Source organism: Bubalus bubalis, chromosome 19 (genome assembly GCF_019923935.1).
Source record: "Bubalus bubalis isolate 160015118507 breed Murrah chromosome 19, NDDB_SH_1, whole genome shotgun sequence".
Classification (NCBI taxonomy): Eukaryota; Metazoa; Chordata; class Mammalia; order Artiodactyla; family Bovidae; genus Bubalus; species Bubalus bubalis.
In genome coordinates, this window is record NC_059175.1 from 62,626,956 (window position 1) to 62,839,145 (window position 212,190).

General features: G+C 45.1%; 3 protein-coding genes and 1 long non-coding RNA gene across 7 annotated transcripts; 1 reads left to right on the plus strand and 3 right to left on the minus strand.

Moving 5' to 3' along the window:
- Positions 1-11,069: 11,069 nt before the first annotated feature.
- On the minus strand, positions 11,070-43,375 carry ROPN1L (rhophilin associated tail protein 1 like). Of its 2 annotated transcripts, XR_006546635.2 has the most exons (8): positions 43,256-43,375; positions 42,766-42,939; positions 36,151-36,274; positions 34,816-34,977; positions 26,739-26,914; positions 19,720-19,927; positions 12,252-12,394; positions 11,070-11,322 (listed from the first exon to the last, which is right to left on the minus strand). XR_006546635.2 is itself a non-coding variant. In XM_006061947.3 (6 exons), exons 2-6 carry the CDS (start codon positions 42,894-42,896, stop codon positions 24,316-24,318), a joined length of 657 nt encoding a protein of 218 aa, XP_006062009.2. In that variant the 5' UTR covers positions 42,897-42,939; positions 43,256-43,375; the 3' UTR covers positions 24,201-24,315. The 2 variants fall into 2 exon arrangements, 1 of the variants encoding a protein (XP_006062009.2); XM_006061947.3 differs by lacking the exons at positions 11,070-11,322; positions 12,252-12,394; positions 19,720-19,927 and adding an exon at positions 24,201-24,379.
- A 5,181-nt stretch (positions 43,376-48,556) lies between these two features.
- On the minus strand, positions 48,557-130,212 carry MARCHF6 (membrane associated ring-CH-type finger 6). Its single transcript, XM_025270709.2, has 26 exons — positions 129,738-130,212; positions 102,525-102,621; positions 101,661-101,734; positions 99,735-99,878; positions 95,101-95,173; positions 91,030-91,198; positions 89,368-89,557; positions 87,844-87,905; positions 87,191-87,223; positions 83,335-83,386; positions 81,548-81,606; positions 80,231-80,311; positions 79,713-79,781; positions 79,554-79,628; positions 78,462-78,596; positions 76,537-76,656; positions 75,488-75,588; positions 72,794-72,931; positions 71,674-71,878; positions 69,732-69,801; positions 66,415-66,596; positions 63,146-63,280; positions 57,926-58,015; positions 55,951-56,083; positions 54,884-55,019; positions 48,557-52,225 (listed from the first exon to the last, which is right to left on the minus strand). The coding sequence occupies exons 1-26, from the start codon at positions 129,754-129,756 to the stop codon at positions 52,135-52,137; spliced, it is 2,733 nt and encodes a 910-aa protein (XP_025126494.1). The 5' UTR covers positions 129,757-130,212; the 3' UTR covers positions 48,557-52,134.
- Positions 130,213-169,785: 39,573 nt separating this feature from the next.
- Positions 169,786-175,029, minus strand: LOC123330629. Of its 2 annotated transcripts, none has more exons than XR_006546657.2 (2): positions 174,840-175,029; positions 169,786-170,115 (listed from the first exon to the last, which is right to left on the minus strand). It is a non-coding gene; the product is annotated as an uncharacterized LOC123330629 (long non-coding RNA). The 2 variants fall into 2 exon arrangements; XR_006546658.2 differs by lacking the exon at positions 174,840-175,029 and adding an exon at positions 170,350-170,650.
- A 7,149-nt stretch (positions 175,030-182,178) lies between these two features.
- Positions 182,179-206,073, plus strand: CMBL (carboxymethylenebutenolidase homolog). 2 transcript variants are annotated; one of them, XM_006061944.4, is made up of 6 exons: positions 182,179-182,321; positions 194,007-194,240; positions 197,549-197,656; positions 201,250-201,392; positions 204,400-204,491; positions 205,324-206,073. In XM_006061944.4, the coding sequence occupies exons 2-6, from the start codon at positions 194,026-194,028 to the stop codon at positions 205,501-205,503; spliced, it is 738 nt and encodes a 245-aa protein (XP_006062006.1). In that variant the 5' UTR covers positions 182,179-182,321; positions 194,007-194,025; the 3' UTR covers positions 205,504-206,073. The 2 variants fall into 2 exon arrangements, with proteins under 2 accessions (XP_006062006.1, XP_006062007.1); XM_006061945.4 differs by lacking the exon at positions 182,179-182,321 and adding an exon at positions 185,914-186,181.
- Positions 206,074-212,190: the final 6,117 nt, after the last annotated feature.

Consider the following 212,190-nt stretch of genomic DNA (forward strand, 5'->3'; position numbering starts at 1 on the left):
GCCTCCAGAACGCTGAGGGAGGGTATGTCTGTTGTTGTAAGCCACCCCGTTTGCAATACTTGTTGCAGCTGCTGCAGGAAATGAATGCACCTTGTCTGGGCTAGTAAAGCCCTCCTCTCCTCTCCACTGCCATCTCTTCTGAGCCCCAGCTCACCTTCATGCTGTGGGGACGGGGCTTTGGTGTGTCCTGACCTGTGGCTGGCCTGGGGTCCCCCCTGAGGCTCTAATCCTCCTTCCCCACTAGCTCTCCCAAGTTCTCCATCAGTCCAGGAGGGAGTTTGAGTGACCCGGGAAGCTCACACTGGTGTAGACAGAGGTCTGTCCACCTGTCTGCTCCAGCACCACAGCTCTGCCTGTCTGAGATGAACCACGAGCTGGCCATCCTGGTGGTTTGCACGACAGCCAGCTGGCTTCATCCAACTCTCACTCTGTCCCAAAGATCCTACACTGTAAGTCCTCAGGGCTCAAAGCTGGGGGGTGTGGACCAGAACATCACCATCACCTGGGACCTCACTGGAGAAGCAGGGTTCGGGGCTGGCCTAGACCTACCGGATAGGAATCTGCATAATGTGACCAGAAAGGGGCCACTGGGCCTGTTACCATGAGAGACACGTGGGTCTAAACCCCTCTGGGATGATCCCTTCTCACCAACACACAAGCTCTCTCCATTCAACTTCCTGTCTTTTCTCTCCTAGGTGGAGACTGCTGCTGCCTGGCCCCCTAGGGAAGGGGCGTGGTTTAGAAGCAAAAGCTTTTGTGTGCTTGGTTTAACTTCCTGAGACTTAATGTATTTTGAATTTCAAACAACAATTCTCAAGCCTGGCTTGCATTGTTATTCAGTGGGGCAGGTGCCCGATGTTTAACTCAGTTAAAAGACATTTCTCCTGACCACGTCCAGGCTATCAGGGCAGCAGGCCCCCACCTCCCCGTGGCTGCCTGCCCTGCAATCTCTAAAACCAATCCGATTCAGGCCCTCCCTGCCAAGAATATCTGTTGTTTGTCCACCAGCATCTCCTCCCTTTTCTTCAGCAAAATCTTCTCTGGGATCAGCAGCCAATCACAGCAGAGTCACCTCCCTCTCATCACCTGTCACGTGACAATCACATGACTCATATTTGCCTCTGTAGCCTACTCTGTGCCCCTGGCTACAGTGATTGGTCCAACATTGGTCATGTGACTTAAACTAGACCAGTCAGAGTTGTCTACAGGGGCTTTTTTGTACCGAAACTGGGAAACAGTGTCTCTGTCCTTTAGGAATCTCTAAACTGTAATGGTGTCAGTGGGTCCGACCACACTAAGGTACTCCCCTCACAGCTGCCCGCCACACGGAGGTACACTCATGCCTCAGTGTCCACAGGGGATTGGTTCCAGGGCCCACTGCAGATACCAATATTGTTGCAGCAAAAATAGAAATGAGCGAATGGACTTTTGGCACCTACCAGCCAAGCAGGCCTGCCAGAGTTAAGCAATCTTGGTTACTCTTGAGCTGTGACTGCTAACAAACACTTGTGGCTGGACTTGCCCTTCACAAAGCTGATTACTCTCTGACTTCATATGAGTTGTACTCTGCACCTGGCGTTCTTCTCGCCCTACACTGTCTTGCAGCATTCAGAAAGAAGGTCACGGGCCAATAACTTCAGGGTCACCAGACCCGGTTGCTGAGTTGCCTGATGCCAGCTATGGCCATTTCAAAACTTTGCATAAGGAGAAAAAAAAAAAAGCAAAACCTCCATAAGGATATAAACACCTCTCCCTGTTCCTGAAAAGGGGCACACAGTTCTTGAGGGGCTAGCCTGCGGTGTCTCCCCTTTGCCTGGCAAAAATAATAAAGCCACTCTTTTCTGTTCCTCCAAACTCTGTCTCTCTATTTGGCATTGATGGACAGGGAGCCAAGATTTCTGGCAACAAAATCAGGGGATGATCAAGTCCCTCATATAAGATGATGCAGTGCTTGCCTATAACCTACACACATCCTCCTTTATATTTTAAATCACCTCTAGGCTACTTAGAATACTCAATTCAATGTAAATGCTATGTAAATAGCTGCCAGTACACAGCAAATTCGGAGCAGGCAATGGCAACCCACTCCAGTACTCTTGCCTGGAAAATCCCATGGACGGAGGAGCCTGGTAGGCTTCAGTCCATGGGGTCGCGAAGAAAGAGTCAGACACGACTAAGCGACTTCCCTTTCACTTTTCACTTTCATGTATTGGAGAAGGAAATGGCAACCCACTCCAGTGTTCTTGCCTGGAGAATCCCAGGGATGGCAGAGCCTGGTGGGCTGCCGTCTATGGGGTCGCACAGAGTCAGACACGACTGAAGTGACTTAGCAGCAGCACACAGCAAATTCAAGTTTTGGTTATGGAACTTTCTGGAATTTTTTTTTTAATATTTTTAAAAAATGTATCTTTTGGGAATTCTCTAGTGGTCCAATAGTCAGGATTCCATGCTTTTACTGCTTGGGGCCTGAGTTCAATCCCTGGTTTGGGATCTATTATAACATCCCACAAGCCACATGGTATGACCCCCAAATTTTTTTAATTAAAAAAATAAATAAATAATCAGGGCTTCCCTGGTGGCTCAGTGGTAAAAATCCACCCGCCAATGCAGGAGACAGGTTCAATCCCTGGTCTGGAAATATCCCATATGTGTTGGAGCAACTAAACCCGAGCACCACAACTATTGAGCTGGTGCTCTAGAGCCCGGGAACCGCAACTACTGAGTCCACACACCACAGCTACTGAAGCCCATGCACCCTAGAACTGTGCTCCACAACAAGAAAAGCCATTGCTCCTGCAGCTAGAGAGAAGCCCCAGATCATCACAACTAGAGAAAAGCCCCGAGCAGTAATGAAGACCCAGCAGAGCTGCAAATAAATACGTAACCCCTGTGGCTCAGCTGGTAAAGAATCAGCCAGCAATGCAGGAGACCTGGATTCGATCCCTGGGTTGGGAAGAACCCTGGAGAAGGGAAAGGCTACCCACTCCAGTATTCTGGCCTGGAGAATCCCATGGACTGTATAGACCATGGGGTCACAAAGAGTCAGACACGACTGAGTGACTTTAAGTAATAATAATAAGCAAATAAAAAATAAAAATAGTTTTGCTCCAAGGTTGGTTGAATCCATGGATGCAGAAGCCACAAGTCCAGAAGGCTGACTAGCTGTCACGTGGCACCCAGGCACATTGATACACTTGCCTGGGTGCCCTGCCTCCCAGAGTTTCCCTGCCACATGGAGATGGCCAGTGTGCAGTGGGACTGTGCCAGGCAGAAGCCTGGATCAGAGTTAGAACAGAAGAGGGATTCCTGGCTCCACTCCAAAGCCCTCATCTATTCCTGAGGTCATTAGGACCACTTCCCCAAGCCCTTTTACCATTTTCCTTTTTCTGCCTGAACTTATTTGAATTCGGTTTCTGTCCTTTGCAACTGAGAAGTTCTAAGGAGCGCAATCCCATCTTGAAAGCTTCCTGTGGCTGCCTTGCAGGGGGTGGGGGTGGGGGACAGGTGTCTTGTGTTGGCATTGAGAGACCCCCACCCCCAACACCTAACTCCAAGTCACTTCCTCCCACAGAAATTCAGGCCCTGCACTTGGAACTCCTCCCAGGTGCGGGCACCTGCAGGGAAATTCCAGGCCCCACGTTTCCCCCCAGTGTCTTTCTGTCTGCACCCGGACAACAGCAGCATCCACTGCCTTGCAATAATTTGCATCTGTGTTTCCCCTACCAGGCTGTGAGCATCCCAGAGGGACACTAGGCCTTGCAGCCCCAGGCCCCCAGGGGCTCCAGACTCATAGAACACGCTTAACAAACACTGTGGACAGACCCCCGTTCCCCGTCTCTCAGCAGAGGGGTTAGAGGGTACCACGGACACCTGCCTCTGACACAGGAAATGCTTTGGCTGTCCGGTAGCTAAGATCTGCTGAGATGCCTCCTAAATAGAAAAAAGTACCCCTGCTACTCCATTCACTTGCTCCATTCCATCCCCACTCATTGCCCGCAATTTAGAGCCTATTTCCATCCAGGTGACCCAGGGCTCCACATCCTCATCCTCCAGACAGAGTCCTCAGTTTACCTCCTGGGCTTGGCACACCTAGACCTGCAGCAGCCTCAATGTCTGAGGTCATCAGCACAAGCTCCAGGATGCTCTCCTGGTCCCAGAGGAAAACTCCTTGAAAGGCAAGAAGATGCATGTTCTCCTGCACAATGACTTATCCCTCCAATGACTGTACCTTTCCAGCCAGATCCAAATGGTAAATTACACATTTGAGTAGGGAGTGTTCACCATCTGGATTTACTCTCCAAGAGGCCAGGCAGGTCATTACATGATCATCTGAGTGGACAGCCCTGGACCCCCCAGAGTCAGGGCATCAGGCCGGGAGGAGCTCTCCTGGTGGACCCCCGAGGTCAGCAACAGACAGCACATCTGGAACCTTGCTTCTTCCCCTCTGGATCATTCTCCAGAATCCCGCCATGCTGGGCACTCAAAACCCACGCTCCGTGTCGTCACACAAGGGAGAAGAGCTGCCATCAGAAGGAACACAGGAACAGAAGTGCAGAGGCGCTCCAGGGCACATGCTTCTGCTCTTTTTGCCTGTCTGGATGCCTGTCTGCCCTGGACGAGGGCATAGCAACCCACTCCCTTATTCTTGCCCGGAGAATCCCATAGACAGAGCAGGCTACAGTCCACTGGGTCACAGAGAGTCAGACACAACTGAAGCAACTTAGCATGTATGCATGCATCCCCTGTCTGCACCCTGATTTTCTTGGGGAGGCCCCCCTGTCCCTGTGTGGGTCCAGGGGCAGCAAAATTTTCCTGTAAAGATAGCAAATATTTTTGGCTGCCAGTTCAGTTCAGTTCAGTTGCTCAGTCGTGTCCGACTCTTTGCGACTCCATGAATCGAAGCACGCCAGGCCTCCCTGTCCATTACCAACTCCCAGAGTTCACCCAGACTCACGTCCATCGAGTCAGTGATGCCATCCAGCCATCTCATCCTCTGTCATCCCCTTCTCCTCCTGCCCCCAATCCATCCCAGCATCAGAGTCTTTTCCAAGGAGTCAACTCTTCACATGAGGTGGCCAAAGTACTGGAGTTTCAGCTTCAGCATCATTCCTTCCAAAGAAATCCCAGGGCTGATCTCCTTCAGAATGGACTGGTTGGATCTCCTTGCAGTCCAAGGGACTCTCAAGAGTCTTCTCCAACACCACAGTTCAAAAGCATCAATTCTTTGGCACTCAGCCTTCTTCACAGTCCAACTCTCACATCCATACATGACCACTGGAAAAACCACAGCCTTGACTAGATGAACCTTTGTTGGCAAAGTAATGTCTCTGCTTTTGAATATGCTATCTAGGTTGGTCATAACTTTCCTTCCAAGGAGTAAGCGTCTTTTTAATTTCATGGCTGCAGTCACCATCTGCAGTGATTTTGGAGCCCCAAAAAATAAAGTCTGACACTGTTTCCAATGTTTCTCCATCTATTTCCCATGAAGTGATGGGACCGGATGCCATGATCGTCATTTTCTGAATGTTGAGCTTTAAGCCAAATTTTTCACTCTCCACTTACACTTTCATCAAGAGGCTTTTGAGTTCCTCTTCACTTTCTGCCATAAGGGTGGTGTCATCTGCATATGTGAGGTTACTGATATTTCTCCCAGCAATCTTGATTCCAGCTTGTGCTTCTTCCAGTCCAGCATTTCTCATGATGTACTCTACATATAAGTTAAATAAGCAGGGTGACAATATACAGCCTTGACGTACTCCTTTTCCTATTTGGAACCAGTCTGTTGTTCCATGTCCAGTTCTAACTGTCCTAACAGTTCGGCTGTCAGAGCCATACTATTCAGGAAAGTCACCATAGATGATGTGAATGAGTGGCTGCGACTGTGTGTCAACAAAACTTTATTCATAACAGCAAATGGTGGGCCTGATTCTCCCATCACAGAGAGCAGGAGTTGGCACTCGGCCCTCATCTCATCCATGTGTTGTTCACGTGGAAATCTAGAGCATCTAAGCTGGTCATGGTAGAGGATGCAGTCTTCAGGAGGAGGACGAAACCATTCATTTGTTCTTTTTATCAAATCTTAGGAGTCAGCTTCCACATGGAGGTATCTGGCTCACCTTGTGGGAGATGGCCTATAAGACAGTACTTGGGAAGTAAACCAAGAAGGTGTGAAGTCTGGCATGAAGTGGGAACCAGAAACAGGTAAGATGATGATCCAGACAGTGCCTGGGAGGGTCCTTAGGAGCCACAGGATTGGGGTGGGCCTCTCAGGGAGAGACATCTGAGCTGAGGCTCAAAGGGTCGGAAAGGCCTGGCTGCAGAGAGCATCCCTGGGAGGGGAGTGAAGCAGGAGGGTGAGGCACAGGAAGGGCCAGCCCAACAGGAAAGAGGCCTGAACGGTGGGCAGGAGCCAGAAGGGGTCAGGCCTGGCTGCAGGATTAATGGCACCTGGAAACATCATGAGGCCACTGCATGGAGAAAGCTTGCACCAGTGGTGTTCAACCTGAGTGAGCGTCAGACCCCTAGAGGGCACGTAAGGAGAAGGCTGGCCCCGCCCCCGGACGCTCTCATTCAGTGGGTCTGGGGCAGCCGAGGAATTTACATCTTGAGAGTATTTCCAAGAGATGCTGATGCTGCTGGTCCAAGGACCACACCCTAAGAATCACTGGATTTCAGGAAAGCTCACAGTCCCCAGCAAGGCCTTCCCCATCACCCAATCCAGACTGCGCCCCCACCCTGTCGAATCACCCGTCGCATTTCCTTCACCACACACACCACTCTCTGAATGCTGTGTCTCCCGTCCACTGGTCTCCCTCCTCGCCTTCCTTCACTTCCTTCACGTAAACCCCCGAGGGCAGAGACCTCATTTGTCTTGTTGACAGCAGTGTTTTCAACAGTGAGAGTGCACCGCACACAGGAGGTGCTCAGTAGGTATTTCTTGACAAGAAATGAATGGCCTGAGGGTGAGAACACGAGCTGATAGAGGATGTTTCTCACCACATCTGCATCTTGTGAGCAGAGGTACGAACTGTCCTTTTCTTGCAGACTATCTCTCGAGGATGGTTGTTCAGTGAACGGCCTCAGAGGAAGTGGAGGTGTGTCCCTGAAGAGGAGAGGGTGGTTTGGCGATTGTCCAGTAAGATCAACATAATGCTAGCCCTGGGGCACAGACTGGGCGTGTTTCTTTACTGCCGATTATACAACACGCATGTTCCCTGAGCGCAGGGCCCCCAGCTGTGGAGGAGACCCACCATAAGGCACCACCTCCAGATTGCTCCTGTGGAAGCTGGGGACAAGAAGAAGCAGGGCGAACACTAAGCTTGTACTTGTATTTTCGGGATTCTGATGTTTTTGACCTTTGGGGGCCCTGCTGATCCTGGAAGGGCTGTCCCCTGCCAGGCAGAGCCAATTGCTAGATGTGGTAAATGACTCTCTTGGCAAATACAAACCAACCAATCCAAAGCTCACACTCCAACCACTTCTTTATTGGGGTCCTCACACAACAGGTCTGGATTTCCCTGGTGGCTCAGTGGTAATGAATCCACCTGCCAATGCAGGAGAGGCATGTGCCATCATCCCTGGGTCAGGAAGATCCAATGGAGGAGGAAATGGCAACCCATTCTAGCCTGGACAATCCCGTGGACACAAGAGTCTGGTGGGCTCCAGTCCGAAAAGAGTTGGACATGGCTGAGCAACTAAACAGCAACAACATACCAGGCCACTGTCCCCCTGCCCGAATTGCCCCCAGGGCCAGGTACCACACAGCTAGGGTCACCCCTACACCCAGAGCCCATGGAAGTTATTCAAGCCAGCCAATCCGAAGCCTGCTACTCTGCCTCACTTGTTCCTTCCTGTGGATCAAAGGCTCCTCCCATGTTCCCCTCTCTCCCTCTGCCCCAACCACCCCTGGTGCTTCCCTGTGTGGCCCCCTCCTCCTGGAAACTGTGAGCAACAAGTTGTCTCTTGAATGACCTGGTTTCCCAATGTGCGGGCCTTCGGTTCACTGCAGTTTCGTCGCTCAGTCACGTCTGACTCTTTGCGACCCCATGGACTGCAGCACACCAGGCTTCCCTGTCCATCACCAGCTCCCGGAGCCTACTCAAACTCATGTCTATCCTTACTCTGTCTCAAATGTTCTATGAAAAAGCGAAAGCGTTAGGTGCTCAGTCCTGTCCAACTCATTGCAATCTCCTGGACTGTAGTCCCCCAGGCTCCTCTGTCCATGGAATTCTCCAGGCAAGAATACTGGAGCGGGTAGCCATTCCCTTCTCCAAGGGATCTTCCCAACCCAGGGATTGAACCCAAGTGTCCTGCATTGCAGGCAGATTCTTTACCATCTGAGCTACCAGGGAAGCCCTAGTCTTCTATGAATACACTCTATTTTAAAATCTCATGCTGCTTGCAATGCTATGAGTAATAAACGCTCCTGTTCCTGACCCAGAAGTCTTGTGTCATCTGGCATCTGGCAGCCTGCATGAAACTGACAGGATATCTTGTGAGCCTGAACGTAGGCAGATTCTCAGACTCTTACAGTTCCGACAAGACCCAGGCCTGTACTGCAGTAGGTTTTGCAAGAGCTGTGGTGTTGGAAGGAAGAAATAGAAGATCTAGTGGCAAAAAAGGACAGCTTCTCCAAAAGGTACAGGAGGTTTGAGGCCAGAGGAGGTTCGCCAGGTCCAGCTGTGGAAATCTAGAACAACTGGGACTGTTGCTCAGATTTTAATTCCCCTGAGGGCTTGTGTAAAGGCAGATCTGGTCCCAAAGGTCTGGATGGGGGCACGAGAATCTGCGAGCTCCTGGGGAAGCCCATGCTGGGACCACACTTGGAGCAGGTGTCTAGAGACACACGTGACACAAGGCCCACGTTTATAGGTACACCTGGAGGACGGGGCCCGGAGGACTTCCTCTGACCAGCCACCAGCACCATCCTGTCCCATGTTGAATCCCGTGTCCCCCAGCCCACCCCAGCACACACAGCCTCAATTCCACAGTGTGGATTAACTCAGCAACAAACATAGGGGCCCTGGAGGCTGTGATTCCCAAGGGAATCTGAGGAATTTTCTGGAACAGAAGATGGGGTTCTCAGAACGGCCCTGACTTCCATCCTTCTCCTAACATCCCCAGGAAGATTTGCCTCAGGCAGGCAACCTCCAAACTCTCAGAAGTCTGCTGCCGCATCCAGCGCCCTACACAGAGATGGGGCCCAAGAAACATGCTTTGAATTAATGAAAAAATCCTATCAATTTGTGAGTGTGTGTGTTGCAGCTCCAGGGGAAAACGGAAAGAAAAGAAAACTTCCGGCAGAAATAACCACATTTGTTTATGGCCTATTTATTCATTGATCTGCTCTTCAGGAAGCTAAGTTCCTATTTTTAGCACCTCCCAAGTGCAAAAGTGCATTTTTCTTTTTCCCTTGAGCGTTCTTAAAAAGTTGACAGTTCTCAGCCTATGAACTGCAGAGTCATGTCCTGCATCCAACGGGGTTGACAGTTGGGGCCCCCAGGCCCCGGGAATATTTACAAGGCCTTTGAAAACTGCCCTTGGACTGCAAGGAGATCCAACCAGTCAATCCTAAAGGAAATCAACCCTGAATGTTCATTGGAAGGACTGATGCTGAAGCTGAAACTCCAATACTTTGGCGACTTGATGAGAAGAACTGACTCATTGGAAAAGACCCTGATGCTCAGAAAGATTGAGGGCAGGAGGAGAGGGGGGCAACAGATGATAGGATAGTAGGAGGGCATCACCAGCTCAATGGACATGAATTTGAACAAACTCCAGGAGATAGTGAAGGATAGGGAGGCCTGGCGTGCTGCAGACCATGGGGTCACAAAGAGCTGCGACCTAGTGAGTGAACAAAAACATAGAATTTAAAGAGTCTTTCACTCAATAAGAACATTTTTTAAAATAGTCACAAGGCAAGAAAGGTGGACAAGAGTGGCCAGGAAGTGTCACAAGGCTGTCCCCGCAGAAGCCTTCCAGTGCAAATGCCAGCTCCTCCTGTCTTCGTGGACTCCGCTCTCCACAGCTTCCAGGAAGCCAGGTAGGAAGGGTCCTCCTCCATCCACCTGTTCTCTTCTCACTTCCAGAGAGAAGGTATTAACGCTGGAGCCTCGTCCCTGTATTTGCATCTCCACCAAGCACCAAGCGCACTGGACCAAATGGTCGTTTATAAGCCACTCAATGAAAAAATGTGGGACGTGTGAGCTGCACCTGAACCCACGTTCTAAGCCTAAGTAAAAATATGTGAAAGAGGGTAGTCATTGCAACAGGGGTGCTGAGCTCCAGAACTGACACTGACCATGCCAAGGACTTGAGCAAGTCTTCGAATTCACTGGGTCTCAGTTTCTCCATGAATGATGTGTGAATCATAAATATATCAAGGAGATCCAACCAATCCATCCTAAGAGGAAATCAGTCCTGAATATTCATTGGAAAGTCTGATGCTGAAGCTGAAACTCCAATACTTTGGCCACCTGATGCGAAGAACTGACTCATTTGGAAAAGACCCTGATGCTGGGAAAGATTGAAGACAGGACAAGAAAGGGACAACAGAGGATGAGATGGTTGGATGGCATCACCGACTCAATGGGCGTGAGTTTGAGTAAACTCCGGGAGTTGGTGATGGATAGGGAGGCCTGGTGTGCTGCAGTCCATGGGGCCGCAAAGAGTCAGATGTGACTGAGTGACTGAATTGATCATCAGCACCCAGTTATACTCCTGGAACTTGGAGGAGCTACTGCTCAGCCCCAGGGATTAATGTGCAGCTTAATCACTCGTGAAATCTTTCTAAAATATCCATACTGGTTACCCTAATTCCATCAGCCACATCAAAAATGGAAACACTGGGATAATCATCAGTGTAACAAAAGTAGCACAGCACTAGAACACAGAAGATTTCCAAGGCGTTAATCTTCTCGATGCCTCTGTGAGGACAGGAGGTGGCTAATACAAGAAAACATGATCCCTGTCATCACCAGGCATGCTTCCAGGGCACTGCAGACTCTTTCCAAAATTGACACTCGTTTTACCATCTGTCCTCATTCCTGACAGAAGGATTGAAACTATTATTATTTTCTCCAATTAATAAATTTTTTTCAGACATGAGAATCCAACAATATATGGGTAAGGAAAGGTAGTGGATTGAATAATGTCCCCTCCCAAAACGCAGGTCCCACCAGAACCTCTGAACGTGACCTTATCTGGAAAAACAGAGTCTCTGCAGAGATGATTAGTTATGATGAAGTCATCCTCGAGCAGAGTCATCACTGACTGCTGTCCTTACGGGAAGAGAAGACGCACTGATACACGCAGAGGACGGCCCTGTGCAGAGGAAAGCAGAGGCTGGAGTGATGCCGACACAAGTCAGGGAACCCGAAGAATCGCTGCAGCCACCAGACCCTGGAAAAATCAAAGTGAAGTCGCTCAGCCAAGTCCAACTCTTCACGACCCCATGGACTGCAGCCCACCAGGCTCCTCCATCCATGGAATTTTCTAGGCAAGGGTACTGGAGTGGGTTGCCATTTCCTTCTCCAGGGGAATCTTCCTGACCCAGGGATCGAACCCAGGTCTCCCGCATTGCAGGTAGACACTTTACCGTCTGAGCTACCAGGAAATCCTACCAGACCCTGGAAGGGACCAAGAAAAGATTCTTCCCTCGAGTCCTGGGAGCACGACCCTGCAGGTACCTTGATTAGGACTACCTGCTTCCAGACCCATGAGAGGACACGTCTCTACTGTTTTAAGCCCTCCAGACTATATGGTACAGCGTTATGTCAGCCCGAGGAAACAAATAAGGAAGGACAACCAGGACCTAGGAGCCAGGAGACCCAGAAGGGAAACTTGCAGAGGCTTCGAGAACGCTTCAGGGCTGCCACTCAGGAATTCAGAGAGGGCTTAGGATCCCTTCTGATCCATCCCAGGGAGCAAACGCTCTGGGGAACCAAGAACAGGGTCAGGAAGGAGCCAGCGTGATGTCTGTCCTCCCTGTCCCCACCATGCCCCATCCACCCATCCCTCATCGCCCCCTTCCCCCATCTCTGCTTGTACTTGTGGGAGGAGGAGCTTCATCTGACCAATCAGTGAAAGGCCCGTGGGTTCTCCCGCGCTCACTTGGACCAGCGACCCCTTCAACAGCGCCTTCTTCCCCCAGGAAGTGGTCAGACAAGGAGGCGCTGGGTCCTATATCCTCTCATTCTTCCGCACCTACTTCCTTCCCTCTCATTCCGACAAGACTGATCAGGAGATCTCACCGTTTTTTCCCCCCGATTCTGCAGGAGTGCCCTGGTGCCAGTCCAGGTCCTTCCTGCCGCTGCATCGTCAGGTCTCCACACCGGTCCTCAGTGGCTGTCCATGCTCCTCCGCCTTCTCCAGGGGACTCTCCCACTCTTTTCGTCTGCAGAATGTGAATGACGGTAATGGGTCCTTTCTCCCAGATGAAGGCAGCAAGTCCGTAAGTGGGGAACGGGGCCCAGAAAGGCCTTCACAGGGTGCCTGGTGCTGCCAGTGTGCGGGAACACTTGGCATCTTCAAGAGTTTGACCTTGACAGTCAAGGTCAATTGCAAGACCAGGGGAGGGCGAAAGAGCCCTTGACCTCAGAATCCTTGTTGGGGCTTCCCCAGTGGCTCGAGTGGCATCAAGCATCTGCCTGCCAGTGCAGGAGGCACAAGACAGATGGGTTTGATCCCTGGGTTGGGAACATTCCCTGGAGGAGGAAATGGCAACCCATTCCAGTATTCTTGCCTGGACAGAGAAGCTTGGCAGGCTACAGTCTATAGGGTCACAAAGAGTTGGACACGACTGTGCATGCAAGCACAAGGAATGCAAATTGAAGAAGAATATTTTGTGACTTGTCCAAATTCCATGAAATACAGTATTATCCATAGGTAAAGTCTTACTGGAACACAACTGGAACACAACAACACAACACTTCTCAGTCTCCGTGAGACCGTGGCTGTCTTCACTGGTCAGCAGTAGACTTGAGTAGCTGTGACGGAGACCGCGTGACCTGCAAGGCTTAAAATATTTACTAGCTGATGCTTTACAGAAGTTTGCTGGCCCCTGGCATAGACTCTGGAGTCTGATGACCTAACTTTAAATCCTAGCTCCACCACTTACTAGCTCTGTGATTTGGGACAAGTTATTTTCCTCTCTCTTCTCTTGTTTCCACATCTCTAAAATGGACACACAAGTTCTTATTTCTAACTATTGTGACAATTAGACGACTTATCATTCTAAGGTCTCAAAACAGTGCCTGGCACAGAACAATACTATAGATGGGTTAAGTTATCTTCAGGTCTTCATGTTAATCCTGTCTCCCTAAATCCTACATCGTTCTACACCAGAGTAAGATGAGTGAAAACTTCCAAGTCTTCATTTTACTTAACACAAGCTTATCATTTTCTCCTTTTTTTCTGAATTTCCTTCATTTTTCATTATTGGTCCAGATCCAGGAGACCTTAACTCAGATTCTCAAATCCCAGCTGGGTTCTAATTTGTTACATGGAGGAGAAAAAAAATCGGTATTCCTCAGCAGATGCACAGGAGTGCTTTGTTAAGCACACCTGCCACCTCCTTAGTCTTCGGCATTAAAGGACATTCTTGCAAACTCTACAAATCCTGACGTCAAAAGCAACATAGAGGGGGCATTTCACTGGTGGCCCAGCGGTTGGGTATCTGTGTTGCGATGCAGGGTACACTTTGTCACAGCGGCTTAGCTTTCATCCTAACTAACCCACAGCCGTGCAGCCCACTACTCTCGGCCCGCAGAAGCGGAGGTGGAAACTGAGTGATTGGCTGATCTGCCAACCACCCCTTGATGCCAACCCCACACTTAACTGCAGAACCCAGTCTGAACTAACCTCTGAACTCGGAGCCCTGTGCTCTGTCCACTTAACACGGGCATTATATTTGCTCTTGGAGACAAGCCCGTGTCCCCTCAGCCTTTGAATTAATCTACCCAGTGCTTAGCACATGGTGCCCATGGGCTTCCCAGATGGCACTAGCGGTAAAGAACCCACCTGCCAATGTAGGAGACGTAGGTTGGATCCCTGGGTCAGGAAGATCCCCTGGAGGAGAGCCTGGCAACCCACTCCAGTATTCTTGCCTTGGAGAATCCCATGGACAGAGGAGCCTGGTGGGCTACAGTCCATGGGGTCGCAGAGTTGGACACGACGGAAGTGACTTTGCACGCACGCATGCCAATATGCCGCTGGGGACAGTGTGTCAGCCTGGTCCAATCAGGAGAGAGAAACCACAGACTAAGACAAACAGGTAACGTACAATAGAAGAATCAGTCGCTGTAACAGGAGTGGGGTACGAGGAACAGGATGGAAAGAAGTAAAGAGAACTCTAAAGGCTATCTGACTAGTAGCTGTAGGGAGCAGCCGTGAGCCCCAGGTGTGGGACCAGGGCACTCGGAAGCGTCCCCATCCCCCACCCCCGCCCTGGGGCTGAACTCCAGATCTGTGGTTCTGTGCTGGAGAACTTGCCAGAAACTAGCCCTCTGGGGACTCAGGGAAAGAGTCACAGGAGACACCTCACTGCTCTGAAACCATGTGGGGCTCTAGGGAAGCTGCTGGCCACAAAGGATAATGAGCAGACAACTACGGGTTGTTTAGAGTACATTTGTGAACCAGCAACAATCATCTTTTGCTCATCTTTTTCTCTTACCTTTGCAAGTGTGAGTGTGAATGTTAAGTCGCTTCAGTCGTGTCCAACTCTTTGCAACCCCATGAACTGTAGCCCACCAGGCTCCTCTGTCTGTAGGATTCTCCAGGCAAGAATACTGGAGAGGGTTGCCATGCCCTCCTTCAGGGGATCTTCCCAACTCAGGGTTCAAATCCACATCTCTTAGGGCCCCTGCCTTGGCAGGTCAGTTCTTTAACACTAGCGCTACCCAGAAAGGTCTCTATTATCCTTAGAAACTTCCAATTTTTTTTAAACTAATGTGTGATTCATCTTAAAACACAACTTAAAAATATACAACCACGTTTAATATGGGATCACTTTTAAAACCCACAACATCAAGGCTCAGCAGTGTTCCTTCTTTACCATTTGGGAGGGACTTTGGTCAGAAACTGTGTTCGTTTTCTATCGTGCATCACCTGTGGTCACAAAGATAGCGGCTTCAAACAGTCCACATTCATTAATTTGTTGTTTCTGTGGATCAGGAGGCGACGCATGGGCTGGCCGAGTCTCTTCTCACTTGGCAGACACCTCATCAAGGTGCAGGCTGAGGCTGCTCTCTCACCTGACAGGCAGGACTCACATACAAGCCATCAGAACTGTTGACAGAATTCAGTTCCTTGTGGTCCTAGGGCCACATGCATGCAGGCTCAGTCACTTAGGGTCAGGCTCAGTGTCCGACTCTGTATGACCCCATGGACTGTGGCCCACCAGGCTCCTCTGTCCATGGGATTCTCCAGGCAAAAATACTGGAGTGGGTTGCCATGCCCTCCTGCAGGGGATCTTCCCGACTCAGGGATCGAACCCCTGCCTCTTAGGTCTCCTGCATCGGCAGGCAGAGTCTCTACCACTAGCACCAGCTGGGAAGCCCCTCATCAGGCTGAGCTCCACAGCTCTTTGGCCGCTGTCAGCTGGAAGTTGCTCTCAACTCCCAGAGACCACCCTCAGGTCCTCAACACCTAGACCTCCCATAATGACAGCTAAGATCTCAAAGCCAGCGGGAGCATCTCTCTAGTCAGACACCTCTGAGTCTTACATAATGTAACACAACCAAGGGAATACCTATCCCACTGTAATCATGGGTCTACCCACACTGAAGGACGTGAGATCACAGAGCGAGTGCACACCAGGGCCGGAATCTTGGAGGCCATCTCAGAATTCTGCCTGCCGCGGAGACTCATAGAAAGTCTGGGACAATTTGAAAATTATCAAGAGCAAGTCTAGCTTCTCCCCATTCTAGAAATGTCTCTGATCTTCTAAATGAGCCAGGATTCCCTCATTACACTTTGACTTCCTCTATCCTCAAACCAACCCCCATTCCCCAAATCTGGAATTTAAAGGGCTTTCTTCTTAGGGATCAATAGAAAAACATCCAGATCTGGCCATGCCAGAGGTTAGTCTATATCTTTTTTTGGTTTGTTTTTTAGCAGCTTTTCTTTTTTTTGTTGTTTTTTTGTTTGTTTCTGTTTTTTAATTTATTTATTTTCTAGATAACCATCAGCAGATGAATGGATAAGGAAGCTGTGGTACATATACACAATGAAATATTGCTCAGCTATAAAAAGGAATACATTTGAGTCCATTCTAATGAGGTGGATGAAGCTAGAGCCTATCTGTAGACTGAAGTGAGTCAGAAAGAGAAAAACAAACAACGTATATTAACGCATATATGTGGAATCTAGAAAGATGGTACTGATGAACCTATTTGCAGAGCAAATATGGAGATGCAAATATAAAGAGCAGAGTTCTATTCTATTTCTGATGCCCCCTCTGGACAGTTGGCAAGAAAAGAGGTCGGCAGGTATACTAGCCTCCCAAGGCTGCTGTATCAGATAACCACAACCTGCAGGGCATAAAACAACAATCTATTCTCTCACAGTTCTGGAGGCTGGAGGTCCAAAATCAAGGTGTGGGTGGGACTGTGCTCCCTCCAGAGGCTTAGGGGAGGGTCCTTCCTCGCCTCTCCCAGGCCCTTGGTGGCCTCAGGTGCGCCTGGCTTTTGGCTGCATCACTCCAGTCCCTGTCCATCTTCACGTGGCCTTATTGCAGTGTCTCAAGTCTCTCTCTGTCTTTCTCTTATAAAAACCCCAGTCACTGGAGGCCCACCCTAAAGCAGGGATGATCTCATCTCAAGATTCTTAATTACATGTGCAAAGGCCTTTTCCAAACATGGCCACATTCACAGCTTCCAGGGTTAAAACATGGTCTAAGGACTTCCTTGGTGGTCCAGTGGTTAAGAATTCACCTTTCAGTGAAAAGATGCAGGTTCCATCCCTGGTCAGGGAACTAAGATCCCGCGTGCCATTGGGCAACTAAGCCCACACCCTCTAGAGCCTGTGCTTCCCAACAAGAAAAACTCACGTGCTACAACGAAGAGCCCACATACCACAACAGTCCAGGTTTTGTTTTTTACTTTGCATAGCCAAAATAAAATAAAGATAAGTAAAACATGGACTGTCTTTTCAGAGGGTTATTATTCAACCAATTGCTTTGGGAGACTATTTATTTAGAAGACCACTTATATCAGTTGCAAAGACCAGTGATCTGCCTCAATCTTGCAGGAGCACAGTGGGGAGGCCTTGGTTGGTGAGCCTGGCCAAGGTGCCCCTAGAGAGGCACAGGGCCAGGATCCTAACCCCTAGGACACTGCTGATCTGCCCTGGAGAGAGACTCCTCCACACCAGGGCCCCGGGGGACCCCACAGATGGGGAGGTAGGGGAGCACAGAGACCTCTGCAACCCCACACAAGACGCTCAACCTCTCTTCCTCAGTTGTCACACCTATAGTATGAAGTTAGTCACAGTGACACTGTCTTTATGGGGTGTCGTTATGAAGGTTAAATAAGTCCATGTATGTAAAGTAGGTAGAATTCTAATTGGCTCTGAAATTCCCACCACGCTGGTGAACCTGCCCTTCACAATCCCCTCTCCCTGATGGCCTGGCATGTATTTGATTAAATGAGATGAAATTGATGTTTAGGCATGAGAAATGGAGTCGATCTGTAACTTACATGTTTCAGCAGAACACAGTCAAAGTCTTAGTCTTGCAGGTATATCTGACTCTTTGTGACCCTATGAACTCTAGCCCACGGGGCTCTCTTGTCTGTGGGATTCTCCAGGTAAGAATACTGAAGTGGAATTGCCATTCCCTTCTCCAGGGGATCTGCCAAACCCTAGGGATCAAGCCCACATCTCCCCCGTGGCAGGCAGATTCTTACCTGTCTGAGCCACCAGGGAAGCCCCCGTATCAGGTAATTGTTAGCTAAGGTTACTACCTACAGCTCTAGGCCCACCTCCTGATGATGCCTCAACCACAGGAAAGCAAAAGGACTTCTCCCTCCCAGCTCCAGGATGAAAAGCTCAAGGGAGGCTCTGATTGGCTGAGTGTGGGTCATGTGCCAGTCTGCTGACAAATCACTGTGGCCAGGAGGGGAGGGGAGTTTTGTGATTGGTCTAGCATAGATCGCAGGCATGCCCCTATTGGCTGCATCCCAAGCCCAAAGAGCACCCAGAACATCAATTCTTGTTAATGATTGGTGGATGGATGGATTGAATGTATAATACACGCACATGATAAAAATCAAACAGTAGGTAAAGTTGCACCGTGGCAAGTAGGCCACTGCTTCTCAGAAGTTTCTAGCAGTGCCTTTTGTGTGTGTTAGCATTCCAGAAATAATTTGTGCATCTGTAAGCATGCACATCAGTGCATAGAAATGTAGATACAAATCTCCTGCACCTTTTTTTCATACGGATGATTGTGTGCTGGATATTTCCCACTTCTTTGAGTGTTCCTCTCCTTGCTCTGCCCTTTCCCAAGGCCAGATGCACTGATCTCTGTGGCCTGGGACTTCCTTGCCCCTGCTTCTAGTTGTGATTGACCAACTTAAGGCCCTGGCGGAAGATTAGAAGCCCGGAGGCAAGTGGGAGGGGAGTATTTATTCCCCCAGCTGCCACCTTGTGGGTCCCAAGGCATAGCTTGCATGCTAAGTCACTTCAGTCATGTCCCACTCTTTTCGACCCCATGAACTATAACCCACCAGGCTCCTCTGTCCATGGGATTCTCCAGGCAAGAATACTGGAGTGGGTTGCCATTTCCTCCTTCAGGGGATCTTCCCAACCCAGGGATCAAACTCGAGTTTCTTACATCTCCTGCATTGACGGAGATGGGTTCTTTACCACCTGGGAAGACCCAAGGCATGGCTACCCCTCTACTAAATCCATAGCTCCTGCCGTCTCTCCAAACCCCAGAGGCAGCCACCCCTCTACTACATAAAGCCCCCACACTGGCTGGCCCAGGGCCCTGCACCCTCCCCCGTGGGTTCCCCTTAACCCTCCCCGCACTCTGATAAAGTCTTCTGGGGCACCTCCTCTCCAACAAGGTGAGCCTATCCCTATTAGAGGGCCCACTGTACACACTTATTCAATAGAAAATCAAGAAATGAATTCTGCCCCAATTACTGTCCCCTCCCCATTTCCCTTCACATCTTCTTTAGAGTCGGGGCTCCCCAGACTCTGAAGTCAGACTGCTAGGGTTTAGTCACAGCCCTGCCACTTTTGACCTGAGTCACCTGGGCAAAGACACTGTTCTGACCTGTGAAGGCAGTGGTAGTAACCACCCCCTGCAGCTGGTGTGAAAACTCACTGTGCTGTGAAGTCCCCTTAGTAGAGGGCCCAGGCCTTAGTGGGTGCTGGTTAAATGCTTTCTCATCTAAGCCAGATGTTATCCCAACCCCAGTGTCCCTGAGGCCCCACTGGGCAGCCTCTGCCAGGGATCTTCACGTCCTGTTTGGCCATCCTGATCAAGGCAGATTTGAACACGGGTTGGGTTTGGGGTGGTGACTGATGGAACGTGTGTCCAAAAGGGAGCCATTCTCCATCCCACGTCAGTGGCTCCATCTCAGCACTGAAAAGTACGGGACTCCTGCCTCACCTTAGTGGATCAGGTACCAGCTGTCCATGAGACGTCTGGAAGGATGCAGCCATCCTGGGGAAAGCTGCAGGTGAACATGTCAACACCCTTTCAGTTTACTTTACTTTTGGGTCTTCCAACCTCATGGAAAGCCGGCACCAAGGAAATGGAGGGGTGGATGTTAGAAACGCCGGTTGAAGGACTTCCCCCGTGGTCCAGTGGCTAAGACTCCGCACTCCCAGTGCAGGGGCATGGGGTTCCATCCTGGTCAGGGTGTTAGATCCTACATGCTGCAACTAAGACCCAGGGCAGCCAAATATGTAGATAAATACTCTAAGAAAGAAAAGAAATGCTGGTTGATGTGGGAGAAGTCGAGAGGGACAGAAGTGGGAGGCCAGGAGGGTGGGCCTGAGCCCGGGGCAGGAAGACCAGCTGAGATGCCCCTGCCCTCTTAGTTCTAGGGCTCAGGCCCCAGAAAGGGGGTTAATTATATTTTTGCAGCCCACCTCTTGGGCTTCCAGAGAGAATCCACGTTAATAACCAAGGAGGACAAACTCCACAGAGGGACGTAATGGAGCTGGGGTTTTCCTTAGGGAGCAACTGCACCGCTTTCATTTCAGACGCTAAGGCACAGAGCCTCGGGCCTAACGAGAGCTTCAAGGATCTTTGAAAATGTTTAAGTCTTGAAAAAAAAAAAATGATAGTCTGCAGATTATGGAAATAGCAATAGCAAAATCAAATTCCACAAATGATTAATTTATATATTCACTCTTCATTAATTGTTAAATTGAGTAGACATCAAAATCTCACTGCATTTGAAAACTGTTTGTAAAGATAGATTTTTCTCATGTCACAAGAATTCACAAGTGTGCCAGTGCCTGCCAAGAAATAACGGCAAATCGCCAAATTAAATGAGTGACTTACAGCAAAATCTTTTGTGTGTGTGGCCACATGGCTTGTAGAATCTCAGTTCTGAGACCAGGGATTGGACTGGAACTGGGCCACAGCAGTGAAACCCCAGAATCCCAACCACTAGGCTACCAGGGAACTCCTGAAACCCAATCATTTTAAGAACAAAATCACTGGTCTTCCCCAGTGAACTCCATCCTGCCAGGGGATTGTCTATTTCCAGAATCATTGCTACTTTTGCCTTTTTCTCTTTCTTATACATCATGAATACCAACCAAAAAAAAACAAACCTCGGTTTCTTTAAAGCGGAAAAAAACAGAAGCTGACAATAGATTGAAAATCCTTTCATCTGCCGGTTGCATTGCAGGGACGTGTGCTTTCAATGGGACAGCCAGTTCCTAAGACCAAAGTCACCTTTGGCTAATTTGCGTTTGTGGCTTTTCCAGTCCTGTTTTCCCCCAACCCACCCCTGTGCCATCAAGGGAGAGCAGGTACTTTCCAAACCCACAGCTCACAAATGCCAGGGATTGTTGTTTTTAATGCTGTGCGTGTGTGCTCAGTCGTGTCTGACTCTCTGTGACCTCATGGACTGTAGCCCGACAGGCTCCTCTGTCCAGGGACTCTCCAGGCAAGAACACTGGAGTGGGTTGCCATGCCCTCCTCCAGGAGATCTTCCCCACCCAGGGATCGAACCCGGGTCTCCTATGCCTCATGCATTGGCAGACGGATTCTTTACCTCTTGACCTACCTGGGAAGCCCTTTGAATGCTGAGTCTCCATCATCGTCAAAGTCTCTTCTCTAAGTGACTTTACTCAGAAATGTCTCTCTCTCTCGAGGCGGTAAACCCAGATGGGGTCACCTGTGCCCTCACCCTCAGCCCCTCACAGTCCAGGCTCTACTGGACCCACCCCAGGCTCCCACAGAAAAGAGGAACTGGTCTCTGTCTAGAGCTCCTCTGTTCAAAAATTTCAGTTGCTTGAACAGTTTATTTTATCCAGCACGTTGATTAGTTAATGGTACTTGCAACAAAGCTTGTAGTTATTAATTAAACCATCTGAGTGAGCCCTCCGAAGACCGTGAACAATCTGACTGGAAGCCAAGCTTCCTACAATGTTTTAAAACAGAAAAAAAAAAAAAAAAAAAATGCAGGGCATGCAGGAGAACAAGGGTGACTCAGCTGTGTCATAGGAAGGGCCCATGTCCCCACGAGGACAGAGGTGAGCTAAGGGCACTGTCTGGAGGCTTGGGAGCTGGCCGCTGAGGAGCGGACGATCCACAGGGGACACACAGCGGCACGACACTGAGGTGCTCTGGCAGAAGTGGGACAGAAAAGCGCCCTCCCTTTGTGCGTGCAAAGTCACTCAGTTGTATCTGACTCTTTGCAACAATACGGACTATAACCCACCAGGCTCCTCTGTCCAAGGGATTCTCCAGGCGAGAATACTGGAGTGGGTTGCCGTTTCACTTAGACAAAGGCAAGTTAATGTTTCTGGGTCAAGTTCTTTCTGTTTGAATTTTAGGGCCCTGACAGAGCCCTAAATCAGACCAAAACAATTTTGAGGACTGAATGTGTTTGAAGGAATGCCATTTCCAATTCCATGACAAAGTTATTCTTAAGGAATAGCTGCTCTTTAAGACCAGGGACAAACCCCAGCGCCCGTTCGCCAGCGGGATGATCTATTGGAACCCAGATTATCACAGGAATTAACACTTCGTTCCATGTCCCCCCTCCCCGCACACATGTACGGACAGCCTCCCCCACCGTCAACATTTCCAGCAGAAGGTTCATTTCTTACAGCCCAGCCACCTACACTGACACATCATTGTCACCCAGGGGACAGAGCGTACCTTAGATCCCCTGGAGGAGGAAATGGCAACCCACTCCAGTACTCATTCTTGCCTGGAAAAGTCCACGGGCAGAGGAGCCCGGCGGGCTACAGCCCATGGGGCCACATGTCCCTTCCCACTGCAGCGTGTCCCCTGCACACGTTTGATCGCTCCGTGTGATTTGCCACTGCACTGAGCGGCAGCCTCAGGCATCTTTCTGCTTATCTCCATGCATGGAGGGTTTACAATTAGAAGGGAAAAAATATTTGAATTCTTTGGAGCAAACTTTAAGATGTAAAGCAGCTCCAAAAATTGTGAAACCTTTTAAAACTCCAACTTTGGTAAGTTTCTTGTAATTTTATGAACAAACTCTTGTTCACTGGGAGGGTGACTGGAAGTCCAGGCAAAAGATCATCTCAAATACAGTAGTTTTGTGTCCAGATGAAAAACATACTTTACCCCTTTGCAAAAAATGACACACTTTTTGACCTAACAAATGGGTCTCCCTAAAACTTGGGGTTTTCACGAATCTTTGAATACTGGTAAAACTGACTACTAACATGGTAACATTTTCAGAGAACCAACAAGCCAAACCATTCCCCAGTTCTCAGAAGAATAATGAGACGTATTCGTTGGTTCTGTCATTTTGAAGATTTTATATGAAGAAAGCAAAGAGACACTCTCTCAGCTGCTTGTCTCTGTGCAGTGGACCAAGTGCTGGTCCAAGCTGATGGCCCCATTTGCCTCCCATCCGTGGATGCTCTCCCAGCCAGCGAGTCCCCTGGGGCCTCCTGTCACAGAGAAGATCCAGCTTCAGCACGAGATGCTCCTCCCAGGGAGCCTAGGTGATGGCCAGCGAGCAGAGGGCCTCTGCCTTCCTGTGCTCAGGAGTTTTGAAAGAAGAGGTACAGCTGATCTTACCCTGCCCCTCCCCCTGCCTACTCTGCAGCCTCCAAACAGATTGCTTTCCTCGGGTCATTTCTCTGCTATGAATGAGTTGCAGTTGAGGTTCTTAGGAGAACGCGGAGCAGAACGATCACTAAATGTTGTTGTTGTTCAGCCGCTAAGTCGTGTCTGACTCTTTGCCACCCCATGGACTGCAGCACTCCAGGCTTCCCTGTCCTTCACTATCTCCTGGAGCTTGCTCAAACACATGTCCATTGAGTCAGTGATGCCATCTCATCCTCTCACCCTCTGTCACCCCCTTCTTCCCCTGCCATCAATCTTTCCCAGCATCAGTGAAGTGAAAGTTGCTCAGTCCTGTCTGACTCTTTGCGACCCCATGGACTTTACAGTCCATGGAATTCTCCAGGCCAGAATACTGGAGTGGGTAGCCTTTCCCTTTTCCAGGGGATCTTCCCAATCCAGGGATTGAGCCAGGGGTCTCTCACATTGCAGGCAGATTCTTTACCAACTGAGCTATTAGGGAAGCCCTTCCCAGCATCAGGGTCTTCTCCAGTGAGTTGGCTCTTCATATCAGGTGGCCAAAGTATTGGAGCTTCAGCGTCAGCATCAGTCCTTCCAGTGACTATTCAGAGTCAATTTCCTTTAGGATTGACCAGTTGGGTCTCCATGCAATCCAAGGGACTCTGAAGAGTCTTCTCCAACACCACAGTTCAAAAGCATCAATTCTTTGGCGTTCAGTCTTCTTTGTGGTCCGACTCTCACATCTGTACATGACTACTAGAAAAACCATAGCTTTGACTATATGGATCTTTGTCAGCAAAGTGATGTCTCTACTTTTGAATATGCTGTATAGGTCAGTCATAGCTTTCCTTCTAAGGAGGAAACATCTTTTAATCACTAAATAGGGCCCCATGATGCATTGGTCACATTCCATTACAAGAAAAATTCACACTACATACGTATGTGGTTAATGACATGTTGTATTTTGTGTCAAGGTTTTGAAAGGCACTATTTTGACATTAAAATGTGTTCTTCTCTGTATTAATGGCCTGTCTTCTGAGTTTTCTCTTCAAGGTTTTCTAAATTTTCCTCTTTAGAACGAAGAAATCTGAAAGACCTATCATACCATTCTTTCTAGCAGCTCTAAATGGGAAACAGACAAAGACACCCATTAGTAATCTCTTACTGTTTCTATGCAATATAGCATAATTTAGCTTTACCTTAAAAATTGACTGTGGTCTCAAATCAGTAATTATTACCTCTAAAAATAAAGGAGTCTGTCTTCTTACATTGAAAAAATGCATATATATTTCTAGGTGAAAAAAATTAGTACTAGGTTTAAAATTTTTCCTTTATTGACAACTCAAATTTAGTCACTAGTATAATAAGAGGATCTTTCTAGTATTTTAAAAGTTGATCCAGTAGAGCTCAAAGGTGTGTCTTAAGTCTATGAAACTTTGGCACTGACAACATCTTTTGACTTTTCTCCTTATCTACAGATAGTTTTATTTCTTAAAAGATGTGAACGTTAGTAAATTTCTACAAGCATCTTAGATGTAAAAATACTGAACTGGAACAATGTTCATTTCCATGTCAGCGGGAACATAAGAACTGCCTTGAGGGCTCATATTTAAAAGTAATAGGAACACAAGTTAGTGGTTCCGAAATATACTTTTCCATAAAAAGGGACCACTTCTTATGGGCCCAGGGGAATGACACCTTAGGAAGAGCCTCCCATTTGGAGCCACCTGGCAATAGAGAGTGGACGTCTCCCTGAACACCTGCCCTCCTGGGTGCAGGGACCTCCCACCTCAGGAGCCCAAACTCTGCTTAGGCAGAATTCGGTTACTGTCTTTGTAATTGTAAACACCGGGTTATAAACTCCCACCTTGCAGCCTGCAGTTTAATGCCCTTTACCTATACTTTCAGGCTGGGCAAACATGCATTTCTGGTGGGACCATTTTAAGCCTGACGGGTGCACCATACATCCCCGAGGGGAGGTCCAGTAGGCACTTGACATTGGAGTTGGGAGCTGGGGGCCAACGCCAGATAGAACCCACGGGCAACTTGAGCCTGGAGGAGCCCAGACACCCGGGATGGAGGGCCCGTCCCAGGGAGGGAGGCACAGGAGGAGTCCAGTCAGTATGGGAGCGGGCAAGGGGAAGCCCCCCGGGGCCTGGTTGGAAGGGAAATCCCCAATGGGAGTGGACTGGAAAATGAAAATGGGTGAGGTGACAGGAACAGTGTCCCCGGAGGAGAGAGGGACGGAGGGCTGGCAGCTTCCAGGAGGAGGGAGAGGTTTTCAAGTTGGTGGATAAAGCGGGAAGAAAACGGGGACCACAAGGGTCTGGGGCTCAGCTGGTGGCTGGCGCGTGGAGGGGGACTTCAGAGGGAGGCGAGCTATCCCGCCACCGGCCTTCTTAAGCACAGGGTGTCAAATGGTTTAAAAACCAGGGTGCGTTCAAAAGGAAGAGTTCGTTTCTCAACAATGAAACACAGAAATGGGTCCCTGCAGGTGGGGGGAGTCCTGACTCCCTGCGTGAGTGAGGAGCGACCCCGTTCGCCCCTTCCCGTGGACAGAGAGGCGGGGGAACGGGGTGGTGGGGGGTAGGGAATGCGATTCTGAAGGACGGAGGACCAGGAAGGGGTTTCAAGAGCTCCAGGTGAGGGCTGCGGCGGGGCCAGGGTCCCCTTAGGGGCCGAGGGGAGGGGCCAGCTCCGGAGCACCCCAGGGGGGTTGGGGGGGCAGGGGGAGGGGACGAGAGCCTGGGAGGTGGGGACGGGCCTGCCGGGTGCGGGATCCCGGGGGCCGGGCAGCGCGACTGACACGGTCAGTGTCACCATCAGCGGCTCCGTCGCCCTGCCGTCTTGTGATCTATCACCACCACACACGCGCGCGCGCACCGCCACTACGTCCCGGCACGGCACGCGTGGCTCTCCGCAAACCTCTCCTGTGGCTCCAGGTGGCGGGTGTGGGGGCTCGGGGGGCTGTGGGCAGCGGCGCCTGGGGGCCTGGGGAGCGGCCCCGCTGTCCGAAGGCCCGCGAGCACCACCTTTCCGACCCGCAGAGGGGCGGAGCCGACACCCGGGTGCGGAGCCGACACCTGGGTGGGGCTCCTCCCTCGCGGGGCAGAAGCCCCTGCAGGCAGCACTGGGGGAAGGTGGGGGGCGGGGTGCACGGGGTCGCTCCCCACTGCTCCTCACCCACGCGGGGAGTCTGGACTCCCTCCACTTACGGGGACCCATTTCCGTGTTGCATTGTCGAGAAACAAACTCTCCCTTTTGAACGCGCCCTGGTGTTAAACCATCAGACATCCCGTGCTTAAGAAGGCCCCGGCGGGATGTGAAGTCTGCGCGCTGAGCGGTGCCCCCGCCCGGCCTCCTCACACCACCAAGCCACACCTGACACCTCGGGGCTGGGGGGCTCGGCGTGTGCTCCTTCCCTTCCGTCAAAGGCCCGATCGGTGGTCTGAGAGCCGAGAACCCCGGCGCGCGCACTTACGCGTTCTCCTTCAGCGAGGAGAGGTAGGCCTCGGTGTCCGACTCAGGGATGTCCGAGTCGAGCCCCGACAGGTAGCGGTAGACGTAGGAGAAGGTCCCGAAAGGGATGCGCGCGGGCCCGCCCTCGGGATCCGTGGTCAGGATCTCGCAGAGGTGCTTCATCGCAGTGTTCAGTGACTGGAGACGGCAGAGAGCAGGCGGGGAAACGGTTACCGCTGCGATGCGCTAAGACGGACAGCAAAGACAGCCGCCCACAGACACCTGGGTACAGCTACAGAAGTTCTCCCCCAAGTATGTTCTCGGCGGTCTAAATTAAGAACTACCGGGAATTTACAATCGCCACAAGAAAGAAAAAGAAAAGGGTTGATCAGGATGTAATTGGCCTGAAAAAGAGTTTGATTTCCATATTCTCTCTCATGTTAAACGGGAATGACTCTTAGACAAGAGGAAGCCTCGATCTTATTGACGAGGGACAAGGCAACTTGCACACCAGTCCCTCTGGCCCCACAACATACCTCGAGACAGAGCAAACTCTCCCCAACTGGGCCACCCGTGGTGAGGGGGTGGGACTGGCAGGGCCCTGAGCAGGTTGGGGGCAGTGTCGAACCTGGGTCGGTTAACCCCCTCAACACCACCATCCACCGGCATCCTTGACTTTCAGCCAGAACTCCTCCCTGCAAAACGTGGCACGAGCTTCCAGAACATTCCAGAGCATGCTGACCCTCCCCCATTCGACCCCTTCTAGTCACCAGGGCATGAGGGTGAGGGTCAGGGGAGCCCTGGCCCATGTCAAACACGCCCACATCAAACACGTCTGTCTAGTCATGGCTATGGTTTTTCCAGTAGTCATGTATGAATGTGAGAGTTGGACTATAAACAAAGCTGAATGCCGAAGAATTGATGCTTTTGAACTGTGGTGCTGGAAGAAGACTCTTGAGAGTCCCCTGGACTGCCAGGAAATCCAACCGGTCCATCCTAAAGGAGATCAGTCCTGAATATTCATTGGAAGGACTGATGCTGAAGCTGAAACTCCAATACTTTGGCCACCTGATGTGAAGAACTGACTCATTTGGAAAAGACCCTGATGCTGGGAAAGACTGAAGGTGGGAGGAGCAGGGGATGACAGAGTATGAGATGGTTAGATGGCATCACTGACTTGATGGATATTAGTTTGAGCAAGCTCCAGGAGTTGATGATGGACAGGGAGGCCTGGCGTGCTGCAGTCCATGGGGTCGCAAAGAGTCAGACACGACTGAGCAACTGAACTGAAGGCTTAAATCCCCAGCAGTTTTGCAAGATGGTAGGAAATCAGCCTCTGTGGGCATGTCTTTGCTGTGTTCGAGGCCCTTGTCCTGCCCTCAGGGAGCTGACACGGAGGGCTGCCACAGCGATGGTGGGGCCTACAGAGCGCAGACTCGAGCCTCTGGGACAGACCAGAGCCCTCCAGGGCAGCTCCTGAGGGAATGAAACGTGGGCTATGCTCACGAGGAAGAGAGAGCCAGGAAAACCCGGGTGGCCAGCTGCTGAGGACAGTCCCCCAAGGTGGGGGCAAGGCAGCAGGTGGAAGGGAGGTTACAGGTAGACCGAATGGATCAGAGCAGCAGCCATGTGGAAGCGAGTCCTGCGGCTCAGGGACACGAAGAGGGCAGGGGCCAGGCCTTAAACACAGTCATTATCCGGCCACACCCAGCCACCTGGCTCCTCTGAGGCGCCAGTCGGGTGGCAGCAGAGGTCTGGTTCTCACCCAGAGGCTCGACTATTGGGAGACCCACTGCCAGCCTCCCAAGGGGGTGGGCAGAATTCACTTCCTGAGGCTGTAAGACTGCGAGGTGGACCGGCCTCTGGCCAGCTGCTGGCCGGAGCCCCCCTGAGCTCTGACGGGCTGCTGAAACAGGCCCTGATACAGGGCCTCCCTGAGGTCCTCTCACTACACACCAGCTTCGTCAACCGCCAGGGGCTGGACCAGGGTCTCACAGTGAGCATCAGAGAGAAACCAGCGGTGCTTTCCACAGCGGGAGGAGCAAGGCAGGGGCACCGAAATGTGCCCAGAAAGTGCTAACGGCCTGGCATCGTCACACAGCAGGAACCCCGAGAGATGGACCTGTCATCTCACTCACTCCTCATGGTGACCGTGCAAGATGGGGTCAAGGAGGCCGAGAGGCCGGGTCACTCGCCCAGGTGAGCCAGCTGGGACGGGAATCCAGCAGTCGGCATCCTGAGCCCAGCCCTGACCAGCACATCCCACCTCTGGGCTGGCTCGGGGAGCAAGTGGCAGGGGGTGACACACACCGGCCAGGGGTGAGCCTGGACCACGGGCGCACACTGCCCCCCGCCCCCGCCAGCTGCTGGGACTCGGGGTGTCTGCAAACCACCACCGTCCACCCCCACCCCGACCGACGGCCCCCACTGAGACGGGATGCTGGGGCTGAGCGGACAACCCCACAGTCCTGATGTTCGCCCAGCTCTGGGGGCGAGGGGATGCTCTAGTTAGAAACAATGGTGGCGTTCATTTATTCATTTCTGCAGGGATCACCGCACGCACCATCTCCCTGAAAGACCATCCCCAGAGAGGACTGGGTGAACAGAGAGTTGTGTATTTTACAGGTTCCCTGCTTGAAATGTCTCAGAGACTAGTCGCTCTGTTAGATCCTGCTGTTTGAGCCCACACACCGGATGACAGTCATCGAGGCGGGGCTGGGGGCCTACAGCAGAGCTGAGGGGTGGAGGAAGCTGGCAAGGAGCCAGAGCAGACGCTCTTCTTCATGACTGCTGCTCCAGCGCTTCCGAGGAAGAGGTATTTTAGGGGGAAAAGAAAAATGCATCCAAACACGCTGGCCTCACTTCCCCCGCAAAGATGCGATGACATTACCAGTGCTAACATTTCCGACGCAAAGACTCACAGCAGTTTTTATGTCCACAAGGACTCATTAGGCAACGTGCTTGGCTTGGGAACTCTGTTCCCTACAATAGCTCTCTCACCCTAAGGGTCGTGGGTCCTAAGGCTACTTGCTTGCCAGCTACAAGGACCCATCTCCTGGGCAGCGGCCCCACTAACCCGCTGCTCGTTATTCTCTGGCTGGTGGTTGGTCCAGGAGGTGGCGGCTGCAGTGTTGCCAGCCCAGCGTGCACGCCTGAAAGTGTCAGTTGCTCAGTCGTGTCCGACTCTTTGTGACCCCGGGGACCATAGCCCTCCAGGCTTCTCTGTCCATGAGATTCTCCAGGCAAGGATATTGGAGTGAGCTGCCAGTTCCCTCCTCCAGAGGATCTTCCCGACCCAGGGATCAAACCTGCGTCTCTAACATCTTCTGCGTTGGCAGGTGGATTCTTTACCCTCTGAGCCACCAGGGAAGCCCATGCATGCCGAAGCCTCATCTCAGATGCAAGTGGAGACACAGAAGAGACCTGGCCTCCCAAGCACATGCAGCGCTGGTCCTGTGGGTCCCTCCAGTCTCTGCGTTGCAGCTGCTCTCCTGACGACACCTCGATCCACCTCATCGCCCCCACTGGGTCCCTTTTAGCTGCAGGGAATGAACAGTATGGACCACACTCTGCCTGACCTTTTGAACAGTCAGGACACGGTGGGGGGCACTCGCTCCCGCCCTGCGGCCAGAGCTCCGGGGGGACACCCGACTCAATGTCGGGCAGCGGCACTGACCCCCAAGTCTCATTTTTAAAGAAGCGCCCCCCACCCCGTTTCACTTCCTTTCCTCACAAGCTTCCTCATTTACAGCGTGGGCCTGGGGCTCGTGGCTGGTGCCACGTTCTCGGATGTGAGTGAAGCCAGTGCCTCGGGCTGGAGGGACAGAGGGGCCAGCACGCCCAGCAACTGCTGACCCCACCACCCCCGGCCCCACAGAGCGGACGCTCAACCGGGGTGCAGTGGGCAGGGGCAGCTGTCTCCTAGCTGGGAGGCAGTTGGTACCTGAGCCTGCGGCCTGAGGCTCACAGGTGAGCATCTCCGGATGGGCTCCGGAGGCCCTGCTGGGAACCTGAACCAGGGGAGAGCACAGCCTGGAGGGGACCAGATGGGTGCTCAGAGACACCAGAGCCCACGGGCGGCCCGCAGCTGGGCGGGACGGGGGTCTGAGGCCTCCAGGGTGAATGCTGTTGGCAGGCTGGCACACAGTGTTTTAGGGAGTGGATCACCTTAGGACAGGGCTTTCCTGGGGGCTCAGACAGTAAAGCATCTGCCTGCAACATGGGAGACCCGGGTTCAATCCCTGGGTTGGAAAGATCCCCTGGAGAAGCACTCCAGAAGTCTCACCAGGAGAATTCCATGGATGGAGGAGCCTGGTGGGCTACAGTCCATGGGGTCGCAAAGAGTCAGACATGACTGAGCAACTTCACTTTCTTTCTTCTTTTCACTTTAAGGGTATAAAATGGTACCGAAGGGAAGGCCGAGGAATTGTCACTCTCGGGGGCGTGTCCCAACTGATGGGCAGCACACTGCCTGGGCTACAGAGTCATCACAGGGGTCCCTCCACCCACCGTGTTCACCAGGAGCGGCGGCTCCGGAGCCTGTGGTCTGAGTTCAAATCCCACCCAGCCGCCTCCCCCTGCCCTCCGCTCCACTCAGCCCTCCAGCCCACGGGTTCCGATATCAGGGTTTTCCTCAGAGGGCTGCTTGGAGGATTAAAGAGAAAACAGACAAGGGCTCCAAACATTCCCACACCTGGTGAGAACACTGGAGACGATGGCCATCCATAAGCAGTACGTCCAGATGACACACGTATATTTTCAGCTGTACACACGGAGGGACACTCCCATGAATGAGGAAGTTCAAAAGCTTTTCAAAGATGAACCAGAGATGGGGGAGTAGTTTGCCATTGCACTTTTCTCAGTCCTATGTGGGGCAGCTGGGAAGGTGGATTTGGTCCACAACTGTTTTGCTATTGTTGTTCAGTCTCTCAGTTGTGTCTGACTCTTTGTGACCCCATGGACTGCAGGACGCTAGGCCTCCCTGTCCATCATCTCCCAGAGCCTACTCAAACTCATGTCTATCAGATCGGTGATGCCATCCAACCATCTCATTCTCTGTTGCCCCCATCTCCTGTCTTCAATCCTTCCCAGCATCAGAGTCTTTTCCAGTGAGTCAGTTCTTTACATCAGATGGCCAAGTATTGGAGTTTCAGCTTCAGCATCAGTCCTTCCAACGAATATTCAGGACTGATTTCCTTTAGGATGGACTTCTTTGGTCTCCTTGCTGTCCAAGGGACTCTTAAGAGTCTTTTCCAACACCGCAAGTTTGAAAGTTTGAAAGTTTGAAAGCATCAATTCTCAGTCTTCCTTATGGTCCACTTTCAACTTTTTCATATTATAAAAAAGATCTCCATACTTAAAAAAAACAGATGAAAAATGTTCATCCACCTCTTAGGACATTGATGGGACAGCAGACACGTAAGCTGAAGGTCACAACGCAGACTTGTTGTCATCTCACCCAGCGATCATGCACCTTGGGAGACAGGCCCTCTGCCCACGGCCGAGGTTCCTGGGGCAGAGCCCCCTGATGCTCTTGCTCCCATGCCCTGCCCCCAGTTGCATCTGAAGCTTGCACTCGAGAACCAGAGCAGCACTTGGGCCTCAGAGGATATACCAGATGTCTCCCATGGGGTGTTGAGATCCCCGGCACTCAGCAAAGCCCACACCAAGCTGCAATCGACAGACATCCATGGAAGGAATGAGACATATGGCTTGGAAATCTCAGAGAAGGTTCCAGTCTTTGCAGAGGACTCAACCCACCCAACTAGGGAGACTCCAAAGAGATCCTGAAAAGCCACAAGCCAAGAGACACCGCAGGTGGAGCAGCCGGAGTTGCTGCGTCACAGCGAGGCAGAGTGACCAGATTCCAGCTTCATGGCAGTCCTGCATGCGCAGAAGTGGACCGCAGTGATCCACGAGGAATTCCTCCTTCTCATCCCGCTTCAGTTCTTCACTGGCTCCTTTCTGAACGTTTCCTTCTTCTAAGCATAAAGACAAGGGCTAAGGTGCCAATCTGCCTGAAGAGCCATCTCCCGGAAATCACAGCGCCAGGCTTTTGGGACGTCTCCAAGCTGTCCCACCAACACAGGCATCGGTGGGTCAACAGAGCACATGTCCCCTTGGGGCTGGCCCATCACGGCCCCCGTGGAACCACAGCTAGCCCTGCCCTGGGTTTTTTTTGGGGGGGAAGGCCAGGACGGAGAGGGCACCCCAGGCTCTGAACTCTGCCTGGCAGAGGAGCAGGGGACTTTTGCACCTGAACCCCCTCCCCAGGGTCGGCTTCCCGCAGAGAAATAGGAGAGAGTCAACGGCCCACAGCAAAGACTCAGGGCCCAGGCGGCTTAGTCAGGGGCCAGTGCCGGACCCCCACGGGCTGACGGGCTGAGCGACACGTTAAGGGAAGAAGAGAGAAGCGAGTGTGCTCTTTCCCTGTCACTTGCCCAGACTTCAGTCCGGAAGGGAAGCTCCATCCTTAACAAATGTCTCCATCTAGCGTCACGCCTCACACACGGCTAAGAGGCCTCCTCTTGCAAAACATGAGCTGGTCTGGTTTGAAATCTACCGCCCGATTCTCCTGATTTGGGAGAGAACACTTACAAAGATGGATTCCCCCAAAGATGAAATATTCTGATTTCCCATCTTTATAAAAATCTAAGCCTCATAAACCAAGTTTAGAGGAATAAACCATCAAATCAAATATTAGGTATTCATTTTGTGTTATTAAAATCTCCCTTTCCCGGAGCTCCGGATGAACAAAGCCACATAAAAGTCCCTCCAGTAACTAAATGCATCTTTGTCCTTCTCAGTGACACCCTGCTGTGATTCTCCTCAGTGGCCTCAGAGCCCAGAGACAGGTGGCAACTGGGTCTGGGTTGTCCAGCCCAGGGCTGGCGGGAAACACCACCTGTGGGCATGGACACCACAAAAGGGAGCAGCCAGCCTGACTCCTGACTTTTCTGGGGTTTCCAAGTTTCTCACTGGGGCCATGAACAGAGTGGTAAAGTGCACAATATTCGCAGAGCAGGCACTACACAGCAGAGGGGGGTGAATGAACCACAGTGTCTATAGCCAGGCAGATGAAAAAAGAGAAATCGAATTTGGAATCAAAGAAAAGTTCCAGAAGATGAGTGACAACATAAAGCTAAAACCAGCTAAAATTAAATCGAGAATCTCTTGGGGGTCCATATGCGCTCAACGGGAAGCAGGAGCTCAGGGCAGCCAAGACTTGACAAGGAGGGCAGTGCAGGGATAGGATGGAAGATTAGCTGCAGGCACTTAGCTGTCAGTGGTCCTGTGAGGTAGTGTCAGACGAAGTACTTCTAAAGAGTTAAAATGGAATCAAGGAGGCTTGTGCGGGGACCCAAGATGAGGGTGCCCCGTGAAGCAAGGACTAAGGAGTAGCCAGGTATGTGCTCTGGGGTCCAAAGACTGAAGGGACGGGGTTGCATGCCTGGTCTCGGCGGTAAAGGGAGCTGGCTCTCTTCTCAGTGCTTTTCTTCACACACTGAAAGTGGACTTGACCCCTGTGTCTCACATGGCGACTCAAATTCTAGAGCTGAAGACAGGCTCTAGATTTCCAGCCCTTCCCCACCAAACCCACTGCCCTTCTCAGTTCACAGACTGGAGGCATGTCTGTGTCTTCGGTCCTAAACCCATATGGGTTATACTTCTTAACATCAGCAAGATATCTGCTTTAAGTAACTAATAATAGATTTTAACTAAAATAGAAGATAATTTTATTACTTTTTGCACAGGAGGGAAACCTATCAATTTGTCAAATGATGTATAGTTTAATAAAAGTCATTGATGCATTCTCTTCTAAACACTAAACACATTTTCACAGTATCTACATGTTTTATCTACTGTTAACATCTTTTACGTTGAGGCACTCATAAGTATTTAACTTCTGTAAGTTAAATAACTACAAGCCTAAAATATAATAAGCATCTGAAAAAAATTGCCTAAGACAAAATGACTAAAGTCATGAGAGTTACTAATGTGATTGAGAGTGTTCTTACAGTTACTGAAACACCTAAATTATTTGGATGGCAGGCCCATGATCACTCAGAATTATTAATAGGCTATTTGTAGGTACGTACCCCACCAAGCATGCTGCATCCAAGTGCTAAAAATTTTATCCACTCGATTTTGTCTTCGCAAGGATCCAGCTGCAGGAGAGCTCTGAATTTTTCTACAGGCAGGCACAAATTTTTCCATTTCTGCTCAAGATCTGCTAAGTCCACATATTCCTTGTGGCTACACTATTTGGAAAACACAGCATGACATAACCGATGTTGAGTTGAGGACCCAAGAAATCACATAATGCTTGCGAAGACTTAGAGTACCTATCCCCGTTCAAAGATGAACTCTGAATTCACTACACCGTTAGCCCACCGCTAGGGGAGGGGAGGGGGGTTGGGTTGTGTGTGTGCCGTGGGAGCTGGGGTACATGAGCAGGGAAGCGGAGGGCGGGGTGGTACTGGGAACTAGAGACTGGCAACAAGTTACCTCTTGAGAGAAAAAAGGACTGTGAAGCGAACATGGCATAATGTTACGACTTAATGAAATGAGCACACGGACGTGAGGAGACTGATTGTCTACTGTCTGTCTGCAACACTTCACAACACAAATAAACTTCAACAGACCAAATGAAATCCAACTCTGCATCATGCTGACAGTTAAACGGGAGAAATTTTAACCCAGAAAATAAATGTATTCCTTCTACTATTTTAAGACAACTTGATGAAAAATAGGTGACTTCTGTGATCTGCTAGCAGTATTCTGCGTGGAAGAGCTTTGAGCAATTTTCTCGTGTCTTTCCCCAGACTACCTCTCCCTTTCTGTGGTTATTCGCTTTCCCTTAAGCGAGAAAGCCATGGGAGAATCCCATGTGTAGACGTCAGCACCCTGGTCAGGAACACATAATGGGGACAAGCCACTTTAAAACTCAGGGCTCTACCACTGATCTCAGTTTTGGCAATACGGCCGGATCATTCAGATAAAACACACTTTCTATGAACTCTGCAAGTGAGCTGGTGGGTCTCGAGGGCTTTCAGGAGGGCTGGAAACCAGATACCCCTTCAGATGAAGAAGGTGGCAGCTTATCATGTTTAGCATAGTTTTTATAAACTCATATTTCAAAAAGGATCTTGCAAGCCCCATGTCTGAAATTCCATATTTTCAAACCTTTCTTTTTGGTCCAACAGGCTCTTGCATCTTAATGCAAGTACTTAAAAAAAAGAAAGTGTATGTCTATATAATTGTGAACAGTGATCTTGGGTTCTTTAAACCAGAGGAAGGTCACTGAATTCAAGATTCCCTCCTTGAGTAAACTTCAAAGGTTCCCTGCAGGGGACACAGGGCTGTGGATAGATGACCATGGAGGTCTTGCAGCTTTATCTCAAGCTCAGCTGACTGATCAGAGACTCTGATACCTGCTTATGCAAAACTTTAAGGAGTCCTTGAGTCAGGCCTGTGTCTGTTTTCTGAGTGGCCATGGGCATTTCGATTCTGTCCTTCACAGGCAGTGGATCTCCTCTTGACAAAGCTGAAAAATACCTGAAACAACAACAGACATCTCTGAAGCTTCATCGACACATGCTGTTGTTGTTCAATCGCTCAGTCGTGTCCGACTCTTTGCAACCACATGAACTGTAGCCCTCCAGGCTCCTCTGTCCGTGGGATTCTCCAGGCAAGAATACTGGGGTGGATTGCCACTTCCTTCTCCAGCGGATCTTCCCAACCCAGGGATTGAACCCACATCTCCTGCACTGACAGGCGGATTCATCGACACACAAGCAGCCCTCAAATTCAGGCACTTTCATCACCGACCCCAGAGGGAGGCCGTGACGAGGGAGGACCGGGCGGGGACCCCTGGCCTGGGCTCCCCTCTTGGCTTCTCCACTCAGCTCTTGGACTTCACCTTCTCCTGTGCCTCAGTTTCCCTGTCTGCACAATAGGGACAATGGCAGCTCCAGACTCAGGGACCCCCCGGCTGGCACGCCTGGGGGTCTCCAATAACATGCGCTACTTTTATCAACCAAACACCCATCCAGCGCCAGAGACGCTGCCAGAGGAGGTGGAGGTCAGGGCCCCATATGAACTCAAGTGCAAGGTTGCGTGCAAGGTCATGCCACTTGGACAGTTGCAGACTTGACCCTGCCGCTTTTTGAGGGGCAGGATTTCAAGCATCTCTGCCTATTCAGGTCTGAGAAACCCCCTGGAGCAGGGAAGTCACCTGATTGGCTTAGTCAGGTGCCGACATTCCCTACCCTTCACTTTTCCTGCTTGGTACTTTTTTTTCCCCTTAATTGTTCCTTTCTGGGACGTGGATATGGCTGCTAATCCTGGGAACAAGCAGGGCACGGAGAGAGTTTGGGGCAACAACTCAGGAAGGGGTGCACATCGAGTTTCTTGCGGGAGGGGGAGGGGTGCCACGTGGGGTCTCTGCAAAACTCTCCCCCTGGGGCACGTGTCAGTGGGGACCGGCTCCTGAAACAATGCCACTTGCTGCCCACATCACTCTCCCATCATCAAAGAAATGATATGCCCAGGAAAATAAAACACCAAACCATCCAGGGTCACAGGAATAATATAAAAGATACGAAAAACTGTGGTTACCCAAGGGGAAATGTGGAGAGAAGGGATAAACTGGGAGACTGACATACACCCACTACTACATAAAAATATACATAACAAGGACCTACTGTATAGCACAGGGACTCTACTCAGTATTCTCTAAGAACCTATAGGGGTAAAGGGTGCTTCCCAGGTAGCTCAGATGATAAAGAATCTGCCTGCAATGCAGAAGACCTGGATTCGATCCCTGGGTTGGGAAGATCCTCTGGAGAAGGGAATGGCTACCCACAACAGCATTCTTGCCTGGAAAATTCCATGGACAGAGAAACCTAGCAGGCTATATAGTCCATGGGTCACAAAGAATTGGACACAATTAAGTGACTAATCAGAGAAGGCAATGGCACCCCACTCCAGTACTCCTGCCTGGAAAATCCCATGGATGGAGGAGCCTGGTGGGCTGCAGTCCATGGGGTCGCGACTGAGCGACTTCACTTTCACTTTTCACTTTTCACTTTCATGCATTGGAGAAGGAAATGGCAACCCACTCCAGTGTTCTTGCCTGGAGAATCCCAGGGACAGCGGAGCCTGGTGGGCTGCCGTCTATGGGATTGCACAGAGTCAGACACAACCGAAGCAACTTAGCAGCAGCAGCAGAGCGACTAATACAAACACATACCTACATATGGGTAAAGAATCTTAAAAAAAATGGATATATATAACTGAATCACTTTTCTATACACTCAAAACTAAAAAAGCACTGTAAATAAACTCTACTCCAATAAAAATTTTTAGATATGTGAATAATTAGAAACATCTCAGAACATGTAACAAAGTGTAGGTAAATAGACATTCAACAGACTGAAAGGAATTTTATATCTCACACCCTTTTCTCTCTCCACCCCTCAAATTCAATTTTGTTTTCATGCTTTTAGGACAAATACAGTCATATTTTGTTAACTTGATAGTTTGAGGGAAAGTTAAGAGGCAGGCAGCTGCGAGTTAGACAAATGTAGATCCGAAAACCTAAAGGGCCAGGCTGGGGGAAGGGTGCTTCATGTGACCATGTTAATCCTAATTGGGGTTTTCATCTATTGTCACCCTGCTTATTTAACTTATATGCAGAGTACATCATGAAAAATGCTGGGCTGGATGAAGCACAAGCTGGAATCAAGACTGTAGCGAGAAATATCAATAGCCTCAGATATACAAATGACACCACCCTTATGGCAGAAGACGAAGAAGAACTAAAGAGCCTCTTGATGAAAGCGAAAAAAGAGTGAAAAAGTTGGCTTAAAACTCAACATTCAAAAAACTAAGATCATGGCATCTGGTCCTGTTACTTCATGACAAATAGATGGGGAAACAATGGAAACAGTGACAGACTCCATTTTGGGGGGCTCCAAAATCACTGTGGATGGTGACTGCAGCCAAGAAATTAAAAGACACTTGCTCCTTGGAAGAAAAGCTATGACCAACCTAGACAGCATATTAAAAATCATCAGTTTGCTGACAAAGGTCTGTATAGTCAAAGCTACGGGTTTTCCAATGGTCATGTACGGATGAGAGAGTTGGACCATAAAGAAGGCTGAGTGCCAAAGAATTGATGCTTTTGAATTGTGGTTCTGGAGAAGACTCTTGAGAGTCCTTGGACTGTAAGGAGATCCAACAAGTCCATCCTAAAGGAGATCAGTCCTGGGTATTCATTGGAAGGACTGATGCTGAAGCGGAAACACCAATACTTTGGCCACCTGATGCAAAGAGCTGACTCATTGGAAAATACCCTGATGCTGGGAAAGATTGAAGGTAGGAGGAGAAGCGGGCGACAGAGCATGAGATGGTTGGATGGCATCACTGACTTGATAGACATGAGTTTGAGCAAGCTCTGGGAATTGGTGATGGATACGGAGGCCTAGCGTGCTGCAGTCCATGGGGTCGCAAAGATTCAGGCACGACTGAGTGACTGAACAACAACAACCCGGACTATTCCTCATCAGCCATCAGAGCAGGCCCCAGGCTCGGGGCAGCCTCTAGAGCAGTGCCCCCTCCCCAAGAAGGCACGGGCAGTGCCTGGAGGCCCCGTTGGTTTTCACAGCCGGGGCTGACTGGTATTACTGGCACCTGGTGGGTGCAGGCAAACAGGCTGCTAAGGACGTACAGTGCACAGGACAGCCTCACACTCCCCCAGGGAGCTTTTGGTGACGGCAGCGAAGAAATTAAAAGATGCTTGCTCCTTGGAAGAAAAGCTATGACCAACCTAGACAGTGTATTAAAAAGCATCATTTTGCTGACAAAGGTTTGTATAGTCAAAGCGTCATCAGAGCCAGGGTGGTGGAGGCCTGCTTGAGTGGCCAGGCCAATTTATGTCACATGCACAGAAGGCGCACGTGAGCAAAAGCCTTTAGGGCTCAATGACATAATAAGGTGCAGCCAATGGGCTGCGGAGTCACAGCAGAGGCTGGGAGCCAGGCTGGCCCACCTTTGCCTCCTGACAACCTCGTCTGACAAGAACCGTCCCATGAGTGCTTGCTAGAGCCTTCCGCAGCAGTCACTTCCACGCGCATCCTGGCTCCCTGCTTGGTTTCTCGTCGTCTTTCCTTCCTATCGTGGTCCTTGTGTCATAGGCTATTTCCTCTCCTGCCTTGTCTTAACCCCAATTGCTACAAAATCCTTCAAAGACCACTGTACGTTCTCCTGAACAATATCTCTGCCTAACACATTCTGTTCTGAGTGAGCAGAGACACGTGAACAATGCCTGCTTTTTCTCCTCAACTCCAAAATTGTTCTTAAAAACGAAATTAGTGGCATGGAACATTCAGAAGGTTCTTGATTAAGCCTTTTCAATTAAAGTGAAGCTTAAAAGCGCTGCCTCTAAAGTGTTACCAAATATAACATTCCAAGAAGAAAAAAAAAAGATTAAATCTTGGAAGGTTTGGTAAAGTATGAATAAACTCTTTTGAAACAGCTATATCTTTTATTTAGGCTTGAATAATGGTTAAAACCGGAGAAGGCAATGGCACCTCACTCCAGTACTTTTGCCTGGAAAATCCCATGGACGGAGGAGCCTGGTAGGCTGCAGTCCATGCGGTCGCTAGATTCGGACACGACTGAGCAACTTCACTTTTACTTTTCACTTTCATGTATTAGAGAAGGAAATGGCAACCCACTCCAGTGTTCTTGCCATGAGAATCCCAGGGACGGGGGAGCCTGGTGGGCTGCCATCTATGGGGTCACACAGAGTCGGACACGACTGAAGCGACTTAGCACCAGCAGTAGCAGTAATAGTTAAAACCAGAGTCCACAGACTTCCCTGGTGGCCCAAGGGATGGGAATCTGCCTGCCGATGCAGGAGACACGGGTTCAGTTCTGGGTCCGGGAAGATCCCACATGCCACAGAGCAACTAAGCCCATGCACCACAACTACTGAGCCCATACTCTACAGCCCAAGAGCCGCAACTACTGAGCCCAAATGCTGCAGCTACTGAAGCCTGTGAGCCCTAGCGTCTGTGCTCTGCAATGAGAGGCCACCACAGTGAGAAGCCTGAGCACAGCAACTAGAGAGTAACCTCAGCTCTCCACAACCAGGGAAAGCCAGTGTACAGCAACAAAGACTCAGCATAACTAAAAAGAAAAAAACAGATAAAATGAATTATTAAAAAACAACCCAAGAGACCATGATTTTGGGCAAGAACCTTGAGAGAGTCTTTCAGAAGCATTTGTCAGAGGTAAAGTACTGGTTAACCAGCAGCCTCGTCTGGTAGGTGCAGTGAGGCTAAAAAGATACCCTGGCCCTGATCCCGGAAGCTGCAGATCTTATTTTACATGGCAACAGGGAGTTTGCAAATACATGCTCAAGGTTTCTCATGTATTTGAGAGAGGATTTTGAGCTGGGAACACCATCCAGGACTATCTGGATGGTTCCTAAATGCAATCACACGTGTTCCTAGAGGAGGGAGGCAGAGGTACATGTGAGAACGCCACAGTGCTGGCGATGGAGGAAGGACCCAGGAGCCCAACAACACAAGGAATGCAGCTCCAGAAGCTGGAAAAGGCAAGGGGAGGGGTCGGATTCTCCCTAGAGTCTCCAGAGAGAGCAAGTGAAGGTGAAAGGTGCTCAGTCGTGTCCGACTCTGTGACCCCATGGACTATACAGTCCATGGAATTCTCCAGGACAGAATACTGGAGTGGGTAACTCTTCCCTTCTCCAGGAGATCTTTCCGACAACCCAGGGATCGAACCCAGGTCTCCCACAGTGCAGGCGGATTCTTTAACAGCTGAGAGCAAAGCCCCGGCAATATCCTGAGTGAAGCCTGGTGAAACTGATTTTGGACTTTTGGCTTCCAGAACTGTGAGAACAGAGATGTTTGTTGTTTTAAGCCATCACATTTGGTGGTTATCTGTTACAGCCGTCCTAGTAATAATTCACTTTGGTCATACAATTTATAGAGAAATTCAGCAAAATTTGACACTCTCATTACTAAAAAAAAAAAAAATTAAGTTAAATTTCTACTGATTCTTGTGACCACAGATTTGAGTTTCTGAGTCTGAGTCTGTTTACTGCAAAAGGACAAAGAGCTTTCCTGTAAAAGCATCAGGATTTATTTTAATGATTCTAAAGTCTGCTGGGGCAAAGAATCCTCCTACCAATGTAGGGGACGCAAGAGACTTGGGTTTGCTCTCTGGGTAGAGATCTCTGCCTGGAGAAGAAACGGCAACCCACCCCAGTATTCTTCCTGGAAAATTCCACGGACAGAGGACCCTGGTGGGCTACAGTCCAGAGAGTCACAAAGAGTCGGACACAACTGAGCAGGGCTGAGTGCGTGCACACACACACACACACACACACACACACACACACACACACAAAAGGTCTGTTGACTTGTGACTTTAAAAGTATTGATAATCTGTTCCTGGAAATGGTTAGAATGTTTGCTGCAATAAACTGTCAAGTCTCTTGTGCTGTGAACTACTACGGACAGTTTAACCTTACTGAATTCTTGGGATGTTTACTCTAACTGGAGCCAGTCCCTCTGGTTCCAACAAACTCAACAAGTACCTAATCCTGGAGGATTCTCTGATGACAAGAAACATAAGCGTAAGATTTCTGTTTGTAAAATCATTTCACAAGTAAAATAAAGGGACTGTGACAGTTTGACATTTATAACACAATGCAAAAACTTTTTACCCCGTGTTATTCAGTCTACCTGCATAAACACCACTCTCTAAGAATGCAGGTGTCACTACTTCCTAGATAAATGGGCATTGTGCAGTAATTTCTGGTCTCATGGTCAATAATGCATGATGTTTCCTAGACAGATTCCTGGCAGGTGTAGATGCCACCGATGCTAAGTTCTATCGGTACTCAGTCTGTGTCCTGAGGGTTGGACCACTGGTCCAGGTATGAGGGTTCACTAGGCACGATTGGACATGCCGACAAGCCGGCTTTTGCAGGTGCTGTCCCAAGGACGGCTTACCCCGCGGACCACTGGAGCACGTCGGCGGGCTGGGTGCGGATCGCAGCCTTGGTGAACTGCTTCAGGATGTCCGGCAGTTCAGGGGGGATGTGGATCTGCTGCGCGCAGAACATCGTGTCGGGAAGCGGCATCGCTCTCCGCAGACCAGAACCAAGCTGGAAGAACCAAGGTGTGCTGCCGGGGGAAAGGGGGAGAGGAAGGGCGAATCGGTCAGCCTGGGGCGCGCGGGAGACGCGCCTGCCAAGGGGCTCCGGGGCCGGGGTCCCAGGTCCCGAGTTTAGAGCCTGGCCGGGGCCGGTGGTCTGGGGGTGTGGGCGTGGTCCTGGATTCGGAATCAGGTCGGGGTCCCGGATTTAAATTGGGCCAGGCCAGGCCGTCCGTGTCTCCCTGGGTTTGGAGTGGGGCGAGGACGGGGGCGGGGGGTCTCGGGTTTGGAGGCGGGCCAAGGGTCCGGATTCCCGAGGCGCGGGCGGCGGAGAAGGGATCTTACCGCTTCTCCGCAGGCTCCTCTGAAAATGAGGGCCAACCGCCCTTCCTAATTGTCTCGCAGCGGTAACCAGGCAACCGAGACGCGCGCGTGGGCTCCGCCCCTCTGGCATCGCGCAGGCGCATACGCCTCGAGCCAAGATTGGCCGCGTGTGCTGGGCTGGCCTTGGGTGTCGGCGCAGCGATGTGCTTGCGCAGTCTGGCTTCGGCGCCCGGTTTGCATAAACGGGTAGTTTACAGATGCACGAGCGGAACATTTCAATTAAAATAAGAAGACGTTTGGATCGATTTCCCACTACCAACTGTGAGCGGCGAAATCGAAAAAGGCCCTCCTTTCCTTTGCACTGGCTCGGTGAAGCTTTGGAACGAGATGCCTCTTGGCCTCCGTGGAAGGAAGCCGTTGAGGTCCTGGGAGCTGACATGTTCCCGCGGCCCGAGCGGGAACCTGGCCCCTGCGCCCCGGGACACGCGTCCCTGGCCGTTTGTCCAGCACGTGTCTGACCTCCACGCCTTCGCACGCGCTGTTCCCGGTGGCCCGGACCCAGTCGGCACCCTCGGTAAACTCATTCTACAGATAACGGTTTAAAAGTCACTTTAGAGAGTGGCAGTTTCCAGCCGAAAGATTTTAACTTGTTTTCCTAAGTAAGATGGTGGGGTTGAGCCGATCGAATTGGGTCTGGGCGAAAATAAGTTACTTTTTTTTTTTCCCGATACGATAGCTTTGGGGTCCCAGGGTAGGAGAAACTGTTCCATTCTGGTGGATGCTGACTAGGGTGGCATACAAGGTGTGAAGCCTAGTTTCCGGGTCTCCTGGCTGGCTGCTGCAAGGTGCCCTTAACACCCACACTAGAAAAAACAGGCCTGAGACCGACCTCTCCTTTCCCGCCTCCAGGCACGAAGCTGCTGGTGCTGCTGCTGCTAAGTCGCTTCAGTCGTGTCCGACTCTGTGTGACCCCATAGACGGAAGCCTACCAGGCTCCTCCGTCCATGGGATTTTCCAGGCAAGAGTACTGGAGTGGGGTGCCATTGCCTTCTCCGGGCACGAAGATGAAGAACTGCTAAATCAATAGACTGAACTATATCCAGGAGGGGCCACCGACAAGCCCTCCTTCCTTCCCTAGAGGCATCAGGCCCCAAACACAACTCCTCGACTGGGCAACTTAAAATGAAGCCTATCTGACAAGTGAAGACACACGATTCGAAATTCAGAGCACTTGCAAAACTGAAAATAGGCACTATTTAAGGTTATGGGAAAACAAGGAATTTCATACACTGAGAGAGCGAAGTGTTAATGGGGCAATGTGGCACTTTAAATATGTTTGATGATTAGCAGTCTTCTAGGAATTTATCCTACAGAAATACTAATAAAGTAATATGGACAAAAATGTTTACTGTAGCATGTAATAAAATGAGTTAACTCAGAAAACTTAAATCATAATCTTATTCACACAATGGAATACAATACAGCTATAAATTTTTCAATGGGACAGCTACTAATGTACTGAGATAAAAAGATGTTCAGTAATATGAAGTGAAAGAAGCACGCCACAGAGCTGCCCAGGGCTCATGCCACCTGACACAGGTGTTGATAAAAGTACCTATGGACACATGCTTACACAGAGTCTGGAACAAACACCAAACTACCGACAAGTGCTTGCCTCTGGAGGATGGTTTTCAGGTTTTATTTTAACCATATATACATTATTTTGATTCTGATCCATTCATTTACTTAACAATATTCACTAGATGCCCAATATGGCCCAGTCCTGAAATACAGTAAAAAAAAAAAAAAGTAAAATGAAAGTCGCTCAGTTGTGTCCCCATGGACTGTACCCCACCAGGCTCCTCTGTCCACGGGATTCTTCAGGCAAGAATACTGGAGTGGGTAGCCATTCCCTTCTCCAGGGGATCTTCCCAACCCAGGGATTGATTAATCTGGGACTAATCTACTGCATTATAGGCAGATTCTCTACCATCTGAGCCACCAGGGAAGCTGTGTAGTAATCCCCAAATAGTTTTGGGTTTTTTTTTTAATCTCTGGAGCTTATATTCAAGTGAGGAAAAACATGGCAAGTACAAATGAGATAAGTAACCTGTACAATATTACTAAAGATGAAAGAGAAAAAAACTGGAGACAGGAGTGCTCCAGTAGCTACAATTTTAGATGCGACTCCCTAAAACAGACATTTTAGTGTAGAAATGAGGTTGGGGAAAGCTTGGATATTAATGTATGGCCAACAGCAAGTGCAAAGGTCCTGTGGTCTGACCTGGAGAAGGGGAGGCTGCCTGGGGCTCGGTAAACACAACGGGTGGGGGTGAGGGTGTGAGCCTGTGAGAAGTTCTCTTCTGATTGCGTCTGTCTTCTAGCTGAAAGAGGAAAAAACATCAGCCAAAAGTCTGGAAGGAGGAGGAGGTGCTTTAAAGAAAGAGAATGTATGAAATGGTCCACTGGCGAGCATGTATGAACATACTAATCTTTAAAGCAGAACTGTAACTAACATGCAGCAAACTGCACTTGTTAAATCCTGACATGCCAAACCAGAACTCCTTCAAGACAGCAAACATCCACCACACACTCGCTTCCTCCCTGCCCCATTTTTCATGCACCTTTGAAACCCCTCAAATCCTTCCTTGCCAAACCCCACTCCCACTGATCTACTTACAGATTTCTGTAGGCTACATTTTCTAGAATTCTATATAAATGAAAGCATACATTTTTTGTCTTTCACTCAACATAAGCATTTTGAGGTGTATCAGTGTTGTATACACCGATAGTGAATTGCTTTTTGTTGCTGAGCAATATTCATTATATGAATAATCATTTATCCACTTACCTATTGATGGGCATGTGGGTTGTTGCCAGCTTTGGGTTATTACAAATAAAGCTACTATGAACATTCATGTAGAACTCTTCATACGGACTTTATCTTTTGGCAAATAACTAGGAGGGTTAAGTATATGTTTTAAGAACTGCGCAGCTATTTTCCAACGTGGTTGTACCATTTTACATTCCCTCCAGCAGAGTATGAGTTCCAGTTCCTCCACCTCATCAGGATGTGGGATGGTGTTTTTTAGTAATAGGTTAGGTATGTAGTGGTGTCTCACTGTGGCTTTAATTTGCACTGTTGTTGTTGAGTAGCTCAGTTATGTCTGACTTTTTGCAGACCCCACGGATTGCAGCATGCCAGGCTTCCCTGTCCTCCACTATCTCCCAGGGTTTGCTCATGTCCATTGAGTCCGTGATACTATCTAATCATACACTTTACTTATGGCTAATTCTGTTGAACATCTTCTCATGTGCTGACTTGTCATCTATGTAGCCTCTCTGCTGCTGCCAAGTCGCTTCAGTCGTGTCTGACTGTGTGTGACCCCACAGGCAGAAGCCTACCAGGCTCCCCCGTCCCTGGGATTCTTCAGGCAAGAACACTGGAGTGAGTTGCCATTTCCTTCTCCAATGCATGAAAGTGAAAAGTGAAAGTGAAGTTGCTCAGTCGTGTCTGACTCTTAGCGACCCCATGGACTGCAACCTACCAGGCTCCTCCATCCATGGGATTTTCCAGGCAAGAGTACTGATATAGACTCTCTAGTTAAGTATTAATTTTGCCCATTTTTAAAATACACAAATAGATTTTACTGCTGAGTTGAGAGACTTTACTCCAAATGCACTTCATCAGAAATGTTTTGCAAATATTTTCTGCCACTCCATGACTTGTCTTCTTGTCCTCTAAACAGTGTATTTCAAAGAGCGGATAAAGCCCAATTCATCAAATTTTTCTTCCAGGGATTGTGCTTTTGGGGTTGTAACCAAAGGCTGAAGTTTCCCCTTTGTCTTCTAAAAGTTACAGTTTAGGGTTTTACATTTAGGACTGTAATCACTGAAAGTTACTTTTTGCAAATGTTGAGACATGGATCAATTTTTAATCTTGTATCTGGATGTCCAATTACTCTAGCACCATCTGTTCACTGTTGCACCTTCGTCAAAAACCAGACCACGTGTGTAGGTCTGTTTCTGGACTCATGTTCCATCACACATTGGATTTGTGCAGCTAGAAGAAGGGACTGATCATTTTAAGCAAAGAACCAATGAGTGAATGAATGGGGCTCCCAGGTATGAAGCATCTTGTCCTAAAGTTACAGAACAAACATGGAGGAGCAGAAAGGCTGGGGCCCTGTTACATATATATGTAAAGGAAGAAATTTCAAAAAGATGCTGCTTAAACAACGCACAATGGGTTACTAGGTGCTGACATACGGACAGTTGTGGTGCCGCGTGGGTCTGCGCAGAAGCCGACCGCACGAGGCTGTAGAGGAGTTGTGGGTGTGTGGGAGCAGGGGTGCTATGTTCACGCGACAGTAATGATGTAGTCAACTCGTCACAGACTTCCCCAGGTGCGTCCTTGCTCTGTGTTCCTCCTGGCGTTTTACTCATACCTGTAATAGAACCTTTTGCTCATTTTTTCCTGTTCTTTTCCATTCTAACTGGGCTCCTTGAAGGTAGATCCCATACTTCATTCTGCTATGGTACTAAGGACAGTGCTGGAAACAAGACAGACACCACAGTAAATGAGGGTGGCGGTGGGGTGAGTGTTACCTCCGCAGACCCTTATGGCACTTGTGATGTGGGTTCCGTTTCAACAAGAGTGGCTGCAAGTCGCACAGTGGAGGGGAGGGAACTGATGACCACTTACTGAGATTCAGCGCACAACATCCTCTGCTGTGAAATTTCAACTTCACAGCTTATACATACCCTGTGGGTCAAACAGCATTTCACCTACCACTACTGCATATAAAATAGATACACTTGATTTTTTTTAAAAAAAATCATAGAAAAAAATAAAACAAAACTGAACCTAGGAAAAAAGGAATTTTGTCACAAAGGGCACTTTAGTAACCCTCACTGCGGTCCTTTCCTTTTTCTCCAATACACATGATCAGTATGTGGGGTGGACTTGACTGGCTTCATTCCATCCAGATCTCCACTAAGAGCCCACCTGGGGAAGCTTCATGCTGGGACCTTGCAATGAAGGCTCGGAGCTGGGCTTCACTATTCCTGGTGAGGATGGTCTGTAATCACAGTGGAGGGAGAGGCAAGGAGGGAGGGAGGGTGTACCTTCTGCAACTGTACTTTTAAACTCACCCTTAAAACAGAATGGAGGGGCTATAATCATATGTAATTTGAGTTTTCTCTTCCATAATTATTATATTTTTAACGGTCTGGATTATCTGCCTCTGCCAAATAATAATGCACATTTCTGTAATTCTGAAGCAACCATGCCACAAAGCAAAAATAAACGAACCAAAAAGCTAGACTACAACTAACATTTTTATTCAATTTTGTTCTCTCAACTCAGAAGGCAACAAAGGACCACATTAAAAAAGGGAGCACTTTATGTACACATAAAGTTGGTCTGTGTATCTGTGTTTAGTAGAAAACTGACATCCCAACTACATAAATGTTCTATTTATTGAGCTTCTACAACAGTCATTTCTAGGCCCTATGGTCATTACATTTCATTTAAGGTACTAATTTCATGACTACAAAATGAAGCACTCATACAAAACAGATGGGAATGAAAACAGATGTATCCTATCTTCATGTTGCATTAAATGCCCAAGATATTGTTGGGGATCATCTGAAAGAAGCCCTTATTTACTCATGATGGCTATTTTTAAAAAAATGACAGAGGGCAGTAATGGACTGAAAGGAAAAATATCTGACTGCAGGGCACGTTCATGAAGACGACACAACGAAGTTCGAGAATCTTCACAAGTCAGGCTTCTCCTAGTACTTCTGTGCTAAGACATTTGTTTTCTTCTTGAAGGCGACTGAACAGGTAACATTCTTAAGGAGTACTTTAAACATAATCATTTAATTTTACAATATAAAAAATTTATCACAGTAAGAGAGCTTAAAATATTCAGTCCTGAAAATGAGAATAAGTAGCTCACTTGAACATTTTAAAAATGCCAATGTTCTTACACTGGTGCAACATTCTTCAGAGTAAGTAAATGAGTGAGCAAGGGTGTGTGTGTTTTAAAAAGTCATTAATTCATCCTAAATTCAAGAATTACAGTTTAATAGCATTTTGCCAATACAGAAAGGACATACCATCTAGGAGCAAATCATCTGAGAAAAAGTTATTCTCTAGTACTTGAATAAGGGAAAGAAAAAACACAAGACAAGAATCCACAGTAATAACAGTTATATTAAATGTTGAAATAAAAATTACTTTTCATTTACATCTGGAATTGAGATGTCCAATCTCCACTGTTTTTCCAGAGAACTAACAGGAAAAAAAAATCACCTAAAAACATGGAGCTTTTTTAAGGCTAGCTATACACAAACTTCACATTGGCATTTTTTTCTTCAGCTTTCATCTCAACTATTAGTACTTAATAGTAGTTTAAAAATCAAACATCATTTGCTAATAATGAACAACTGAACACTTCCTACTGTGACCATTTGATAACTGGTCATGTAAAACTAACCCCAAATGTTGATTTGTCTTCAATTTATAAACAGGAAAAGTAAAGCAAAAAGGTCTTTCCTAATGAACTTCCTTGAAGACAGTTTTAGCCCAATGTAAAATGATGCAGAACTAGACTATTTTTTAAAAAAAAATTCTACATGAAGAAGGGTAGCAATACTAGCACTTTCTGAACTAGAAGTTTAAACATTTATAATACTATTAGTTAATAATAAAATCTTGATGCTACCCAAGTAAATAGTATGCCAGCAAATGCTTTCTTCATGAAAGTATTCACCTCACTGAAAACAACAGGACCAAGCACAAATGAAACCCAGGGGAGACCTTAAATAAGAGAAGACAAAGGGATCTGCCAGTGAGATGAAGGGTAACTTTTTGGCCATTCTTTTTTTCCTTTTTTTTTTTTTTTTTGTACAAAATATCTGATAAGATTCATTTAAAATTTTGTAGAGTAACAATTTTTATCTATTGTGGTATCTGTCTAGAGTTCTTTCTGGCAAAACAGATAAGTGTGTTCCAATAACTTTGTATCAAGATCTACAAATTCTCTGAAAAATTTAAAAAGAAACAAAATTAACATAATCAAAGTTATATGCCCAATTTGATCATATTTTTTCCCCAAAGAGAACAATTTATATAGACATATACCATAACAAGTGGCATTATGTTTAAAAAAATGCTCCTCATTTTTACAGTAGGACTAAATTTCTAAGTGAAGGTAGGGCTAGCAAAGACCTTATTTCAAACATGAGAAAGGGCCACTACAAAGTGTGGAAACTGTAACACTGAGTCCTATGTCAAGCTTTTTCTTTTTTTGATACTGATGTTTTAAAGTTTTCACTTACAACTTCAGGAAAAATGGCTGAAATATGAAACAATCAGAACCTGGTGCTTTTGATTTTGGTAGCTTATGTTTGGCTGACTCTCATACTTTAAAAATCCTTGGATTTAAGCCTATAGGTTTTAATACTATATGGGAACTCTTTTATGGTTTCTTAAGACCTTTGCTGATCATTTTCTCTGAGAACCTAAGTTATCATTCATAAAACAAACACTCCCCTTACAATATACCATCACCATCAAACACTGGGATCACGGGCCCGACCATTCTCTCTCTCCACCTCTCACTTGAAGCTTTGGTTATACGGGAAAACCAAGTCTCTAAGTGCTCTGCCTTCTGAGATTTTACAGCACGCTTCCAATAAAATACACTCTGCACTCCTATGTTAAAAGGCCAGCATGGCCAGCTTCCTCCTGGTCAAATAAAATCAAGCTGGTTTTACTGACAGTTTTATTCTGTAAACAAAAAGCTTCAGAAACTTTGGAGAAAAGCACTGGCCCTAATCCTCACCCAGGGACGTGCTCGCCAGTGGGACCTGGGGCTCCAGCCAGTCTCCTCTAATCTAAGCCCACAATCTAATGCTGTCAACCTAAGACCACAAACCCTGGCTACACTGGACAGACATTCAGTATGTCCTTATTCCAGGAAGATGTAGGATCACTGGTGATGTTATTTTCTTAAGATTTATGATCTTTACTGACTCCTGGCCACTGCTGCCAAAAGGACAGCTGTGTGTGGGAAAGCAGAATTGGGGGACCTGAGGAAAAACTTTTGGACTTTTGTTTTTCCTCTTAAGTGTAGACATGCCCCTAACAAGCACAAAACCCCAACTCCCGATGCTGATCACTAGGAATATTAAATTATCAAAATTAAAAATAATTTCCTCACCTAGCACAAGATACTATACAATATTACAAACACAGACATATGAAAAAAAATCAGGCAGTAGAAAATGTACAACAGCTTTGGTGTTATACAAAATAACTTCCAAAAACGACTGACAGTGAAGCACAAGTTCATGTTTTCTTACCACAGACACTCCACTGTTGATTTCTACTTGTTTCCTTTTACGTTCTTGGTAAGGTCTGAACAGCCAAGACACACAGAACGCACAGTTCACTTAAAAAGAACTGCCAGGAACACCAGGACATTGTGCTCCAAAAGACGTCATTAAAAAGTCTGCCTCTGCACTACAGCTCTGTGGCACATTTCCTGTCAAGATCACAGCAGGTCCAAAATAAAGTGACAACTAGATTTAATAAATTAATATACATTTTGTTTAAAGATGTACAATGCACATTCTGTTTAATCCAGGGCTCTAGGGTATCCAGGAACTTCTATTTACACATGTACAGACCTCGGACAGCAGTGATGTCAGAAGATGCAAGGGCAGCAGGGTCTCGCTGCTGCTCGCTGAGTGCTGAGCACACAAGTCAAAGACACCTAACTTAAAAACAACGCTGAGAGATCACTGGGGAAATCTCCAGAGAGAGAAGTCCACAAAAAAGGACACGTGAAGGCAAGGGGAAGGCCAAGGTAGTGGAGACAACCACTTTATTCTTGGGACGACTGTGGAGGTGGTGGTGATGTGCCTTGTTTGCCGGATTTCCGTTCATAGTTCACGAGGCGCTGGCCCACAAGGTACCTGGGTTGTAAAAACAGGTTGGTTACTCTCTTCTGTCATCTTCCTTACTAAACATCCTTCCTCGGGGTAGCCAGTGATACATTTTTTAAAATGTAAATCAGATCACTTCACTCCCTATTAGAACCCTTCAATACTTAGGGAGGTAGAATGGGGGGTCTAGAATGACCATGAGCACAAAAGCAGGCATTTCATAGCAAGCCATGTGGCTTATGGGAGACAGAGACTCACAGGTCAGTGGCCTCAGATGCTGTGCGCGATGGAGAATACGCTCTGGTCCACAGGCCAGGGGCCCTCAGAAACTGAGCCCTGGAGGCCAGAGGTAGGTAAGGTCAAGTAAACTTACTCAGGGGATTTATGTCTTACAGAGCATACAGATCATATTTTACAAAACAGGTAAGTGGACAGATCTGAAGAAATGGACTGGAAATACCACCGGGAAGCTGGGTAGGGAGGAGAGTCAAACTCTGAAGAGCTCTAGCTCTGAAGAAAAGGAGAAATCAAAAGGCAAAGTTTTCAAGGAGGTCCAACGGAGAAGTGTGTGTGCAAGGGACTTGACAGAAGGTAGGAGTTTATGGTCCAAGAAAGAAGACTAACTGTCCGTAACCTGTGCGATGTGGTGTAAGGGAGGTGACGCCAGATGGAGCAGGGCTGCAGAGATGGAAATGGAAGTTCCTGCGGTTGGAGTGACGAGGCTGGAGTCCTGTACCAGGGACGGCGTCCCCGTAAAAACTGCAGGAGCTGGGGAGGAGGAGCAGGAACGCGCCTCTCCTGGAGGCTGACCCCATGAGAAGAATGGGTGCAAAGCTGATGGCAACAAGCTGGGCCAGGGGTCGGGAACAAGTGCACCCACTTGGAGTCAGCAACAGAGATCCAGAAGTGTCCAGCAGGATTTGACATGATGGTGTGAGCATGGGAGAGGGGAGCCAGCTGGTGACAGGGTGCTGGGCACTGCTGCAGCCAACAGCAAGCACACAAAAGCCCGAGGAACGGAGGCCTGGCATGTGCTGAGGACTCAGCACTCAGCAGCTTTTCTTTTTCACCATGATTTTCTCCACCCTGACCTTCATCTATCACTCTTCTGCCAACACATATGCCGCACAAGGTGCTCTGGCAGTTTATGCCAAGGAGCTTATTAAAAACATTCCACTAATCCTACAGCTTCTTTGTCATGAGCTCACTGTTTAAGCCCTTTCTTTTTGTCGTCCTGATCTTCTTTCTGAAGGTAACCATTCTTTATCCCACTGTTCCCCAACCAAACAGTGTTTTTTCAAACTGTGAGGATTTTGTAAATGTTTTAGACAGTGCCAACCTAGTAATACCTGACATAATCCATAGGGCACTACCTGACACACACCTGAAGTTCAAACCATATCAAGATACCAAGCACAGAGAGAAAAGCAAAGTAAACATGCCCAGGACCCAAAAAGTAGGGGCAGAAAAAGAAGCCTCTGAGCCCACAGGCAGTCCTGGTACCCTCGCCCCCCCCCACACAGAGGCACGCTCGGCGCTTCCCAGGGATCAAGCCCTGAGAGATATACACTGTGAACAGGATGTGGCCTCCGTGGTGCCTGCACAGAGAGATGGAGGGGAAAGAAAACAGAGTGCGCTGGGCTGCGGGCAGCTCCCGAGGGCGTGTCTCCCGTGTGTTACTGCAGTATTACTGCACTGCCGACAGGGGAGGTGAGACAACCTGACTTTCAGCACTGAATCATGCTGAAATCGTGACAAGCCCCTCCCCATTCTTTCATGGTTGACAGAACTTACACTCTGACTCCCTAAGAGGTCTAGTGTTTACATCATCAGTAAGTGATTTGGAGAAGCCCTGAACACTCTAGATTTCACTCTTTAAAAAGTTACTCTTAAGTAAGAGTCCTCAGAGTAACAAGGTAACCAAATAATCTGTTGTCCAAAGCTGGCTCTCATGACTAAATAGGAGTTGGTTGTGGGGGGGGCCCGGCGGCTGCTAACAAAGACATGAAGGCGGCACGTGTAAACTGGGACTCTCCTGGGCAGATGAGGACGGAGAATGATAGACGCACTTCCTCTGTGAGACACCGTTAAAGCAGAAGAGGATTCCGCCTTCCAGTAGGAGACGGAGGGTCAAAGGGCTGTTACCCCAGAAGGGGTTTTCGTCAAGGGCAGGTAGCAGTGTTTCCTCAAAAGAGAGTGCGGCACAACACTTGAACGTAACCTCAACCTCTTCTCTCAGCCACAGGCAGAGTAACCCACTGGCCTGTGGCTACAGGAAGGGCTTAGGCACAACTGCTAGCTCCTAGTGTAGGTTTCTTTTTTTTTCTCTTTAGGTTTCTTATTTTTTATCTAAAACTACTTAATATACTGCCAGACCAAGACATCTGAAAACAGACTGAAAAGTACTTCAAATGGACATTAAAAAAATCTACCCCCCCAAACGAGTTTCAGTCTTTTTCATCTCTGTCAATAATTCTGTATTTTTGGTTGCTTGATCCAAGCCAAGTACTTAATAACTCTCTTTTTTACTTTCTACACCCAACCTGTTAGCAAATCCTGTTCATTCTACCTCAAAATACATCCAGAATCTGAGCACTTTTCCCTCCTGTGATTTATCACATCAGACACAATAGTTAAGATACACAACATTTTAACAAGGGCAGATAAACCAATAAAGTCTGGACTTACTTGTCATTTTTAATATGTTCATAAAGGCGCTTAAACTGGCGGACCTGGAAGGACAAGATTCCCATCAACACCACAACCATCAGCAAAAATGGATAAATCCGCCGATGGACCAAATTTTGCATTTCCGCAGTAACACCTGTAAAACAAAAAAAAAAAAAGGAGAATTCTTAAGTATATATACAGTGTATATAGAAAGACAGTGAAATGAAAATACATCCCTTGCCTAAGAAGAGGGAAGGGGAGCTTAACTGAAACTCATCCTGTATGACCCAGAGTGAGGCCAAGAGTGCCTGGGGCCAGCCCTAGCCAGAGAAGGAGCCCCGTGAACTGCCCCAGGAGCTAGACTGTGCTCTGAAGGCCACAGAGCAACCAAAGAAAGCATGTTCACCAGGAAGTCTTGAACAGTTAAGACTTGTTCTTCTGAAAGGTCATAGTGGCTGCAGTGTGGAGAATGAGTTAGTGGTAGCGGGTTCTGAGCAGGGAAACCCAGAGACAAGACAGCTGAGGTTGCGGTGAGATCCGATCTCTGTCTCAAGGAGGCAGGCAAGGGCTCACAGATGAGAGAACAGGTTCCTGGGGTCAGATCAGCAGCACTCAGAAGCCAGCTGAGTCAGAAGAGCAGAGCCTCAGGTGACATGTAAGACCTTCAAGATCTCTGATTCATGCTATTTGTTGGATGATCATGGAGGTAACTGAGAGAGGGAACTCAGTAGAAGAAAAATATCTGGAGGGGAAAACTGTCTATATTATTGAACATGTGCTTTAAGGTCATGTGAGGCTTGTTCAGCTGTCTACATGTTAAAGTGTCACAAACGAGCATCTCCTCTTTGGTTTTTCTTTTATGCTAAAGAAGATTTTTTTACATGTCAACACTTTCTTACCTGCCTAGAGAAAAAAACTGTGACAGAGAGTTTTATTATCCTTATCTTGCCCTGACTAGTGAAATCTAAAAAAAATAGTCTTTGGAAATCATTGTTTTAGCTGGATTTATATTTACAATAAAGCGTTTGGAGCCAGGTAACCTCATATTGGAAGGGACAAGAATGTACTGATGTGGATAAACCCACCGAGTAAAGGAACGATGCCGGACGCGATGACGTAAGGTACACACAGGGAAAGCAAGAGCACAGAGATCACTGGCGCTGCCAGTTTCCGAACGATGTACTGAAGGTCAATGTTCCGGATGCCATTTGCGTAAACCTGAAACACAGGGGGAGGGTGAGAGCCAATATTCAAGACAAATTCCTCCAGGCTAAAGGGCGATCTCTACTGCTGTCAAGCCATGGGGCGGGATCTACCAGCCCAAACGGATTCAAGGTGGCTCTTTTTTTTTTCAGAAGTCAAGGCAAATTCTGGAACACAACATAGGTGTGGTGTCCACAAATTTTTAAAAGACATGCATTTACTTCCTAAAACTTTGCAGTTAACTCTGCTAAGAGATGAAGTAGTAAGATCTAATCGAGAATAATAGCTATACTAGCTTTGTGCTATACACCACCAGGTGGCATCCGTAACATTAGTTGAGGACCACATAACTTGAATTAACTTTATGTATAAATTGTGTGAGAGTAAGCTGTGTAACTACTCAAGATTACATTCATTTTATCTGAATATAAGAAAACATTACAAATAGGAAGCATGTTTCTAAAAATCTAGTTATAAATCAAATTTGAACAAATCAAAAGGTATTTTATATAACAATTCAGTATGAAAGAATGCTACAGTGAAATTTTTTTTTAATTCAAGAATTTCTAAACTATTTCCATCATTTTATCCAGAAAGTTCTACTGAGTAGTACTGCAGAGGGAAGAATGGATGGCAGTGGGGAGATCCTGGGAATAATGGAAAACAAACACGGTGTGCAGAAGGGAACCAAACTGAAGAGCACTGTGTTCCCCAATGCTTCAGCCTCTCCTGGCGCTCAATCACACAGTGAGGTGAGCTCACTCCAGGCCCTGGATCCCTCGGACACGCGCCAGAGCATCAGAGTGTGAATGACACACAAGCTCCTCTGACCCCCTCAAAGTCCTTTTAACCCAAATGCATTTAAATTAATGCAGCAAAGCAGCTCCTTGTTTCTCAATCATTTAAAAGACTTAGACACATGTATGAGAAAGAATGCATCAGAGAGAAAAATGTCATAAAGATCAACAATGTTTATTCTCCAAGAGGGTCAGGGTCTCACCTAGAACCTCTGAAGTGAACTGGTCTGTACCCCTACAGTGAATGGATATGCTGCCACGTACCCCACAATCCATTTCACTTCAGAATCAGCCCTCTCTTGAGAGACACATGCAAACACATACAATATCTCTTCCCGGTCCCACAAATCTCCAGGTACAGGAATTCTTGGACTAGTTTTTTGTGCTTACTGGACTGAGAACTATTTCCTATACATCAAAAGGAGGTGTACCTTTAGTGCTATGAAACTGTAACACCTTATTAAGTGCTGCCCTAAAGACAAGTAGGTTGTTTCTAAGTCCATCCTCTAGGAAACCAAACTTAAAAGAAGTACCAAAATTTACTACATTGGTTATTTTGGAAGAAATCTCCCTAAAATGAATTATCCTACTTCCTAGCCTTATTCTCAAAGTACAGAAGCACAACCTATCTCTTTCAAGGTTATCACCACAATGACCAAATTATCTGACAGTTCCATAATATAAAACTATCTTAGGTGCTACATAGAGCTAGAATAGCTCTATTTTAAAAATCTATTCTTTTCCTGCCTTTTTCTTTATTGCCTTACACAATGACCTCTTTTCTCTACTACAGATTTACAAACCTGAATCCCTGCTCTAAAAAACAAAGAAAAGCACACGTGCTAAATTCTGCCTTTACTTTTGCTCAGGCTTCTAGGTACTTTAAGCTACCAGTTAACTTCAGGTAAGGGAAGTTTTAAGAATAGTTGATGGTAAGAGTAAAAAATGCCTTTCTCCTAAAAAAAAAAAAAAATTTATATCCTCATTAAGGAAAATGTAGAAAACTTTAAGAGTTGTGGGAACATGGAAAATAAAGGTCCCATGAGTCAAACTTGCTTACCTGCTCAATTACAGTTTTCAGCCACCACTGAGGACCCATCAATGTTATAGCTGCAATGATTTTGGCATGCAGCACTCCAAGTGCCCAGTCCTGGGAATAAAAATCATTTAACAGGTTTTGTTTTTAGCAATAAACCTAACACAGAGGCTATACAATTTTCTTACATTATTTACTTTAAAACACAAGTTCTGTTGGATCAGTAACAATTTTATATAAGAGTAATAAATACACTGGAAGAAAATTCAGGAAAGTTCAACGCTTCTACCAAAACTCATTCTTATTATCTACGCCCCTCCCCCCAAAAAATCTGCATTATTTTCCCAAGAGAACTAAGAAACGTATTTACTTTAGTGGAGATCTCAACAAGCAAATAAATAAACCAGTGCCCTGCTTTTATTTCATCACACCATTCTTAGGCTGTTCTATTGGTTTGGACAGGGAAGCCCTGTCTGACCTAAAGAAGCCATCCCGAGGGCTCAAAGCATTTTGAGCTGGTGCACTGGCACTTCTGCTGAACTGTTACTAGGACCCCCACTGTCACACGGGGTTCCTCACGGGGGCCTCCTGCCCACCCCCACTCTCCACCAGGCAGCCAAAGTGACTGCCACTCCCACCACCCAAGGGATCTCTTAAAAGTGCAAATCAGATCATCTGAAGAGCCTTCCCTGCTTACAGCCCTAAACATGGCACACAAAGTCCTTCATAATCTGTTCTCTGTTTATCTTAAAATATCTGTGTATTTTTTTAAAGTATCACATAATATTTAAATCTATTCTTACATAAAACTGAAACCTTTCCAGGGACGGCTGGAGTCCTCTGTGACCACCCTGCAGCAGTAACCACAGCTAACATCTGCTAAGTATCATCTACACTGGTTTCCCTAGGCACCAACCAATTTCTATACATGTTATGTCCCACAGGAAATACGTAGTACCTGTTTTACATGGATTTTGCTCATACTGTTCTGTTCTGATTTTCCAGTTTGGTTGGCTGGTTTTCCAAAACATCTTCAAAATGGGGTGGGAGGCTGAGGCATGCACTGAATTCTTAGCATAACCTCAAACACCACTCTATCCTGACAGATGAATGACTGAATGACATTTTGTCTGGGTACAGGAAGCATAGTTTTTGTCCCTTTTATCTTAGTGGTCTCTAAATACCTTTCTACCTTCTACGGTTTCAGTGGTACAAAGTCCATTGCCAGTATGGTTCTTTTTGGAGCTTGTGATTTAATTCAGAAATTTTACCAAGATGTACCCAAATATGTGTTTTCCTCATCAATTTCCATTTCACCAAACCTGATAAGCTCCTTCAACCTACAGATTAGTTCTTTTCTTCCATTCATTTAAGAACGTCTATTTCTGTTTCAATGTGGCCTTTCGCACTGTAGAACCCTTTTTATGAGTGTCATTAAGTCTCCTGGCTGTATCCTCCACCTCTTCTCCCCTCAATCACCTGCTCTTCAGTTGTGCACTGGGCATTGGTCTTCCAGATCTCCAGTCTGAGCCTTAATGGTGACTGGTCACATTTTAAATTCATTTACTGAATTTGTTTCAAATCCATGCTATAAAACACCACGACAATTTCACTGTGTTTTATGGGTGCTGCTGTGTGTTGCATTCATACATATCCTAACCGCCTGTGTTTTTATCTTCTATTTGGATGCTCACAGCTCTGCAAGCAGTTCCCTGTCACTGGGCCTTTTCTTTCTATGGCTGCTGGGCCCCTCCTTACATACAACAGTTGTTACTTTTCTCTGCAGGCTCAATGTGGCTCAGAGGCTCAGACTGAGAATAGCCTACGGGGCTGCAAAAGGATCTTTTAGCTCATTAGACCTCTACGGTAGCAAGCCAACAGCCTGCCAATGAGAACATGGAGAAAGCCTCTCTGCTTTTTCTCTATCCTTCCAGGCTCCAGGCAGAGAAGCTTCAACCCATCAGCTCAGCTCTCTCGTGGCCTTTGGGAGTCTAGAAGGCACCCAAGTGAAGTTAATGTTCACCTGGGGAGGAACACAGAACACTGAGGTTCCAGCTCTTTCAAATCCTCTGCTTTGCAGTTCTTTCCCACAAAACAAAACACACCACACTACCTACTGTGCTAGAATTCCAGAAGAGCCCAAACTCCCACAGAACAGCTTAGAGTCAGGGATGAACAAAACACAGGTTGTTCCTTCAAACCTGGGATTTTATCCAGAATAGTAAGGATATCATGCTGTTGGCAACTTGTATCTATCCTATACTCGAAAATGTATCTGAGAGCAAGCTGTATTAAAACACACAGCAAAACAAAAGCAAAAAATCAAACACACAGCGTGATTTCTTTTTAACTGCTGCGCTGAACTCAAAAGCAAAGATATATCGGATTTTATTTAGTCATTTTCTACTGATGGACATCTGGCTTGCTTCTAAGTTTTCTGACATCATAAAAACCACATGCTAGCAGGGCAACCCTGTTCACGTCTCCTGCACACATGGAAATATTTCTTTGCAGGGTTTCTGAAAAGTGAAACTGATGGGTCACAACATACAAGCATTCTTGAAACAGTAATTTCAACTACTCCGCCAAGGTCAGGATGTTGGACACCGTCAAGACCACCAAGAACACATGTACAGACGAACAAGCTGCATCACTACTCAACGCGGTGAGGCAGAACAGACAGTGGGGAGGACTCAGAGCCCTGAGTACGAGTGTTAGCAAAGGCTTATTATAGTTCTCTGGCCTGTGTGAAGTGATCTGAGGAGAATTTAAGGAAGCAGGGCTTTGCTCTATTCCAGATGCTATTTAGAAAAGTAGCCCACCACGCTCCTCTGTCCATGGGGTTCTACAAGCAAGAATACTGGAGTGGGTTGCTGTGCCCTCCTCCAGGGGATCTTCCCAACCCAGGGATCAAACCCAGATCTCCTGCATTGCAGACAGATGATTTACTGTCTGAGCCACCAGGGAAGCCCATTAGAAAAGTCCTGGTAATCTATAATTTGATATTTTAGTAAATCTTATCCAGAAGACGGGACAGACTGAGGCTAATAAAACTGCAGCTGGAAACAAAGGAGCAGCCAGGCATTGGCATGTTTGGTCATTTGTGTGGTCTGGACAATGCTCATGCTTTGCCTGCATTCAGACGTGATTATTTTGTTTTACGGCCTTAATTACGGCCTTAATTTTGTTGTGATCCATCACGGTCACAGAGTGGCAGTATAATGCTGATGTTTCGTCAACTGTTCATATCCAACAGGAGGCACAGCTCCTGGACTCGGGCTGTTCTGATGTTTTTAGTGCAGCATACCACACAACCTCAGGAGGCACAGAGCATCTGTTGGCCACATCTGCAATGATCACGTGGGTCAAGGTAGTGTCTGCTGACCCCTCCTCTATGAAGCTGTTTCCCTTTCGGGTATCAAGTAATCTGAAAGGTGACACTTTGTCACCATGCAAACAACCACTTCTGCATTGTAGTGGCCTTAAAACATGACTGCAAATTCTTCTCCCATGGAGTGGTAGGGGGTCTATGCCCACTTCCCATAGATCTGAGCCAACCTGTGACTTGCTCGTACCCAGTAGGAGGCAGTGAAAAGCGATGTGCAGGACTTGCGAGAGGAGGCATGAAAGCTGATGTAGCCTCTGCCTTGTTGGCTGGGACACTCATTTCCCTGAAGTGCAATGGAATAAGTCCCAGTACCTTGAGCCACCAAGCTATAAAAAAGCTCAAATACGTCTAGCAGCTCCAGCCAAGAGCCCAAATGAGGGGCAACAACCAGCGCCAGCCTGCACATGAGTGATGACATCTCCAAATGATGTCAGCTAAAGCTGTCAAATCACACTCAGCCCTGAGTCTCCTACATGAGACCCCAGAGAACGTGAATCAGATATGAGCAGATTACGCCCTGGCGTAACTTCTGACCCACAGACTCTGTGGACAAAGTAAATGATTGTTTTAAGCCAGTAAGCCGGGGCTGTCAGGTAACTTGTTACTGCACCACAGTAACCAAAGACCGACCCATCAACTTTCACTTGATGGGTTCAGTATCCACTGACAATCCGAGGAATCAATTATTTTAATTATTGCAAAATAATGATTTTCCTAATTCCCTTAATTCCTCTATTTTTCATAGCTGCTATTATTCTGTGAAAAACAGCTTTCCTTCAATCCCTGATGCTATTACACTACACTGCAATTCAGCTCCTACAGGAAGGCATCACATACACATAACAATTTCCCTTTTTTGCTCACTTTCACTCAGGTTGTCACCTACGAGCACACCAGATGAGAGTGTCCCCTATGTGTGCAGTCTCACTTCAAGGCCTGCCCACTCATTCCTTCCTGGAATACACTTCTTTTCTCACCCACTCCTCTGCACTCTACTGTGTTGTCCTGGACGTCGTCTCTACAGAAAACCGTACGTGAAACCCCCCCAGCTGGGTGAGGACCTCGCCCCCTAATGCTGTGCTCCTCACGCGTGCCCCACCACAGCACTGTCTACCTGTCTTTCCCACCAGCCTGCAAGGTCCCGGGAGTCCTCGTGTTAGCCTCACTCCCGTCTGAGGTATGCTGCACAGGGTCTGGGCACACATTAAAGCACTCGAGTAAGTATCTGCTGTTAAATGAAGTTTACGGAGGTTCTTCATCAGGAAAGTAGACAAAATTTTCATCTCTGGAAAGTTTATTTTTAAAACAAAGCTGAAAAGGCTTTGAATGACTGAAGTCAAGATCTACTCTTTCCCTAATCTCTCTTAAAAATTTGAGGTCTATGATGTTAACTTCAGGCTCTAAGTATGACAGAAAAGTTAAATCTCTTTTTCCAAGTGTATTTTGAGGCCTTTGCTATGACCTGCACAGTTACCCTCAGAATGTTCTTTTTAATAAGCCTGTGACTCTTGTGGGGGAAAATGTGTAATTATTCAAAAATGTAGGTTATCGCTTCAAGGCTCAAAACTAAAAGGAGCAAGTCATCAACCTAACTAAAACTGAAAAGACCAACACATTAGCCTGCATTTTTAGTGAAGCCTATAGTGACATTTTAACCAATAAAGTAAGGTATTTACTTTACATGACCTGCGTATTTCAAAAGGTACAATGCATCATCTGATCAATTTTAAAGAGCTCCTACAACAGAAGAAATTAAGGAGTCTTTCTAAACAAGCTGCTTAAAATCACTTTAAACAACTGAGAATTTTTCTGATTCCAAATACAAAAGGAAATATGAGCAAAAGACATGCACTTACCTGCCATGGATAAAAAAGAGGAGTCTGATCCAAAGGCACCCTCAGGGGAGCAACAATAACCAGCTCAAACAGAAGCCCCAGAAGAAGGGGGACCACCCCAGCCAGCAGCACTGCCACGATCACAGTCTTCATTATCTAGTGGGAGATCAAAGGCCACTGAGTTAGAGAGTCTCCCTAACTTCTAGCCAAACAAATCATATGAAGTTTGTTTTTCTTTGACCTGACGCCTAACAGAACAAATACATACCTTAAACAATTCACCTTTTGTTACATGTTTAAATGAAATTTGAATGTATAACTACAAAAACTCAAGCTACTTAACAAAAGCATGAAATTACTACTGAACATATTACTATGTTGCTACAAAATTCAGTTCAGTTTAGTCGCTCAGTCGTGTCCTACTCTTTGCGACCCCATGAATCGCAGCACGCCAGGCTTCCCTGTCCATCACCAACTCCGGGAGCTCACTGAGACTCAAGTCCATCGAGTCAGTGATGCCATCCAGCCATCTCATCCTCTGTTGTCCCCTTCTCCTCCTGCCCCCAATTCCTCCCAGCATCAGTCTTTTCGAATGAGTCAACTCTTCGTATGAGGTGGCCAAAGTACTGGAGTTTCAGCTTTAGCATCATTCCTTCCAAAGAAATCCCAGGGCTGATCTCCTTCAGAATGGACTGGTTGGACCTCCTTGCAGTCCAAGGGACTCTCAAGAGTCTTCTCCAACTCCACAGTTTAAAAGCATCAATTCTTCGGCGCTCAACTTTCTTCACAATCCAACTCTGACATCCATATGTGACCACTGGAAAAACCATAGCCTTGACTAGACGGACCTTTGTTGGCAAAGTAATGTCTCTGCTTTTCAATATGCTATCTAGGTTGGTCATAACTTACCTTCCAAGGAGTTAGCGTCTTTTAATTTCATGGCTGCAGTCACCATCTGCAGTGACTTTGGAGCCCCCCAAAATAAAGTCTGACACTGTTTCCAATGTTTCCCCATCTATTTCCCATGAAGTGATGGGACCAGATGCCATGATCTTCGTTTTCTGAATGTTGAGCTTTAAGCCAACTTTTTCACTCTCCACTTTCACTTTCATCAAGAGGCTTTTGAGTTCCTTTTCACTTTCTGCCATAAGGGTGGTGTCATCTGCATATGTGAGGTTACTGATATTTCTCCCGGCAATCTTGATTCCAGCTTGTGCTTCTTCCAGCCCAGCGTTTCTCATGACATACTCTGCATAGAAGTTAAATAAGCAGGGTGACAATATACAGCCTTGACAAACTCCTTTTCCTATTTGGAACCAGTCTCTTGTTCCATGTCCAGTTCTAACTGTTGCTTCCTGACCTGCATACCGATTTCTCAAGAGGCAGATCAGGTGGTCTGGTATTCCCATCTCTTTCAGAATTTTCTACAGTTTATTGTGACCCACACAGTCAAAAGCTTTGGCATAGTCAATAAAGGAGAAATAGATATTTTTCTGGAACTCTCTTGCTTTTTCCATGATCCAGCGGATGTTGGCAATTTGATCTCTGGTTCCTCTGCCTTTTCTAAAACCAGCTTGAACATCTGGAAGTTCACGGTTCACGTATTGCTGAAGCCTGGCTTGGAGAATTTTGAGCATTACTTTACTAGCGTGTGAGATGAGTGCAATTGTGCGGTAGTTTGAGCATTCTTTGGCATTGCCTTTCTTTGGGATTGGAATGAAAACTGACCTTTTCCAGTCCTGTGGCCACTGCTGAGTTTTCCAAATTTGCTGGCATATTGAGTGCAGCACTTTCACAGCATCATCTTTCAGGATTTGAAATAGCTCAACTGGAATTCCATCACCTCCACTAGCTTTATCTTATTACATATATTAACCAAGTGGCTGTGCTACTTTTCTCAATCTAAGCCTCAGGAATAGGCTTCTGTTTGTCCAAGAAACTGACCAAGTCTCCACACCCCGTCTAGGAGTGTTACTGCCAGTGTTTGTCATCTCCCTGGTTGTCCCACCCTCCTGAGCCAATGGTGGCCCACCCATAGGCTGACCTGTGACCTCTGAGATGGACTGATATAGCTGAAGCATTCTGCATAAACCCAGTTAAGGTAATTAACCAAGCTGACCAAATTAGCTCCCCTGAGAACAGTACGGTCCCACAGAACTTACTGAGATGACAGAAATGACCTCTATCTGTGTTGTGCAAGATGGCAGTCGTTAGTCACATGGCTACTCTATTAGCACAGCTATAGAATTTGGACAAAGTGGCAAAATATAAATAGGCACAAAAAGAAGGAAGAGATAACACGTAAGAGCCACTATGAAATCCTGACAAAGAAATCAGTTTTAAAGTGGCCTTGATGTCCCTTTTTCTTAAGGGAGCGTCAGTGAGGACAGTTGTTTCAACAGCGAGATACTAAAACGGTGTGCATTAAGACACAGTAATTATTTCTTTACATAGCAATATGATGTGGAAGAGTATCAAATGGAAACTGGAACTGGCTAGTTTCTCTATTTAAATACAGTTAAGTGTCTCATTATCTACAGATGACATAGCAATCAAATCCCTCCATTCTTAATATACAATTAATCTCTTGTGGTTTTCTTTAAACATGATCATTAAATAGCCATTAAACTTCTAGTAAAATCAAAATAAAAATTCAGATACAAGACTAGCGCTAATTATACAAATGAAAAAGCATAAAGCAGTGACCTAAACATATTTATCAGTCATAATCAACATTATGATCAATCAATAAGTTGCCACCCTTAGACAATAATCTTACAGTGACATTTTCCCCCACTCCTGTGACAACTAAGTTCTTTTCTGAGAGTAATACTTCCCACTACCTACTATACTTTCACACTAGCCAGGACATTCTTGAATAACAACAGACTATAATTAAAAGAATCTTATTTATATAGAAAACACTGACTGAAACCTGAAGTCACATTTAAAATAATTTAATCAAATTTTAGAAAAAAATAACTTTCAAGGAAATTTCTACTTAAAACAAATTGATTTTAAATTCTACAGACTATCTTATGTATCAAGGGCATTACTGGATCATTTAATAGCATGACTTTCTTCTAACCCTCAGATATATCTGGACTGTATTTTTCAGAGTAAAACCAGAAAACTACTGCCTTAAAGGAATACTCCTTTTAATTCAGAAAATCAACTCTCTTGACACAATCAACACAGTGAAGAAACAAAGTGAAAAGATTTAAAGAAACCACTGGAAAAACATTCACCACTGCTGTCAGACAGGACTAGTTTTGACTAGAAAGGCCTACCATGAGGGACCACTCCTTAACCTTCTGGAAGATCACTCTGCGTCCCTGTGGCATCCACGCCACTAGTACCGTCACCGCCCGGATGGTGAGCCAGCAAACATAGAGACCACAGGCAGCTGTGTAGAGCTCATGGATTTTGGCAGTCCCGGTCCAAAATGACATTAACCAACGGCCAGCAAATACTGAAAATACAAAGGCTGATAAATGAGACATACGATCATGCAAAAACAACTCTAATCTTGAGGTCAATGTTGTACTACTAGTATCTTCAATCATTTTAAGTGATTTATTAAAAAGACAACACGTTTTGATGTATCAGTGTCTTCATTAAAAGCAAACAAAATAAAAACAAAATCCCCCAAACTCTAAAGAATGTCATAACTTAAGATACAACCAAACCACAGCAAGTCACTGGGTACAAGCTCGCCTGTGACCTGCATGGTGACCTGCGAGGCCAACTGCTTATTCTATGGGGACCGAAAGGACTTGAGGAGCGGGGTGTTCTTGCTGTCTGGATCATCAAATGAAATGATTGTGCATGTAACAGGACACAAATGGAGAATATACTTTCTATTATTTGTGTTGTCAATATTTTTAATATTTAGTAACATTACAAAGGAGAAGGCAATGGCACCCCACTCCAGTACTCTTGCCTGGAAAATCCCATGGACGGAGGAGCCTAGTAGGCTGCAGTCCATGGGGTCGCTAAGAGTCGGACACAACTGAGCAACTTCACTTTCAAGTTTCACTTTCATGCATTGGAGAAGGAAATGGCAACCCACTCCAGTGTTCTTGCCTGGAGAATCCCACGGACAGGGGAGCCTGGTGGGCTGCCGTCTATGGGGTCGCACAGAGTCGGACACAACTGAAGCAACTTAGCAGCAACTTGGCAGCAACATTACAAAGAATTTAGAGTAACTTACTTTCATTTAGCTCATTCATTAAGATAGAAAACTAAGCTTATTTTAATAAGTGGGCACAATAAAAAAAGAATCTCACACTAATTTTCTCAGGAAAAAAATAAAATGAAACTTAGGAAATATGTGAAAGTTGTCTAAGGGATGGCCTCAAAGAGCTATTACAAATAAATTCCACAATGTACCCACAAAAATCTATCAGGCAAGATTTCTTCACATGGTTACTCCTTAATAAGGCTGGAAAGAAGACCAAGACCCCATTTCCAGTGTCTCTTTCTCCTTGACACAGCAGTTATCTGTTTTGTTTAAACTTATCTGTTATTTTTGAATGTCTAAAAGGAGCAAGTGGCTGGGTTGAACTTTTCCATACATTTTCTCATTAATCTAGCCAATAACCCTGCAAGTAGTAACGACCCTCCATTCTGAAGACTGAGAAACGAGGCCCCGACCAAGGGCACACAAGGGTGGTGGCTGAAGGTGAACTCACGTTTACATGACCAAGATCATGCTCTTGATCACTGACCCACATTGTCTCCAATCCCAACCAAACCACCTCAACAGTCAAGTTTATAGGCCATAATGCTAATAATATTAGACTTCTTTGCAATATCACAAAACAGCTTGGGTATGAAGATAAGTAATTTTTAAAGACAAACACATGCAAATGTCACATGAAATAAACACATATGCTTGTTAAAGATTTAAAAGTATCACTGATAATTCTGTAAAAATGTCAAGCATTCTACATGTATATGTATTTCTACTCCAGCAAGGAGATTAAACCAGTCAATCCTAGAGGAAATCAGTCCTGAATATTCACTGGAAGGACTGATGCCGAAGGTCCAAAACTTTGGCTACCTGATGTGAAAAACTGACTCACTGGAAAAGACCCTGATGCTGGGAAAGATTGAAGGCAGGAGCAGGGAAAGACAGAGGATGAGATGGTTGGATGGCATCACCAACTTGGTGGACATGAGTTTGAGCAAGTTCTGGGAGTTGGTGATGGACAGAGAAGCCTGGCATGCTGCAGTGGATGGGGACACAAAGAGTTGGACATGACAGATTGACTGAACTGAACTGATTTTTACTCCAAAGTTTTAGTTCTGTTTTGGTTGGCTGGTTTTAAAAAATTTAAAGCCCTCTTTTAATTCTGTACTTCACATACTTCTAAAGTGTTTTTGAGAGGTCAGATTAGTTTCTAGTTTGTAGTAACTTAACGTTAGTTAAAATGTAGCTATAGGAAAGTAACCTATGGGAAAACAGCATCCTTACCACCTTAAATGTGTACTATGACAAGTATTTCTATAATTAAACACAGCTGCATTCCTTCCCCCGGATGCTGGGACTGGATTAACAGGGAAGTATTTATTTAACAATCTTTAACAAGATTAAAGTACTTGTATTGCCAAATTCAAGTAATAAAACTGGATTTCTTTCCTTTGTTAACTTTTTAATATTTCTGATAAAAACGAAAATGGAACATAAAACCCACAAAGCTGTCCAAAGTTCAAAAACTTAAGTTTTCTCAAAAATATGTTTATTTCACTGCACCTTCCCAGGTGGCACTAGTGGTAAAGAACCCACCTGCCAACACAGAAGACATAAGAGACGTGGGTTTGATCCCTGGGTCAGGAAGATCCCCTGGAGGAGGGCATGGCAACCCACTCCAGTATTCTTGCCTGGAAAAATCCCTTGGATAGAGGAGCCTGGCAGGCTACAGTTCATAGGGTTGCAAAGAGTTAGACACACTCAAGTGACTTAGCAATGGTTAACTAGGCTTTTTCATTTTAACAGCTGAGATCTGAGTAGTGAACTCAGGAGCAAAGTTTTAACAGTCAAAAATCAGTGAAGAAACAGTTAAAAATAAAACAAAATTTTAAACGACTTTAATTTTTACCAGGTTAAGGTAAATCACAACTCTTACACAAATCAGAAAATAATTTTTTTAAGAAACCTCACTTGAAATTAACTAGTTGCTCCTCCTCAGCCTTAGCCCACATGGGAAAAAAATCAAGTATTTAAGGTAAATACTTGATTTATAAAGTTATATTGAGTGCTATAATCAAGACACTAGCTCACTATACATTTGCATACTTGATTAAGACCTGAAAAGTATCTTCCACTTAGTGATGATTTAAGTGACTAACACATCAGTATGATTTAGGATTTTCTTGCTGCTATGAAGCACTAACAAGGAGGCTGGGGGGCAATGAGCTGCTTCTGATACCTTGTGACTGACTTTCAACTCTGTCCCCATGTACCCCACATTCAATAAAAATGAAGGGAAACCTGCTTCAAGTTTATATTTGATGAAAAGATCATATCTCAGCAAAATATACCCTGTTAAAACGTAACATCTTTTCATGATGTCATTAGCAGAGAGCTAGGATAAGCTCATACCTGGTAGAGTAAGGCAGATGAGGCTGGCAATCAGTAAGGTTATACACATGAAGACAATCAACAAAAATATCTGCAAGGCAAAACACAGCAGTGCATAAACAGTAGTCACATGTGCTCAATGTATTTTAGGACACCATTCAAAGAATCAACACAATTCTCTCAGTAAAAACAAACTGTCTATACTGGTATTTCCAGGACTCCTTCCATTTTACATAAAAAGGAAATTTTCATTTTAGATAATATTAACTATAACTCTGACTAAAAGGAAATTGCTTCCACTTTCATATAATCAGATGCATCAGCAAATAACAAGCAAATATATTTTAAATCAGAGAGCACAAAGATAAAACACAATCAACTTACATTTTCCCTCACTATTAATTAAAACTAAAAATAGTCACTTATTTTTATCAAATTCTCAAAAACAACTTTTCATGAAAAGAAAGCTTACTGTCTAACAGTGCCATCCAATCAGAACATTCTGATGATGGAGATGTCTACACCTGCACTGCTGGACACAGGAGCTACGGGTACATGAGGCCACCAAGCACTTCACAGGGGGTCAGTGTGAACAAATGCCGGAATTTAAAATTCTAGGTACTTAGAGTATGTCTACAAGAATTGTATTTTTTACTTTTTCAGCTTGATATAAATGACAAATTAAACTATATTAATAATATATTTAAAGTGTTCAATGTGATCTGATATACATATATGCTGTGAAGGAATATCCACCATTCAAGATAATTTACCACATGTCTACAAGTGGTATTTATTTTTAATTAAGTTTAAAAGTAAACAATCATCGTAGCTATAGCTGGTGGCTCCTATATGGAAAAGTGTAGATAGAAAGGAAACACGCTGAGACAAGAAGGAAGTGGCCATCCTGGACAGAAAGATAAACAGTGCTTCCTGCCTGGACCCAACCAGGTTCTGAGGGCAAGACTCCGGCAGGGAGTCGGCAAGCACCGGCAATAACACTGCACAACCAGGCATGGAGACTTGGTCAGCTTCCACTGCCTGCCTGACAGACCCCGTGGTGGTCCTCTCTCTAATCTGGACCACAAAGTACCTTCTGGTTAGGAAAGGATCTTTTGTCAACTGAAGAGCCTTGTTTCTCACAGCTCCTCCATCTCTGGCAGTTCGCCTATACCTCCTGCCTCAACTCCATCCGTTCACTTCCCTGCAAGTCCATACATCTTAACATGCCTCCTGTCCTGACAACAGGCCTGGAATGCCTTTTCCCACCTGCTTTTTTAAATCTGCTTGATCTCCTAACTTTAAAGATTTAAAAGTATCGACTCCTCCATGAAGCTTCTTGAACAACTTCCAAAAAAGTGTGTTGTGGAACAAGAAGTGGGCAATCATGTAACATGCTACTAACATAGCAAGTGAGGTGAGGACTAAGACCTGACCATTGAATTTAACACCCTGAAGGTCCCTGGAGACCCCTGAAGGATTAGTTTTGGTAGCATCTGGAGGAAGGTCTCGGTGACCTTGGCAGGCACTTCCTTAACCAATCTGGTCTTCAGTTTTATCAGATATAAACAAAAGATTACTACTCATTCCTTGGAGCACTGGGATTAATACTGCAAGGATTAGAGAGAGAAAAACTCTAAAAAGCAGATTCCAGTTCCTGATGGATATGAATCAAGAATGTTAATTTCTTATTTGATCTAGGGTCTTCTTGTTCCTTACAAATGGCAGGGGCCAATGGCACATGGAAGCCCAACTCCATGGCCCACGTCTAAAATTTGATAAACTTACCTGACATTTACATACATAACGTGTTGTAGAATGAGAGGAGTGAAAAGTAGGTTCTCCTCAGAAGACTGTGAGATGTGTTTATACCGAGGACTCTATACTAACAGCACCAATAACAGCAGCAAAAGCTCTCAACAGAAATCTGAAAGATCTTCTGTTAAGTCTGTACAGTACCTACCCTGAGTGGAAAATTTAAAGGCCGGCGGTAAGGCTGAAAGCCAACAGGCCCGCCCTGCTGGAGTATGGCTTGGTGGGCTGCGTGCAGGCCTTCCCCTACCACGGGAATAGCGTTGTTATTTCGAGCATGCTGGTTATTGTTAACCTGTTGGTTTGCACTGTTCTCATTTTCTTCCTGGTCTCCCAACAAGTAGGAATGAAGATCCCTGTGTAAAAATTGCATCAGTGAAAATTCTCACTCAGAATAAAACAGCAGACATGACACTGTCTTTAATAACAATTATTATTATAATTATTGGTGATCCTTAATAATTATTACTTAGGGAAGAAAAGGTATAAGTAGAATCTATGCAGAACACTACCATTACCTTAATCTGCTCTAAATGTTGCTGCCTGCTTTAAATGAAACTCTTCCAAATGTAAAGTTAATTAACATACAGAATACCCCATAAATTCGATCTATTTTATGTTTTCTTCAGCTAACATCTGAGAAAAATCAGTAACTGGAAAAAAAAAAGTGTACAATATACAAGATACTCAAAGTGTACAATATAGAAGATACTCTATGTGAAGAATTTTAGGGAAAAAAGTATCAATTTCGCTTTTCACTATAGATGACTACCGTGTCTGCTATGACATGCAGCTCAACTAAAACCTCCAAGCCACAAATGAGATGGGGAGGGAGGAGGCATGGCAGGGCACTGAGCCGTTAGAGGAGGATACATGTTCAAGCGGAACCCAATGCACACGGGCATCCCCTGGAGGTACTGTGGGTCTAGCTAGGGACACCACAACAAAGCCAACATTGCAGTAAAGGGGTCAAGACTTGAGGTTTCTGAGTGTATATAAAACTTATGTTTACACTTGACTATAATCCAGTAAGTGTGCATGGCAGGTGATTTTTAACACTGACCCACCTTGGAAGCCTCCCAAAACATGTATACATTCTTCATAAAAGGATAGCCATGATTAGAAAAGCTTTAATAAGTACTATATACACTTGCGGATATCATCAAAATGTCTCTTATTAAAACTAACTCTTCCTGAGTAGGGCATGCTTTATCAGAACGGTTATTAAACGATAACAAATGATATGCCCAAGAGGCACCTGCCGTACTTACAGCAAGTATCCAGCAGTGACAGTCCAGGCTCGCACCAGTCCCTTCAGCCACTGCCGCGTGTGTCCCTGTTCGAGTAACGCTGGTAAGACAACCTGAAGCAGAAGCAGCTCAAGGGACAGTTCACTCACTGGAGCATCACTAAGACAATTACAAAAAGCCATAATTCACAATGTGGATTCAATTTTCCATTGTCACCCCCACCCTGTACCATATTAAACATTTAATGGAATGATTGTAATACTCCTTGAAGAGTCACATGACCTTACTGCCTTTATCACCTCACATCCACTCTCAGTTGAAGACAACAAGGCATCTCCCTCAAACATCACCAAAACTGTTCCTGATAAGGACTGCCATGACCGTCATGTTGTTAGAATGACGAGCGGGTCCTGGTCCTCAACTCATGTGCAATATTAGTAGTGTATTTCACCACTGGCCACTCTGTGCTCCTCAGAACATTTTCTCCATGGACACCTCGCCAAGGCGTGTTGGTTCCTCCTCATTTCCCTGACTTGGACACAATGAAAGGCCCCCCGATCTCTCTATTCTCATCTGCATGTGCTCTTTGGATGCACACAACCTCCTGTGGCTTAAGACAGCAAGTTTCTGTAAACTTCTATGTACTATCAGACATCTGCCCTAATCCTTAACTTACATACCCAAAGAGCCAACCCAATGTTTCACAGAACACCCAAGACATCTTAAATTGATCGTGTTCAGTACCAAATTCCCACTCCTCCTCCACAATCTCCCTCTTCTTAGTAAATAGCAACTCCATCCTTCAGGTGCTCAGGACAGAAACTTAGATCCTTCGCTGCCTAAGTTCTTCACCCTTCATTCAAACACCCAGAGAATTCTACAGACTGTACCCTAATCATACCCTAAATCAAACCACCTCTCCTGACTCCACAGCCACTTCCTCCATCTCAGCTACCCTCACCTCTCACCAGGATGTGCCACTACCCTCCTGGCTGGCTTCCTGCTTCTGCCCTGGCCATCCCAACCCTGGCTCTTCTCATCACAGTACCCAGACTGATCCCTGGGAAACCTATGTCAGATCACTCCTCTCTCTGCTCAACCTCCCCAAAACCCCCGCCCCTCAAATCACTCGAAGCCGAAGTGCTTACCGTGGCTTACAGGGCTCTGTAGGACCCAGCTTCCCACGACCTCTCTGACTCACAGCCAACTACTTTTCTCCTTCTTTCACTGCAGCCAAACTGGCCTCCGGCTGCTCCTCAACCCAAATTCAATGACGCAGCACATGCCTGCCCGGCTGCAAAGGGCCCTTTGCCTTCAGAGATTCATGTGGCTCACTCCCTCGTCACCTCCTCAGGGCCTCCTCAACTGTCACCTCAGGGCCTCACTAGTCATTTCTTTGTTCATTTTTTCCCACAGCACTTATGACTCTCTGACATATCATATATTTTACCTATTTTATTGGCTGTCTCCCCCACTGAAAAATAAGTCCAGAAGGACACAAATTTTTCTTGATTCTGACTTGTTCACTGTTACATCCCTTGTACACAGAGAAGCACCTAGTATATGATGGGCCTTCAATCTTGCTGAATGTAAGAATGCACTAAACACTGCTACAAAAGCTCCATTAAATTTCTAGGTATAATCGACTACCAAAATGGGACTATTTCAACAATATATAAAACCAACTGTGCTTCCTGGTTCTCCCTACAACCGTTGAAACATACAAGGACAGGGAGGTAACTTACTCTAGATAGCAAAAAAACTCAAGAGAATAAAACCTCAATTTGGATTCTGAGGAGAAACAGCAAAAGCTTGCAGAAGGTCACTACAAACAGAGAGGGAAAGACCAGGAACAGCTAGGCCTTTCTGGGCAGACTCAATGGAGGCTGCGTGGGGCTGTGGAGTAGAATTCCAGTCAGACGATACTGGACAAGATGCTCAAAAGGCAGTGTGAGATTATGCCAAGCCTTGTATGTCATTCTAAACTACCCAGATATTACTATGCATATTATGGAGGAAGAGGCAGATTTGTTACAGATGGATTATAAATGGAGAAAAAGAAAAAGGCCTAAAATACTAAGTGGTATATCATATTGATTTATATAAGAGATCATAAAGAATTAGAACAGACAAGATTTAAAGACAATTACAAGTAAATCTGAGGAAGAAATTCAATTTGCCTGGCATATTTATGTGATTGAAGAGAAGATACAAATCATTGAAGAAGGGAATGTAGGCGACTAGGTTTCCAGGTTACTTTAGTCTTTAAATCAAAATAATATTTTTCCATTTATAAGCCCTAGATCCTATCTTCATCTGTAATTACTCTAGGTGAACTCCAGGAGTTGGTGATGGACAGGGAGGCCTGGCGTGCTGCGATTCATGGGATCGCAAAGAGTCGGACACGACTGAGCGACTGATCTGATCTGATCTGACCTTACCTATGATGTAATGCTTTTCATATAAAGATGACACTACTAGGTGTCGCTCATTAGGAATGTTAACATTTCGATGCTAAACAAAGGCACACTGTATTTGCAGAAAAAAGTCTTTCTTTGGAAAATATAACTGCTAATGTTCATATGGAAAAATTTAGTTATCAGATGACTGTTAACACCTGTGAGAAATGAAATGTTTTATTAAATGTATGTACTCTGAGTATCAAATCCCTAACAGACTTTTAATTAGTAAAGCTTCCAAATGTCAAAAACTTACCTATAGAGCATGACGTTGTATGGAAGAAAATGAGGCAGCAGACTCTTGATTATCCGTATAGGCAGCCACAGCATCAGGAGTACGATGGAGCCGAAGACAATCTGCAACAAGAGAAAGGGCAGGCCGGGCACCACTGTCACCATCCGTGAGGGATGGCAGACTCCATTTAGGTCGACGTATGCCCAGGGCACTGAGTGTTCTCACTCAACACACTACACCTGGGTCACTCTGCGTGAAGATGCGTTCCTAGGACAGCTGCTCCTCTCTCTCTAGGACACAAGGGCTCAGACAGGAGCCACAAAGGATAACCACGGCACGGTATATGAAAAGAGAGCTAGAAATTCACAATGAAGGATCAGAACTGTCTGTCTCATAATAAACCACCAGTGACAGTAAGAGAGAACCTATACTAATGGCACAAAAGTTTCCAAAGGGCACACAATATTGCTTTTAGAATTTTATCTTGGAAAAACTTAAGATTTAACTAGGCAATTTCTTTTTCCACTCAGGGAAGAAATTTTGAGATGGTTCTATTAAGAGTTTAATGTGCTGTGCTCAGTCACTTAGCTGTGTCCGACTCTCTGCAACCCATGGACTACACAGCCAGCCAGGCTCCTCTGTCTATGGAATTTTCCAGTCAAGAATACTGGAGTGAATTGTCATGCCCTCCTCCAGGGGATCTTCCTGACCCAGGGATTGAACCCACATCTCTGGCATCTCCTGCATCGGCAGGTGGATACCTTACCACCCAAGAGTTTAATTTAGAAGCTATTAACAAGTCTCTATTGCTTAAATGCAAATTAAATATAATTCTGAAACCCATAATTTGGCAATTAATTATACTTCTAAAGAACTAAAAGGCATTTTTGTTTACTAATATTTTATCAACGTAACCAACAAAATAAATATTTGATAACCAACTTCCACAGGCGTGGATAAACCTAAATTACTCAATCCACTCTACCAGACCTTCTGACCAAAAAACAAAAAAACTCAAGAGTAGCCCATTTTACTTCAAAACCAAACAAACAAACAAAAAATACACTTACCACTGACAAAATAAATCTTCGAAGATGCCTATAAATAGGCAAGTGAATCATTTCTTGTACTGGATTAAAATCTGGATCATTCAAATTCCTTAGAAACCATAAAACACCAGGTCGAAGTACCTGAAAATTTAGTTCAAATGCTATAAATATCCATCAATGTCTTCTGCTTCTGCATATGAGCTAAAACATTAACAGAGAAGCTTTTAAAATTATTTTAGCATCTTAAAAAATTGGCCCTAGAAAATTCATGTAACTCTACTTGGAAAAGAAGTTCCTATATCAGAATTAAAACTATCCTGTGCCTGATGTTCTCTGATGCTTTTAATCATTCAATGGAAAAAATTTACTAAGTATAATTTGTCAAGAAATCTAGACCTCCAAGATGAACAATAAGTATTTTTATAAAAATTAGTATTTTTAGAAAAATTATAACTATATTGTATAATCTGGGAAGAATTTGGTTATAATTTATAATTATCCTAAACAAAAGATGTGATTTCAGTCTTACACTTTCCAAGAAGACTTACCTTAATTAAGAAACCCCTTCGCTTCCCAGTATCTTCAAATGACCACCTATTACATCTTTTTCCCTGGCTCAGGAGAAAGCATCAACTCTAGAGGTTGTAGGTGATGGGGCAATGGATGAGCCTGAGGGTAAGTTCTGGGTGGCCCAAACTCACTGAGCTACCCTGTGTAAAGTCTCTCATCTGCCCAAATTCTATTTTTCCATCTTCCAAAAAAGCAGTTATTACACATGACCTTTAAGTTTCCATCTAACTCCAAAATACTAGGATTCTGTATCAACAAAAAACTACCACATTGATAAAATGAAAAAATTCAGTATAAAATATTTTATCAATGAACAATGTAGTTTAGAGGTCACATAAAATTACAATTTGAAAAATACACTTAGTTTTAATCACTAGTTGCAAAACAAGAATACAGGCTTTATTTGCAAACAGAATTTACTGAACTTATACTCTTATGTTTCAGGAAAATATTTTGGACCCCACCTCATCCCTAGCTCCTCAAATCTCTCAAAAGAGCAGAGTAATCATGAACAGCTTTAAACCTTTGTGTGTTAGTATTCCATTCACATTGGACTAGTCGCCAGCCTGCTCCTTCAGCCCTGCTTCTCCACACTGCTCTCATGGAGTAAGCGGACTTGCTCCATGGCTGTATTCCTTCCCAGAATGTAACACTGAGTAGACACTGCCCTTGTTTCTCACGATTACCCCCAGCATACAGCACAGAGGCTGGCACAGAGTAAGTGTACAGTACTATTTGGGGAAAGAATTCAGAGCAGAAAGTACATTTATTACAATTACTCAAGTCTCACACTTTCTTTTGCACCAGATGACTAAGCATGAGATGCATCCTAGTCAAATACTCACACTGTTTTACTGTCTTCATATCAGTAAGGACCGTATTCTGAAAACAGGATTAGTAAAAGTTCCCATCTGGCGACTGAACCAGAATCATAAAGGAGGCCCTTTATAACACTATACTTAAGGAGTTTTGTACATATCTGATCCTGTGAAACCATACCCTTTGGGAATTTCTAGCATGTCCTTGAATGAAGTCCAAAACAGGCTCATATCACATAAAAAGTCCAAGAACACATATTTGAGGACGGTTAAAATACATACCAAGTAAAACATGTGCTTTTATTTAACTTTTCCCCTCACTCTACTCATATTTCAAACTGATCGAAATAATAAAACTTGCCAGTTTTTGAGACCAATTACTAAAAAACGGTTTAAAGCAATTGAGCCAAACTAGTCTATAGCTATTCCCTCTCAGAATAAAGAAAAAGAGAAAAAGACTTAGCTAGGAAATCATCATAGCCTTTAAGGCATGCCATGTGGTTAAAGCAGAAGTCCTTTCCATGAATGTACAATGTTGGCACTTCCCGTGGAGCTTACCTCTCTCAGTAACAGAATGAAGGAGGCAAAGTAGAACACATACACCATTCCCACCAGCCAGTGCAGGAACATGGTAGTGCCTGGGGCCGACTGAAAGCTCAGCTCCCGATCTTTCAGAGTAGCGTCAAACATTTCCTAAATCAAGACAGAACAGGTGAGAGAGATCTGTACCACTTACCTCTGTTGAATTAACATCTTCACATTCTAGGAAGTGAATGAATCACCATACATGTAAGTTCTGATGTTTCTAGGATTACTGTTCCCTTAAAGGCATTTCATAGTATCACAGAAATACAAACAATATTAAGGTTGGATGCTATTTCAAAGACATGCATGACATTTTGAAAATTTTAAAAGAGGCAATATTGATAGACCAATTTGTGAATAAGAACTTTACCAATACTGCCATTGTGAAAGAAACATTTATGTTACCATAATACCTTCTTTTCTTGGTTACAGATCTAAATTAATGGTGGGTTTTAATACTATGGTATGAGAGAAAATGTTACCTCAGAAAAGGCAGCTTTTCTATATTTAATCATTTTTTGAGAAGAAACTGATTATCACTGACAGCCATTAAAGATTTTAATCAAAACTGAGCATCTTAGTTAAAACAAATGGTTAGGGTTGAATTTACTACTATAAAGGTAGTCTTCTTATAAGACTGCTTTTTTTTTTTTTCCTTTTTTCTTTCTCTGAGGAGTTTCCCAACCAGGGGCTGAACCTGGACCACAAGCAATAAAAGAGCTGAGTCCTAACCAGCAGACCACCAGGGAACTCCTTTGATTTACTCTTTTTACGTTTATAACATCTTGGCATCTTTATAAAAGTGAGAAGAGTTAAGAAAGTTCTTCACTAATTATTAGAAAGGTTCCAGTCAAAACACTCTAACATCAAAAATGTGTACAAAACCTCACAAAAATCAGGTACTCAGGAAAAATTAGCAACATTGAGAATCTACAATGATACATTCTCAAAAAAAAATAAATTATCATCGAATATTGGCTTTCCAGTAAAAGAAATCCATTCTAAAGACTTTTTAAAATGCTTTTAAATTATTAGATTGTATTAGATAATGAAAAATAAACTCACCAAGGAACAGATATCCAGCCACCAGCCACAAATGAGAGGGAAAACTCCAATTTCTACCACCACTAACAAAGAGACCTTAAGTAAAAATAAAGGTCATCAATATCACCTAAATGGGGAGAAAGCATTTCCAGTCTTAATTTATAAAAAGGAATTAATTACCTTCACAACAATATAGCAGACTCCCAGCAAGCGACGAGACCTATGAAATTTAACAAGAGTTGCCAACCCCTACAGCATGTCGTCAAGGAAGAACTGAACATTTAAGAAAAGACGCAGATAAACAGCAAGGTCCTACTGTATAGCACAGAGAAACATTTAATATCCTATGACAAATCATAATGGAAAAGAATTATTTTCAAAAATAATGCATATATATGTATAACTGAATCACTTTGCTGTACAACACATGTAAATCAACTATACTCCAACCAAAAAAAAAACTTTTTAATTTAAAAATGATAAAGATACAATGAAACAGGTAACTAGGCAACACTCAGTACTGTCTGACAGACAGAATTAATTTATCTCATATTTTTTCTGCTCTCATCCTCACTACAAATACCCATAGCTTCTACTAAAAAGGACTAGTGGAGAAAAATAGTTTTCATTAATAAGAACAACTCTTGGGTTAATAATAATAACATTACTGAACACCAACCTGGTTCATTAAAGGATACATGACAAATTATCAATGTTATTGCTAAAAGTATATACCCAACTATGGTTGTGATTAGGCCTTCAAAATGAGATGCTTGGACCTAGACAAAAGAAAAGAAATTAAATATTAATTTTACTACATGGCCTATACCCGTTAAAAAATGTTTATTAAACAATCCAAGTTGACTATATAATTCCCTATAACTAGCAAACGTCCATAAAATCCCCTCTGGATGACAACTCAGCAAACTGGATTCCTCCACTGACTGAGATTTACTACAAAAAGATGAGGAGAAATTAAAGAGTAACACTTTGCTCAAGCAGACAAAATCAGAGTACAGTGAATTAAATTTTACAAAAATAAGAAAGAAGCTGTAACAGTCTGCACTCTAGTCCACGCTGAAGTGGACCCGCTACAGGCTGAGTGCTGAGGGCAGCAGCACACGGCCTGGGCTATCACCGGCCACGTGCAGCCAAGCCACGTTCTCTCCTACCGCCACGGTTCCAGTCTTCTTCGCTCTCTAAATCTGTTTCATTCTCAGCTTACAAAGAGCAAGAGCCTGGATCCTGACAAACACTGCTCACCTTTTGGTTCCTGAGTTTCACACAGCAAGTGCTATTAAAACGTATCAAAGTATTTACCTGACTTTTCAAGTTCTCACATTCATCTAGTGAGAATCTGGAGAGGTGTATTTAAATACCAGAACATGTCTCTTTGCCATTTCGGAAACTTCAGAATGTGATCTCTCAGGATTCACACACACAAATGGACCAGAATGTTCCAACTATGCTAGCTGTCCTTAAAGAACTAACTCTTTCTGGGGACCCCCCTGCCGAAAATAGTAGTTGTGCATCCCAATATTTATCTACCTCTGAAAAATAACCATAAATGTCAAAATTAGAGCAAACTATTTAGAAGATAACACAGCTTGTCATTCTGACACATATCAACATTTTTAAAAACTGATTAATATCCCGTTACCTTTCTAAATTCACTATGGGGCAACTCAGGAAAACGGTGAGAACAGAGCTCACAAGCCAGTGGTCAGGTGAAAGGTCAGTCTGTAAGAAAGCTTCCCCACGGCGTGTCTCCCGCCTGCCCCACCGGGAGGAAAACTGTGCCTCATGAGGTTCAGAGAACACCTTCCATACCTCCCAGCATTTCTATGTCATGAGCCGCTTTTGGCTCAAGACGTGAACAAGGTGGTGCTGGATAACTACTCCTTCATGTAAGACAGAGGAATGAAGTAACTCTTTACAATATTATTACTTACTCAACAGACATCAAATTTGGGGTTTAATTACTGAAATTAAGTTTGTAAAAGTATCATACTCACGTGTTCTTCAAATCCCAAACCAACAAGGGAAAAGTGACCGATGTGGTAAGGGCAAAATGCTAAAAGGGGGGGAAAACTCAATGAAAACTTCAAAATCAAAACAATGAACACTCCTAGTACCAACCCCACTAAAAGGAACAAAGGCTTCTTAGAGAAATGAAAGATCCCAGAACCAAAAATGTACTGCCTGTGGTATTCTCTAGAACCAGAGAACAAAAAGTTATCAAGCTCTAATAAGCTCATGGTGAAAGGACACAAGAACCATTGTGAAAAGGGTCTCACAGGCCAAAGATAAGAAGCTATGAGCGTCAAAAAGAACCCCAAAACTAAAGAAAACACAGAATATATACAAACGCGTGAGTTCATAATATTCAAAGAAGGGAATGCCAAAAACCACAAGAGGAAAAAAAGCAACATAACACAAAACTTTTTTATCAGCAAGGAAAGCAGTTTGTGCTAATAATTAAAGGAAAAGAACTGCACATCTGACCTGCTGCTTCAGATTAACTAAATGGTTCCAACTGGTAAGAACAAGCTTTTCTTTATAGAAAAACCAGCCAATGAATGTTTTAAAATTTGAAAATTACCATTTTGCAATGCCTAATAAAAATAAATTAATCCAGGCAAATATCAATGGCTAATAAAATTATTAGGTAAAAAGTTGATGGAACGCTAGATATTTTGCATGATACTAAAATACCACCTACCACAGATTACTCTCTGGTGGTTAAAGGGAAACATGAAACCTAACAATAATGCCTTCAAGATACCACGACCTGAACCAAAGACAAAGGTGGAGAACCGAACATCAGGTACCTCCTGACATGTTGTATTAACAGGCAACGCATGACTAGTGAAGGTTTTGTCCTACAAGTATTGACCCTGAATCAAATCGGGTCTTAGATCTAACTTCCAGTTTAGAGGAAATACAGAGACAAAGGAGCAAGGTAGCAGACGTCATCAATAAGTAATCAGAAAGGGGCAGATGGTGAGGCACTAAGAGGATTCTAAAGTCAGTCTGCAGCCTGCAGTCTCTCTCTGGGAGACCCGAAACACGGTCTAACCAATGACCCAAGTCTTTCAGACTCCACCTTGAAGAACTGCTGGAGGAACCTTGGTTACTTGACTCAGTTTCACTATCTTCCCCCAAAGCAGAAAAACCTGTGAGCTACATCTGAATTCTGCCTTCCTTTCTCTCATGACTCCCAACTGGAGGAACTCTCAGTGCCGTCACACAAACCTCACAGGCACAGCTGTGAAGTGTCTGGAAGTCATGGCATTACTGGAATCTGGTTCTGAGGGGAGTGACACCAGGGCTAAGTTCACTGTCTTTCCTCAAACCCATATCTCTCTCTGCGACAGCTCCCAAGCCAAGGTCTCTGGTAAGGTCTTGGTCAGGACTTTTTAATAGATTAAAAACAAGACCTTCTGCCACAGGAAAGAACACAGAGATAATCAGCACAAAATTAATTTCAAAAGTGGGACACTGTGTATTCTCAAGTCAGTCTAAAACCAGCTGCTACAAAAAGAGACAGAAATGCCCAACAGAAGTAGAGCTGGCAGTAACAGCAGTCAGTGCTGCTTAGGAAAGAAAATATCTGTATACCTAGGGCCTTCCTATGCCAGATGACTATCTAAAACTCCTTTCATACATTCCATATAAATTCCATTCAAATATTCCATTCTTATATTTCATATAAGGTTAAAACAAAACAAAACCTATAACAAGGTCCGAGAAAACTAAACTCCTATCATAAAATCATAAATAAAAGCAAAACACCACTTACCAAAAACGAGAATGAACAGTGTGTTTAAAGACACCACCCAAAAGACATGTTCCTAAAGAAAAAAAAGATTAATAAAACATATTCATCTCCTATTGGATTTACATTTAATTCACTTACTTAGTTAAGAAGATTGAAATTTTTACTATAAACTTGAGATTTCGTTCAGAAATTATATGTAACTTTTCATTTTTCATTAGATAGCTCATGTGTGTGTGCTAAGTTGCCCAGTTCTGCCCAACTCTTTGCGACCCTATGAACTGTAGCCCGCCAGGCTCCTCTGTCCATGGATTTTCCAGGCAAGAAAACTGGAGTGGCTTGCCATGCACTCCTCCAGGGGATCTTCCCGACATGGGGCTCGAACATGCAACTCTTACATATCATGCATTATCAGGTGGGTTCTTTACCCCTAGCACCACCTGGAAATCCCCAGATAGCTCCTCAAACTAAACCTAAAGAACTCGAAGTTCTTAATGTCACATATTAAAAAAATCAAATTAATCCATAAACACTTCCTCTTCAGAAATTAATAATATACCATGAACTGTATAGATTCTCATAAACACCAGATTTCACTTGTATCACAACACTAAAATATCCAAATAAAGAAAAATTTGAAAACCACGTTATTTCTGAACATATTAATGTTAACTGCACAGCACTTCTTTCAGTGTCCAGTGTGTTTTCATGCCTTCTTTAAGGTCTCTCATCTATGAGAAACTGAACGCAATAAAGGACAAAAGGTGGCTCAGTGAAAAAGACTCCACCTGCCAATGCAGGAGACACGGGTTCGATTTGTGAGTCAGAAAGATTTCCTGGAAAAGGAAATGGCAACCCACTATAGCATTCTTGCCTGGAAAATCCCATGGACAGAGGAGCCTTGCGGGCTACAGCACATTGGGTCACAAAAGAGTCAAACACGACTGAGCAACTAAACAATAGCAAGCTTCTATACTGACTGTATAGAATCATAATCCCTTATGATTATACAGTGGAAGTAAAAAATAGATTTAAGGGACTAGATCTGATAGATAGAGTGCCTGGTGAACTATGGAGAGATGTTCATGACACTGTACAGGAGACAGGGATCAAGACCATCCCCATGGAAAAGAAATGCAAAAAAGCAAAATGGCTGTCTGGGGAGGCCTTACAAATAGCTGTGAAAAGAAGAGAAGCAAAAAGCAAAGGAGAAAAGGAAAGATATAAGCATCTGAATGCAGAGTTCCAAAGAAACAGCAAGGAGAGACAAGAAAGCCTTCCTCAGTGATCAGTGCAAAGAAATAGAGGAAAACAATATAATGGGAAAGACTAGAGATCTCTTCAAGAAAATCAGAGATACCAAGGGAATATTTCATGCAAAGATGGGCTCAATAAAGGACAGAAGTGGTATAGCTCTGACAGAAGCAGAAGATACTAAGAAGAGGTAGCAAGAACACATAGAAGAACTGTACAAAAGAGACCTTCACGACCCAGTTAATCATGATGGTATGATCACTCACCTAGAGCCAGACATCCTGGAATGTGAAGTCAAGTGGGCTTTAGGAAGCATCACTACGAACAAAGCTAGCAGAGGTAATGGAATCACAGTTGAGCTATTTCAAATCCTAAAAGATGATGCTGTGAAAGTGCTGCACTCAACGTGTCAGGAAATTTGGACAACTCAGCAGTGGCCACAGGACTGGAAAAGGTCAGTTTTCATTCCAATCCCAAAGAAAGGCAATGCCAAAGAATGCTCAAACTACCGCACAATTGCACTCATCTCACATGCTAGTAAAGTAATGCTGAAAATTCTCCAAGCCAGGCTTCAGCAATATGTGAACCGTGAACTTCCGGATGTTCAAGCTGGTTTTAGAAAAGGCAGAGGAACCAGAGATCAAATTGCCAACATCCGCTGGATTATGGAAAAAGCAAGAGAGGTCCAGAAAAACATCTATTTCTGCTTTATTGACTATGCCAAAGCCTTTGACTGTGTGGATCACAATAAACTGTGGAAAATTCTGAAAGAGATGGGAATACCAGACCACCTGACCTGCCTCTTGAGAAACCTGTATACAGGTCAGGAAGCAACAGTTAGAACTGGACATGGAACAAGAGACTGGTTCCAAATAGGAAAAGGAGTACGTCAAGGCTGTATATTGTCACCCTACTTATTTAACTTATATGCAGAGTATGTCATGAGAAACACTGGGCTGGATGAAGAGCAAGCTGGAATCAAGACTGCCGTGACAAATATCAATAACCTCAGATATGCAGATGACACCACCCTTATGGCAGAAAGCAAAGAAGAACTAAAAGAGCCTCTTGATGAAAGTGAAAGTGGAGAGTGAAAAAGTTGGCTTAAAGCTCAACATTCAAAAAACTAAGATCATGGCATCTGGTCCCATCACTTCATGGCAAACAGATGGGGAAATAATGGAAACAGTGGCTGACTTTATTTTGGGGGGCTCCAAAATCACTGCAGATGGTGACTGCAGCCATGAAATTAAAAGATGCTTACTCCTTGGAAGGAAAGTTATGATCAACCTAGACAGCATATTAAAAAGCAGAGACATTACTTTGCCAACAAAGGTCCATCTAGTCAAGGCTATGGTTTTTACAGTAGTCATGCATGGATGTGAGAGTTGGACTGTGAAGAAAGCTGAGCGCCTAAGAATTGATGCTTTTGAACTGTGGTGTTGGAGAAGACTCTTGAGAGTCCCTTGGACTGCAAGGCGATCCAACCAGTCCATCCTAAAGGAGATCGGTCCTAGGTGTTCATTGGAAGGACTGATGTTGAAGCTGAAATTCCAATACTTTGGCCACCTGATGCAAAGAGCTGACTCATTTGAAAAGACCCTGATGCTGGGAAAGATTGAGGGCAGGAGGAGAACGGGACAACAGAGGATGAGATGGTTGGATGGCATCACCGACTCAATGGACATTAGTTTGAGTAGGCTCCTGGAGTTGGTGATGGACAGGGAGTCCTGGTGTGCTGCAGTTCATGGGGTCGCAAAGAGACTGACACGACTGAGCGACTGAACCGATACTGACTGTGATCTAACCTTGAATAGGAGCTCACTAATATAACCTTCTTACTAATCTGAGAATTATCATCAGATAGAGTTCCTCAAATCCTCAAGCTATGAGCCTCAATTCCTATTCTGGCTCCATCCAAAGGCAGTTTGAGGAGGGCCAATACTGTGAACGGCAGAGGGAAATTATTTGGGTCCATGACATTGCTGGGCCCCTGGATCAAGCACACCTGAAGTCCATCCTTCCTCTGGACTTCCTCTCATGTTAACAGTTTTAGTCAGTTGGAGTTTGGCTACCTACAGCCAAAATCATCTTGATAACCAAAGCTATTTAAAAATCCCAAAGGGCAAGTTGTGTGACTTTATATCACAGAACCTGGAAAAAACATCATTTCACCTTAAAGAACAAGTTCTTTGAAGAACTGCTCTTTACCTTAGACTGGTACTCTTTATCGTTAAGGTAAACACATGTGAGGCTCAGCAAACAGGGCTCTCTCTGTGAACATCTCAAAGCTGCTGTTTTTACCAGTTCAGGCATTAAAACACAGCAAGCTGGGACTTTAAAAGAAGGCCAAGTTTTCTGAATTACCATCAACTTTGTATTTCATTTTCTTTTCTAAAATTCAAATATTTTTAATAATTTCCTTTTTAAATAGCATTATGTTTATGCTTTGCCAATATTTTCAATACACAAAAAAGACTTTCTTCAATATACCAAGTAATCAAAAATCAAATGGCATTTTGACCTTAGTATAAAAAGCAACCATATACTGTAAATTTGAGATCACTGAATCACTAAGACAAATAAAGTTACAATTCTATTATTAAAAAAGATTAGCTTTACTTACTAGAAAAACTAGTGATCCATCAAGTCCTAGCATCTAAAATAAATAATAAGCATTATATCAAGATTCAACAGGATTTTTATCTATTTATGAAAATAAATTTTATTTATGAAAAAAGCTCATTTTCCTTTTAATATCTTTAAACATAATATTTACCCACTACTTTCCAAAAGAGCCTATCATTTTCAGAGACTGAAAAACTTATCGTAGGAGTTTTATATTTTGTATATCCTTTTAATCCAAATTATATAAAGTTAAAAAAAATTCCATCTTGGATTTTTATTCTTACATTAGATATGGAGCCAGTCAAGATTTCATGATACACTATACTGTTTTGTTAACTGAAATATCAAAATAATACTTATATTTAAATTGTTACTTCATTTTCAAAAGTGCACAATTTCAAGTTATAAATTTCATAAGTGAAACAAGGTTTGTACCAAAAGATAGAAAAGGCATTAACAGATCTTTACCATAGTATTTGTAATATTTTCATCACAAACAATGTATCACTTAATTTCCTCTAGAAACTGAAGTTCTGGTAATTATTTTCATCTAATATAAGTGCAAAATCAGTGTATCCATCTAAATACGGCCAACTTTAAGACATACATTAGAATTAAAACACTAGGACACTTAATAGATAGAAGTCTTACTCGTTCCCACGTAAGCTCTTCTGCAGCTCGGTCCCATTCTAATGCATTCCAGTTCATGTCATCTGGAAATATAATTTAAATATTACTTCTGGAATGTGAGTTTAATAAATAATAAGACATTTTAAGTTGTGTTTAACAGTTTTATAACTGTTGTTAAACACAACAGTTCAAATAGGCTAAACCAAAATTAAAATTTTTCCATACTGAGTATTTGCTAGTTAGGCAATTTTTTAAAAACATAAACAAACACAATGTACAAAATAAATTAGATGATTCCAGACTGTGACATAAGTGCTAAAAAGGACATAAATAGGATTATGTGAAATAAGAGGAATTCAGCAGCTCTGCATCAAGAATGAACCTGATGGATTTGAGAAAAGTGAAGAACCCAGGCGACTAGAACTCTCTGGGTGAGGAAGAGGGTGGTAGAGGATGTTTACGAAAGACAGACAGGGATCGGATCATACTGATACAACAGGAAAGTGAAGCCTGGATTTTATTTTGTTCTTTAGTGTAATGGGGAAATCACTGACAGATTTTAAGGGCAAGAGATCAGTATAAACACTGTGTGGAACAGGAAGGGAAGAAGGTCCAGGCAGGACCCACTGCATGAAACAGAGGGAAACCAGGGCTGTCACTGGGGCACTGCAGCTGTACTCTCAGAGCCTCTGAACATACACCCACCTCTCCCTTCAAAGGCCCCTTGCTCCCACCATACACCTGGCTTCCTCTCATCCTTCAAGCCACGGCTCAGGTTATCACTTACTCTGAGCTACCCAGGGAATTATTTCAAACAGGTGTCTCCTCAGGAGCACCCCCAGAGCAAGCTGCACACTTATCACACTGTGTAATAACAGACTCGCTCACTTGGATATTTCTACTTCCTAACTAGACCAGAAATTCCAGGAAGGCAAGGACCTAGTGTCTGCATGCCTGTGCAGAGGAAACACTCAGCAATGGTAAGTGGACCCAGAGACAGTGCAGCACTTGACAGGATACCTCTGGGGCCAGAGAGAGAAAAGAACATGGTGACCTACTGGCAGCTGACTGGTGGGCTGGTCTCAGACATTCTTTTACATTCTAGAGTTTTTACATACTGCCAGAAAATAAGAAATGAGTGTCTCTGGGTGATGTCTGGCCTGCAGAATACACTTCAAGAATTCTTCTTTAATAAGAGAAGTTGCACTGACTCAATAAAGATGGCAAAGGAATAAAATAAAATGGTAGTAAATTCCTTTTTAAAAAATATAGTATCTACTCCAACTTACAAATAACTTCTTCCTATCCATCCTATAAAAAGTCCTGTGTGAGGAATTTTAAAACACAAAACATGCCCTGCTTCATAGCTAACACGAATGTCATGCTTATGAATGCCCATAAATACAAGTCTGCTAAAATAAAGTAAAATCAGGTTACAAACAGAACTTCAAACCCATGAAGTTTTGAAGACTGCAGCCCTCCCCGGGGAGCTGGGAATGGACTCATGATCGTGGAGGAAGGGTGGGGACAAGCCGCAGCCATTACCCTGAGCCCCGTTGTTGGCATCAGCGGCATCCTCCCCGCCCGCGTCGTCTTCCTCCTCGTTCTCCTCCTCCTCCTCCTCCGCTTGCTCATCCTGGGCATCAGGGTTTTCCCCCACCACCGCGTTCTCCGCTGGGGGGTTAGCAGGCTGCTCGGGGGCAACATTTTCAGCACCATTTCCTCCAGCTGGAGCCTAAAATGACAGAACAGACTAGAAATTTGGCTAACTTGTCTCAGTTTTGCTGTATTTCCAAATTGTATTCTCCTTTCTAAAAAAACAAAACTAGCAAACAGACAAAAACTCTACCAAAATTCCAAAAAATCAGCTCTCAAGGGCATCTCTCCTAAATGTATCTGAATTTGTACCAACTTGGTAATATTAGAACACAACTCACTTAACAGTATACACGTTCATTCAGTATAATTTAGAGATTAACATTTCACAAAGCATTACAGAAAATACATGAACAAATCTGGCTATTTTGAATACATCATTTCATAATACTTCTTTATAAGGCAATCTCTTGTTTTTACTGATCACTTTAGGGATGAAAATGTATTTATGCACTCTACTTGTTTACACACATACTGATATATAACTTAATTCTCAGTCATCAGTTAACACCTGAGGAAAGATTTCTCATGTCTGCACTGCAGGTTAAGTCTGTCCACAGGAACGTCATCAGTTCCCACACACTCATTTCTCTGCCTCTTCCTGAATTCTGCAACCCACCAAGTGCAAAGACCCAGTTGCAGTTAATTAATAAAACACTGAACTCCTATAAAGGTAACAAAGACTCTAAGAGAATATGAGATACAATGATGAAGTACTAACACTAGATTAAGAAAAGCATGTTTGCTTTATAGTCCCATTTTTTCATATGTGTAGTTTTCAAAGAAGCTGTACCCTTAAATCCGTAGAGAAAAGGGTATGGCGGAATTTGATGAAATCAATCCTAACACTAGAAAAAGCGAAGGTACTTAAATGAAAAACTGTCGTTTATTATTTATAGTTAATTTTATAGTCAATTTTTTCATAATAAAAATTTTACAAGGTGCAAATTGTTTTTGTATGTGTCAGTTCTTTTTTTCTTCTACATCTTTAGCCCTGTAGTTTCTCAGTAAACAAGATACTAAAAATCATTTATCATACCATTCTCTTCGTAATGCCTCAAGCAAACGCTCTTCATCTTGCATGCCATCTCTCATTAAGAAAAAGTAAAACTGTACAAGACTGTTATCAACAGTATTCCTTTTTTTCTACTTTTGGTAATGTTTCTACCAAGACAAAGGTTGAGTTGTTTTACACATGAAGACACTAATGAACAAAGAGGGCAAGGGGCCTCCTTAATGTTAAGGAGCACGTCAAAAGGACATGAAGGAGATTTGGATATTAAGTTCCAGGCAGCTGTTAGCCCAGGCGAAGGGAATGAAGGCACACTCGGTACACAACCTAATACTGCCCCCGTCTCACCAGGAAACTAACAGGCAAAGTCACAGCCACGTGCTTCTGATTTTTCACTTCTCCCTTAAACTTCTCCCAAACCTTGTCATTGTCCTGCTTCGCAATGAGGGACACGGGAGTCAAGGGTTTGGATCCTGGAGGGGGACAATAATTCGTAGTCCCACCCAGATCAAAGGAATTCGGGGACGGAGGGGGTTTACCTCATTTTGGTGATGCCCAGCAGCATTGAAGGGCGGAGCGGCGTGCTCCAGCCAGATCGGGGCTCCCCCATGGACGATCTGCTCTCGCAGCCACACCAGGCTGATGAACGCGCACAGTGTGCACGTCACCACAAAACAACCCTGCAAACAATCTGCCAACAAGTTGTCCCTGTTTAAAAAAAAAGAGGTATATAGAATTACTCCAAAGAACACTTCAAGTTAAGAAACCAAGGTAACATTCACTTTATACAAAAATCTAGAAAGAACAGCCAGAAAAGTGGTAACTTTTTGGTGAAAATCAATCTCTCAAAAAGAGTTATTTCTGAGGATGGTGGCACTTTATCTATAAGAGGGTCAAATATATGTATTTATGTATTTGTATTGTATGTGTTTATATTATAGAAGGCAAAGAATAACATCAGAACTACATAAACCAGCTATCCAAGCCTCTTTGAGGATGACTGAGAAAAAGGAAGGCAGCAAGCAAAAAATAAGAGTAGCCAAATACTTGACAAAGGTCAAGTATTAAATGCATGAATTTACTAAAGATAAATGACTCTGCCCAACACTTACTAAGAATTTTCTTATCCTTATTTTACACACAAGTTTAACCAACTTGGTTGGCTCATACTTAAACCCATGAGAATGAACAGAATCAGCAAATCAAAAAGAAGAGCCTCTAGTAAAGTCCAAAGACACTACAGGAAGGTTGAGAGACGCACAGGTCACAACACATGAAGCAAGAAGCCTGTGGGAAGCTTTACGAACGCCTCATTCAGAAGGCAGACTGAATTTTGATGCTAACTGCAAATACACTAAAAGTATGTTAGCTCCTCAACAAATTCTGACAGATCATGCACAATCCACAGGACAATACACAGAGTATTACACTGCTGAACACTTCTTTGTTCTTTTCCTCTCTGAAGGAGCAGATCCTTCCCTGGTCTATGTCTGATTTTAAAATAATTCAAAGGTAACTCAAGAATTTTGGGAGCCTTTGGAAAATTCACTACCATAATAAAATGACATTTTTCCCTTCATGGAGACTTAAGGAAGGGTCAATTTGGGAGACCTCAGCCTTTAAGCTCCAAACTGAAATAATGTGGTCCTCAGATACTATCTGGAATATATCTTAATAGAAAGAGGAATGATAATCACCCCTCTGATAAGGAACCCTCCAGACCATTAAAATTTTGATAGGTGGGGACCCCTCTTGACTCCTGCCTTGTCACCAGTAGTAAGAACAGCAACCGGTCACCACAGACTTTAAACAATGACAGACTCCTGGTAGAATCCTCTGCTTTTCCCTCACACCTTAACTCTGGGCTGGTTTGGGAACCATCTGGACCATAAATGAGAATTCCTGAGTTCCAAAGCCTAGAAGAGAGCTTTCAAGATCCCATCTTCACCCTTTTAGAAGGCTGCCCTGAGATCACCATGTAAAGAAGCCCCACTAGCCTTCTGGAAGAGAGGTCATATGGAAGAACCAAAGTACCTCATCTTAGACCATCCCACCTCAATGACACACAGGCATAACTGAGGCAAGTCCAACAGGTAAACTGATCAGCTGAGCCCAATCCAAACTGTTAACCCCTGGAATTACGAGTGAATTAAAACGCTTGTTGTTTTAAGGCACCAAGTTTTGGAGACAGCATGTTTTGTAGTAATAGTTAACTGACAGACTGTGCCTTGAGATGTTGAAGACCTGGGCTATGGAATACGTAGCGCCTGCTAAGGTACTAAGAAATTTTAAGTAAACTTTCAGAAAATATAGAGAAAATGAAACATTACTCAGAAAAAATAAGTGATTTAACTATAAGTGCTTTCAGAAAAACTGGTTCAATTCTTCACATTCTAAAAGGCAGCATGAGATTATAAAATCTACCCATGCTTACAATTTCTTTCAACAATCCCCACCAAGACTCCAGTATTCTTCCGGTGGCAGTGAGGAAGCCCATGAAGGCCATTCAGGCGTGGCCCTAACCCACCAGGCTGGGGTGAAAAGGGAAGCCTGCTAACGTAAAGCAAGCAGCAGCTCTGCGTTTTGGTGGTAACTGTGCTACTGAGTAACACAGTGCTCAAAATTCACACATGGTTTTCACATATATTTGTGAATTTAATCTCTGAACGTGCCTCAGGGAGTGGGGTTCAGTTCACTTTGAAGAGTGGGCTGTTCAAAGATTAAATTCACAAATACACGTAAAAACTTAATATGAATTTTGTCTGATGAAAAAACAAGGGTTCAGACTGTCCAATGATTTGCCCAAGGTCACCAAAAAGTTGCAACTTTATTCTGGTGCCAGGGTTCCTTCTGTTACAACCTCAGTGCACTACCTAAATGATCACACCAGCCAAACAATCAGATGTTTAAGGGTCCCACCAACAAATAGTAAAGGCGGTAGGCAAGTAGAATACTGCCCTGAGACCAAAACACTAAAACTTCTCTGACATGGTGGTTTCCATAGGCACCTGGTTTTTCACAAAGCCAAAGCCTCCCAATTTAAGCTTTGGCAAATATTAACATATTTTGCCACTCAAAACAGAAACCATAAAAGAAGGAATATACCCCACTTTACTGAACAGCACACAAGGGACCTCAAGTCATCTTTTCTAAACAATCAGGATACTGACTGGCTGCTACACTGTTCTCTCAAAAGATACAATGATAAATACAACTCAGCCTCAAAATAAATGGAACAAGACCACCCTGTTTGAAACAGTTATTTTATTATTTCATAGATGTTAAAATGTAACTTCCATCACTTGTAACTTTTTTCTGACCTCCCTTGATATTTCTAACATGAGCTTTTTTTTAGTATACAATTTCTAAAGGAAAGCCAGAGGTGAGTTATGTCATAAACACAGAGACATAATGAATGACACTTCAGCCATTTAAGATTGATTTTCCTTGCCTCCATACTAAAATTGTGTTCTGGATGGCTGAAATAAAAATCTGATGTCCAGATATAAGAATGCTGTCGTATTTATTTCCACTGAATCACTTCACAGGTTAGTATTTTCATACAAAGGGTAATATTATTACACTATTTCTAAATTCTCAAGTGTGTCAAATCACTGCTTCTCCTTTTTATCATGGCCACAGCCATTAGTGCCCTATTTCCAAGATTCCTATCTACTTATGAACATTACTTCAGAAGCTGTTCTAATGTGAATAAAATTCAAAACCTTTTTTCTGTTTCCTATACTGTCAAAGACACAGAAGTAAATAACTTGCCTGTTTTATCCAAAAAGGTAAAACCAGCAGCTAAAACCACCAGTAGGAAAACCAAGTTGCTGACACATCTAATGTTTCTACGTATTTTCAACCATAATTCAAAATAATGATGCAGAGACATGATTTCTTGTTTATCAGAAATGAAACATGCTCTCCTGCACTCTTCTATTGTCATTTGGCTTGTTTTCATAATATAATCTGAATGCCTCTATTCTAAAAAACAGTCTTGTATTGTTCTTTGCCTTTATTTAGGGATCAGAAACCTAAGGTCAGTTGGGTACAAAAGAAGATTTAGCAAACAGAGGTCCAATCTTTTGCAAGCTTAATATTCTAATGATCTTGATACAGTTAATCATTCACAGCATTTCTGATTCTAACATCAATAATAAAAATATAAGTCACATGTCTTTCCCAAGAAACTGCAATTATAATGCTTCATGCCAAATTAAAATACAATAAAGCTACAGTCAACAAGTTTTTAGAGTCCATAACCTAACAATCAAAAAAACATTTTAAAAAGATATCTGGCTTCAAACATCTGTGTTGTTAAAAACACGTTTAAAGGGGAACTTTCAGCATCTACGTGGAACAACACATTTTCTAGCACTATGTGACAGCTTACTTAACTAGCTTTCCCACTATTACCAAATACTCCTTTAAGATGGTACGTTTTAAAACATCATTCACATATATCAATTGCTTCCCCTGTAGTTGTTAGAATAGGTAAGAGGAATAGAAGGACTTTTCAAATCACAACAAATCCAAGCATGTGGAAGAAAAGATGAGCACCGTTCCCACTGCGCCGGCCTTCCACCGCCATGAGGTTCAATACTCACGTGGACAGCATGTCCAGCGGCAGTGTCAGGAGGGAGCTCACAGAGCCAGTAAACAAGCACTTGTAGATGCGGCCTGCCAAGAAAGGGCACGACAGCACACAGTCACAGCTCTCATCATAACTCAAACAGTCATTCAGTTAAACAGATGTAAAGTGTGAATGCCACTGAAATAAACAGTCTTTGCAAGTTTGAATCTCAAAATACTAAACTAAAAAAAAAAAAAGATCAAGCATTAAAAATAGTGATAGTAAAGAGTAAGTATTACACAATAATGTTTAAAGTTTAGATTCTCTCTAGATTTACTTACTTGTATTTACTGAATGAGCTTAGATGTTTGGAAAAAAGAGGGGGAGGAATCCAGAAAAGATCTCCAAAATTATAATACAGAGAATTTTTTTTAACCTAGAATTTCAAAATTCATTGAATCTGCTCATGAAAATGAAGTTTTGGGGGTACACGCTTTTTGAAATTAAGAGGACTTTTCAGTAGAGTACATGCTTCAATGCTATGAATAGCAAACTAACAACCAATTTTTTAAAAACACAAATTCAAGGGTCTTCTAAAGGACAAAATCTTCAATCTGGCCATGAAGGGAAAATATGAAGTAAGGGTCAATATACAGCCATTCCCTATCCTCTTATCAGAACAGGCAGGAATAGATTTGGAAATGGGGCCCAAAAGTTGAGGTTTTCTTTCAAACCAGTACTTGTGTGTTAGTTTAAGCATCCTCTATAGCCTTGTACCAAAAATTTATAGTAACTTCAACGGCTGTTTTCAAATGTCAAGTCAAAATAGAAAGATAGGAACAGATTTTCTGTAATACAAATTGCTTATATCTGTGTATAAAATATTCAAAGCAAGTATGTTTATAGCAAAATAAAACTGACAGAAGGCCAATTATCTGTAGATAAAATAGATTCATAAATTAAAGGCCTCCTTATTAGTGTGCTTAAAAACAGGGCAGTTCAACACCTTCCTACATGAAGACAGTCGTGGGCACATTGCTAACTTAAAGCTGCTGCTGCTGCTAAGTCGTTTCAGTCCTGTCCAACTCTGTGCGACCCCATAGATGGCAGCCCACCAGGCTCCCCCGTCCCTGGGATTCTCCAGGCAAGAACACTGGAGTGGGCTGCCATTTCCTTCTCCAATGCATGAAAGTGAAAAGTGAAAATGAAGTTGCTCAGTCATGTCCGACTCTTATCAACCCCATGAACTGCAGCCTACCAGGCTCCTCCGTCCATGGGATTTTCCAGGCAAGAGTACTGGAGTGGGGTGCCATTGCCTTCTCTGGCTAACGTATGACATAGATTTTAATTGTGTGTGAGTGTATGTATAAACAAGTCAGAACAGAAATCAAGCTTGTTACCTGTTACTTAAATCCTCAAAGTCCTTACTTAATTTTTGATTATTTGATCTACTGATTTCAGAGAAGTGTGTTAGTTTTCCACTATGACTGTGAATGGTTTACATTCTAAGTCCTGTTTGCTGATGCATAAAAATTCTTAAGTTTTCTTTTATTAATATGAAATAAAATGCTTTTCCTCATTTAAAGTGTTTCATCTTGAAGAGTATCTGGCTGGTGAATACTGTTCCTGTCTTTTGTTAGCTAACAAATCTCTCCAACGTCAGCCCCGGCTGTTTTGTACTTCTTTCTCGTAATGGAACAATTTCATATGTACACAGTGATCACAGCTACTGTGATCACTTTTACTCCCCTTTCTCTTCTTGTCTTTCCTGTCCTTTGTTGGACTTCAAATTTTATTCACTGTCTCCTATTCCTACTCCCTAGGATAAAAACGCACCATCTTATTTCTATTCTCCAAGTGATTACCTCTAAGTTTTGTTACTTTTTTATTAAGGTAAAATTCACATAAATCTTAAGTGTATCTGCGTGAATTTTTACATCACTGTATATCCAAGTAACTGCCACCCAGATAAGATTCTCCACATTTCTAGCTCTCCAGAAGGCTCCTTCAAGCCACTTCCCAGTCAATATCTCCAGCACAAGGTGACCATTATTCTGATCCCTATCACTGCAGATCAGTTTGGCCTATTTTAAAAAGGCCACATAAATGCAATCATACAGTTCATACTCTTTGTGCCTGGCTTCTTTTTCTCAAAGAAGTGAAGTTCATCCATGTTATCCTATGTCACGACAGCCAGCCCTTTTGTCATCACTATGTAGAATTCCATTATAGGGATAAGTGCACAGAATCCATTCTACTGTTACTTGGTTGGTTCCAGTTTTAAACTACTATCTGCAGAGCTGCAGTGCTCACACTATTATATACAAGTCTTTCAGTGGACACAAGGCTGTGTCCTGTGACTATTTCTGTAATCAATATTCCCAGAAATAGAACTGCTGGGTCATAATGTATTGAAAATATTAACCACCGACAGATAATGCCAAACAGCTTTCCAAGATGGTTATACCATATTTATATTCATTACTACTGATGAATACATGTTTCAGATGATCCACATCCTAATAAAAAGTATTTGGCACTGTTTTTTTCCCTTAACTTCAGCCATTCTGCCGATTCTGTAGAGTAACTTTCTTGTACCTTCGCCTGATGACTAATGATACTAAGCATCTTGTCACGTGTTTACCGGCTATTTAATCTTCTTTCCAGAAACACCTGTTCACATCTGCTGTCCACATTTTAATTGGCTTGTCTGTCTTTCTCTTAGATTTAATAGTTCTTTTATTATATACTCCTTGCATATATCCTGGATATATAAGGATCTATCCTTATATATATATCCTATATATGTAAGTCCTTTGTTAGACATGTGAACTGCAGATACCTTCTCTCACTCTGTAGCTTGCCTTTCTCTCTTAAGGGTATCTAAGCACGAATTAAAAACCTTAACTTTAATTAAGTCAAATTTCTCAATGTTTTCTTCTACAGTTATTCTAATATATTATCTTTTAGAAATTTTTAAAATTTTAATGTTCACAATCAGACTTATGATCTATCTAAAATTAACTTGGGTCAGGTGGGAGATGATAGTATGGTTCGTTTTTCTCCATATGCCCAACCAGTTGATGCTATACATTTATTGAAATGACCATCTTTCCTCCCCTGAACAGTGGTGGCACCTCTGCTCTTAATTACCTTTGCTAGTTCAGGACTCTTACTTGGCTAGGCCTGTATTTTCTTGTTTTGTCTAAAGCATCTATAATTTCCCCACAAGACAAACAATCTAAAACGCTCTCATTTCTATCCTCCCCTCACAAGATTCTTTCATGTGAAGATCACCTAGAATTTTAGTTTCAGACTGACACCTAAAAAACTGTAGTGCATGCATACTCAGTCGTGTCCAACTCTTTGCAACCCTACGGACTGTAGCCACCAGGCTCCTCTATCCATGGAATTTTCTAGGCAGGAATACTGGAATGGGCAGCCATTTCCTACTCCAATTATTGTAGATTAACAATAATTATAATTTAGCTGTAAGAAGTACTTGTTTTTCTTTGTAAATTACACCTTTCTCTTTGATTCCTTGCTCTCCTTAGTAAAATATGTCTTCAAACACTATTTCATAAATAATTTGAAGTAGTAAACTTTCCAACTCCTTGCCTCTATTGAAATGTCTGTATTTGTCCTTCTATCTGAATAATTTTAGAAGATTTTAGGTTCAAAAATTTTGTCCAATTTTGAAGCTTCAGCTGTCTTCTAACATTCAGCCAACCTGACTTTCATTACTTTGTAGGATAATCTGAAAGCATAATATCTATACACTACCCTATTCAGCACTGGAAAACTTTAGAATGGGCCTAGCTTTGCCTCTTTCCTTTATCAGACTCAGCTTTCTCTTTTACCTTCTGGAACTAGTTACTAGTCAGATACTGAAACAACAGGATGTGGCCTCCATCTCTCAATTTTTTCCCTCATACTTACAACTTCTTGTCTGAGTCATATCCTAGAGAACTCCTTGCTCAATCTTCTAGCTCACTAATTCATTCTTCAAGTGAATAGTACCTATTCTGCTATTCTCATAAGATTTTCATAATTCATCAAGCTTATTTATTTTAAGAAGATATGAGGATATTAATCACACTTATGTAAAAATCTTGTTTGCATTTAACTCTAAAGAATCCTATCTACATACTCTGGCACATATACTACTGACTCCTCTCCATGTCTTTAAGAACACAAAGAACCTAGAGAGAATCAACTAAAAGTTAGTATACCAATTTCCCAGAAGTACTCCTATATTTGAAAAATACACTTCCCAATTCTTCAGGACCATTGGGGATGTGTTTTTTAAAGGGGGATTACAAAAAAAAAAAATCTTAAAAAAACATATCTTTTGCCATTTTTGAAAGCTCTGATAAACTTCAAAGAGTAAAAGTCAATTTTCTTTCAATTATGCTTTGATTTTGGTTTTTCAATTCTCTCATGAACTTTCATTATTAGCCTCTGTATGCTGTGTTTCCCACATTCATTTAAGAAGCTCACTTGTTAAAAAATGGTTTTTCATTCAGATAAATAACATGTTCTAAATGAGGCTTTCCTAATACACAACATTATAATATCTAATAAACATCACTGAATAAAAATACTTTATAATATTAAACAGTTGTGTAATATTTAAACAACTCCAGCAACAGGGAAATGAATACTCACATGCTGTAAGAGGAACAACTCCCAACCATGCAAAGGCCACAAGTGTATAATGAAACCAATATCGTATTGCAGTGCCAATACTTGTAACCAGTCCAGCAAATATGTCCTGGATTGGAAGCCGTGAAGGCATATCTGGGGAATAAACTGTAAGGGGGGAAAAGGAAAAAGTTCAAATTCATGAAGATTCAAAAACAGGTTACTTTGTAGGCATATAGAACTATCTAACTTTTGACCTTTGCATTGCACCTAAGTATTTTGTCCCATATGAAAAATAATTCAAATAGTTACAACATAATACTACATTTACCCAGAAGTCATTTATGAGAGCAAATCACATAAATATAAAAGCCAACAAAATAGGCCTCTGAGCAGGAAAAAAGATTCAAGAGATGTATACATCCCCTCACTCAAGAGCCAGGAACTTTATGCAAGGCTAACTCACACACATTTCAGCATTCAAACAATATAACCAGCTGGTTTCCAGAGTTATCAAAGATCACCTAAAGCGGTAGGAGCAAAAGATGAAGCTGACAGAGGTCCTCAAAAAAGAACCCTCCCCCAATACTAGCCTCAGCAGCAGCTCTCACAGTGCACAAGAATCTGCAGCAGAGCTACTTCCTACAGGAGCAAACAGCCCACTGGGGTCCATTAGCCACTCCCCGCTTCCATTTTAGCACAATCAACATTCAAATGGTAAACTGTTATGATTTTAATCATATATACTCTTTACATAAAAACAAAGTAACATTAACACTAGTTTACAGAATTTACACCCAGCAGTTTAAGATGCTTAAAACAAACACTAAAGCATAAAAAGCTTTGGGGGAGGGGGCAGAAGAGGAAGAAGAGCAATGTACTAGGATCCCAGAGTGAAAATATGCGTCAAATTCTTGATACCTTGCCAGTATGAACATCTACTTATTTATAAAGTACATAATATTAAGTATAAATCAACAGGCAAAAGACTTATAAATTATAATTGGAATTCTAAAGATCTGCAAAATATTTACCATAGGCTTACAAAACATTGAGCTTAAAAAGTCTTGTTTTTAAAAAGTGAATTAAATATTTGTCATTATTATTGTTATTATTACAACCAACACAATTTTAACTCAAAAGATATCCCAAATTTTAACAGGGATGGGACATTTGACAAATTTAAGGCATCATTAATTACTCACTTTTCTGGGTAAATAATGGTATTATAGCTGTTTTGTTTCTTTTTTTTTAAACGAACCCTTGTCTTGGAGGTACATGCTAAAATACGTACAGATGAAATCATAAATAGGATTTTCTGTAATAAGAATGGAGATGTGGGAACAAGAGCATAGGGAACCACCAGAGAAGCCCACATGCAATTGAGAGAGGCCCCCAGTAAACGGCCTGGAAGGGACTGAATCCTAACAAACACCTGAGTGTGATCAGAACAATACCTCACCCCACAGCTCCCAAGCCAAGCCTTCAAATGACACCGGGGCTCTAGCTGACAAGACTGACTACAAGCATATAAGAGATGCTGAGCCAGAGACATCCAACAAAGGTGGTCCAGATTCTGGATCCACAGCATCTATGAGATAATAAATGCTTGCTGTTAAAGAGCACAGGGGACTACACGTAAGGGCTATGGGTTGAAAATGGATGCAACTGAGTGATGGATACACTTGGGTTCATTATACCTTCATATATATTTGAACTCATCTAAAATATAAAAAAGAAAGAAAAAAATATCTCGCAAATTAAATCACACATGCGTGTGTTAAAAGCTAACATGTAGTTTTAAACAATGCTTTCCAAAATGCTATAGCAATACTTTCTACTACTATCAAAAACAAATTAAATCAAACATAGTTGCTTTAAAACTGTTTAAACATCTTTAGGTAGCCAGTTATAATCTAGAAGTGCAGTGAAAACTTCTGAAGAACTTACTTGGTGTGAAAGCAAATCTGTGCTTGCATAATTCACAGTATTCTTTTCGACTGTGTTTCAGCCACTGAACTAAGCTGCAATTACAAACATATTCATAAGTATAGTATTTATGACAAGGAAACTTTGAGGTTTCACTGAAAACTAATATTGCTTTACTAAAGTTTAACATATCACAGAGCTTTTACGATTTTAAATTCAGAGTATCTTTAATTTTTTTTTTTATCACTGATGCCCTCAAAGAGTACAGAATTGTAAGAAATAAAGATAAAAAAACACGTGTTTCTACTACTAAAAAGCAACTGAGGTTAAACTGAACAATTAATTACTGTAAACTGTAATCTCCTCAAAGATAACTGAATATAAAAAGAATCTTCAAGCATCAACATCAGTTCTAACACTAATTTAATAACACTGCTGCCTGGTGGCCAGGCCTATCACTAATTGGCTGGCTGTGCCACCGAGAAGTTAATTTTTCTGTGCTTCAGTTTCCTCACGTGAATGACAGTAATACTCCACCTCGCAGTTCTGTTGTAAGGATTAAATGAGCTAAAATGTACAGAAGCACTGTATTCCCTGACACAAAGCATTTCCTCAATGTAAGCTATAACCATCCTAAGCAAAACCAGAAAACCGTAATACTCCCCATGAACATATAAGCTCCCCACAGTAGAAACAAACAAATGGGCAAAAGACAATATACCAAAATGACATGGCTTGGTAATAAGCAATAGGGATAATCTCCAAACATAGTAAAAAATTTTTTTTAAATATCTAGTTACAGAAAAAGTCACTGAAACAGTTCCCTTTATCATACAGATGACAAAAGTGAAGCTCAGGCAAAAATTTTCCAAAAGGATGACTCACCATTCTTGATGGATAAACTTAATACTGCCAGTACACACACAAGGATGATAAAGAGGTTTCTCAGGTGTTCCTTCTGACCGACACACTCTACATATGTCTATTAATGAAAAAAGAAAAACTGAATTATTTTGGTTGTAATTTATGAAAAATAGACCACCAAAGACTAAAATATTGCTTGTCAAAGTAAGACTCTGTCACTACATAAAACATCATTAACATCATGGAGAACTGAAAAGGGTGATCAAGATGATAATCAAATATATCTGAAACTTAAAATCACTATTATATAAAAAGGTCAACTGCTTCTTTGTATGAGAGTTCTGTAAATAAATAAAAATTGAAAATGACAGAAACAGTGGTTTTCCTTAAAACTGCATGGTGCTTAGTCAGTCAGTCATGACACCTCTTTGCGACCCAACAGACTATAACTATCCAGGCTCCTCTGTCCATGGAATTCTCCAGGCAAGAAGACTGGAGTGTGTTGCCACGCCCTTCTCCAGGGGATCTTACTGACTCCAGGATCGAACCCAGGTTTCCTGGCATTGCAGGCAGATTCTTTACCGTCTGAGCCACCAGGGAAGCTCTAAAACTGCACACTCTCATAACTAACAGACTATAGATAGAAATAAGCAAAAATCAATCACCATTCTTCTCCTAATATTTTAAAGTCCTAAGTCCAGTCCTAAGTTTAAACTTCACAAAAACGTTATCTCAGGACTTATAGAAACAGCAGTGAGTGGCCCTGGGGACAACCCTCCACTAGAGGGAGACACTGTAACAGACACACACACAATCAGGGTGTGGAGGGGGCACCCCAAGACCACGAAGGCCAGAGAGAAACAGCCAGAGGCCGCCTTAAGCAGAAACTATTGTGGCTCAGCTGGTAAAGAATCCGCCTGCAATGTGGCAGACATGGGTTCGATCCCTGGGTTGGGAAGATCCCCTGGAGAAGGGAAAGGCTTCCCACTCCAGTATTCTGGCCTGGAGAATTCCATGGACTGTACTGCTAAGTCACTTCAGTCGTGTCCGACTCTGTGCAACCCCATAGACGGCAGCCCACCAGGCTCCCCCGTCCCTGGGATTCTCCAGGCAAGAACACTGGAGTTGGCTGCCATTTCCTTCCCCAATGCATGAAAGTGAAAAGTGAAAGTGAAGTCGCTCTGTCGTGTCCGACCCTCAGCGACCCCATGGACTGCAGCCCACCAGGCTCCTCCGTCCATAGGATTTTCCAGGCAAGAGTACTGGAGTGGGGTGCCATTACCTTCTCCTACTGTACAGTCCAAGGGATCGCAAAGAGTCAGACACAACTGAGTGACTTTCATCTTCATCATGGGAGCGCAGGGATATGGGTCTGCCGCCAGAGGGCAGCAGCTCCTCCTCACACTCCTGCCCCAAGTGGTTCTAACTGCACCACCGTCAGTCTGCCTGGGGTGGTGGGTGACATGCAGAGGACTGAAAGCGTGCCATCAAGCTCTCTCGTTCATTAATGTGGTCCTTCCGCAGGACCACCTACCAAAACCTGGTAGTGACTTTCATTTAGAACGGCTTCTCAGCGAACCACCAAGGCCAAATACCAACCCCAAGGTGGGAATGTGAGGGATAACGGGCAATGTGAACAAGGGGCAAGGACTTGATGTAAACTTCTGATCTACTGTCTTACAGGGAATTCCTCATTAATGAGTAACAACTGCAACCCAGAGCCTATCTCTAACGGATTTAATAATGAAATCTCCAGCACCCGTCCGACTGGAAGCACACATGCTGAGCAGTGTGGTGTGGTTCTGGCCACTTAAGAGCATCACAGACTTGTGACTGCTCAATGTTGGGCGACTAAACAATATTTGTTGAAGTTAAGGCTATCAAGCGCTCGGGGTAACCTATGGTTAGCACAACTAGTCTCCCTGTTATCTATAAACCAGATAAATTGCTCCAGCAAGACAGAAAAGCCACTCATCACCACCCAGGAAAAAGCTATCAAAAGTGTCAATCCTGGTTCCCATGGAGTCTAGAGTTATCTGAATTGTATCAAATTAAGCACAGATTGCACCACTGTGCCTTTAAATTTCAGTTCTAGAACCAGACACTGCAGCTACCATCATGGGAAGGACTTTGCTTTCCGGTAAGCTACCCGCACATTACCGGAAATAACGCTGGCAGTCGGCATCGTTTATGGAGAGACAATATGGGATCAGAATCTCTTTGAACCTCCTTTTTACACCTTCATCCTTAATTAATAAAAACATCCATGGCAACAGCTTTTACTCTGGTCCATTTTGCATCAATCTAAGACTTTGAGCTCTAGCCGTGCAGTAGGAACGTCCCAGCCATCGCGTCTAATCGGCCTCCACAAAGTTCCAACACGAAACAGAACCATGGTCCCATGCCATGATTTCCAGCGGCAGTGTGCAGGCAGCTCCCGCACTTCAGCCCAGGGAAACCAGGCTAGGAGCCAGGAGGTCGAGGAGAAGCAGGGCATGGGGATAGGGGCGGAGGCTCCCCATCCGTAAACCCTGGCAGCAGATCACATGGTATTTTAACTGCACTGAACTCAACACCCTACCATTGAAGCTGGAGATTACCTTGGCTGCTTCCCTTATAGCTCAGTTGGTAAACAATCTGCCTGCAATGCAAAAGACCCAGGGTCAGTTCCTGGGTCAGGAAGATCCCCTAGAGAAGGAAATGGCAATCCACTCCAGTATTCTTGCCTGGAGAATTCCAGGGACAGAGGAGCCTGATACAGTCCACGGGGTCACAAGAGTTGGATACGACTTAGCAACTAAACCACCACCACCTCGGCTGCAGGTACTAGACTTGCCATGCAATGGATCCGCCTTAAAGAATTTTAAGTGGACTCATTCCAATTACCAGACCTCCAGAGACCAGTTCTGTTTTTCATCACTGCCTCCCCACCCTTGGGTCGTGAGTAACAAGTCTGCTACCCCTTGGTTGGGGTAGTCCATTACCAGGCTTCCTCTATGGAACCAAATCTGGGTTCCCCATCACCCAATTCCCAGTTGCCCTGGTCAGCACAACAACTTAACAGGGCCACAGAGCATGCACTCCTGGTGACCTAGAATCATCAGAGCAGAGCTGCAGATACCCATGGGCGTGGGTGAGTTCTAGAATGGCCACAATTCTGCAGGTAGAAGCCAAACCTGCACTCAAAGTCATTTGCTATGTCAGGGTTGGTACCAACAGAAATGCTTAGACCTCTGTGGATTAACTTTAGAGACAGGCATATGCCACCGCAAGATCCCCCACTTACGGGGAGTTTGAGTGCAAGTGTGGGCAGGCAGGTGCAGTCACAGGGCAAGTGGTTCCACCTCTTCCTGTCTCCCCCACCGGCTCTTAAGCAGCCCCGGGGGGCAGGAAGTAGGGTGCAGCAGAGACAGCGTGGCAGGCAGGACACAGGGCAGAGGGAAGCGGTGGCAACACTGCTGGCCTCCCGTCGCCCTGCAGAAACATGGTGACTGGCAGCCAGCAGTTATGCGGCGAAGGACTGGGGTTGGGCCAGGGAGAGCCTCTGTTGGCACACTTGGCAAGCGGAACGCAGGGAGATAACGCGCGGACCACCACCAAGGAGCGGGCAAACGTCTGACGGTCAGCCTGACTCCTCCTACATACGCACGTGGAGGCCCCTATGGCTCGTGGGCGCTGCGGGAGGGAATACCACGGAGACTGCAGGGTGCGCCCATCCACCGGAGCACCACAGTTCCCCACACCCCACAGGACGGCCGCAAGAGACAGGTGGGGCTGGAGTTGAGCGCGATTGGGAAGACTGGATCTCCATTAGATCCAGACACTGATTTTCAGAAGATTCCATCCTTCTAAAGGACAAACCAAGGAACACAAAACTAAGCAAACATAACAAATCTAAATCAAGCCCCAGAGCTCTGCTCAACAGAGTCTACAGTACAGAAATGGGACTCACCGGGGCCCTGCAAGGTCAAAACTATCTCCGCTCTAACACTGAGAGTCTTCTCTCACTGTCTTGCCGGTGTACAGTGGCAGGTTTCCAAAGACTACAGAACACAACTGTTTGAACGTAGCTGCTTCCCACTAAACCAAACATTTTAAAGATATGCAAATATAAAACAAACCCACTCTTCTCACCAATATTCTGGCTTTAGAATATATGGTTATTTTCATGAAGAAAAATGTATATTAACACATAATGAGTGTGTTAAGTGAATAAAAATTTCTAAATGTTTTTATTCTCTTATATGGCGAGTCTTTCAGAAGAGTTTACAGGGATCCTGAGACCAAAAAAGTTTGATCTGCCCTATATAATTTTTTTCCCCACAGTACAATTGACAGTAACCATGACTCTCTCAAAATACAAACGTACACAATATTATTATTTTATCAGGGACTTCACAAGCTTCACTGATTATATAAAAGGAAAGAGAAGGGAACATTTAGGCTTCTAAATCATCTTGTTTCAGAATCATGGAACTCTTTTACATAATAATAAAAGTGGGAATCAAACAAAGTAGAAAAGAAGCCAAAAACAAATGAACCTATGTATATCAAGCTTAATCACAGATAATTATTTTAGAGACTTGATAACATGATCATACATCCCTAGTAGGCTATATCCAAAGACAAAAGGGACTATCAGATCAATCAGATCAGATCAGTCGCTCAGTCCTGTCCGACTCTTTGCGACCCCATGAATTGCAGCACGCCAGGCCTCCCTGTCCATCACCAACTCCCAGAGTTCACTGAGACTCACGTCCATCGAGTCAGTGATGCCATCCAGCCATCTCATCCTCTGTCGTCCCCTTCTCCTCCTGCCCCCAATCCCTCCCAGCATCAGAGTCTTTTCCAATGAGTCAACTCTTCGCATGAGGTGGCCAAAGTACTGGAGTTTCAGCTTTAGCATCATTCCTTCCAAAGAAATCCCAGGGCTGATCTCCTTCAGAATGGACTGGTTGGATCTCCTTGCAGTCCAAGGGACTCTCAAGAGTCTTCTCCAACACCACAGTTCAAAAGCATCAATTCTTCGGTGCTCAGCCTTCTTCAGAGTCCAACTCTCACATCCATACATGACCACAGGAAAAACCATAGCCTTGACTAGACGGACCTTTGTTGGCAAAGTAATGTCTCTGCTTTTGAATATGCTATCTAGGTTGGTCATACCTTTCCTTCCAAGGAGTAAGCATCTTTTAATTTCATGGCTGCAGTCACCATCTTCAGTGATTTTGGAGCCCAGAAAAATAAAGTCTGACACTGTTTCCACTGTTTCCCCATCTATTTCCCAGGAAGTGGTGGGACCGGATGCCATGATCTTCGTTTTCTGAATGTTTTAAGCCAACTTTTTCACTCTCCACTTTCACTTTCATCAAGAGGCTTTTGAGTTCCTCTTCACTTTCTGCCATAAGGGTGGTGTCATCTGCATATCTGAGGTTATTGATATTTCTCCCGGCAATCTTGATTCCAGTTTGTGCAGAATTCAGTAATCATCATGTTAATAGCAATAATACTGACAGGCATTTTTATTTTTTTATTTATTTTTTTGGCTGCACCAAACAGCATGTGGGGTCTTAGTTCCCCAACCAGGGATAGAACCTGTGCCCCATGCAGAGGAAGTGTGGAGTCTTAACCACTGGGCTGCCAGGGAAGCCCCTTGACAGGCCTTTTAAAACTTGGGAGGATAAAGACAGTAAGCAGTATGATAGTGGTATTATGGTTAGTTTTTTTAATAAGTTATTATCTCTTAGAATACATAAGCATTTACTGATGAAAAGATATCATATTTGAGACTTCCTTTAAAACAATCCAAAAGAAGTGTGGGGAAGCAAGAGGGAAAGAGTTGAGATAAAAGAACTGTCAGCCGTGCTTGTATCTGTTGAATCTACATGCTGGCAATATGATGGCTTACTACATTGATCTATTTGTGAGAGTTTTAAATTTATGTAATTAAAATTTTAAACTATATAAATCAAAGGCTAAACATGCAATTTGGAAATAGCATGCTGCTGCTAAGTCGCATCAGCCGTGTCCGACTCTGTGCAACCCCATAGACAGCAGCCCAACAGGCTCCTCTGTCCCTGGGAGTCTCCAGGCAAGAATACTGGAGTGGCTTGCCATTTCCTTCTCCAATGCATGAAAGTGAAGTCGCTCAGTCGTGTCCGACTCTTTGAGACCCCATGGACTGCAGCCTACCAGGCTCCTCCATCCATGGGATTTTCCAGGCAAGAGTACTAGAGTGGGTTGCCATTGCCTTCTCCGTGGAAATATCATAGCTCAACTTTTATTTTATTAAACACTACCAAGTCCAATTTTACCACGAAGTTCTTTAGTAGGGGGACTTACCATGTGGTTTATTTAATATACACACACAAATGTAAAAACTTTTGTTAGCAATTTTCCTATTTTAGTGATCATGTTTTTAAAAACGTGTTAGGGGATTTCCCTGGTAGTTCAGTGGTTATGATTTGGAGCTCCTAATGCAGGGGACATGGATTCAATCCCTGGTCAGGAAACTAGAATTTCACATGCCACACAGCAAGGCCAAAAACAAATGTGTTCAAACTTCACTTTCTATATCCTCATCAGGGAAAGAAAGCAGAATAAGATCTAAATAATCTGTCTCAATATTCCTAAAGGTCTATTTCTATGAAACCAACAATCCAATTCTAATTTAAAACCATGTAATCTAAATGACTCTAAAAAGAATTTGATCCAAGAAATAATATCACAAATCTCTTCTGTAGTACTGACGCTTTGTCTTTTCCCACATGATAAAGTTGACTACGTGAGTTTTGTTCAAGCGTACTTTCTGTATGAATATTTCCCTAAATGGAAAAGCAAAGATTGTTCCTCTAAATCAACCAGAATGGTGATAAGCCTCAGCTATACAACACTTTAAGGCAAACACTGACTGTTTAGTAGGCCCTGAGCCACACACCTGATTAGGTGTGGCTTATCCCCTTTATCAGACAGAATGTGGCCCACTGGAGAAGGGAATGGCAAACCACTTCAGTATTCCTGCCTTGAGAACCCCATGAACAGTATGGAAAGGCAAAATGATAGGATACTGAAAGAGAAACTCCCCAGGTCAGTAGGTGCCCAATATGCTACTGGAGATCAGTGGAGAAATAACTCCAGAAAGAATGAAGGGATGGAGCCAAAGCAAAAAGAATACCTAGCTGTGGATGTGACTGGTGATAGAAGCAAGGTCCGATGCTGTAAAGAGCAATATTGCATAGGAACCTGGAATGTCAGGTCCATGAATCAAGGCAAATTGGAAGTGGTCAAACAAGAGATGGCAAGAGTGAATGTCAATATTCTAGGAATCAGCGAACTAAAATGGACTGGAATGGGTGAATTTAACTCAGATGACCATTATATCTACTACTGTGGGCAGGAATCCCTCAGAAGAAATGGAGTAGCTATCATGATCAACAAGAGTCCGAAATGCAGTACTTGGATGCAATCTCAAGAATGACAGAATGATCTCTGTTCGTTTCCAAGGCAAACCATTCAATATCACAGTAATCCAAGTCTATGCCCCAACCAGTAACGCTGAAGAAGCTGAAGTTGAACGGTTCCATGAAGACCTACAAGACCTTTTAGAACTAACACCCAAAAAAGATGTCCTTTTCATCATAGGGGACTGGAATGCAAAAGTAGGAAGTCAAGAAACACCTGAAGTAACAGGCAAATTTGGCCTTGGAATACGGAATGAAGCAGGGCAAAGACTAATAGAGTTCTGCCAAGAAAATGCAGTGGTCATAACACCCTCTTCCAACAACACAAGAGACGACTCTATACATGGACATCACCAGGTGGTCAACATCGAAATCAAATTGATTATATTCTTTGCAGCCAAAGATGGAGAAGCTCTATACAGTCAGCAAAAACAAGACCAGGAGCTGACTGTGGCTCAGACCATGAACTCCTTATTGCCAAATTCAGACTGAAATTGAAAAAAGTAGGGAAAATCACTAGACCATTCAGGTATGACCTAAATCAAATCCCTTATGATTATACAGTGGAAGTGAGAAATAGATTTAAGGGCCTAGATCTGATACATAAGAGTGCCTGATGAGCTATGGAATGAGGTTCGTGACATTGTACAAGAGACAGGGATCAAGACCATCGCTATGGAAAAGAAATGCAAAAAAGCAAAATGGCTGTCTGGGGAGGCCTTACAAATAGCTGTGAAAAGAAGAGAAGTGAAAAGCAAAAGAGAAAAGGAAAGATATAAACATCTGAATGCAGAGTTCCAAAGAATAGCAAGAAGAGATAAGAAAGCCTTCTTCAGCGATCAATGCAAAGAAATAGAGGAAAACAACAGAATGGGAAAGACTAGAGATCTCTTCAAGAAAATTAGAGATACCAAGGGAACATTTCATGCAAAGATGGGCTCAATAAAGGACAGAAATGGTATGGACCTAACAGAAGCAGAAGATATTAAGAAGAGAAGGCAAGAATACACAGAAGAACTGTATAAAAAAGAGCTTCATGACCCAGATAATCACGATGGTGTGATCACTGACCTAGAGCCAGACATCCTGGAATGTGAAATCAAGTGGGCCTTAGAAAGCATCACGACGAACAAAGCTAGTGGAGGTGACAGAATTCCAGTTGAGCTGTTCCAAATCCTGCTGATGCTGTGAAAGTGCTGCACTCAATATGCCAGCAAATTTGGAAAACTCAGCAGTGGCCACAGGACTGGAAAAGGTCAGTTTTCATTCCAATCCCAAAGAAAGACAATGCCAAAGAACGCTCAAACTACCGCACAATTGCACTCATCTCACACACTAGTAAAGTAATGCTGAAAATTCTCCAAGCCAGGCTTCAGCAATATGTGAACCGTGAACTTCCTGATGTTCAGGCTGGTTTTAGAAAAGGCAGAGGAACCAGAGATCAAATTGCCAACATCCGCTGGATTATGGAAAAAGCAAGAGAGGTCCAGAAAAACATCTATTTCTGCTTTATTGACTATGCCAAAGCCTTTGACTGTGTGGATCACAATAAACTGTGGAAAATTCTGAAAGAGATGGGAATACCAGACCACCTGACCTGCCTCTTGAGAAATTTGTATGCAGGTCAGGAAGCAACAGTTAGAACTGGACATGGAACAAGAGACTGGTTCCAAATAGGAAAAGGAGTTCGTCAAGGCTGTATATTGTCACCCTGTTTATTTAACTTCTATGCAGAGTACATCATGAGAAACGCTGGACTGGAAGAAACACAAGCTGGGATCAAGATTGCCGGGAGAAATATCAATAACCTCAGATATGCAGATGACACCACCCTTATGGCAGAAAAGTGAAGAGGAAGTAAAAAGCCTCTTGATGAAGGTGAAAGTGGAGAGTGAAGAAGTTGGCTTAAAGTTCAACGTTCAGAAAACGAAGATCATGGCATCCGGTCCCATCACTTCATGGGGAATAGATGGGGAAACAGTGGAAACAGTGTCAGACTTTATTTTGGGGGCTCCAAAGTCACTGCAGATGGTGACTGCAGCCATGAAATTAAAAGACGCTTGCTCCTGGGAAGGAAAGTTATGACCAACCTAGATAGCATATTCAAAAGCAGGGACATTACTTTGCCTACAAAGGTTCGTCTAGTCCAGGCTATGGTTTTTCCTGTGGTCATGTATGGATGTGAGAGTTGGACTGTGAAGAAGGCTGAGCGCCAAAGAATTGATGCTTTTGAACTGTGGTGTTGGAGAAGACTCTTGAGAGTCCCTTGGACTGCAAGGAGATCCAACCAGTCCATTCTGAAGGAGATCAGCCCTGGGATTTCTTTGGAAGGAATGATGCTAAGGCTGAAACTCCAGTACTTTGGCCACCTCATGCGAAGAGCTGACTCACTGGAAAAGACTCTGATGCTGGGAGGGATTGGGGGCAAGAGGAGAAGGGAATAACAGAGGATGAGACGGCTGGATGGCATCACTGACTCGAAGGATGTTGAGTCTGAGTGACCTCCGGGAGTTGGTGATGGACAGGGAGGCCTGGCGTGCTGCAATTCATGGGGTCGCAAAGAGTCGGACAGGACTGAGCGACTGATCTGATCTGATCTGATCTGATCTCCTTTATCAGTACTCCCCTGGTGGCTCAGACGGTAAAGTGTCTGTCTACAATGCGGGAGACCCATGTTCAATCCCTGGTTTGGGAAGATCCCTGGAGAAGGAAATGGCAATCCACTCCGGTACTACTGCCTAGAAAATCCCATGGACAGAGCAGCCTTGTAGGCTACAGTCCACGGGGTCACAAAGAGTCAGATTCGACTGAGCGAACTGGAGGCCAAGAGAAGCCGCCTAAGAGCTAGGCTGTGCCTGGTCTATATCCTCAAGTAAGTTTCCTTCACTAGTCTGTGCGCATGGAGTAGAAGGCATGGAAGCTTCTTCCCTGCGAATCCATATTTCAGCAGAAAAACCTGAAACAAAGCATAGGCCATGGCTGAACATTTATTCTGGAAAAATAGATAAGAGCTATTAACAGTTGCTACTTTGCAGGGATCACAGTTGGGGAAAGAAGTTCTTTCCTTAATTTACATGGGTATGCTGCCTATAGTACACCTGTACCTCAGTATCTGTGGATGGATTGCTTCCAGGAGCCGCCACGTGCAGCAAAACTCCAGGGCACTCAAGTCCCAAAGTCGGTCCTCCACATCTGCAAGTTCTGTCTGCATCCATGGATTCAAGCAAAGGCGCGTGAAATTTTTGATCTGCAGTTGGTTGAATTTACAGACATGAAACCCACGAATAGGGATGAGGGGCAACACCATATAATTACTGGAAGAAATCTACATAAAAGTGGACCCAAGTAGTTCAAACCACTGTTGTTCCAGGATCAACTGCATATATTTGTGTATGTGTCCATATATAATGGACATGAATTCAAGCAAACTCCAGAAGACAGGGAAAGACAGGGAAGCCTGGCGTGCTGGAGTCCATGGGGTCGCAAAGAGCTGGACACAACTTAGCAACTGAACAGTAACAACACAAAATGATGTTGAGTGATAAAGAACCCCAGACACAAAAAGTTACTTACTCTTTGTAATTCCAAATGTAAAAAAAACATAAAAATGTGAAAAACACGTATCACTAGAAAATCAGGATAAAGTTTCCTCCTAGAGAAAGACAGCAGTAAAGACTAGAAAAAAATGGAAAGTTCTAGATCAAGATAAAATAGTCTTCTCCCTATTCCTCCTGCCAAGGACAGCTAAAAACACAGGATATTATATACGAAACACACATAAGAAGACTAAAAAGTGAAGCAAAGGCAGACCAGCAAAAGGAGCTGGGGCCCCAAGGAACTATACACACAGCAGTGAGTAATGAGTTCTCTGGGTTTGTGCTTTGCCTTAAGTAGCCTGGAGTAGTCAGTTCTTCGCATCAGGTAGCCAAAGTATTAGAGTTTCAGCTTCAGCATCAGTCCTTCCAATGAATATTCAGGACTGATTCCTTTAGGATGAACTGGTTGGATCTCATTAGAAAAGACCCTAATGCTGAGAAAGACTGAGGGTGGGAAAAGAAGGGGACGACAGAGGATGAGATGGTTGAATGGCATCACTGACTTGATGGACATGAGCTTGAATAAGTTCTGGGAGTTGGTGATGGACAGGGAGACCAGACCTGGCGTCCTGCAGTTCATGGGTCGCAAAGAGTCAGACACAACTGAGTGATTGAAATGAACTGAGCCTGAACTACAGACTAAGGTGGAGAAGCTGGCAACCTAGAAACAATAACGAGAGCAGACCAAAAAAAGTCCCCACGAAAACCTGCTCCCTCTAGCCAAAGTACCAGAAAAGGGGCAACTCAGTAAGCTAGAAAACTTTATAGACAATAACTGCTGCTGTAATCCAGCCAAACAGTACAAGAAAAACTTCAACCCTACCACTGTCTCTGACACCAAGGACAAGTGGGGAGCAGACGGAGATCAGCTAACTTCAGTTCTAAACTAACCCAACGATATTATCAAGCAAGTTTATGAAGAAATGAGGATCAAAACAGAGCCCCAAATTCCAAAAGAGAACTTTTCAACTTTATCTTGCATACCTCAGTTATATGATCAAGTTTCCTAGAATGTTTTATTTTTTCATCAAATCGGAGCAGTCACTCAGACGTGTCCGACTCTTTGCGACCCCATGAATTGCAGCACGCCAGGCCTCCCTGTCCATCACCAACTCCCGGAGGTCACTCAGACTCAACATCCTTCGAGTCAGTGATGCCATCCAGCCGTCTCATCCTCTGTTATTCCCTTCTCCTCTTGCCCCCAATCCCTCCCAGCATCAGAGTCTTTTCCAGTGAGTCAGCTCTTCGCATGAGGTGGCCAAAGTACTGGAGTTTCAGCCTTAGCATCATTCCTTCCAAAGAAATCCCAGGGCTGATCTCCTTCAGAATGGACTGGTTGGATCTCCTTGCAGTCCAAGGGACTCTCAAGAGTCTTCTCCAACACCACAGTTCAAAAGCATCAATTCTTTGGCGCTCAGCCTTCTTCACAGTCCAACTCTCACATCCATACATGACCACAGGAAAAACCATAGCCTGGACTAGACGAACCTTTGTAGGCAAAGTAATGTCCCTGCTTTTGAATATGCTATCTAGGTTGGTCATAACTTTCCTTCCCAGGAGCAAGCATCTTTTAATTTCATGGCTGCAGTCACCATCTGCAGTGACTTTGGAGCCCCCAAAATAAAGTCTGACACTGTTTCCACTGTTTCCCCATCTATTCCCCATGAAGTGATGGGACCGGATGCCATGATCTTCGTTTTCTGAACGTTGAACTTTAAGCCAACTTCTTCACTCTCCACTTTCACCTTCATCAAGAGGCTTTTTACTTCCTCTTCACTTTCTGCCATAAGGGTGGTGTCATCTGCATATCTGAGGTTATTGATATTTCTCCCGGCAATCTTGATGCCAGCTTGTGTTTCTTCCAGTCCAGCATTTCTCATGATGTACTCTGCATAGAAGTTAAATAAACAGGGTGACAATATACAGCCTTGACGAACTCCTTTTCCTATTTGGAACCAGTTTCTTGTTCCATGTCCAGTTCTAACTATTGCTTCCTGACCTGCATACAAATTTCTCAAGAGGCAGGTCAGGTGGTCTGGTATTCCCATCTCTTTCAGAATTTTCCACAGTTTATTGTGATCCACACAGTCAAAGGCTTTGGCATAGTCAATAAAGCAGAAATAGATGTTTTTCTGGACCTCTCTTGCTTTTTCCATAATCCAGCGGATGTTGGCAATTTGATCTCTGGTTCCTCTGCCTTTTCTAAAACCAGCCTGAACATCAGGAAGTTCACGGTTCACATATTGCTGAAGCCTGGCTTGGAGAATTTTCAGCATTACTTTACTAGTGTGTGAGATGAGTGCAATTGTGCGGTAGTTTGAGCGTTCTTTGGCATTGTCTTTCTTTGGGATTGGAATGAAAACTGACCTTTTCCAGTCCTGTGGCCAAATTTTATTAACATTAAATTTTTCATAATTTAATGTTAATATCCTATATATCTCTACTATCTCCCCTCCAACTTTATTTTCTTGCATTTGAATGGTAGATTGCTCCGTCTAATAAAAACACACTGCATTACTAAACATAAGGAGAAAAATAACTTGTATAATAGCTAATTAAGTAGTTTTATTACTAGTGAAGCTAGATTATTTCCACATTCTGCCATGTTCTTTTCCTCTGTGAACTATTCAAGTCCTTCGTCCAGCTTACTAATTTGTGTCTTAATAATAGAAAATAATCCAAAAAGTTTCAGCAAAAGATTTGAACAGATACTTCACTAAAGAAGCTTTCTGATGCTAACCTAGAGAAGTTAGCATCATGAAAGCAATGCAAACATCATTAAGGAAATTCAAATTAAAATCACAGTAAGTTGTTGGTAACTGCACAACAATGTGCCTATATTTAATGTCACTGAATTACACACTTAAAAATGGTTAGGATGGTAACTCTTGTTACGTATGTTTTTCCACATTTAAAAAATGTTTAAACCACAGTAAAGTACCACGGACTTCCCTGGTGGTTCAGCAGTAAAGAACCAGTCTGCCAATGCAGGACACACAGGTTTGATCCCCTGGAGAAGGAAATGGCAACCGACTTCAGTATTCTTGCTTAGGAAATCCCATGGACAGAGGAGCCTGGCGGGGGCTATAGTCCATGGGGTTGCAAAAGAGTCAGACATGACTAAGTGACTAAACAACAAGATACCACTATATACCTGTTAAAATGACAAAAACAAAAACATATATACTCTTATCATACACTCAGGAATCCTATTCCTAGGTATTTGACCTAGTAAAGTGAGAACTTATGTTCACACAGAAATCTATGTAAATTTCATGTGTAATTCTGCCAAATTTGAAACAAGCAACCCCAAAATTCCACAACTGGGGGATGGATAAACTGTGGCACATTCCTACAAGAGAATACCACTCAGCAATTAAAAAAAAAGATAAGACTACTGATACATGCAACAATGTGAATAAATCTCAAATGCATTAAGTAGAAAGAAATCAGACTCAAACAGCTACATACTGTTTAATTCCATTTATAACATTCTGGAAAAGGCAAAACTATTGGGGTGGTGCACAAGTAATTGCGGTTTTTGCATTGTTGAAATTTGCTGTTTGATGCTGGAATACATTCTTAAATGTGGTTACATTATACATCATTCTAATGCACATTTCTTGGTTTTTGTTTTTGTTTTTTTTTGCTAATGACATTACTTGCTGTTTATTTTATATTTATTTTAGACTACGGAGATGATGTTAGACAAAAAGCAAATTCGAGCTATCTTCTTATTTGAGTACAAAATGGGTCATAAGGCAGAGGAGAGAACTCACAACATCAACAACGCATTTGGCTTAGGAACTGTTAACGAATGTACCGTGCAGTGGTGGTTCAAGAAGTTTCGTGAAAGGGATGACAGCCTTAAAGATGAGGAGTGTAGCAGCCAGCCACTGGAGGGTGACAACAACCGAGAGTCGTCATTGAAAATGATCCTCTTACAACTACACAAGAAGTTGCCCAAGAACTCAACGTCAACATTCTACATTCGTTTGGCATTTGAAGCAAACTGGAAAGGTGAAAAACGTTGCTGCCTCATAAGCTGACCGAAAATCAAAAAATAATTATCATTTTGAAGAATCATCTTCTCTTATCCTACACAACAACAAGGAATCATTCCTTGATCAGATTGTGATATGTGACGAAAGGTGGATTTTATATGACAATTGACGATGACCAGCTCAGCGGCTGGTCCAAGAAGCTTCAAAGCACTTCCCAAAGCCAAACTTGCACCAAAAAAGAGTCATAGTCGCTGTTTGGTGGTCTGCTGCCCATTTGATACCCTACAGCTTTCTGAATCTCGGCATAACCCTTACATCTAAGACATATGCTCAGCAAAGCAATGAGAAGCACCAAAAACTGCAGGGCCTGAAACCAATATTAGTCAACAGAAAGGGCCCAATTCTTTTCCATGACAATGCCCAACCACATGTTGCACAACCAACACTTCAAAAGTTGAAGGAATTGAGCCATAAAATTTTGCCTCATCTACCATGTTTACCTGACCTCTGGCCAACCGACTACCACTTCTTCAAGCACCTCAACAACTTTTTGTAGGAAAAATGCTTCCACAATCAGCAGGAGAAAGAAAATGCTTTTCAAGAGTTTGTTGAATCACGAAGCATGGACTTTTATGCTACAAGAATAAACAAGCACCTCCCACGGGCAAAAAACATGTTGATTATAATGGTTCCTATTTTGATTAATAAAGATATGTTTGAGCCTAATTATAATTATTTGAAATTCAAGGTCTGAAACCACAATTACATTTGCACCAACCTAATATATAGACAGAAACAGATGAGTGGTTCCAGGGTCTGGAGGTAGAGTTGACCATAAAAAGGCATGGAGATATTTTGAGTAGTGAAAGAAGTATTCTATATCTTCTTGATTGTGGTGGCTACATGACTGCGTGCATTTGTCAAAAACTCACAGACATTAAATAAGGTAAATTTTACTTTAATTATACTTGGGGGGGGGGGAGATCAAAAGATTTTCTACAGTAGTGACTAAACAGATGTAGGAGTCAAGAACAGGTAATGAGAGATGAGAAACAGGAAATTAGAAAAGGCAATGACATGGGAAAAAAATGGTTCTCTCTCTAAAATGTGGTCTAATGAAGTTGTAGAGTGAAACGTATGGCAGTGAGCACATTTATTGCATCCAACCATGTTGCAAGGGACTGTGGGAATCATCAGTGCTGGTCATCAAATGTTTCCGGCATTCTACTTACTGGGTCTGTGGTGGGACTGCACTTCCCTGTCACCTCTGAAATCCTACATGGACATGTGACCTGCTATGGGCAATGCAATATGAGGTCTAGTGACGGGCATCACTTCTAGACAGAAGGCTTTGGGCACCGATGAAGACACTCCATCACACTCCATGCTCCTGCCTCACGGTCTCCCATCTAGATCTCCAGGTGATCCAACTTAGGACCATTTCGAGATGTGATGTCAGTGAGAAACGTCAACCTTTTGTTGGTTTAAGCTGCTCAGGTTTGGGGGTAGTTTGTGACTAAGACATAAATTAACCTTTCCTGTTTTATAAAGGATCTTAGCAGATTCACAAAACTAAAGCATAACTACCACCAACAGAGAAATTCAAAGAAAACTCTTTCCACCATCCTTTCATGCTCTCAAGAGCATTAACAATGCTGAAAAGAAAGACCAAAACTAGGTCCTTATCAGGCCAAGCTCCCAAGTCATCATCTGGTTTCTGACTGTGATGATGAAGCATGCTTACACTGGTGAATTTCCAATCACTGATGATCACAGGGCTGGGAAAATTACAGTGAATCTCACAGGCAAGTTAACAAGTGTGGAGTGACCAGCCCTAGATTTGGAAGTGCAACTTGAAACCTAGAAAATGGAAAAATAACCTACTTCCATTCTGTTAGCTTGGTTTCATTGTCCTGACCACCTCAGGTGGCATGAGGACCATGAAGAAACAAGACAAAAACACACAGGAGAGAAATCCTGGAATTTCTTTCCTAAAGGAGTTTAACACGTGCAAATAAAATGCCTCAAAGGGGAAAGGGGGGGCGGGGAGGGAGTCAAAGAATAATCTATTTTGTTTAGTAGGATCAATTCCACCACCTGAAACTTCAACAGAATAACAAGGCCAACGGTACAAAAGGAGAGCTAAGTGTACAAAAGATGCAGCCTGAGGCCCTTCACTAAAAATGAAATGTGGTGGAGTAAGGCTCCATCAAATTTACATGCAGTAAAATTACAAATCTTGTTCAGGCCAAAGTAAAATCAGTGCACTTTGCTGGTTATGACCACAAACCTACCTAGAAATCAAAGCTCTGCAAACCTACCTAGGAAAAAAAAAGCTCTTAGTGGTTCTCAAGGGCAAACTTCTGTTAAATCCTGTAGCAACTTTTGTTGCTTAGTTTGTTTGCTTATTTGAATATTTAGTATCTTCACAGAAGGAAATCAACCCTGAATATTCATTGGGACGACTGATGCTGAAGCTCCAATACTTTGTCCACCTGATGCGAAGAGTCGACTCATTGGAAAAGATCCTGATGCTAGGAAAGATTTATGGCAGGAGGAGAAGGAGACAATAGAGGACAATATGGTTGGATGGCATCATCAACTCAATGGACATGAGTTTGAGCGAACTCTGGGAGACGGTGAAGGACAGGGAAGACTGGTGTGCTGCAGTACATGAGGTCGCAAAGAGTCAGACACAACTGAGCGACTGAACAAGTATCTTCACAAAGCATACCTTCTGAAAGTTTCTAGCCCAGTACCTAGCTCAATTAAGGTACTTTGAATGAAACCTTCAAATCCTGAGTGACTGAGCAAGGAGACAGCCTAGGAGATGAAAGGGAGAGGGAAAGCCCAATAGTGTGAGGTTACCGAGTCAGCACCCATTTAGGGCTAGCCCATCCCTTTAGTTTTTTTAGCCAACAATCCAGTTCACCACATACATTCTAAGCATCTACTCTAAGGAAAAATACAGACCAACTTATAGCTTTGGGTACATCCTAACTCTTAAACCACTGTACCCTGAAAGCTCTTTAAGACTTCAAAAAGTTTCCACTTTCCTTCTGGTGATAAATGAGTAATAATTTTAATAAGCAATGGTTTAATATACTTTATTTTTTCGAACAGATTACATTTACAGAAAATGTGGGAAGACAGTACAATGTTTTCACATACCCAGTACCCCTATTACTAACATCCTCAGTACCCCTATTACTAACATCCTCAGTACCCCTATTACTAACATCCTACATTAGGATGTTACACTTCTATTACATTAGGGTGTTACTTTTATGACACTTAGTGAACCCATACTGACACACTATCATCAACTAAAGTCAACGGTCTATTCAGATTTCCTTGATCTTTACCTAAAGTGATTTTTCTGTTCCAGAATCCACATTACATTTAGTCGTCATGTCTCCTTAGGCTCCTCTTAGCTCTGGCAGTTTCTCAGACTTTGCTCATCTTTGACAACTTTTATCATTTCAAGGAGTATTACAAGATGCCCTTCTATCAGAATTTGTTTACAGTTTTTGCTCATGATTAGAGTGGAGCTATATTTTGGGAAGGAAAATCTCACAGGCAGAGTGCCATTTCATCACATAATATAGAGGATACATATTAACAACATGATTTGTATGACTGCTAAAGTTGACGCTGATTCACTTGGTTGTAGTAACAAAGGATTTTCAATATCTGATTATCGACAAAAATCTTATAATTAGCAGCTATGATTACAGTAAACAATTATTTAAAAGTATTACTCAGGACTTCCCTGGCAGTCAAGTGATTAAGATTCCACGCTTCCAATGCAGGGGGTGTGGGTTCGATCCCTGGTTGGGGAAATCCCACATGTCTCTTGGCAGGGCCACAATACTCAAAATATTACAGCCAAGATCAGGAGTGTGGCTACATAAACTGTGGTACATTCAGTACTTGGAATGTCTGTAGTCCCTTAAAAACAGCAAATTTAACAACTATTTGACAATATAGAAAAAATGAATATTAAATAAGCAAAGCACAAATTTTAAAAATGAATATACACTGTTCTTCCAACTAAGTAAGAAACCTAAAACAGCCTAAAAGAGAAAACATACACACAAAAAAATGACAGCCACTATAATGGATTAGATAAGAATATGGGTGATTTTCTTCTCCTCTTTCCCCAGTTTCTACTGTTTCATTGCTACTTTTACAACTATAAGAAAAAAACTGAACTAAAATTTTGTGGAAAACACTTCCTTTTTGACTGTGGAAGTATATATACATATACATACTTTTTAAATGTGGATTTGGTAATTAGGCCTTGAAAATTTTAAATTCCAATTTAAATTGGATTTAAAATTCCAATCCATATATCCCAAAGCTTAGTTATTTCTTGTCCCTTCAGATTACAGGTCATTACAAAACTAACATTCACCTGCACTACTGCTCCTGGAAGCCCAAAAACTAGTTTCCAGCCTGAAAACTACTACTAGACTTGAGTTACATTCTGTCAGTGAGACGCTCTTCTGTGAGATCAGAGATGGAGGGAAGGGGCACCGCCGTTTTCTACTTCTGGCTTTGCCCAGCAGTGGGCAAATGCAAGTTCAGCAGTAGAGGCAGTAACTCCCAAGTGTCAGCAGGAGTGTGCCGAGTATCAGTCGGATTCCTCTCAGCTCCAAACGTACCCTTCAGTACTACTTGTTCAGTAATAAGAGATGGGCTCTTTTAAACAGTTCTCAGAAAAGGATCTGTCAGTAGAGGGTGCTGGAGGGACAACACAGGAGGCCTGGAGCATGCCTGCTCCTGCTGTACTCTCAGTGGGTTTGCCAGCTTCTCACAGCCCCACTGATAAGACCTCAACACACTCCAGGCCTTGCACCCACAGCGGTACCCTAACTCTTTGTGCATGTCTAGCCACCCACCAACCTTGGGTTTCCTGCATGCGCCCTGGGGTGGGGGGAGGGGGAGGGGGGGTGTTTCCTGCTCACCCAGAAACTGTGGTCTAGCTCTGGCTTGGACAACTCCGTACTTCTCCAACGCAGTCTGAACCACAGCTGTGAGGAAGAGTCCCACCCCTCCAAAGTCTTCCTACCTGTACTTTGCCTCAGGCCCAGCCGTACCCTTTACAGTAGTCCTGGCATCTTTATAATTATTCTCTTACCACAGCTTAATAATTCTTTCAACTTCCTCTAATTAAGTTACTGTATTTTCAGTCTCCTCACTGAATACAAAGTACAAAGAAAAAAGAAGATTTAAAGAACCAAGTGAAAAGTTTAAGAACTGAAAAATACAGGGAGTCTAGGCTCATTCTTGGGCTCAGGCTCAACAGCAATGATTGTCTCAAGAAAAAGCACTTGGATTATTCTTTAGTATGACCAGTTGGAACTGCTTTTACGCCACTGAAACACCATTTTTACTATGGAAGAAAAAAAAAGCCTGACAGACAACAGTTACTCAGGCAGGTATGTGGCAGGCACTGTCACAAAAGAATGAAGTGAGTCTAAGAATCAAAGAAACCAACTGACAATATTTACTGCCAATGACAAAACTTTCAAGCAAAAATTAGGATTTTAGAAAACCTGTTTCCACCATAATAAGCATGATAGTTTCCCAAATATCTAAAGCCCTTCTAAGATAAGTGGTGTCCTTAATCAATGTGACTTTTATATTATACAGGAAAACATGTCAACATTTGGAAGATTTGCATAACTTGATCCAATAGCTACCAAATGATCAATACATGATACAAAGCCATGCTTAAGTAAGACATTGGATTTTTTAAAACAGCTTTACTGAGGGATAACTGACATACAATCAGATGCACTTAGAGGATACCACTTGATATGCTTGACACTGGTAAAACTGTCACCACATCCGAGATAATGACAGATCCATCACCACCAGAATTCTCAGGCCCCTTTGTAATCCTCCTTCATCTCTCATCCTTCTCTCACCCATCTCATTCCCTCTGAACTGACTGTTCTCCACAGCACATATAACCATCTTGTTTTGTCGTATAATTTATTACATGTTTATTTTCTGTTCTCCCTTCCTCCTTTACCAAGCCGAAGACAAGATCGCAGGCTCCATAAAAAAGGGATTTTGTCTATTTTGCTACCCACCTACCCCAGGTGCATAAAATAGTGCCTTGCTCGTAACAGCTGCTCAGTAAGCACTTGTCAAATAACTGCATGTATGCCTGGCCATGGGCATGCCAAAGCAGTGACAGCTGATTTGTGGCAAAAACAATGAAGCAGACATTACTGGAAGCAGATAAAAGACCATGTGGTTCCAGAAAGACAGTAACTAGCTGTCTGCTTCTGACAACTTACTATCCTTTGAACTCATTGCTTCCAAATCTAAGTCATCTCAAGGTTTTGCCATACTACAGGACATGATCAATATGATACACTTGAGCTTCATCCCTTCCGAATGAATACAATTCACAAAGCATTAAGAATAATTGCTTTGGCAGTCCATAAAAAACTGATGATCAGATTTTATATTATGTTTTGCTAGTTTGAGCAGTAATTTAGAAAAATGAAAAAGAAAAACATCAGCTCTATGTATCACTGGGCTGAAATAAGAGCACTCTACTATGGCAAAATGTTTAATATCTTAATGAGAGTTTCATACATCAATACTTGCTTGCAACATCAATTCCAATATTGCAGTGCTTTTACTTTTTAAAAGTGCATACCCTTTGGCAAAGGACAGCATTTTTCCTTTGAAACTGAAAACCTCAGTGCGTTGCAGAATCAGACTCCTGACAAAATGAGAAAGATATAAGATCTTCTCAAGCTCTGACATTTACAGATTTAATGAGAGCAGTTTATCTACCTAACAGAATGTCTTTCAAAAGTGGAATCAATTCTCTTAAACCCTGCCCCTGCTTTACCAACTAGGTTTACAAAATATTCTAAATGCTATGTTGTCATTTCAACAACTTTTATAACATCTTCACTAGAAGTATATTTTGTCTCAAGAAATTACTTTCTTTGCTCACCCCTTTGCAACTCATTTGTTAATATTTTACCATGAAATTACAAAATTCAGTCTCATCTTCAGGCTCCACTTCTAAATCTAGGCTTTTTGCTATTTACACCACATCTGCAATTACTTTCTCCACTGAAGTCTCGAACCCCTCAAAATCAGCAAGGGTTGGAACCAAACTCTTCTAAATTCCTGTTGACATTGATGTTTTTACCTCTTCCTGTGAATCATAAATGCTCTCTTTTAAATTTTTTTATTTATTCTTTTAATTGAATGATGGTTGATTTACAATGTTGTTCTAGTATCACAAATGTTCTTAATGGCATCTACAATGGTGAACCCTTTCCATAATGTCTTCAATTTACTTTGTCCAGATCCATCAAAGGAATCATTATCTTCATGTCAGCTTGCTGAAGCGACAGAGGATGAGATGATTAGATAACATCACCAGCCCAATGGACATGAATGAGGGCAAACTCCAGGAGACAGTGAAGGACAGGGGAGTCTGGCATGCTGCAGTCCATGGAGTTGCAAAGAGTAAGACATGCCTTTACGACTGAACAACAACAAATGGCAGCTATAAGCTTAAGAAATCTCTTCTTAAATAATAAGACTTTGATTTTCGAGGTCAAAATTATTAGTACTTTTTGATCCACTGGCTACAGAATGGATTCTGTTTGTCAGCAGGTATGAAAACAACATTCATCTCACTGCACATCTCCATCAGAACTCTTTGGTGATCAGGTACACTGTCAATGAGCAGTAACATTTTGAAAGGAATCTTTTTTTTTTCTGAGCAGTAGGTCTCAGCAGTGGGTTTAAAATATTCAGTAAACCATGTTGTAAACAGATGTGCTGTCATCTAGGCCTCGTTGTTCCATTTACAGAGCACAGGCAGAGTAGAATTAGCATAATAAGAATTATTAGGATTTTCAGAATAGTACATGAGCAACAGCTTCAACTTAAAATGACATTAGCCCCTAACACAAGTCAGCCTGTCCTCTGAAGCTTTTAAGTCAAGCACTGACTTCTCCTCTCCAGCTATTAAAATCCTAGTTGGCATTTTCTGCCAATATAAGGCTGTTTCGTGGATACTGAAAATCTGCTCTTCAGTGTGACCCACCTTCAAGAATTACCTCAGCTAGATCTTCTAGACATCTGGCTATTTCACTTTGCACTTCACCGTTAAAGAGACAACTTCTTTCCTTAAAACTCATGAACCAAGCTCTGCTAGCTTTAAACGTTTCCTCTGCAGCTTCCTCCATTCTCTCAGCCTTTACAGAACTGAAAAGAGTGAGAGCCTTGCTCTGGGTAGGCTTTGGCTTCAAGGAGTGTGGGCCTGGCCTGATCTCTCCAAACCACGAAGACTCTATTAGCAATACAGCTGCTTCTCTTTCTTATCATCTGTATGTTCACTGCAGCAGCACTTTTTTCTTCAACAACTTTATCTTTGCATTCACACCTTGGCTAGCTGGAGCAAGAGGCCTAGTTTTCAGCCTATCTTGGATTTCAATATACTTTCCTCACTAAGCTTAATCATTTCTAACTTGTGATTTAAAGTGAGAGACAGGCAACTATTCTTTCACTTTAACACTTAAAAGAGATCATTACGGGGTTATTAAATGGCCTAATTTCAATATTATAGTGTCTTAGGGAATAGTGAGGCCCTGAGGAGAAAAAAAAGAAATGGCAACAGCAGTGAGTGGGGCAGTCAGAAAACACACATTGATCAGTTAAGTTTGTTCTCTCTGTGGACACAGTTCATGGTGCCCCAAAACAACTGTAATAGTAGTAAATCACAGATCACTATAACAAATACAGTAATAATGAGAAAGTTTGAAATACGGAAAGAATTACTAAGATGTGACACAGAGACATGCAAGTGAGCAAATGTTTTTAGAAAAACAGCACCTACAGACTTGGTGCAGGGTTGCCACAAACCCTCAATTTGTTTAAAAAAAAAAAACAAAACATTATCTACAGAGCTCAATAAAGGGAAACAATAAAATCAAGGCATGCCTGTATTATGAGAATGATGATAAACCTGCTGGTTTTGCAAAAATAAGATTGAATATACTGAACACTTTAATACAGAACAAACAATTAATAAGAAGGGTCAAAATCTGGCAAATAATCACTTCTCTAACAATTCAGGGTTTTTACTACAAATATGAAACATTCTGGGCATATAACATCATATATGGTACCATTAAGGGAAAGCAACAAGCATTTTTAAAGGAGATGGAAGAGTTAACACTATTTGCTGATTGGTATTTCAGTAACAATCTATTCATATTAACATAATAAAAAAACAGGTAAGTAAACAATGTCTTCGGTGTTATTAACAATGCGTGGTAAAATTTAAAGATTTTTAAAATTTTTATGTTCTTTATGTTTAGCCAAATTTTCCAAGTCTCCTACAAAAAGACAGTTTCTTTTATAATCACATAAAAATCCAACTGCATTTTTTTAAGAAATAACCTGTAGTAACTCAATTAGCAAACAGAAGTTGCTTCCAAGCTTTTTGGTATTGTCACTATATCATTTTATCATGAAATCTTCTGTAATCCTCCCGCTCTTTCCAGCCTTTTTTCAAGTTAAGTTTACATTAATTTGAAAATTTCAGAAGACTTCTAATTTGGAGTTTTGCAAAATTAGGCATGAGAAGTATCAAAAGTCACTTTCATTTCATAGCTAACAGTGTCATAAAACAAATTCAAAGTGACACTGCCAATCATGTAAATGATTCATCTTATAAACAGAGTAACAAAAATTCAGTTATCTCAACACTGGATACAAGGTGAAAGTGAAAGTTGCTCAGTTGTGTCCAACTCTTTGTGACTCCATGGACTATAGTCCACCAGGTTCCTGTGTCCATGGAATTCTCCAGGTAAGAACACTGCAGTGGTTAGCAATTTCCTTCTCCAAGGGATCTTGCCCACCCAGGGATCAAACCCAGGTGTCCTGCACTGCAGGCAGATTTTTTACCATCTGAGCCACCAAGAAGACACAGTGTATCCACTTATAAATAGCTAATTTAAACATGAAGTCTGAAATATCTAACATAATCACAAAGTCCGACAGGACTGAGTTTGAATCTTGCCTCTGACTTCGGTCACCTGTTATGACCCTGGCAAAGTTACTTAATCACACTAACCCTCAGTCTCCTCATCTGTGAAAAGAGAATGCTACCTACCAATAAGTGTTTGTATGTAAAATATGAGTTGTGTGTAAAATGTTTAGTGAAGGACATGCCATACATCAAGCCCTCAGTAAATGTTAGTTATTTCAATACAGAACAGTATTCGAGTTAGTACATAAACATCATTTATACCTCATCCTGATTATAATTTTACACAGAAAAGAAAAAAAAAAAAAAACAAAACAAAACAGTGCACTAAGAAGCACACTGAAAATATGTCTTCCACGATTCCACACAGACTGAGATTCTGCAATTCCTGAATCACCACTATTGTACGGTAAGTGTATGCAGGTACTAAATGCATAAGCCCAAAGAATGAGAACTTAATAAAACATGCCGGTATATATCAAGTGATAAATCAATAAACACATGTATTACTAGGTTAAGTCATTAAAATTTGAACCCAAAAGGATGTATGGATGTAGACAGAAATTTACACACTAGGACCACCTGTCCAAAAAAAGTCATTCTTAATCTCAGCAGTTTCACTTGACTGTTTCCAAAGGAGTCTCCTGTGGCAATGATCTTTCTTTCACTCACAGTACATAATAGAAACAGCCGAAAGACAATGAAAGGAAAATTATTTGTAATTAGGATACCTAGGTTTAAATCTTTCTTATTCGGGTGTGAAACCTGGAAAAACTTTAACTAAAATAACTACCAATAACCTCCACATCTATAAAAGATAATACCTACCTACTCCACAGGGCTCTTAGTAAGATCAAATGTGAAGGCATGTAACTATGGTTTGTAAACTGTCAAGTATAACATGAAAATATCATTACAGCTGAGGTTCTTTTATTATCCAAGGAAACACTTCTTTAAAAAATGATCCCCTCCACTCATTACATATATGGACAACATATTTTCTACCACTAATTATTGCATACCACGACAGTCCTCAACGATCTTCATCTAAAATCACCAAGAGTCACAATCTGAAAGGCTCAAAGACGCTTATCACATCCCCACATAAGATACCTCAAGCATAAATGTATCTTCACTCAAAACAAGAAACAAATTAGTAAGTTCATCTATACACTCACTCAATATTCGATAGACTCTAGGAAGACAAAATTGCTTAAAAACAACCTAACTACCTTCACTGAATAAAGCAAATGCATGTCAATAGCCACAGATGTTTAGTTGTGTCTTCACTTCTGTATTCTGCTTACGAGTCAGCTGGTGTCAAAGCACACGCACCCACCAGGCAAACACACACACACACACACACACACACACGAACTCTGCTTATCGGTGTCAGGGGCTGAGCACAAAATAAACTGCACCCAAACAAAAGGAGTCTCTTCAGAGCCTTCCTGCTTCGAATAACCTCGCTGGGCCTGCTCCTTCCTCGTCTGTAAACAAATTACCGGTGGGGGGCACGCAAGCAAGAGGGCGAGGGCTTCAGATAGGGGTCACTCGGCCGTCACCTGGCGAGGTGTTTTTCGCGAAGTTTCAGAGTCAACAAAGAAGTTTCGTCGCGAAGGGGTAGGGCCGCTGGAACGGCCGGGCGAAGCAACGTTAAAAGACGGACAAAACCGAGTATGGCGGGGTCGGGGGGAGAAGGACGTAGAAAACACCCCCTCAGACTTCGAGCCGCGACGACGGCGCCGTCGCCCCCCGGGGCCGACGGGACGGAGTCGGGGGGTCGGGGAGCCACGCCGGCCACCGCAGCCCGACGCCCCCGGCCCACGACCCGCGCGGGCGCGCGGGGAACGGCTGGAGGCGCCGACGGGTCCCCCTCAGGCTCCCCGCCGCCCCACGCGCCCCGCTCCTCCGCGGGGCAAACGGCCCGGGTGCCGGCCCCGCCACGGTCCCGCCCGCTCGCGACGCTGTCATCGCAAGCCCCTGACCCGAGCGGAGGCGCCCCCCGCCCACACCGCCACCTCACCCGCCGCCCGGGCCCCGCCGCCCTCCTCGAGCGCCGCACGGAACCGGCACGGGCCCGACCCGACCGCGGGAGCCGCAAGCACAGGGCGCGGGCGCCGCCGACTTACCTTCCTCCGCGGTGTCCATCTTGTCTGGGGGGGCGGCGGTGACGCAGCCGCGAGGCTCCAGCGGCCGCGGCCGGAGCCTTCCGGCCGGGGCGGGAAAGGGGGAGGGAAGGGGAGGAAGGAGGGAGCGGAGCCGGCCCGGGCAGGTGCGTGTGCTCAGGTGCGAGAGAGGAAGAGAGAGGGGGGAGAGGGAGAGGGAGAGAGGCTGACAGAAAGCGGGCGAGAGAGGGGAGGGGGAGGGGCGGGGAGAGCGGAGGGGCGAGGCCTGGGCGGGGCGTGCAGGCGGAAGGGGCGGGGCGCCTCCACGACGTGTGTTGTCACTTCCGGCAGCGCCGTTGTGCGCATGCTCAGTGGGCGGTGGCCGCGGGGGCGTTGCGGGACATTCCCTCCCCACCCCCCGACTCCCTCCACAGGCCGCGGGGTGGCCACTGTAGTGGGCCGCGGGCCACTTGGGCTTTGTCCAGAGGGCTGCGCGGCCGGAGAGGCTGAAACCTTAGAAGGAGCTGAACTCTAATGACACCGAGGTGGGGGCGGGGGGGCGGCGACAGAGAAGGCACGGAGCCAAGGGAGGAGGGCAGCGGGAATGAGCCCTGCACCCGCCTCCGTACCGCGGTGCACCACACAGGCGGGCCTCGGGGCTAAAGAGCTACCTGGGCGCCTGTGAAAAGACGAGTTCTGCGCCCGGCTCCACTCCCCTCTTCCTGCCCGATACTCCGTCGGTCCAGGAATAGGCACTTTTGTTCCGCACCTGTGGGCAGTTCTGATGCACGTTTTGAGGAAGTGCTAAAATGTCATTAGTATGAGAAAGGCAAGTCCTAACTTTACCGACATCCCTCCCCCAGGAGACTTCTTCATTTGACTGGAAGGACCGCTTCAATAAACTGCTTAGGCTGGAGGCTGTAACATCCGCCTCTAAGGAAATTGGTTCAAACTGTGAAGTGAAAATTTGTTATTAAGGGGGCTTCCATGGTGGCTCAGATGGTATAGCGTCTGCCTGCAATGCAGGAGACATGGGTTTGATCCCTGGGTCGGGAATATACCCTGCAGAAGGAAATGGCAACCCACTCCAATACTCTTGCCTGGAAAATTCCATGGACAGAGGAGCCTGGTGGGCTACAGTCTATGGGGTCGCAAAGAGTCGGACACGACTGAGCGACTTCACTCACTTTGTTATTAAGTGTCAAAGCCAGCAGCAATTTCTGACCTCCAAATACGAATCCCAAACTGCAATCCACTGGATGTTGCTACCCCAACCCCGCCTTTGATTGCTCAGGAGCTGGGGGAAATGCAAGGTGAATAAGGAAACGGAGTTGAACCCCCCGCCCCCCATAGCTGAGGTGCATGTGAAAGGAATGAATTCAGTGAGCCCAGAGGGTTGCATCTTCCCATACCTGGAATGCTGAATTCCTTAACTTGATAACCTGATCTTTGATGTTCAGACCGCGTGATCCCTTGGTTGTAAACTTGTATATAGCCTGACTACCCCACCTGCCTCCTTGGAGCAGTTTTGTCGAGTTCTAAACATTTCCACCAAGTAACTATTTTCAGGTTGTGATTACATCCTTTTAGTTGACACGTTGTACACAGGGCTTGATACATTGAGCTGTGGATGGATGTTTACCTGGCCAGAGGTGAATTGCTTCTGCCTGATGAAAGACAGCCCTGCCTGGATCAGCACACACCTTTCCTCACTGTAATTCTTGCTTTTTACTCTAAAGGAAGAACTGTCACACAACATTGTAAATCAACCATATTCCAATTTAAAAGAAAAAAAAAACCTATTTAGAAAATACAAGTTATGTCACCATCTTTGAATTGCCTGAGTAGAACTAGAGATATCGGTAATCCTAAGAAAATATATTTTAAAGACTATGTAAATGAATTGCAAAAATAAGAATGCTAGCAATACTTTTTCTATCTGTGAGAGTGAAGGAGTTGGGAAGATTCCCGCTTCCTGTAAGCCTCATCAATCAGAATGAGACTTAGATTAAAGATAATGGAGGACTTCCAGAAAAACAGAAGCCTTTGAAGACTAATGCCATTGATTTTTCCAGTCACTCATGTTGCCCACGGTGGGAAAGAATTGAAATTCTTGACGCAATAATGGAGGCCCACTAATTTCAAGGGCTGACCTTGAGACTTGAACATATTTAAACTTTTCCTTAAATATGTTTGGACTATATTGTCTCCCAAGAAATTGTATCTGAAGGAGGCTCATACCTCAGTCCCCACCCTCCCACCCAACGTGTGGAGCAGGCACGTCTGCTCTAAGGCCTGTGGCAGGGCGCATCTCACTCAGCTCAGACCAGGGGCACGGTTCCCCACCACCAGTTCAGACCCAGTCTCAGGTGTCATAAAGCAAAAGGGGGGAGGATTCTGAGAGGTAGACTTTGAGATTTACTGAGGGACGTGCTAGCGGTCTGTCAGAGCAGGTATGTGAACCTCCGGGCAGTAGAACAGGGTTAGAATTGGAGGAATGTATGTGGTGTGGGTGGAGGGCTCCCTGCCTTTGTCTTTACGTCTTTCTGTGGTGCTCTAAGGAAAGTTACTTCAAGAATTAAGCACTGCCCCAATGTTTTTTCATTCAGCCCTTGGAGTTTAAAGATAAGAGTAATCAACCAACATCTGCTGAGTCCTTACTATGTGTCAGGCAGTGGTCCTTACAACAGGGCCTTGGAAATAAAGTCACTCAGACATCGGATGCAGTTAACCGTTGACAGGAACCCAACTAAGCCCGTAGACAAAAGGGAGGAGTGTACTGTTGAGGTGAACAAACTGTGACTAGTGTAGTGGTCCAGTGGGCCTCCGGAACTGCTGGAACTAGAGTCTTCTCTCTGCCCACACCCCTCAGCTCTGCTTCGTTCTGTACATCAGCTTCTTGCGGTCAGACCAGCTTCCTCCACGTGGCTGGGGACTGATAGCTCTCAAGGCCATATCTTCAGCTTCTCCATCAGACAGGCTGAGGGTGACGCTCTCCAGCCCCAAGTAATTCTCAGGGAAGGACAGTTAATCGGTCCAGCGAGGTGCACATCCCTAAACCCAATGATGAGGGTCTGTAAGAATATGTACGCTGCCATTGAACTCGGTTGCTGAAGCGCAGAAAAAGCATTTCCCAGGAGAAAAGGGAGCCCAAAACTATAGAGAGGCGTTATAGTTAGAATTCTCATTGTTTTCAAACAAGTACACCAAGATTGTAAAGAAATATTTTAATTTGCCACACTTTTATCCAAGGAAACCAATTAGAATTCATACAGAATTTTACCCTGGGAAAAGTTATTTTAGTCAAAAGAGACACTTAAAGGTATAGCATATATGTGGTTGTAGCCTGAGTGTGTGTGTGTGTGTGCGTGTGTATGTGTGTGTCTGTGTTACTCTGCCATGAGAATACTATAGTAATTCTGGGTTTCCATGTAGCAATAAAATGAGCAACAGAGCTTGTGTGGGAAGACAACAGTACAAATTTTTGAGCACTAACTCTAACACACTAACAATAACAATAATTAACCCTAATCCCTATTATGAATGAACATTAGTAGCAATTTGTGAAGAAAATATTATACCCATTTTATAGATGAGGAAACTGAGACTCACAATTGGTAAGTAACTTGCTTTTGGCCATATGTAGAAGAGGAACCCAGAGAAGGCGATGGCACCCCACTCCAGTACTCTTGCCTGGAAAGTCCCATGGATGGAGGAGCCTGGTAGGCTGCAGTCCATGGGATCACTAACAGTCGGACACAACTGAGCAACCTCACTTTCACTTTTCACTTTCATGCATTGGAGAAGGAAATGGCAACCCACTCCAGTGTTCTTGCCTGGAGAATCCCAGAGACGGGGGAGCCTGGTGGGCTGCCGTCCATGGGGTCGCACAGAGTTGGACACAACTGAAGTGACTTAGCAGTTAGCAGTTTCCCATTAACAGCCATACTCTTAACACTACCATTACACTCTCAACTTTTTACTGTTAGCCCATGTTTATAGAGAACCCAAGACTTTGCAACAGTTGCACAGAATTGCTGCTGATACAGCAATTAAGCAAAATGCCTTGCTATAAGCTTAACATTATTAACATCTACAAATTATTGAAGACATTATCTTAACATTAAACTCTCCTTCCTTCCTGTTCTCTTTTTCCTCTTATTTCATCTTGCCTTCCATTTTTCTATCCCATTTCTCTTCCTTTCCTGTGATGAGACACAACAGTAATGTGGGCAAGAACATGGGTGCTGAAAGGAGAGGCATGCAGGTGGCAGAAAGAGGGGAAGACTGGTTGGGTTGGACAATTTTTTACATTGAATAATGACGATCAGATTTTCCATTGCTGGAGAAAATACTAACGTGGAAAAGGAGAAGGCTAGGAAGAACCCTGAGTCTTGGACTGGAACTATAGGTATCATTAGGAACTCATTTTTAAACACATAAACAGATATAAAAATATATACAGTTGACCTCTGAACAATGTAGGGGGTTAGAAGCACGGACACACCCGCTCCACGCAGTCCAAAAGCTGACTATAACTTTAGAGTGAGCCTTCATATCTGTGGTCCCACATCCTTGGAGTCAACCAACCTCGGATCGTATAATACTATAGTATATATTTATTGAAAAAGTCCAAGTGAACCCATGCAGTTCAAAGCCATGTTGTTCAAAGCTCAACTGCATATATGTCTACAAATATAACGTGTAATACATATCAGACATTAAGTACATATACTGGTAAATATATATTATATAATGTTATATATATGTTATATGTATTTCTTAGGTCTGTCCCCTGAGAGGATTTCCATGCAATGATGTCCCCAGTAGCTATGAGCACACTGAAAATACAGACTTTGGTCTCTAATACCATGCTCCACCAAAAGGAACCAAGACTGTATAATACCATAATGATAGACATATGTCATTATACATTTGCTCAAACCCATAGAGTGAAGTGTGATGCAAGTCATGGACTTGAGGTGATTATGATGTGTCAATTCTAGCAAATGTAGCAAATATATCATGGGAGAATGTTGATAGTGGGGGTGGGGGGCAGCAACTCTACAGGGAAGCCTGGTGTGCTAAAGTTCATGGGGTCACAAAGAGTTGAACATAACTTAGTGACAGAAGGACAACAACAAGCATGGGCACGTGGAAATCTGTGTACCTTCCTCTCCCTTTCTCTGTGAACCTTGCTGCTGCTTCAGTCGTGTCCAGCTCTGTGAGACCGCATGGACAGCAGCCCCCCAGGCTCCTCTGTCCACAGGATTCTCCAGGCAAGAATACTGGAGTGGGTTGCCATTTCTTGGAAACCCACTCTGGAAATGCTCTACTCAGAAAATAAATTACTGTAAACAAAGTCAGCCACACAACAAGCCACTCTTAGATGCTGCGCGCTTTCCAAAAGGAGACAAAGAGGCAGGTTTCAGCCGTCGGTACCATCGTGAGCACCCTGGGACCTTAAACTGCTCTAAAAAAAAATAAAGTTCAAAATTTTCCAAAAAAAGATTTATATGGGGAAAAAATAGGAACCAAGACTCTGCGGAAATGTCAAATTTTAGGGCTAGACCAAGAAAACCAAAGATGAGCCTAGAACATTGTGAAAAAGCTAAGGAAATGCTCAAAAATTGACAGGGTTATGCTAAAAGGATATAGAAACTGGCCCAAAGAGGCTCCCACTTGCCATGCTGGGAACAATTTGAACATGAAAATACGCACTACAGTAACAGATTATAGCCTATTGAATAAAACAAGAATCCATGAGCTCATTGTGATATAAACCAGTAGGGAGAGAAAAAACTTCTTCCTCTGCAGTATAACGCCACCCAGTAAGTGTAAAAAGGAATGATACAAACAGAAAAACCAGTTGTTAATAAAGGTTAAGAGTTGTTAATAAAGGTTAAGAATGGGTAAAGTTTCAATGAGAAAGAGCATTTTAGCATATTACTGCAACATTTCCCAATCATTAAAAAGAAAAATAGCTTTACAGTGACTATACCAACATAACTAGATGATCAAGGTTACAGTCATCAGCTATGGGAAAGACTGACATAATGAGAAAATCAAAGTTTATCAGGAATGCATGCCTAAGTCTAAGAATAGGGACACATCCAATGGAATCGGGTTGAGTGCCAGTCTACAGGCCTGTATTCCCTTAAACTCTCAAGGACATGATAGACAGAATGACTGAGGAGCAGTTCCAGATTGGAGGAGGCAGAAGAAACATGACAACTAATCACACAATGTATGAAAATCCTGGACCTGAAGACCAGAAAAGACATTTTCAAGACAAGTAGCAAAACTGAAATTTGAATGGGTTCTTTGAATGATAGCGTTGTATCAGTGTTGATTTCTCGACCTCTTGAGGGGTCCTTGCTTAGAGAAATGCACATGAGGATATTTAGGGGTGATGTAGAATCAGGTCTTAAGCTTGTAGTCAAATGGTTCAGAAAAAGACTAAATGTGTGTTTGTGTTTGCAAGTGTGAGAAAGAGAGAGAAATGTTAAAAGCTGGTGAATCTGGGTGAAGGAATATGGGAGCTTTTTTGGACTGTACTTGCAACTCTTCTGTGAGTCTGAAATTATTCTGACATCATTTTTTAAATGAAAGTTGCTAAGTTCTGATAGAACTGTAAAGTAGTGATTCTCAAATTTGGGGAATCCCAGTCATAAGCATCTCTGACAATCTGACAAAATCTGTGGGCTTTTTTCCCAGAAAAATTGCATAAACTCAAAATGTTGCATACAGTTTTCTGAGAGTTCATGGATGCCTTCAAGTCTATGCGGAAACCTCAGGTTAAAAGAGTTTCTTATAAATCCACACATCTATGGGCACCTTATCTTTGACAAAGGAGGCAAGAATATACAGTGGGGCAAAGATAGTTTGTTCAATAAATGGTGCTGGGAAAACTGGACAGTTACGTGCAAAAGAATGAAATTAAAACACTTCCTAATGCCAAACACAAAGATAAACTCAAAATGAATTAAAGACCTAAATGTAAGACCAGAAATTATAAAACTCTTAGAGGAAAACATAGACAGAAAATGATGACATAAATCACAGAAAGATCTTCTATGACCCAGCAGTCAGAGTAATGGAAATAAAAACAAAAATAAATAAGGGAGGCCTAATTAAACTTACAAACTTCTGCACAGCAAAGGAAACTATAAACAAGGTGAAAAGACAGTCCTCAGAATGGAAGAAAATAATAGCAAATGAAGCAACTAACAAAGGAATTAATTTCTGAACTATGCAAGCAGCTCATAAAACTGATACCACAAAAGCAAACAACCCAATCAAAAAGTGGGCAAAAGACCTAAAGAGACAATTCTCCAAAGAAGACATACAAATGGCTAATAGACACATGAAACGACGCTCAGCATCGCTCATTATGAGAGAAATGCAAATCAAAACTACAGAGAGATACCACCTCACACCAGTCAGAATGGCCTTAATCAAAAAATCCATAGACAATAAATGCTGGACAGGCTGTGGAGAAAAGGGAACACTTTTGCACTATTGGTGGGAATGTAATTGGATACAGCCACTCTGGAAGACAGTATGAAGACTGCTCAAAAAACTGGGAGTAGAACTACCATATGACCCAGCAGTCCTACTTCTTGGCATATACCCTGAGGAAATCAAAATTGAAAAAGGCCCATGTACCCCAGTGTTCATCGCAGCACTGTTTACAATAGCTAAAACATGGAAGCAACCTAGATGTCCATCATCAGATGAATGGATAAAGAAACTGTGGTACATATATACAATGGAATATTACTCAGCTGTAAAAGGAATGCATCTGAGTCAGTTCTAATGAGGTGGATGAGCCTAGAGCCTGTGATACAGAGTCAAGTGAGTCAAAGAGAAAAACAATGTATATTAACGCATATGTATGGAATCTAGAAAGATGGTACTGATGAACCTATTTGCAAAGCAAAATGGAGATGCAAACAGAGAACAGACTTGTGAGCATGGGCGGGGGAGGGAAGAAGAGGATGGGACGAATGGAGAGAGTAACATGGAAGCGTATACACCATACGTAAAATAGACAACCAACAGGAATTAGCCGTGTGACTCGGAACTCAAATCGGGGCTCTGTAACAACCTAGAGGGATGGGAAGGTGTGGGAGCTGGGAGGGAGTTTAAAGAGGGAGGGGACACACATATCCCTGTGGCTGACTCATGTGGATGTATGGCAGAGGACGACACAGTATCGTGAAGCAATTTTCCTTCCATTAAAAATAAATATGTTTGGAGGGGGAAAAAAACACAACACTTCTCACTTAAAGTATTGAGAAAAATTATGATGTTCACTTCCTCTTTCTAAGAATATAGCAGGCCAGGTTATTTAGACCAACAGTTGAAAATACTTGACAAAATATAAAAAATATATTTGTAAAACCACTGACGCATCGACAAAAAATAAAAACGAACAGGCCAGAATCTAAGGTCCTGATGTAAACGGAACACAGCCGTGACTTTTGCTCTACTGATACAGGCAAACTTTGAACTTGTGTATCGACAGATTCCAGGGGAAAGAATAACATCAAAGCCCAGAGCCTGCCCAAGGGGAAACAACGGTTAAAAGACCTTCTCCGGGGATCCTCCCCCAAGGCCCAAAGAGCTGCTATCTCAAGAGGATTAGTGAACCAAAAGTCAAGCCCCCTCTCTGAAAGTTCTAGGAAAAGTTGGTTTTGCTGAGCCTTTTGAAAATTGTACCCTTGAACCAGCCCTGGCATGGATTGCATCTCAAACTCATGACACCCCAGTGACCAAATAATCTCAAGCAGCAAATGTCATTGAAAATGATCTTGTGCTGCTGGGACCCCTAAGGATCTGGCAAAAGCAAACACAAATTCTCTCCAGAGGAAAGCACTTGATTTCTCGCTGCCTTAGTCTGCTAGGGCTGCCCTAAAAGAATACTACACACTGGGGGATTCAACAACAGAAATGTGTTTCTCACAGTTATGGAGGCTAGAAGTCCAAGACCAAGGTGCCATGAAGGTTAGCTTCTCCTGAGGCCTCGCTCCTGGACTTGCAGATGGAGACCTTCTCTGCGTGTCTTCACATGACCTTTGCTCTGTGCTCATGCGTGGCTGGTGTCTCTCTTCCTGTAAGGACATCAGTTCTATTGGATGAGGGCCCTCCTCTTATGACCTCCTTTAACCTGAATTACCTCCTTAAAGTCTCCATCTCCAAATACAATCACACTGAGGGCTAGGGCTTCAACAAATTAATTTTAGAGAGCCAGCTCAGTCCGTAACACTAGCCTTCAAAGAACTTTCACAAATGGACTTACAAAGCAGTTGAGCTGCACATTAAACATGACCAAATATATGTGTGAAGAAGAACAGACAACAGATAACAGAACCCATCCAACAAGGACTTCAGATATGGGGATTACCAGACAAAGATTTTAAAGAACCTGGGGGAGTGGGGGAGGTTCAAGTGGGAGGGGACATATGTATACCTATGGCTGATTCATCTTGATATACAGCAGAAACCAATACAACACTGTAAAGTAAATATCCTCCAATTAATAATTTTTAAAAGACTATAAAGAAATCATACTTACTTGAATCGTTTCTTAAAGTGATGGGACAGTTTAAAAATAGGAGTTTTACTCCAGAATTATATCTTTGCTACCATTTAAACATACAATGAGAAACTTTATTTATCAAGAAATGAAGTTAATAATTTTTTAAGGTCTGCACAAGCAAAATCTTTAGAGAATTCTGAACTTAGCATAAATAAGGCTACCTCTGTCCTTGTGCATTTGGAAGCCTGTGGCCTTGGATCTTCAACAGCAGTGCCTTCAGCCACCCACCCACCCCCAACCACCCACCTTTCATTTATTGATATTTCCCTTAGGCCAACACAGGCGTGGCATGTAGCAGCAAGTCAATAAATATTGGCTTAATAAGCAAAGCATAATTTTCCAGGAGATACTTTTTGTTGCTGAAATAGCAACATGTGTATGAATGCCTTTCTTAGCAAGAGGTTCAATTATATGGCAGCTGAAATATCAACTGAGCAACAATGATGTATTAGGTTTGTATGTCTGTACTTTTATATCTGTTCTCAGTAATAATGAATTCAATTTCAGTGCTTCAGACAGTCTCAACAAGGAGGTACATTGAATCAAATCAAATCATCAAAACAAAGTACCAAGTGTTTCTTATCCCTAACACATTCAGATACAACATTCACATAAAAATTACTTGCAATTTAGGCCAAAGTGTTACTGAGATGAAGGCACTCAAGACCAGTTTTTTTCCTGCACATTTTATTATGAACATTTTCAAACGTACAGACCTTGGAGAAGGAAATGGCAACCCACTCCGCTATTCTTGTCTGGAGAATCCCATGGTCAGAGGAGCCTGGCAAGCTACAGTCCATGGGGTCGCAAGAGTCAGACACAACTTAGTAACTAAACCACCAACCAAACGTACAGAAAAGTTGAAGGAATAGTGCAATGAACACCTATATGCTCTCAGCCTAAATTCAATTATTTACATTGAATTAAACAATTATTTTAATGTTAAATTAATTGTTAAACAATTATTAACATTTAGTCATTTGGATTTTTTAAAATAATTTTTTGTTTGTTTATTTTTGGCTGCCCTGGGTCTTCGTGACTGCCCGTGGGCTTTCTCTCGCTACGGCGAGCCAGGGCTACTCTCCAGTTGCAGTGCGTGGGCTTCTTCTTGCGGTGGTTTCTCTTTTTGCAGAGCACAGGCTCTAGGTTACACAGGCTCAGTACTTGTGGCTAGCGGGCTTAGTTGCCCCACGGCATGTGGAATCGTCCCGGACCAGGGATTGAACCCATGTTCTGTGTATTGGCAGGTGGATTCTTAACCACTGGACCACCAGGGAAGTTGGAGCCATGTATTTTAATCATAGCGTTTTTCTGTGTCATTTGAAAAAATGTGTGTGAACAACTTTCTCCCTAAGCACTTTAGCATGTATCTCCTACAGTTCATGTCCTTTAAAGCCATCATATCTAGAACCTAAAGTCTCTATAATTGTCCCAAGAATGTCTTTTATAGTTTTGTTTTGATTTTTTCGAACAAGTATCCAACTGACCTTCATGCATTGCTGCTGGTTTAAGCCTATGTAGTCTCCCTTAATCTAAAATGGCCCTTGTACTTTTCATTTTCTGATGACAATGCCTGTTGGAAAATCACAGGACAGTTGTTTTATACAATATTCTTCATTCTAGATTTGTCTGATTGATTTGTCCTGGTTTCACTTAACTGTTCCCTTAGCCTCTGTATTTCCTATAAACTGTAAGTTAGCCTAGAGGCTTGATGCAACTCAAGTTAAGAATCTGCCTGCAATGCAGGAGACCCTGTTTTAATTCCTGGGTCAGGAAGATCCGCTGGAGAAGGGATAGGCTACCACTCCTGTATTCTTGGGCTTCCCTTGTGGCTCAGCTGGTAAAGGATCTGCTTGCAATGTGGGAGACCTGGGTTCGATCCCTGGGTTGGGAAGATCCACTGGAGAAGGGAAAGGCTTCCCACCCTAGTATTCTGGTCTGGAGCATTCCATGGACTGTGTTGTCCATTGAGTCGCAATGAGTCAGACACGACTGAGTGACTTTCACTGTCAAGAATATTTCATAGATGATGTGTTTTTCATATGGTAGCACATCAGGAAGTCAGAATGTCAGGTTGGACCATGATTACTGTTACTGAGTTGATCCGTTGGTTGAAGTAATAGTTACTGAGTCTCATCGTTCATTAATAATCAGTGGAGTAGGGACTTCCCTCCTGGCAGTGGTTAGGACTCTGTGCTTCCAATGCAGGGGACTTGGGTTTGATCCCCAGTCATGGAGCTAAGATCCCACATGCCTGTGGCACAACCAAAAATATATTCTTCTTATTATTATTTAGGCTGTGCTGGGTCTTCCTTGCTGTGTAGGCTTGTCTCTGCTTGTGGCTATCAAGGGGTACTCTTTAGCTTGATGTATGGGTTCCCCTGGAGAAGACAATGGCACCCCACTCCAGTATTCTTGCCTGGAAAATCCCATGGATGGAGGAGCCTGGTGGGCTGTAGTCCATGGGGTCGCTAAGAGTCAGACACGACTGAGCGACTTAACTTTCACTTTTCACTTTCATGCATTGGAGAAGGAAATGGCAACCCACTCCAGTGTTCTTGCCTGGAGAATCCCAGGGATGGGGGAGCCTGGTGGGCTGCTGTCTATGGGGTTAGGACACGACTGAAGTGACTTAGCAGCAGTAGCAGCATGCATTTCTCTTTGTGGTGGCTTCTCTTGTTGCAGAGCAGAGGCTCTAGACCACAGGCTCGAGAGTTGTGGCACACGGGCTTAGTTGCTCTGTGACATATGGGATCTTACCAGACCAGGGATTGAAACCATGTCTCCTGCATTTTGGCAGGCAAATTCTTTACCACTGATCCACCAGGGAAGCCCTCAAAATATATTTTTTTAAGTAAAAACAAAATCTGTGGAGTAAAACATGAAAGCTACAGTCCTTCACTTTTATCTTTTTCACGAGTAGGACAACCAAATTTTTAAATTATTCTTTCATTTGAAAGCACATGCTACCATTAAAAACATTCTTGATATTCACAATGACAAGTGTATTTTTACAAAATCTCTTAAGCTCTTTATTAAAAACTTCTCCTGTAATTTTCCCAATGAAAGACAACCTTGTTCTATTTGTGTCCATCTCCTAATCCTTGCAAAGAAAGAGTGAAGAAAGGAAAAGAAGAGAAAAAAAGAAAGAAAGGGAAAGGAAGGAAGGAGAGAGAGAAAAAGAAAGGCAAATCACTGTTGACTCCTACAGGTCTTCCCAAGGGACAGCATCCTGACTGTCCATGTGATGTAACTGGGCCTTGAAAGTTCCTTCTGAAGAGACCCATGGTAGAAAAAGAGAAGTTGAGTGTAAGTCCCACAAATTTAAATTGAGTTACCACATCTGACCTTATTACTCAATGAAGCAGCTAAAGGAGATGCTCTATTTGGTACCATGGCCACAAAAGCTCACCCACATGCCCCTCGATGATTGTAAAAGAGCAGAATGTGAGGAGGACCACAGAGGACGTGCACAACAAAGGATTCTGTACTCTCTGCTGTAACTTCAAACAAGTCAGTAAGTCCTGGGCAAACACGGCTGAACCCTGGGATAAAGCAGAGTGTCAGCAGGCAAGCTGGTGGCTAACAGAGACCAGAGTCCACTACAGTCAGCAGTTGGCACAAGTTGCAAATAAAGCCAGGAAGGAGGCGGAATCTGACATTCCCTCATTCTGCCAACACAGAAGACACAGTGCAAACACCTGCGGGTACATTTCCTCTTCAATAGGTCTCCCTTCCAAAGCCAAGTATGATTTCTGAGGGGTAAATACTGCACTTCTCCACCATAGGATTTCTGAGTGCCTTTAATCTATTTAAATGTATTGAGGATCCACAGAGGGGGGATACAGTCACCAGTGTTGTTCACACATCCTTGATCTCTGAACTCTTTTCTCAGAGGCCATCTCATACAGCTGGAGTGCCTGGGCATGCACTCTGCAAAATGCTGAACCATACAAGCCCCAGGGACCCCAAGGATAAATGGACCAAGATGTCCACCCTTGAGAGTAGAAAAGCATCTATGTTGGCCATGAAAACTTCCATATCCAGAGGATCCTTTAGCCGAGGAATTTCATGAAACCCTGTTGGATATCCCAGCTATGTCAGATTACCACAGGCTGGCAACGAATGCCATCTCCAGGGGTGAATGGATGATGGGCTATTCCATTTGAGCTCATCGGTTCAGCCCTAGAACATTCCAGGAGCTCCATGGCACGCAACAAGCATTTTCAGGAGTGAACTCGGAACGTCTTAATGTTCTCACCTTGGGAAGATGAGTGTCATGGGCTAAAGGGTAGCCCTCGAAAACACATCCTGGAAACCTGTGAGTGTCACCTTATTTAGAAAAAGTCTTTGCAGATGTAATTAAGGATTTGGGGATGAGATCATCTTGGATTATCCAAGTGTTAGTGAAAGTGTTAGTCACTCAGTCATGTCCAACTCTTTGCAACCTCATGGACTATAGACCACCAGGCTCTTCTGTCCATGGGATTCTCCAGACAAGAAAACTGGAGTTGGTAGCCATTACTTTCTCCAGAGGATCTTCCTAATCCAGGGATCGAACTCAGGTCTCCTGCAATGCAGGAAGATTCTTTGCCATCTGAGCTAGATTATCCGGGTGGAACATGAATCCACTGGCAGGTGTCCTTATTAGAATGAGGCAGAGGGAGATCTGAGACACACAGAGAAGAGGGCCACGTGAAGATGAAAGCAGAGATTGGCATGGTGCAGCCACAGGTCAAAGAACACCAGCAACCACTAGAAGTTGAAGGAAACAAGGAATGAACGCTCCTCAGGGCCTCTGTAAGAAACATTGCCCTCCCAACACCTTAATCTCAGACTGCTCAACCCCAGACCTGTGAGAGATGAATTTCCATTGTTTTAAGACACCCAGTTTGCCGCAATTTGCTACAGCGGCCGCAGGAAACTAACATGCATGCCTCACCACGCATCTGAACCTCAGTGTTGACTCACTGGCTCCAGGGGCTGCAACCAAATCTCCAGGGTCAACCGCTCTGCCACGTGTGGTTACATGCAGCCTCCAGAGGCAGCTCTCGGGGCCCCAGCGGACGGTGGTCTCTTTAATCGATGAGTCTGTTGAAATATGCATTTTTCTCTGATACTTTGGCTTCTAATCTGAAATTGTGTAGTTGCCCTAAAGCGAAGTTCTTCCCAGAAATTTTTATCTTAGGTAGTGTGGAGCCCAAAGGAAACTTCAGGGGTTACCTGGCACCCCTCACTCCTGTATTTATGGACACCATTATGCTCTTAAGCTGAATCTCGTGTTGTCCTCTTGTATGCCTTCATTATCATTCAGTTCAGTTCAGTTCAGTTGCTCAGTCGTGTCCGACTCTTTGTGACCCCATGAATCGCAGCACGCCAGGCCTCCCTGCCCATCACCAACTCCCAGAGTTCACTCAAACTCACATCCATCGAGTCAGTGATGCCATCCAGCCATCTCATCCTCTGTCGTCCCCTTCTCCTCCTGCCCCCAATCCCTCCCAGCATCAGGGTCTTTTTCAATGAGTCAACTCCTCGAATGAGGTGGCTAAAGTACTGGAGTTTCAGCTTTAGCATCATTCCTTCCAAAGAAATCCCAGGGCTGATCTCCTTCAGAATGGACTGGTTGGATCTCCTTGCAGTCCAAGCGACTCTCAAGAGTCTTCTCCAACACCACAGTTCAAAAGCATCAATTCTTTGGTGCTCAGCCTTCTTCACAGTCCAACTCTCACATCCATATATGACCACAGGAAAAACCATAGCCTTGACTAGACGGACCTTTGTTGGCAAAGTAATGTCTCTGCTTTTGAATATGCTATCTAGTTGGTCATAACTTTCCTTCCAAGGAGTAAGCGTCTTTTAATTTCATGGCTGCCATCACCATCTGCAGTGATTTTGGAGCTCAAAAAAATAAAGTCTGACACTGTTTCCACTGTTTCCCCATCTATTTCCCATGAAGTGATAGGACCAGATGCCATGATCTTCGTTTTCTGAATGTTGAGCTTTAAGCCAACTTTTTCACTCTACTCTTTCATTTTCATCAAGAGGCTTTTTAGTTCCTCTTCACTTTCTGCCATAAAGGTGGTGTCATCTGCATATCTGAGGTTATTGATATTTCTCCTGGCAATCTTGATTCCAGCTTGTGTTTCTTCCAGCTCAGCATTTCTCATGATGTACTCTGCATAGAAGTTAAATAAGCAGAGTGACAATATACAGCCTTGACATACTCCTTTTCCTATTTGGAACCAGTCTGTTGTTCCATGTCCAGTTCTAACTGTTGCTTCCTGACCTGCATACAGATTTCTCAAGAGGCAGATCAGGTGGTCTGGTATTCCCATCTCTTCAGAATTTTCCACAGTTTATTGTGATCCACACAGTCAAAGGCTTTGGCATAGCCAATAAAACAGAAATAGATGTTTTTCTGGAACTCTCTTGCTTTTTCCGTGATCCAGCAGATGTTGGCAATTTGATCTCTGGTTCCTCTGCCTTTTCTAAAACCAGCTTGAATATCAGGAAGTTCACGGTTCACATATTGCTGAAGCCTGGCTTGGAGAATTTTGAGCATTACTTTACTAGCGTGTGAGATGAGTACAATTGTGCGATAGTTTGAGCATTCTTTGGCATTGCCTTTCTTTGGGATTGGAATGAAAATTGACCTCTTCCAGTCCTGTGGCCACTGCTGAGTTTTCCAAATTTGCTGGCATATTGAGTGTAGCACTTTCACAGCATCATCTTTCAGGATTTGAAATAGCTCAACTGGAATTCCATCACCTCCACTAGCTTTGTTTGTAGTGATGCTTTCTAAGGCCCACTTGACTTCACATTCCAGGATGTCTGGCTCTAGGTCAGTGATCACACCATCGTGATTATCTGGGTCATGAAGCTCTTTTTTGTACAGTTCTTCTGTGTATTCTTGCCACCTCTTCTTAATATCTTCTGCTTCTGTTAGGTCCATACCATTTCTGTCCTTTATTGAGCCCATCTGTGCATGAAATGTTCCCTTGGTATCTCTAATTTTCTTGAAGAGATCTCTAGTCTTTCCCATTCTGTTGTTTTCCTCTATTTCTTTGCATTGATCGCTGAAGAAGGCTTTCTTATCTCTTCTTGCTATTCTTTGGAACTCTGCATTCAGATGTTTATCTTTCCTTTTCTCCTTTGCTTTTTGCTTCTCTTCTTTTCACAGCTATTTGTAAGGCCTCCCCTTACAAATGTTCATTATCATTAAACATTTACTGATCATTTATTTTGTGAAATATGTTTTTAAACCCAGAAGATAAGCCCGTCTGGTATGTCTAAGACCTGATTCCTGTGCTCAAAGGTTATCACTGAATTAGTATGACTACCTAGTTTTAAGGACATCCCTGGTGGCTCATACAGTAAAGAATCTGCCTGCAAAGCAGGAGACCAGGGTTCAATCCCTTAATCGGGAAGATGCCCTGGAGAAGGGAATGGCAACCCACTCCAGGACTCTTGCCTGGAAAATTCTGTGGACAGAGGAGCATGGTGGATTACAGTCTGTGGGGTTGCAAAGAGTAGGACACAGTTGAGCGACTTAGTGTGCACACACACACACATCTAGCATTACTGGGGAAAAAAAAACTTTTTACAACCTCACTCTGGAAACCCATGTCATGATTAGTATTCTGACTGCTTAGATGTAACTCTGGGGTCTAACTAGAATTTCTACATTTCTTAGGTTCTAAATTTCTAGATTTCTTAGGTTTAAGTCTTCTTTTTGCACAGACTTTAAGCATATGAGCACACAGACGTGTTATCTGTGTGTGTAAAGCTCTTCATCCCCCCTTCTCCTAGCAACAAGATCTGCCTCTCTTTCAGAGAATGGCTCCTTCTTCACTCTAAACTCAGAGTTTTAGGGGACCTGCCAGGCTCCCCACTGGCCTATGCCCCACTTTCTCCTCTGCCCCTGGGGAAGGCATGCAGTCTAGGCTGAACCAAACATATATCCTCCTGGTGCCCACGAATGACGTGTTTCCATTGCTGGCCCCTTCAATCCACTCATCACCACCCTTCTTCACCCTAGTCTGTGGTTAGATGTCAGACACTTCTACTGACATGGATCCTAATGGTACACTTAATTTCATTTTTTCACCAATTATTCAGAAACTCTAAAATAATATTAAAAAAAAATGTAACATTGACCAATCACTTGCCAAATGCCAGGCACAGTCCAGTGAACTTGACCCACACTAACTCATTCAATTCTCCACAGTCTGAAGGGAACACTCAGGTCCAGTGAGTTACTCAGCGAAGTGGCCTCACATGGCGTTTAGAACCTGTGTCAGTAACAACCTGTGAGTTCCTGTCTCACAAGAGACTCTGTGAGTCCCCATCAGAGGTGCCCTACACACTGTATCTCTGAGTTCAGATGGGTGTTTAACCTGTGATGCTTCAGTCCGACTTCTCCTGGGGTGGGCCTCAGAGGTGCCCCCCCTACACTGCACAGAACCTCACTCCCTCCTTAACAGGACCGCAAGGACTCCTCTCCTGACTATCTCCTATCTAGGTATTCATTGAAACTCTGAATATTCAAACTGACAACAGCCAGGCCGTATATGACAATAGAACTCTAACCACAACCTGCTGCAAACAACCTGGGGAAGCCAAACCACAACCTCTGCAGCAAGCAACCCAGAACGGTCAGCATCCCTAATTTTTGGCCCTGTTTCCAGTGCAGGACCAATCAGAGAACGCCAAATAAGCAATCCTGGCCAATCACACAGGATGACACCCCCCACCCCCACCCCCTTAGGCAGCCTCCAGCTTCCCCATGACAACAGCCTCGGATCAGGGCACACCTGCAGGCTTCCCATTTTCTTTTTTAGCGCTCGGCCACTCCTCCCCGTGTCTTTGAGCCTCTGCCAAACACAGGAGGGTGGCTGAATGCTCCATCAGCAAGCTCTGAATAAGCAGCCTTTGTTTTTCTTGTTTGGGTGATCTTTGCTTATGTCCACCTCTTTTCGGTTTTAGCTGGCCCTCACCTCCTTCTGTTGATGCCCTGACAACCCCTGGCCTTCAGATAACCTTCACCACATTCTCTGAGGCCTGGGTCCCCCCAGTCTCAAATCTGTCCCGTTTCTGCATGAGTGACCCAGTCTAAGAAGCGTCTCATCAATTTTCGTGCAGTGACTCATCAATTCCCTCCTGAGGCCACACGATTCCGCAGGCAGGTGAGACCACCAATCACGGACTGACACCCACGGAGCCTCATTTTAGCCCCAGAACCCAGCGAGCAGTTGCCATAGCGATAGATGCAGCAGGCAGGCGGGATGGCGGCTCGCTGCAGCCAGCCCACTTCCGCCGGGGCGACCGAGCTGGTCCACCCCGGGGTCCTCACCTCCTCCCAGCCCCCTACCACAGAGCACAAAGGGGCTGGGGGTGGGGATTGTTCGTGCTGAGCACTCTAGGATCCTTGGCTTAGCAACATCCCCTAGGTTGGCTATCAAAGGTAGGCGTCGCTTGGTTGTGCCGTTTAGACTGTGTTGCTTAGCAACGAAATAACAAACAACGTAAATCGAATCTCCATCGAGTCTGAGCGAATGCCTTGTTTACTTGGACGCAATCTCAGCGCGCAGGTCGAGGTGGGGATGGGGGCGGTCTAAACCTTTTCAAATGGAGCATACACGCAACAGGGTAAAAAGTGCGCAGAGCTTAATTACAACGTCTTGGAAACTTGTAACTTGGGCACCCAGATCAAGACACAGAACATTTCCAGGACCGCTCAGAATTCACTCCTGCCTTCCCAATCAATGCCCACTGCCCCGCACATGGGTGGGATTTCCATCACCATCCATTTGTTCTGCCTGTCTATTATTATTACTATATATTTCAGGTGTACAGCATTGCAATTCGACGTTTTATAATTTTTATACTCTACAGTGAAGTGAAAATCGCTCAGTCGAGTCCGACTCTTTGCGTCCCCATGGACTATACAGTCCATGGAATTCTCCAGGTCAGAACACTGGAGTGGATAGCCTTTCCCTTCTCCAGGGGATCTTTCCCACCCAGGGATGGAACCCAGGCCTCCCGCACTGCAGGCAGATTCTTTACCAGCTGAGCCGCAAGGGAAGCCCTATGCACTGCAAGGTGATCACCATTATGATAGTTACCATCAGCCACTGTACAGTTGACCCCATTTTACCCATTTTGCTCACTCCCAACCCACTTCCCCTCTGGTTACTGCTAATCTGATTTCTGTATCTGTGAGCTGGATTTTATTTTGCTTGTTTGTTTGTTTTTAAGATTCCACATATAAGTATTTGTCTTTCTCCATCTGCCTTATTTTTTCCCCACCAGTCACTTCTGGGCCTGAGAGTTAGGGCATCTCAGGGCCAGGGGGGCCCAGACAGCTCACTGCATCTCGACCGCAGACATTAGAAGTGTTTTCCCCAGACGGTGCTTCATTTCTTTCCAATCATTTCCCTCTTCTAATTTAAAAAACAACTTATTTTGAAATAATTTTAGACATTACAGAAAAGTCTGGGTAATTGTACAAATTCTCATATACATTACACCCACGTTCCCCAAATGTTAATGCTGGCTTTGCCAGTCTCTCTATCCAGACATGGATAATTTGTATATAAGTGTATACATTAATATATACTTTTTAATATGTATAATATAAACCATTTGAAAGTAGATTGTAGACATGTTGCTTCTTTACCCCTAAATACTTCACTATATGTTTCCTTTTTTTTAAAAGGACACTTTCTACATAAGCACAGAACACTTATCAAAAAGAAAAAATTAACATTGGTACACCATTGTTGTATAATCTACAGACCTTATACACATTTTGCCATTAAGAATATCCTTTTACTAAGTTGCCATTTTAAAAAATTATTTTTATTATGGTAAAATATATTACATTTTACCATTTTAGCCATTTTTAAGTGTACAATTTGTGGCATTAAGTACATTTCTTATGTTATGCAACCATCACCACTGTCTTAGTCCATGTGGAATGCTACAATAAAAATAAAAATACAAATACCACAGCCCGGCTGGGTGGCTAGAAACAGAAATCTATTCCTCACAGATCTAGAAGCTGGAAGTCACTGACCAAGGAGCTGGTGAACCTGCTTTCTGTTTCACAGGCTGCCGTCTTCTCACTGTGTCCGATAGTGACACACTGCAATATTAGATACTTCTCAGGTCTCCAATACTTTGACCACTTGATCTGAAGAGCTGACTCATTGGAAAAGACTCTGATGTTGGGAAAGATTGAACGCAAGAGGAGAAGGGGGCGACAGAGGATGAGATGGTTGGTATCAACAACTTGATGGATGTGAATCCCAAAGAATGTTCAAACTACCGCACAATAGCACTCATCTCACACGCTAGTAAAGTAATGCTCAAAATTCTCCAAGCCAGGCTTCAGCAATACATGAACCGTGAACTTCCAGATATTCAAGCTGGTTTTAGAAAAGGCAGAGGAACCAGAGATCAAATTGCCAACATCCGCTGGATCATGGAAAAAGCAAGAGAGTTCCAGAAAAACATCTATTTCTGCTTTATTGACTATGCCAAAGCCTTTGACTGTGTGGATCACAATAAACTGTGGAAAATTCTGAAAGAGATGGGAATACCAGACCACCTGACCTGCCTCTTGAGAAACCTGTATGCAGGTCAGGAAGCAACAGTTAGAACTGGACATGGAACAACAGACTGGTTCCAAATAGGAAAAGGAGCACGTCAAGGCTGTATATTGTCACTCTGCTTATTTAACTTCTATGCAGAGTACATCATGAGAAACGCTGGGCTGGAAGAAGCACAAGCTGGAATCAAGATTGCTGGGAGAAATATCAATAACCTAAGATATGCAGATGACACCACCTTTATGGCGGAAAGTGAAGAGGAACTAAAAAGCCTCTTGATGAAAGTGAAAGAGTAGAGTGAAAAAGTTGGCCTAAAGCTCAACATTCAGAAAACGAAGATCATGGCATCTGGTCCCATCACTTCATGGGAAATAGATGGGGAAACAGTGGAAACAGTGTCAGACTTTATTTTTTTGGGCTCCAGAATCACTGCAGATGGTGACTGCAGCCATGAAATTAAAAGACACTTACTCCTTGGAAGGAAAGTTATGACCAACCTAGAGAGCATATTGAGAAGCAGAGACATTACTTTGCCAACAAAAGTCAGTCTAGTGAAGGCTACGGTTTTTGCAGTAGTCTTGTATGGATGTGAGAGTTGGACTGTGAAGAAAGCTGAGTGCCGAAGAATTGATGCTTTTGAACTGGGGAGTTGGAGAAGACTCTTGAGAGTCCCTTGGACTGCAAGGAGATCCAACCAGTCCATTCTAAAGGAGATTAGCCCTGGGTGTTCTTTGGAAGGAATGATGCTAGAGCTGAAACTCCAGTACTTTGGCCACCTCATGCGAAGAGTTGACTCATTGGAAAAGACCCTGATGCTGGGAGGGATTGGGGGGCAGGAGGACAAGGGGACGACAGAGGATGAGATGGCTGGATGGCATCACCAACTCGATGGACCTGAGTCTGGGTGAACTCTGGGAGTTGGTGATGGACAGGGAGGCTTGGCGTGCTGCAATTCATGGGGTCACAAAGAGTCGGACACGACTGAGTGACTGAACTGAACTGATGGATAGGGAGGCTTGGCGTGCTGCAGTCCATGGGGTCACAAAGAGTCAGACACGAAAGAACACCACCAATCCATTTCTAGTATTTGCTCATCATTCTGAACTGAAACTCTCTACTGACTGAACCATGACTCCCCATCCCTGCCCCCACCTCCACACACACACCCTCCCGCCACCCCTGGTAACCACTGTCTATGCTGCCTCTATGAATCTGACTCTTCTAAGTAAATACTTCATATAAGTGGAATCACACAATATTTGTCATTTTTTGGCTGGATTATTTCATTAAGCATAATATCCTCGAGGTTCATCCATGCTGTGGCATGACTAATGTCCTTTATAAAGAAAGGAGGAAAAAATGTTTTTTCCTGGTCCGGGATTCAATCCAGAATTCATCTTGCATTCAGCTGTCAGGCCTCTTTAGTGCCCTTGAATAAGGAACAACTTCGTCTTTCTTTGTTGTTCACAGTGTAGACGCTTCTGGAGGGTGCAGGCCAGTTGCTTTGTGAAGCGTCTCTCACTGTGATTTGTTCGGTGTTTCTTCACGATGAGGCTCCGGTTATGTGTTGCGGGCATGCTGTGCCCTTGTGTCGCAATCGTATCACAGCCACCTGTTGCCAGTTTGTCTCGTCACTGGTCACGTTAACTGTGATCACTCGGTTAAGATGGTGGCCAGGTTTCTCCACTGGCAAGTTATAGTTTTCCCTTTTATAGTATCCTGTGGGGAAAGAACTTGAGACCATCTACAAATCCTGTTTCTCATTAAATTTTCACCTCCCATTGTAGCATACATTACTGATTCTTCCTGACAGGATTGTTACTATGGTAGCTCCGAATAGCATTGTCTAATCCTATTATCCCTTCATTAGTCAACATTCTACCATAAGGAAGCACGTTCCCTTTTCCCTATATATTTATTTTTATTTACATAATTATATCCGTATGCACTTGTGGATTCTTACTTTGTTATGCTTATAATAGAATCAAGGAAGAATAGTTATAATTTAATAATATCATTATCTCAGATTTTCCAATGGGAGCTGTCCAAGCATTTATCCTTCTAATAGTTCCTCAGATTCTTTGGCACTTCCTCACTGTCTGGAGGAATAATACTTGGGGGGCACGTCTTGTACCTTTTCTGCCTGAACCTTGAAACCCGCCATTTCGCTATGGAGTTCTGATTCCTTTTAATGGAGCACAGTATTCGGAACCACCAGATTTGGGCACTAGGTACTGAGCAACTGAACTGAACTGAACTGAAGCTTCAAGTCCCTCTTAGTGGGTAGAATGGGAGATGCCAGCATTAGCTATATGACACTTAGCTTTTACAGATGACTTCTCACAGTTCTGGTCCTCAGTTGACTGCTGAGCTACAGATATTAAAAATCATGAGTTCGTTCTAGGAGGTGGACTATAGACGACTGATTCTCTTTTTCTCTTTGGCCACAGGGCATGTGGGATCTCACTTCCCTGATCAGGATTGAACCCATGCCTCCTGCACTGGAATTGCGAGGTCTTAACCACTGGACTGCCAGGGAAGTCCCTGATTTTCTTCATTTTTAAGGTATATGTATTCGTGTTTTCAGGCTTCCCAGGTGGCTCAGTGGAAAAGAATACACCTGCCATTGCAGGAGACATGGATTCTACTCCTGGGTCGGGAAGATCCCCTGGAGAAGGACATGGAAACCTACTCCAGTATTCTTGCTTGGAAAATCCCATGGACAGAGGAATCTGTCAGCCAACTGTCCATGGGGTCACAAAGAGTCGGACACAACTTAGCGAGTGATGAAACAAAACAAAACATTCCTATATTTATGTCCTGTTGCTGCTGTAACAAATTGCCACAAACTCAGTGGCTTAAAATGACACACATTTGTGATCTTCTAGTCGTGGAGATGGGAAGTATGAATGGGTTTCCTGGCCTGCAGTCGAAGATTTCTACAGGCCTAGGTTTCCTTTGTAAGCTCTAGGGGAGAAACTTTCCTTGTCTTTTCCACCTTCTAGAAGCCATTTGCTGGAGAAGGAAATGGCAACCCACTCCAGTATTCTTGCCTGGAGGATCCTGTGGACAGAGGAGCCTGGTGGGCTGCTGTCCATAGGGTCGCACAGAGTTGGACACGACTGAAGCGACTTACCATGCACGCATGCCTTGAAGAAGGAAATGGCAACCCGCTCCAGTATTCTTGCCTGGAGAATCACAAGGACAGAGGAGCCCGGTGGGCTGCTGTCTATGGGGTCACAAAGAGTCAGACACGACTGAAGCGTCTTAGCAGCAGCAGCAGCAGCAGCAGCCATTTGCAAATGGCTCTGTCCCCCATCTCTGTCCCCCATCCTCCGAGCTGGCAACCGCATCACTCCGTCACTCTGGCCTCTGCTCTGTCCTCTCATTTCCTCTGACTCTGACTCTCCTGCTTCCCCCTGCTCAGCACCACAGCGGTTGCTCTGTCTCCCCCTGGATGGTACAGGGTAACCACCCATCTCAAAATCCTTAACCCAATCACATCTGCAAAGGCTCTTCATTTTTTGGTTTGCCGGAGGGGTTGGGGGTCGGGTAGGGTTGGCGGGGCCTTTAGCAAATGTACAGGCATCTTTGGAGGCCCATTGTTCTATTTCGTGTATTTTATGTATTGTTATTAATAAATAATGAGCACAAATTATTGTGGTGATAAAACAGTTATAAGAAAGAAAGACCAAAGAGACAGCTACCTGCTTGCTCCTCCAAGTCTTGATGAATCTGCCACCATCTCCTGAAGCATCCAGCCACTTGGAGGGCAGCAGAGAGGGCAACTTGTGACAGCTTGTGACAAAGGGGCCCGAGCCGGCCTCAGAGGCAAAGCCCCAGGGTCACCGCCAGGCTGAATGACCTCAGACCTGGAGAGGCTCTCCTTTCAACCCCCAGCTCACCAGTGGCTGCCTCTTCTCCTGTCTCAGATTCATGGCTGGCGAGCATTTTAGAGGCAAACTCAGGACCCTGTGGGGCGCCTGGGACTGGGTTTCTATCTGAGTGACTGGGTTGCCAGCGCACAGTGGTGGAGTTTAACCTGTACCGGTGCACTCCGTGCACAAGGCGTCTACAGTTGTCTACACTGCTGTCTCCCTACGCAACCCCTCGGCTGGCTCTCCTGGGCCCACCCGGCCCGGCTGGGGTCCCACATGATCCCGGGGTCCCCAACAGCCCCCCACTCTAGCTCCAGTCCGCCTCGCTGCTGCTTTCTCCGCGACCCCCAATCCGTAGTGCTCCGAACGCTGCTGTTTGCTTTTCTCCCTCAAACAAACATTGTCTTTCCGTGAACCTCCCGCCCTCCGGCTGCCCCTTTGATTTGAGCTGGTCCGGCTGGAAGAGTCGGGAGGGTTCCGCTGACTCTGCGCCCCTTTCCCTGCGGCCCTCCCCCACTCCCGGGCGGCCCTCGGGGGGGCATCGCACCCACCCGAGGACACCACCCTCCTCGGCCCCAAGGCGCCCGCGGGTCTCCTTTCTCCCGCAGCCGGAGATCGGCAGCCACCCCGCAGGGACCCGATCCAGGGGTTGCCGCCGCCACCTGAGCCCTCGAGAAGCTCTTTCTGGATTGGGGGTCCGGTTACGGCTGGTTCCGGGGGTCTACCGGCACGGCTGGGATTGCGCCTGGGGTCAAACGCCGTCGTTAGTGTCGCTGTCCCCCCCGCGGACCGCAGCACTTGGGGCTTGGCAAGGGGGAAGGGCCCCCCTGTACCGGGCATCCTGCCCCCCAGGGGACGCGGCTAGAGGCTCCTCACCCACCCTCTGCCGCCCCCAACCCCACCCCACCCCAACCCATGTGAGGGAAGAGAGAAAAGGGAAAAGGGAGCCTTGCAGAAAAGGTGACCAACAGCAGGAGGCTGTTTCTAAGGCGATTTTCTTGCACTTAGAACTGTTAGACCATGTACATCCCTCCAAGGACCAGAATACCCATCTTCAGTGCTCAATTATGTTTAACCTCTTTCCTGAGACATTACTCACATAACCATGCCATTCATCCACCCAAGTGTCCACTTCAGTGGTTTATACCTTCACAGAGTTGTGCCCTCACCATCACCATCAATTTTATAGGATTTTCCTTCCCATGAAAAGAAATCTATACCCATTAGCAGTGGCTTCCCATTCCTCCTTTCCCCCCAGCCCCTGGCAACCTCTAGTCTACTTTCTGTGTCTATAGATTTGACTTGTTGTTCAGTCTCTCAGTCGTGTCCGACTCTCTGCGACCCCATGGACTGCTGCACACCAGGTTTCCCTGTCCTTCAGCACCTCCCGGAGTTTGCTTGAACTCATGTCCATTGAGTCAGTGATGCCATCCAACCGTCTCACCCTCTGTCACCCCCTTCTCCTCCTGACCTTTTACTTAAAAGAGATCATAAAACACGTGATCCTTCGTGGCTGCCTCCTGTCCCTGAGCACAATGTTATCAAGGTCCATCGATGCTGTAGCATGGAACAGCACTTCCTTCCTATCAGCAAATAATCTTTCCTGGTGACGCAGAAGGTAAAGAATGTCCCTACAATGCAGGAGACCAGCGTTTGATCCCTGGTCAGGAAGATCCCCTTCAGAAGGGAATGGCAACCCACTCCAGTATTCTTGCCTGGAGAATCCCATGGACAGAGGAGCCTGGTGAGCTACAGTCCATGGGGCTGCAAAGAGTCAGACATGACTGAATGACTAACACACACAGAATATTCCACTGTATGGATACAGAATCTTTTATTTTTCTCCATTCATTAGTTGATACACATTTGGATAGTTTCCACTTTTTGGATATTGTGAATGATGCTGTTACAAACATTTATGTATGGACATGTGTTTTCAGTTCTCTTGGCTATATTCCCGGGAGTGGAATTGCTGGGCTCTGTGGTAACTCTGACATTTCAAGTAACCATCAAAGACCTAATTCTAGATATCTGGGGAAGATGGAGGTGAGGCAAGGTCAAAAAGCAGATGAATAGACCTGCAACAGCACAGAATAAATGACCGCCCAGGTGTTGACAGAGAGCCTCCTGGACAGAAAGCCTACTCTACGGGGACCTACAAGAGGAATAGCTCACTATACTGAGAGGAATAAGACCCAGGTCAGGGAGGACCCTGTCCAGTGTGGGCATCCTCCTCCCGGTGTTAGAGGGAGGCAGACACTCCAACTTTCAGCTGTCACCCTTTTACACACAGAGGGCAGAAATCCACAGGAATGCTCGGCAGTAGCTGGTTGGAGAGGGGGGTTCTGGTGAGGGCATGGGGAAAGCAAGCTGAAAGCTGAAATAATATTTGCCTCCACCTCCAGGAGACTTTGGAGCAGGACAGGGGCTCAGCATGGGTGAAAGCCCAGCCGTGGGAGAGTGCTTGATGCACTTGGCCGTGAGAAAAGGAGGACTGGAGTGGGGGAGACGGGCCAGGGGATGGGGACAGGGAGAGAGTCCCGGAGGGCAGACTGAGACCTGACTCGGATGCCACACTAGGGAGTCGGAACTTGAATCTTCAGGTTTTTGAACTTCAGGTTTTTTCAGGAGTTTGAACTTGAATCTTCCCGGGAGCCACCCCAGGACTTGGAGCTGGACAGGGTGGTCAGCCCGTGACCTGGACCCCAGCCTTGGGAGGAGAAGAGGGCAGGGGTGTTGCCATCAGGACAGAGGGCAGGAAACCACAGGGGCAAAGACCTGAGAGGGAAGGTGGGGAAAGGGACAAGGAGGCAGATGGGGACTGACACAGCTAGGGGGGACGGAGAGACACCTGAAGTCATAAAGGTTTAGTCGTTTATTTCCCAGGGAGAGAGAATGGCTGAACATTGGCAGTGCCCAGGGCACATACAGCCCAGGTGGTGCTAGTGGCAAAGAACCTGCCTGCCAGTGCAGGAGACACAAGAGACGTGGGTTCAGTCCCTGGTTTGGGAGGATCCCTGGAGGAGGAGATGGCAACCCACTCCAGTATTCTTGCCTGGAAAATTCCACTTCAAACGAGCCTGGTGGGCTACAGTCCATGGGGTGCGTGGAGTTGGGCACGACTGAGCACACGCACACACGTTTATGTCTTCCAACTGAGCTACAATAAGAAAACAGCTTCGGATGAAAACTGATTCTTCTGGTTTGGGACAAAGTCTTCACTATCCATCTGTGTCGAGGGGGGTGGGAGTGCCCATTACATGGGGCACCCTCTTCTGTGGCACATACAACACCCTAAACCCACGTCCATCCTCACATTTGCAAAACCCTTCCAGGCTCCTACTGGACAACTATTTAAGGGTCATCTTTGGATCCCCAGAAATGTGAAAAAATACTTGTCTCCAGAAACACACATTTTCTTCCTTCTTTCCACATTCATCTGTTTCTGCACCTCTCCTCTCTGCTCCCCTGTTTGTCTGCAAGCACTCAGAGGTCCAGCTGCCCAGTATCTCTGCAGTACCTGTTCCCAGGGCGCTGTATTTCTTCTCCAGCACTAAGGTTTAGGCATAGGTCAGGGGCTGCAGAAAGGACCCCTGACTCAAGGGATCAAAGAAAAAAAAACATTCCCTAAGGATAGATGAAGGCAGAAAATCTGGGCTGGAGGCAACAGAGGAGCAAGGCAAAGCACTTCCCAGGATGCCGAAGCTCTTGCTAAGGTTAGAGGTATGCTGCATTACCTACCCTTGTGGGTCAACTTCGAGGTCAGAAAGGACTGCTAGTGAAAAGGCTTTGCAGTGGAGGAGGGGAGCATGATGAACTTGGTGAGGGTGAGTAACGGGGCAGGTGTGGGGACAGTTCCCAACTTTGATATTTTTGCATGGTGCTTTCTTCCCAGGGAATTTTTGGAATTAGCCCAAACTAATTCCAAAGCACTAATTCGTGCTAGGTCGCTTCAGTCATGTCTGATTCTTTGCAACCCCATGGACTGTAGCCTGCCAGTCTCCTCTATCCATGGGATTCTCCAGGCAAGAATACTGGAGTGGGTTTGACATTCCCCTCTCCTGGGGATCTTCCCGACCCAGGGATCGACCTGCATCTCTTACGTCTCCTGCATTCGCCAGCAGATTCTTTACCACTAACGCCACCTGGGAAGCCCAGACTGTAGAGGGGGTCAGATGTCAGTATAGCCCTGGTCCTCACCCAAGCATTCCTCCTTAGTGCCAGTGTGTGACAAGATTTGGCAGCCCACAGTGATGAGGTGCCTAGTCTGAGTGGTGGACACAAAGATTATCCCAGCCTTCTCTGTACCTTCAGCTCCAGGGACCTTCCAGCATCACAGTCCCAGTTCACTTTTATGTTCAGCTTTGCTTGCATCCTCTAGGGAATGGGATCTCATCATTATTCTACAACATTGTGAAATGTTTAGACATCACGAAACCTAAGGGAGTTGACATACAATTAGATAATAATAGTACATTTAAAAATAGCTGATGGATTCGCATTACTTTTCTCTCAGTTGATGGTTAAACGCTCCATAAAAATTGCAGGGTCAGATTTCTCTGGCTCTTCTATGAGAGGTTTCTGATAGTTTTAAATAAGGATCAACTGCATCAAAGCTGGACTGAATGCAAGCTTCTGATCCAAAATAGATCTTTAGTCTGATTTCATCCAGGTTACAGTTTCAGCCCTGAGAGCTAATTTAATTCATGTTTACATGAGCTTTAAATGTTACTTCCAACAGCGTGGTGCACTGTGACGCTCGTGGGCCCACGAACGGGGTCCTGAGGCCTCCCTCCTTTGCAGTATGATGTTGCTGATCTTCCCTAAATCAAGAGAGGAGACCTCTTTCTCCACCCCTTTGACTCTGACTCTGACTCTGGTCTCCTGGTTTACTCTGGCCAGTAGAATACAGCAGAAGTGACTTTGTGCAATGTTGGAGCTAGGCCTTCAGAGGTATTGTAAATTTCATGTTCAGTGTCAAGGAACAGCCAGAGACCATGTGGAGGGAGAAGCCTATCCTGCAGCCCAAACAAGGTCCTGGAATCTGAGGCCACCTTTGATTCCAGCCTCAGCATCTCCACCAGCAGTCTGACCCCAGGGAGGCAGGCAGAAACTAGACAAACAATACCTTGTTGCTTTAAGCCATTAAATTTTAGGGATGTTTGTAACACCCAAGAGATAGTAAATACAACTAGGACCCTAAATGGTGTCAGAATGCAGTCTTTTTCTAGAAAAATACACCTCAATCCTAAAACATTTCCCTGCTTTCCTGTAAGGTAAAGTAGCGTTTTCACCTTTGAAAGAAAGAAAGAAAGCTAGCAAGCATAGTTATTCAAGAAGGTCTGTGCCTTCCAGTTTGAATGCCAAAATATAATGATATTTATCCATTAAAAAAATTAAGATTTATTATTCAGACCAAGAGCTACTAATTTTTGTAGTGAAAGTGAAAGTGTTAGTCGCTCAGTCATGTCCGACTCTTTGAGATCCCACAGACTGTAGCCTGCCAGGCTCCTCTGTCCGTGGGATTTCCCAGGCAAGGCTATTGGAGCAGTTTGCCATTTCCTTCTTCAGGGGCTCTTCCCAACCCAGGGATCAAATCTGGGTCTTCTGCATTGCAGGTAGAGTCTCTTACCATCTGAGCCACCAGGGAATAGACAGGGAGAAAGAAAAGGAAATTGGTAAATGGGTCCCAAGATGGCCTGGTCAGTGTTTTGCTGGCTTCCAACTCGAAGGATTTGGAACCTGCCCTCCTGGCACCTGACTTTGAATGAGCAGAACTGGGCTGTCCCTTTCTGCCCTCTTTCCACACTGACACCATGCTGGTAGATACCGCATCTTCACCCTGACACTGTGACCTTTCTCACTTGCAGGAATTTAAATTAAAATGCATCTCCCAATACCTGGTTCACTGGCCAGATAGATGCACAACATGGCTGCTGAGAGGCAGGGGTTTGCAGCAGAGAAAGGGTTTGTTCACGAGGCAATCAGGCGAGGAGAGGGGAGAACAAGTCTTGAATCGGCTCCCCACAAAGGCGAAGGGCTGGAGATTTTATGGGAAAAAGAAAGAGGCTGGCCTGAGGTGTGGGGAGTGATGATTGGGGGCAAGAAAAAGATGACGTAATAGGTATTCTATGCAGGTGTAACTGTACATGTACGTGCGAGTTACGACGTACTTCTTTATGGTACTTCTTTATGGGATGCATATTCAGGAAACGTATTAGCCTGACCTAAGGGTGGAGTTCTTGGCTCTCTAACCTTAAAAGTTCATACTTCTGACTCAAAGGCTCAATTGGAGGGTTAGTGGTCCCGACCAGTCTTAACTGATTCAAGTTTGGAGAGCTGTCCAATCCCTGAAAAACAACTTAAACACCCATTACCACAGCGACTGTGGCTCAGACCATGAACTCCTTATTGCCAAATTCAGACTTAAACTGAAGAAAGTAGGGAAAACCACTAGGCCATTCAGGTATGACCTAAATCAAATCCCTTATGATTATACAGTGGAACTGAGAAATAGATTTACAGGCCTAGATCTGATAGACAGAGTGTCTGATGAACTATGGAAGGAGGTTCGTGACATTGTACAGGAGACAGGGATCAAGACCATCCCCATGGAAAAGAAATGCAAAAAAGCAAAATGGCTGTCTGGGGAGGCCTTACAAATAGCTGTGAAAAGAAGAGAAGTGAAAAGCAAAGGAGAAAAGGAAAGATATAAGCATCTGAATGCAGAGTTCCAAAGAATAGCAAGAAGACATAAGAAAGCCTCAGCTATCAATGCAAAGATATAGAGGAAAACAACAGAATGGGAAAGACTAGAGATCTCTTCAAGAAAATTAGAGATACCAAGGGAACATTTCATGCAAAGATGGGCTCGATAAAGGACAGAAATGGTATGGACCTAACAGAAGCAGAAGATATTAAGAAGAGGTGGCAAGAATATATAGAAGAACTGTACAGGCAAGAATATATAGAAGAACTGTACAGAAAAGACCTTCACGACCCAGATAATCATGATGGTGTGATCACTGACCTAGAGCCAGACATCCTGGAATGTGAAGTTAAGTGGGCCTTAGAAAGCATCACTACAAACAAAGCTAGTGGAGGTGATGGAATTCCAGTTGAGCTCTTTCAAATCCTGAAAGATGATGCTGTGAAAGTGCTACACTCAGTATGCCAGCAAATTTGGAAAACTTAGCAGTGGCCACAGGACTGGAAAAGGTCAGTTTTCATTCCAATCCCAAAGAAAGGCAATGCCAAAGAATACTCAAACTACTGCACAATTGCAATCATCTCACACGCTAGTAAAGTAATGCTCAAAATTCTCCAAGCCAGGCTTCAGCAATATGTGAACCATGAACTTCCAGATATTCAAGCTGGTTTTAGAAAAGGCAGAGGAACCAGAGATCAAATTGCCAACATCCGCTGGATCATGGAAAAAGCAAGAGAGTTCCAGAAAAACATCTATTTCTGCTTTATTGACTATGCCAAAGCCTTTGACTGTGTGGATCACAATCAACTGTGGAAAATTCTGAAAGAGATGAGAATACCAGACCACCTGACCTGCCTCTTGAGAAACCTATATGCAGGTCAGGAAGCAACAGTTAGAATTGGACATGGAACAAGAGACTGGTTCCAAGTAGGAAAAGGAGTACATCAAGGCTGTATATTGTCACCCTGCTTATTTAAGTTCTATGCAGAGTACATCATGAGAAACACTGGACTGGAAGAAGCACAAGCTGGAATCAAGACTGCCGGGAGAAATATCAATAACCTCAGATATGCAGATGACACCACCCTTATGGCAGAAAGTGAAGAGGAACTCAAAAGCCTCATGATGAAAGTGAAAGAAGAGAGTGAAAAAGTTGGCCTAAAGCTCAACATTCAGAAAACGAAGATCATGGCATCCGGTCCCATTACTTCATGGAAAATAGATGGGGAAACAGTGGAAACAGTGTCAGACTTTATTTTTCTGGGCTCCAAAATCACTGCAGATGGTGATTGAAGCCATGAAATTAAAAGATGCTTACTTCTTGGAAGAAAAGTTATGACCAACCTAGATAGCATACTGAAAAGCAGAGACATTACTTTGCCAACAAAGGTCCATCTAGGGAAGGCTATGATTTTTCCAGTAGTCATGTATGGATGTGAGAGTTGGACTGTGAAGAAGGCTGAGCGCCAAAGAATTGATGCTTCTGAACTGTGGTGTTGGAGAAGACTCTTGAGAGTCCCTTGGACTGCAAGGAGATCCAACCAGTCCATTCTAAGGGAGATCAGTCCTGGGTGTTCATTGGAAGGACTGATGCTAAAGCTGAAACTCCAGTACTTTGGCCACCTCATGTGAAGAGTTGACTCATTGGAAAAGACCCTGATGCTTGGAGGGATTGGGGGCAGGAGGAGAAGGGGACGACAGAGGATGAGATGGCTGGATGGAATCGCTGACACGATGGACATGAGTTTGAGTGAACTCCGGGAGTAGGTGATGGACAGGGAGGCCTGGCATGCTGCAATTCATGGGGTCGCAAAGAGTCGGACACGACTGAGCGACTGAACTGAACTGAACTGAACTGAACCATAGCGACACCATGGGTTGGAGTTGTCATCTAAAGGGACTGTTAAAGCAATCTTGTGATACAATGTCTAAGCGACATGGAGCTTAGGGGAAGCACAGTTTATAAGAACAATAAAAGTGAGCTATGTCAGTGAAGACAGGTACAGAATGTTACTTATTAAACAAGTTATAGTTGAAGGATTTCAGAAAGGACCTCTTTGCTCTTTTACTGAAAAAGAAACACATGATGATTATATGCCTTTCATGGGATTCTCTTTAAATTAAGGACTTTGTTAACAGGATGTATTCCCTTGTTCACCAGAATACTGGGCAACAAATACTTAGAGAAAAATATCCAGGTAAGGAATTACTGCTATAGTTTTTATATTTGCCATATTTTTATATTTGTCTCCTTATACATTTTAAATTATTTTAAATATACATACTGTAAAGTGCACATTTGCTTTTGGTACACAGCTGCATGCATTGTATCATATGTACATCCACCACATGTGTATCCACCACAATCAGGATAGAAAACATTTCCAGCACCCCAGAAAATCCCTTTGGGTGCCATTCCGTTGTCAAACCCTCTCCCAGGCCCCAGCCTCTGGCAGCTACTGACTTGTTCTCTCTTCCTATGGTCTTGCTTTTCCAGAATGCATAGCGTGGGATCATGTCCTGTGTAACTTTTTGAGACCGGCTTCTTTCACCCATTCATATGGAATGAAGCCTCTATATAAATCTGAAAGGACAGGATTCAGAGGATTTGGGGTTGGTGGACATGTGGGGGTTGGAGAGAGTGCCTGGAGCTTGGAAGTTCATTGCCTGTCCCCATGCCTTGCCCTGTGTATCTCTTCTTCTGACTGTTGATTCCTAATATGCCAGTAATCTTGTAAGTAGCTGGGTTTTGCTGAGTCCTGTGAGCTGCTCTAGAAAATTAATGGAACCCAAGGAAGGGGTGATTTATAGTCAGTTGTTCAGAGGTACAGGATACAACCTGGACTTGGAATTGGCATCCTGAATTAGAAAGGTCATTGGAACCTCCAGTTTGTAGCCCGTTGATCTGAAGCACAGGTTTCCACTGAAGTCTAAGGTGGAGAGTGGTCTGGTAGGACAGCCCTTTACCTATGGAATCTGCTTCGATCTCCAGGTAGACTGAGTAGAATTCTTGGACACTCTACAGGCACCCAAGAATTGCTCATTGATATGGGGAGGCATCCACACACAGATGTGAACACACACATTGGGACTGGGTCCGGGAACCCTTTGCAAGATGTGTAAATAATATGTTCTTTTTTAATGAGTAGTATTCCCAAGCCAAAAAGTACCATTGTTTGTTTATCTGTTCACTCATTGAAAGGTATTTGTATTGTTACCAGCTTGGGGCAATTATGAGTTGAGCTGCTGTAAATGTTTCTTAACTTAGATTCATTAACTGTAATGCTACTTATTTCAAAATGACTTTATCTGCAGAAATTTGAAACTGTAGTTTATGATAGTTAATTTTATTTGAAGTGTTTATTCTAGTAATTTGGGGGGTTAATTAACATTTCTTTAGCATTCACTTTTATTAAATAAATATATAATAGTTTACTAAATAACTACTATGACTTACTATGGGCTTCCCTGGTGGCTCAGATGGTAAAGAATCTGCCTGCAATGCAGGAGACCCAGGTTCGATCCTTGGGTCAGGAAGAGCCCCTGGAGAAGGGAATGGCTCCCCACTCCAGTGTTCTTGCCTGGAGAATTCCATGGACAGAGGAGCCTGGCTGGTTACAGCCCACAGGGTCACAAAGAGTTGGACGTGACTGAGCGACATCTTTATGACTTACTATGCCCCCACAGATTATGACAACCCAAGGTAAAGATCAAGTCTATATAATGCTGCTGCCACTAAGTTGCTTCAGTCGTGCCCAACTCTTTGTGACCCTATGGACCATAGCCTACCTGGTTCACGCTTAGTTCTACCACATGGTACAAGATATTTAGTAAAGGAAACAAGTGATTAAACTTAAAATGACTCACCATGGGGCATCTACCATTATGTTCCCCCTGCTATCCTAGAACATGAAATTCTTCAAACAACCTATGAAGACTCTTGCCAAAAATGTTTAACCTGAACTTCATCAACCCTCTAAACTTACCCTACAGTTTACAGAAAATAGAGGGGAGGGTAGTTAAATGTACACTGGCTTGGTTAACTATTGCTGAGTAACTAAATACCCCACCTGAGCTACTTAACAACAATGAACAGGGATTTCCCTGGTAGTTCAGTGGTTAAGATTCCACACTTCCAAGGCAGGGGACGTGGCTTCGACCCCTAATCAGAGAACTAAGATTCCACATGCTGCACAGCGGGGCAAAAAAAAAGTAGTCTGCAACAATGAACGGTATTGCACACAGTGGTCCAAGAGAAGACAAGGAGAAAGTCACAATGTCTCACATGACCTAGTCTCAGACGGCACAAGCCGTCACTTCTGCCATATTCCATTTATTAAAAGTGAATCAGTGAGGATGGTGACTGCAGCCACAAAGTTAAAAGACACTTGCTCCTAGGAGGAAAAGCTATGACAAGTTTAGACAGTGTATTAAAAAGCAGAGACATCACTTTGCCGACAAAGGTCCATATAGACAAAGCTACGTTTTTTCCGGTAGTCATGTATGGATGTGAGAGTTGGACCATAAAGAAGGCTGAGTGCCAAATATTTGATGCTTTTGAACTGTAGTATTGGAGAAGACTCTTGAGAGTCCCTTGGACTGCAAGGAGATCCAACCAGTCAGTCCTAAAGGAAATCACCCCTGACTATTTATTGGAAGGACTGATGCTGAAGATGAAGCTCCAATACTTTGGCCACCTGATACGAAAAACCAATGAATTGGAAAAGACCCTGATGCTGAGAAAAATTGAAGGCAGGAGGAGGAGACGACAGAGGATGAGATGGTTGGATGGCATCACCAACTTAATGGACATGAGTTTAGGCAAACTCCAGGAGATAGTGAAGGACAGCAAAGCCTGGCGTGCTGCAGTCCATGGGGTCGAAAAGAGCTGGACACCACTGAGTGACTGAACTGAACTGAACTGAACTGAATTGAAGGGTAAGCTTCATTTACATTATTAAAAAATACTGACTATATTCCCTATGTTGTACAAAAGGTCCTTGTAGCCTATCTTAAGGGCTTCCCTGGTGGTTCAGATGGTAAAGAATCTGCCTGCAATGCAGGAGAACCCGGGTTTGATCCCTGGGTCAAGAAGATCTCCTGGAGAAGGGAATGGCAACCCACTCCAGTATTCTTGCCTGGAGAGTCCCATGGACAGAGGAGCCTGGTGGGCTACAGTCTATGGGGTTGCAAAGAGTAGGACACAACTGAATGACTAACACTTTATGGGGCTTCCTATCAGAGATACCAAAGGAACATTTCATGCACAGATGAGCTCGATAAAGGACAGAAATGGTATGGACTAACAGAAGCAAAAGATATCAAGAAGAGATGGCAAGAATACACAGAAGAACTGTACAAAAAAGATCTTCACGACCCAGATAATCATGATGGTGTGATCACTGACCTAGAGCCAGACATCCTGGAATGTGAAGTAAAGTGGGCCTTAGAAAGCATCACTACGAACAAAGCTAGTGGAGGTGATGGAATTCCAGTTGAGCTCTTTCAAATCCTGAAAGATGATGCTGTGAAAGTGCTGCACTCAATATGCCAGCAAATTTGGAAAACTTAGCAGTGGCCACAGGACTGGAAGAGGTCAGTTTTCATTCCAATCCCAAAGAAAGGCAATGCCAAAGAATGCTCAAACTACTGCACAATTGCACTCATCTCACACGCTAGTAAAGTAATGCTCAAAATTCTCCAAGCCAGGCTTCAGCAATATGTGAACCGTGAACTTCCTTATGTTCAAGCTGGTTTTAGAAAAGGCAGAGGAACCAGAGATCAAATTGCCAACATCCGCTGGATCATAGAAAAAGCAAGAGAGTTCCAGAAAAACATCTATTTCTGCTTTATTGACTATGCCAAAGCCTTTGACTGTGTGGATCACAATAAACTGTGGAAAATTCTGAAAGAGATGGGAATACCAGACCACCTGATCTGCCTCTTGAGAAATCTGTATGCAGGTCAGGAAGCAACAGTTAGAACTGGACATGGAACAACAGACTGGTTCCAAATAGGAAAAGGAGTCCGTCAAGGCTGTATATTGTCACCCTGTTTATTTAACTTCTATGCAGAGTACATCATGAGAAACACTGGACTAGAAGAAACACAAGCTGGAATCAAGATTGCCAGGAGAAATATCAATAACCTCAGATATGCAGATGACACCATCCTTATGGCAGAAAGTGAAGAGGAACTCAGAAGCCTCTTGATGAAAGTGAAAGTGGAGAGTGAAAAAGTTGGCTTAAAGCTCAACATTCAGAAAATGAAGATCATGGCATCCGGTCCCACCACTTCATGGCAAATAGATGGGGAAACAGTGGAAACAGTGTCAGACTTTATTTTGGGGGGCTCCAAAATCACTACAGATGGTGACTGCAGCCATGAAATTAAAAGACGCTTACTCCTTGGAAGGAAAGTTATGACCAACCTAGATAGCATATTCAAAAGCAGAGACATTACTTTGCCAATAAAGGTTCGTCTAGTCAAGGCTATGGTTTTTCCTGTGGTCATATATGGATGTGAGAGTTGGACTGTGAAGAAGGCTGAGCGCCGAAGAATTGATGCTTCTGAACTGTGGTGTTGGAGAAGACTCTTTAGAGTCCCTTGGACTGCAAGGAGATCCAATAAGTCCATTCTGAAGGAGATCAGCCCTGGGATTTCTTTGGAAGGAATGATGCTAAAGCTGAAACTCCAGTACTTTGGCCACCTCATTCGAGGAGTTGACTCATTGGAAAAGACCCTGATGCTGGGAGGGATTGGGGGCAGGAGAAGGGGACAACAGAGGATGAGATGGCTGGATGGCATCCCTGACTCAATGGACGTGAGTTTGAGTGAACTCCGGGAGTTGGTGACGGACAGGGAGGCCTGGCGTGCTGCTATTCATGGGGTCGCAAAGAGTCAGACATGACTGAGCAACTGATCTGATCTAATCTGATCTTATACCCAATGGCTGCAATCCCCCATCCTCTGTTCCTATATTGCCCCTCCTCCCCTCTCTGCTGGTAACCACCAGTCTGTTCTCTCTATCTGTGAGCCTGATTCCCTTTATTAGCTTGTTGTACTTTTTTAGATTCCACATATAAGTAATATCATATAATATTTGTCTTTCTCTGTCCGACTTATTTCACTTCGCACAATGCCCTCCAAAGCCATCCATGTTGCTGGAAATAGCAAAATTTATGGCTGAGTAGTATTTCATTGTATATGCAGCACATCTTCTTTATTCATTCATCTGTTGATGGTCAGTTAAGGTGCTTCCATGTCTTGGCAATTGTGAATAGCACTGCTATAAACATTGGGGTGCATGTACCTTTTCAAATTAGTGTTTTTGCTTTTTTGGGTATCTATATCTAGGAGTGGAATGGCTGGGTCATATGGTAACTCTATTTTTGACTTTTTGAGAAATCTCCATACTATATTCCACAGTGGCAGCACCAATTAACATTCCCATCAACAGCATGTGAGGGTTCCCTTTTCTCCACATCTTAGCCGACATCCGTTGTTTGTGGTCTTTTTGATGATAGTGGTTCTGACATCTGTGAAATGATATCTCATTGTGGTTTTGATTTGCATTTCCCTGATGATTAATGATATTGAGCATCTTTTCACACGGGCCTGTGAAAGCCAAGTTCTATCCCCCGTAATTGGCTAGCCCTGGGAGGGGCAGTCTTTCCAGGCCCCAGAGATCAGTTCAGTTCCGTTCAGTCACTCAGTTGTGTCCGACTCTTTGGGACCCCATGGACTGCAGCACTCCAGGCTTCCCTGTCCATCACCAACTCCTAGAGTTTGCTCAAACTCATGTCCATTGAGTCAGTGATGCCATCCAACCATCTCATCCTCTGTCGTCCCCTTTGCCTTCTGCCCTCTATCTTTCCCAGCATCAGGGTCTTTTCCAACGAGTCAGCTCTTTGCATCAGGTGGCCAAAGGATTGGAGTTTCAGCTTCAGTATCAGTCCTTCCAATGAACACCCAGGACTGATGTCCTTTAGGATGGACTGGTTAGATCTCCTTGCAGTCCAAGGGACTCTCAAGAGTCGTCTCCAACACCACAGTTCAATACCATCAATTCTTCCGCACTCAGCTTTCTTTATAGTCCAACTCTCACATCCATACACGACTACTGGAAAAACCATAGCTTTGACTAGACAGACCTTTGTTGGCAAAGTAATGCTTCTGCTTTTTAATATGCTGTCTAGGTTGTTCATAGTTATCCTTCCAAGAAGCAAGCGTCTTTTAATTTCATGACTGTAGTCACCATCTGCAGTGATTTTGGAGCCCCTGAAAATCAAAACATCTTAATACAAATGGTTAATACACATAGTGACTTTAAAAATTTTAGTGTGAGAGTCAGGAATCTGGGAGTGGCTTATCTGGGTGGCTCTGGCTCAGGGTCTCTAGGTTACCATCCAGATGCTGGCCAGACCGCGGTCATCTGAAACTGGATGGAGCCGGAGGATCTGCATCCAAGATGGCCCAGGCATCTTGTTTTCTCTGCTGGAAGAAAGCCTCCATTCCTTGCTGACTTTGGCCAGCAGCCTTGGTTCTTCACCACATGGGCCTCTTCAGAGGGCTACTGGCTTCTCCCAGGGCAAGCGATCTGATGGTGAAAGAGATGAGGCGCAAAGATCAGTTAATATCAGAAGTGACGTACCATCACAATGGTTAGTTGGTCAGACTAATCATTGTGAGGGAAAGGGCTGGACAGGATATGAATCCCAGGCAGGCGGGATCTCCATGTGCCAACTGCAGACCACCATGGCCCACCAGAGATTTGTATCCTTCCCACGTGCAGAACACAGTCAGCTCCTCCCAGAGTCCCCAGGAATCTCACCCTGCAATAGCATCTGCTCAATGTCGGCAATCTCACAGTGCACATCAGGTCTGGATGTTATCATAGTTCCTTAAATCCAATTGCTCCATTCCAGTTCTTCTTGCTAAATTATCTGCTCCACCCCAACCCTCTGTGTATTAGTCATCTCAGTCTACTGTAGCAAAATCCCGCAGATTGGGGGCCTTAAACAACAGACATTTATGTCTCACACATCTGGAAGCTGGAAGTCCAAGATCAGGGTACCAGTGCGGTTAAGATCTGATCAGGACTCTCCTCCTGGCTTAGAGCTGGGTTTTTTTTTTTTTTTTTTGATGGCCTTTTTACTGTATCCTCACATGGAAGACAGAGAGAGAGAGACAGAACTAGTTCTCTGGTCTCTTTACAATCTTATCACTAGAACCCCACCCTTGTGGTCTCATCTAAACCTAATTACCTCCAAAATCTCCACCTCCAAATGCCATCACATTGGGAGTTAGGGCTTCATAATGAACTTTAATGGGCCATGGATATTCAGTTTATACACCCTGCCCTACTGAACATACAGTGGGACAGACACAGAATAACCACTCTAGACAATCCTCCTCAAAAAGGGAGAAGATGAGAGCATGGAGCAGTTGCTGGTCCATACAGGTTCCAAGCCAAGCAACTGTTGTTAAATTCCTTAATTTATGTCTCAGGGTTTGGGAACCACACTACAAGGCTCTGGTATACATATAGCTGAGTCCCTTTGCTGTTCAGCTGAAAACATCACAACATTGTTAATTGGCTAATCAGCTATGTATGTGTGTTAATTGCTCAGTTGTGTCCGACTCTTTGCAACCCCCTGGACTGTAGCCCCCAGGCTCCTCTGTCCTTGGAATTCTCCAGGCAAGAATACTGGAGTGGGTAGCCACTCACTTCTCCAGGGAATCTTTGTGATCCAGAGATTGAACCTGGGTCTCCTGCATTCGCAGTCAGATTCTTTACCATCTGAGCCACCAGAGACCATACTCCAATACAAAATAAAAAGTTTTTTTAAAAAAGGGAGAAGACAAGAGTATGAAGCAGTTGCTGGTCCATGAAGATTCCAAGCCAGGCAAATGTCATAAGCTCTTTAATCATGTCTCAGGGCTTGGAAACCATACTCCAAGGCTCCTGACTGCCCTCTGGGCTCTTGGTCCTTCCCTGTGACTCATCCTTCCTTTTTCATGAAGGTATCATGTGTTAGCAGCTGGGGAATATTCTCAGCCTGCTTCTTGTCAGTAGAAATTTGAGGATCCAAAGACCTCCTTTTTTCTTGTACTACCTCTGTCCCTTTCAGTCCAAATCAGTAATGATTCTGTGCAAGTAATTCTCACAAAAACTTTATGGATTTTCTGCTAATCTCCACGGATCTCCTCCATTAGACAAAGACAACACGCCCAAATCTCTTTGAGATGAGATTTTCTCCACAAAGATAGGGCTTCTGAAGACAGCTGAGGGGCAATGGGCTGACGCTTCTGGGAGCACTAGGTAATTTTTTGGCTGCACCATTTGACATGCAGGATTTTAGTTTCCCAACCAGGGATTGAACCTGTGCCCCCTGCAGCAGAAGCTCAGAATCTTAACCAGCAGGGAAGTGCCAAGGAGCACCATCCTTTTATTTTGAGGGTCTGTGAGTGTCTCAGATCATTGGGGCTGCAGTAACACAACACCACGGACTGGGTAATTGATGAACAACAGATATCTATTCGCACAGTTCTGGAGGCTGGAAGGGTTGAGTCCAGGGTACCGGCTTGGTTGGGTTCTGGTGAGGGCCCTCCTCCAGGTTGCAGATGTCTCCTTGTGCCCTCACATGGTGAAAAGGGCTAGCGAGCTCGGTGGGGTCTGTTTTATAAGAATGCTAATCCCATTCAGGGGGCTCCACCCTGTCAACCACAAATTGACACTGGGCATGCTGCTTGATGGACTTCCCTCATAGCTCAGCTAGTAAAGAATCCATCTGCAATGCAGGAGACCTTGGTTTGATTCCTGGGTCAGGAAGATCCACTGGAGAAGGAAAAAACTACCCACTCCAGTATTCTGGCCTGGAGAATTCCAAGGGGTCACAAAGAGTCGGACACGACTGAGCGCCTTTCACTTTCATGGTGCTTGCCATCTACCTCCTCAAGGATTAGGTCATGTACCACTGTAGCTGCTGACCTCTAACACCCCCTAAAGGGGTTCAGGGTGGAGAGCAGAAATGAGGCACTCTGTGCTCCCGGAAAACTGGCAGGATGGGTTTTCAGATAATCAGATATTCTCAGGAGCTGACATTATGAGCCCAATTCTTGTATCTCCTCATATCTAGAAAAGGACTAAAATCCATCATGGCGATGACTGTTTCTCATGACTAGCAGAAGCTTCATGAGACCAGTAGAAATGTTCTAAAAAGTAAACAGGCTTGATTGCATGTATTCTCAGTTCAGTTCAGTTCAGTTGCTCAGTCGTGTCTGACTCTTTGCGACCCCATGGACTGCAGCACACCAGGCCTCCCTGTCCATCACCAACTCCTGGAGTTTACTCAAATTCATGTCCATCGAGTCGGTGATGCCATCCAACCATTTCATCTTCTGTCGTCCCCTTCTCCTTTCGCCTTCAATCTTTCCCAGCCTCAGAGTCTTTTCAAATGAGTCAGCTCTTCGTGTCAGGTGGCCAAAGTATTGGAGTTTCAGCTTCGGCATCAGTCCTTCCAATGAACAGTCAGGACTGACCTCCTTTAGGATGGACTGGTTGGATCTCCTTGCAGTCCAAGGGACTCTCAAGAGTCTTCTGCTTTCACCCAAATCACACATATACTGACCTTCCCCCCTGCTTCTTTGGAGCAGTTTCTCAGAGCTAGCTGAGGTGCTATCTCCCAGACTGCAGTCCTCATTTTGCCCCAGATAAAACTTAACTTGAAACTCTCACGTGCATTTTTTAAGTTGACCTAAGCACCTTCCAAACGCCCCACCTCCTAATGCCATCATGTTGGGGGGTTGGGATTACAACGTAGGAATCTGGGGGAGATAGGAGCATTCAGGCCACAGCAGTCAGGCGCTTTTAATCTTGTTAGAGGGCTTTTTGTCCGACAAAAGTGCTCTGGTGGTAGGGCTTTATGTCTTTCTGAAACCCTTCAAAATGATTTATAGGCGCAGTCTAGGGTCTATCACTGGACCACAGTTTTTCTGGCAGGGCTTTGAATTTGACCTTTTGCTTGGAAGCCATTCCTTGATTCTAGCATAACTTGTCTTCTGGCCGAGCTGAAAACCATCCAGTCCGAGCTCCTTTCAGCTTAATGGTCTTTCTGTTCATTTCTCTCTCCCCCTGACTTATTATGAGTAACTAGTGGAAACCAGGCAGCCCTGGCTCCGAATCTCCTTGACTAGATCACGAGCCCGCCGGGTGCGTTTCCCTCTGTCCACGTGGCTGCAGGCAGTGGCATCACCAGCATCTCCTTTCTCCAGTTTCCGACAACACTTCCCTCACTTTCCTGCCAGCTCTCACCTGAGTCTTTAAAGGCCTTGGCTCTTTAAAAAAAAAAAAAAATTACTTTTTAAAAATGCTTGCCTTAAAAAAATATTTAGAGGGCTTCCTTGGTGGCTCAGTGGTAAAGAATCCGCCAGCCAATGCAGGAGACACGGGTTTGATCCCCGGGCCAGGAAGATTCCACATGCCCTGGACCAACTAAGCCCGGGCGCCACAGTTAATGAGCCCATGTACTGCTACTACTGAGGCCCGAGCACTCTAGAGCCCGTGTTCTGAAACAAGAGAAACCACTGCAATAAGAAACTGTTGCACATAGCGAAGAGTAGCCCCCAATCGATGAAATCAGAGAAAAAAAAACCCATGCAGCAGCAAAGACCCAGCACAGCCAAAAGTAAAAATACATAAAATTATTTCCAAAACTATGCATTTATTTATTTGGCTGTGCCGGGTCTTAGTGGCAGCAACTTTGATCTTCCTTGTGGCATGCAGGCTCCTTTAGCTGAGGCATGAGAACAATTAATTGCGGCATGTGGGATCTAGTTCCCTGACCAGGGATTGAACCCAGACCTTCTGTGTTAGGAATGCAGAGTCTTAGCCACTGGACCTTCCCTTGTGCCTCAGCTGGTAAAGAGTCCACCTGCAATGTGGGAGACCTGGGTTTGATCCCTGGGTTGGGAAGGTCCCCTGGAGAAGGGAAAGGCTACCAACTCGAGTATTCTGGCCTGGAGAATTCCATGGACTGTATAGTCCATGGGGTTGCAAAGAGTCGGACAAAAGTGAGTGACTTTCACTTTTGCTTCAGCCACTGGACCACCAGGGAAGTCTCAAGACCTTGACTCTCTTATTCACAGCTTCTTCAAGGGGCTCCAGGCTTTCACCAATACTCTCAACAAAGCCCACTGCCAGGTGCCAAAGCCATTCTCACATTTTGAGTTCCCATCATAGGACCCTGTCTACAAATGGGTACTCTCTATGCTACCAACTTAGTCCCGAACTGTGCAGCTTGAAGCAGTGGAAATGATTACCTTGCAGTTTCTGAGGCTCAGGTATCTGAGTGGCTTAGCCAGTGGTTCCCATGCAGGGTCTCCCAGGAAGCTCCTGTCCAGACGTTGGTGGGTGTTGCGGTCATCTGACACTTTACTGGATCTGCAGCATCTATGCCCATGAGGCTTTCTTTGCTATGAGGGCCTCTCCATGGGGCCACTAGTGACTTGGCAGCTGACTGCCCCTAGAGCAAGTGATGGGAGGGGAGGGAGTGAAGACAAGATGGAAGTAGCCACGTGTCTGTTGTAACTTAATTCTAGACGAGACCGGCATCACGATTTCTGTGTTCTACTGGACCATCCCCATACCATGTGAAAGGATGTGAAATCCCAGGAGCACGGAGCATTATGGGTCATTTTGGAGGCTGATGATCACATAATTATTTAGGGGCGAAATGTCATGCTGTCAATAACTTACATACTTCCACACACACAAAAAAAGAAGCAAACTTAGTAACAATACAGTTAAGCCCCTTCATATGAACATTCCAGTTGTAAACTTCAAAGATGTGAACGTGCATTCACATGCCCAAACATGTTAGCTGGTTCACGTGTCTGATGTACATTGGGTTCACTCAGCTCCTGGAATTTCGGGCTGTCATATGCATGCACCCTCTGCAAGTGGTTGGGCTTTTGTGTACTTTACTGCACAGTACTATGTAGGGTACAGCAGTGCGGTATCTTTATTTCAGGCCCAGGATGTTAAGAAGCAAGCATAAAAGCAGCGGCGATGTAGCTTGGTGACTGGGTGTGAGTGAAGTCACAGCTGGCCCTCTGTCTCCTATTGCTGGTAATTCTTCAGCTCTGCCATCTCCCACCTCTTCTCCCTCCTCCAATCAGTACCCCCTTCTTGCCTGTTCTCTTGATGCCAGCCCGTGTGCCAGCTATTGTACTGCACCACTGGACTTTGAAGATACAGTATGGTAAGATTTAAAACATTTTCTTTATTTTTTGTGTTTGTTTTCTACGTATTATTAGTGTGAAAATATTATAAACCGATTATGTGCCTGCTCAGTCACTTCAGTCATGTCTGGCTTTTTGCAGCCCTACGGACTGTAGCCCACCAGGCTGCTCTGTCCATGGGATTCTCCAGGCAAGAATACTGGAGTGGGTTGCCATGCCCTCCTTCAGGGGATCTTCCCAACCCAGGGATCAAACCTGAGTCTCTTACACTTCCTGCATTGCCGGTGGATTCTTTACCACTGGCGCCACCTGGAAGCTCCTGTTAATAGTACAGGACTATACAGCCGATGGTGTTAGTCAGGTACCTACGGCTAACGCTTGGGACTTGTGAACAGATTTCACTTGCTAACGTGTTCTCGGAATGGACATTCTTGGTTCGTAGAGGCGTTACTGTATGTGACCCTTTGTGATCCTATCGGTGTAGATCACCAGGCTCCTCTGTCCATGGGATTCCCCAGGTAAGAATACTGGAGTGGGTTGCCATGCCCTCCCCCAGGAGATCTTCCCAATCCAGGGATCCAACCTGCATCTCCTGCATTGACAGGCGAGTTCTTTACCACTCGCACCACCTGGGAAGCCCCAGGGAACTTCCTGGAATTATATCTAAATCTATGGGACTTTACTGAGCTTTTCTTTCTACTTTTCTACATATTTGCATATTTTCATAGTAAAAAACGAGAAAGAAAAAACTCCAATTTAGGTTTTCTGCGTGGGGGTGACCAGATGGCTTACTGTTCAAGTATCATCTAGAAACCAGCTTTCCTTTCTCCCCAGCCTTCCGACATTCAGCAGCAAAGCCTGCGCTGCACAGAGGACTCAATGCCTTCCCAGCTGGCTACCTGCAGCTGCACACAAAGGGGGGGGGGTTGGGGGGGCGCTGAGTCAGCAACACGGCCCAGAAATAGGAGCAGGTGAACCGCAAGACGCTCTCCCCCAGGTATTCCTGGGAGACGTTCTCAAACACACCAGCACTTTTTCTGATTTCGCTCCTAAATTTCTTTAGAGGAGCAGTTACACGGAATACTTTTCCTGACCTTGCCTTCAAGGTCAGTGTTGATCCCGGGGCTTTAGCAGAGTCAGCGGTCTTGTTTAACTTTGCCTTTGCCCTGTTTGTTAATTCAGCTTGGGTTCACTTAGTTCCTGGAATTTCGGTCCTGATTTCATAATAATAAAACAACTTTGGAGGGATAACCAGCTGTGACTGTTGAGTCACAACTCTAATTTATTAAGGAACTCTGTGAAATCCCAGTGTTCAGTAAGAGTTTCTGTAAGAATAGAATTACAAAAGAAATTCTTTTTAGAGTTAAATATTAACTTGTGATCAGTTTTCCAGAGGAGTTTGAAACTGAAACTGGTGAAGGTGAAAAACTGCCCTTTGGGGTATTGCGAGCAGTTTGTACATTTTAAGACAGAAGCAAACATTTATGTTTAGAGTTGACCTTCAATTTGTCCTGGGTGATAATACTTTGGTGACTTCTTTTACTTATTCAGATATTTAAAAAAATGCCTACACATTATTTTGGAGAAATCTTGAGGCAGTTGGAAATAATTCAATTGCAGATGTTTCAGATTGGCATGTGAGGGGTTCTGTTTAATGTTAAACTGGTGTATCTCTAGCAGGACACCTTTGCAGTGGGGAGGATCAGAAGGGAACCAGCCACAGGGTGATGGTTTGCCAGCTCAGCTATATTTCCCAGGATTCCTTTTCTTGTATGTTTCCAGTTTGATTGCGCTATTGAGTCATGCAGTTGTGTTTGACTCTTTGTGACCCTGAAGACTGTAGCCCACAAGGCTCCTCTGTCCATAGGATTTTCCAGGCAAGAATACTGGAGTGCGTTGCTGTTCCCTTCTCCAAGGGAATCTTCCTGTCCCAGGGATCGAACCCACGTCTCTTATGTCTCCTGCACTGGCAGGCGTGTTCTTTACCATTAGCGCCACCTGGGAATGATCTCTAATTGAGCTATAAGAGATATTTTATCCTGAGAGTTGCACCTGCCTTCCTCCAGCCAGGCTTTCCTTGCCAAACATAAAATCATGGAAGGTTGACACTGGCATGGCCTGTACAGATTACCTTGTTCACTTGGATCCTAAAGTTGGTCCATCATAAGACTCATCTGGGAAGTATTTTTTGAAATATGGTTTCCCTAGTACCACCCTGGAAGATTCCAGGTCAGGAAATCTGAGCTCAGGACATCTGAATTTTAGGAAGTCCTTAGGTGGTTAGAATGGTCAGCTAAGTGGGTTTGCTGGTCATTGCAATTTTCAAAGTGTGGTCTTTGGACCAGGAGTACTAGCATCATTACCTAAAATCTTGTTTTGGACACACAGATTTCTGCACCACCTCCCAACCCCACAGACCTTCTGAATCAGAGGCCTGTGTTTGGGGGCCTGGCACTCTGTGGTTTAACAAACCCTCCTGGGGATTCTGATGCATGATAAAATTTGAGAACCAAATCGAGTTTAATCTCTCATTTCACAGTCAATGAAACTGAGTCTAAAGAGAGGGACACATCTTTGGCTTAATATAAGGAGACAAGCCACTCTTTCCATTTTTTGGAAGCAGTGACAGAAGTTTATTTTCTTGGGCTCCAAAATCATTGCAGATGGTGACTGCAGCCATGAAATTAAAACATACTTGCTCCTTGGAAGAAAAGCTATGACAAACCCAGACAACGTATTAAAAAGCAGAGACATCACTACGCTCAGGAAGGTCCATAGAGTCAAAGTTATAGTTTTTCCAGTAGTCATGTATGGATGTGAGAGTTAGACCATAAAGAAAGCTGAGTGCTGAAGAACTGATGCTTTAAAAAAAAAAAAAAAGAATTGATGCTTTTGAACTGTGATGCTGGAGAAGACTCTTGAGAGTCCCTCGGACTGCAAGGAGATCCAACCAGTCCATCCCAAAGGAAATCAGTCCTGAGTGTTCATTGGAAGGACTGATGCTGAAGCTGAAGCTACAGTACTTTGTCCATCTGATGTGAAGAGCTGACTCATTTGAAACGAGCCTGATGCTGGGAAAGATTGAGGGCAGGAGGAGAAGGGGACAACAGAGGATGAGATGGTTGGATGGCATCACCGACTCAGTGGACATAAGTTTGAGCAAACTCCAGGAAATAGGGGCCAGGAAAGCCTGGTGTGGTGCAGTCGATGGAACTGCAGAGTTGGACACGACTTTGTGACTGAACAACAACAACAACAAGGAGAGGAGAAGAGTAAGCAGCCTCTTATGGCACTCAGGTGTTTTGAGGAGAGAATACTCACAGCCTTTGTCTTGAGAAACCTCAGGTTACTACACTTGTGAAAGCAAAGTTGTCATCAACTAGAATATAATACACGATCCAATGAGCCAGTTTGTAGTCCAAGATGCCAAAGGAATCGTTGTTTAGGAGTGCATATCCATTTAGTCAAGGCTCTGGTTTTTCCAGTGGTCATGTATGGATGCGAGAGTTGGACTGTGAAGAAAGCTGAGCACTGAAGAATTGATGCTTTTGAACTGTGGTGTTGGAGAAGACTCTTGAGAGTCCCTCGGACTGCAAGGAGATCCAACCAGTCCATCCCAAAGGAAATCAGTCCTGAGTGTTCATTGGAAGGACTGATGCTGAAGCTGAAGCTCCAATACTTTGTCCATCTGATGTGAAGAGCTGACTCATTTGAAAAGACCCTGATGCTGGGAAAGATTGAGGGCTGGAGGAAAAGGGGACGACAGAGGATGAGACAGCTGGATGGCATTATTGACTCGATGGACGTGAGTTTGAGTGAACTCGGGAGTTGGTGATGGACAGGGAGGCCTGGCGTGCTGCGATTCATGGGGTCGCAAAGAGTCGGACATGACTGAGTGACTGAACTGAACTGAACTGAACTGATTAGGGAAAAATCAAGAGCTGTAGCACTAAGGTAAGCTTCATGGAGAAGAATTTTAAAAGCTGGAAAAGATTTGCACCAATGGAAAAAGAGAAGGCGGCTCATTCCCCAGGTGGGAAAACCACAGGGAGGAAAAGGTGGAGAAAGGAAAATTGCAGCCAGGCTCAAGTGGAAGGTGCAAGTTAAGACAAAGAGAAAGCTTGTGGGCTGGATCTTGGAGATTATTTTAGGAAAACAGGTGGGAAAACAGTAGATACAAACCGTTCTGAATGTGGCTGTTGTTCATTTGCTCAGTTGTGCCCATTTCTTTCCGATCCCATGAACTGCAGCATGCCAGGCTTCCCTGTCCTTCACTCTCTCCTGGGGTTTGCTCAAACTCACATCCATTGAGTCAGTGATACTATCTAACCATCTCATTCTCTGTTGCCCTCTTCTCCTCTTGCCCTCCATCTTTCCCAGCATCAGGGTCTTTTCCAGCAAGTTGGCTCTTCACATAAGGTGGCCAAAGTGTTGGAGCTTCAGCTTAGGTAGGAGCAGAGGTGTATTTCACATTATAAGGCTGTCTTGTAAAATCTGAATCCACCAAACAACTTTGCTAGTTGGGACTGATCTGGAGGTTTCCCAGGTGATAAAGAATATGCCTGCCAATGCAGGAGGCACGTGTTCGATCTCTGGGTCAGGAAGTTACCCTGGAGCAGGAAATGGCAACCCACTCCAGTATTCTTGCCTGGAAAATCCCCTGGATAGAGGAGCCTGGCAGGCTAACCGAGCATGCACGTGCACATTGATCTGGAGGACACTTAAGAAAACAAAACTACTTTTAAGTATCTGTGTCAATTTAGCACTGGGTTGGTAAGTTTTGGCAAGACATGCATAGAGCTTTGAATATGAAATCCATCATGTTAACTAGTGTTAATAAAGAAGAAGTCACTAATGATGCTTGGAAAGCAAAACTCAGCAAATACAGGAAAAATGATGCCTAATCAGTCACATCTAACACTTCCTTGTAAATGGTACTTACAAGATGCTTAGAAATAGTCTTATAGAAACAATTTTGTGTTTCCATGGAAACATATGCTTGTGTGGAGGTCACGCTTCAGGCTGTCTGATTTTTGTCTTTCAGTGTCTGGGAGCTGTTTTACAATTCAGTAAGTTGTATGGAAATGACAGATAAACAAACTGACCTTTGCCTCTGTCTTGTGGGAAAAAAGCCGGTTTTGCCTTCGTCTGCATTTTCAACATTCCTTTACTCCACATACGTGTGGACTTCCCCAAAACTTTCTTTTGAACTAGTTTTAACATGTGCCTGGTGTTTTCATTAATTCATGAATAAGTAAAATCTTCAACACATGTCATTTTCATATCTGTGTGAGCATTGTTTTCCATTTTTTGAAAATTACTCTTTAACAATCAGATTAAGTTTCACAAACCTTATTGCTGCAGGCTTTTTATATTATTGACTCATCATCCCTCTGTGGAAAAAATGTCTTATGAAAAACGTCACCCTTAATCTGAATTCACAAGTTTTCCAATTACAAGCATCTCAATTAGCAAGGCTCTGGCCTCTCTGGCTATCAGAAATTTGGATGAAATTCTTATGGTGTCAAAAAAACTGCTGTTCCTTTTCCCTCTGCCACTTATTCCTTCCTGTTTCTCTCTCAACCTTCCTCTGTGGCCAGTTGCATTGGTTATCAGGTGAACTGACAAATTACGGAGTAGAGGCAGAAGGCGGGCGGTCAGGTGTGAATACCTAGTCACCTACTTTTTAAAACAGCCTAACTTAGATTTATAGTCAAGAAGCCACAGGCGAAGAGGGACGATGACACAGGATGAGATGGTTGGAGGGCATCACTGATCCAATGGAGGTGAGCTTGGGCAAACTCAAGGGATAGTGTGGAGAAGGAAATGGCAACCCACTCCAGTATTCTTGCTTAGAGGATCCGGTGGACAGAGGAGCCTGGTGGGCTGCTGTCCGTGGGGTCGCACAGAGTCGGACACGACTGAAGCGACTTAGCATGCATGCATGTCTTGGAGAAGGAAATGGCATATTCCTGCCTGGAGAATCCCAGGGACAGAGGAGCCTGGTGGGCTGCTGTCGCACAGAGTCGGACATGACTGAAGCGACTTAGCAGCAGCAGCAGGGGGATAGTGAGGGGCAGGGAGATCTGGCGAGCTGCACAGTCCATGGGGTCGCAAAGAGTCAGATACGACTTAGCCACTGAACAACAACAAAGGAATCACAGGCCTCCGGAACCAACCATACATGTAAATTCCAGGGGCTCGCGGTCTTCATCCTCCTGGTCGACCTCCCTCCTCCTCCCTCCCTCCTCCTCCCTCCCTCCTCCTCCCTCCCTCCTCCTCCCTCCCTCCTCCTCCCTCCCTCCTCCTCCCTCCAGGTCTCCCCGCCCCGCCCTCCGTCTCCGGCCTTCCTGGAGGCTGGAATCCTGGACGGCCACTGGCCCGCCGGGATCCCGCCGCACTTCGTCACCGCGTCCACTTCCGTCTCGGCCGAAGGCGCCTCCCACCTCGGCTGGTCCCCGACCGGCTCCCCTGGGTCCCGCAGGGCTGCGGCGCTGCCCTCTCCTGTCCGGTCTCCTCCTTCTCGCGGGGTGGACAGCGGTCTTCAGGCGGCTGGAGGAGGTAAGTGTGTTTTGCTGGCCTGAGGACTGTGCTGCAGGTCGGCGCTGTTCTGACTTGCGTGCGTGCGTCCGCAGGAGGCAAAGGAGGTCTTTGGCATATGTGCACAGAGAATGAACCTATCCAATTCACTCTCAACACCTGCTTACAGCAAAGCAGGACATTGTCCCTTGCAGGACCACCACCCCGCCATCGTGCTTTGGAGTGTTTTCCTGTACTACATTTTCACTGTACATTTTGAAAAGAAAGTTGAACTCATACTCTGCATAAATTTGCAATCTTTTTTTTCCCCATGAAACACCATGTCACAATCCTTTCCTGTATGCTATTAAATACTCTTCGTGCCTGTGTTCCTACAATTGAACATTTTGGTTGTAAAGTTCTTCCTACTAATGTAAAAGTGTGCGGGAGGGAAATGAGCATACCCGGGTCCAGTCCGTTCTCCACACTTTGAAGCATTTATTAACGGGTGATGGAGAAGGGAGTGACAACCTACTCCAGTATTCTTGCCTCGGAAATCCCATGGACAGAGAGGAGCCTGGCGGGCTACAGTCCATGGGACCGCAGAGAGTTGGACACGAAGCAACTTAGTGTGATGTTAAAAGAGACTGGGTCTGGTCTAGGAGCGTGGCATCCTGGGTGCTGGCTGGGTCCTGCCAGCAGAGACTGTACAGTTCCCGCTGGGCCACGTGTGTCAGGAGGTGAGGCCCAGGCCTTGCTGACACTGGGCCCTGTGATTTAGGGCCTCTTGCTGATGGGAATGCCACCTGTTGTTTTCAAAGCCCATTTAAAGTAAGGTGGTCAGAAGTGAGCCTTGTGGGTATCAGTGGGAATGCCATCTGGGCCTCGCCACAGTCCAAGAAAAGGCCAAAGGCAGGCGTCTGGTTGCCAAGTTCACAGGCCAATCTAGCCTCATCCCATCTTGTTTTCTAATTACTGTTCTCAAGACTGTGTACCCTCTGGAAAACGCAGCCCTGACTGTGTGTGTGCATCAGTCATGCAGTGGTATCCGTGTAGCCCGCTGGTCTCCTCTGTCTGAGGAATTCTCCAGGCAAGAATACTGGAGTAGGTTGCCATTCCCTTCTCCAGGGGATCTTCCAGACCCAGGGATTGAACTCAGGTCTCCTGCATTCCTGGCTGATTCTTTACTGTTTGAGCCACCAGGGAAAGCCATGTTTACTGAAAAACAAAAATAACTGGAGGAGTTGATGTTCACAGGACCATCTCTAAGGGTAGAGACTGGAGATCGAGTGCCCTGCAAATTCCAATGTTTACCCTTAAAGGAAGCCCCCCAGGCTTTCCCGGCAGCCACCTTCATGGTCCTGTAACATTCCTCAGTGTTGCTTTCCATGTCTTTGCAGGGGTTTCCATCTCTAAACCTCTGAGGCTGCTGGCACTTTATTCCTTGACTTCTTTGCTAGTTACATTTCCCTTGATGCCAATTGGCTTCTCTCATTGAGATCTGCTTCTCTGTCTCTGTTAGAGAATCTTCATTGCTTTGGGAAGTGTGACTCCCGAGTTATTTAAATCCTTGGGAGTATGAAAGCAGGAACTAGCTTTACCACCCCTTTCTCTCATCTTCTGCCCTCCAGTGAGAAAAGGAGAGTGTTCAGTTACACAGTTAAAGGGTACTTTTCCGCGAAAGGCAAAATCGTGAACTGAACTGAATACAAACATGAGCATATGCTAAAGATTCTGTTTTATTCATTAATGAGGGAACTAGGCAAGTGTTATCATTGTTTCAAAAGAAGAAGTCGAGAAGCACACATTCATAAGGAGTAAAAGAATGCCTCCGGAAGGTGCATCTTAGGGGAGGAGGGAGGACACAGCAGCCCCTTGACTTTGCAGATGGAACACGCCCTAGGGATCTCTGTGGGTCTGCTGCTGCTGCTAAGTCGCATCAGTGTCTGACTCTGTGCGACCCCATAGACAGCAGCCCACCAGGCTCCTCCATCCCTGGGATTCTCCAGGCAAGGACACTGGAGCAGGTTGCCATTTCCTTTTCCAATGCATGAAAGTGAAAAGTGAAAGGGAAGTTGCTCAGTCGTGTCTGACTCTTTGTGACCCCATGGACTGCAGCCTACCAGGCTCCTCCATCCATGGGATTCTCCAGGCAAGAGTACTGGAGTGGATTGCCATTGCCTTCTCCCTCTGTGGGTCTAGATTTGTAATTTGGTGGAGACATTTGCTGTGTGAAGGAGGACTGGAGGGTGTTAGAGAAAAAAATTAATCATTCGTGATGCTTGTTAAAAAACGGTAAGGTAGAGTTATTCAGGACCACTGTGATAGCTGTAGGGACCACTCCAGCAGGATTTTGCAGTAGGAGAGAGGCAAAGGGCTTTAACTCCAAATGTCAGGAAAAGTGGGAATTTCTAGCCAGAGAGCAGAGTAGGGGTCAGTGGATGAAAACAAGGGGATTCCGGCTTAAGCTGACCTAACAGGATTCTTACAGAAGATGATCCAGGGTGAGCAGACATCCCCTGGGGGGTGGTGGAGGAAGAGGAACTGAGTCAGATACGGAGAGTGGGGGCTGAACCGACTTAGCCGAGAGTCTTACTAACACTGCATGAAGCCCAAAGTCAGAGCCTGGCTGAGAAGAGAGTTCAGAGGGTCCTGACTGGAGTCGGATCAAGGAGAGCATCTTTGTCGAGGGATGAGAAAACCGGTCTGTAGAAGGTGGCTCTTGCAGTCATTCACAGTTGTGTGGGATCTTGCATGGATGTGGTGGGCGGATCGTGGGCTTCGCTGCTGCATTTTGGGTGGCCTTGCCAAAAAAAATGTGCCCCTCGGGGCCTCCCCTGCTGGGGTCTGTCCTGGCCACCCCTGGTGTCATACAGAGGACTCCGACTTCTGGAGGCGTCCGCAGTGAAGACCGCAGATCTGATCTCGGCATGGCTGGAACGTGTGGCTAAGCCCACCTGCCATGATCCAGAAAAGCCCTTCTTGGTACATTTTATGAGGCCCCCACCATAGGTGTCAGCCCACAGTCCGATCCCCTTACAGGAGGAAACCTTATCACTCACCATGACCTTGTCATGTCATTGGAGGAACTCCGTGTTTCAGTGGAAAAGTACCCGTCACTGTAGCACACCCTCTGAGCTGTATGGTTCCAGCCCTGTTCACTGTATTGGAGCTGTTCTGCAGCTCTGTGAATGTTGGGGGTTGCGGATAGGTTTGTAAATTCTGTCCTGTCTGGTGATAAACTAATTGGCTTCCTCCCCTATGGTGGAAAAATTGGTTTGGTTTCCACGTACAGTTCATCTCCAGACCCCTCTCCTGGGTAGACGTCTGTGCCCTTTCCTTTTCCCCTTAGGCCCCGTTACATCTGCTTTATTTCCTCTTATTACACGAGTAATGCACAAGCCTTAACATGAAGTCTTTTTGATAACTCTTCGGGAGTCATAATAGTTTTACTTTGTTTCCTGAAAATTATGTTGTAACAAGTGTGTACTTGGGGGGTGGGTTGAGGGAAGGGCCCAAATCTTAAACTGTCTGTGCAGAAAATTTATGTCTAGTACAGTCAGTCGAGCGTCAAGGGCACGTTTCCCAAGGCTCTGGCTCACAGAGAAACTGTCTGCCCTGCTCGCCGTGGCCTTGGGCTGGGGCACACAGGCTGGGCTGGGCTGCTGTGCCACGTGAAGGCTCTGGCAGGAGTCCAGCCTTCGTGTGTGGCATGGCCAAGCCTTCCCTGGCCACCAGCCCTTTCTGCGGGAGAAAGACCTTTCGGGATCAGCCCAGAGAGCGGCTCTCTTGGCTGTAAACATTCCTTTTGGAAAGTGGATAGCGGTGGAAAGTCAAGGAAAAAGATTCTGATTCGAGGTTGCTACTTTTCTGCTGTCTTGCATCCTCATTGGACTGCCCAGGTAAGAAATTAGCTGGAGGAATTGCTCTTCAAGGAACCGTGTGCAGTGGCACATGAAATTCACTGATACTATTGCTCTGATTTCTCTTACTAATCCTCGTTCTATAATGTCGTTTACGGAAGCAAAGCCGTGAAGGTACAGTCAGATTTTTCTACGATCCAATGGCCCACTCTGTTTGTATTTTTTCTGGTTTCCAGAGCTCTGCTTAGCAGGCAGTCTTGTTGTTGTTGTTGTTTTTAGTCCGACTCTTTGCAACCCTGTGGACTGTAACTCGCCAGCTCTGTCCGTGGGATTTCCCAGGCAAGAATACTGGTGTGGGCTGCCGTTCCTTTCTCCAGGGGATCTTCTCGACCCAGGGATCAAACCCGAGTCTCCTGCATTGGCAGGTAGATTCTTTCCTACAAAGCCACCAGGGAGGTCGTCAAATGACTAACTCTTAATTTCTCTTTCCTTAAAATATATTTATTGCTAGTTATGAACATTTAGAATCTGGTAGAAAGTACAGGATATCATGTAACAGCCACCTATAGTTACATGACACAGATTTAAGATATGAATATTTTGTCCTATGTACTTGAAACCAAAACTTAAAAAAAAAATTTATTTATTTATTTGATTTTGGCTGTGCTGCATCTTCGTTGCTGCACATGATTTTCTCTAGGTGCCGCGAGTGTGGGCTCCTCTCCAGTTGCACTGGGAGGGCTTGTCACTGAGATGGCTTCTTGCTGCGGAGCGCAGGCTCGAGGGTGCTTGGGTTTCAGTATTGCAGTCCATGGGCTCAGAAGTTGCAGTCCGTGGGCTCTACAGCACAGGTTTAGTTGTTCTGGTGCATGGGCTTAGTTGCTCCGCTGCATGTGGGATCTTCCTGGATCAAGGATTGAACCTGTGTCTCCTGCATTTTCAGGCAGATTGTTTACCCCTGAGCCACCAGGGAAGCCCCAAATCAAAGCTTTTTAAGGAAATAAGATGTAGCAAATACAGTTAAAACCAACAGTCTCCATCCCTTACCTCCTGACAATAACCACTGTGTAATGTGTGGTGTGTTTTATTCCCATGTGTTACACTTTTCCTACAGTGTTTAATGGAGTATTATTATTTGGAGGTCTTAGTATTTGTTTAGCATCAAAAAGCCATTGTCTTTTTATAAAGCATTAGATTTCGAGATTGAACATTTTGGTACATATGTATGGAGTTTGTTCACTGAACTTGCAGTGTCCTTTATAAGAATGGATTAGCTTCCTACAGCTGCTGTAACAAATCACCACGAACTGGGTGATTTAAGACAACAGAAACTTACTCTCTCATTGTCCGGAGGCCAGAAATCTGAAATGAAGATGTTGGCAGGGCCATGCTGTTCCTGACACCTGTAAAGGAGAGTTTTTCCTTGTCTCTCTCCTGGCTTCTGGTGGTGGCTGCGGTCTTTGGCGTTCCTTGGCGTGTAGATGCCTCACTCCAGCCTCCGCCTGTTGTCCCGTGACTGTCCTTCCTGTGTGCCTATACTACTACTACTAAGTCGCTTCAGTCGTGTCCGACTCTGTGCGACCCACAGATGGCAGCCCACCAGGCTCCCCGTCCCTGGGATTCTCCAGGCAAGAACACTGGAGTGGGTTGCCATTTCCTTCTCCAATGCATGAAAGTGAAAAGTGAAAGTGAAGTCGCTCAGTCGTGTCCGACCTTCAGCGACCCCATGGACTGCAGCCTACCAGGCTCCTCCATTCAGGGGATTTTCCAGGCAGGAGTATTGGAGTGGGGTGCCATTGCCTTCTCTGTGTGTGCCTATATCTGTACCCAAATTTATTTCTCTTCTAAGGACTGCTGCTGCTGCTAAGTCGCTTCAGTTGTGTCCGACTCTGTGCGACCCCATAGACGGCAACCCACCAGGCTCCCCCGTCCCTGGGATTCTCCAGGCAAGAACACTGGAGTGGGCTGCCATCTCCTTCTCCAATGCATGAAAGTGAGAAGTGAAAGTGAAGTCGCTCAGTCGTGTCCGACTCTTCGCGACCCCATGGATTGTAGCCTAGCAGGCTCCTCCGTCCATGGGATTTTCCAGGCAAGAGTACCGGAGTGGGTTGCCATTGGCTTCTCCGCTTCTAAGGACACCAGTCATTAATTGTATTAACACCCACCCTCCTCCAGGATGTTGTTGTTCGGTCTCTCAGTCATGTCTGACATTTTATGACCCCATGGACTGCAGCATGCCAGGCTTCCCTGTCCTTCACTATCTCCTGGAGTTGGCTCAATCATGTCCGTTGAGTCGGTGATGCCATCCAACCATCTCATCCCCTGTTGTTCCTTTCTCCTCCTGCCGTCAATCTTTCCCAGCATTAGGGTCTTTTCCAATGAGTTGACTCTTCCCATCAGGTGGCCAAAGTATTGGAGCTTCAGCTTCAGTATCAGTCCTTCCAATGAATATTCAGGGCTGATTTCCTTTAGAATTGACTTCCTTGCTGTCCAAGGGACTCTCAGGAGTCTTCTCCAGCACCGCAATTCGAAAGCATCACTTTTCTGGCACTCAGCCCTCTTTATGGTCCAGCTCTCATCTCTGTACATGACTATTGGAAACACCATAGCTTTGACTATATGAACCTTTGTTGGCAAAGTAATGTCTCTGCTTTTTAATATGCTGTCTAGGTTGGTCATAGCTTTTGTTCCAGGGAGCAAGCGTCTTTTAATTTCATGGTTGCAGTCACCATCTGCAGTGATTTTGGAGCCCAAGAAAATAAAGTCCTTCACTGTTTCCATTTTTCCCTATCTATTTGCCATGAAGTGATGGGACCAGATGCCATGATCTTGATTTTTTGAATGTTGAGTTTTAAGTCAGCTTTTCCACTCTCCTCTTTCACCTTCATCAAGAGATTCTTTAGTTCCTCTTCGTAACCTGGTTACCTTTGCAAAGAACTTATTTCCAAATAAGGCCACTTTCATAGGTTCTGTGGGTTCAGACTTGAACAGTATCTTTGGAGGAGGACATGATTTAACCCATGATTTAACCCGTGAGTAAATGACAGTGTATCCTATTCTTCTCCTGATGGTCCTTAGATTGTTTGCATAGGTTGCTTGAAATTGTTGCTACATCTTGATGGCAAGAACAGTCTTCCACATCCTCTGCGGGTGTGCGCGGGTGAGCACATACACACATATGCATGAATTTCTCCAGGGAGTACACCCAGTGGGGGATTTCTGGGTTGCATTGTTGCCTTTGCTGACCTGCTTCCCAAAGTGTGTAGCAGTTTTTACTCCCTTCCTCCTCCCTACACGGACATCATATCTTGGTGCTAAAAGACTTCTTGCTGATCTGCAAGAGGTAAAATGGTATCTTGTGTTGTTCTTAGTATAATTTCCTTAAATACCATTGAGGTTGAGTATATTTTCATACGTTTACGGACCATTCAGGTATATCCTGTTATGAATTGCCTATTCATACCTTTGGAGCATTTTCTATTGGAGTTGTCTTTTTCTTGTTAATTTCTAACAATTCCTCATGTATTTTATCTGGATACAACAGCCCCTGCTTTGAAAAGAGTAACTTCATTTAGTCTGTATCTTTTTTCCTCACTTTTTTTAATGGAACCTTTTATCTTACAGTGTTTAAAATTTTAATGAGAGTTTGAAAGCTTTTTGTTGTGGAACATCTAAAGTGTGTATGGAAGTCCAGAGACTAGTACAACGGACCCTCCTGAACCCCTCACGTCCAGCACTGTCAGAACTTGGACACTCTCTGCCACCGTCATGGCCCTACTGGGAGAGCCCCAGACTTTTGGTCATTTTATCAGTATATGTGTTAGCATGTTGCTATAAAAGCTAGGACTCATTAAACCGAAACTTTTGCTGATATAATACCATTCCTCTTTCCCTCTCCCCACCCCCACCATTAAAATGATTCTCAATATCACCAAAAATACACAGTCTGTTGATTTTCTCCAATCTTTTCCAAGTATTTATTTACTTACTTGGCTGTGCCGGGTCTTAGTTGCAGCATGTGGGATCCAGTTTCCTGATCAAGGGGTTGAACCCAGGCTTCCTGCATTGGGACTTCGGAGTCTTAGCCACTGGACCACCAAGGGAGTCCCCCCAGTTTTCTCATTAAGTGTTTTTTTAGACTTGGTTACATCAGCACCTTCTTGCACTTAGAACAGTAGACAGCACTTCAGCACTTCCCATGAAACCACCAGCAAAAAGCACAGAATTACAAAAGACGTGGCTCTAAATAGACCACGAGAAGGACACTTGTTCACAGCATGAGAGCTGAAACAGGAAGTGAGAGCGCAGCCTTGTTCAACCTTGGCTGGGAACGCACGTCTCAGTGGCTCAGATTTTTCACAGCTCTACACAGACCTGCAGATGATGCAAAAGCCCTGAAAGTATTGATTTTGGCCTTCTGAGTAAATGTAGCAAGTAGGCAAGTTCATGAATATAGAATCTGCAGATCATGAGGTTCGACTGTGTGTGCTGATCACTCTCAAATGCATGTCTTCAGCCTAGCCCTGGCCCTGAACTTGTCATCCAACTGTCCGCTCAGGGTGTCTCAGAGCCATTTCAAACTCTCACGCCCCAGACTGAAGTCCTGGTCTCAAACCTGCTCTGTCTCACTCTCCCCTTCCCGTTGAGACCTTCTGTCCTTTCCCAGTTGCTCAAGCAAAAGACCTAGTCACCCCTGACTCTTTTTGGTCAAGGACCCTACCCATGCCATCTGTCAACAAAACCAGTTGGCTGCACCTGAAAAATCTACTCAGCCCCTGACTGTTCTCCCTCTTTTCTCCATTGCCCCTCTTGCAGAAATAATTTGGCTTTTCCTCCATATTAGATGGGAGCTTTTGGAGGATGCTGGGAAGTGGAATATTCCCCACCGCCCTCCCTGATCTTTCTGTTCCAGTTACACTGTTCCTTGTTGTTCTTCAAAAACTGAAAGAAAGGACGCCCCGGGTGGCTCAGTGGTAAAGAATCCGCCTGCTGATGCAGGAGACACGGGTTTGATCCCTGATCCGGAAACATCCCACATACCACGAAGCAACTAAGCCGTGTGCCACAACTATTGGGTCTGTGCTCTGGAGCCCAGAAGCCACAACTACCGAGCCCATGTGCGGTGACTCCTGAAGCCCACATGTCCTAGAGCCTGTGGTCACAGGAGAAGCCCGCACACTGCACGTAGAGAAAAGCCCGTGCAGCAGTGAAGACCCAGCACAGCCAAACACACACACACACACACACACACACACACACAGAAAGCAAGCCAACTTGTATACTGATCACCTAGATTCAGTAAGTGTTTGCAGCTTGCCATAACTGCTTTATGTGTCTATATGTGTGTCTGTACATGTCTGTTTGATGAATGATTTGAGGGTAAACTTCAGATGTTGATACTTCATCCCCTTCTTGAACATACATCTTCTAAAATTAAGAATGTTCACCTGCATAACTATCACACTGAAGAAACTTAATATTAATTCATAATATCAACTATCATCCATATTCATTTCCTTGATTATTCCCCAAATGTCTGTTATAGATCTTCATTTAAAAATAATTTTATTTCATTTATTTATATATTTTACTTGTTTATAATTTTATGTATTTTATTTATTTCTGCTGGGTCTTCGTTGCTGCTCAGGCTTTTCTCTAGTTGTGGGGAGTGGCAGCAGCTCTTTGTAACGATGTGCAGGCTTCTCCTTGCAGCGGCTTCCCTTGCTGTGGAGCACGGGCCTAGGGATCGCGGGCTTCAGGAGTCGAGGTGCACGGGCTCAGTGGCTGTGGCTCCCCAGCTCTAGAGCGCAGGCTCTGTTGTGATGCACGGGCTTAGCTGCACCGAGCCATGTGGGATCATCCTGGATCGGGGATTGAAGCCACGTCTCCTGCATGGGCAGGCGGATTCTTTACCAGAGTCACCAGGGAAACCCTGTAACTGTTCATAATTTGGAACCAAGATGTAGTCAAGACTCACACAGTGCATTTGGTTTTATTTCTCTTTAATCTCTTTTAATCTCCTGCTGCCTCATCCTTTATTTTTTCTTTTCCATTGATTTCTAAAGTTAGGAATGTTTCCCTCTCTTGTGTTCTGTATATTTGTCAGTTTTTTTTCTGTGTCCAAATTTAATAGCATGAAGGTGTTCATACTATCTGAGTTTTAATAGGAAAAATATGTACATTTTTCATTCCTTGTGCTGTTATGTTGTTGTTATGTGTCTTTGTCATTCTGTCCTTTTTACTGATCTGGTTTCCTGGAGATATACCTGTTTTATAACTTCAAAAAAACTCAGATTTTAATCATTTTCTGTTTTCTTCATTGTTTATTTTCATCTCATTATTTTCTTCTTTGGGGTTTATTCTGTTTTTTTTTCCCCTCACTTTTTTTTTTTTTTAAGCTGAGCTTTAAGGTATCTTAGTTCCCTGACCAGGCATTGAACCCAGGCCCCCTGCAGTGGAAGCTTGGAGTCCTAACCACTGGACTACCAGGGAAGTCCCTTCTCTCACTTCATGAATTGGATTCTTAGCTTATTTCTGTTCTTTCCTCTTGTCAATTACATATACTTGAAGAGGATCAGAGAATGCCATCCTTAAATATGGCATTTGGGCATATTGATTATTTTGAGCTGAAGGCAACTGAGAAACAGCAGATGAAAAAAGAGTTGTTTTTCACCCCCACTTTCTGCTTTTCTGCCTAAAATTAGGCCATAACTACCCCTCCCCCACCCCTGCCCAATGAGAGGAGCAACTCTTTTCACCAGAGATGAAAAGCTGTCACTGAGACGAGTCTGAATTAACGCACTGGGCTCAAAGATCCTTTTCTTTTTATCAATTCCCCATGTCTTTCCTGGTCACATCTCCACAATTTATCACCCTTTGTTAAAATGGTATATAAGCCATGTGTCTCCTTCTTGGGCTTTCACTTCTTTTCTGCAAAGCCCCTGTGTACTCATTAAAAACATTAATAACATGTATGCTCTCTCTCCTGTTAATCTGCCATTTTTTAAAAAGGAAAGTTTATTGAAGTATGATATATTCACTCCTTTAAAGTGTACAGTTTGATTGATGCTGAAGTATTGAACTAGGTAGCCACCACCAAAACCAAGATATAGAACATGTCCATCACCCCAATAAGTTCCCGGTCCCTTCGCAGTCAGTCAGTCTTCTTCCACTCCCAGCCTCTGGCAATAGTGATTTAATTTCTTTCTCTATTACTTTACCTTCCTGGAATGTCATAGGGGCTTCCCTAGTGGCTCAGCAGTAAGGAATCTGTCTGCCAATGCTGGAGATGCGGGTTCAGTCTCTGGATCAGGAAGATCCTTTGGAGTAGGGGCTGGGTACCTACCCCAGTATTCTTGCCTGGGAAATCTTTCCTATGGACAGAGGAGCCTGGTGTGCTGCAGTTCATGGAGTTGGGTTGCAGAGTTGTACATGACTGAGCATGCATGCACATACTCTTGTGCTTCTAGTGTTTGTAATGGGAGTGGATTCTGATCAGCCTTGATCTTATTACTCAGAACTAGAAGTGATCATTGACTTCGTGCCTGAATACACTTCACTGGTGGCTCCGTGGTAAAGAATCTGCCTGCCAGTGCAGGAGATGTGGGTTTGATCCCTGGGTCAGGAAGGTTCCCTGGAGAAGGAAATGGCAACCCACTCCAGTATTCTTGCCTGGAGAATGCCATGAACAGAGGAGCCTGGCAGGCTGTAGTCCATGGGGTGGCAAAGAGTCGGACACAACTGAGCAACTAAACAACAACATAGTTAAAATTAATTTCCCCTGTACTCTTGATTCCGTTTACTCATTGTTCATAAGCTTTGGCTTTGCACCACTCAGAGTATAATGCCTGTTCTCTCCCTGTAGCCCAACCTGAGTACCTCCAATGGCTAACGAAGCTTATCCTTGTCCGTGTGACATTGGCCATAGAATAGAGTATGGAGGGCTGGGGCATGAAGTTCAAGTGGAGCACATCAAGGCTTATCTCACCAAATCCCCCGTGGACGCTGGCAAAGCTGTGGTTGTCATTCAGGATATATTTGGCTGGCAGTTGCCCAACACCAGATATATGGCTGACATGATTGCAGGAAATGGATACACGTACGTATGAAATTGTGTTTTTTTTTTTTTTTTTTGGCTTAAATTCATGTAAATTTCTGTATTTTGTTTCCTTCAAAGGAAACAAAACCAAAAACCCCTGACTGTGTTCTGACATACATTATCTATTTTCTTATCTCACTGAAAAGAAAAAAGGAAGTGAAGTCACTCAGTCATGTCCAACTCTTTGTGACCCCATGGACTGTAGCCTACCAGGGTCTTCTCTCCAAGGAATTTTCCAGGCAAGAGTACTGGAGTGGGTTGCCATTTCCTTCTCCAAGGGGATCTTTCCGACCCAGGGATCGAACCCGGGTCTCCTGCATTGCAGGCAGATGCTTTACCGTCTGAGCCACCAGGGAAGCCCTTAAAATGGAGAATGTCATATGATAGCCAATATCCAATGGAAGCCAACTGCTCCCAACTCAATCTCTGGCCTTCAGATCCTCTTTGGTTGGCTGGCCGTGTAGACCTGCCGGATGCTGAGAGAGTTATTTCCCCATGTGGGGCCCCACATAGACGCTAGTGCAGGACAGCTGGGACAGAAGTCAGCAACTCCGAAACAGACCCATTACTTGGCTCCTGAAGCATCTCTACCTGGGGTCAGCTTTCACACACAGGGCGCCCATGGTTATCCTGGTCTAAACGCAAACTATCATGTCAGAGTGAGACCTCCCTCACCTCCCGAAGGTCATCTCTTGGTCACATTGCGTGGCCATGACCACCTTTGGTGAATGCTGTCATCTGTGTGCTCCTCACCGCCCTGGTGTTAGGAGTAGCTTCAGTAAAGCTTCCCTGAGAGCTCAACTGGCAAAGAATCTGCCTGCAGTGCAGGAGACCCCGGTTTGGTTCCTGGGTCGGCAAGATCCACTGGAGAAGGGATAGGCTTCCCACTAGAGTGTTCTTGGGCTTCCCTGGTGGCTCAGCTGGTAAAGAATCCGCCCGCAATGCAGGAGACCTGGGTTCGATCCCTGGGTTGGGAAGATCCCCTGGAGAAGGGAAAGGCTACCCACACGAGTATTCTGGCCTGGAGAATTCCATGGACTGTATAGTCCATGGGGTTGCAAAGAGTTGGACACGACTGAGTGACTTTCACTTTCTTTTCAATAAAGCTTGCAGGAGAGAGGGGAGGGACCCTTCCTTCTGTCCAGCTTCGCTAAGTGTAATGCCCAGCAAGCCCTGAGTGTGGTGTGCTCTGATTCCCTTTGTTTTCTCAAGAAGAGAAGCTGCAAAGCAAAGGGAGCCCCTGCCTGGTTTTCCTACAAGGAGAACCCATTTAAAGGGTGCATGCCCACTGACGCGTGATGTGGATTTACTGTTGACTGGAGAGAGGGTCTTCATTTGACTTTTCCCGTTTTCGTGCCCTCAGGTTTCTTTTTGAAGATGTGTGCTTAGTCGCTCGGTCATGTCTGACTCTTTGCGATCCCATGAACTATAACCTGCTGTGCTCCTCTGTCCAGGCAAGAATACTGGAGTGGGTTGCCATGCCCTCCTCCAGGGGATCTTCCCAACCCAGGGATGGAACCCAGATCTCCCACATTGCAGGCAGATTCCTTACCAGCTGAGTCACCAGGGAAGCCTCTTGAAGATGAAGCAGCTTAACTCTCCAGGGGCTACCCCAGTATAAAAACAACAGCCAATCCTGGTTGCCTTCTGGCTCAGCCAGACCGTGGGCTAGGGTGAGGTCCTGGGCAATTGCCTTTCATCCTCCCAACAACTCTGCCGAGGCGGGGCTGTTGCAGTTCTCATTTTGCTGGTCAGAAAACTGGGGCATGAAGGCAGAGGACTTGGGGGCCCTAGGTCACCTGCTGTGACCAGGAGGCTGGATATTATGGAGGCTTCTATTGTCTCAGTTCCGTTCAGGTCAGTCGCTCAGTCGTGTCTGAATCTGTGACCCCATGGACAGCAGCATGCCAGGCTTATCTGTCCATCAGCAACTCCCGGAGCTCGCTCAAACTCATGTCCATCGAGTCGGTGGTGCCATCCAACCACCTGATGCTCTGTCATCCCCTTCTCCTCCTGCCCTCAATCTTTCCCAGCATCAGGGTCTTTTCTACTGAGTCAGTTCTTCGCATCAGGTGGCCAAAGCATTGGAGTTTCAGCTTCAGCATCAGTCCTTCCAATGAGTATTCAGGACTGATTTCCTTTAGGATGGACTGGTTCAGGTGGGTCCATTAGCTGGAGATGGAACATAAAAATTGGGTAAAGACACCTGTGGCTTACAAAGCCCTTCATACTTGTCTGTTTTCCCTTCAGAATAGTTTTCTGAGGTTGGGTGGTGCTTGACGGCATCTCTGTCGGATCAAGAAAAAAGCTGAAAGTGATTAAGTGACTTCTTAAGGTTCCAGGGGGGCTTCCTTGGTGGCTCAGTGGTAGAGTCCACCTGCCGATGTAGGAGATGAGGGTTTGATCCCTGGGTTGGGAAGATCCCGTGGAGGAGGAAATGGCAACCCACTCCAGTATTCTTGCCTGGGGAGTTCCATGGACAGAGGAGCCTGGCGGGCTACAGTCCATGGGGTTGCCAAAAGGGAAAAAGTTGGACATGACTTCACAACAACATAAGGTTTCAGGGCAGAACGGGGCAGTACTGGGACCTGAACTTAGATTCTTCTGACCCGATTTCAGTGTTCTTCCTCCCACCCCACCCCCTACCCCCGCAGGAGGAGGAGCTGTGTTCCTCTGTCCATGGCCGTGACCTTTACTTTAGGAACTGGGTCTCTGGCTGGAGCCACGTTGCCCAGTCTCTGGGCTGATGCTCGTGGAAGGTTGACATGCCTGAAATGACCATGGAAGGCTGACGTGGACCCCACAAGCCATCTTGTCCACTCCTCAGCCCTTTTAGAGCCTGCCCAAGACCAGACCCTCCAGGCGGGAGATTGTGCCCCGTTGGCCTCTTGAGAGGAGGCTGAGAAATTGCTTGGTCATGGTGACTGGCCCACTCAGAGGTGTGCCCGTTGGCCTGAGGCTAACTCAAAAGGCCTGCCGAGAGGTGCGGCTCCCCAGGGGTAGGTGCCACCCAGAACCTTTGTCCCCGGTGTCACACCTCATGGGCATTGTGCTGAGGCAGGCGTTTCGGGGGGGTTGGGCTCTGATCAGGCTGCTGGCGGCCTGTGCACCTTGGGTCGTGAAATCCGAGATGCTGTGGCCTGGGGCCAGCTGGCCTGTTTGCCATGATCACAGTCTGCCCGGTGGCCACTGCTTTTTCTTTTCCCGTGGTCCAGGACCGCCAGCACGCCAGGTTTCGTAAGGAAGGTAAACAGAGACCGAGTCCCAGCAGCTCCGACACTAAGACGGGCGGCTCTCCTATTTTACAGAACTATTGTTCCAGACTTCTTTGTCGGGCAGGAGCCATGGCACCCCTCGGGGGACTGGTCCACCTTCCCGGAGTGGTTGAAGACAAGAAATGCCAGAAAGATTGATAAGTAAGTTTACGAGTGTGTCACCAGCCGGCATGGCAGTCTTGGTGGAGCCCCCAGGGACCCAGGAAGCAAGAGGCTGGAGGGAGGGGAGGGTCTGGCTTCTCCATCATGTAGGACCTTAGAGGCCACTGCTCACCGAGTCCTTCCTGAGGCAGGAAGACAAGGTCTATGCAGTGGAGGGGTAGAACCCCACAGGCACCCTGCCGCCGGCAAGCTCACTTGCTTTGCCTTCTGGGAAATTCTTCATGGTGAGGATGCTGAGGGAGCTTTCTTGAAGTCCCTGGGGTGCCCTCTCCCTTGGGCTCTTGGGGGCCATATATCAACACGCCTTCCTCCCCCTCGGGCTGCAGAACCGCTTGAAACAACAGGCAGAGAAGAAGAGAGACTTGAGGAAACCTCAGGCCGTTTCTGCTCAGCGGATGGGAAACGAAGCCTTGAGTGCTGTTGTCCTCCCCCAGCGATCCTCCCCACCTCCCTGGGGAAACTGCGGGTCTTTAGACCAGACTCGCCAGACCAGGGCTGCTGTCTTGCCAGGGTCCAGGGAACAGTGGGAAGAAAAGTGGGGGGCGGGAAATCTCCCAGATTGCAGCCTTTCATTGAATTGGCTCCAGCCAGTCCAGAAGCAAGGACCAGAGTGCTCAGCTGCCACTCGGATCCCTTCTCTGTCTGGAGGGTGAAGAATGGAGCCGGGGGAAGAGGCAGGATGTTCTCCAGGACCAAGCTCCTCCTGAGTTAGAGACCTGAGTCCCAGGCAAACTACTCCACCATCCCTAGGCCTCGTCTCCCATCACTGGACTTTGTCCCGCTACACACGTGAGCCTCGTGTTTGATAAGTTGCCCCCAAGCCCAGGCTGGGGCAAGTGCAATAACAAGGCTCCCTGCCTGTGGCTGCCTGGTCCCCGGACTCTCTGCTCCTCTAGAGCTGACCCCGGGCTGCAGGCCCCTCCATCCCCCGACCCGGGGGACCCCACGCTGACCCCTGCCCCCAGCCCCCAGGGGCCCGAGAATGGAGCTGGCATCAGACAAATGTGTGGAGATGGGCATCTCGGGGATACCTTCTGAGCTCTGGATCAGCCTTTGCTCAGAGTCAGAAGATACCTCCCCAGCCTATCTATCTGCTGTCCGCTGCAGCTCCTCGACCCCGCCTCACTCCCCATGCTCCCCGGGGTTCTGTTCTGGTCACCCCCACTCTGGGTGCCTGTGTGGAGCAGCTGTGCCGCTCTATGGCTTAGGCCAGGGTCTCCCTCGGGCCCCTACACAGTCCATCAGTCTGGGGAAATGCTGCAGGCTGCCCTGGGAGCTTCCCTCTTGCTGGAGCATATCAGTAAGTAGTAACAACCTCAGAGTCTCACTGCGGGGGAGACCAGGGCCAGCGGCTCCCTTTGGAATTGCCTCTAGGGTGTGAAGAACCTTGTCTTGCGTCCCATCCTGGGGAATCTCACTGCAGGGGTACAGAGGCCCGGCTCCTTCACCCCAAGCTGGGGGACCCTCAGAGGTCACCCCAGCTCCAAGCTCCCCGAGGAGCCAGTTGAGGCTTTTGTAGAGACTGTGCCACTCCCCACTTTCTGTCCCCATCCTGCTTTCTCCCTTCCCCAGGGTGGACCCTGAGATCACTGGGGACCCAAGCTCCCACACATTTATCCATTTCCAGGCCTCCCTCCCAGGGGTTCAAGCTGCAAGCCGAAGAAAAACAAAATAAGCAGAGTTAAGAGTAAATTAGAAGTCGAAACACAAGAAAAAGAAAACCCAAGAGCCTGGGACATGACTGTGAAACAGCTTTGCGTGTGGGGTGGGCTGGAGAAACTAGTTAGGACGTTTTGAGGAAGAGCCCATGGGGCTGCCTCGTGTTTGTGAGCTCAGATCTGGGTGGTCCTTTCTGGCAGGCATCAGAGCAGCCCAGAGGAAACCCTTCTCAGGGGATAAGGAGAACCACACCTTTTCAATCAAAATGAGACATAAAATGCAAGCACTAATTTGGAAAGTAGACTGAAGTCCTTGTGCCTGGTCAGGTCTTTTGTTTGAAAGAAAAGCCATCTTGAACTTACTGCTTAAGCAGTCATGGGATTTATTGGCTGACAGAACCGAAAAGAGGGAGTTTCTGGCTCTGAGCAGAGGCTGATCCGTAGCTTGGAAGGTATCCTCGGGATTCGACCTCCACACCCTTGTCTGATGCTGGCTCCATTCTCGGGCGGCGTTTGCCTCTGGATGACAAGATGGCTGCAACAGCCCCAGCCTCCTGTTGACTTTTTTTCTGGCAACCCAGCAAAATTCCCATTTTGTCCTGATGGTTATGACTGGGTCACAAGTCCATCCTTGAACCAATTATTGTGGCCAGAGATCGCTTATGCTCTGACTGGCCAGGCCTGAGTCACATATTACACTCCTGGAACCAAGGCCCCCAAGGTATATGGACCAAGAGAGATTCTCCTAAAGCTAAATCCTGGTGTTCCCGGGAAAGTGGGGAATATTCGCAGCAACAAGAGCAAAGAAAGGGTCACTCGAGTCGGTTGAAGAATTTTTACAGAAATGCCCTCTTCCTTCTTGTCCCCTCCAATTAAGGCACTTATTCTTGCGTTTGAGAAAAACCAAAAGGACACAAACAATGGCTTATTCCATTTCATTTTGCAGAATTACTCAGTTACTGCTCTTCTAACATTGTGAAAACTACTTGCACCCAGAATGGTATGATACAAACGTTTAAATATGTTCCAAGATATCTCATGATTAAAGGAGAAAACAAGTGCAAGAGAATTGTTTTCTCTCTCCCGTTCTTTATCCTTAATTGCAAACAGACAGCATTTCTTTCTTATCAGAACAAGCAGAACTTTCTGGGCATGGCTTGCAGCCCTACCTCCATTTTGGCATCTTGCGTCTAAAAAAAAAAGCTGTATGAGTTCCAAACGACCAATTTGCAAATGAGCCATTTGCTAGAGGAGGGCCGCTGTCCCGGGTCCCCTCGGGCTTGCCTTGTCCTTGTGGCTTTCCCGACACCGCTGGGCTCCTGGGCACCAGAGGAAAGAGGTGAGGCAGAATTAAAGTGTTGGTCAGGGAGCACAAAGGTGCCCGGTCAGACAGGGCTGGGGAGCTGCCTCCTGTTGCGGCTGGGCCCTCCTGGGGAGGAGAGAGAGGAGCTGGAGGGTGCTTTCCGGGGCAGGACTTGGATTGAGCTGCGTCGTTGGCTTTGGTTCCGAGGCTGTGGGAGGCTGTTGCTCAGGCTCGTCCTGTTTGTGCCGCCCTGTCGGGTGGTTGGAAGAGGCTGGGCTTGGCAGGGAGACTTCCCGGGGGATAGGGCACTGGTTACTCATCAGCTGGGCAGGAGGGCACGGCTCTGAAGGTAGGGATCTCAGAGCCTCCCGGAACAGCTGCTGACAAAGCCCTGTAACCATTGGCATTTGCTGCCCGGCTCGCTTTCAGGGGGCCTCCACCTTTTTTTTTTTTTGGCGGGGGTGGGGGGTGGGGGGTCGTGCCGTGCAACTTGCTGGATCTTAGTTCCCTGACCAGCGATTGAACCTGGGCCCTGGCAGTGGAGGTGCTGAGTTGTAACCACTGAACCACCCGGTTATTCCCCTTGAATGACTTTCCTTTCTGTTTCTTAGAGAGTTCGATGCAGTCTTGAAGTATCTGAAGCAACAGTGTCACGCCAAGAGAATCGGCGTTGTGGGATTCTGCTGGGGTGGAATTGCCGTTCATCACCTGATGTTGAAATACCCAGAACTCAGGGCAGGGGTGTCCATCTATGGTAAATCAGCCTTGTGTGTTTTTACACAGTGAAAACCGGAGGATGTGTTGAGTGACAATGGCCGCAAGCCTCTTCCCCAGCTGAGGGTCCCGAATGTAACACAAAACCCGGTTGTGTAGAGATGTTGTGCTGATCTTCAGGAAACGGTTTTAAAAATCTGAAGCTAGAGGCGGATGTGTGTTCTAGCTGACCAGAGGAAACAAGGGCCCGACAGCATGACTTTGGGGAAGCCCCCTAACCCAAGGGCTCAATTTTTTTCACTTAGGATGGAGGGGATAATGTTTCTTTCCACGATAACGGTTAATATCAAACAATAGCGTTAGTCACAGCTTTGAAAATATTTTTTTTCTAAGATATGAATTCTCAACTACTCACACATGTGTGCCCTCCTGCACACACACACACACACACACACACACACACACAAACACACACACACAGGTTTCCCAGGTGGCGCTAGTGGTAAAGAATCCTCCTGCGAATGCAGGAGACGCGAGAGATGCAGTTTGATCCCTGGCTTGGGAAGATCCCCTGGAGGAGGAAATGGCAGCCTACGCCAGTATTCTTGCCTGGAGAGTCCCCATGGACAGAGGAGTCTGGTGGACTGTTTAGTCCATGGGGTCGCAAAGAGTTGGACACGACTGAGCAGCTGAACACACATACATGAAGAAAGGGAAAACCCACTCTAAAATGTAAATAGCAACATAAACATTTCATCCAGATAGACCAAAAGTATCACAGCAGTGACATAAGAACGTTGTTATCTGTGTCAGTCAGTTCAGTCTCTCAGTCGACTCTTTGTGATCCCATGAACTGCAGCACTCCAGGCCTCCCTGTCCATCACCAACTCCCAGAGTCCACCCAAACCCATGTGCATCGAGTCGGTGATGCCATCCAACCATCTCATCCTCTGTCGTCCCCTTCTCCTCCTGCCCTCAATCTTTCCCAGCATCAGGGTCTTTTCACATGAGTCAGCTCTTCGCATCAGGTGGCCAAAGTATTGAAGTTTCAGCTTCAGCATCTGTGTACAGAAACACTATTAAGTTAGGATGTGAAACGTTTGATTTTGGCTTTTTTTCATAGTCGTATATTCCACAGTTATGCTAGAGATTCTTATTTCGCTTAATGGTTCCTCACTGTGGTATTTTCACTTACTTTTAGCATTTAAAAAGCCCTTTACCTGTTAACTTACACAAAGGTGTTAGTAAGTAGCTAGTTGCTGTACGCAATGGGGCTGGCCACCGTTGACTGCTCGCCGTTGACGGCGTTGACTGCTCGCCGACGCCCCCTCGTGGCCGCTTCTGCGAAGTGCCAACTGCGGAGCCGAGCTGGTCTTAGAGCCCTGGAGTCTCAAACGGGGGTCCAGCCACCCAGCCTGGCCTTAACAGGATAGTGCAGAAAGCATGGCCTTCTTTCCCATGGCTCCTGACCTTCTAGAGAAGAATTTCAGCTAAAGGGAGGCTCTCCGGGTTACCTAACTTTGTTACAGAAAATGGGGACATTTTATCTCCTCCCTCCTAACCAGGATTCCCCATGACCACCCTCGAGTCAGGCTCCTCTGTGAGTCCTCTGTCTGCCTAAGTCCCGACCTTGGGCTCTGTCCTTGGCCCACTGGGTCAGTTTAGCAAGAATCCTCCACCCTTGATACGTGATCAGACTCCTCATGTCCCACCCTCGATGTCTTGTCACCCTGGCCTGCCTCCAGCAGGGAGAAAGTGTTAGTTGCTCAGTCCTGTTCGACTCTTTGTGACCCCAAGGACTCTCCATGGACTGTACCTCTGTCCATGGGATTCTCCAGGCCAGAATACTGGAGTGGGTAGCCTTTCCCTTCTCCAGGGGATCTTCCTGACCCAGGGATCGAACCCAGGTCTCCGGCACTGCAGGCGGATTCTTTACCGTCTGTGCCACCAGACGAAGCCCTGTCTCCAGCGAAGGCTTTGTCAAATGCTATCTGACCAGAATTCCCTTTCCGCTTGGTCCCTTGTGACTTTCCATCCACCAGTCCTCACCCTGCTTTATTGTCAGTAAATCCCTTTTGTCCTTACGGTGTGGTTGAGTCTGTTCTCCCTCCCCCACGGCAAATTCTCATTAAATAAAATCATCCATATCATGTTTAATAGGTGCCAGAATAATCTTTCCTTAAAGCTCCTCTTGAGCTTCCCTGACAGCTCAGCTGATAAAGAATCCACCTGCATTATGGGAGACCCCGGTTCAATCCCTGGGTCAGGAAGAGCCCCTGAAGAAGGGAAAGGCTACCAACTCCAGTATTCTGGCCTGGAGAATTCCATGGACTGTATAGTTCATGGGGTTGCAAAGTCAGACATGACTGAGCGACTTTCACTTAGAACTTCTCTTATTTCAAAATATCAATGGATGGCAAAACTTTTACAGATTTTCCTATAGGACTGAGCACACCCACAGTTGTCTGAATCAGTGAGGATTTTGACTAAATGATCTCTAAATTTCTGAAGGCACCTTTAGAAGGATAAAAGCTAATTATTATAAGTGACTCGCTAGGGCCCTGTGCCCTAAGTCCCCTAAGTCCCCGGGGACTTCATACGCTTGGTCTCATTTGAGCACAAATACCCCATCAAACACTGAAGTCAGAACCTCCGGGCTTGAGTAGACTGCGAGAAACTTCCAGAACAGCCCTGGTCAGATGGTCCAGGTTAGAAAGTTATCAGTTCTTAGTAAATGAAGGCACACTCCAGGAAGGAGCATTTTTCAGGCTGCTCCGCCGCATCTTTACCAGCCAGGCAGCTGGCAAGGTCTACAGTCATCATTTAATGACCTAATTCCTGGTGAGTGAGGTGGAGAGAAGGGAGAGCTGACTCAACAGCCTTCTCTTTGAGCCCAGTTGTATGGGCTAGGCCACTTCTGTGGAGCTGCTAAAAAATAAGAGAGATAAAACCCCCAAAGCACATGTGTTCCTTTGGAAAATCAAACTCACGTCATTTTCTGTGGCTCGTGAACGGGAATCACACCCTCGTGTCTGCCCCTTCTCCAGGCATCATCAAAGACGCTGAAGACGTGTACGTTCTGAAGAATCCCACACTGTTCATTTTTGCTGAAAACGATGCTGTGGTTCCTCTCGAGCAGGTAAGCTGGCATCTTGTTTAAGAGGATGACTTGACATTCGGGGAAGACATCCCAAAGGACTTGTGTGTTGCTCCAGATAGTTTTCAACATTGAAATTTTAAAAGTGGGTTTTCTTTGGGACGGATTGTAACCCTAGAGAGCTGCTGGCATGGCCCTGCCTCCCTGTCCCCCGTGTGTAACCGACCAATTACCATAAGTTCTCTGCCCTTGAAGACATGGCTTTGTTAAATCCAGTATGTTGATAAGGAAAAGGCAGAAGGGAACTGTGGTTCAAAGCAGTTGTTTGGAAATTACTGTGGTTATTCACAACCCTTGTTGTTCAGTCACCAAGTCGTGTCCGACTCTTTGGGACCCCATGGACAGCAGCACGCCAGGCCTCCCTGTCCATCACCATCTCCTGGACTTTGCCCAAGTTATATCTATTGAATTGGTGATGCCATCCAAATACAATACATCATATTACAACCAATGCATTATATTAATGTTGAATATACATTTCAAACAACTTATATTTGAATCTACTGAAGTACAGATTGAATCCACTGAATATTATGTGGTCAAATAGATTGATATTTTGAGTAATATGTGAATATATTAATATAACTTCACAATAGTGGATGTATCATTTTTATCAACATACTGCTCTGAATTCTTTTTGCCAGAGGTTAGGATGGTGTCAGTTATAAAATTAAAAGTGAAAGCTTCATTCTAGCTCTGGCGCTTAAAGCATGGACGTTAAAGCTCTGTGATGAGCATTCAGGGAAGGAGTGGAGACTGGAACATATTGCTGGAGGGTTAATATCCTGTCTTCATGACATCTTTTGCCAACCAGGTCTCTTTGCTGACTCAGAAGCTGAAAGAGCACTGCAAAGTGGAATATCAAATTAAAACGTTTTCCGGGCAAACGCATGGTTTTGTGCATCGCAAGAGAGAAGACTGTTCTCCTGAAGACAAGCCGTACATTGATGAGGCGAGGAGGAACTTACTCGAGTGGCTGAACAAGTACGTGTAGCCACGGCCGAGGGCAAACTTTCTCCAAATAGCTCTCATTCGGAAATGTGCTTTGACATGCTTAGATCATTTTACTTTCACTTTACAGAAAATAAATCAAGGAATCCTGAAATTCATTGTGTCATTTGAAACACAAATTCAGAAGGAAAAGTTAATGTATGAAATACTTTCATTTTTAACATGTGCCCAAAATAAGATTTTTAACAACAGGTCAATACCTGAAGAATTTGGGCGATAGAATAATCCTAACTATTAGCAAAAAACCTAGAGGTCCCCAAGGGACACGTGACTAGGTTTGGCCTTCCTGGCCTTGAATTGAGCACATTCTCCAGAACAACTAAATTGGCGAAACCATGAAAAGCATGAAATGTAAACTCAGGTAGAGCAAAAGCCCACCTTCACTGTACTTTTATCTCTGACTTTACAGGAATGAATGTGTCATGATCATATACATATTGAGATTAAAGTAGTGTTCCATTGAACTAATTATATAAAGCTTATAAACTTGATTTTTTGGGTTTTTGAACCTGTGGCTTTTTCTAAAATCTAATAAATGGTGGATGAGAGTTGCCATCTGGCTGTCTTGTGGTTTTTCAAACACGGCCGTTTTTGGGCCCCCGGGGTTGGAGCTGCATCAAAAACCGCTTCTGTGTTCAACCAAGAGGCTGGCGGTGTCAGGGGTGAAGCTTCAGTGTTAACACTGAAATTCATTAAAATGAAATCAAAGCTAAGGGACTTCCCTGGTGGTCCAGCGGTTAAGAATTCATCTCTCCACCCAGAGGGGTGTGGATTCAATCCCTGGTTGGGGAGCTGAGATTCCCACATGCCTTGTGGCCCCCAAATCAGAACATGAAACAGAAGCAATATGATAACACATTTAATAAAGGGCTTTAAAAAATGATTCCCATTTTTTAAAAAAAATCAAAGCCAAGCCCTGGCTCCTCAAGAGCCGCCCCCCGAGTCAAGCCTCAGTAGCTGTGGGTGGCCACAGCTTCTGAGTTTTTGCATCTGGCTTTTCCCACATCCCGTGGCTGCACCCTGCTGATGCCGTGAGAATTGCAGCTGTCCTTCTCGGCTGCAACCCGGTGACTCTCCACCCGGCCTCGTCCTCAACTTTCCCTCCCACTGCCCCTGGGGTCTGCAGACACTGAAGGCTGCTTGTGTCCCCCTGGGGGCCTGGGCCCTGCAGGGGTGCTCCTCACCAGCTGGGGGAAGGGGGCTTGCTTGGGTCCTGAGCTGCAGGTGGGCTTTCGGCCCAAGGTGCATGACCATTTCTTGTCAGGGCTAGGGTTTTGGGGTGGGGGAGAATCGGGGCCCTTTTCTTTTAGAAGACGGGGAGTGAGACGATCCCTTCAGCCCCAGGGAACCTCTCTTCTGGGCCTGCAGGGGCCCAGGGAAGGGGTGGCGGCTGATTGAAGCTCTTCCTGGAGGGGCACCCGAGGGGCCAGGGCTGGAGGGCTGGAGGGCCGGCCCCTCTGGAGAGCGAGGGGGCCAGGGAGCAGAGGTGCCCGCCTGGCCCTGTGGGGGCGGGGAGGGGAAGGGGGGCTCTAGAGCATTAGGAAGGGAGCTGGGAGGACAGAGGGTCACTTCAGGGTCAAGTGGGGCTGTGGGGAGCAGAGTTTGGTTTTGGTTCAGCCTGGAATATCAGGTTTTCTTGGGCTGCAAATAACAGAAAGGCCCTCTAACAAACAGTGGCTCAGACAGTCAGAGCTACGGTGTTCCCAGTGGTCACGTACGGGTGCGAGAGCTGGACCATAAGGAAGGCTGAGCACCAAAGAATTGATGCTTCTGAACTGTGGTGCTGGAGAAGACTCTTGAGAGTCCCTTGAACAGCAAGGAGATCAAACCAGTCCATCCTTATGGCAGTCAGTCCTGAATATTCATTGGAAGGACTGATGTTGAAGCTAAAACTCCAATACTTTGGCCACCTGATGCAGAGAGGACTCAGTTGAAAAGACCCTGATGCTGGGAAAGATTGAAGGCGGGAGGAGAAGGGGACGACAGAGGATGAGATGGTTGGATGGCATCACCAACTCAAGGGACATGAGTTTGAATAAACTCTGGGAGTTGGTGAGGGACAGGGAGGCCAGGTGTGCTGTAGTCCATGAGGTTGCAGAGTCGGATACGACTGAGTGACTCTGAACAGTAAAGAGAGTGGTGGTGAGGTCTCCCCCAGACACCCTTAAATGGACCCAGGAGTGGTTCAGGGCCTTCCTGATGTCAGGTTGTGGTAGGTGCCTGCTGCTCTGGGCCTCTCTCCTCCAGGCCTCGTGGGGAGGGAGGGAAATCCTGTCAATTTCTGTTAGGAGGGAGCTCTCTCAGAATCCAGCCCCTCCTCCCCCCAGTTGTCTTCCCATCATGAAGGAGGCTGAGTGAGCAAGAAATGAAGGGGGTCCATGGTTAGGATTGGTTGGTCCCTGGTGCACCCCAGGGCCGGGCCCAGTGGAGGCCTCCTGGTGGGTGGGCAGGAGAGGAGCCCCACGTGGACCTTGGGATTTGGGAACCAACTGCCAGGTGGCCGTGCCCATGTGGGCAGAGGCAGGTGTGGAGCAGGATGAGAGTGAGGTGGGTGGGGAGGGGTCCCAGTATCCAGGCCCCAGTGTGCAAGCTCCTCTGTGGCTTTGGGAAACTTGCCCTAATGCTCTGACCTCTGGTGGTGGTGGTTTAGTTGCTCAGTCATCTAACTCTTTGTGACCCCATGGACTGTAGCTCAATAGGCTCCTCTGTCCATGGCATTTCGCAGGCAAGACTACTGGAGTAGGTTGCCATTTCCTCCTCTAGGGGATCTTCCCGACCCAGGGATCAAACCTGTGTGTTACACCTCCTGCGCTGGCAGGCGGATTCTTGACCACCCACACCCTCTCGTTCTTCTCAACGGGAAATCTACAAAATGAAGAAAATGACATTATTTTGCAGATGGGCAGAATAAACCCAGTCTCGTGTGGGCGTGTCATCAGGTGCTGGTCAGGGGGCTGAGCTGTGGTTGCTTCTGACTGTACGTGTCAACCTGCCTTCACGCGTGCTGCAGAGGAGAAGGGCGGCGGAGCCCACGCTCAGGACCCAGAGGGCTTTGCTCTGTTTTGTGAGGTGAAATGGTGAGAGACTATTTTTTGGGTACCATCCCCCCATAGTGACTGCAGCCATGAAATTAAAAGACGCTTGCTCCTTGGAAGAAAAGCTGACCAACCTAGACAGCATATTAAAAAGCAGAGACATTATTTTGCCAACAAAGGTCCATCTAGTCAGAGCTATGGTTTTTCCAGTGGTCACGTATGGATGTAAGAGTTGGACCATAAAGAAAGCTGAGCACCGAAGAAGTGATGCTTTTGAACTGTGGAGTTGGAGAAGACTCTTGAGTCCCTTGGACTGCAAGGAGACCCAACCAGTCCATCCTAAAGGAAATCAGTCCTGAATATTCATTGGAAGGATTGATGCTGAAGCTCAAACTCCAATACTTTTGCCACCTGATGCGAAGAGCTGACTCATTGGAAAAGACCCTGATGCTAGGAAAGATTGAGGGCAGGAGGAGAAGGGGACGACAGAGGATGAGATGGTTGGATGGCATCACCAACTCCATGGACATGAGTCTGAGTAAGCTCTGGGAGTTGGTGATGGAAAGGGAGGCCTGGCGTGCTGCAGTCCATGGGGTCGCAGAGTTGGACACGACCGAGTGACTTCTCTTTCACTTTCAAGGGGGCAGGGTGAGGATGCAGAGAAGAGGTTCTACACCTACCCTAGGGCAGCTCGCTCCTGCTCTGTGCCCATGGCTGCTGGCAGAACTCCTGTCACTGTCACCTCCAGGGGCCAGGCTGGAGGCCACCCTGGAGCAAGGCCCTGGCTGTGCCCAGAGGAAAGCGCCCCACAGGGCCGAGTGGCGAGCCAGTGCTTTGACCTGGGAACGATGCTTCTTTCTGTTCATGGGCCCGAGCTGCTTACATGGCCCACTGGCCACAAGAATCCCTAAAGTGTGACCCTGTCGGGTGCCCAGAAAGTGCTGGTGTGACAGACGAGCACAAACTCTGTGGCTTAAGGACAAATGTATGACCCTATGGTTCTATGGACTGGCAGCCCAGGTTGGCTCAGTTGGTTTCTCCACTCTGGGTCTCATGAGGTCCAAGTGCAGGTGCTAGCTGGCCAGGCTGGGGAGGATCCGCTTCCAGTACAGTTGACTCTTCCAACAGGCTTGAACTGCATGGGTCCTCTTGCAGATTTTGCAAATGAGATTTCTCAATAGTAAACCCAACACTACATGTTTGATGTTGGCTGAATGCTCAGATGCAGAACCCAGCCCATGGTGGACAGCCTGTAATTTTTTCCATTTTCAATGGCATAGATGGTCAGTGCCCCAACCTGTGCTGTTCAAGGGCCAGCTGTTCCTTGCGGCTTAGGACCGAGCTCTCGTTTCCTTCCTCAGGACCTAGACGCCTTCAGGGCCTGCACGTGGCCTCTGCATCTCAGGGCCAGCAGGTGGGCTCCAGTCCTTCGCACCTACCTGCCCCCACCTTCTGCTGTGGTTGCATGGGGCCCAGCCACATCAGCTTTCTAAGGTCTGCCGGCTAGTACTTCACTCCATTTGCAAAGTCCCTTCGCAGCAGCACCTGGATTAGTGTCTGACTGCACCACCAGGCTGAACCCTGGTGTAGAATCCTGCCTACCACAGGGAGGGGGGTGGGTGGTTGAGACTAGGTGGGAGCACGGAAGCTGGAAGTCAAGACCTGCGCAATGCCCTAATCCCCGCCGTTTGTTTACGCCAGTTACACTGACTGGCATTCAATGTGTTAATATAATTTTATATTTTCCAAAATGAAAAAGTGAGTAGCAGCATTATTTTCCACTTTTGCAAACCTCAATGTCTCTCTTTACAGAGGACAGACAGTAAGTTCTCCTATCTGCTTCTAACATGTGCTCAGTCCCTCAGTCGTGTCCAACTCTTTGTGACTCCATGGACTGTAGACCCCCAGGCTCCTCTGTCCATGGGATTCTCCAGGCAAGAATACTGGAGTGGGTGGCCATTTCCTTCTCCAGGAGATCTTCCTGACCCAGGGATCAAAACCACGTCTTCGGCACTGGCAGGCAGTTTCTTTACCAGAGTCTCCTGGGAAGCTCCATTTCTGTGTGATTGCTTGTAGTTAAAGATCGAGCCATTCAACCAACATCAAATAGGGACTTCCTTGGTGGTCCGGTGGTTAGAACTCTGCTTTCACTGCCAGGGGCCCAGGCTCCATCCCTGGCCAGGGAACTAAGATCCCAGAAGCTGAGCGGCATGGCCAGAAAACAATAACGAACTCACCTCCAACCCCTGAGACACTGAATGAAGCTGGAAATGCACAACTGGGAGCCAACAGGACAGCGTTGGGTCCTGTGTGGGGATGTGGCCTCAGGGTCAAGGGCTTTAGTGGATGAGATGCTGCTGCTGCTGCTGCTAAGTTGCTTGAGTCGTGTCCAACTCTGTGTGATCCCATAGATGGCAGCCACTAGGCTCCTCTGTCCCTGGGATTCTCCAGGCAAGAACACTGGAGTGGGTTGCCGTCTCCTTCTCCTATGCATGCATGCATGCTACGTCACTTTAGTCGTGTCTCACTGTGCGACCCCATGGACAGCAGCCCACCAGGCTCCTCTGTCCACGGAATTCTCCAGGCAAGAATATTGCAGTGGGTTGCCATCTCCTTCTCCAGGCATGAGATGGGGGTCAGTCAAAGCACAAGGGATGTAAACAAGCCATTTGGAACTGGAAGATAAAGGGCAGTGTGGTACCTAGAAGAGGTGCTTTTCCTGGAAAGAATCAGAAGCATGTGAGGAACACATCTAAGAGTTTGTTCATCAACCATGTACTTTCTTTCAACCAAAACCCTCCAGAACGTCCGTGGTTCCCTTTTGAGGAGTGGTTTAGTCTTCATTCAACCACAAACCACTTTCACATAAGAGACTCTGGTTCAAAGCAAGCTGCTGGATGTTTTTCACAGGCTGAAATCCGCCCTTGTAAATCAACTCATCCAGACGACTAGGTCAAGACAGACTGGGTCTGTGTCGGCACTGAAACCAAACTTGAAATCGGTGCATTCTGACGCTGCACCCAATAGGTAGTAAATTACAATCGAGCCACTTCAGAGGCCATTTCACGATGAAATACGTACTAGGTTGTATGTTCACCAGGAAGAATGATGTTAGCGCTCCCTGCTAAGTTTCCTAACGAAACCACCAACGCATTAACATGGAGCAAACACAACAACCCAACAGTTAAGACTGGCCAGGTCCAAGTTCCCAGGAGAAAGTGACGGCTCCAAACCCTCTCCCCTGGTGGCACAAGAGTGCACTTCATCATCACATCTTCTAAGCAGCATGCTTTTAGAAAAGCAAACACAAGCCAGCAGGGGGCAGAAAAGCACGGGGAGAGGGGACCCCAGAGAAGTCGGCCAGGGTCTGACCCCACTTCACTGACTGCTGGCCGGAAGACGCTGGCCAGCGAGGCCATTTGTAAGATGTGAACAGTAAGAAGCCTTTCTCCATCACAGGGTGGTAACAGGTGAAGTGCTCGGAACACAGCCTGGCCTCTGCCAAGGGCTATGCCACTGTGAGCCAGTACTGTTTAGGTGCCAAGTCACGTCAATTTGCTTCTTGACTCCATGGACCGTGGCCCGCCAGACTCCTCTGTCCATGGGATTCTCCAGGCGAGAATGGAGTGGGTTGC

What these genes read in the sequence shown, in the direction of transcription:
- CMBL (XM_006061944.4), top strand. Translation starts at nt 194,026, where the DNA reads ATGGCTAACGAAGCTTATCCTTGTCCGTGTGACATTGGCCATAGAATA. An exon ending in GGCAGGGGTGTCCATCTATG is followed by an intron (nt 201,393 to 204,399) that starts GTAAATCAGCCT and finishes CCCCTTCTCCAG; the next exon opens with GCATCATCAAAGACGCTGAA. An exon ending in CTGTGGTTCCTCTCGAGCAG is followed by an intron (nt 204,492 to 205,323) that starts GTAAGCTGGCAT and finishes TTTGCCAACCAG; the next exon opens with GTCTCTTTGCTGACTCAGAA.
- MARCHF6 (XM_025270709.2), bottom strand. An exon ending in GTTTGGGATTTGAAGAACAC is followed by an intron (nt 80,312 to 81,547) that starts GTGAGTATGATA and finishes TCTTTTGTCTAG; the next exon opens with GTCCAAGCATCTCATTTTGA. An exon ending in TTAAGGAGTGGTCCCTCATG is followed by an intron (nt 63,281 to 66,414) that starts GTAGGCCTTTCT and finishes ATCTCCCACTAG; the next exon opens with ATAATGAAGACTGTGATCGT.
- ROPN1L (XM_006061947.3), bottom strand. Translation starts at nt 42,896, where the DNA reads ATGCCGCTTCCCGACACGATGTTCTGCGCGCAGCAGATCCACATCCCC. An exon ending in GTGCTCCAGTGGTCCGCGGG is followed by an intron (nt 36,275 to 42,765) that starts GTAAGCCGTCCT and finishes TTGTTGTTTCAG; the next exon opens with GTATTTTTCAGCTTTGTCAA. An exon ending in TCCTCGCTGAAGGAGAACGC is followed by an intron (nt 24,380 to 26,738) that starts GTAAGTGCGCGC and finishes TTTCCCATTTAG; the next exon opens with AGCTGCTAGAAAGAATGGTA.